Source organism: Buteo buteo, chromosome Z (assembly GCF_964188355.1).
Source record: "Buteo buteo chromosome Z, bButBut1.hap1.1, whole genome shotgun sequence".
In the NCBI taxonomy this organism is placed as follows: domain Eukaryota; kingdom Metazoa; phylum Chordata; class Aves; order Accipitriformes; family Accipitridae; genus Buteo; species Buteo buteo.
The window spans coordinates 70,896,875-71,184,403 of NC_134204.1; the positions used below are offsets into that span (position 1 = coordinate 70,896,875).

General features: G+C 43.2%; 5 protein-coding genes across 26 annotated transcripts in view; 3 read left to right on the plus strand and 2 right to left on the minus strand.

Annotated features, from left to right (window-relative positions):
- The first annotated feature begins 32,208 nt into the window (after positions 1-32,208).
- RIGI (RNA sensor RIG-I) lies at positions 32,209-60,504 on the plus strand. Of its 8 annotated transcripts, XR_012649161.1 has the most exons (20): positions 32,209-32,675; positions 32,707-32,800; positions 32,920-33,051; positions 35,877-36,055; positions 37,348-37,498; positions 39,220-39,345; positions 40,178-40,291; positions 41,279-41,432; positions 42,337-42,592; positions 43,242-43,404; positions 43,822-43,923; positions 46,022-46,179; positions 46,499-46,634; positions 47,535-47,683; positions 48,967-49,057; positions 49,788-49,958; positions 51,483-51,634; positions 52,083-52,145; positions 56,839-56,985; positions 58,756-58,799. XR_012649161.1 is itself a non-coding variant. In XM_075021749.1 (19 exons), the coding sequence occupies exons 1-19, from the start codon at positions 32,343-32,345 to the stop codon at positions 57,585-57,587; spliced, it is 2,856 nt and encodes a 951-aa protein (XP_074877850.1). In that variant the 5' UTR covers positions 32,213-32,342; the 3' UTR covers positions 57,588-58,742. The 8 variants fall into 8 exon arrangements, 7 of the variants coding, with proteins under 7 accessions (XP_074877850.1, XP_074877852.1, XP_074877848.1 ...); XM_075021749.1 differs by lacking the exons at positions 52,083-52,145; positions 58,756-58,799 and adding an exon at positions 57,540-58,742 and having other exon boundaries at positions 32,213-32,675; XM_075021747.1 differs by lacking the exon at positions 52,083-52,145 and having other exon boundaries at positions 32,220-32,675; positions 40,181-40,291; positions 58,756-60,504.
- Positions 60,505-62,707: 2,203 nt separating this feature from the next.
- ACO1 (aconitase 1) lies at positions 62,708-101,178 on the minus strand. Of its 6 annotated transcripts, none has more exons than XM_075019564.1 (21): positions 101,085-101,178; positions 89,699-89,819; positions 88,017-88,185; positions 86,470-86,607; positions 84,406-84,475; positions 84,114-84,297; positions 78,546-78,685; positions 77,393-77,564; positions 76,819-76,919; positions 75,658-75,774; positions 74,215-74,374; positions 70,792-70,927; positions 70,208-70,292; positions 69,777-69,933; positions 69,091-69,215; positions 68,209-68,313; positions 67,412-67,554; positions 65,863-66,010; positions 65,320-65,442; positions 64,666-64,851; positions 62,708-63,404 (listed from the first exon to the last, which is right to left on the minus strand). In XM_075019564.1, exons 2-21 carry the CDS (start codon positions 89,793-89,795, stop codon positions 63,291-63,293), a joined length of 2,670 nt encoding a protein of 889 aa, XP_074875665.1. In that variant the 5' UTR covers positions 89,796-89,819; positions 101,085-101,178; the 3' UTR covers positions 62,708-63,290. The 6 variants fall into 6 exon arrangements, with proteins under 6 accessions (XP_074875665.1, XP_074875668.1, XP_074875669.1 ...); XM_075019567.1 differs by lacking the exon at positions 101,085-101,178 and adding an exon at positions 100,263-100,281; XM_075019568.1 differs by lacking the exon at positions 101,085-101,178 and adding an exon at positions 100,062-100,079.
- A 22,195-nt stretch (positions 101,179-123,373) lies between these two features.
- DGKQ (diacylglycerol kinase theta) lies at positions 123,374-225,074 on the plus strand. Of its 3 annotated transcripts, none has more exons than XR_012648844.1 (24): positions 123,374-123,589; positions 150,507-150,586; positions 161,539-161,638; positions 166,351-166,436; positions 167,170-167,295; positions 168,692-168,845; positions 173,209-173,277; positions 185,738-185,838; positions 187,332-187,555; positions 188,393-188,483; positions 192,772-192,826; positions 193,999-194,060; positions 194,338-194,488; positions 195,351-195,389; positions 197,061-197,176; positions 204,067-204,218; positions 205,597-205,745; positions 206,323-206,504; positions 207,966-208,066; positions 212,193-212,339; positions 213,891-214,002; positions 216,565-216,717; positions 217,882-218,049; positions 219,588-225,074. XR_012648844.1 is itself a non-coding variant. In XM_075019622.1 (24 exons), exons 1-23 carry the CDS (start codon positions 123,397-123,399, stop codon positions 217,978-217,980), a joined length of 2,742 nt encoding a protein of 913 aa, XP_074875723.1. In that variant the 5' UTR covers positions 123,374-123,396; the 3' UTR covers positions 217,981-218,019; positions 219,588-225,074. The 3 variants fall into 3 exon arrangements, 2 of the variants coding, with proteins under 2 accessions (XP_074875723.1, XP_074875722.1); XM_075019622.1 differs by having other exon boundaries at positions 217,882-218,019; XM_075019621.1 differs by having other exon boundaries at positions 217,882-225,074.
- Positions 225,075-231,982: 6,908 nt separating this feature from the next.
- LOC142026899 (tudor domain-containing protein 7-like) lies at positions 231,983-246,790 on the minus strand. Of its 2 annotated transcripts, none has more exons than XM_075020355.1 (5): positions 245,322-246,790; positions 244,535-244,747; positions 235,307-235,448; positions 233,618-233,831; positions 231,983-232,053 (listed from the first exon to the last, which is right to left on the minus strand). In XM_075020355.1, exons 1-5 carry the CDS (start codon positions 245,331-245,333, stop codon positions 232,047-232,049), a joined length of 588 nt encoding a protein of 195 aa, XP_074876456.1. In that variant the 5' UTR covers positions 245,334-246,790; the 3' UTR covers positions 231,983-232,046. The 2 variants fall into 2 exon arrangements, with proteins under 2 accessions (XP_074876456.1, XP_074876457.1); XM_075020356.1 differs by having other exon boundaries at positions 231,984-232,053; positions 244,535-244,757.
- Positions 246,791-253,320: 6,530 nt separating this feature from the next.
- Positions 253,321-287,529, plus strand: part of LOC142027246 (tudor domain-containing protein 7-like) — a 52,800-nt gene continuing 18,591 nt past the window's right edge. The window contains exons 1-7 of one of the 7 annotated variants that reach the window (XR_012649065.1): positions 253,321-256,715; positions 257,290-257,502; positions 266,564-266,705; positions 268,181-268,394; positions 275,622-275,707; positions 275,909-275,953; positions 276,882-277,099. Coding sequence is in view for 6 of the 7 variants with exons in the window: in XM_075021024.1 (XP_074877125.1) it covers positions 256,704-256,715; positions 257,290-257,502; positions 266,564-266,705; positions 268,181-268,394; positions 275,622-275,707; positions 275,909-275,953; positions 276,882-277,099 (930 nt within the window). In the remaining variant the exon portion in view is untranslated. Of the gene's footprint in view, positions 256,716-257,279; positions 257,503-266,563; positions 266,706-268,180; positions 268,395-275,621; positions 275,708-275,908; positions 275,954-276,881; positions 277,100-287,529 lie in introns of all 7 variants that reach the window. The other 6 variants (XM_075021024.1, XM_075021025.1, XM_075021023.1 and 3 more) reach the window with 6 other exon arrangements.

The window sequence follows — 287,529 nt, forward strand, 5'->3', positions numbered from 1 at the left end:
TAAGGATGTTTGATCTTGGACAAAAAAATGTCTTTTGACCTTCACATGAAAGTGAAAAATACTTTTGCCGTTTGCATAATGAAAGAAGCTGGCTACATGGACAGCTGCAATTTCCTGCTTCCAGCTTTTCGTAACAGAAGCCGTACAGTTTATTCTTGCTGTATGTCAAAGCTGTGTCCTTCTTGTAAGCCATTACATTCTAATTATCCAGTTACTCTATTACAGAATACAAGTCAGAAAATGGAGAAAAAAATAGGAGGTTTCATGAACTCTGCAATCAAATCAAGTCATTATTGATTTTAAAGTATTTATAAATGAAATATTTAGCAGACGAGTTGGGTGTCATACAATTTTTTAAATAGGGCTATATAAAAGAGCAATTATGTAGTTAATAATATAATTGCCAATATTTCTTTCTTTTTTGACTTAGTAAAGATAGAAGACATCTTGACTTTCCTGGAACAGTTGGTGTTTCAGTAAGCATGTAGTACGCTTGCTCAGTGTAAGCACTTTTCATTTGTTCACCCAAAGATGAACCCAAAGGAGGGTCAGCCAGGCACAGTTATGTTTATACACATAGACAAACTTACTGACATGAACAGTCTTATTGTGTGAAGTGTTGCTGCCCTTGAGAAGGGTGGCAGAGCTCCCACTGACTTTTATAGCAGCAGCTTTTACCCACTGAATCCAGGTGGATTATTGTGTGAACAACGGTTTGGTGCAAACAAAACAGTAGCTATACATAACTGTAATGGTTGTGGCACTGCAGTGCACCTGAAGTCTGTGTTTGTTGGTTAAGCACCTGCCCTACCTGTGGTGTCTGTAGGAACCCAGTATTTGCAGGGGTGCAGGTGGACTTCAGTATTGTGAAAGCACTTGATCTGCAAGAAACTTAGGCAGACACCAGACTGAGAGCTGAAAATATGACAAAGTATATATTAGGATTTGCTTAGTAAATTGAGCACCCATCAAGCTGGACGGTTCAGGCTGCTCCTCTTCACATCCCTCTGTCAGTCTGTACTGCAAGAGGAGATACATAACTTTCTAAATGTGCTCATGTCCTTAGATTGAAAATGTCTCACAATTTTTACAGTAATTCAGATTCTTATTAAAAAAAAAACATTTCCACATCATAACATGGAAATATTACAGGTATTTCCTGCCAATATGCTTTTTCTAGGTAGAAGCTGATAGAAGTGGTAATAATTTCTTTTTTTCACCAGATGCTTCCCCTGCAAAGACACTGACCAGGATGTCAGTCCCATTGTGTGAATGTGCATTTCTTTGAGAAATTAGTGAACAGGGAATTCTCTTTCTAAAGTCTATTACAGCTAACCATGAGGTTAACAGCAAATCCTGCCCTGTGTCTTATCTGAAGCTTGGTTTTATTGCTCATCTGCACGTCAGGCATTATACACTTATTTTTACTTTTTTGCTCAGGCCACAGGTAAAGTCCATGAAGCCCGACTTGGCTGATAATTCTGACTATCACCTATTCGTTACTTCATGCAGGAGGGAGCCTTTTTGGCCAATCAAGCCTGTAAACTCTTTAATGCACATTAATCATTTGAATATAATTGCTTCTTGCTACCTATGGGACATGTGTACACTCAATAATGTGGGGAATACACAAGATTATCCCAGAGATCTTCTTTCCAGTATGAGCCTTCAAATGAAAAAGTGGACAATAAAATAATTGAGATAATGAAGATTTTGGGTCCTTCAGTTGCTGTCAGTCATACATGCCTGTTGTCATTCTACTGCACTACTTTTCAGGATTTATAAAAATATATTGGACCAATGGCTCCTACAGTATTTTGGAGGATAGGACTGTGAAGTACCAAACACCTGTTGAAAAACAGGACTGAAATACCATACACATTGGTTGACACAGAAGCTTTAGAAGCCTTGTGAAAAATAAATTTAGCTCCCAGATGGGCAGGGTTTTTCCGTGAGCAGCACTGAACAGCACTGCTGGCTGCACTCACCAGCTCTGCTCCTTAGGCCATGAACATTAATGACAGTGGTCAGCCCCTGTACTATTCCCTCTGGGTTTTTATATGTTAAACTCCCTGGTTTAGGTGTAGTTTCTGTTGCAGTGTATCAGGAACCAAAGGGCTTGAGATAAAATATATTGGAATGAAAAATGATGTTAATTTCACAGGGGACTGCTGAAAGCATTAGAGGACATTCAGGTCTTCTTCAAATGACAGTACCTTGAAGAGTCTCCTGGAGCCAAGGATAAAAGAGTGCAACAAGGATCATTTCTCTGTTACAAAGCTACTTACAAACTATGCTGAATTCCTGACATAGTACAGGCAAAGGTAATTTAAATAATCTTTTTTTCCATTTCTTGTCCTTTGCCTTGCTGAGGGTAAAAATAATCTCTAGTATAATTTTATTGTCTTAGAGCTTTGCATGGTCCCTTCCCATGCCTTCATGAATGGTGGGATATAGAAATCTTCAGATAAGAGAAACACTTTTTTAAGGTGGAGAAAACAATTTTAAAGCACAGAGACAATGTTTTTCCCATGAAACAAATAACATCATGCCAAATGTCACTTTCAAAGTGCATTAGCTGCTCTTACAGGTTAACCTGAGGGGACACTCAATGGAGTGTCACTCAAACGGAGGAGTCACCAAGGAAGGACAACAATGCTGTTTGTCCAAATGCTGTTCTGGAGCCTTGGCTTAGAGCCAGAGAACTGTGAGGATACTGCAAGTGGAGGCTGCTACAGAGACATTGGATTCTGCAGTGATGCACCTAGCCCAGGTGCTGCTTCTTATTTTGAAGCATACCTATGCATTCTGCAGTAATGAAAGGATTAGGGTTTGCACACACACCCCTTGTGTGTTGTCCTCCATCAAAAACTTTATGTTTTTCTCTTGCCACAGCAGAATCTAGCATCTGTCTCACATGACATTAATTATGATGTAATTAATTTTTAGTAATTAATTATTCTCTGCATAGTGGACAGTTATTGAGTAACTTATGAAAATGGGCAGTTTTAAAGATCACCTTAGATTTGTTCTGTAGAAATAAAGCTATGCTCAGAAAGCTGCTATTGACTTTTAGGTCTGATTTTAGTTTTGATCACCAGAGGGAGTTACAGCATAACTTATTAAAACATTTCTCAGGTGAGTATACAGTCCATTCAAGTCTTCCACACAAAACACAAGGGACTTAACAGATCTAATTAATTTTGTATTGATGTTCATAGTTAACGTTTCTTAACTACTCACCATACATATAGTATTATGGACTCAGGACCATGAAAGAGCTCTTTTGGGTCTCAGTGCTAAAGAAATGCTCCTGTGTACTCTAGTTTTATCAGCATTAGGCATGGAAAGCCTAAGCAGGAGTCTGTGCACATTGTAAACAGCCAAGGACAGTGTGAGGAATGTAGGATCCCTGGGGAGAGAGGTGGGGATACATGTAAAGAGACAGGCTGGGAAAAGAGCACTCTGGCTCCCACAGGCACCTTACCTGCTGCCAGATCCCCTTGTCCCTCAACAGCCCTGCTCCTGTGTTTGGAGCCAGCCTAGTCCTTAAACAGAGGCATTATCCCACAAGCAGCCTTTTTGCAAAAGACTACTATGATGGAAAGAAGGCCTCTGAAATTCCTGGTTTTTCTTATTAATAACCTCCTGACTTACAGAAGGGAAATGCAATTACCCATGGAAGACCTGCTGCCCCTTGCCCACCCTGTCACTACAACCCACATGCTGCTCTGGCTCACACTGTTCACGTCAGGTTTGCATGACAAGCCATGCTGAACACTTTTGCAAAGCTCCCTAGTGAACTTTATAGCCCTTTGTTTGGGCTATCAGAGAGGGGAAAACACCTGCCTATGACTTTTAGTCTCTCTTCAGAGGCAAATTAAGGTTTCTGTGTTTTGTGGCGCAGGTCTCTGATCATAAGCTGAAACATTAAGTTTCAGCTGCCCTACCTGAAGACAGGCAATGAAACTATGGAAATTAGGGCAGGCATACAGATTTTAAAACTGGTTTTAATGCTTACTTGTAAAATGTTTCAGAGAGCAGTTGGTGGTTGTCCCTGGTTACACCTGCATTCAACAGGACATTGATTGAGAGCAGCTGGTCCCCAAATCTCTCTCTTTCAGGAAGTGAGCTGGGCGAGGAACAGCAGACAGAGGAGGACATACGAGCTACATGCCATCATCTCATCATCTCTTCACAAGCTGATAGTATAGGCATCAAGCCACAGAGCAGAATTCACAAACAAGATATATGCCACCTAAGGGAGCAGTGGTATTTGCCTATCTGCCACAAAATCACTCTTCGTGAGAGATGTGACAACCAGCTCTGTTCAGAGACCTCTCTGTTACTTCTGACCATGATCTCGCAATGTCTCTTCAATTGTTGTGTCCTATGGTAACAGAAAACAATCTCTCAGATATGCTGATTAGTTAGTCCTACTTGAGGTCTTCTCTCAATAAAGCCAATAGGATTTAGAAGAACAGTATTTTCCTTATTTACTCTGATATAACCAATATGACCAATTTGCTGAATTAAAACCATCATTTTCTGGGTAAACAATATACAAATAGCAAGAAAACAGAAAGAGAATAGTTTAGTAAAGAGCATCAATGAAATAACAGAAATGAAGTCTTGAGTCCTGCAATAAAGAGTAGCATACCATATTAGAGGTGAGTGAGCAGAATACAAGAAGATAAGGTTACTTCATTTGGACCAGGATATATGAGAATATGTGGTCCTGTTCCTTGTTTATCATGCTGGAGTATAATTTCATAGCAAAAGAGTCACTGTGAGCTACGGGCATTAGTTACTGAAATTAGTATTTGTATCCTAACAAATGCATCCACCTGGTAACATGTGAAAGATGCATTTTTCACACCTCTAATTCCTCTTGCTCAACACAAAAGTCACACAACCCATGACAAATGGCAAAAGGCATCTGGGACACTCATAAATTGTCATTTCCCTTCACTACTTGTCCTCTTTATAAGTCTGCCATTCCCCAAGGCACACTGATCACATATTAACACCAGCGTTAGGGTGCATTGTCCTGTGGGAAGGGGAATGAGCGGGTTCAACTGTCTGTGAGGTGTGAAATTTCTCCCTTTCATGGTCTTAGGGGGCCTGACAGTTGGGGCTGGCAGGGACCATGGGAAGTCTCCAGTCCAAGCTCCTGCCTAAAGCAGGTTCTGCCATGGGGTCAGACCAGATTGCTCAGGGCTTTACCTGGTCAGAGCTCAAAACCCTCCAAGGGTGGGGATGACCCCAGCACTTGCTCTTGCTGTTTTCTGCCTGTCCCTGAAACTCTCCTCAATTCAGAATTCAATTCAGTTGTCACTAATACAAGGAGAGTCTTCTCCTGATTACTGGGAGGATTTGTACAGGGCTAAGAAAAAAAAAGTTTATTGATTAGGCAAACCACCTTTGAAAAACTAATAGTAGCCTAAATGGCTACCAAACACATCACCATTATATGACCATACGATATCACTGCAAGTAATACTGAGTTACAATTCTATTGCTTATTATTACTATTAGTGTTGACACAGGGTTGTACTACTGTGAAGATAATTTATAAATCAGCCACAGAAGCACTGTTTCTACTTGCACCATTTCACTCCTCAGAAGAGCCTTTTTAAAGGCTATTTGTGGCACATTGCAGAAATGTTCTTAAGCTATTACCTTTAATTCACTATACAGTAGTTTGGTTTTCATGGAGAGGAAAAAAATCCAGGGCCACCCTGGACTGGGATGCAACCCACAAGACTGCTATGCAAAAATGGCGATTTTGTCACATGTATTTATTGAAGCAAAATTTAAACTGCATGTTATTGCAATAGCAGTTAAACATGAATATTCATTGTGGCTGACAATCCTCTTGCTGAAGACCCAGGGCTGTGACAGAGAATAAATAGGTGAATTGCTTAGCAGATACTTGACAGAGAAATGAAGGGTAATTGGGTAAAAAGTTAGAAAAAAGTGACTGTGCTAGAGTGGTGAACACTCATTGCTGGTTGTGACTGCCAACTATAGCAAGAGTTTTGGTTGTGCTAAACCCAGTAACAAACCAAGCACGTCAGTGTTGGCGAATGTTTGGCACTCAAGTTTTTACTCTATGAAACTCAACATCTTCACATCCAGCATCAGAGTTGCCACAAAAAAGCTATACTTAGATGCAGACTGCAGAAATAACCTGCTTGTCGGGATTTTCTTTCTCTTTGGAAAGCCAGTAAAATGTACCGTTTAATGCAGAATCTTGGTCCAAAGGCCTTAGAGACTGAAACCTAGTGGGTTTATTGTTAGAATGTGTGCTGATGCAAGTGTCTTTATCTGTACTAGGCTATACCAACACTTAGAACTCACCACAGGGTCCTAGAGGAGATAGTGTGATGTGTTGGGAGAGGATTGTGGGGTAAGTGGGAGCTGTAGGGGGGGGAAAACCAGGCTGTCAGGGCTGGAGCCAGGGTGGGGTGCGCACCTTCCTCAGGCACTTCTCTGTGCTGGGGACCTTTGGTCACCCTCCTCTTCAGGCAGGGTCTGGTCTGCAGCCCCCAAGGTATACTAGCATTGAGTGATGGCATTGCAAAAGGAGTGGATTGATCAAACAGGCTGGAAAGGAGAAGATTGAGGGAAGAGGCTGGAAAGGGGAGGCCATCATTGATGGGTACAATTTTTGCTGTTGTTGGCACTGAATACATTAAACTATACCCGGTGTGAAGATTTGTAAAATATTTTAGTTCTGGTTTAAGGGAAAATCTGTGCTGTTTTCATAATGATCAAAAAGTGCAGCACGTAGTGACTATAAGTGATGCATGTGATTAAGTCTGATGTTTGATGTGTACCTATTTACTTCTCTTTAATGCTAAATGAAATTTCTTTTTGATAAAGGAAAATTTCTGTTTATTTCCAGCAGTTCCTATTATTCTTATTATATTTTATAGCTTTTAACCTGTTCTTGTAGGCTCTTATAAAGCTTGGATGTAGTGGTCTATCAAATGGAATTCTAGGCATTTGCTAGTAATATACTTTTACAAAACACACAAGAGAGTGCTCATTGTCTCCAGTAGTGTAAAAATAACAGTTCCAGACAAAATATGGCCATGTTTTCTTAACTTTCAGTTGACCTATAGGATTGAAATATGGGGGAATATTTGTATTTTATTTTACACTGAAAGTTATGTAAAACATTGTTAGGAAAACTGTAGGATTTGGGTTCAGATGAAAGAAAACCCTACAGAGTAAAGCTGGGAAAAAGTCTGCTGAGATACCTGCAAGTAACTCCATCTATGTGTCTGACAGCAAAATTTGACCTGAAATGCAAGCACGGCTTTAAGACTCATGCCAGCTGTGTGCAGACAATCTCGTGAAGCTTTCAGTGTGGAGAGAAAATTCATGCGTTCAGTGAAGAACTGGACATCTATAGGATAATTAAATTATCAGAGATGGCAATATTTAAGGTTGATGCAAATTTTGGAAGAGATGTAAATGCCCTGCTTCAGATCTGTCTAATCGCTAGCAGTTAGAGATCTGAATGAGTCACAGAGCTGGCTAACATGAGGGTGTTTCACCTTCTGAGGAAATGGTACTAAGTAGTGTTGGAGACAGGATGCTGGGCTAAACCAGCCTCATATTTTATCTTACATAATAACTGCTGAAAACTCTTGGGACTTTATTTTGCCTTTATTTTTTTTACACTTGAGGCCTGTGGTTACCTCCTGAATGTTCCTGCGTGACTTGTTTCTGGACTTCTTTGATACCACCATATGCCTTTTTCTTAATCTCAGTTGCTCTGTGCATTCAAAATGTAAGTTCTCTGGGACAGCATCTGTCTCTTGCCACATGGTTGTATAGTTTCTGGAGGTGTTGTACAAACAAACAGCAGCAACAAGCCAACTTCTATAGTGTATCCATTCATACTATATTACAGAAAACTAAGAAGTAGCTGGAGGTTTCCCAGTTGAAATGACATCCTCATTGTTTGCATCTACCAAAAATTTTATGCTCTGGAACTTGCAATCCATGTTAATTCATTTAACAAAACATAACTCAATGACAGGCATGTCAGTAAACATTCAAACAGGCTCAGCACACAGAAGAGCTAGCACAGCCTTCCTTCAAAAAATATATCCCATATATAAATTACCCCATTTTTTTTGTGAAAGAGTAAATTGTGTCTTCTGTTATGTATTTTCCATAGGAAGAAAAGGTGTGGCATTAGGTTTTCTGAGAATGGTTTTTTGGGTTGTTTTTTGTTGGTGTTTTGGTTTTTTAATAAAAAGTAGCAATATGCATCACCTTAACTGCAGATCAGTAAGGAAAATGAAACATACCATGCTGTTTTCTTCTAATATGTAACTCCTCCTCCCCACTTTGATACTTCACACGACACCATATGGACAGAGAGTCTTGAAACGGTGCCTGTGGCTGTGAGTGTGGTGCTTGGACAATACCTGCCATCATATGTCTCTTGCACTGAAGTAAGTGTCCCAGAGATGTGCTCTGCCTGGCCAGTCACACGTGGTTCAGTGCAGACTGTCTCTAGGCAGCACACAGATCTGGATAGAATAAGTCTGTTATTTCACATTAGCCAGTTGGTTCAATGCATAGAGTCATCTGCAGCACAGAAAACCTGCTGTCCTATTTGTTTTAAATCAGAGGCTTTAATATTGATATTCAAAAATTTAAAACCTGGCAGGATTTGGAGAGGGAAAGAGCATGATACTATGCAAAAATTGCAGAAACTCTTCAGCATTTTTTTGCCTGGGTGATTGAATATACCTTATGAAAAAAAAGAAGATCTTTTCCTTAGACAGACATTCTTAGTTTATTCCAGTGTGATTTCTTTCAGGTGCCTTAATACCACTTTTTTGACATGGTGGTGTCACTTCAGGTATTAAGTTCATTATGAAAGAACCTTCTGAATAAGACTGATTTGTTTTCTATTGATTAAATAGTGGTGTTCTTTGTATGTGCAGGGTTTGGGTGGTTTTTTGATGAAATGTACTTAACACACTTGTAAGAGAGTTTCTGGCAGCATAGTTCATTTTGTTTTCATGCTGGAGGTGACAAAATTCAGTCTGACCTACTCTGCCAAGAAGCCTTGAGCTGGGTCTGCTCAGATACACCAGAATACAACTATACAAACACCTGGGCAACCTGGGGTTACAATAGCTGTTCCTGTGCACATTGCACTTTATCATATCCACAGAACAGATATAATTATGCAAACAGATGTGACTGGGACAAGAACTGACTGAGAATGAATAAATTCAGCCTCCAAACTATTACCATTACGTGGGATTATTTATATAGACCTGAATGATGGCACTTGTGAAATGTATTGTGTGTGCATCTGCCCTGCTGAAGTGGTTTAGGACGCGTAAATCATTAAGGCAACCAAACACAAGTTTATATTTGTAGTCCAAACAGTGCAAGCATTTCTTTTAAAGATCCTTTGCAATTGAATATAGGTTAAACAGATCCAAAAAGCATGTGGAGAGATTTTATTGGCTGGCATGTGTTTGAGTAATAACCAGAAGACATAGCTACTTGCACTGGCCAGTTCCAGATGCAGAAAATTGAGTTCCATTTTGGGGGGAAAAAAGTCATTTTAAAGAAAGAATAGTATGTGGCTGTGTAGAAGTGTTATAAACACTTTATTTCCTTTCCAGAAAACTGTCTTTCTTCCTTGGTGCATATTGAAGCACACATTCCCATATGCCATTGTGTACCAGTGTAGAATTTAAAGTTCAGTGTTGACTTTGCCTTTGCTACTATTTAGTTCAAAATAAAAATAAGTGGCAATTTATTTGCTAGACTTTGGTGGATTTGTACAAAAGTGTTTAGGATATAAATAGTTGCTCAAATGGCTTCAGTAATCCATGCCTTAGTGTGGTTGTATGAACCTCCTGTGTATATACTACAACAGAGATGAAATGACAAAACCTAATGAACTCGTCAGAATATGAGGAAAATGAGGAAAACCTGGGTTTTCTCATTTTTTTTGCTTTTGAGAGGAAGGAAGTTAAACATAAGGTTTTATATCAAGATTTTTTTTCCCCATCTTTTTAATAGGAAAAAGATACTTACTATTCCTTTCTCAAAAGACTTTAGCCATGCCTTAACTCTGCAGTTTGGGGACCTAGGGAGACATAATCAGGTCCACAATGAATTCTGCCATACATTGTCGTTACTTACACAGCCATTCAAGCCAACTATCTCCACAAAATACAAACTCACTTCTCTGTCTACAGCAGGGACGATACTATTTCCTAACAATTAGCTTTTGATCACCAGAATGTGAAGAACTACTGATGCATAATTAACAGTCTCGTACAATCTTAAATGTGAATAATGGTTTAGTCATTGCCACCATATATCTGTAGCTGAGAGACTAAAGATCTAATTCCTAAGGGTAAATTCTTCTCCCCTATGGAAGAGGAAGTGTGTTTACATTGTGTGGAGACTGACAATGGCTGATTTTTGGGGGAGATTTTAGAAGGACATTTTTAACACTTGATTTGAAAATTTGTTGGCTGAAATTTCTTGGAAGAAAGGATGAGATGCTGAAATTTATGTTTTCTCTGTTCACAGTGAATCTAAACACATGTACCCATTAGCCAATGAGAAAGACTTCTCTGGAAATCATAAATAGAATGACTGTTTAAAGAATTGGGTTTTTTTCTGTATATATATATATATATATATATAAACCTATTTTATGAGAAATACCACAACAACATTTATAAAACTTATCCTATACTTGGATATAACCTAAACAGGATATATACTTATCCTATGTATCCTAATTTTAAAAAATTTTCCTATATTGCAAACTTTACAGATGCTGTAGTTGCTATTCAATATCTGCTTGAGCTGAAGCTGAATTATGTAGTTTGGCTTCTAAATCCTGGAAAAATTAAGCAAAGCATTTGCTTGTTTTTTAGATTTGCATTCCCATTGACAGAACCTGCTGAGTCCATCTATGGCCCCTTGAAATGAGCAACCATATTTCATTATGCTTCAGCACTGCTGAAGCATATTACTACTGTGAGGATGCACAGTGCATTAAAGACAGTAAGTCTGAATTTTTACGCTGATTGTGACAGTACCTGTGTGACTGGATGTCATGCAAACCCAATACACCAGAGCAAATCCAGACATCTCGTGCCACTATTTTTCTGTCCTAAGGAATGGTGTTGGGGGACAAGAGCATTATGAAATCTGATCTGTACATAGTTTTTCAGTTCATATATGATGCACACTTCACCAGAAGATCACAGAATGTCCATCCTGCTAATATCATCCCTTGGTGCCACAAATCCCAAACATAAAAAGAGCAAGATCCTGTTTGTGTTGATCCAACTGTGAGGATAATCAGGACAATTGGCAGAAAAAAAAAGAGAAGGTTGATTTCAGTTGTAGTGATATGGCTTCTCAGGGTTTGTTCTGCATGAAAATAAAATCATTCTTTGCTTTTTTTTTTTCCAACATGATGCACAGAACTTTTCCTGCAGCAAAGTACTTTACTTTTCAAAATGCAAGAAGTTTTGAAATCCCAATAGAGTAAATTTGGTAGAGATTTTGACCATGTTGCTATCTTCAGATGTGATGAATAATCATAATTTGTGAGTCACTGATGGTGAAACAAAAGACAGACCTGTGAGTGGAAAGAAATGCTTACAGCTTTGTTTTGTTAGCAACAGACAGAATATTTCATTCAGTTCTACTGATGCAATTCCATTTTCCACTCCATTACACCTAAGAGCACTTCTCTAACTTTGAAATAATTTGTTTGAAGAACACATTCTGTGGTTCTTTTTTTTCTTGTATTAAACTGACTTGGTGACATTATAGGGCTCATTTTCACTGTATGAGTTAGACGTTATGTGTCCATGAACTGTAGCTGTCAGCTGGCCACCTGGAAAAACAAGCTGCTCAACAACCATGTAATTTGTCTTTTGTCTGGCTTTTGGTACTGTGGGGTTTTTTTGAGTTAGTGCTGAGCAAACACTGAAAGGAAGCTTTCCTTGAAGCAATCTCCTTTCTCTAAGTGGCATCGTACTCAGTTACAAATTAACAAATGGTGTAATGCTGCTAAAAGCTTTAGTTAACAGCATTTCTGTATAACTGGATTCCATAAGAGAAAACATGTCCTTTCCTTTCCCTTTCCTATGACCCCAAAGCAGAATTAACAGCTTTGGAAGAAAGACATGTTCCTGTGTTGATTCAAAATGTGGCTGCCTGCCACATACCTTGATGGAAAGGGCTGAGAAGAAATACTTAACTCTGTGTCTCTCTATCTTTCATGTTAAAAAAAGTCATATTTAAGAAAACAGCATCTTCGCTATGGAATAGTGCTCCATAACCCCAGTGGTGACCATATCTGATCAAAAGGACGCACTGACATGGGACTTAAATGATTAATGTTTAATTGATTAGGTGCAACATAAGACATCAGTATTGGCTCTTGAGGGGCTGTAGGTGTTTAAAACCCAAATAGGAATTATTTAACTTACTGTCCTGGCCAAAGTTCAGAGCTTGGCTCATTCTGTTTATCCTAAGACATTTGGTGCTCATCAGCTGGAGCTCCATCTTACCTCACAAATTAAAATATTCCTGCTAAGGAGATGCCAAATTATAACCGAGGCTTGCATTTCACTGATGATTTTAGTAAATGTAAGGCTACTGTATATGCTTTTGGTGCAATTCACTGACCATTAAGCTGATCTGGTCTGACATCCTGTAAAATGTAGGCTGAAGAACAAAACCCACTTACTTTCCCTTCAAGTCAAATACTTCTTATTTAAACTACAAACATGACTTTTGAGATAGACATCCAACTTTGTTTAAAGACTTCAAAGTAATGAGAAATCCATCTCTTCTCTTGGTAAACTCTTACATTTGACCTTATTGTTAAAAACTAGGTTCCTTACTTCCAGTGGATTTTTTTTATTCTTCATTTCACTGCTATTAAAATTTATAACACATCCATCTGCAAGACTGTTCAAACCTAAGCTATCACACATCCTTTGTAGGTTGACCAGAGGCTCTGAAAAAATATGTCTCAATTGGGCAACCCCTCCCAGTGAAAGCTTGCAGCACAGGTTTCTCAGGACCAAATTTTATCTATGGAGATGTCAAAAAACTCACTTAAAAACATCCTCTAAACCCACAGACAAATCCTATTCCATTTATGTCCTGTTCTGAAAAAATGAATAGGATTTTTTAGGCTAACATGTAAAACAGAAATAAAATAACAATCATCTATTTTTATAGGATAGAGCAGAGAAAGCGAAAAAATGAAGCAATGTCTTGTTACTTCAGCTGCTGAAACCATCTTTTTGCTTATGTCTTATCATCTCACTCTTCATCTTGACCTAGTATACGAAGAAGCCGCAATTACAAGAAAATAAGATCACTTTTGTCTCACCTTCACCTAGGCTGGCTTTTGCTGTTTCTTGTCAGGTCCAATGAAGTCAGGCTGAGCCGAAAAATCTTGTTTTTTAAAAACAGTCCCAACTGCTCTAAATAAAGTGGTTACTCCTCATTACAGCTTTGGCATAGAGAGAGGAGAAATGGTCATTTGAGGTGAACCAGGAGCTGATGAGTCACTCAAGCCTCTAAAATAAACAAAAGACAAATTAGGAATATATAGGGTTTTTTTTCTTAAAGTTTGCAGTGTTTTACAAAGTAATCTCAGGGTTGGAAAACTTGGAATAACTCTTGTGTCTGACATTTTCCTTGTGTCTGATTTACAATCCTGCCTGCACCTCTGAACATAGATGAAGACATAGGTATAGTTTTGCATTTATCACAAAAGATCCTCATTTAAAATTTCAGTTGACTTTGTTAATTGGTCTGCTAAAGTCAAGACTGTAAACCCAGTTTGCTGTTTTGTTATGCCTACTTTATGTCTGTGTCATTCACTGATTCCACCAGTGCCATTCATTTGAAAAAAGAGAAGTGATGATACAGACCTGAAGTGGAACTGAAAATGAACTCTCAGCTCTTACAAGTTGGCCTTCTTCGGCAGATGTGGCATGTTTATTCTCACTTGAAGTCACAAAAACAAGACTCAGTGTCTTTGTGAAAGACTTAATGTAAGTAAGTTTTCTGCAGTCAACCAGCAAGTGGGTGGTGTCACTGAATGCAGTTCTGCAGGACTCTTTACCCAGAAACACAAAGTACACTACATTCATAAAATCTTACCTTCTGTTGTTTCAACAAAAGCTAGGGAGGAAGTGACAAGGAATAGTCAGAAGAAGAACAAACTTTCAGTAATAATAGCTATGGTTTTCTCAGAAGAGATATATAGTTCACAAACTCTTTTAGACATCATTGACTCATCTTTTTGTTTTTTTTTTTTTCTTTGACAATTGCTGTACCCTGCACTCATTGTTGACTTATATTGGAAGAAGACAGTTAAATTGGCAGATGGAGAATTAGCAAAGCTCTTCCTCCACTGCCATAAACTACCTGTGGCAGCACAGGCAACCCAATGGGTAGTACCTTATCCCTGCTTGCAGGCATGAAAGCTGGAAGACACTGAAATGGCAGAGTGCAAAATATGGACATTTATCTCTGGGCATTAATTATGCCTTAGTTTCCTCTTTATAAAATGGAGGTGATATGAAAGTGGTGTGAAGATATTTGGGATCTAAAAAAGTAAATAGAACAGGGAAACTATATGTTCTTTCCATCTATGAAAATCAAGCTATTACATCTGGCTGAATATTCAAGAAATAGTCAATTACCAACCTTATGGAATAATTACAGTTCCAGTTGAGTTTAAAGTGAGATGTGGGTGTTCAGCCTCTTGGAAACATGGATGCAATAGCATCAAAAGTAATACTGCAGCTGAAGGAAACAATCCTCCCTCCCAGTTAGGGATTTGTCTCAACCTGTATGCTCAGGATTTTTCCAGATGCCACAGAGAAAAAACCCAACCCTACTGATTTTTTGTCTGTAATGCATAGAAAGTTTGTCATGTAAGGACCTGAACTGTCTTAGTGCTGCTTAGTATACCTGTGCTGCCTTTACCATGAGGGTTAAGCATAGTTGCCAAGATCTATTCAGTTTTTTTGATCTGTGTTTCTCTCAACGGCACAATATGAAACCTGCTTCTTGAAGTATATCATAGTTCACTGTTTCTAAGGAGTACTCTTCTTAGTATGCATAAAACTTATTTATGTTCTCCAGGTAGTGTACACAAAATGGAATACTTTCAAAGCAGCTGACAACCTGTAAGAAGAAAAAGAAACTTTAGCATTTTAATGCCACCGAAGTTTGCGGTGGGAATGGAGTAGTGTTAGATTTTCCCACTGCAGGTTACGAAAACAGTAATTACATGGATGTCCTTGACAGTTGGCATAGCAAAGCAGAGACATTCTCTTGATCATGTTTCTTAACAGCTTGGCAGTGAGGGCTTATGAAATGAAAATATTCTTTTGAAATCATACAGTGATAGGCCTGTTCAGTTATATGATATTGTAAACCAGCTGACATAATAGTAGGTGTCTGGGTAACCTACCCATCCTGGCAATGCAAACCAGAGTTTTGCTTGATAGTGGTCATATAAATGTGGTGTGTCCTTAATGTATCCAAGTAGCCATTGAAGGAGCTTGCTGTCACAAAGCCACTTCAACTAATGGGTGTTTCACTTCATCTGAGTAATTTTTAGCCTGGTTTACGTCAGGTAGGTGTGGTATGGGGGACACGTGATTCATGAGCCAGCATTACTTGTCTAGCACACGTCCTGGCACAGCGTTACTTCTGATCAACAGTCTCTCCCTTTTTTTTTTTTTTTTTTCAGATTAGGTCAGTTTGGAAAATAAGCACCTCACTCTTACTGCTAAAAATGGTAATTACAGAGAGGACTTTCAAGGCAATTTGGTTGGTACACTATTCCTACTGGATTTCAGTGAGTTTGGGGTGTTTTTTTCCATTTGGGACCCTGAAGTGAGGGCATGGGCCAGAATAAGTTCCTGAAGGATGGCCAACCTTCTTCCTATTACAGAGCTGTGCCTCTTGCATGATCTTTTCTTTTTAATGCAACTGCTAAAAACGGCTGGAATCCACTACTGTATCATAGAATCAATCATAGAATCATTTAGGTTGGAAAAGACCTTCAAGATCATCGAGTCCAACCATCAACCATGCCCACTAAACCATGTTATGGAGTACCTTGTCTACGCGCTTTTTGAATACCTCCAGGGATGATGACTCAACCACTTCTCTGGGCAGCCTGTTCCAATGTCTGACAACCCTCTCAGTAAAGAAAGTTTTCCTAATATCCAACCTAAATCTCCCTTGCTGCAACTTGAGGCCATTTCCTCTCGTCCTACCTCCAGTCACCTGACAGAAGAGACCAGCACCCACCTCACTACAACCCCCTTCAGGTGGTTGTACAGAGCGATAAGGTCTCCCCTCAGCCTCCTTTTCTCCAGGTTAAACAACCCCAGCTCCCTCATAAGACTTGTGCGCCAGGCCCCTCACCAACTCGGTTGCCCTTCTCTGGACACGCTTCAGCACCTCAATGTCTTTCCTGTAGTGGGGGGCCCAAAACTGAACACAGCACTCGAGGTGCGGCCTCACCAGTGCCCAGTACAGGGGGACGATCACCTCCCTGCTCCTGCTGGCCACACTATTTCTGATGCAGGCCAGGATGCCGTTGGCCTTCTTGGCCACCTGCACACACTGCTGGCTCATATTCAGCCGGCTGTCAACCAGCACACCCAGGTCCTTTTCCACCGGGCAGCTTTCCAGCCACTCTCCCCCAAGCCTGTAGCGCTGCATGGGGTTGCTGTGACCCAAGTGCAGGACCCGGCACTTGGCCTTGTTGAACTTCATACGATTGGCCTCAGCCCATCGATCCAGCCTGTCCAGATCCCTCTGTAGAGCCTCCCTACCCTCAAGCAGATTGACCCTGCCTCCCAACTTGGTGTCATCTGCAAACTTACTGAGGGTGCACTCGATCCCCTCATCCAAATCATCGATAAAGATATTAAACAGAATGGGGCCCAACACCGAGCCCTGGGGAACACCACTTGTGACCCGCCGCCAACTGGATTTCACCCCATTCACCACAACCCTCTGGGCTCGTCCATCCAGCCAGTTTTTCACCCAGTGAAGAGTACTCTTATCCAAGACATGAGACACCAGCTTCTCAAGGAGTATGACATGAGAGACGGGGTCAAAGGCCTTGCTGAAGTCCAGGTAGACAACATCCACAGCCTTTCCCTCATCCACTAGGCAGGTCACCTGGTCACAGAAGGAGATTAGGTTGGTCCAGCAGGACCTGCCTTTCATAAACCCATGCTGACTGGGCCTTAGTAGTAGTTAGTATTGAAAAGCAATAGAGAACAAAATATGGTTTGGAGTGATTAAAATGAGCAACATGTTTAAAAAAAATCCAAATATGTTTGAGTCTGACTTAACAGCACTTGTTTGAAGAGACAAATAAAACAGGGTAAAGCATTACTAAGTTATATAGCTTTGAAAAATGCATTCTGCATTTTCCTCTGTATCTTGTGCAGAGATGAGCAACTTATAATTCAACTTCTACCAAGGGAAATTACATTAGCTTCCTTGTATTCTGGTGGCCCAAGTAAGATATGTAGATATTAAATCAAATATTAAACACATTGAAATTGTAAGGTTTGGTTTTGGGGTTGGCTTTGGTTGGGTTTTTTTCCTTCCAGAATATGCTCAACTGTTTATTCTGCCAAAGTGCGAGGAGGTACCTGAAGGTACTCACTTGGTCCTTGAAGGTGCCTGCATTTAGTACAGCTCCAGAAAATTTGCTGTTAAGCTTCAGCCTCCAAACTCATTTTACTTATGTGCTAATCTGAAACTGAACAAATTGACTGATGCTTCTCCCATGTGACCAAGTGTGCATGTGTTTTCTGAGAAATTTGGAAAGCATACCTGTACCCCACTGAATATTCTGTCTATATTAAACTGTAACAGAGGAAAAGAGGCTGTCAAGCCTAAACAAACCCAAAATAAAAATAAAATAAAAATGGGGGTTACTCTTTGTATAATCTTCACTGAAGGAGCAGACAATTACTGGGGAAGCTGGACACTCAGAAAATCATGGTGGCAAGAATACCCTGTGCATTTCCATAGAGCCCAGTAGTTACCCCGACTCAGTAGGCTGGATTAGTCAAAGCTATCAGGTGTAATAGAGTTAGTATTTGCAAGAGGAGGCAAGTTTTTAGTCATTTAGAGGCAAATCTCCACTATAATCCTTTCTGCCTTACCTGCTGTCTCTTCTTCTGCCTGCTTTTTCAACCTTACTGGCATTATTCTGTGGCAAGAATGGGGAGCAATGACTTCCATGCTCCTTTCCTTGAACTTTTGTACATATTGTCCAGGGTTTAGGGCTGTCTCATCATCTGGCTTTTCACTCCTGTCCTTAGTCATTGTCTGAAAATCAGCTGCACCTTTCCCAGCTGACCCATGCCACAAGTGGGTCATGTAGCTTAAAGTGTTATGTTTTGCCTTGCTGTCCCTAGAGTTTCAGGGCTTCAGGGGAAGCTGAGGACAGATGTGAGCTGTACTAGCTTATATGGAGTATTTGCTTTAGACCTATGGGAAATTTTGACCATAGAGGATGTTAAATGAAGAAAATAATAGGAACACAAAAGGAAGATAAACAGCATTTCAAATAACTTATCATGTTTGGCAAAAAAAGTACATTATTAAAAGCAAAGTTAATTTTCCCTCAGATATTATCATGTTATCCAAAGAATAAATTGTATCTTGGGTTTTTCTTTTTTTGTTTAACATTCCCACCTGAGTAAAGCTTGAACACGTGTAACTGGAGGAGGTGTTCTGAAGGTAATCCTGCCCAAAGGCTAAGATTTTACATCTATTGTTACATTTGTTCTTTATCATTCTTGAACTCACTATCCCTAAATTAGCTCTTTCCTTTATTCTTCATATTTTCCTTTGCCCCATTTTTGTAAATGAACCGTGAAAGCGCACTTGTCTCCTTCTTCTTCTGCTTATGTCTGCCAGTGTTTCAGACAGTAGGTTCTCCACCTTTTGCTATGACTACGTGTTTGTTTAATTAAGGCTTGCAAGGAATGAGGGAAGGAGAGGTTTTTAGGACTATTTGATGCATAATGGTGTCACAGCAAATCTTAGATGAAGGTTGAGGTTTATATAAAGGATATACCTTCTCAATGTAACAGATTGACTGTTTTCTAGATCTTTTGTTTCTGCTTAGCCTGAAGGGAAATGGGGTTGATCTGTAAAGTGACCAGTGCTAGTTTCAAAAGCAGAAGCAGCTCTTTCCTCCTCATTTTGCAATATTCTGGCAGTTGACCCTTGTGCAACCTAACCGAAGACAGCTTCTGCAGAGTATTTGGCCCACCTCTTCTTGGCAGAGCCAGTAACCAATTAGATGACTGTGTCAACAAAGCAGGGAGGATAGCGGCATGGCAGAAAGCCTAGGTGTCTCATTCAGCACAAGGACTCCCACGCTGCATTATCTGCAGAACTGCTCATGGTTATAAAAGCAAATCACAGTTTATGACAAAAATAGTGTAGAGGTAGGTCAGAGTCAGTTGTAAGTCAGAGCCAACTGTAAATCAGTCAGCTATGAAGACCAAAGTCTGCAAAAATATTAGGTCCTACTTAGGTACCTAACTTCTAATTGATTTCACCTGAAGATCTCTGAAACATAAACCAGGAGTAAATTAACTGTCACCAATGGGTTTAAAGAGACCTGAACATTAAATATGGAGCACTTGTGCCACTCTAGTTGCCTAACATCACGTTATTCATGTCATGTTCATCAACACCTGAATGCTTGCTAGCTGCCTCTTTATTTTTTTAAGTGTTCTTATTTCTAATACAAGGAAATGAATAAATTCAACAAATTACACTCTGGAACACAGAATCATAACATGGTTTGGGCTGGAAGGGACCTTAAAGATCATCTAGTTCCAACCCATCTGCAATGGACATGGATATTGTCCACTAGACCAAGTTGCTCAAAGCCCCATCCAACATGGCCTTGAAAACTTCCAGGGATGGGACATCCACAGCTTCTCTGGGCAACCCGTTCCAGTGTCTCACCACCCTCACAGGAAAGAATTTATTCCTAATATCTAATCTAAATCTACCCTCTTTCAGTTTAAAGCCATTACCCCTTGTTCTATCACTACACTCCTTGATAAAGAGCCCCGTCCCATCTTTCCTGTAGGCCCCCTTGAACTACTGGAAGGCTCCAATAAGGTCTCCCCAGAGCCTTCTCTTCTCCAGGCTAAACAACCCCAACTCTCTCAGCCTGTTCTCAAACAAAAGGTACGCCAGAGGCCTGATCATCTTGTAAACATCATCTAAACATTCTCTTAAAAGTATGTCATAAAAGCTTAAGGTAGAATCATAGAATCATTTAGATTGGAAAAGACCTTTAAGATCATCGAGTCCGACCACAAACCTAACACTGCAAGTCCACTGCTAAACCATGTCCCCAAGTGCCACATCTACACATCTTTTAAATACTTCCACAGATGGTGACTCAACCACTTCTCTGGGCAGCCTGTTCCAGTGCTTGATAATCCTTTCACTGAAGACATTTTTCCTAATATCTGACCTAAAGTTCCACTGGTGCAACTTGAGGCCATTTCCCATTGTCCTATCTCTTGTCACTTGGGAGAAGAGACCAATGCCCACCTCGCTACAACCTCCTTTCAGGTAGTTGGAGAGAGCAATAAGGTCTCCCCTCAGCCTCCTTTTCTTCAGACTAAACAACCCCAGCTCCCTCAGCCACTCCTCACAGGACTTGTGCTCTAGACCCTTCACCAGCTTCGTTGCCCTTCTCTGGACACGCTCCAGCACCTCAATGTCTTTCCTGGAGTGAGGGGCCCAAAACTGAACACAGTATTTGAGGTGCAGCCTCACCAGTGCCGAGTACAGGGGGGCGATCACTTCCCTGCTCCTGCTGGCCACACTATTTCTGATACAGGCCAGGATGCTCTTGGCCTTCTTGGCCACCTGCACACACTGCTGGCTCATATTCAGCCGGCTGTTGACCAACACCCCCAGGTCCTTTTCTGCCAGGCAGCTTTCCAGCCACTCTTCCCCAAGCCTGGAGCATTGCCTGGGGTTGTCGTGACCCAAGAGTAGGATCCAGCACTGAGTCTTGTTGAACCTCATCCAATTGTCCTTGGCCCATTGACCCAGCCTGTCCAGATTCCTCTGTAGAGCCTTCACACTCTCAAGCAGATCAACGCTCCTGCCCAACTTGGTGTCATCTGCAGACTTACTGAGGGTGCACTCGATCCCCTTGTCCAGACCATTGATAGGGACATTAAACCGAACTGGCTCCAATACTGGGCCCTGGGGAACACCACTTGTGACCGGCCGCCAACTGGATTTAACTCCATTCACCACCATTCTTTGGGCCCAGCCACCCAGCCAGTTTTTTATCTAGTGAAGAGTACGCCTGTCCAAGCCACGACCAGCCAGTTTCTCCAGGAAAACACTGTGGGAAACGGTGTGAAAGTCTTCACTAAAGTCCAGGTAGGCAACAGGCACAGCCTTTCCCTCATCCACTAAGAGAGTCACCTGGTCATAGAAGGAGATCAGGTTAGTCAAGCAGGACCTGCCTTTCATAAACCCATGCTGATTGGGCCTGATAGGTGTAAGATGGTATGTTTGTTATCTATGCTAGACCCATATAAATCAAGAGTTTCACTTTGAAAGCTTCACATTCATTCAGGAGGCAAAAGAGCGCATGAAGTCCTAGGAGTTCATAACAAAGGGTCAAATACGTCATTACTTTTGACATTAAAATATTTTGTATGTCTTTCATCATTGACAGACAACAAATTAAGTGAAGAAACTCATTCAAGAGGTGGGAAAAGGATCTGGGCTCTTTCCCCACCCATCTGTTCTCTGTAGCCACATAGTTGGGTTTTGCTGTAGGAATAATAAGGACGTTCTTTTTCCTGCATCCTCTTTTTCCTAGCATCCTGCTCAAGTGACTGCTCACGGAGGCCAGTGGTACACAAAGCAGCGTCACCAACACCACTGTTATCATGAATATTTATATTCTGGATGTTCTTATCTAACAAAACTAAAGAAAATATTTAATATCTTGCTCCAGCCTGCAATAAGCAAGCTGCTTAAACTGTTGGACTTTCCTGAGGAAGAAGTTGTCTTAGGCAGGTCTGATGTCTTCTTCTGTAGACAAGTTGCTCCTGCAAGACTATGGAGTGCTCCTGAATGTGCTGTGCTTAATCTCTTTTACATTCAGTGGGAAAACTCTTGAACAGCTAGTGTAATTCATGTCAACTTCAAAAGAAGTGAAATTTTACCCCAAAGGTTCTGTTTTGGAGCAATAAGAACACCTGGCTTCCATTTTATCACATCAAACCAAAATCACCAAAGGTGAATTTCTGAAAGCAACCTCCTCTAGAAGTCTGTCTTCAAACAGCATGTGAAGTCATAAAATAAATGTTGTGCTTCATACTTTTGTTACTACATTTACCTCTTTGTTAAAATAGAAACCACAGAACTATGTCATAGTTAGAACAGCAGAAGAAATTTTAAACTGAATCCCCTCTCCCTGCAAAGACTTACACAGCTGCACGTCTGCAGGTACATGAGCAGTAGCAGTGGGTACAGTGGGACTGAGTTTAACAGAGAGCTATGCAGCAACAAGTCATTCTGCAAGTACTCCATCAAACTGCAATAACCTTAATATTACTAAGCATGCTTCCTATTAAAAGGTTCCTTTCAGCAACAGATTGTAGACTCTTCCCAAAATATTGGGAAATTATGGTTATTTTCAAAAACTTCTTGTGCTTATTGACAAAAAAAAAAATTAAAATGGAAGTCTACGATTAGCCTAGAGAAAGCTTTTGAGATGCATAGAAATCTGTGAGGCAGTATGATTTAGAAGGAATAAAAAATGTAGGTGTAGTTTGAAGAGAGAAGAGCAGGGAGACAGAAGAGGAGTGGCAGGAGCTAGTGGTAAATAAATAACAGTAGTCCAGGCAAGAAAAACTAAAAGACAAAGAAAATCAACAAGTGATTTGACTTAAGCAGATTCAGCTGTATTTACATTCAGTGAAAGGGTGAATACATGGTCCTGAGTATTTAGGGGCTCCAAGAAGAAATTACTTTAAGTGAATTCTTCAAATCTACTGGTATTAAACCTCTGTGCAGACTCTCATTCAGTGTTAAATTAGATTTTCTTTAGTTCTGAAGTATGTTAAATTAAATTGAATCAAAGCCATTTAATTTTGAGCAAGAATATTCACAACAGTGTTTTGCTATACTTCAATATATCTCCCTAAGATTCTTATCTTTGGACTCAATTTCTCATCACTCTTCATGCTGACAGTTGTCCATGTGTTTTATTTGGATACTATACAAATTTTACAAATTAGAATTCCAACGCTTTGATTGCAGTGGTGATAAGAATGTAAAAATGTTCTTTAAAAAAGAAAAATCAGTTTAAGAAATTCTCCAGGCTTCTGCAGCATCCCCAAAGAAAGCCACTAATAAAGAACACAAATCCTTGTATGATATCTGCCATATTAAATAGTTCATACTTTACCACTTAGGACAAGAAAATGGTAACAAACAAATTAAAAAAAATACCACATCAGGTGTATTAAATGTGTCTAGAGCCTGAAGTTTCTATTGCCTCCTGGTACTTGCCTTTGTATTGTTAGTGATGGCTGCATACAGCCTGGAGGAGGAGGTAAGTTTAATTTCCCCTGTCTTTGCTTTCCTTCCAATTAAAAATACATCAACAGTGAACATCTCTCTGTTGGCATACAGTCATAATTACCTCACAAAGTTAAATAACAGTTGCCTGCATCTTCAAACAAAAACAAATATAAAACTTTTCACAGAAGGTTTTCTTTGCAATTTGTACTGGAAAATAGTGAGATATTGTAGCAAACCCAGGATGATAAATTGCTGTGGAATCTCCCTTTTCGTGCACTTTCCTTGCCTGTCTCCTGAGGTCCCAGAGAAATGTTAGATCATGAGATGAGGACGAAATGTAAACAAACCAAAGACTCATGTGCATGCTGGAATTTCTAATGTCATGTTTTTTTAATTAACTCTTACAAAAAACACCTGGCCCATTCGCATCACGTTGTTCTCTCAGCATTTGCACTTATGAGGGCAGGGACCGGCAGCCTTGCCGATAACCATGATTGCAGCCTCATAATACAGCTCAGAGATAGCTGACAAATGTCATGTCACAGGCAGTGCTGGGGCGAGGGGAACCTCAGGGGCACACTACGTTCCCTGCTTCCACGGTGTGTGGGGGCTGAAAAATGCTCAATTTTTCAGGGCTGCTCAGCAAGGAGTGCCTTGGCACAGGTGGGTATCTGCACAGCCCAGCAGCCTCCACACCAGTTTGCCAGTGCTGCCAAGAGGTACGATGCTGTCTTGAGGGAGGCAGCTGAATTGCTCATACCCCTTGATTGAGCAGGGCTAAAGGCTAGCAAATCATCACTGAATACCAAAACTAAATGGGAATGTCAGGATCTCTCACTTAATAAATACCAATGTGAAAACAGTAGCTAAGTGTCCACTAGGAAAAAATAAAAATAAAAAAAACCCCAAACCCAGAATCTTAGAAATTAGCAGCAAAAGAGTAAAGAATAAACCAGAGGAGTTTGTTATGTCCTTGTACAGCTCCATGGTGTGCCTGCCTCTTGAATGCTGTAGGGTGGTCTGATTCCCCCCATCCCCATCACAAAAAAGATAAAGCAGGAATAAAAAAGGTTTGTTCAAGTTCTCAGAGTGTCAACATAAAAGCTCAAAACTACGGGATTGTTCCCCTGGGAAAAGCAGACTGTGGTCAAAAAAGCAGACAATAAGGGATGAATATGGTAAGACTATAATATCACGAGCGGGATGGAAAAAAGAAAAGAAAAAAAGAATGTTGTCATGTACAGGAACAAGGGAACAGCAGGTGATACCAAAAGGTGTCAGGTTCAAAAGGGGATGAAACAAATTTTCCCACGTTGTCAATCTCTGGAAGTGATTGCCACAAGGCATTGTGGTTGATGAAACTGTATAAGGATTCCAAGAGCTTTAGACAAGTTCATGAAAGGAAAAAACATCGAAGACTATAAAACGTAAAGATACCACCTCTGGAAAAGAAGTCCAAGGTGCAGGTGACTGGAAACCAGGAGAGTAATACCTGAGAGGTAAAATTGTTTGGTTGCCTTTATCTTACACTTTTGTTTGACATCTGCAACTGGCTGCTAAGTTTGACAGGCCTTGTGGTCCAAGCAAATTCTTCTGTGAAAGATCACAAAAGACAGAGGACAACCAAAAATAAGACCATCAGCATGTATTTTGGGCACCTGGCATACCTAAAGTAGTGGCTTAATAAACCACCATGAGGCTGAGCCAGTTTAACAGAGCTGTGTGGACTGTTTGTACCATGTAAGCAAAGGAAAGGGCTTGGAGACCAAGACAGAGCCATTGGGCAGGGACTCCCAGGGCAATGCCATACCTCACATGTATATGTCACCTAGATTAATTAGTATCCCAAAGAGATCATCTCTTTTCTTCTCTTGCTTCTATCTACCTTACAGGAACATGGCATAGGATGCTCTCCAGGAGTCTAGCTTTGCTCTACAGATTGTTTTAGTACTTGGTCCAAAGATTCACCACTGTTAAACACATGAAAGAGTCTCTGAGGCTTCCAAAATATGAGACACATGGGAAATCCTTAGTTCTTAACCAATTCATTAATGCTGCCAGGCTTCTGATATTTAGTCAATACCTCTTCGCATACATCAGCAAAGTCTAAGCTCACAGAAATGTGATTTATAGGAAAATCCGTAAGAGGATTCCAGGCACTGTTGCCATACAGGTGTAGTGGCTGCTCCCTGGTTATGGAGATTTAAAATATAAGGAGCCTTTAAAGGAAGCATATTTCTCTGTGTATGAGTGTATTTGTACTCTAAGAAAGAAAAGTGGCATCTACTTTCACTACTCAGTAAGAAAATAATTTTCTTATACTGCAAGCTTTAAAAGAACTGCTTTTCTCAAACTGCCTCTTGCGTTGTTCATATGAACAATCTGCTGGCAAGACACAAAGCTGGAGGAGGAATTTCTTCCTTCCAACAGCATATTTCCCTTGCTGACCAGGTGTTTTCTTCCCTTAGATTTACAAAACCAGGAGAATGACTGCCCCTTTCAGCTGAGGGTGGATGAGGATGCTGGGCACTCTCTGTAGGAGCTGCTGTCATCACCAACGCTGAAGTGAACAGAGACTTTGCTGGAGCAAAGCTGGAGCTTTCCTGAGTAGGTATTACGTTACTGCAAAAAAAATGGAATCCAAATGATGATGGCACATTTGTGGTGTGATGATTAAACAAGGGATAAGCATCTGCAGGCAAGCACTGGGCTGCAGAACATGTAAAATTCCTACTTCCCACCCCGAAGCTCAAATATTCCAAATGAACAATCTTTTGAATAGTGGCATTTTTAAATGCTTAGTTTACCTAAGGTATTAGAAAGCAAAAAAAGTACCGCTTATTTTCCCACCAGAAATGAGCAAGTTTTAGTATGCTTTTTTAATAGATTTTGTCTCAGATCTTTTCTAATCTGTTTCTGTATTGCTGGTTTTTTTCCCTGGCCTTTTTTCCCCTTTGTGTATTGCATTGTTGCATATTGGAATATTTTTGTCATCATCTTCATTACTGATCAACAGAGATTTTAAGTACTAGTTCAAGGCAGTTTCATTTAAAAAAATCTGAACAGTTCACATATTAAAATCCAGTTCTGTTTAAATGATTCAGGCAGCTCAAGACTGATTTTCAGGCTGGTTTTCAGAGACTCCTGTCAACATATTCTTCAGTTTTATTCAAACATGTTGTTCACTAAATTGAACTAAGTTAACCTAGTTCACAGCAGTTCCTCAAATCCTCACTTTCATTCAGTTTTAATGATAAGCTAACTCCCCCCCCAAGTAATTCTTTAAACATTTTCACTCTAGATAAACACACTGAAAACCTGAGTTTCCATTTGTCAGTGGTGTGCTGTCTTTTAAAAATCTACAGGAATAATCTGAGGGGCTGAGAAGGGGAGACACACCTAACCACAAGGCTGAGGAGTGAAGATTTGGAAAAGGCATTAGGAAGGCTGGCTGCCATGATTTGGGTGTCTATTACAAGAGATTTCACAAAGCTGTGAAGATGTATTTTCTGAATATAAGGAACCAGAGTCTGTTTAGCTTGTCAAATTTGAAATGTCAGAATGACATTTCAAAGTTTCTAATTTAGAAGATGGCATTTTATTTCTCATTTCTGCTGTGAGCTCCTAGTATGGCCTCTCTATTAAGATTTTTAGCTTTTTCAAATGTATAAAATTATCCAAGTCATATTTCCAAATAAGGAATTCTTTCATGCCAGTTTAAGTATTTTTGCTCAGAAAATACATCCATTCCTTTCTATATACCATTTCTGAAGAGAGCTGTTTCCTTCATTATTCAAAACCAATTGATTTGGAAATCAATAAATCAAGACGGACTTTTCTTCTGTTTTGAGCCGTGTGGGAAAGACTTGCAAAACTTACTTAACCCCTTCTGTTAAGTAAGACTGTGTCTTGGGTTGCAAGTTTCCTTGTATACAACTAAAAACTTGTCATATTTTTTCTACAAAGGGAAAATGTTACCAATATTTCTTTCTGATTGAGTATTTAATTCTTATTCCTATCTTTTATTAAGGTTTGTGTTGGCCATAACTGCAATGTATTAGTGAGTTTCATCAGGGGTTTGCTGCTGTCTAAGGTCTAGTTGGGGAAAAAAACCCCAACTGTTCTGATTTCAGGCCTGATTCTGACCTCAATTCCAATGAGAAAAAGCAAGGTACTAAAAAACTATGGGGCAGGCCCTCACCTCTGATAAGTCAATGGAACTTTACCAAGGGTATCTGGAGGAAGAAGGATGTCAGGAAAGGGTTAACTATGAATGTGGCTGCTTCAGACAAGTCCTGAAAATGGCTATTGGAGTTCTTTCTGAGCAGGAATATTCAGTACCTGACACCTAAGAGATACACATTAGATATTCAGCAGAAATCTCAATTTCTGAAGAACAGCCATGGTACTGGGTTTGGTTAGAAGTCGTACTTTGAGGTCTGCTTTAGGCTTTTTTCTTGCCTTTTAAAAAACGTTAGCCAGTACAATATTTTAAAGCATTTCTCTTTACAGACTTTGTACCAGGGGGTAGTCAAACCTTGGAAGTACCTACAGAAAGTGAGCGCCATCTCCTGGCCATTCCCCTTCACCGCAACTAGGTGTGCTGGTCTGTAAGGTCTATTTTACCTGGAGAGCGGGAGGTGTTTCTTCTCCACTGGTACTCGAAATTTTTCTTCCATGATTAAGTTACAGAGTTCCCAGTTGCCGCTGGTTGTCTTACATACGAAAACATGTGTCAAGGAGCGTAATTATCAGCAAACAATGTTCATGCAAAGGATTTACGTCTGCTGCCTTTTTCTTTTCCTCCATAATATACCTACCATTGAACTCAGGCTCTTGGGTGAGATCCCTGTAACTAGTGAGAATGCCTCTTAGGTAGGGTGCTTCGATATGTGCCATGCGAATACGTTGCTTTGGGCATGTTAAGTCATCCTCTTTGGTGGAAGCATTTGTGTGAACTAAGTCATGTGCTCATAAGCTGTTACAAGACTGGAGACACAAAGCTATGTCCTCCCTAGGGCTGTTAAGCATTCAGCAAACACTGCACTTCCAAGCTGCTTTTGTTGCTCCAAGTGGAGGAAAAAGTGTGGGTGCATATGTGTGAGTATTTAAAAAAAACTTCCATAAACACCAGTGCTTATTTTGCTTGGTTTTAACCGTTGGCCAGTTAGTGTCTCCACCAAGTGTTGGGAATTTTATAAGTGCTCAGAGGACTCAGTCAAGCAAGAGGAAAGCGTTACTGGGTTATGAAAAAGGTTATATTTAACAGTACTTGTTAAATTGCATTTTAAAAATAATTTATTTTTACTGAAGCATGGAACAATTTATTTGCAGTGGAAGGCTTGAGTATTCTTTAGGGATGAGGGGTGATATTTTGGTGAAAACTTTCTAACACGATTCGGTAGATGTTTTTACTTAATTTTCTGATGTTCTAGGAACCACCAGAATTCAGAAATGTAGTTAAACATGTGCTCAGTGGGCACCTGTGGCTGGGCTAAGAACCGTTGTGTACATATACACAAACACTCTGTAGGTCCCTACAGTAACTGGTCTTACATGCTCAGTCTACCCAGTAAAAGGCCATTCACCTGATATTCCCTTTCCCCTGCTTTTCCCCCCTGAAATAAACAACCTGCCTCATTCATGTTTTCCTCATTTGCCCCTGTCCTGCTCACTCAGCACCCTTATTTGCTGATTCTGCACCCATGCTCAGCGACACCAGTAAATCAGCAATTCCTCCTTGTTCAACATCTTCTGTCATTTGTCACCCTCGGGCTCCCTGATAGAATCCTTCCACACCTTTTCTCTGGTAGTTTCTCCCACTGCTGCCTTACTACTCCAGGGGCAAGTCAGGGTTGGCCAAACACCTGTTTGCCACGCCTGGTAGTTTCTTTCCTTGTGCTCCCATCAGTTTAACTTTGGGCTAAGGCTGGCCATTGGCCTCAAGACCACCTGTGGTCTTCACTCTCTGCCATATGGACAATTGCTTGGCAATCTCCAGGTGGTTATCCTGGGGAAAATCTACAGCTGGCAACCTGCAAAAATTTCGGCCTGCAAAATTTAAAGCTGAGGACCACAGCCACAGGCTCTGCTTTGAAAATGGCAGTGAAACGTGAGTGATGAACCACAGTAGCAGCATTCCCTCCTTCAGCTGCTGGACTGCACTCTAAAGCAGGATTTGTCAGGTCACCTGGGGATCCTTCCAAGCACCACAAGAGTTTCAGAGTGAAAAACTAACACTTTTCCTACAGCCTGGCCTAGAAAGATCTCCAAGAAACTGCTCAGCACCATGATTTGCTGCAGCATGAACAGGTTAAGGCATTCCCACCGCTGTGGCATGTTCTCACATGACAATAATGCTGCACCCTCCCAGCCACCGCAACCCACCGCTTGTGCTGCAGCACCCAGACACCAAGTGCAAGAGCAGTATAAAACAGCCACCATGGACATCGGGGTGAGAGGTTCAACAGGCCACAGCTTGCTGCACCACCACCCTGCAAATGTAAAGGCAGACACAAGCCTGGGAGAGCCGCCTGCTTTCACCAGGTGCATCTCCAGGATGGTGGGACTGGTGCCCACTCTCTGCAGGACCCAGTCTGGAGCCACCCTGCTCAGTAAGTGCCATCCCACCTCCTGTATGCAGCTGCTTTTTCCCTGTGCCAGCTTTAAAAGCAGCGTGTCAATCTGCAAGGCTGAAGAAGTGACAGGCAAGGAGTTTGTTTTCCTCTTGCTCTCAGACAAAGCACAGGACTGGGTTTCTGCACGGCAGGGTGTCTCCTACCCAGTTGCAACACTGATTTTTGAGTCCCTGAACACACTCTGTGATAGACAGAGCTTGAGTACTAAAATCACTCATCACTGGTAGAGTGAAAGCTCTAACAGGGACTTCTGAAGTCAGCTGCTGAGCATGAAATGCTTTCTGCTGTGTCTGCTACTGGCCCATCTCTGCAGGTGAGCTGGGTGACTAGCTTGAAGGCTGACACTTCCACACTGTTACACACAAGGAAATTAAGCCCTAAGGGATCTTCTTACTGCAGCAGACTGGATAAACAAAAACAAAAGTGATCCCTAAGAAGTCAAAGCAAGCTGTTTGCCGCATCATTAGGCTGCAAATTAACCAACTTCACTTACTTTATAGAGGTGAACAGGAAGAGTCAGTGTCCTTCCTTCCCATACCAAATAAGGAGCTGGAAGGTATATGGTCAAACCAGAATTCCAGGCTCATTACCAGACCAATTCTGTAATTGTGTACGTGATTTATTTATTTTGAGCTATTTATGTGCTCTTGAAGTGTGGATGTGGCACTTGGGGGTATGCACAGAGCTAAGGTGCAGGGTGGCCTGGGTCTCTGCCTGGAAATACTGGTTTTCCAGGTGGTTGGAGGGAGAAGAATAATTTTGGGGGTTTTGGAGAGGAAGGTTTGAGTTCTCAGCTCTAGGAAATCTGGGCTCCCCTGGGAGAACAAAAAGCATGTTCAAGGGGAAAATTTAACCTACCCATTTGCTCATTTTAATATTAAACTTACTAGTTGTTATTTCTGTTCTTTTGTAATTGAGGGCTGATGTGCCTTTCTGTGGAAGCTGAGCTCAGGTACAGAGAGGTGTGAGAGCTCCTGCTTTGTTCACAGCACAGGAGGACGTACAGAGAATGGAGAGGTGACTGATGCTGCCACTTAGGCCTTACTCACCTGTCTTTTCTTGCCATAGACACTGTCCTCTCCCAGTTGTTTGACATTTCCGCAGCTAGGGGTGGATAACCTTCAGCTGAATGTGGCATTTCCCTGGTCCTGCACAGGGTTAATACTGCATAGGGTTAATACTAAAAGTCTAAATGCAAGTCTTTCCTATCCTAGGGCCCTTTGAGAGGACAATGGCCAACGATACTACATCATGGTGGTACAGGGGATGTTTCAAATGAGATTTCCTAGAATCCCTTTAGAACTGGGTGGAATAGACAAAAGAGAAGACTTGAGGGAAAGAAAAGAAAGAATATTAAGTACTTGAGAGTAAAGGTGGACTTAGAGTAGAAAATGTGATGCCAGCGGCAGTGCTTCCTTCTGCCTCCCTCCACACAACTTTCCACTGTAAGCCCATCACTCAGTGGTCTTGTGCTGCCATGGCTTTGGAAAGCAGGTATCTTGTATTGAGGCAGTACCTGTTAGTTGTCTATTTGAATATGAGATTTATGAATCTGTAAACAGCTGGATGCATCCACTCTATACACTAGTGGTTAGAGGTAGGTTTGCATACGGAGTTGTCATGTTTAGCAGCACTTCTGAACTGTGGGTGCTTTCAGCTCTGCAACCCGCTGGCCCCCTTTGTGAGACTTATCCTTTGATGCTCACTTCCCTGCTACAGGGCAGTCAGGCAGGCTTCTCATTTTGACGTTCCCAAGCTATACTAATGCTAGCAGCTTAGCAAGCACTTGCCCAGAGCATGTGGGGGTCTTGCCTTCCTGTAGAAGATTATTTTTCAGTCTTTAAAAAACAAGGATCCAGCCCATAAAAAACAGTTCAGTGTTTTCTAGGGGCAAAAAGGAAGAGAGGGTAAAGCGATGCCTTTATTCCTGTTACCTCGCTGTGCTTTCCCTCACCCCGACGACCGCAAACGGCCGGTCACGGGCTTTCCAACCGTGCGCAGGCGCATATGCTTGCCTTTTTTTTTTATTTTTCTTCTTTTTTTTTTTTTTTTTCATTTTCTTTTGCTAAGGGCAGGCGGCAGCGGAAAGCACCCGGCTGCCTCCGCCGGCGGCCCGGCCCCTCTTTCGGGGCCGCTTTCGGTTTCCATTCTCTCGGAGGCCTGAAGTTTCTTTTTCCCGTCCGCTCCCTGCCCGGCGTGGGCGGGGAGCATCCTCTCGTTCCCCGCCGGCTCTCCCGGTGCCGGGCCACGGTGGGGGCTCGGGGGCCCCGCACGCAGCCGGGGCCGGGGCCGGGGCCGCAGCCGGGGCAGGGGCAGGGGCAGGGGCCGGGGCCGGCGGCGGTGCGAAGCCGGCCTGGCCATGACGGCGGAGGAGAAGAGGAGCCTGCAGTGCTACAGGCGGTACATCGAGAAGAGCCTGAACCCCGTCTACATCCTGGGCAACATGACGGACTGGCTGTCCGACGGTGAGCGGCCGGCCGCGGCTCGCTTCCCCTGGCGCTCCCCGCGGCTGGCGAGCTTTCCTCTCGCCGCCGCCGCTGCGGGTGCCCCCCCTCACTCTTTGCTGGCTTCGGGTTTTTGCTAGAGGTGAAGGAGAGGGTCCGGAAGGAGGAGGAGAAGGGGGTGACGGCGGCCGCCACGCTGTTCCTGGACACCATCCTGCAGCTGGAGGCGGAGGGCTGGCTGCGGGGCTTCCTGGACGCCCTGGTTGCAGCAGGTCGGTTCCCGCTCGCAAGCGTGGCTTCTCTCCCCGTCTCCCTTTCCCTGCCAGAGCCACAGCCGCCGCCCGCCTTCGGCGGGGCAGGACCGGCCCAGCGCTCCCGGGAGGTGGAGGGGGGCCCCGTTTCCCTCGGGCGTCCTGCCGTCGGGGCCTGTCCCGTCGGAGGAGAGGCGGTGGGAAGAAGCGGGCTGCCGGAGGCTGGAAGGCAAACTCTTACGGGGAAACGTCCATCTGAGAAGCAGCTGGACCCGTTTCGATTATGGAGAAAGTCAGTGACAGGTGAAGGGGTGCAGAATAAAGCGGCACTGGTAGGAGACTTGTCTGTCTCAGGGTGTTTAGAGGAGAAACAAGGCAGCCATTGTTCTCACCAGCTATAGTTAAAGGAAGCTAAATCCCCTGAAAGAGAAAGCTGAATGGGTTTCAGGATGTGCATGGGGGCTAACTGGTAGGATGGGATAACTTCATTCAAGGATAGAGTCTTAAATTAGGAACAGATTTTTAAAATTATTCAGGAGTCTTAAAAGTCTTAAGTTTCAAGAAGTAGGTAACCAATAATAGCTTATAAATTCTGATTGTTCCTCACTAACTATAACCGCTTGATGTGCGAAGTGCTAATGCAATTTCCTTTTGAAAATGTGACGGAAGAGATTGTGAAGGAGTAAAACTACCAGGATTTGCTGGCTTTCCTCTATATGTGTAGGTTCTATTGTAGATTCTTGTTGATGGTTTATTGTGTATCTCAAACCCGCAAATCTCATGCCATAAGCCACTTTGGTTTTCATTTACTCACTGTTAACTACAGATAATTACAGTATCTCAGTGAGCAATCATTACAAAATTTCTTATCACTTGGATCTAGCCCAGTCTCCCCTTAAAGCAAATACTAGGTCCAGAGCAACTTTTTACCTGCCTGTGATAGTCCTAATTCTGAAATACAAACATATCTTCTTTGAACACATTGATAGTGTTCAGTTTAGTGTATCTTCAGCAGAAAACTGAAAAAGTTAACCTGCTGACTTCAAGGGCTATCCCAAATACTTACTAATTGGGCCTGAGAGTAGCATTTAGCATTACTCCCTCATATTTGGCAGATACAGAGGTGATAATTAGCTTAAAGACTGTGTGGTAAGTATCCACACCATTCTCCTGCTTCTCCAAAAGAAAATAAAAAGTTAGGCAAATTCCTTCTGTTTGCCCACAGTTCCTCTGGGACTCTGACCTGCTTGCTTCCACGTCTGGAGCCCACCCAGCAAATCACATAAGTCCTCTAAATCTGATTCCCTGCCACGATCTGTTCCAGGACAGTATTTTCAGCTGTTTGCTGACTATCTAGGCTGCAGGTGTCTGCGTTGCTAAGGAGGGTTGTCGTGTCCCAAGGCTGGAGTGACTCAGGTTCATGGATTTCCTTTGTCAGAAGTAAGGTGAAATGACACCAGGGGAGTTCAAACGACAATCAACATTTATTCAACCAAGCTAACCTTGCCCAAGTACAAGTGAACTTATCGATATGAACCTTGCATCATGTCATTAAGCTGCCGTTTGAAAAGGGAAGGTGTAGAAAAAGAAACGGAAAAAGGAACATGAAACTATGTCAGTGAACTGTACAATGCGTACTAACCATACGTAAGCCTTACTTATTTGGGGATCAATTCAAAGAAGAAAATAAGGAGATCTCTCCCGTTGAGTCACGAGGTTCAGAGTGGTCCCCCTTGCTTTCTAGACTCCTTCTCAGAGAGGAGCCCAGGGGCGACTGGATCCACTCCTAGCCCCAGACTTCGTCAACAGTTTATGTTTAAAAGTATGAGGTGTAGGGACTGTGGAAAAAAGACAGAGAGAGGAAGAAAGAGGGAAGAAAAGGATTTTATCAGTCCTGGGTCCAGTGTTGGTCCAGCCAGTCTAGAGATCCAGCTCTGGAGGATGCTTGCTGAGAACTCGTCCTCCCTTCTTTTGTACCCAAAGGGTCTGCCCCTGTAGTTGGGGGCTTGCTGCCAGTGAGCAAGTGCAGTGTGAGCTCGGGAGTGTTCCAGAAATGAGTCGGTGGTCTCAACATGCGCAGTTCACATTCCTGTGATTCTCTGGAAATGGGTCGGTGGGCTTGGGGAAACATCGGGTAGTTGCTTTTCTCTCCCATGGGCATGACCGTTATCTGGCCTTTCCTCCAGGTGTGTACCTTGTGCTTCTTCTCATGGTTGCTTAAGATAAGGAATTGTGCCTTTGGAGAAGCTCGGTCCCACCTTCCATGGGGCCTTCTCCTCCAACCACATTTTCCTGTTCACACAACTCCAGCACTTCTACAGAGGCTGTCTTCTCCACCAAAGTTCTTCAACAAATGTTTGAGACATTGGCTATAATTTGTCAGACTGTCACAAGGGTGTAGCCAAGGACAGGACTAAAAAGGCTAGTAAATAAAAGAAAAGAGGACCAAAGGTGTTTGTGATTCTGAGTTGTGTTCTGTGCTCTCGGAGATCCTGTGGACGAGTATCACGGACTGCAAGGATCTAAGGTTTGTATGGATCAAAGAAAGGGGTTTGTTACAGTTGCTTGGATGATGTGAGCTGTGACATCATGTAGCTCTTTTTCCTCTCCGCAAGTGTTATTGCTCTTTTAGCATAGGGTTTTTCATGTTATAGTTACAAGTGCTGTAAAGGAAAACAGGCACTTAATCCATAAAAATTCTTTGTGGTTCACCTAGATTTTTGTCAGTTACAGGCCAAAATAATTTTAATTTCTCCAGTGGGGCTGAGAAGGTGTTTTGTCAGCTTGTTCCTACCTATTCTAGCTAGACATTGTATTCATAGGAACAATTTGTCTTTTTCTGAAAGGGTACACTGGACTGGCAGAAGCAATTGAAAACTGGGACTTCAGCAAACTGGAAAAACTAGAGTTGCACAGACAGCTGTTGAAGCGGATAGAAGCAACAATGCTAGAAGTTGATCCGGTAGCACTCATGCCGTACATAAACATGTGCCTGATAGAAAGGGAGTGTGAGGAGATCCTGCAGGTATGGTTAATGGTAAAATCCCAAATTTTGCCTAGTTTTGCTGTGGAGAAGTGCTGGCTGCCTCACTTGCTGGATGAATTGGTGCCCATCCATCAGGCTGGTGAGTGAGAAGGTTGGCCAGCCACGGTCCCCCAGGGAGGGACTTTACTTTCCTCTGCTTAGAGGAGGCTTTGCTGTGTGGCTGCAGCTCCCCACAGCAGCGCTGTCTGCAACACCTGCACGTCTCGTTCTTCACCCCTCTGGCTTGGTGCATAAGGTGGCGTGCAAAAGGGGATGGCTTTGGCATTGACAGTGCTCAGCTGTATGTCTTGGTGAAGTCCAGGCTCCTGTGAAGAGACCGCAGGGGCTCTGGGAGGTGCCATATTACAGTGAAATGGGTGCCTTGCTATGCCTTTGAAATAGACCCCTTTCTGGAGTGTTCACTCTGCATTAATGCTCCTAAAAATACAGATGGAAGTAGGCAAAGTGGCATTTAGATGTTGCCTGAATTGATTCCTTCTTGTCATGGGATTTGATATAGTCATAGGCTATTACCTTAACTGTGGCAACCACTAGAAACTATGTGTATGGCTCTTTGAGTTTTGTCAGCACCCAGAGGGATGGTCATAGGGTGAAAAGAAACTTCTGGTCTGAAGTCGTTAGCTAAATACTGTATCACATAAGTCAACAACATTTTCATTGCCTTTGGATGTGAAGCTGCTGTTACGCGGCTCTAGCTCAGTGTTGTTATCGATGACTGATAAGTGATATTACCAATCACTCATCATTTATGACTGGTTAATAATAAGTTATGATGCTGTGTGAAGGATTCTTCTAGGTGTTCTCACTCCTTGTGACTCCTGAGAAAGATTGTTTGCAGGTATTCTGTTTTTAAAGCGGTATTTCTTTATGGAGATACTTAATATTTGGAAAGCTGTTGTGTCTGACTAAACATAAGGCCTGCATACTTTTGCATTTTCCTATGCTGGGATGTTTTTTAATCAGTTCGGCCTCAGAGATTTATGGCAGATACGGCTTATTACAAGGACCTTGCCAGATGAAAATTCACAGAATAATTCAGACCTGGTGAATATTTAAGCAAATAGCCTACCTGTTGATGTAGTCCAGCTAATTTTAGTGTATGCCTAGGCTGGCAGAATTGCACTGGTAAGTAAATGATACTGGAAACTTTTATTCTGTGAGAAAGAAATGCAATTTTCAACTGAACATCAATAAAAACAAATAAAAATATCAAAGAACAGAGGTTTTGCTCACTCAGAAGCTACAGCAGCTTCTGTTTGTTGTGTGTGCAGGTCAGCGAATACAGAAGCAAAGCAGCCGGGATAACTAAACTCATTGAATGTCTCTGTCGATCAGATAAGGAAAACTGGCCAAAAAGCCTTCAGCTAGCACTGGATAACACAGGATATTACAATGCAAGTGAACTGTGGGATATAAGAGAAGGTAAACTGCGAATTGGTTTTATGATGCTCTTTTCCTGTTCTTGTACAAGACAGTAATTTTTTTTTCAGGAGAGTAAGACTAATTTAAAAGGATACCATCAGACGGCATGGCTCATTGTTGTTTAAAAATAAAACCTTTTTTTTTTTAATTTAAAATGTCTCATATATAAAATGAAATACAGGTACTACCCTACAAACCATCAGAAATTATCTTTTGAGTATTTTTGCTCCCATATGGTTATGAATGATGCCTTTTTTTGGCAAACAGAATCGGACAGCATACAGGCTCTGAAGGTACAAAACTAACAAAATGTTTATCTTCTTCCCTCCATTCTGCTGTAATTCACCTTTTGCCATCTTTTTGGTTGCTTGAGTTGTGATAGATGCAATGTTTTCTGATAAAATATGATTAGTAATTTAATATTCTAGAAAGTGATATAGTTCCATGGTCCACAAGTGACTATGTTCGTATTTTGTAAAAATGCAGAATTTCCCCTAATAAGATTTTGCTTTGTCATTGATTTACCTTTCCCTACTTGAAAAATACCTATATGAGTACCCTGCAGCATGGGAGAATTTAGAGCAGAATACAGTATTTCACTACAAAATAATGAAGACGGACAAGCAATTTTAGATAAACTGGACTGTGGTTCTTTATATCTACATTTGCTTTCTTCCAAACCATAAGTGATTGTTTGAATTATTTTTAATTAGCAACTGGGACAAGCTACTTTTAAGTGGCTTCTTAAACATTTCTTATTTTGAAATGGTTTTTTTGCTGTAGTCAAATGTGTGTAATTTCTTATCTGCAGATTTAATCATTATATATATACAAATTATATACATTTACAAATAATAATATATAAAATAATATATAAGAATAATACTTATATAGATATTGTTTTATGTAGGTGATGGCTATATATATTATTTGGTTAATGGTTATATTTTATAAGTTAAAGATACCACTGTCTTTTGGCACAGCTTCTGCTAACATCCAACTTAATAAAGCCAAAGTCAGCCTACTGAGCAAACATTGTCCATATTGGAAGCATTTTAATGCTAGCAGTTAAGAAGAGTTGCTAGTGTACGTTAATCACAGATACTGTGTGCTTTCTGGAGCTGGATTATGGTGCAAATGTGTTCTCCCTCCGTCTCCAAAAGCAGCGTTTTGTGATCATGTGTTCTGTTTGCAACAAGACTCTTCATGCAAAGCCCAGTGACAGTTCTTTGAGAAGGTAATGCTTATGGGGCCAAAGAAAATTTTGGCAAGCATCTTCGGAACCTCTCTTGATTATCATGTAAGATAAAGGGTGGAGATAGTCTTACAGTTTCTAGATTCTTCCAAAAGGTAAGGGGAAATGGAGAGCAAAGTCTTGAATTTACGAAGCTTCTTTAAACTCCTAAGTATTTTTCATGCTTGTGGTTAATGTCCATGTTAAATCTGTAATCTTGTCACTTAATATAAAGGATATAACTTTCTTCCCAATCTATTATATCCTTTGATTTTTAAGGGATAGACAAATGTGCATTGTGTATGTGGGTCTTCTAAACCCAAGACTGTCAGTGCTATCCATCTTACTTGAAAGGGAGCCTGGATGCAGTGTCATTTTATGTAGTCTTTCCGTGCTAGCTATGAACTCCTCCACCTTGTCATCCCAGCAAACACAGCATTTTAAAATCAAAAGGATCAGTAGCATGCCTTTTTTTGTGATTGTACAGATAATGGCAAAGATGTGGATGGTGAAATGACAGATGCCTCTGAGAACAGCTTTGAAACTGTGGTGACGTTTTCTGAAGAAGCAGAATGTGATAATAATCTCAGTGAAAATCTCTGTTCAGCTTCAGGTAAGACTTAGCAACTTAAAACAGTTTGTGGCTGGAATTCTCTGTTTCTTTAGATTCCTGAAGCATGCAGATGTGGTGTGCCACAAAGGAAGGTACTGAGGAACTAGTTCAAATCTCTGACTTGATTTAGCTGTCTTCTGTTTTAATGTTTTAAGGATCTCATGCTGGGCATCACGTATGTTGGGGGTTGCCGCCTCATTTACCACATTTCTTGTGCAAAGCTGTTCTGCCAGCACATTATCAACAAGGTCTCCAAACACCAGACTGTTGTAGATGCATCTCTTCTCTGATACAACTAATTCACACATGACCTGATATTAGCCAGTCTAGAGAGCTGAATGTGGCTGCAAAGGATCTGTGCAGTGGCTGTCATGTCTCCTATAGCAAATTTTGCTCCACAAATGGTTTCTAGTTCCTGTTCCATAAGTGCAAACCCTCTGACAAGACCACAATTTAAGAGAGTATTAACTTCAAAAGTCTGTAGAGCAGAAGGATAAAAGGAATGCTGTGCATATATTTGGGGGAGGATAAGCCCTTTTGTTTTATTTCTGAGTTGAAAAAAGACCAGTTGAGCTGAGAGTTGTCAGCCAAGACTTTGAAATTAGTTCATTTTAGGAAACGCAGTCAAGCGGTAACAAAAGTATGCCATCAAACCTACACAAAATTCTTGTCAGGTGCGTATGTCCTGTTAAAAGGCTTGTCTGTCAGAGAATGCTCCGTGTAGACTGCAAGGACTCTACTTCTATCCTTTTAAATAGCAACTGTGTGGGGCACAATATATTTTATGCATTTCTGTTGCAACACTCGTCAAAAAACCATGGTTCTCTCCTAGAAGGGATCTATCAGTCTTCACGTGTTTATAAACCAAAGAAGGCTCGGAGCTACCAGACTGAACTTGCGCAGCCTGCTATCAATGGGAAAAACACATTGATATGTGCCCCTACAGGTAAGAAAACTTGTTTCTTAGAAAAATTCTGTTGGTGGAGAGGGCTATGAAGGATAGGGAAGGGTAATGGTTCAGTCAACCTTTTCCAGCTGTTTATTTAAAAGCAGTCTTCCTTGCAGGACTAGATCCAGATCTAACCTGAAATTAATGACTAAGGGCAGCACAGAGACTGAGCAAGACAGATGTGTCTCTTTGCACTTCAGTGCTTGTATTTAGATTTCTGTGTTCTGACCTCTGCTTTCTCATTCTCTGGTGCGGATTTTTGAGTTAAAATCACTCACTGATCTTTGCAGATCTTTAAGAAATTTGGATTGCAAGTTGAAGGAAAAATAGGTTGAGTTGCCCTGAGACTCCCCTGTCTTCTGTACTACAATGCCTACATCAAAACAGCACAGGGAATTTTTGCAGTAGCTCAGGACTGAATTAAGAAGATGGAAGTTCAGCAGCAAAAGAGAGATTGATCAGCTCTTTCTCTCCACCTGTTTTTTCCATGTTGCTAGCCTGATTCTCCCCTGGGCCCTGGAGAAGCAGGTGGGGTAGCAGAGGCAGGGACACAGAAGAGCTCTGGGTGGCCTGCACAGTGACCCTGAATGCTGAAGGAAAAGAAATGTGAGGAGCAAGGCTGCATCGGGAAGGATGAAAGCTGAAAGTGCCCAGTGTCTTTACCATAGTTTGATGTGGGACCACACACTAAGAGCAGAAATAGACTCAGTGATTTCAAAGACCTCAAATAAAACTGCAAATGGATTTTTCTTCCCAGTGACTGCTACATGGTCTTTACAGACTGAGACTGGGAGGGAGAAAGGGATGATTACCCATCTGAGTAAGCAGCAAGTGTGTGTTCAAATCTGTCCCCAGAGAGTCTGGAAGTGTAACAGCCCCCTTGTCAGTTCCCCATTGTTACAGAGCATCCAGATGAGACAGGCATCTGCTTGCAAATATACCCTTTCATGCTAGTACTTTACCTTTCATGTTCTTCATTTAAAGGATCTGGAAAAACCTTTGTGGCAATTCTGATTTGTGAACACCATTTCCAAAACATGCCCTCAGGACAAAAGGCGAAAGTTGTCTTTCTTGCAACTAAAGTGCCAGTGTACGAACAACAGAAAACTGTATTCAAGCAGCATTTTGAAAGAAGTGGGTAAGTGTAATTCTACCTGGTGGCTTCCTCCGCAGAAAATAAACGGCCCTCTAGGTCAGCTGTGGCTAGGGCAAAATGTAATGGGTTTACTGGTGACAAGAGTGTTTGGCATTAACATGAAGATGATGCCTAATGGTAAGAATGGCAAGTTACTGTGGTAGACTTTGTCTGGAGAGTCTGAAGTCTGCTTTTGGAGAGTTTAAGCACTGGTTGTGCAGCATCTATGGAAATGGCCAAAGTATACCTGTGCTTGCCTCTGGAAAAAGGTGAAGTGTGCTCTCTCTTGAGACTCTTTTCAGTCCTGCTTCCAAAGACAAGGCAGTTCCAGGCAGCAGTAGTGGGATTCCTCTTGCCATTCTCAAATGGCAGTCTCTCCTTTCCAAATGGAAGGACCCAAACTTCTTTGGTTTTTCAACCTCTAGTCAGAAAATGACAGCCCATCTCTCAGATGGGACTGAAAATTGTTTAGGGGCATATTGACAAGCTATAGCTTCTGATTTTGAAGGAACTGATTACTGAACATTCACATATGAATCCTTATAGCTATGCAAAAATGAGGCTGCTGGACAGAAATCAGTCCTGTGCTGGTAGACATATACAGAAAAGGGATGAAGGACAGGATCTCCAAATACAGCTTACATGTGAACTGACAGATGCAACTTAAATGTACAAATTCATCACCCCTCAAATCTAATATATTCTAGTTAATGGGAGTTGAAAATCCAGTTGTTTACCTTCAGCAGTTTTTTTCTCAGCTTCTGTGGGTCAAACTGCCAGCTCCAACAATTTGACATTTTGAACTTAGTCACTATCCTTCAGGCTTGCTGAAAACTCCATTCTTCTAGCTTTTCTGGCCCTGCAAGGCATCCTTTTTCATACCCTATCTTTTGCCTCTTCTTTCTAGATATTCTGTTCAAGGAATTAGTGGTGAAACAGTTGCAAATGTCTCCGTAGAAAAGGTTATACAGGACAGTGACATCATTGTGCTAACACCCCAGATTCTTGTGAATAGCATTGAGGAAGGGATCCTTAGCTCCCTCTCCATCTTCACTCTGATGATATTTGATGAGTGCCACAACACTACGGGTAATCACCCTTACAACGTGTTAATGAGTAGATACCTGGAACAAAAATTTGACTCTGCAAGCCAGCTGCCTCAGGTAAGGCCCAGTCTGCCAGTGGTGGAAACATTAAAGAGAAGTATTTTGCAGTGCAGTCAGCAAAGCCTGAAGTCTTGCCTTTTATGTTAATGCAATTCAAACTCCCATTTAACAATGGCTGCAAACTGAAATGGTAGCATCTGGAATACTTTTTCCCTTTTCTCGGACACCTCCAGGCTGTTTTCCTGTGTTACGTGCTCCCTGCAGCTGCCAAGAAGGACTGATGAAGCATGACAGAGACTGGAGTACTTGAGAGCAAACAGGATTGCTGGGCTGGGAAGAAAGCATGTGCCCCAGAACTTACATCATCTCCTTGTCACCTCTCTGTTGCTGTCTTCTGCAACAGTAAAATGGATTTGCTGTTTCTGTGTATGATGAGCACTGACAAATACAGCTAGTTATGGATTTAAGTGGGTGGATAATTTATTATCAGTTTGAATACTCTAAGCTTGAGTGCCTTGGAGAGGGCATGAGTGGGGACAAGGTTTGGCTCTGAAGATTTAGTCCTTGCACTTATGTCTACTACAGTTGCCTGTTTTGTTTCCTTGTTTTTGAAAACAGTAACAACTTGGCAATGGGTAATAGCGTCTCCTGGGGTTTTTTTGTTTGTGACAAAGGAGCAACCACTGCTATTCATGTGTGTGCTCAGATTGTAGGTTTAACTGCTTCTGTTGGAGTTGGTAATGCCAAGAGCACCACGGAAACGATAGAGCACATCTGTACCCTCTGCTCCTACCTTGACATACAGGCCATATCCACTGTCAGAGAGAACAAACAGGATCTGCAGAGATTTGCAAACAAGCCAGAAACACGTAAGCACACTTCCTTTTTATTTTCCTGTGAGATGCCAAGCACCATAATTAAGGCAGCTATACAGTTCCCCTTCGGTCAGGTGAAATTAAAAGCTTAAAACTAAGCTGGAGCTTTGCTTCCTGCTAGCTTGAAAGGAGTTTAAGCATGCACTTCATTGTTGCCCCACAGTAAGGCAGTGCCCATTTGGGCAAATTTTCTCTTTGCTGAGATACACAATCTCTGATTTTTATTCAGATCTGCCAGTGAAGGTTGAGCGCTGTTTCTTTCTGTGCAGCTATAAATCTCATTAATGATAAACATCATTATGATTGCATAAAGCACCATATGTAGCATTCTTCTGGACAAGAATTTGTTCTGTGCTGCCCAGGGAAATGTTTTACTTACTCAGGCCGCTGACTTCCATTTCTTGTGTCTAGATGTCAGATGGGTTAAAATGCGAGATCAGAATCACTTTGCAGACATTATCTCAGGTCTGATGTCTGAGACAGAGGCATTGATGAGGAGGATTTACTCAGTGGGTAAGATACTGTAATATGCCTGTAACTGGGACTCGATCTTTGATTACATCAATGTGAATCCTTGTGGCTGCTAGAACAGTCACTCTTTTTCCACTTCCTTTCTCCTCCTTCCTTTTTACTTGCCTTTAACTAATTTTTCCTAAATAAGAAATTACAGGTAGAAGAGTCAACTATTTTCCTGTTATACATGATTAGTTTGATAATTATAAATATTTTTGCATGGATTTCAGCCTGTGTTTTGTTCAGCTAAGGATGATGTGGTTTTGACACTGTCAAATAATTTTGAATGTTTAAAGAATCTGAAAGAAAACTACCAAAGGGCTTGCTTTCAAAATGGAGTGAGCTGGATTTCATTGATGAGAGATACCTGTATGTTCTTATTTGGAGAAATGATGATACCTAAATCTGCCTCTGTTAAGGAAAACAAGAAGGGTCTCAGTTATGGTGTTGCTCTGGATGTTTTAATTTCTTCCTTACAGCAACAGTTTACTTTCACTCTTGCTGCTTTGACATTTCTTCTCATATTTTCTCTGGCCTCTCTGAGTTGCGCTCAGAGTTATTTCTAGGGGTACCCTGACCACCTTTTCTGGTCAGCATTTTGTCCTCTTTTTACCGCTGGGTACCCCTATTTCCACTGTTTACCAGGTGTCCATTATTTGTTATTGAAAAGCATTTAAGGTAATTTTACAGAGGAGCATCTGTGGAACATGAACACCAGCAGAGAGAGGATGTGGCTGCCTAAGAAAGGAAACACTTGTCTGTAGGGTTCCAGCCTCAGGAGGTGCAGTGGTGTGAAGGTTTGCAGAGAGGAAGATGCATGGCTGTGAGAAAAGAATGGGTCTCACTGTCATGAGACCTAATTCTGCAGCCCTGCAAAAATCAATTGATCTTTTCCGCTTTTGCAGAATTCCTAAGTGGTGCCCAGTAAGTGGCTGTTATCAACAAATTTGAGAGCTACAGGGTGTACAAAGCAGAGACCGATGGATGGCTATGCTCAGGATCAGCCTTGGTCTATCCAGCTCTGAATTAAAGGAGCAGGCTTTTGCAAACTGACTAGGGTGCCTTAAGCCTGTTTACCTCATTTCTGTGCTTTCTAGATTTACAACCACACTGCACTTCCCAGATATTGGAGAGCAAACTATATTCTGGGGCAGGAAGGGAGAATTAAAAAACCCCACCAAAACAAAAAAAACCCTATCCAACCAAAAAAAACCCAACCCAAAACCCAAGAAGCCCCAGCAAAGAATAAATACAGTGGGATTTTCAAACTGCAGGCTAAATTAAGCAAACACTTCTGAAGTTTATTTCTGCATCACAGTTCCTGTTGCATGAATGCCATTGGCTTCCCTTCTGTGTACCCTCTGGTTACTGAAGTTTGTGAAGCACTCAGACAGAGTATATATATGACAAACAGGTACTGACTAGTTCTGCCTCAAGAACAGGCCCTTGGATAATACGCCTTTAAGTACCATGGACCATTTAGCAAATGAATACTTACCTGTTGAGTAGTGGGTAACTCAAGGACCAATGCACATGCAGTTTCTTGAATACTGTAGGTTTCTTATAGGACAAGTGAGCTCTATTTTTATTCCTAAAGACTCTGCAGATGTGTGTATGTACACAGATCCTCAGCTGAATAGTACTAGGATAATTTTAGCCTAACATATACACTGAAACACAGGGAGTGAAGAAGACAGAGCCAGACTCTTCTCAGATGGTTCCCAGAGGCAGGACAAGAGGCAGTGGGCACAAACAGAAATACTCAAACAACAGGAAGAACTTCTTTGCTGTAAGGGTGGTCAAACACTGGAACAGGTTGCCCAGAGAAGTTGTGGAGTCTCTCCTTGGAAGTACTCAGAATCCATTTGGACATGATCCTGAGCGACTGGCTTTAGGTGACCCTGCTTTGAGCAGAGGGTTGGACTAAAGACCTCCACAGGTGCCTTCCAGCCTCTGATTCTGTGATTGTATCATACAATGTTCTTCTGTATACGTTTTTTAGACCTAACATTCATAGAAATGTGTTATCTTCTAGCTAACTGTTCTGGGTATTTGTTAGTCAAGATTTACAAGTGTTTGTTTCCTCCTTCTTTACTAGACACTATCTCCCAAATCAACAAGAATGATTTTGGAACACAGAAATATGAACAGTGGATAGTTGCCACTCAGAAGAAATGCAGGCTGTTGCAACTGGCAGATAAGGAGAAGGAGAGCAGCATTTGTAGACACCTTTTCATTTGCACTGAACACCTGCGGGTAAGTGTATATCCTCTTTCCTTCCATATAGAGGTGGAGCCATCCTGTTTCTTCTGATACAGGTATGTTCACCTAGGAGCAGGTTTGGAACCAAATAATTTTATGTGATGCAGGCTAAAGCATAGTGTGTAAGAGTTGTGTCTTACGATACTCACTAAGAACAGTATAGTTCAGAAGAGACTTTGTAATGCTTGTGTTGACATGCAAATGGAAGAACAACATAAGTTTGTAATACTTAATCTAGTTAAATTAAATTTGCATTCATACCCTGTCCCACAGAAAATGAGGCTTAAATGTGTATGTGTCTCTTTCTGAGCAGAAATTCAATGATGCTCTTATCATCAGTGAAGATGCCCGCATTGAAGATGCTTTAGCCTACCTAACTGAATTTTTCACAAATGTCAAAAATGGACCATATACAGAGTTAGAGAAGAAACTGACAGCCAAATTTCAAGGTATTTCACACAGTACCTGTGGCAGTGGCAGGTGAGAAGAGGGCTTATGGTAGGATAATCCAAGTGTTTTCTTCAGAGTAAGTGCAGTTGTTTTTCCAGAAGTTTTGCACTTTTCAGAAGATCTAGTGTCCGTGTGGGTGCAAATGTAGTGTTAGGGTAGGCAGGGGGGAACTTACTTTCTGGGACTGCAAGCTTTTAGTGCAGGAGCTAAGGAAGTAGTAGTAATTGTAGCTAGATGCTATAGTAGGTTCTTACCTGCTTGACTTGGAGATAAGGCAGTGATGTTCTTAAGAGTGTGCCCCACAAGTAGGGGGATGGTCTACAATCATGGATGTTGGCATCGTTAGATAAGGCAATGTACACTGCTTGATGCACTGCCTAGCCTCCTCTTGCCCAATGCTGCTGGACGAATCCCAAACTTCTGGGAAGAAGCAGGTGGCCCTTGTACCCTTCTGATTAAAAGTTAGAGGTGGCACTGTTCTCTAATTGCTGATTTAGTAGCAGTGTGCTGTAAAACAGCCTGTGATCTGGTGTGTTGCAGTGTTGACCGCAATTTTAAATCACTGGGCTGTCTGCCCTCTGGTGTCAGTTGTTTCCTAAAAAGAAATGGCACTGCTCTTTGCAAGAACTGAGTTTGTTTTGATGCTGTCTTTTGACTCGCAGTATGTCACAGAGGTTCTCCTGTCAGTCTGCTACAAAATGTGAGAGATTCAGAATTCTTTTTTTCTGGGGATTTTGTTGTATTTAACCAATAGCTTTCTTGCTTGCATCTGAAAGAATGGTATAGAAAATAAAAATAGATGCTAAAGAGAATGTGGGTGGCTTTGTAGGTTTGGGTGAGAATTCTGGTTTTGGCATTAAAGAAGGTGAATTATTCAAGACACTGCTGTTTTCTTCCAGAGAAAGAACCAGAACTGACTGCCCTTTCAAAAGATGAGTCAAATGAGAATCCTAAGCTGGAAGAGCTTGCTTGCATCCTGGAGGAAGCATACCGCTATAACCCAGACACTCACACTCTTCTCTTTGCTAAGACAAGAGCCTTAGTAGCTGTAAGACATTTCTTTTCAAAGCTCCTAAAATGGGAAGTGAGAAAATAAAATCCCTCATCTATTACCCTTCCCATTTTGATCTGGAAATTGAAAAATATGCATGTATTTGATTTTTCCAAGAAAATAATTATCTTTCTATATCTTCCTAAGCACTGATGCTATGAGACAGGATGACGGGGGGGGGGGGGTTCCCGTTTTCTAAAAACTACAGTATAGGGGTGGTGCCCTTCATCACTTTTTCTTGCTATGTGTCATAGCTGGTCATTAAGCCATCAGATTTTTACTTTAGGTCTGAAGTAATTTTTAACAAGATGTATTACAATGTTTTTGGCTTTAATGTGGCAGTATTATAAACCAGCATCTCTGCTCTATTACAGACTGCACATCAGGAGGCATTTATAGGTTTCCTATAGGCCCGAAGGAGGCCTTTGCCCTAGTGTGTTCTTGATCAATAAAAAGGAAAGACTTTGTCAAGCAGATGATCTCTGGACCCTTCTGATGCACTGGTCTATTTCATACTTGCCTAGGATCAAGAATCTAGGCTGCATGATCTTTTTTCTCCCTTCCAATACGTTGTTCCCAGAAAAAAATCATGCCTGAATTAACTGTGCTGCTAACCATTAGCTTCAGTAGCTCTTAAACCTTTACTGCAGGGTGTCATAGTCTCTGGCTACTGTAAACAGATTTATCAGCTGAGAGTCCCAATCCCCATTTTATCCTTGGGTATAAGCATGCTGGATGAAATGCAAACCAGAAAAATATTAAAGGCAGGCTAAAGTCCAAACTAACAACACTAAGCATTTGCTGGCAACTTTCGATTATAGAGGTAAAAGCCTACTGTAGCTTGGCTGAATTTTGTTCTTATGTAACAGCAGTTTGAAGGTGCCACATTCACTGTGCAGTGAGAAAGTGCAGTTTGTAAATAGCAACTCATTTCCTTTGGATCCCAGAGGTGTAGTATTCAATGATCTGTTGGTTTATAAGAGAAAAAGGCATACTTTTTAGTGGTGAAAGGCTGCTTGCTCTCTAGTCAGTCTTTAAGTTGCAGGGGTGGGAAAAGTGGAAATCACCTGTGGCATGGTTCAATCTGGCATCATGGCTGTGACCCTTGCTTTCTTACCTATTAATAGAAGTTCCCTCCTGATGCAAAAGTCCCACCTTCTTTTATGCTTTTGCTTCTCAGAAGTATTAATTGTCTAGGCAAGCGTGGGCAGGATCTACGTATCTATCCCAAACTAACGTTTCATCTGGACAGGGATCTAACTCCCTGATTTGCTTTCCAGGCTTTGAAGAAGTGGATAGAAGCAAACCCTCTACTTAGCTACATAAAGCCAGGTGTGTTGATGGGTCGTGGAAGAAGAGATCAAAAAACAGGTATGCAGATTTGCACTGAGGAATACCAGTTGCTAGACCTATGGTGGCTACACTGCTGAAATTGTTCTACTCTTCCTGTGTTCATCTTCTGTCCTCTTAAACAGAGGAAGGTCATGAAAGTTTGTACTTTGTTTTCTTCCACATCTAGAAGACCTTTAACCAATCATAAGGAGATGCTTACTTTTTCTGTCCAGAATCTTCAGTTAAAGCAGCAGTAACGCTGTCAGTGACCCTTTGCTGCAGGATTCTTTTGCTTATTCAGAAGTAGTTTAGAAACTGTTTGCTATGATGGCTTCTTGATTACTTCTAGTGGTATTTTCCCTGTTCCTTTTACAGATCCCTCTCTTATTTTGTGTGTGGTTTTAAGGTAGAACAGAAGCTATAGCTGAAATGAATTATGCATGGCTTAAGTTAAGAGTTAGCTTGGGCTTAAAATAACTAAGCTGTATAGGTCTCTCTAATAAAGGTCAGCTAGGTGTTGTGTCTGAAATCATATTTCCCAGGATGACAATTTGTGTGGCACATCAACAGGAATTCCTCCTGCTCAGTGGGTATAGTAGGCAGCCAGCTGGATACACAAACTTAAAGTACTTTTCCAGATCAAGAGGACATGCTCATTTTTAATCACTTAAATAAGAGAAAATGCAGGTGTCATGCTCAAGGAATTCTTAACTCTTCTTAATTTAAGGAAATTAGTGGTTTTTCCTGACACAGTTTCTTGGTACTGTAGGTATGACCCTCCCAATGCAGAAGGGTGTGCTGGATGCATTCAAAACCAACAAAGAGAACAGACTGCTAATTGCTACATCCGTTGCTGATGAAGGCATTGATATTTCTGAGTGCAACCTTGTTGTGCTCTATGAATACTTCGGTAATGTCACCAAAATGATCCAAGTCAGAGGTATGGAATTTCAGAGCTATTACTTTAGAAACCTGTTTTGGCCTAGAAAGGGACATAAAGTGCTACTGAATTACACTTTGGAAATACTATAGTAATATGTGCATGTCTTGCTGTTATTCCTCTGTGCCCCTGAGTGAAGTCAGATGAATGATGGGACTGGACATGACAAATTTGTTCACAGAACTGAGTCCTTGATATTGCGTGACTTTTCTTTTGCCATGCAAATTAGCCATGCTGCACAAGGTTATTGAACTGTTGAGGACTGATCCCTCAAGTGGCTAATTATACATATAAGCAGAAGTATGGCTAGAAGAGCTGTAGTCAGAAATAATGCAAATCATTCTGTGACAAAGGACTGCTGTAATGGAGTTTCATGCATTGACACGGCTTCTGAAGACCTTCCCCTGCCCAGTGGCTTATTGCCAACACAGCTACTCATGGGTACCTGAGACCTTCACATCTGCAGATCTCTTAACATTCAAGACAAGAAAAAAGGAAACTCTGTTTCTGTCTTGGCTTGTCTGAAGAAGTCTGTCAAGACTTCAGTCTTGAATCTTGGTGATTTTACAGTAAGGCCAGTAGAGGGGAATGAAGACCCACACTAAATACTGGTTTCTGTTTATGACATTCCTAAATGTCATAAAACTGCCTACGTCTTTCAAGGGTGCATCTGCAGTACTTTATCATACCACCCAAGCAGATTACTTCATAATTTTATGGTAAGTGATCTTAGTCCTCTGCTTTCAGGGTTTGTGTCCTGTGACTTTCTTATTTTTGTCTTAGAATGAAATAATTGGCCCAGAATTCATGTTTATGGGTGAAAGGATGGTGTTTCTTAACAAGCCATGAATGATGCAAAGAAAATAGGCTGCATCAGTTTTAAACAACATAAAATCATGATTTTGGGGGAATAGGAGCTCAAAAGCTAATGTGAACACTTTTTCTAACTGAAATACTTCTGAAGTGGTACAAGATCCCTGTAGTTCTTAGTTTGCCTGTGTCACAGCAGCAAAAATCAGGCAGGCAGTAGGCACAGACAGGCGGAAGAGATGGCACTTGCTCTTGTCTCTTTTCTTGCCATCACCATATTTCCAGTTCCTCAGGTTTTTTGTGATAAGACTTTTTCTTTTTTTAAATAGGCACCAATTAGCAGGGCAGAAAACTAGTAAGTAAGACTAAGATGAACCTTTTTCCTCTAGTTTTTTTCCCACAAGAAGACAGCAAGATGCTGTACAATAAGTGTCAAACATGCCTGAGCTTAACTGAGGCAGGCCACAGAATCAGTCAATACAGTACTGGCTGGGCAATATCCATGAGGGTGCCTGGAAAGGTGCATCTTGTTCTGGTTTGTGATTGAAAAAGAGCGAGCTGATACACTGCTCTTCAGAAGCAGCATTTTCTGAACCTGAACATGGGAAACAAAAGCAGCCACACAGAAGTCCTTTATGCTCTTTTATGGCATAGCTGCCGCTTTTGCACATCTTGTTAAGAGTAACTAAAGAGGATAAATATGTTGCTGTATAGGTCGTGGAAGGGCAAAAGACAGCAAATGCATCCTTGTGACAAGCAAAACAGAAGTGGTTGAGAATGAGAAATACAACCGTTACAAGGAAGAAATGATGAATGAAGCTATTGAAAAGCTACAGAGTTGGGATGAAACAACATTTGCAAGAAAGGTTTGTACTTCTGTGGAATTTTCATACGCAAATCTACAGGCGTAATCTATACTGGCCTTATCTACAAGGGCTCTATCTAGGACCAAGTGATAACTTGAGGAAGGTGTTCACTGTACTTGGTTTCAGACCAAGGCTAAATCAGCAGAGAAGGGATAGTGTGTACTGCTCACTTGCAGAATGTCATCTGTACTGTAACTGTAAAAAACTTAGAAGTTGAGGTAGAATTTATGTAAACTTCTCAGCTTAGAAATAAAATATAAACTATTCTGTCCACTGGAAGAAAAATATTACTGTGTCTGGGATAGTGGACAGGGAGATGGGTAACTATGCAGACGGGGGTAATAGGTTCATTCAATTCTTGTTCAGAAGCACTTTATCTTTGCTGCAGGCTGGTACAAGTGCTTTTCTAAAGTTGTTTGTTGTCACACCAAGTGCTTGTTCATTTCAGAGCAGTGGTTTCTGGGAGATGTCAAGAAATGATTGTCTGGGACATTAACAGGATGACATTTGGGTTTGTACCTGCTCTTCTGCTGGTGACTTCTTTTGTGCTGCCTACAGTACTGTTAATCTTTGCTTCAAGCAACTTCTGGCAGGTGAACAAGCCTAGTAGAACACCTCAGTACACATTCAGTGCTTTTCATTAACCCTGCTGTGTGCTGTGCACTTACCAGATCAGAAAACATCATGAGGATAGAAAGAAGTGTCCAAGTACTTCTGGTGCTGAGGTGACATGTAAGAGGTGTTGCGGGCTAAGTCAATGACAGATTTTTGGCCGGGCAGTTTTCTGCCTGGCGCAGCTGGCACGTCTCTGTAACCACCCCACCTGCCCAGATGCCCTTCCATAATAGGTATGAGGCTCTGCAAGTGGAACCGAACAATGATGAGGATGATGGTTCATCTAGCTTGGAGGTGTCACCAAGGTTAAACTGGCCTATGCCCTGTGTCAAAAACACTTCCATAAAAACAAAAAAGACAGGTCACTGTCATAGGAGACCCTCTCCTGAGGATAACAGAAAGCACAATATGCCAACCAGACCCACTTCTTAGGGAAGTCTGCCACCTCCCTGGGGCCCAGGTTAAAGATGTGAAGAGAAAGCTTCCTACCCTGGTATCGCCCTAGTATTATTATTCATTATTGATTTTTCATGTAGGCAATGATGAAGTTGCAACAAGAAGTCCAAGGGCAATCAAAGAGACTTCAGGGCCTTGGGACAACTGGTTAAGGGATCAAGAGCACAAGTAGTGTTCTCCTCTATCCTTCCAGTTGCAGGGAATGACGAGGAAAGAAACAGGAAGACCCAGCAGATCAATACGTGGCTCTGAGCCTGGTGTCACCAGCAGAATTTGGGGGTTTTTGATCATGGGTTGGTCTACACAACACCAGGTTTGCTGGCAACAGACAGGGTACACCTGTCTCAAAGGGGGCAAAGGATCTTTGCGCAGGAGTTAGCAGGGTTCATTGAAAGAGCTTTAAACTAGATTTTAAGGGGGAAAGGGATAAAACCAGGCTCGCTAGAGATAAGCCTGGCGGTGGTATGCCAATGTTTAAGGGATGCTATGCTAGCGAGGTCCTTCGGTCTGCCGTCTCAGTGGAGATAGGGGATGGAGATCCATGCAGTGGCAAAGAATCAAGGGGTTTTGATGTGTTAGAAACCACAGGAGTGACTGAGAACAGTCACATAGGAATTAGGGCTTCTTCCCCCCAAAAGGTGGCAGGATCAATAGCCCAACTGAAGTGCATCTACACCACTGCACACAGCACGGGCAACAAACAGGAGGACTTGGAAGCTGTTGGGCAGCTGGAAAACTATGATAAAATTGCAATCACAGAAGCATGCTGGGATGACCTGCACAACTGGAGTGCTGCAATAGATAGCTATAAACCCTTCAGAAGGCAAGGGACGAGACATGGTGGGGTAGCCCTCTATGTTAGGGAGTGGTTTGATTGTTTAGAGCTTAATGATGGTGATGATAGGGTTGAGTTTTTATGGGCAAGAATCAAGGGGAAGGCCAACAAGGCAGAGGTCATGGTGGGAGTCTGTTATAGACTGCCCCACCAGGATGAAGAGGCAGACAAAATACTCTATAAGCAGCTGGAAGTCTCATGATTGCTAGCCCTTGTTCTTGTGGGGGACTTCAACTTGCCAGGTGTCTTTTGGGAATACAATACAGCGGAGAGGAAACAGTCTAGGAGGTTCCTGGAGTGTGTGGAAGATACCCTCCTGACACAGCTGGTGAGTGAGCCAACTAGGGAAGGCACTAGGGAAGATGGTTGGAGGCCATCTTGGGCACAAAGATGATGAAATGATTGATAGCTTTTGATTCTCAGAGAAGTAAGGAAGGGGGTTAGCAGAACTGCCACCTTGGACTTCCAGAAGGTAGACTTTGGCCTGTTTGGGAGCCTGGTTGACAGAGTGCCTTGGGACGCCATCCTGAAGGGCAAAGGAGTCCAGGAAGAATGGACATTCTTCAAGGAGGAAATCTTAAAGGCACAGGAGCAGGCCATCCCTATGTGCCAAAAGATGAGCCAGTGGGGAAGAAGACAGTGCTGGCTGAACAGAGAGCTTTGGCTGGAACTTGGCGAAAAAAAGGAGAGTTTATGACCTTTGGAAGAAGGGGCAGGCCACTCAGGAGGACTACAAGGATGTTGTGATGCTATGGAGGGAAAAAATTAGAAGGGTCAAAGCCCAACTAGAACTTAATCTGGCTACTGCTGCAAAAGACAATAAAAAATGTTTCTAAAATACACTAGCAATAAAAGGACGGCTAAGGAGAATCTCCATTCCTTATTGGATGCAGGGCAGATGCACAGTGACAAAGGCTGAGGAAAAGGCTGAGGTACTTAATGCTTTCTTTGCCTCAGTCTTTAATAGTAAGACCAATTGTTCTCTGGGTACCCAGCCCCCTGAGCTGGAAGACAGGGACAGGGAGCAGCATGAAGCCCACATAATCCAAGGGAAATGGTTAGCAACCTGCCACACCACTTAGACACACACAAGTCTATGAGGCTGGATAGGATCCATCCAAGGGTACTGAGGGAGCTGGCAGAAGCGCTCACCAAGCCACTTGCAATCAATTATCAGCAATCCTGACTAACTGGGGAGGTCCCAGTTGACTGGAGGTTAGCAAGTGCAACACCCATCTACAAGAAGGGCTGGAAGGAGGATCCAGGGAACTACAGGCCTGTCAGTCTGACCTTGGTGCTGGGGAAGGTTATGGAGCAGATTGTCCTGAGTGCCATCACACAGCACATACAGGACAACGAGGTGATCAGGCCCAATCAGCATGGGTTTATGAAAGGCAGGTCCTGCTTGACTAACCTGATCTCCTTCTATGACCAGGTGACTCTCTTAGTGGATGAGGGAAAGGCTGTGCCTGTTGCCTACCTGGACTTTAGTGAAGACTTTCACACCGTTTCCCACAGTGTTTTCCTGGAGAAACTGGCTGGTCGTGGCTTGGACAGGCGTACTCTTCACTAGATAAAAAACTGGCTGGGTGGCTGGGCCCAAAGAATGGTGGTGAATGGAGTTAAATCCAGTTGGCGGCCGGTCACAAGTGGTGTTCCCCAGGGCCCAGTATTGGAGCCAGTTCGGTTTAATGTCCCTATCAATGGTCTGGACGAGGGGATCGAGTGCACCCTCAGTAAGTCTGCAGATGACACCAAGTTGGGCAGGAGCGTTGATCTGCTTGAGGGTGTGAAGGCTCTACAGAGGAATCTGGACAGGCTGGGTCAATGGGCCAAGGACAATTGGATGAGGTTCAACAAGACTCAGTGCTGGATCCTACTCTTGGGTCATGACAACCCCAGGCAATGCTCCAGGCTTGGGGAAGAGTGGCTGGAAAGCTGCCTGGCAGAAAAGGACCTGGGGGTGTTGGTCAACAGCCGGCTGAATATGAGCCAGCAGTGTGTGCAGGTGGCCAAGAAGGCCAAGAGCATCCTGGCCTGTATCAGAAATAGTGTGGCCAGCAGGAGCAGGGAAGTGATCGCCCCCCTGTACTGGGCACTGGTGAGGCTGCACCTCAAATACTGTGTTCAGTTTTGGGCCCCTCACTCCAGGAAAGACATTGAGGTGCTGGAGCGTGTCCAGAGAAGGGCAACGAAGCTGGTGAAGGGTCTAGAGCACAAGTCCTGTGAGGAGTGGCTGAGGGAGCTGGGGTTGTTTAGTCTGAAGAAAAGGAGGCTGAGGGGAGACCTTATCGCTCTCTCCAACTACCTGAAAGGAGGTTGTAGCGAGGTGGGCATTGGTCTCTTCTCCCAAGTAACAAGAGATAGGACAAGAGGAAATGGCCTCAAGTTGCACCAGTGGAACTTTAGGTCAGATATTAGGAAAAATGTCTTCAGTGAAAGGATTATCAAGCACTGGAACAGGCTGCCCAGAGAAGTGGTTGAGTCACTATCCGTGGAAGTATTTAAAAGATGTGTAGATGTGGCACTTGGGGACATGGTTTAGCAGTGGACTTGCAGTGTTAGGTTTGCGGTTGGACTCCATGATCTTAAAGGTCTTTTCCAACCTAAATCATTCTATGATTCTATTTTCCTAGACCTTTGCAACAAATTTCCTAGAGAAGACTGGAATAAGTCAGTGGTAGCCACTACAAATAAAAAGACTTTGTACACAGTTCTGCCATATTCTTACGCATTTGCAGATCACCCCATGTTTCCAGACAAGCTTTCACAGACTGAGAATCAAAGCATGTCCAAGGCCCTCTAGCCTTTGTGAAATTTCCTCTCCCACCTCCGAGTCTTGCTTTGGCTGCTCTGCTTCTTGGAGGATTTTGTTTCTGCATGAGCTGCAGGTTCCCAGGTCCAGGCTGTGGCTGTTGCCTCTTTCTCCTGCAATTTCTGTGGCCTCTGGAGCATTCTTTCCAGAGCAGCAGCACTACTTCTGCTGTAGAGAGTCTCACATGACTTAGTCTTCACAAGGACTTAATAGCGTTATGACCAGAGGGGCCATAGCGGGGTAGAGGGGAGGAAGGAACAGATGGCATAAATGCTGTCCATCATGTGACTTACTTATTCTAGCCTTACATTCTTAACCTGACAAATGTACCATGTTCTTCCTTTGGTATGAGTTGCTAGAACAAAGCCTGGTTGGTTTGTTTGTTTGCTTTTAAGTAATAGGTTCCTAGATGTTACATATCCTGAGTCATGTTTAGACAGATGTAATTTCATAATGATCTTGATTTTTATTTATTTATTAAAGATACATGACCTGCAAATGAAGGAAAAGGTATTACGAGACTCCAGGAAGAAAGAAACAAGAAGTAAGGTAGTGGAAGGGAAAAAAAATCTTCTTTGTGGAAAATGCAAAGCATATGCCTGCAGTACAGATGACATCAGAGTTATAAAGGTATGTGTCTGTATGGAAACCTACATCCATGAACACCAGGGAAGTCAACATTATTGAACTAACAGCAGTGTTTATTAGTGTGGAAAGCAGGCTATTTTGTGCAAACTGGAGCAGAAAAAAATTCTGAGTAAATCGGAAAGCCACAGGACCAGTCATAACTACTTCTGTAGCGTGTTATGATGGTAGTTGATGATATCCAGGCTGTGCAAATATGTGATATGACAGGAATCACTTCAGTTTTCCTGAACCCCTTTCTATTAGAAACTGATGAATTTTGTGGAAAATCATGTGATCTTCAATGACATAACCTATTCGTATAACTGCTGGGTATTTACTTTCCTGATTAGCACAAGATTGGGAGTCTTCCTGCAGTTGAGAGATTTCTCCCACTATTTCTGTTGATTGCAAATTATCCATACAAAGTACTGAGATCAGCTCGCTGTTTAGCTCCTTGGCTTATGGGCCAGTTTTCAGTTTTGAAAGGCAGGGCAAAGCATGGTTTTACAAGAGGAGCCCTTTAATTCTTCAGTATTACTTTGTTTTCCATTCTTTAGGTAGTTCACATTGCTTCGATGTATCTCATGGGGACATTTTTATTGTAATCTTTCTGAACTTGAAGAATTCCTCTGCAGGCCCAAGAAGCCAATATTCTAGACATGGAAAGTGGTGATCATGAAAGAGAGCCTTTTCTGGGCACTTTGAGCCTTTCTAGTTCTGAAATTTGTTCTTCTGAAGCTTCCATTTGTGCTGCTCTGAAAACTACAGTTGTGATGTGATAAAGCGCTTCAGGCCACAGCTGAGTATTACAGAATGCTTGCCTTCAGCCACTTCCCTTTTTAATCAAGAATATCTTTTTTTTTTGTTTTTACCAGCTGTTTTTGGAACATAGATGGAGTTCACTACTCCTCTGCATAGGGAATATCCACAGGCGAGGATTTGGGAATAGCTCAGCCTTGTGAAAACCTAGTTACACTTCTTTGACAAATAACAAGGGATATCTAATATGCATCTCTGACTGTTACTCCATTTTGTGCTGCTGGCTTATCACCTATACCTGGGCAAATAGATCTGAGAGTTCAGAAAACTCTTCAGGAAGAGTTTTTGCTTAGTACTCTGCAAATAACCCCTCACAATATTTTAAATAATCCCTACAAACCGAGTTCTGTCATAGTTCAGCCTACATATTTAATTCAAGTTGGATATCGAGGAAGAACTAGCATTTTCAGACTCCAGCTCAAATTGTACATATGCTTTCAAATTAAGTTTTTAATTTTTTTAATCTTTAATTATATATATTATAAACAACAACTCTTACTCCTTTACCTTGTTAGGCTTACTTTTTTCTACCATTCCAATGTAATTGCATCACCCCTCATGGAAGGCTGGGGTCACGTAGTTAAAATAAGTGAGAACCAGGAGTCTTTCAAGTTGTCTGTTGTCTGGATGACTCTGTTATTTTATGCAAAGGGCTCAAATACTGCAAGCGTGGCTTTTAGAGAATCTAAGTAAGTTCAAATATGTGTAAGCTAGTGACTTGTGATATATAGTAATTTGGGGTTTGATAAGACCAAGCCTGGGCCTTTCTAGTACCTGGTATTTAATGAATGGGGAAAAAAGAGCGATGAGTCAAGTGGGCTGGAAGGTGAGCCTCCTTAATGACAGGAAGCACCTTACCAGGGAAATGGTATTTGTGAGGGGAAGGCAAATGTCAGGGAAAAAATGAGGAATGGTGTTTCTACTATTAAGTGCTTCTGGCATGTGTTGTTTCAGGAATCTCATCACACTGTCCTAGGAGACGCGTTCAAGGAGCGTTATATAACAAAGCCTCACCATAAACCAGTCAGGTTTGATTGGTTTGAGAAAAAAAGCAAGATGTATTGCCAAAATACTAATTGCCAGCATGACTGGGGAATCATAGTGAAGTACAAGACATTTGATAATCTACCAGTGATCAAAATCAAAAGTTTTGTATTAGAGAATGTTGAAACTGGGACACAAATGGATTTTCAGAAATGGAAGAATATTAATTTTTCTTTGAAGACTTTTGATGTTGAAGAAACATCCAGCTGAACTCAGCATTTTAATGCATGTATCACCCTACTGCACCAAGCTTGAAATAGTGGATAATCTCTTTCCATGTATAAAAAGTTCTTGTTCTTTATGCTGTTGGATATACTAGGCCCCTCATCAGCATCTGGCTAGATTAAAAAAGGCTAGTATGGCCACTAAAAAAAAAATCTGCTATGTAATTAAATGTTTCACAAGAAGTTTTAATATAAGCATGGACAAAAATGTGCTCTAAGCATCTAGATCTTAATCTTTGCTGCTACGAAGAAGCTGGTCTGAAAAATACAAAATCCAGCTGAATGACTTATTAAACATCTGATTTTAGGTGACAGGCCACAACTTCAAGCATTTCTGTGTGAATCAGAATCTTCTTTGTTACCAGTTAGTTCTGGTTGGATTGCACCTCCAAGGAGACAACATGGCTTATACAGACACTTGAAGCGCTACTTTAGCTACTTTTAAAGCTTTTAAAAAAAATTACTTTTAATGCTCTAGGCATTTTGGTATATATCCAGTAACTTTTTGGTAAGGAAGATATTGCATGTTTTAAATCCATCTTTAATAGAGAATGCTTCTGCAACAGTCTGACAAAAGCAGTAGGGCTTCACAGAGCCCTCTTGGAGGAGGCATCTTCTGATTAAAATGGTAGCACTGTTTTCTTCTATCACTGCATGTTTGTCAAGTTGCTGAAGTTGCAGAATGGACACCTTTCTATGTGTTGCTTAACTGAACAAGCCCCAAGAAGGACAACCAGTGCTCTGTAAGATGGCTGAAGGCTTAATTTAGATGGTGATTAGCATTTACCCTGATGTCCTGCCTCACGAATTAGCTTCTGAAATCTCTCAAGACATTAATATTAATTCTGCAGATTTCCTGTCAGAAATGATCTAGAATTGGAACAAAGTCTAGGCATTAGTGTCTTTAAATCCCTCCTCCCCATCCAGATCCCAGACTTCTCTCAGAAAAACAGAAATTGCTACACACACAGTTATAAAACCTGGTGTCCTGGTTTCAGCTGGGATAGTTAATTTTCTTTCTAGTATTTACTATGAGAAGAACGTGGATAACACACTGATGTTTTCAGTTGTTGCTAAGTAGTGTTTAGACTAAGTCAAAGATTTTTCAGCTTCTTATGCCCAGCCAGCAAGAAGGCTGGAGGGGCACATGAAGTTGGGAGGGGACACAGCCAGGACACCTGACCCAAACTGGCCAAGGGAATATTCCAGACCATGTGATGTCATGCCCAGTATATAAACTGGGGTTGTTGGCTGTGGGGGGTGGATTGCTGCTCGGGAACTAACTGGGCATCAGTTGATGAGTGGTGAGCAATTGCATTGTTCATCACTTGTTTTGTATATTCCAATCCTTTTATTATTAGTACTGTAATTTTATTATTATTATTATCATTATTATTGTCTTCCTCTCTGTCCTATTAAACTGTCTTTATCTCAACCCACAAGTTTTACTTTTTTTTTTTTCTTCTGATTCTCTCCCCATCCCACTGGGTTGGGGGGAATTGAGCAAGCAGCTGCATGGTGCTTAGTTGCTGGCTGAGGTTAAACTTGTACACTTTAAAGCACTTGCTGATTCTATATATCTTCAATGAGCTTAATCTTCAGTATTTGTGGAACCAAGATCAAATATATTTTCACTTTATGCATTTGATAGTGTAATAACGTATGTATGTAGAAGAATTATGTGTCTGAAAGACCTGGACTCTGAAGAAAACAAACCACCTTGAAGAGGAACGTAACTGAGAGTCCAAAAATTACTTAAACTACCTAAACCCTACTCGGTGAGACTTGCAGTGTTCTTTTAAACAGTGTTATGTGGTATTAAAAGCAAAACAACTTTTTAAGCACTGCTTCATGTTCCATCCCAGTCCACGCCTTTTACTTTGAAAGCTGTATGCACCATACAGGAAGCCTGAATCTGTCCTACAGTAACTTACGCTGTGCTTAGTTTTTACCTAGTAAATTCACTGTTCTTAGAGCTGCTTCCAAAAAGGAAACACAGAACAATGCATAAAGATGATTTATGGTTGGATGATGCCTCCCCTCCAAAAATACTAGAAACAAAGATTTTGAAAAAGGCTTGTTTAGCAAAAAGGCTGGTTTAGCACTTTAAAATGAAAAGTACATGGAAAACCACAGTCCTTGAGTATGTTTGCTGTGTGAAAGGGCCATCTACTTCGGGACTCTTGGCATAAAAAATAATCAGTCTTAAGTTTCACAGCTTATAGTAATAACTACTGGGAAGTTAAGGGGTTGGAAGAGTTTTGGTCTTTTCCTATTGTTTGAATGCAAGGACTGCAGACTAAAACAACTCTGCAGTTCAGCCTAGATGAGTGTAATAAAGGTTGATGAGGTAACACATTAATTAGAATTCAACTTCATACAACAAGCCTACCTTCAGTACCCAGTGGAGATAGGAGGGCGGGTAAGAACACCAGCACTCTACTTGGCCTTTGAGAATATCTGAATTTTTTTTGCAATGGAACCAGAGGTTGCATATTTGTTATCAAATAATGCTCAAGATTATGACCATATTAATAGCTCTCTGTTAAGATATTGCACAGAATCACAGAACAGCTGCAGCTGGGAGGGACCTCTAGAGGTCATCTTGTCACCTACAACAACTTGCCCGGTACCATGTCCAGACAGCATCTGAATACCTCACAAGGATGGAGACACCACAACCTCTCTGGGCAATCTTTTCCAGTCAGTGCTTGGTCACCCTCACAGTAAAAAAGTGTTTCCTGGTGTTCAGAGGAAACCTCCTGTGTTTCAGTTTGTGCCCATTGCTTCTTGTCCTGTTATTAGGCACCGCTGAAAAGAGGCTGGCTGCATCTTCTTTGTGCCCTCCATTCAGATACTTGTACATAAACAACAGAGATGTCCCTGAGCCTTCTCTTCACTGGGCTAAACAGTCCCAGCTCTCTTAGCTTGTCCTCATATGACAGATGCTCCAGATCCTGTAACATCTTAGTGGGCCTCTGCTGGATTCTCTAGAAGAGCTCTGTGTGTTGTAATCAAGCAAGAATACCTTGTTGTAGGTACAATGCCATCTCTATCCCCTCCTGAAGCCTCTTGACTTCTTTCAGAACAATTTTCATTGTTCTGGAGCCGACTGCTCCAAAAATACATTAGGAAATTACTTTGAAAGAATTTCTCCATTATGTTAATTGTTGTGGCAGTTGCTCTAAAGACAGTTAAGAGTAAGAATTAGTACTATAACCGTGTTTATCTCTGAGTAAGAGGATATTTGTTATCACTGTAAATAGATTCATGTGGTATTGTGGATTGGGCAGTCACTGACTTCAGTGAATGCATTAGTGTAATCACTGGTTGCTAACTGCCATAAAAATTGCTGACAAGGATCTTGAAATTGTGGTAGATTGTCTTCTTGAGGACACAAAACAGAGGGAAGTACATTACAGCAGTATTCTGTTGGGTTACAGAAGACTGCCAGTGTCTGACAGCTTTTTTTAATTATTCATCCTGTCTAATGCAGATTATTCAAAGAAACAAGAATTAAAATACGAGAAGTCAAGACTTATATGACTCTGCTCCTACAGGGACAATGAGAAGAGTTTAAAGTCAAAGCTTTGTTCTGCATCTTGGAACGAAGGATAACATGACAAAAACCAACAAACTTCTTGAAAATAAATTTAATTTTATCCATTAGAAATATTATCCCCAATAGGTCCACCTTTCCACAAAGGCTTAGATTTTAACAAACAAAGTTCACATTTTTTAAAATTAATAAACAGCTAAATAATTCATTTTGGTATTAGATTCAGATTCTGGTCAACTGAATAAGAAAGCAAGTCAATATCAGGTAATCAGGAAGGAAAAGAAATTATTTTTTATACTGTCAGTTAATTTTTGGACCACTGATAGTCAATCTAAATGGACCAAATATATGAAATCAGCACATGATCTTCAACAGTTCCACAGCTTCCAGCAGTATTTTAATGACTTTTGCACTGTATTCTAAGGTAAGTCAAGCCAACCACCATATAAAACAAATAATAAAAGCTGTTTACTTTAAGTGGGCAAGCGTGTCCAGTTTCCTAATACACAGAATAATTCAGCATTGTAAACAAGCCTTCTAATACAATTCATGAACAAACTGTTCACTTTATGGTTCATGCTTTCAAGTTTATGATTACCATAGTTTTATTGTGCTCACCAGAAGCAGGCTTGTACCTGGACGTTTTTGCTTAATGTTTTTGATTAGGAAGCCATTTTACGGATCATGTAGTTCAGAATGCCACCATTGTGGAAGTAAGTGAGCTCCACGTCAGTGTCAAATCTCATGATGGCATGAAAGGTTTTCCCAGTATCCAGCTGTTGGGGTCAAAGAAAGTTATTCAAGCAGCAGAACATTCCACATGTTGCATAACATCATAGTAAAATAAGGACTATTATGATAGTTTTGCCATCTTAAGAAATTGTAATAGAAAGCTGAAGTGAACAGGCACTGGACACAGCATTTCTTTCCACACTAGACTACAGCAAGCTGCTTAAGAGGAAAGCAGTTTAAAACAGACAGCATTGCATTTTCTGCCTCATTTAGATTTATTGTTGATATGCCTATAGACATGAAAGCTGACCATCCTTTCAAGTGGTTATACTAATTATTGATGTTGTTCTATGTAGTCGTTCTTCTGGCTTAGGTACAACAGCAATAATAATTTAATTAGCTTTCTCTGAGGCCTAGTGTTTGGGAATCACAAAAGCATAGACAAGTGCATGAGGTGAATAAAACCATTATGTTTTACTGAAGACCCCTCTAGTCAGGTACTTCCAGATGAATGCACAATGTTCATCTGTGGCTAATAAGCTGACCAGCTCTTTGGGATCTATACTTTCTCCATTTCAGGGCAGTTGATGAGTCACATGTAAACAACTACTGTTAGAAACTAATCCAGGGAGACCAGCTGCATTAAATGAACATGCAGTAAGTAGATTGTTTTGCTAACCACAGTAAAAAAGCAGAGTTTGATGCTATTAAGTTAAGTCAGTTTTACAGATACTCCAATGAAGAATAAACCAAATTTTTATTGTAGATTATATTTTTCAAAAAGGGGCATAGGTTTGGAGGCAAAGCTAGACAAAAAGCGGTCTTTCAAATACAGGGGTTGAAGTTTAACTAGATTTTATGGTGGGCATGCTTAGACTTCATACTGAATGTTGCAGTGTACAATATTCTGTCAGTTAAATTGTCAATGAATTATTTTAAACTGGTTTAAATAAATTAGTTTAATTTATTTAATACTTACTGTTCACTTTCTGTTGTGCTTCAAATGTTTAACTGAGACAAAAAACTATAGTGGACTTTGAAAGACTGATCCAAAATACAAGACTGCTTTGTGCTAAATAAAACAGTCTGGGCTGTTTTTTTAAATAAAAAATGCTGCTTTTATATCCCATCATAGTGAATCCCTGTTAGAATGACTGTTTCCATCCCCTTCACCATCTCAATTCTTCTCCCTTCCTCAAGTGAGGGAAGCTTACTGCCATTATGAAAGCACATTGTTTGAAGAGACAGTTAATTTTGAGTGAAATTACAGTGATTCAGAAAATTCAGCCCTTAGCTGTCTCATACCTTAATCTGGATGTTCATCTGCGGTTTTAGTTTTTCAGGAATGATAATCGTGTAACGCTCCCGTCCAGTGAGTCCTAAAGACCCTGCATCCTCTCCAGGCAAATATTGCAGAGGAATCACTCCCATCCCTACTAAGTTGCTTCGATGAATTCTCTCATAGCTTTCAGCAAGCACAGCCTTGACACCCTGGGAAATACACAACAGGTACAGTTATCTCCATGGTTTAGGACAGTCCCTCTGTGCTCATAGAAAGGAAATTGGTACATTTATGGTCCTGTCCATTCAATTTACCAGCTACTCTTAGAGTCAGCAGGTCAGTCCAACAGTGGACTGTTGGACTTTAAAAGAAGCCTGACTGTCAAAAAATTACATATGCTTTCTCGGGAATCCTGCATACTTCTCCATAACTCTTGCTAATTCAGTGTTGCCCTCCTACACTACAAGCTCCAGGATGCAGTTTAATTAATTTCTAAATTTTTACACGTTAATGTAAACTCTACTGTCACTCTTGGAGGCAGCTAAGAATTCAAAATAGCTCTTGCTACCAAAAGTGATAATGAGCTACACCCCAGATGTTGGTCATAAGCTAGTCTTCCTGACAAATGAATGCACTTTTAAGTACTGTCATCCTTCTGGTTTACTGTAGTCACTCACCAAGAGGAATGGTCCTTTAGCTGCCCAGTCTCTGGAACTTCCTGCACCATATTCCTTCCCAGCCAGCACAATCAGAGGATGACCAGCCTGCTTATATCTTTCGGCAGCATCAAACACGTCCAGCTGGAATGAAAATAACAAACACTTTATACACTTTTTGGAGGTGGAAGCACAGTTCCAGGGAAACAAGGGAAGAAGTGTCCCCACATAAATAGCTGAAGCCCATACTTTCCATCAAGCAGCACTTTAAGGATATTAACCATACAGTGCTTTGTGGCTTCTATAGCCTGATCTTAACCCCAAAACAAACCTGCACCTTCCACTACTACTTCTGCAGTGGTTATACTCTCCACTGATATGCCTGATAGCACCACATTATGTAGGTATGCGTGACCTGCTTCCTTAGGTCAATACAGTTCCTGTCCCCTCATTAGCTTTACCTAAAAGGCACTTAAGTAAATGACCTAAGCTGTAAGACGGAAAGCCAGTACTAATCCACTCTACTGTCAGTGAGCCTCAGTTGAGAACAGCATGTGTACTTACAATTTCCCCAGAAGGGAAATGGACAGTCTGAGGTCCTTGTTTATCAATAAATTTGTTCACCAAGCGAATATTTGCAAATGTTCCTCTGGCCATGACAGCATCGTTCCCTCTGCGGGAGCCGTAAGAATTGAACTCTCGAGGAGTCAAGCTATTAAGGGAAAAGAAAACAAGGAAAAAAAGGGAACTATTGTTTTTAGGCTGAAGCACTCTGTGCTTTAAAAAAAGAAAGCAATGAACTGGTGTTTCTGAGGCAGGTATGTACATAGTTCCCATCATGGCAGTAGCATCTGGTTAGCTGATACTTCTACTTTTAAGATATTTTGAAGGAAAAAAGAAAAATTAAAAAAAATAGAAGTCTGCCTACAGCTTGGTCACAGAAAGCAGCTTCCATATCATCCTCATCACTTGCCCTAGAAACAGTGTCTGATAGCAATGCAAGGATATAGTTCATGTTAGCTCAAAAGACACAGTACAATTCTTTTCTTAATAGCTGGCTACTGAAAATCTTCCTTGTTATATTTATATTACCACAGCATCTAGAACAAAGGTAGAGACACCACTGTGCTAAATATCTAAAAGACAGTGAGAGCCCCTGCTGCAAGTTAGAACTACAGAAGAAAAAATTCATTTGCAAACAGAGATATGGGAAAGAGGGGACACTCCAGCCTAACCAAAAAACAAAAAAACCATGCTGGAATGTGACAGAAAATTGGATGGTTTGCATTGGGCTACATCCAAACAGCAGCTATGACATACAACATCTGTTTTGTAATGTGAGTAGGACTATCTAGATTTCAAAGTGACTGATACCAGAAGGCCAAAGAGTCCACAGCAGTTAGTTTTCAGTAGATCACACTGTTTTGATCAATTTCCTCTTCAGAATTATCAGGTCTAGTGAATGTATTTTTTTTAAATAATGTCAGTGCTGTTCCTCAAAACACCACTGAAGTTCTAAGTACTAAACCAGAGAATAAAAGTATTACATTATCTGTGAATTACATTACATTACATTATCTGTGAAAGGCAACTCAGCAAGTCCTAGTCTTGCCTTAAGTTGAACCAGAGTACTAAACTGGCAGGCTGCCTATACAAAAAGACCAACATTTTACAGCAGTTTGGACTCCAACCACAATAGCTTTGCCAGTTTTTGTAGCTGCGCTGAAACAAACTTCTGGGTGTTCTGTAGGTCCTAACAGCCTAAATCTATGAAATAGCTGCACGTGCTAGAAGAATTGAATATAAAACCAATTTTTGGCATTAAGGACCATGATCATTTTGCTTTGATATGGAGACAAATCCTGATTCCCTTTCTTATGAATAGACTTACTGCAAAAACCAGCCTGAAAGTTATCTTCTTCCCCTTGATGAGAGCTGCTGAGACAGCAGAGAAGGAAATGCTTTTCTTTGTTCTTTTATATATTCTCCAGGCAGCCATCAAGGCATACAAGCATATGTGAACAGACAGCACATATGTGTGCCTGTTAACATGGTATAATAGTTGTGGCTTGTTTCCTCTTCTCAATTTATAACAAGAACAAGTAGTGCTTACCCTCTGCTCATCAAATAACGGGCTGCAGGACTATTTCTTGCTATATTCCCAGCTGGAGATATGTGGTCAGTTGTCACAGAATCCCCAAAACTCAACAGGACATAAGCGTCTTCTATTGTTTTCGGGGTCTGAAGAGCCAAAGTCTATACCATCATAAATACAAACAAAATCATTGAAATATGACACTGAATTCCTTTACCTTTCTCAAAAGTGCAAATTGCAAAATAAAGTCTTCCTTTTCATACAAATTAAAAGAAAGAAAAAAACCCAACACTATTAAAAATGTTTACATTCTTGAACAAAATATGATGTCCTGTCTGTCAGCAAGTTCATGCATGAAGAAAACAGATGAGGCAAAAAAATTAGCTGAAGCTTCCTGTGGTACATGCATGAACACAGACAAAAAACCAGGATTCCTAGACTTCTGCATGCATTGAAATCTGCATTTCCTTTAAATGGTACTGAACACTGAACTATTTGGTGCAAAATGCGGGCAAGCAGAATTGTGGGTTTCTTTTCCTGTCCTTTTCCCTTGCTTGCATGTTGAAGAGTATTTCAGCTTAAAAGGAGACTTTTCAAAAGCCCTGAAGTGACAGGGAATCCTTACAATTTTTAGATTCACTCATGCCTTTGTATTAAAATGAATACAATAGTGTAATTCTAACATTTGAAAACCAAGGCCTCAATAGGCTATGATGGATGCTCCCAGGCCCCTTGAAGTGCCCTTCCTTCACCTTTAACATTAGTCAAGGTCACTACACACTTTGGCTTGATTCAAAGGGAAAGCGTGCACATACCAGACCATCAAAGAAAGGTGGAGACTTGATGTAAGTTGACTTGGGATTCCAAGTATACAGTTTATCTGAAGGAGCATCTAAGGCATTCCAAGATTCATTTACTGTCTGAAAAACACACAAAAACATCCTACTGATTTCTAAGTTTTCAGAAGCAACAGAATTACTTCAGAATCCAGGTTAAATTACAAATTTGACGTCAGCAAAAGCCTTGTGTATTTCTTAGAGCATTTCAGGAAATTCTTACGACAATATACCTTATGTTTGAGGTGGGTTTTCTTTAATGATTCTATCTATTAAAAGAGTTAGGAAAATCCTCAATTCGTTGCAATAGAAGAGCTGCTTATCCAGTTTTCCAACAATAACCTGTATTTTGTATACAGATAACACTTTATAACTCTCAGGTCTATCTATCAGTAATCTTAAGAAGCTTTTCTAACATGAAACAAAATATTCTTAAGGTTTACAACACCTGAGAAAGGCTTGCAGGAAAACATTACCAAGTACAAGTTTTCTCCTGATGTGAATGCTATTAAGTCATGTAAATGAATTTTATGTCAGCTGAAAAAAACCAAACTTCTGTGAAGCTGGAATATCTCACTTTCTAATATCAGCCTGGGATGACTGTTTAAAACACATCATCCATACGTTACATTAAAAAAAATCATCAAGGAGCAATTTTCAGGACACAACTGTCTGTAAGAACCAATTAATTAACCAGAAGCCATTGAAACAAAAAAAAAAATACCTCATTTGAATACTTATCTAAACAGGACCGACAGCAATAGAAGGAAAAGATTCATTTCATTATCAAGACCAGCTTATTTAACATCTTCAGAATAGCACAGTACATCAATCAAACTACTACCCAGGGGATTAACTCACCTCTATTTTTTGGTAGACCTCCTTGAACATCCCAGGAATAACAAACTGATGCTCAACAACCTGAATCTCATTTCTTGTTGGCCAGATATCTTTCAGGAAAATCTTCTTCCCTGAAGCATTTATTCCTGTAGAAAATGGTATTGTTATGTTTGTTGCAAAAATTTTCTATTAAGAAAGAAAGAAAAAGTTTATCATGGTGTCCTTTAGCTATGTGCTCCGTCTAACCTTGTCAACACTCATGAGACACACTTCATTTTGCTTACAAGGGTCTGACAGGAGCAGGCCTCATAAACTTGATAATGCCTGTACATATGCCTTCTTTTGTGATTTGCAATGGCCTTCCAGAATAATTTATACAACAATTTAAGTTGGGAAGGATCTTTGAGGGTTGTCTAGATGAACTACCTGCTCAATGAAAGTCTTCTAAGTCAGGTTGCTCATGAGATACTGTCACCCAGATATAACCAGAAAAATGCCCTTGTGGAATTAGAATACTGGTCAGGCTTGGCTTCCCCCTTTCTCCATCATACAGACTCCTTGTTGCTCTGTTTCTTACCAATCACATGCTTTGTATCCCAGAGGTACTCAGCCATCTGAAGCATCTCCCTAAGACAAATGTTTCTGAAGAGCTTATTTCCAACTTTAGTTTATAAGCTGCAAAAAGAAGCATCCTGACACTGTCTTACCCAAAGGCTCTTTCTCAAAGTCAATCCGGATAGTCCCTGCAATTGCATAGGCTATTACCAGTGGCGGGGAGGCTAGGTAGTTAGCACGGGTGTTAGGATGGACGCGTCCTTCGAAATTCCTATTGCCAGACAACACACCCACTGCTACAAGGTCTCCCTGTAAGAGAAAGTTTGAAACAAAAGTAGCTGAGGTGCTTGCAGACTCCACACACCCAGCAGGTCTGCAGAGCTGCACTGTGCTGCAACATCAATGACTGGACAGTCACACAACTGTCTTCTTTCAAAAAATCCCAAAGCATTCCCACAGACAAGAGAATATAGACTTCTCAGCACACAGCTGAGAAGAGTTAGTGCACAGTATAACACAGCTCAGAACAGCACACAACAGAGAACAGCTTACCTAAATAAGCTGCACAGGAAAAACTGCATACCTGTGTAATGGCCGCAACAACAGACTCTGGTAGGGGTCCACTATTGCCAATACATGTCATACATCCATAACCCACGACATCAAACCTAGACAGAGCACAAAAATCATCAGTGAACAAAAAGCTATTTTGGAGCCCTTAGCAGCTAGCTAGGGTTACTTTCAGAAGATGTACTGTTTTAACAAATTAATTGCTGCCAAAGCCAGCATTTTTGAGAATGCTCAATTCTTATCATTGCAGAGACTGTCCATGCACACAGAATGAAGTTTGGGGAAATGTGTTATCAAGCAAGATGAACAACAATAAAGAGTCATTTATGCTGTTTTAAAACCATTAGTCTTGAAAAACAACCCATTTCCTGTTTAATAACACGAGTCTTCAAGAAGCTACAGCAGGCCAGGCCTTCTCTCTCATTGGTACAAAGTCAGCCATCACAACAGCAATGTGTGAACTCATGCAGGATCATGCCGTTGGTTACCTGTCATATCTTTTAAGCTGTACAGAGAAATATTGCATCTATTGCATCACTTGTTGTCAACGCTTTTAGTTAAGCAGCCATAGGACAACAGTAAGAAAAGCACTCTTACCCTAGTTGGGAAAGGTAACTCATAACTCCACTCTCCCTCAGATAGTATGTGACAACCCCGCTTCCTGGGGACAGGCTAGTTTTAATGTATGGCTTCACTGTCAAACCAGCTTCAACAGCTTTCTTAGCAAGCAATCCTGAAAAATGCAAAGGATAGTTGCAGTTTGTCCTGGAAATGGGACAGGATTAACAGGTTAACAGAAGTATCGCTAAATAACTGGAAAACAAAAAAAGGTCCATTTCCAGCAATTAAATGGTACAGTGAGCCAACAGCACTAGTCGCAGAATAATGAGCTAGAACTCAGGTGCTCTGTTGAACTGTAGATGCAGTCTGCAATTTCTGCTCCACTGGAAAGTTGCTGGAAGTTCCATTCAACAAGATGCACTCCCACTGGGGCAGCATATAGACATTCAAAACTCAGAACACCATTTCTAAGACAAGTGTCTCACAAAAAATGCAATGAAGAATTATTAACTTCCCTCTCATGGTGGTCTAGTGACCCAGTGCTGAAATAACTGCCAACACATGACTTGCTGCCCTCAGAAGCAGATGGCTGTAAGAGCACCAACTCCGGCCCTTGCCACGAACAAGCTATCTCACAATCTACAGCTTGCTGCAGGAGTGCTGTTTTACCACTCCTAGATTTGTAACACACATAGATATGTTTTAGTGGAGCATATGTGTTACCAGAAACATATTTATCCTGAGTTTCTTCCTTTTAAATAAATTGTCCATACACAGACAAATGTTCAGAAAACAAGCCCCCTCCAGCCCTTTCCCAGGATGGACATAGAAGAAGCAGCAGCTATGTAAACTATGCAAAACTTCACATTCCCATGCCTCATTCTCTCTCTCTCACACATCCACTTACATAAGAAAACATACATCAGCTGTGCTTTGATCCAACATGATCTCCAACAGGAAAATGTCATCAAACTGTTTTGTCTTTGCCAGCTGTTTGGCAGCTCTGTTAGACATGACCCGGAGACCTCTGCTTCTAAGTGTTGTGTGAAAAGGCCTACAGATAGATTTGGAGGCCTATAGGTAGATACATGAATTTAAAAAAGCAGTCCTATGCCTGAAGTTGCTGAGGCTTCTTAGCTGCCAGAGGAAGCTGCGGAAACTGGAGCCCTTGGATACTTTTGAAAATGTGACCATGAACAAATTATCATCCTAGGACCCAAAAGCCTGGCAACCTGTGTGAAAGTGTTGGCTTCTGTTTTCCTGCCAATACCAGTTCTGAAAAGAATGCAAAGTCAAACTCTAAAAACTGGCAAGGAAATGCCAAAATTTAGGTTGCTTTGAGCAACCTTAATCCAACACCTTTGCAAAGTCAGATTAGGCTGTCAAGACTACTACAGCATACACTGACTATCCTCACAGACGCACAGCCCCTGCACATCATTTAGTGCACAGGATATACAGTGGTAGTTTGAAACAACTATTCATATTTTGGATTTCTTTTAGCTTACTTAGTATGGGAGCACTGTATGTTTTAATTACTTCCATTTCAAACCCTGTAATGAAAGCCAAATTATCATGTTTCTTGTGGGTATCTCAGAGGTTCTCAGCACTGTAGTGCACAGTTACTGGAGACCAACAGAATTACTTTTACCTCCTTGTTGAGGTCAAAGCTTAAGTCCCACTGTAGGGAAGGGTAGTAAAGTTAAGAATACTCACTAAATCTGAGTGGATACGCTGAGATCCTTAGGACTACGTTCTTCAGGCTGCTGTGCATTAAGTAGCAGTGAATGTATTCAAAGTACCAACTTCACTTGTATCTGCAGAGCATTCTGCACTTTAAATTCATATAGCTATTAAGCCAAGCAGACTGAAAGATCAGCATCCCCACTGCCACAGAGTGGGTTAAAAATGCATGCCGATAAGTCTGGGAGCCAAACACTTGAGGAAACTGTATTCTAAGCAGGTGGCACAAATGACAGATACACCCACCTAGAACTAAGGGAATAGGACAGAGCAAAGATAGTTTGCCTGGAAGAAACCTACTTCTTGATCCTTGGAAGAAAGAAATAGAGCTCTATTTCTGTAATCATGATCAGGATGGACCCGAGGAAAGAAGTATGCTTATTTGGCTGTCCTGTCAAGGGCAAGAGAATTGGGAGATTTTGTTTAATTCTGTTCCTCTCAAAGGGGTATGAAATAGAGCACACCTCTCCTCAGCTTCCCTTTCCACCCCACATCCTGGTTTGTGATGGACTTTGTCCCTGTTGCTAGGAATTAAAAGAGCTTTTGTGCCTCGGAAGGGGGTGAGCTGCCGGCACTGTAGAGTACCAAAAGAAAGATGCTTTCTTTTGAAAGCCCAAGAACAGGTGACAAATATCACATCAACAAGCTAAATGCAAAGTGACTGTTGACAGAGCTGTCCACAAGACAAGATCCTCCCAGCAACACGTAGGAACAAAGTAGACAAATTATGTGACTTCAACCTGTAAATAATCATCTCTAGTCAAGGGCCCTTGTATTGCCCATTGTACATCCCTTCCAACCTTTGTAGAAAATAAGCCTGCATCCTACAGTCTGACAGACTAGGAAGCCCTAATGCAGTGACGATCTTACAGTGTCAGATAACATCTACGTATATGTTTGCAGAGGGGAGAAAGATGTGAGCATGTGGCAAAGTACCTGGGAAAGAGGGCTGAACTGGTCTAGTATAGACTGAACCCTTTGAGATGACTCTCTTCGTGCATATTTTGTTACCAGAAGCACACATTTGGAATGAGAAATTTTCTGCCCAGACTAGCCAGGTTAAAAATGAACAACCTACTTCCTGCCCTGAAATTTAACATAAGCAACTCAGACTGTTTTGTAGTGTTTGAATGGTGATAAGCAAGAAAGTGAGGGATAAAAAGCCCACCCCTGACCACTTCTTGCATGCAGTTAAGATGAAAACGACAAGGCTCTGAAAAATGGCAACCCCCAAGAACACAATTTTCCTCCTGTACTCACCCCCCACATGCCCTCAGACTCTTGCTGTAACAACTCGATACACCTCTAGCTAAGTGTGTGTTTTGTACTCTGCTGCCAGATCAGAGCACCTTCAGACTTAAACCCATAGACCGTTCTTCACTGTCCCTCTTCTTGTGGCTCTGACTTTCGTTAGCTCCTTTTCAGCTCTATATAACAGCTTCTGTGCATTTGAACAAATGTCAGAGGTGCTGGTTAATTCAGTTCCAGCTTGCCCTGTAAAGAAGACAGTGCAGGAAAAATCCATTTTCTTCAACCCATGTTTCTAGCTGCCATTTCCAGAATTCCTTCTGCTACTTATGGACTAAGTGCAATTTTAGCACTCCAAATGACAAAAACAGCACCGTGCATATAGAATTGCATCAGTGTTGTATTTGTCTTTAGGACACACAGCCAGAGCTACAGAAAAACTACTGCACATTGAGCAAATAAACTTACCTGCTCCCAACATAACTGAGGGATTACTGGTGTTTGTACAGCTTGTAATGGCAGCAATCACTACTGAACCATGAGCAAGCTCGAAGTCACAGCCCTCAAAATTAAATTTGACTATGGTGTTGTGTCTGTCTGGGGCAATTTGGAATCCCTTGAATCCTTGCTGTAAGACAAGAAAGTAAGAATCAAAAGGATGTCATTAATATAAATATTTTTAGTGGAAATTGGTATGGGCTGGGTATTTCACGAATGAGAAGCATCTGTCAGTCATATCCATGCTTGCACTTTTACATCTGATAGTGAAGGCTTGCATCGCTGATTAGTCAAAGTGGTGGACAAAAATTATTTTGCTGGGGTCTATCCTATTCTCTGTTTACTGGTAAAAGAGGCAGCCTTTGCAGTAAAATGTATTTGTGTTTTCTTCCTGCATGAATATATCCTTCAGACTGCTCAGATGCTTCTTACTCCCATATGCTCCAGATTCCTGATCACATACAGTCTTGTTACACAATCTAGTCCTGAGATTTTAGCTGTAACACATAAGATTTTTAAGCCATGAATATCAATGAAACAGCTCAAACTTATACTAAGAGTTGACTTGAGAGGCAAAAGCCTGATAGTTTAAAAAAAAAAAAAAAAAAAAAAAAAAGAGCAAGAAGGCACTGTTCACACCATGAAAAATTACGCTTAAAGATCTGAAAGCATAAGGTCATTTAACAGAGCTTCGAATATGTAACAAAACAATAATTATTGGGAATTGCTGTAGTTTAAGTTTCTTGATTTACATCACTAGAATTCTGTACTGCCTTTAACAAGGGTGGTCACTGTATCACAGATAAGGATTCAAACTGATTTTGGGAACTTAAGTGTCTGGGCATATTAAAATTAAAGTCTTGCTCTTTTTTCAATGACCATTTTTGACTGGATGATGTACAGAATAAGTCTTTTTTCTTTCTGTCTTTACCACCACCAACAAAGAGTCACAGAGACATGTGCAGTTCTGATCTGCTGAATAGATTCAGTACTGAATGAGAAACTATGTTGTGGAGCTCAGGGCCTAACCGGCTTGGAAAGCTGAAGAGCTGGGTAGTTAGCACAGAGCTCAGTGCAGCAGCTACTTGGTCCACTCTACTAACACCACCCATCGTGGCTAGTTCAGAAATCCCTAGTGTATGTTGAAACTGTGTTAGGCCTAAGACTGATCTAAAATCAGAAGGAACTACTACATCAACAGGACATGAATACCTTCATGTGAGAGGAGTATCACCCCAATTTTAAACCACCCATTTGGGGGGTCATCTTCTAAACTGCATTCAAACATCCTCATTTACTTTTCAATAGGCAAACAAACAACACACAAATTAACCCGAGAATGTAGTTCCTGAACACCAAACAACTTCTAGAAGCATGCATTAGTTTGTATGCCCAAATGTTCCTAGACCCTACCTTGGCTCCCAGACAAGTCTCAAAGTCCTTCTTCATATCTGACACAGCAACTTTGTCCTGAGGTCTTTTTGGTCCACTGCAGCAAGGCACAACAGTATGGAGATCCAACTCAACAACCTATTCAGTAAGAGAAACAGAGAGTGGTTCAGCACTGCATGACCAGTTGAAGCCAGTTAAGCCACAGGTATGCTTACTCCTGCTGTTGAACCAAGGCTAAGTCTGCACATCTTTATGTTTGTTTGCAGAAATTATCAAAGACATAAGAGAAGGAAAAGATCAGAAGAAAAGGAACAGTTCTAGTTTTAGACCCTGCCAGCTCCCAGGTATGGCTCTCAAAAGCATCCCTGATATTGAAAACTCAATGTGTGACTAAAGCATCTAAACAATATAGATGATTTTGAGAATTATGTCCTTTCACATGCTTGCAGCAGGGTGCTTCTCAGAAAACAATGATGTGAAGAAATCCTGGTACTGGCATAAACCAAAGCAAGACTATTTATCTTGGCCTTAGGGAAAAGTTCAGTCTATTATGAAACAGAGATTATCATATTTTCCTGTTCCTCACCCATGTTTCAACTTTGATTTTATAGTGTGCTGCATCTTTCCATATTTACTAAAGTTTTTGAATAATCATGCAAATCTGAACATAAGTTACAAGATAAATTCTTACTGTAGAGAAAACCAGGAGTATTCTTGAGTTTCCTGAACACAGAGTAAGATCTTGATTTTCTTGCACAGAAAATTGCTTGTGTGGTCTGCGGTTACCACACAGAGCTTCTAAGTGTCCCAATTCATAGAGTAAAAGATGTTGCCAAACAGAACAAGGGTAAAACTGGGACAAGGCTTACACAGAAAACATCTGCAGTATCTTCATAGCTGCGTTTGAGTCTGGACTGGACTTCTCAAAACCACATGGATCAAATTGCAGAATCTGCACCAGCTAGAGCTCAACTGAGAGCCAATCTATACCTATGCCCAAGTTTTCACACCTGGAGAGCCAGCTGACTTATTCCACTAGGCCCTAAGACAGCTGTGTGGACCAAGCCAAAGGATAAGGAATTCCCTGACTATTTCTTAGTTTTTGTGAAAAAACAGACAATTGTCACATTAAAATAGAGCAGGGCATACAGCAAGGAGCCAGAAAACAGAGTAGTTTCTAACCTGTGTGAAGTCCGGATCCTGAGAGGAGTTCTTGAAATCTCTTAGCATTCCCACAGCCTCAAGATACTTTTTTGTGCACATAACTTTCTCTTTATCACGGCCTAAGGTGAAAGCCAGATACAGCAAAAACAAAATGCAAACAAAACTGAGGAACTACCATGTCACAGAAAAAGGAAAAAAACCCCCATGTAACAGGCTACTTCACTGTTCACACTGTACATTACACTACAAGACCTTTCAGCACAAATATTAGAGACTCACTAAAAACAAAGCGATTGAGCAGACTTGGTGGCTTTTGGACAACAAAAACTTAGGTTCCTGCTTCTGTCATCTACACAAGCTAGGTTCAGGCAGGGCTAAGCAGGCAGTTGGCTGTGAAACAGTCTAAACTTTGGCTCTTCCTAAACATGGAGACTAAGAGCCACACACAGCCTGACTAAGCAAGTATGGACAAAAAAAGCACTCAAGCTCAGAAGGCTCCACCTGATTCAACCCCATTGCTGACTACACCATATAGACCCGTAGTCCTTCATTTCAATTACACCTTTAACTCATGGTCTCCTCTTACACTCACCAGTTTGTATCAGGTACCCAATGCTAATATCATCCACTGGGAAATAGGCAGCTGTTGCTCCATACTCTGGACACATATTGGCAATGGTGGCTCGGTCAGCAATTGACAGCTGGGCTACACCTGGACCAAAAAACTCCACGAATTTACCCACGACTCCAACTTGACGAAGGTGCTGTTATAAAAATACAGTGCCTGTGTCATTGCTAAGTGTCAAATGTATGTTATAAAATCCAGCTTTAGACTTCAGAGAAACCTTTCCGAGGGTTTCTGTAGCCCCTTGAAACCAGGAAGCTTTAGTAAACTAAATCATGAAGATGAGGACACAGATATAAGGGATGTATTCCTTCTAAACTTCCTCTTACACTCATTTAAACTAGACTCTATCTTAGAACAATTGTATTTTTCTCAACCTGACGTTCTAAAGAGAGGAGAACAGTGTGGAGTCTTTAGCCAGCAAACCCGGGAAGATGGGGAAACAGGAAGAAACAACTGCACAAGTATGTGAATCAAACTGTAAATAACTGAACACACACAACATCTGGATGAACTCATAAAAACCATTGTCTTTCTCCATGTGGAGGTTCTCTCTAGAGACAGCATCCCATTATGAACATGTGTACCAGTTTTCTGACCTCCGACGACATTAATGCTGACCCAGTAATACTCTTAATTCAGCCACAATCCACAGAGTGAATAAATATATTACGAACATATGACATGTGAGCCAAACCTGCAGATCAAAGATATCAGGCTGCAGGACTTACTGTTTTCAGATTTTATATTGCCTTATTTTAAGTGGGGACTTCAAAAAAGAAAGTAATCTGTTTCTTTTGAGGCAGGAGAGAAAAAAAGATCCTTTTACAAGCACTGCTGTTCCAAAACAGGTCTGCACATGTGGATTGGAACAGGCCATAAGATGCCAGCTCTCCGTTCTATTTTGTCTGGCTTCTGGGAAACAGATTTGCCTAGCAAATTTGCAGTTGTCCTTGGGCAGCTGATTCCAACCCACAAAGAGCGACAAAGCTTAAAAAAGGTCCAAAATGACTACATGGAAGCACACACAGGGCTCCTAAGCATGCAATACAGTGGCTCTGTCCTACAGAATATGCGTAGCTTCCAGCACTAATGGCAAAACAGCAGACATGTTCATTACCTTGGTAACGGTGAGCACAATGTCCGTGGATGTTACCAGAGGCTGAGGGTTTCCTAGCAGCTTATAGCCAACCACCTCAGGAAGCACCATGCTGATTGGCTGACCCAACATCACTGCTTCTGCTTCAATGCCACCGACACCTGTATGCAATAGGAGTATACAACCCAACTATTCACAGAGATAGTAACGTGTCAGAGAGAAACCCATGAAGTACAATTGACTGATGACTACTCTATTTAAGGTGTGAAAGGGGAGAGAAGGCAGACAGCCAAAGAGCTTAGCCTTCTGCTAAGAGGCACTTATCTTGCTTCAGTTTCTGCAATGAGCTTTTAAATTTCTTTCCATTTCATACTTTCATCCTTGTTCCTTAGCCTAATGGGGAATATTAGGGATATTAGATAAATCTAAGTAACTTACTCTGAGGAAGCATGACTTTTACAATAACAGATGTAAAAGTTTTATTTAATGACTTAAACATGCAATGCATAAACAAAGAACGACTGACATGGCATTGTACATGGTGTGCTGTGAGTGAAATGCATGCAGACCATGACTATTGGTCACCAAAATCTTAAAAGTTATTTTGAAGGAAGGATTGTTAGAGTCAAGAGTATAGACTGTTCTAAAGAATACTGTGCTGGGTTGACCCTGGCTGGACATCAGGTGCCTACCAAGGCTGCTCTATCACTCCCCCGCTGAGCTGGACAGGGGAGAGAAAATATAACAAAAAGCTCACGGGTCGAGATAAGGCCAGGGAGAGATCACTCGCCAATTACCATCACGGAGAAAACAGGCTTGACTTGGGGAAAATTAATTTAATTTATTACCAATCAAATTGGTGTAGGATAATGAGAAATAAAATCAAATCTTAGAACACCTTTCCCCACACCTCTCCCTTCTTCCCAGCTCAACTCCACTCCTGATTTTCTTTACCTCCTCCCCCGTAGTGGCAGAGGGGGACAGGGAATGGAGGTTGCGGTCAGTTCGTCACACGTTGTCTCTGCCGATCCCTCCTGCTCAGCAGCAGGACTCCTCACACTCCTGCTCCAGTGTGGGGTCCCTCCCACAGGAGACAGTCCTCCATCAACTTCTCCAACCTGAGTCCTTCCCACAGGCTGCAGTTCTTCATTAACTGCTCCAGCATGGGTCCCTTCCAAGGGCTGCAGTCCTTCAGGAACAGACTGCTCAAGCATGGATACCCCATGGGGTCACAAGTCCTGCCAGAAAACCTGCTCCAGCATGGGCTCCTCTCTCCACAGGTCCTGCCAGGAGCCTGCTCCAGCGTGGGCTTCCCACGGGTTGCAGCTGGATATCTGTTCCCCTGTGGACCTCCACAGGCTGCAGGGAGACAGCCTGCGTGACCATAGTCTTCCCCACAGGCTGCAGGGGATTCTCTGCTCCAGTGCCTGAAGCACCTCTTCCCCCTCCTTCTTCATAGATAGAATCAGCATGGTTTAGGTTGGAAGACACCTTAAAGATCATCTAGTTCTAACACCCCTGCCATGGGCAGGGACACATTCCACTAGACCACATTGCTCAAAGCCCCATCCAACCTGACTTTGAACGCTTCCAGGGATGGGGCATCCACAGCCTCTCTGAGAAACCCGTTCCAGTGCCTCACCACCCTCACAGTGAAGAACTTCTACCTTACATCTAATCTAAATCTCCCTTCTTTCAGTTTAAAGCCATTACCCCTTGTCCTATCACTACATGCCCTTGTAAGAAGTTCATCTTTATTTAATCCTGAGAGCTTATGGGTCAGGATTAAAGGGAGAGCAGGGACAGGTGACATTATAGTGGGGGTCTGCTACAGGCCACCCAACCAGGAAGACCAAGCCCTCTATAGACAGATAGGAGAAGCCTCACATTCACAAGCTCTGGACTTCAATCACCCCAATACCTGTTGGAGGGACAACACAGCAGGGCATAAGCAATCCAGGAGGTTCTTGCAATGCGTTGATGACAACTTCCTTCTCCAAGTGATAGAGAAGCCAATGAGGAGAGGTGCTATGCTGACCTTTTCACTGACTTTGGTGTCTGCAGAGCCGTTTCTCTCACATATTCTCGATACTCTCCCTGGCTGCAGTTTCTGTTCCACAGCAACTTTTTTTTCCCTTCTTAAATCTGTTATCCCTCAGGCACTACCACCGTCACTGATGGGCTCAGCCTTGGCTAGCGGTGGGTCCGACTTGGAGCCAGCTGGCATTGGCTCTGTCGGACATGGGGGAAGCTTCCAGCAGCTTCTCAGAGAAGCCACACCTGTAGCCACCCTGATACCAAAACCTTGCCACTCAAACCCAATACAAACACTAACAGAAAAGCTACTTGTTAAGACAGAAATATCTTCCTTACATCTGTTAAGTTTCAACAGGTCTTGGGCATGTGCAGATAAGAACCTCTGTGTAAGCACACCTTCAGTATTAGAGAAATGCAATTCAAGTGACTACTTCATTTTGCTAATTTAATAATATAAAGTATTAAGATATCATAGTCATATGCAATCTAAAACCCATGATGTTTACTAGCAATTTGGCATTAGGCAGCAGTTTGATAACTTTTTGCCTGTAGAAAGTCCCTTCTACCCTTTGTTTAGCTTAATTAATAGTGAGCTAAAACAAATTGCCTCTAATAGTTGCTTATGTATGCCAAACCACTACTTGTATCCTTTTTCCCACTTAATCTAATAATGGTTCTGAAAAATTATTTCCAATTTATTTTATGCAAAATGATATACCTATGTTAATTAAAAAGGTAATTCTGTGACAGATCAAATTATGTGACTCCTTTCACTAGGTGTTGAATCATTTTTAAACAGTCAAGTTAGTCGACATGACTGACAGGCTACCACAGACAGGCATGAAGCAAGTTCAGCATTACCAGCCATTAGCAAGAAATGCTGGATCCAAGAACATGCGCTTTGAGCACGTATGGTATGGACCATGCCCAGCCATACTTTTCAAATCCTGGAGAAAAAAAAAGGCTACGTTTACAGACACACTCTTCCAAGCAGCAATTGGTGTTGCAACAACCTCTCAATGACAGTTTCATGTGGAAGGTGCAACCAAATATAGAATAAAAGAGACATTTCTTATCCCAAAGATGTCATGGTTTAAAATAAAGTGAACTTGTTTACCTTTGTATTCCAAGCCAGCAGGAATTCCTGCAACCTTGACAGAAAGTCTCAATCGACCAATATTGCTACAGTAGTATAGGCAGGGTAGAAAAAACACAATGTGCTACTTCTATCACATGTGGTATTCAGAACTTGACAAGCATCTTTGTGAACAACTAGCAAATGCTGTTTAAAAACACAGTGTCTTCTGTATTTGTAAGATATCTGTTTCAATAGGGCTCCTATCACCATATCGGAGGAAGATAAAAAGCTCAACTGAAGTTTTTGCTACCATGTGTGGGATGATTGCCAATACTTTCACTTCATACCTACTTATTTAGTCAATAATTCAAACACTGCAGTTTACCGCTACAAGCAAAAAAAAGGAATTATTTGTATTTATTTCTTTAACAAGCATTCTGCAGACTACTGGTATTGAAACATACTTCATAGTGCTGGTTTTGACAATGGCCTCTCTGGCTGTATTTAACTCAGATTTAACTTTCAGCATCTTCAGACTAATAGACAATTTGCAGTACTTTTTGATAAGGCAACACTTTGAAAGTAGCTAAGTGACTAAGGAACAAATGGATGTTCAGTGATGCTTCAACTCCCTTGCCTTCCCCAATGACTAAGATGCTTCCAGAAGTCTTATTTATGATTTTCCTTGTCTGCTTCCTTGTGATTTAAATGCAGAATTGAAAATATATAAAAGAAAAAACCAAACCCAACAATACATGCACCAGAAATTATCTAAGACTGTTACCAGAACAATGAGCTTAGTTAAAAAGCTTTAAATAACTGTAAAAGACCTTATTAGGTTCCTTGAATTTGGGGTTAGTCTGTGTACTGTGTCTGGCTGGCACAGAAGTAACTTTTCTTTACAGCAGCCCATACAGTGCCATGTTTTAGATTTGTGACCAAACCAGTGTTGGTAACTGTTTTGGGTTTGTGTGGCGGGGTTTTTGGCAGCGGGGTCTTGCCTTAAGCCTTCAAAAGACTGATTAACAAATAAGAAGGCGGTGATAGTTTAAAGAAAAAAAAACTAAAACATGAGAAGTGTGGTATGTTTGCTATTCAAGGACTGTTTAGATTATGTGTACTCAAGGTAAAGCTTATCTAGTTTAAGATTCTACTTACAATAGAGGATGCTTAAAGAGTCACAGACTTGCTAATTAAGGACATACATCCTCCTTCGGCATTGAGAAAGGATGGGCTGGCAGAGAGAAGCAAAGAACCTGGTGTCCTCAGATGACACATGCCCATAAAAGGACAAAAGGAGTAGGGGTATTCTTCCCCAAACGACCACCGAAGACCCCCTGAAGCCCACCAGAGACCCTCGAGCAGGCATAGAAGACTCTGGGATGATTGCTCAAGACAACAACACATTAGGCTTGCTCCACATAATGAATATGCAATAGTTAGGTGGAACATATGTATTAGATAGGCGTGGTGTTTTAACTATATAAGTACAGACTGAAAATCTCAGTAGGTGTGCTTGATTTGTGGAAATCTTCCACCTTGCACCCTAAGCAGAATTAAGCAATGCCTCCTCTTTAAACATACTTTGTGTGTTTCAGGAGTTACTTTCTGATCAGGTAACACCCTGAGGAGGAAGGAGCAGCACAGATAACTGCAACCTCCATTCCCCAGGAGGCGGAGAAAATCGGGAGTGGAGTTGAGCCGGGAGGAGGGATGGGTGGGGGGAATAAAGATTTTGTTTTACTTCTCATTATCCTTGTTTTGATTTGATTTGTAGTACATTAAACTGATTTTGTTTCTTCCCCAAGTTGAGCCTGTCTTTTGCCCATGACCATAAGTGGTGAGTGATCCCTCCATGTCCTTGTCTTGACCCATAAGCTTTTCTTTATATTTTCTCCTCATCCCACCCGGGCTGGGGGGGGGAGGAGTGAGCGAGTGCCTCATGGTGCTTTGTTACCGGCTGGGCTGAAACACAACAATAACACACCAATGTTTTAGCTATTGCTGAGCAGTGCTGACACAGGTCAACTGCCCCTCAGCAAATAAGCTGGGGTGGGTAAGACACTGGGAGGGGACAGAGCCAGGACAGCTGACCCAAACTGAACAGAGAGATAGTCCATGCCACATAACATCACGCTCAGGATTAAAATTGGGATGCGGGGGGAATTTTTCCAAAGTAGCCATTGCCCAGGGACAGATTGGGCTTTGGTGTGCTGCTGGGAGGTGGTGACTGATTGTCTTTGCATCACTTGCTTTCGTTTCCTTCCCCCCACCCCCTTCACTTATTAAACTGCCTTTGTCTTGACCCATGAGTTTTTTCTTGCATTTCCCTTCCAATTCTCTTCCCCTATTCTGCTGGCAGAATGAGTGAGTGACTGGGTGGGTGCTAATCTGCCAGCCAGGGTCAACTCACCAAAGTCTGAAATAGAGCTTAGTCAGCCAACAGACTATTCACAATACACTACTGCACGTACCCCAGCCAAGCACTCCCAAACCGTCTATCATGGTGGTGTGCGAGTCAGTGCCCACCACACTGTCTGGATAGTAGTAGCCATCCTGATCCATCACCACTCTTGCCAAGTACTCCAAGTTCACTTGGTGGATGATCCCAGAGCCTGGCGGAATAATCCTCATATTTTTAAAAGCCTGAGAGCCCCACTGAAACAGAAGGAATTGGAGTAAAAAATTTTCAATGCACATGAGTACTGGAAGAACTTTTGTTCATTGCACTTTTCTCCATGCAAATAGAATTAATTCTTTCGGTACCTTTAGGAATTCAAACCTTTCCTTGTTCCTTTCAAATTCCAGGTCCTGATTTTTTTTCAAGCTATCTGATCTGCAAGTGAAAATAATCAGCTGTCAGAACCAAAAGTATCCACCTGAAATTTATGTCTGGTCAGGTACACCCAAAGTTTGAAAGAAAAGAAGAGTTATTAGCTAATGTTAATGCTGATCAATCTCATATTTTCAATCTCACTGCAGGTGTGAACTGCAGGCAACCAATTAAAAGGATTTAAGAAGTCTTAAGAGATAATACCTGAAGTCTGGTTCAAATGTGAGTGCTAATCTGCATATTATATATGTGACAGGCATAAAACTTGTAGCTTCAGAATAGCTACACTACTTTTTAGAGCAATGTGAAGTTCCTAACACCTAAATCAGAAGCAACCAGTACACAACTGCCCTGCAACTTCAGTTTAAAAGAGATTATCACTGATGATGCAGTGCTGCCTGAAGCCCCTGTGTTTCAAAGCAGACAGGGCTAACAAACTCTTCACTTGAATCAGCTGCCTAACTTAGGCCTGAAGAGTTTGAAAGAACTGAAGCATAGGGCTCGCCAATGTTCTTTCCATATATACATGAGCCTAATAGAAATAAAATAAGGCTGTGAGAAAAAGTAATTAGCAAAAAATTATCTAAGTGAAGTCCCAGATACTACTGATAACATAAAATGAATGTTATTAAAATAATACAGAAACAGAATCATAACAATTGATTTTGTTCTATGGTAGAGATGAAATCATATCTTGTTCACAAAGAAAGAGACTGTTTCTGAAAGATCTTAAAAAATGTGAGGCAAATTAAGAAACGTTAGGTTTCTAGTTTAATAGATTAGTGCTAGAACACCCATTACCCCAGAGGTCAGTCTTTAGACAATTATTTCTAATTTTGCATCTGTTCCTAAACTGCTTAGTGTTATGTTAAGATTAAGAATAGATACAGCATCTCTAGAAAAAAGTTAAAGGGAGTTGATTTTCAACAGTTACATAGGTAAAAATTTTTTGGCCCTTTTTCTCCCCTACCAGCTATGAAATGGCATCAGTGAGAATTTGTATCCTTACTAGTCTACAGCTAAAAAAAAAACAAGAAAAAAGTTATATTTGAAAACTGTCTGGCAACATTCTTCTATGAAGCAGGCTTCACAATGCATATCTGCTCAGAAGTTCCGTATTTTTATTCTAAAGAAGCCTCTAAATATTAGTACTGAGAAAGTGCTCTTTAATTTCCACTTTCTAGGAATATTCTTCTTTGCAATGCTATAACTTAAGTGGCCTGCTTCAAAACTGTCTTCTATAGAGGACAATAAACAGCGTATTTCAGCAGGCAAGGTAACTGCAGACCAAAAAACTTCAGGAGTTTGGAACATGGAAGGAAACCACTGAGAAACATGTAATTGCAGGATCTGTTTGGAAAAGTAGTTCTGTAGGCCCATGTTTAGATACCATAGAGGGTAGAAGGACCCCTATGCAGAGGTCTTTTATTTTATTGTGGGTCTAGTGAGTGCTCATCTTTCTGTAGCATGCTGAGGATTGAATAGCATTATGTTTCCTTCCTGAACTTATAGGGACCATATTAATTAGTGCCTTGTGCTCTTCTGCATGGAGGCACTGAACTAGCAAACAGTTCCTCAGAGCTGGGCTAGGGCAGCTCATGTCTATTCTTATATAAATAAGGAAGAAAGGAGACATTCTTACTTGTCCTTTCCAAGAAGCCCTACAGGGTCCAAAAAGTGCATGTGGAAAAAAGCTATTTCTGAACAACTAATAATAATGCAGTATTATTATGGAAAATTACGATCACCACAGGTCTGGACTGAGCCTGTTTCTGTTAACATTCAGTCCAGGCTTGCGCTGCTGAGAGATGCACCACAGGAAAAACAAAATTCCTCCATCTAATTCACAGCAACTGATACAACACCCTAACTTAAACACTTCTTAGAGTCTAGGATGTTACAGTCCAAATGCTAGGAGTATCACCAATAGAACTACCTTTATTATCAGCAACTGGATCCAGCTTACTACCATTAAGTAAGTTATTTTGTATCCTTACCGCCTGTTAAAATCAACCTGGATGGAGTGATCTATCACTAGATCAGCAGGACAGATAGGATTGATTTTTTCAGGGTCCCCACCAAGTTTCTTCACAGCATCACGCATTGCAGCAAAGTCAACCACGGCAGGCACTCCACTAAAACAGAAGAGAAATAGACAAGGTGAAACAATTTGGAAAAGAAAAAAAACAAAACAAACACAACTGAGATCCTGAGATGGAGAATAGACACCTACTGCCCCACAAAAAGCAAGCCACAGCCTTACCCTGAGTCTTGGGATCATTACTCTAGAGCAGAGACAGTACCCTTGGAAAGACAAAGTCAGAAGAGAAGAAGGGAGAGAACTGTATATCCTGAGCACTGTAAGAATGAAATGCTAAAACCAAAATTCATCAAGAAACAGAAGCTGTTTAACATGCTTGGCTGGGAATCTGGAAACTTAGTCCTAGTCAGCATTCCTTTGGGACCTTGAACTGGTTTCTCTTCCTTTTGCTCCGTTCCTCTGTCTCCTCCCCAGTCTGTTTAAAAAGAAGGGGGGAGGGGGAAAAAGACAATGTCCTTTCTTTGATTCTCTGCTATGTTTATTTAGCTTATTTTAAGTCAAGGGTCATCTCTGAAGTTTTGCAAAGCACAAGAGAACCTTCTCCATAATCAGGGCTGTTTGATACCTTCCACACTTCAAGTGAAACTGGCAGAACAAGGCATCAGACTTCTCAGATTACAAAGGACATGACTGCAAAACACCTTTGCAGAATAACTGTATTTTCAGAAGTGGATTTAACTGCCCTGCCAGATCACTGAACAAACATGAAAGGCAGAAATAAGGTGTACTATTCATCTTTACTAACAAAATCTTGTACTCACCACTGAGAAAAGACCTTATTTCACAAATGACACTCAAACAGCACGTTTTCAGGCTATGGGCCAACATTCATGTTTCTGCCTTCTCACGTATCTTGTGACAATCCTGCAAGCCCTTGAACTTCAAGTGACTCAGAATAAAGCTAACAGACCTTTTTCCTCTATGTTTATATGCCCCATTCTCAGCTTCTACAGGGGTAAGTACCACCATGACATTTTTTTTCAATCAGTTTGGGAAACCTTCCTGCATACCAGCCTATCTGATTTTGCTGGCTACTAAGACAAAAAGAGCTATCTGTGATGTGCTCGTAAGGATGTGCCATCATTCAGTAACCCACTGAGAACACTGTGTTTCTGCAAGAGCAGCCCAAAGCAGTGAGAGATACCTCATCCTGAATTCACTCATTTGGATGCAATTTATCTATCCCATTTTTTTCCCCTCTGTTTTGAAGAGTTTCATAACGATATTTATTTCTTGATCCCAGACACACTTCATTTAATGCTTTTATCATGAGTGTTTGCCTCTCCAAGTGTTGTCTGTAGCATGACATCCAGGAAAGCTGAAAAATGTCTTTCCAAACATTTCACTGCTCTTCTTTCCCTCAGCTCACCCCTCCACACCAAGCTGAGCATTGCTGCACTTTCAAGAGCCCCTCTTCCTAGCTTTGGAGAGCATCAGACTCACGTGAAGTCTTGCAGAATAACTCTTGCAGGCTTAAATGGCACTTCAACATTCTTGTGTTGCACCACTTTCCAGTTGAGAATATTCTCAACATCTCCCTTCTTCACTAGGAACTCATCACAGTTACGGATTGCTGCTTCCAAGAGGACTCGAATAGAAAACGGCAGGCGTGCTGCATGGGTAAGAGGCAAGAAACAAATTCAGTTTTTACCTTAGGGCATATGTCAGCAAGTGCAGTTCCACACCTGGGGCAGATGGGTCTTCAAGCGCTGTCCCTTTATTCTCACGTGGCTTTATCCCAAATTATCAGACACCCTCTTCCAGCCTTCAGCTTTGTCAGTAGGTCAGTGCTAAGTGACCTGTCCCACTCAATTCTTTGAGCATTTACTATCTCAGTCTCTGTGAGACAGCAGACACCTTTGCTGAAATGACTCCTCTCCACAGCTCTTCCATCCTCCACAGCAATATTAGTCTGAAAACATGCTGTGCTCTCCTTGTTTCTCTGCAGTTTCCTCTCACTCTTGCCACTGAACACAGTCATATAAATGCACTAGAAAAACATAATTTTCTACCTGACATGTTGGAAAGCATAGCTTTAGTGGTGTAGGCAGTCTCTTCTTCTCCAGAGCTGGAAAATGAAACTGAATGGCAGTAAGACTGTGCATCTGCTAATCTTCTTTTACTTCAAGATAGAAATACTTATAGAAGACAACACAAAATATTATTAGAGCAGTCCTGACAGCTGTACTATAAGCAGTGGGTGTGAAGAAAAAAATGAAAGTTTCTCTGTCCTTCCTCCCCTGGTCCACTGTAATAATAGCTGTTTGATTTCCTCTCAGAGTATTTATATTCAAAAGTGTCTTGAGACGTTTGTCTCAACTTTCTACACAGGACCTCCAAGACACAAAAGTCACTTAATCACAGTGAGACCTAATTACTCCTATCATAAAAAAACCCCCAACTATTATTCAGGACACGGTCATTCCAAATCATTTGGGGGTTTTTTGTTAGGTTTTTGGTGGTGGTGGTTTGGGTTTTTTTTTTTTTTAATCTTCTCCCCCTCACTCCTTCTTCTGTTGCTAAGTTATTCCATTTTTCTGCTGGATAGTGAGAATTGTGTCCTTTTTTCTTTAAAGAATCTGGAGTTTATCACTCCTGGAATCCTGGAATGGATCAAATGGTAATACCATACATGTATTTGTCTATTTCTTAAGACTCACCTTTGCTTTTCCCACACAAAGTCTGTCATTTACACACTACCTGAGCCTGCATTGGTATATGTGCTGCTGACATTCAGAGAAAATGTTCCCCCTCTTGCTTCTTTAATTCTGCTTAATCACCTGTTTCCTTTTTGAAAGAGGAAAAATACCCAATATAGACAGCCTTAAGCTACAGATACTTGCTTTCTAAGTCAGTGGCATGGATTGTAAGATTTTTACCAGTACCACATGGAAGACGTCTAAGTACATGTGTGCACAGCATGTAGAGAAAATAATACTGTGATCTTGACAGTATTTCTGTAGTTCTAAATTTCCAGAATTAAATTTTGCTAAATTTTGTTTTCAAGAACCATCTTTTGAATTCATAGTTCTCTCCAAATACCAAATATCATCCAATGTTGCAATGTCTCTTCAGGTTCTGCTCATCAATGTTAACGAAATGCTTTCCTTATGTTGTCAACATACCATATCTTACATCTTCTAATTTGCTCAGATTAAAGAACTTCTTCAGAGGCTGTTTAGGGTCCAATGGCTCCACAATCCGTACAAAAGGGTTGCTCATGGTTATTCAAGACCCTTAGTGTCCCTAAAACACAAAAGAAAAATCAAAGCCATTTTTACAACATCTGTCCTGCATACAAAGTACGTGTCCCACAGTCCCACAATGTACCTGTCCCACATACAAGGCCTGTACCAGACAAAAAGGTACTGCACAGTCTGTGTTAGTCATGCCTCTTCCCCCACAAATCTACTTGTAACATGTCCTCAGAGATAAAAGTTCTGCAGGAAGATAAGAGCATTGTGAAAAATATGGATACACCACATGGTTTACAAAGGAAGTTCAATGTCTACACTATTCTCTTCTTTACGCTGCTTCTAGACAGGCCTTTGTGCCTCTGTGATCCACGAACCACCACAACAATGTGATCCCACTTCTTAAGTGGCACTGGTCTAAAGCTAAACAAACAAGCATTTGTATTCAGAATTAAAAATTCAACTAAAACAGAAAACAGAATAGTTTTACTTGAGCCAGGAAGTGTTACAGACTAAGATTACAAACCCTGACTATCAGAGACACAAAGAACCCTCCTGATTTCAGAAAGATTCGTTAGGGTCACTACCAAAAAAAAAAAAAAAAGCTAAAGTGGACTCTACTGTAACCATCATTTTAGTTTGAGATCTTTTCTTCTTTTTATGGCTATCCCAATGGTGTACTACATAGAGCATTCCACTGGGAGCTAGGATTTTTAGGGTTCACTTACACAAGTTAAGAGTACCCTGAGATATTCCCAATATCAAGGCCAACTAGCATAGAGGGACCTAAATTCACTCTAGAAACATCTCTCAATCTCCAGAAAAGGTTAACTGCATGCAAACTGCCTAATGGAACAGTTCCTAGGACACTCTTAAGACCTAATTTCTGCCCAGGGCTCTTTTGGGAGCAATGGCTTAGGCCAACACATGACAGGGAGCAGGCTAACGATTTAACAGTAAGGACAATTCTCTTACAATGCCTGGCAACATTCTCAGTCTCGATTAAAATTCTTTTAGAATAGAGCTAATCATAGGCCTAATTTCCAGATCTGTTGTTTTCCCACAGCACTGTTCCTGTCTTCATTCAAGTACCATTATCTTTCCTTGCCCCAGTTTTTCAAACAAACCAACCCCAAAGTATGAGATGCACATCCTTTGACAGGCCTTGGAGTCCGTTTGGTGCAAAGGGATGCACAAAGTCCAGTATTTCTTAAAAACAGTTAATGCAAGGCCAAAAAGTGAAATAATTTATCTCACCCATCAGTCTCATTGACTGTTTAGGGAATACTATTATGTGGAATACATAAGGGGGATTTTGAAGTATTCCAGCACAAATCACATTTCACATATTTTGAAGACAACAGCAAAGTTAGAGGTTAGATTGAGATGGAGAGATAGCAGAAATAGTGACAAAGGAAAGTCCACATGTAAAGCAGCAAGATAGTGTAAAAGCAAGAAAAATTTCCAGAATTCTGTCAGACAGAACAATGGAAGTTTCTAGATAAAAAGTTGAATGCCCAGGGAAGGCAGAAAAGTAGGCAAATGAACAGACTGCAAACACCCCTCCTCCAAACATACGCACCTTTTGCATTCCCATGTACAAATTATTTTCTGAGATTCCTCTTCCCAGCTTTGCAGATACCCATTCTGCACATAAGCCCATCAAGTTTTAGGTGTCATATTCTTTAAACAGAATGAACTACTCAACTATTCCTCTTCTAAGAAAACTGTGCTTCTACGATTGAGCATGACCAAAATAAACTGCTTCCTTCCTCTCCTTGCCAGCTATGCTCCTGATTTGAGGATATGCCCCTCTTTATTTTCTGCCTTCCAAGCTGAGAACTTTATTTTATGCATATCCACTTCTCATGGGAAAGTCTAAGGGTAGCTGAAGATAGAAAACGCTGGGATAACCCCTGACAGATAAAGCAGGAGGTCATTACTTTGATATGACCATAACGAGTGCACTGTACTCAGTTCACATATACTCATCTAAGTATAAATTGCAGCTGTAACATTTCCCATCCAAGTCAGTGTCTTGGCAAAGCACAGTAGTAATTCAACATGCTATGACACATTATCTACTTGTTACCATTTCTTTGCCAGACATCACCCTCTTCCCTGAACACAGCTTTTTTAGTTCACATTATGAGATACTTCAGTACAAACCTGCTTTCATCAATGAGTTACACAAATATGCCAAATTGTGGGGTGACCAAGTTCTAAACACATGTTCTTTTCACCTGCCTGGTCACATTGATTTGAACAACTCTGTTACAATCTTGTAAGCCATCTAGAAATCCCTGAAAAGAGGTGAAGTATCTAGAAAAAATACCAACTCGCAGCATTGCTGTAGCAAATTTCACAGAGGTGGAGAAGCCTCAGTCATTCTAACTACTACTTACAGACAGTAAATTATAAACCAAGTGGCCACAGCACAGAACTCAAGCTAGTGATCTGCCAAAAAGATGCAAGGGAGCAATACTCTGCAGATTGAGTACACCAAAATTTTTTAAGTAATCACTGCAATAGATACAGATTAACTTGTGATTGCAGCACAGAATATTTATTCACATTTTGCAGGCACCGAAATGTAAATATGCAAACAGGCTAGCATGCAGGGGAGATGACATCTGTCTGCCTGGGATTGGCGCAGTGCATAGGGTCACATGCATTGACCATGGCCAGTGCCACATTACCACGTAATAACTGATCACACGTACCAAAGAAAGCACTTGATCTTCTGCCTAACAACCTCAAAATTGTTTGCATGGAGGTGATATCTGAAATGGGATTCCACATAGTGGCCCTCAGGAAGACAGAGGTACAGATTAAGAGGTTCCTAATGGTAACAGCCACTCACACAAACCGTGCTCATCCTGGCCTTGGAAAATAGCAGCAACTCTAGCCCAAGCTATTCCTGCTCTCCAGTTACCCAGACACATGTTCTGTTTGTGCAATCCTGGACATAGCCCTATGACTCCAGGGCTTTCGGCTGACTGAAATCTATGAAAATGGTTCAACTGGGGAGTTGTTTTTTTTAAAAAAAAAAAAAAAAAGGAACAGAATCTTATTACTGGAACCTTCTCAAAGGGTTGCATGACTTGTATAAAGTGTACCAGACAAACAATAGCTTTATTTTAGCCCTTCCAGTGCCTACTAATACAATTCTGATAATTTGGCTCATACTAACACTGATCATCTTTAAACCTACACTCCCTCACTATCACTATTGTTTTCCACTCACCTTGTTACATCAATGCAGCTGCTTAGCACTGTGCCTCCTAGCTCCATCTCTTATCAGAGTATGCCTCGAATTCACCCATAGACTGCACATCAGCTCATCACAGAAAGTCTCTCTCTCCCAGCTCTGCTTCTCTCTCCCTCACAGAAGCAAAAGTGCATAAGTATTCTAACCATGAATACCAGGAGGGGCAAATTTATTTGGACAAGGTCATAACTTTCCAAATATAAAAAAGGGAAGCTGTTTTTTGTGCATGCAACATTGGCTCTTCAGGACAGAGAATGAACCCTTGGCTGTAAGAGCTGTTCCATGCTGTCTGTACCCCTTGATAAGAAACAGTGGGGGTTCAAATTTCTCTGGCAACACAAGTTTTACATTGTGATACTGTAACAAAGCATTTGCACTAGCAAAATCTGAGTACAACAACATTCCTCACTTCATCTGTATTGAGTGGGTCAGCGAATTCAGCTTTAACCATGAGAGCTCAGAGGTTTACTAGCAACAAAATAGCAGTGCAAAAATGCCTACTGGCTGTACTGTGTGTGTGGATCTCTATGGCAGCCTGAAGACCACTCCATTTGATGATCATTACATAGGAACCATGCACAACCCCAAGTGGACAGAAGGAAAAAGGTGTCTGTACCTTCCACTTTCCTTGTCTTCTCTTAAAAGTTAATCAACTAAATCAAATACACTCAAAGCATATTAAAGTCTCATGCGGATCTCCACGAAAAGGATTAAAGTATGTAACTTAAAATAACTTTTTTTTTTAAAAAAAAGAACATTCACAGGAGATTTTAAAATATGTTGCATGTGCTGATTTCAAATCTTAAGCTGATGTAACTTTTCTGAGTATCCAACATAAACACAGTACTGATATCAAAATCTTTATGGTTGTAATTTTTTTATAAATTTAGGGGAAAAAAAAGTAACCTAAGTAAATCACTTGGGTAAGTAACTCTTGACAAGGAACAAATCAACATAAAACTAGGAACCAGAAACTTTAATGGGCTGGTTGCCCAAGAAGCTTGGCTATACCACATGAAAACGCACCCTTTAGTTGAGTTTAACTAATTATTATATGAAAACCACACCTCTAGAAGTTCAGATACCCACCTCCACCTGAAGACCCTCACCCACTGAACTTGTGCAGTAAAATTAAAAGATGCTGCATGTTTAAATGAAGACAAAGACAATATACACCAATCAGCTTGAAGATATGGAATTATGGGCACCAGTAAAAGGTTGATAAACAATGAGTTGTTGCTAATTTACAATGTATAAATAACTGTTTTAGTACTGGATGTGCAGCTTTGTGTGGATACCCCCTAGAAACCCTTTCTGTGCAGAACTGGCAATAAACAGCTAGTATCTCAACTGTGTGTTATTGGCTTGCACACTAGGTGAATGATCCCACAAGTTTTGAGACAACAGCACTAGTCACATCACAACACCTTCTACTGGCAAAGGACTCAGTTCAGTAACTGAGGTATTATTTAAAGCATGTTCTTGATTGACTGTGGGTCCTGGACTCTACTTCAGACACCGTTAAAAGCAGCAGTGTGAGTTGGAACAATTTCAACAAGCTGAAATCTTACTGAAATTAATGGAATTGAGAAAGCATCCTTATATATCCTGTAGTTTTGCACTTGCAGAAATCATCTCATGCAGACCCCAGACAGGCAAAATGTGTGCTGCTTAGCCTCCCACTATAACTAAGAGAACCTGAAGACACCAGAGCTGTTCTAGACATCACTTTAACATACTATTCTACTCTCTTCAGAGCTGCAAGAGCGCCTGAAGGTAAAAATGAACACAGCTAATCAGGCTAAAAGCAACAATCTCTTTCACACCATTAAAAAAATTTAAAAAATTAAAATATAACTGTTCTTATCTTCATTTGTTGTACCAGATCAATACCACCAACTACATTGTTCTGGGTTTTTTTTAGGGATCTCAGGGCAGCCCACTCATCTCTCACTATCCAGAATAAGAGAAAACCTTAGCATACAGGAGTACTTTTCTGCTAAAATACATGCTGACAGTAAATCATTCTCCTTCTGTAGTACATGACATGAGTGTTGACAAAAGACTCTGGATTAGTAATAATCCCATTTATCATAGAAGTGCCTGAGGACAAACCAAGGACACAGATTTATTTTGTTTGACCTGCATAAAGGACAAAAAGAAAAAAAGCCTCTGGATGAGACAACCATCTAAGCTTCAGGCCGCAAAGTAAGAACAGAACAGGCACAGTCATTCAGGATTTTAATCTCACTCAGGGAAAGGGAACATGTCTCCACCACTACCTTTTCTATACCACCTTTGGTTTCTTAGTTGTCGTCTTTCAAATTGTGCCGATGTTACTAACAAGAAAAGTTCACTTTAAGCATCCATGCATAAAAGTAAACACCTTATAGATTGACTAAAACAGATTTCAAGTAGCAAAAGCTCTTTTTCCTGGAGAGTGAGTATATTCTCGGCCACCACTGGGAAGCACAGACTCAGCAGAAGAGCAGTTTTATTTGAACACTACCAGATGCTAGAAATGCTGGAAAAGGTTACACTCAGCCAAAGAAAAGAAGGTATTTTATCAGCCATCAAGAAAAGGAGGAAGGCACAAACTAGCCGGTACTAGCAGGAAATCTGTGAAGAAACTTCCAACTGAAAACTGGGAAAAGCAGGACTGCTATGATAAAAGCCCTTGCCTGGTAATAAGGCAGAGGACATAGGGAACATTCATGGCCTTACTTGGAAAATACAGTATGTTCCACCCATACTGAATCTGATCTCACCACCTTTCATTACAATTCCTCCTCCTACTCCTCCAAATTATTTCCCTTAGTTTTGTCCACTCAACTGATTGACATTGTGTGTGTGTGTACTTGGCTGCCAAGTGTGTGACAAGCACCTCTAAATAGCAAAAGCAAGTAACTAAAAAACCTAAGGGGAGCTGCATCACAGCAGCAGGCTACTGTAATATCATTAAGACAATATTGAGCATGCATTTTCTCATATTACTGAGAATTATACATATAGCCAAACATCACTTCTTAAACTGAGGGCTATTGCTCTGTTCCCCAACAGAAAATGAGTCTCTGCAACTTACATAGCTCTTCTTGTGGTTTCACATTCTACTCAGCAATGGGCCTTAATTAAAAATGGTGATGACTACTTCCAGTTTACTTAAGTTATAGAACACTTAGCCATGAACAAAGATCTCTTAGCAGGTCTAGCATGTAGGAACGTCTGTCCTATTGAAACTGCAGCATGCTCTGTGTATGCCTACCTTGCCTGAAAAGCAAGGAAGGAAAATATCCATATTAAGCATTTTTTATATTAGTCAGGTGTCTGCAGTAGTAAAACTTTGGTAAGTAAATCCATCCATAATTCAAGTCAGTTCAGAAAAAAAACTAACACAGATATACGTGTGGTAGAAAAAAAATTTAGTTTAAATATCCAACTTGCCTAAGAAAAATGGTTTTGTTACCCTGGGAACAAAAAAAAAATCCCAAAACAACAACAAAAAAAACCACATGCACAAAATAAACCTGACAAAAAAAAGCAAAAAAACCCTACAAATGCCCCTAGCATTTGGATGGAGTTCAACACCACTACTAGAAAAAGCAGAGACTTGTTTTGTGATGTATCTAGCTATAATGACTTTTGGAGGCCCACAGAACAGATGAGTGCAACTACTGTTGCAATAAACGCAGGTTTCTTGTTTTGATTAAGAGAAGATCTTACTATTTAACACTTACGCTACCTGTGACAGATAAGGCCACTATATAAGAAATATACAGTGCTGCATTGCTGTAAGCAGTGACAAGATTTCAGTGCTAACAGTTAGATTTGAGAAAGAATCTTTGTGTTTCTCCATTACATGCAGAAGTCCTTGTTACATATAGATCCTCAAAGAGAAGTCCACTAACAATCTGATGACTTAGCAACTATTCTGCTGGTATAAAGTACATCACTATCGTGCACTGTAAGAAAATACAGTCATATGTAAAGGAGGTTGTTTTAAACACTCTCTAAGCAAAGTTTCAGGGAGCCCCTTTGAACTTTAACACTGAAGAGGAACTCTGTACTGGAACACAAATGGGACTCTGATTGCAGACCTTACTGCTTTCTCCTGATGCCTAAAACTTTGACTGCGAATTCTAAAATATGTATTTATTCAGAGCCATAAAGTGCTACACTTCCAGTCCACTGGACAGATGAGTAAGTGCGTATTCCTATAGCCTGTACATTTCACAGGCTATCATAAGCATTCTGACCATTCCACTTTGTTAGCAGCGCTGTATTGCACATATAGGAACTGAAGATTTAGTTCTGAGATCAGGTTTGTGAAATCAAACCTTTAGGTCTTAAAGTAACTTCAGCTCCAAGTGAGATACATGCCAAGTTCCAAGATGTGGATATTAAACTCCCTCAAGTCATCCCTCCAGAAAGCCAAATGCTACCCGCCCCCCCCTCACTTCACCACAGTTAGTTCACTTACTGCTTAAGGGACAGTCAAAACACTTCTCATGTATACATCTCACCAGCTTTTGGTGACCCAGGCAAGCACACGTATCTAGTATTCTCAGACAGCCTCTGGAACACAATCTAGCCTTACAGTTAACAAAATCCAGATCCTAATTAGGCAGGCATAAGTGTTAAGGGAATGCTGTGTCAGCAGACACACCGCTGAGCGTCCTAGTTAAAAAGTAGAGACTAATTTTCTTTTTGCTCCAGGAGAATGAGTAGTATTATGCCTGAGAATACAGTGAAGCTTATTTGGAGCCTACAGAACACTGAAAAATGAAGCCTTGAATCTTTTCTTTCCCTTGAAAGAACAACTCTTAACTTTAACCTACTTCCTACCTCTGTACAAACTTGCTGCTCATTTCCCCTATGTTAGCAGTCTTAGACTGTTCATTAACAAATATGCAGCATGGACCAGTTTTAACAAAGAACCACCTTTCAGTGTTAGTAAAAAAAAAAAAAATTAAAAAAATCCTGTGTAACACACAGAAACATGTTCCCACCGATAACATGGAAGCGCTGCAAGAAGTCTGCAATACAGAGAGTGCTGTAAGTGTGTACAAAGGTTTGGTCTGAAATTTGGTTTCAATTTCAGTAGGCAGCATTAAAAGACATTTCAGTATTGGTCTGTTTGTTTCAAAAGGCTCGTGTGAAGGGGGGAAGGAATGCTGCAGAGGTGCATGGGAAGGGGAAACAAAATGGGAGTATTGTGAATGAGCCCTCTACTAATGCCATTACCATTGTACCAGCTCTGCAAACTGCTGTCTCTGCACCCCTAAAACTCCTTTTGTGCAACTTGCCACCTGAACTGTTTCAGAGCTATCAAAGATATGTAGGTGGAAGGAGTCCTTTCAGGATGAAGAAATGATGAGAGGATTACTACTGTTGTGAAATACATCTGACATCAGGGGGAAAAATTCCTAACTTTTCATGCCATTTCAAGACAAATCCTGAATTTGTGCTCTGGAAATAATGAAGACAATTTTCTCACAACAAAACTTGCTGCCCACAATCTCAGCAGCTATTCAATTGCTCGTGTAGATGAGTCCAGCTTTCGAACACCCATGGCTTCAGTCTGCAAGCAGAACAAGTGCCTATCTGATAAGATTTTACCAATTCCAACTAGCTGTTACCAGAGTTTACTAGTCAACCTCCCTGGGGAGGCAAATTAAGTTTCCACAAAACATTTTTAATTCAGTTGGCTTTTTCAGAACAGTTTTCCACAAAAAAAGGGGGGGACACGACACGACACAACAACAACAAAAAAACCCACAAAACTAAACACCCTCTTTCACAAGCTTCTGGAGTCCTGACCCTAGAATTGTGGGATGTCCCAATTCCTGCAAGGAAGTGCCAAATACATAGAGGAAATCTTCTGAACTAACCATTCCCTAAGGCGGCACTGAAGGCAAGAACCCCGAAAAATTCTTACCTCCTATTCATACAAACAGAGCAGACTGGAAATTAAGACTCCTCTCTACTTTCTCTCTGTTTCAAAAGAAGGAAAGGGACCACTCTTCAATTCATATCCTTCCAGTGATCTTAAGTGGATCTTTACTTCAGGGAGGGAGAAAATTTCCAGCTATTATGTGGTGAAATTCTACGATGAGTCTATGCTGGAAAACACTAGCAAAAGAGATTTGCTGCTATTCTTACTGTTTAAATATTAATAATATTTCTTCTGTGTTTTTCTGCAATTATTGTTTCAGCTCTTCCACCATTACTACAAAAACTTCACTCAATAATATCAAAGTGGGAGTGTATTATCCTCTGGCTAAAGGGAACCAGAGAGAAAGAAAGGTGCCAAATTACAAATGTGATATGACAAAAGATGCAGTTTGAAAGCCCTGCAGTCTTCAGTTCAGCAGTAGTCTGCATGATATACTGTGCAAAGCACCACTAAGTGATCAGACTGCTTCATACAACAAAAACCTCTCCAGGAATTTCCGCTATCTTACAAAGTCCAGGATGACTAAGGTATTGACAAGTTTCTGAATAACTCTTCACACACAGCACAGATCCTGGAGGGCACAAGAGTCAGCTGCACTTCCTACTCTACGCATATTAAATTCCTCTTACTTTCTTTGAAGAAGTAACAATCCCCAGAAGTTTATTAGGACATTCTGATGGAGCACAATTGCTTTTAAGCACAGCAATACCAAATAAACATTCCAGTGTTAATATTTCTCTAGGGTGGTCTTCCTTTACTTCAGTATTGCGGATTGATAACGAGCCAGTCTGAACAATAGCAACAACACTGAGTGCTCAGAGATATTAATTCAATTCCAATTGTTTGGAGAGGGAATCCTCTGTTTTAGACCAAGTTTCCTGCTGGTACTAAAGAATAATGAAGCCCAGAGCTCTCTGTCTTTCCCCCGCCTCACACCTATGCTAGTTTTAGGGATGGAAACCAAATATCAAAGTACAGCCTCCAGTTAAAAAATAAGAGGGAACTGTGATGGTCTTATGAAACATAGCAATGAGCTGAAGAGGTACAGAGGGACTAAGCCAAACACATACCTAATCCAGATTCTGAAACCAGGCATCTCCACAGCCACAGTCCTCAGCCAGGTTAGACTACAAGGCAAGTATCTGCATCTGTGCTACAACCTCTGTGACTGTTACTGTTACAGAGCACCTGCTGTCTGTGCCATGAATGCAAAACAGATGATTTTGTCACCCAAAACAAAAAACCAGAACTATTAAAAACTGTCACTTTACCTTAACATAGGCTTCACCTTCTAATGCTTTTCTTCCATCCCCTTCTGTCTTACCTACTTATGTTGCAGTTTTATTGATTTTTGCAACACAGCAGGGTTGCTGTGTGCTTGATAGGCACACTATGCACTACCCTCCACTATTTAGGTACTACTGAAATACCAATAGCCAAGGCTGCAGTTGTTCCAGCAGGAAAACTAATGAAAAGGCTTTGCCTAGATGAGGATAGGGCAGCACAACTTCTCTTCAATTCCCGCTCTTCTCCTCTAGCTAAATCTGCTCTGCTTTCTCAGCTCTGCAAAAGCCGACTCTTCGACCTGGCGTGAGCAGGTTCAAAGCCGGCTCTCGGCAGAGACCAAATTTCAGCCAGCCGGGGCCTGGCCAGCCGCTCCGCTCCCTGCCCCCTTACAGCGCGGCGTGGGGGGGCGGCTGCTCGGAGACAGTGTCACAAAGCCGCCCGCAGGACCGCTTTCCGAGAGCCGCCTTCCCCCCGCAGCACCGAGCCGCTACAACGCCCCCCTCGAGCCCCCCCGCCCCGGGAGCCGGGGCCGCCGGGAGGCGGCAGGATCCCCCGTCCCGCCGCCGGGCCGGCCTGGCCCGGCCTGGCCTGCCTGGCCGCCGATCCCCGCCCTCCGCCCGGGCCCGCACCCGCCTCAGCTCTGCCCCGAGGGGCGCCCCTCAACCCCCCGCCTTCTCCCGCGGCCGGCAAGGCCCGGCGCCGCCGGGGAAACAGGGCGCCGCGGCGGGGGAAGCGGCTGCAAGGCGCCCGGGAGGTGGGGGGGAAGCAGGGCGGCCGCTGCCGCGCCCGCCGGGGCCCGCACTCACCGGGGAGCGAGGAGGAACAGACCGCCGCCGCTTGCCGTCAGGGGCCGCCGGGCGCAGGGAGGGAAGGGGGGGGCGGGCTGGCTCCGCCCCGCCGCCCTCAAGGCCGGCCGAGCGGGGAGGCTGGAAGCGAGGGAGGGCCGGCAGCCGGGCGGCTGGCTGGGGAGCGGAGCGGGCCGGGCCGGGCCGGGCTTCCCTTCCCTTTCTCTCCCGCAGCCCTGGCCCGGGCTCGCCCCTCACGGAGCCGCTGCCTTTCTGGGGCGGCGCCTCGCCCCAGGTCGGCGGCGGGGGCGGGGGGGGACACACGGGGCCGAGGCGGTGGAGCTCTGTTCCGTGTGGAGGGGTGACCCCGAAGGTCAGGGGGTGGGCAGGGTGGTGGCACCGGGGCCGAGGCCGGGTCGGGTCGGGCCTCTGCTGCGGGCCGAGCCACGGCAGAGGCCGGCACCGTGAAACGGGCGGCGGGGCGCGGGCCGTGGGCCCCGTGGGCCGTGGTGTGCTTTGCACGGGCCACGAGCGCTCCGCCGGCTGCCCGCCAGCACGCTTGCTCGGGCTTCGGGCGGGCGGTCCGGGAGTCCCCTCGCCGAGGCCCGGACCTGGAAACGAACGGGTCTTGCTCGGGACACCGCCTGGCAGCGCAGGACCGCTTCCTCGGGGCACCGCGAGAGGAGGGGCACCTCGGGCTGCCCGAGGGAGAGCTCGCTGGCCTGGCTGTTGGCAAAAACAGCCTGTTACTTATAAACTGGTCAAGATCAATACCGTGACGCCAACATCGAAGAACAGCGTCAGCGTACAGGGCGTCCCAGAGGACCTGACCCACATCAGTCACACCCGCAGCTGAGTGCTGCGGGGCGTTTTTCAGTGTCCGGCGTGCCCACAATAGAACAGCCTATGGTTTGGGCCTGAACAAAGTAAATTAAAAAGCATCTAATTCCAGGAAAATCATTAGATAGGTAAGAAAGGGGAGTAGTGTGGAAAGAGTTTAGATGTGTCGTCTTCCAAGTCTGGAGAAGGTCTTGGAGAGCAGTGGCTAGGAGACTTGCTAACCGCTGAGAGTCAGAGCTGGAGGAAAAGACGACCAGTAATGCTTTGTTTTTCCCCTGAAGAAAGCTCAGGCTGAGAGCAAACAGGGCTACTTGCTGGCTTTGCTGCAGAGGAGCAGGTCTCAGGTGAGCAAGCTGATGCAAAAAAATGAAAATGGAAGTGCTTTGCTCTGCTTGGAGAGAAGGGTGAAACCTAGAAAATGCCCAAGATGGCCCATCTGGTTCTTTGCGGGTTGGATTCCTGCACACCGACCTGTGCTGGCAGATCCTGCTATTAAACCTACTATTCTCTGACTGATACTCTAAACGTCCTGTCATTACAAAATACAGTACTTTTAACTTATAATTCAAAACCTTTTCCAGGTTGGCCTGTTTTCTGTTCAGCATAAATATCTCATGGAGTAATTCACAGCCACCAAGTTCTCTTTTTAGAATTGAACGAGTTTTTAAAACATACAATTTGCTTTCACAAATTAGTAACTTGGACATGAAACCGGACATTCATTCATAATATTCTTTTCAAACCTTTGGCCAGAGAGGCTCACAAGACTGAGTTTGTCAGAACAAAGTCATATTTGTAGTTTGGCAGTGGAAGGAGAAGGACCATTTTTTCTTCAAGACAACCACAAAAGAGTAGATGACTCTGGTGGTATGAGAAGCCAGGAATTTCTAAAACTTCTTACTTTCTAAAACCTCTTCTAAATTTCTAAAACCTTCCTTAGAGCTTTAGATGTTTCATTAATTGATAGAATTTTTTACTTTTGTGTATGTTTATTTAATAGTAATAAAAGCATTTCAATATGCTCCTCTCGATGAGATGAAGTCCCGCAATAATTCTTTGGGTCACTTCCTTTTTAAAGCAAGGATTGTGATTTTTTTGTTGTTGTTTCTAACAGAACAGACTTCCAAGGCCCATGTGCATCACTGAGTTTTGAATCACAAATAAAATCCTTCATACCTAGATACCAAAGCAATTGCTGACTGACCTAAAAGCTCTTGGGCAAAGAGCAAAGACTAGTGAAATAGCAGGTCAGCAACAGAAATGGGAAATCTATTCATCAGCTCTGACTTCTCCCAGCAAGTATCTGCAAGGTTTGTTTTTTCTGTTCTGTGTGGAGGGGAGGCCCTCGACATTGGGGGTGGGAGGGAAGATTTCTTACCACAGAAAGAGAGGCAGCACTGGTGCAGCATCTGCTAGTTATATGTAAGGACACAGGGGCCACAATGGGATTGGAAGATAGGCTGTTCATTCAAGGGTTTATGGTAACGCTGTCTGAAGGTTATCACAGACTGGTGCTTGCAGCATGAGTATTTGAGGCTGTCATTCTTCTCAGCAGGGCTAAGTTTACAATAATGTCGCTTACTGAGTAGATGATTAAAAGTTTGTGGGTTTGTCTCTCTCCCAGTACTGCTAGGAGGTGAGTACTACACTAGATCCATTGTTTGAAAGGAAGATGTTTACTGAAATGGGTTCTGGGTTTTAATATCAGATTATGAGGATGTCCAACAGTTTTCTTGGGCAATCATGCATTGTGCTGAATAAGGGTTAAAGGAAATGACTTTCAGTTCTTGCACCAAAGATGGACGCAAATAGGAGTAACAAGGCCTTTCATGTTGCAGTCATGAGTGTCTCAGTGCTTGTGACTTCCTGTTTTTTAGGGTTTTTCATTAAATTATTTCACAGCAGATGAGGAACTGTGTGTCAGTCCTTTGTCCTTTCTGTCTTACTGGGAAAATCCATTTACAAGAGGCTTGGCCTAACCTCAGATTCCTTCTATACTGTTCTTTGAGGTTATTCACCAAGCAGTGTCCTAGAAGTCCAGGGAGTGCATCATGTCTGTTCAGTCCCTAGCTGACTTCACTTTTGTGCCTCTAAACATACTTCACTCATTCTGATCCTATCAAGAAGTTACAAATACTTGGGATTCCCAAGGGGCAGCTTTCAGCTCATTATAGCCACTAAAGCCTTAACATACAGCAGTTAGTAGACTTCTGTGTTGTGGTAATCCTCTATGAAGTCTCAGCAGAGCACTGAGGTTGCAGCAATCACAGAATTGCTGTAATTTGTCTCAGACTGTGTGAGGACTGGGATGCGGGGGAGACAATAAACTAGAACTGTCAGCCTAGAGGACCCAGAGCCGTTTACCCTTTGAAGTAGCCATCCCCCAAAAGTGTCCCTCAGTAGCACAATCTGCATGTGTCCTCCTGCTTTTCCTGGCTATTTGCAGCATAATGAAATCACCTGATGAGGTTTGGTCTGGAGTGCTGTGTCCCCACAAGCAGCACCTAAGGATATATCATACAACATACTATGTACTGCAGAGCATGATATGAATTAATATTTTCAAATCAATTCAGCACTCAGTAAAAATCTTTCACTCTAGGAAGCCATCTGTGAGCGAGTTTGGGAACTGGTGGGGTTGTAGGTTGCAGGTTATGGCCTACAGCTTGTCCTGAGTACAGGAAAATAAACTTGTTTGGCAGCTGACAAAGGAGTTCATGCTCGGATTTCATCGCCAGTCATATACACCCAACTGTTTTAAGCTGTTTAAATTGTCACTGTGCAACAGTAGTACAAGTCTGAAAAGAGAGCATCTAGTGTCTCTTAGAAGACTGGTTAGAAATGCCAGAGTGGGTTCTGGTTATTTAAATAAGTGAGCGCCTGCTGCTTCTCTATCTTTAATTAGATGATTGTGCATCCTCTAAAGGAAATTCTGCTGCCAGCATATTTTATTAAATATATTATAATTTGCTTCTGGTCTTAGCACTGATTTACTTAAATGCCTTTCTTTAAATGAGTCTTCAATTCATGTAATTGCAGTAATGCTTATAGAACTTCATAGTTCAGCTTCAGCATCAAAACAAAGATTTAAGTTCTGCCATCTACTGGTTAAATGGGGTTTGGCGGAGGCTTGGTGTCATTCACTACCAGTAAGAGGGCATTGGCTTGGGAGTTCAGATCCTAATTTTGCTCCCGAGTCGAAATTCACACAGGTGTACTGTCAAGGAACCATATAGTTGCCTTGCAGAATAAAAGCACTTGTTTCACTCCACCACACGAACTGAAGAAAAAGGAGTTGAGAACGGGATTGTATACGCAAAATCAAAGCATAAATTGAGACCAAGAGAAGTAAAACTGCTGTTGCTTGACTGTCAGCACTGTGCCTTCAACTCCAAACTACATAACCCTTTTGCAGAATTTCTTCAGAAGCAGATATTCTCTGATCAGCTTATAGGCGCTGTAGTGAGCATCAGAAAGAACTGTGTGCACCATAGCAGTCGGAAAGCAGTTTCTGTCCCTATTGAGAGTAGTGATACAACTTGCAGTAAATGCAGAAGTCTTTGCTGGCCACCAGTGTATTTCCCTGCATAGCTGGAATGGTGTAGAGGACTTTAACCTGGACTAGATTCTTGGGCATGCTCACCCCAAACCAACCCATATTCAAAATATTCTTTAAACTGTTGGTGTATACGCCATGTACAATACCCTTGCACACAGGCTGGATCTGTGCTGTTCCTAGTGTGTATTACAGTTGCACTAACACTCCCTTACTGAGGTCAGGACTCTGACAGAAAATGTTATTCATCTGATACAGCTGAAAGGGGATGAAGAGGAGAGTAAACTAATGCAGAAAATTGGTAGAAGAAACAAACTCTGGAGCCCAGGCTGCTATACTATATATCATGGTGGCAAGTCTAAGCTACCTGTTTTCACTTTGAAGCTGTACCAGGCTAAGGAACTTGCACATAATCACTAACCTCTACCTGAGAGGCATCCATTTCCTACTACATGCTCACTGTCATGCATTTGGGGACCGGTAAACATACAGCCTTGAGCGTTCACTACAGCACTATCCTTCCATGCCCTGTACTGACAAATAGTAATTATTTGTAGTTGCCCTGAAATCTAGAACTCGGTTTACCCACTTCCCGTACAGTCTATTCCAGTGAGTTCTCACTTCTAAGAAGTGAGTTGAAGGTGATTTTTTCTTTTGTAGCTCACAAGTAAGGAGTTACTCCACTTAAATAGCAGAGAAATTTCTTAGAAAAATAGGAAGGAGAAACAATAACACTGTCTTTGCTTTAGTTTACATTTTTGCTGCAATATAGTAACAAATTCACTTTCAAAATTCTGGACTTGATATGTACATACAAGCAAATTCTGGGTTAGGACTAACTGGTATGTAAGAACAGCTTACAAGAGCTGCAAAATTATGCAGATTTAGCCAAAGTGATGTGCTGTTTTCACAAGTGAATAAAACCATACAAACTTCAAAAATCCTATGCCTTTTCCTCTTAAGAAACAGTTGTTTTCAAGCATCAGTAACTCCCAAAGTCAGGGATAATAGAGAACCTTTGTGACCTACCTTTAGCAATGCAGCTGAAATCAGTGCTGTCTCCAGTCTTAAACGCTGTATTAACCCAGGTTGGTAGAGGCCTAGATGTTCCATTACATGTGTCTTTCTGCAGCTCCAGACAGAGGAAGGCAATTGCTGATTCTGCCCTTCTGAGTTCTGTGAAGCATTTTGTGAGTTAAGATGTGGAGCAAATTGTCATTGTTATGCTGACTTGAGTGTAACAGATAATTTTTATGAACAGAGGTGATGGCCACACCTCAAATTTCAGAATAATTTCTGCTTTGCAAAGAAGTGGTAATATAAAATCTAAATTTGTTGGATGCATTATGGCTGCCATGTTTTGAATCAGCTGGGATGGAAGTTTTAAAGCTCTCACTGATAGAAATCACGTAAAAGCAGTTTCACATAAGGTATGACGGTATTACGTAGAACACAAGGATGATTTCAGAACAGTTGTGGTCATTTGCAGTCAACTTAAGATAATTTTGAAGTCAATTTCAATAAGATTGTTTAGAAAAATAAACATCATGTAATAATCCTCCAAATGAAGAGTGTGAGAACAAATCACATGGAATGCTTTGAGAATAAAAGCAGATTAGAGAAAGAGGAAACTGGGCCAAAAAGAAAATGTGTTGAAATTCAAGACAGGGCCTGTTAGTAAAATGAGTAAGAAACCATTCATAAGTAAATACTACTATTATAATAAAAATATGGGTTAACTTCTGGATAGATTCTGCAAGGGTTAATATAGTAACCATAAATGATGGAAAAGGCTCAGAGTAATTAATTCAGCAAATATTGAACTATTTTTGCGCTGGCTAAAAACTTGGAAGTCTGGAGTTCAACTTGACCAGATCCACACTGCCATAGCTGCTCAGCTTTTAGTGGAGTTGATCTGACTTACACCAATCAAGGCATACTGTCATTTTTCGCTTTTATAGACTGCTCAAACAGCACTTTAGCCCTGCAGTGAGGGACTTAATGTGCAAAACTTACTGTAAGCCTCTGGGAGGAATACAGCGTCTGGGGTCTAAATCAGGAGACAAAAGGCTGTCTTTCCCACTACCTCCACACACTAGCAGTGATCAAACAGCACAAGACTTTGCTAAGTAGAAAGGACAGTGTTCCTCCTCCTGTATCCCTGGTTGCTAATTTCTGAGGGGAAAAAACATCTGGACATGTCTTACTACCTTAGCAAAGGCTCTGCATTAACATACATCCTCTGGATTCCTGGTGGATAATAATTGTACTTAAATGGAGTAGTTAAAATCTTACTGTAATAACAAATAAAAGCTACTACATTAGTAATGGAAAATACAAGAACAGCAGCAGGGAATATATCACTTGCCTTTGGTGCCATTCATCTATGTGCATATTTAATCCACCTGCTGACATTAATTTCAGTGCTTATTTAGGCCTTATTTGCAAAATACCATTTTTACCCTCTGACAACTCATTCAGTCATAGTAGAAGATTGTGCCAACCTTTTTCTTCCAGAACTGAGAGAAAAGCAGAGCCAGGTTCAGTGCAAAAGCTAGGAGCTGAGGCTTACTATTCTTTTCTGCTTCCTATTTATATGGAGATGGAGGAGGAGGACAAGGAAGCATCTGGAAATAAATCTCACTAATCTCTCTAAAGTATGGGGAGTGATAGAAAAACTTGTTTTCAACCTGAAATTCATCATTTTCCAACTGTCTGTTTTTCTGTCTTGTTCCTATCCATTTCCATATTCATGTCAGAAGATCTTCTGATATAAGTTCTACTAATTTCTCCGAAGTGTAAAAATGGGAACATGCTTTTGTTACTTTGAAATTAACTATTTGACACCTGTTTCGAAAGCAAACATTTAATCATAGCTGTAAAGAACAGCTGGCACATTCTAGAAAGCAATGGAGAATGTGCTCCTTGAAAAGAAGTCTATATTTTTTACTGCCTATACATGCTTGTTTTGCTCAAGGAGCATTAAAGACGCAGAGAAAAGCAGTCGAAATTCCTCTGCTGCACCCTAGTGGTAGCCTGTGTTTGTCCGTTTCACCTTTATGCCTGAACGTGAGTGATTAACTGTTCTTAACTACTTTTCAATGAAAAGTTGGATACTGCCTATTTTTTACCAAAGTGTTTGTACTAGTACTTTGCTTTTTGATTTCTCACTTTTTCTGCAGAAAGTTAACATTCTGAATAAAAGCAGCAGTCAAAATTCAAGAATCTTCTGCTAAGTTTCTTCCAAGGCTTCCTGAACAGACCAGATCACTTATGATACGGCACAGTCACAATGAATATTTCTCTGACATATTTTCCTGACTCTGAGGGCAGAGAATGATGCATCATAAGGATATACCCTGACCCCTAGCAAAAGTGAGAGCACAGAGCTAAATTACACCTCATGCCAGGCACTGCAATACTATTTCTGTTTAAAAAGTTGTCTTTTTTGCCTGTTTGCAGGTAGTCCAAGTCTTTCCATACAACTAAGCCTTCATTAAGATCTACTTCAGTGGTCGCACTAACCAACAGGACACCCACTGAACACAGTAGCTGAGGATAACATAGTGAGGAAAACACAGGTTGGTGTTTCTTTTTATCCTGTTTCTTAGCACAACATTTAGATGTCATGAGAGTGGGTAATCGTCTACTACTGCTCTGTGTGCAAATAATACCTCCACTGTTGATGACTCTTTCAGTGAACAGACTGCCTCATTCACCACAGACCTTAATCAAAAACTGTGGTTGTGCCAAGAGCAATCTACCCAATGGGACTTACTACGAAATGTTAATTTCAATGCTACCGGGCTCTCAATGCTTCATTTTCATCAGTGAAATCCCATTCACCTTGGGTTTTTTTAATGCAGTTTCTTAACTGACCACAACCACTGAAAATCTATTTACTAAACACTGATGAGATATTTCAGTCACGTTCGCTGTGCAAGCAGCTCCTGTATAGCCAGATTTAATTCTGTGGTGCTTTCAACACATACCAATGCTAAGCCTCTTTTTAAATGTCCGCCTCCTAAAAGCATTTAGTATTGGCCTGATGGCAGGTCTTGCAGTAATTTTGCCTTTTAGGAGATTTTGTAAATGTGTTATTCGGAGGTAATGACTCAAAAGGGCTATTCCACACTAGACTCCCATCTGGATGGTCTTGTTGCATGCTAAAAATTACACTGGCAGTACTTAGTTTAGTCCATTTACAAAGAAAATTTACCTAGGCTACAGAACCCTGTTCTGGAGCAAGCATTCACATGAAAGTTAATGGAGGAGTATCTGCTGTACTTTAACATTACACCCTGTTATTTCACATTCTCTTTCCTCTGGCTACACCCACAGAGAAATGGCAAGCTCTGCTAAAATCCCACCCTGAAGTCTGCCTTCCCAACCCGAACATAAAGCTAGCACACTGAAAGGAAGAGTTAAAGGCTGTTTTTTTCCATATGAAACTAATTTAGGATTAAATTGCCAAACCTCAGCAACTATTTGATGTGTCTTTGATCTTTGAAACTCTTGTTAATGAGTAATTGTGACAATGCACTCAAGTATTTGTTGGTAAAGTGAACCTCTTAAGCTTTCAGAAGCAAGCAAAAATGACTTTATATTCCAGTGTTCTGAGTGGGCATCTGGGAGTAGAGGAGACTTCCAGGAAGACGTAATACGCTGATTAAAAAAAAAAAAAAAGATGACAGTTATTTTACTTGTTTAGTGAAGAATGGAGTGTAGCGTGAGTGCTTTGGAATGTGATCGTTAAAAAAAAGTTAGAAAAAAAACCAAGAGGACTTAATTTTCAAGAGAAACATTTTACTCCTCTGTGTGTGTCAAACCTGTCTGTAGATGCTCTTTACTTAGCTGAAAGTAACTAAGGACAGAGAGCAATATCAGTTACTGAAATTAGTAGGGCCTGACTCCCAACAAATCCCAAGATCCTGCAATGGCACTGTGTGGTGATTTAAGTATTTTTGAGGTTGAATCCAACTTAGAGAAATAGTCAGGCTGAGCTGATTCTCTTAGCTGAGCAGGGCTTATGGAAGGGGAAGAGGCTGACATGAGGCCTGGGATCCCACCACAGCCAGAGGTCTTGCCAGGAGCGGTATCTTGGGCCAATGCAGTGGTTCATAAGGAAATTCCTGGGCTGAAAGGCAAGGGCTCTGTTTTGGTGGTCTCTCAGAGAAAGCCAGGCTGGACTCCAGTGCTTAGACTTTCATGATGCCAGTGGTCTGTGGTGGGAAACTGTGAGGTTCACAGCTTTTCTCTCCGGCAACCAGCCTTGCACCGACTGACACCTGCAGGTGGGTCCCTGGGTTGGGGCTGTGCAGATGAGCTCTCGAATTCTCTCCCAGGAGTTGCTTCCAGGCCTGTCGTGGCTTTGGTGCTGGAGGTGCTGGTGCCTGTCCCCATGCTGCGATGCACAGGTGCAGGATCCCTGTTAGCTTAGCTGTAGAACACATTTTGATGTTGGGTGCTCGTTCCCTCTGGTCCTTGGGGAATATAAGGACATCTCCTTTTGCAGGGATAAGTGCCACTGCCACATTGCCTTCCCTGCCTGACCCTCCGGGATGTAATGCTGTTGCCAGAGCCATCAGCTGTCCTGCACACCTTGAAAGTTTCTATTTTACATTCATGACCACCTGCTGGTCCTGTTCAGTTACGTCACAGGGCACAGAAGCAGGTTTTTAATTGTTTTACTTGTAGCATGGTTTGGAAAATTCACACTCTTCCCAAAATCTTGAACTGAGTTACACAGTGTAAAGTTTTGTCTGCATAAGAAGGTGATAGAGCAGGTCCATAACAGGGTGACCCACAAGTCAGCCGGCCTGCTGGGAGACAGTGGGGAACTGCTTTAATACCCAAGTTGGATCTAACTTTGAGGTTGCCTGTGCTCTGAGCTGCCAAGACCCCTCCCATCCTGCATTATTCAGTGAAATAACCACCTACGAAATGAGTGCTTGCAGCAGCATTCACAGTGTGTATCTTTCCATGTATCAATGCTGGAGCGCACTCAGCAGAGTCTGTTTCGGTTAGAGACTTACTCTAGAGTAGGAAGGAGGAAATGTAATGGTAACCAGGGGGAGCAAACAGGGACTTTGCACTTAACAACCAGGTTTTTGTCGTTCACAGATAGAGATAGGCTTCTGCTCCTGCTTGTTTTCCTCATTATGGAGCACAGCAGCTCCAAGTCAGTGGTTTCCCGGTCAGGGGGTATTTGCTGCTGTTGAGCTGGCCCAGAGGAGAGCAGTGATGAGGCTGGCGAGGGGGTGCTGGCCTTTAGCACAGCAGTAGCATAACAGGGGACACCAAAGGGGCACAGAAATACTGCTGGAGATTGTCCAGGACAGCTGGAGCCATCATGATAGCATGCCCCTTAGCACCAGCCCAAATGCTACTCCAGAAGGAAGATGGGGGGGCCTCCAGGTGTGGGGTTACAGGGTGTGCCCGGTGCCTCTCCCCAGGGCCAGGGCTGGGGTCACGCTGTCCTCAGCCCTGGGAAGTCGAGGTCTGGCTGAGGTGCAGGGCTGCCTGCAGAAGCTATGGGCAAAGGCCAGCACACCATGTAGCATCAGGGAGGATGAGCAGGAGAGCAACAGGATCCTTCCAAGGAGATGCTTGTGCAGAGGCAAGAGCTGGAGCCCTGTGCTGCTGTGAGGGGTGCACCCACTCTGAGTGGGTGAACAGCACTTTGGCTCAGGCATCACCAGCAAGCAGTCCTGACTGAAATCAATGACTGCTCTGCAAACCGTGAGAATCATGCTAGGCCATTACCGTCTCAGGAACCTAGGCCACGTCTTATCAGGAGCTAACATTACTAGCCTGAGGTGGGACTAGACAAAAGTAAAACCACTATGGCTGCACTCCTGCATATACACCAAGGCGGGGCTGACTACAAGTCAACCACTTTATGCTATAGATATCTGTAGGCTCCCCCCGCCCCGAGCCCATTGAGCTCACCTGCACAGCAGCAGGCTGCACAGCAGTGATCTCCCCTTGAGCAGGGACACCCCTCATGGTTACTTCTCAAGGTTGAGAGACCCCTTACCTGCCATCTGGTATCCGTAATGAGGTAAACAACATTTTCTATTAGGCCTAAAAGTATATTGCATACTAGCAACATTTATGTATCCAGCTATAGCTTAATTATTAGAAGTGTACTAAGTAGTAGAGTATTTGACCACTGTCTAATCACTATTTAAATAATCATTTAAATCATTGTCAAATCATCATCAAACCACTGTTTGCCATTCAATTATTGCTTAATCACCACTTGATTACTATTTCATTATCATTCAATCATTGATTAATTATAATTTTATCATCATTTAATCATCAATAAAACCCTTTTAGTTAACTCCGCAACAATGACTTCTCTTAATAATTCATCTGCGACAGCTGTGTAAGAGGTACGATGGCTAAACACTATGCTTGAGTTTGTAGTAGGTTGGGTCCCCTAAGATGGCAAGGCTGGGAGCTTGTGACTCCCTGCAGCAGGAGAACAGCTCCTTCTGCTCAAGCAGATGTGAACTGAAGGCACTCAGGTGCAACACCCTGAGAACAGGTAAGGAGGAACAAGCTCAGTCTGGAAAGGCATCTGAGCCTGAAACACATGTCCCCCCATGAGGACATTTGAGTGATGGTGGCTGGAGACTTTACTTTTTCTGACCAGACTTACTGTCTCAGGGGGTTTACCGCTTGCCAGGGCCTTAGATCTGGGATGGTTTGTCCAGCCCTTGGACCATCACCCTCTGTCATCCATGTGGCCGCCAATGACACTGCCAAAGGAGCATCTCCAGTGTGGCCCTGTCACTTTGGAGTCTAGGATGAAGGGCATGGGAGTGCAGATGGTGTTTCCTTATATCCTTGCTGGTGAAGGAGTGGGTGTGTCCTGCGGGCCAACAGGCTCAATCAGACATAAAGAGAAAAAAGACTTTATGTTTTATATACTGGGTTTCTGATACATTATTAGAGTGTAGAAACAAAAGGGGTTGTTTCTGGCAAGGCCGACCAGAATGGGACTTGACTGCAAGATATGTTGTGATAAGAGGGAGAACCAGTTATGCTCCATTTTATTTTTCGTAGTCCCGATTCATTGTAGGCCTGTTCAAACTCTTATGAGCAGGACTGATTTTTTGCATTTAGTACGTTTGTGGAGGAGACTTCCAATCTCCATTGCTTACACATATTGTTACGAGTGGGAGTGATACTTGATAGGACCTCATAGAAGACTGCCTCATCCCTTCTCCATCCACCATAGCTTGCAAAATTGTTGTTAGGCTGATATTCAAAAGGAGATTTCAACATAAACCCTGTCCCATTCTGTTCAGTCTGCAGGGAGTCCACCCAGATGGTTAATAAGGATAAACTCAATATCCTGGCTTGCGGCATTTGGAATTGGAGTGCATATACCTTGGTCAGTGTGATTCCAAATATACATAAAATCATGAATTAGTTCCCATGCTAAGTTTGGGGATTCCTCTCCTCAAGTCCCACCAAGAGTGATGAAGAGGAGAAAGACACAAACTTTCCAAAACATTTTATAATAATACAAATAACCTTAAGGCAAAGGGTCAATATTAGACATACCAAAACATCTTTCTCTATTTAAACATAAATAGACAAAAGCTGAGATTAAACAAATAACACACACAATTATCAACACAGTCAAGGTTAACATAGGTCCCACATCATTTTCTTTTCCTCCTTTTTAGATCTAAAATGCATACAAAAAAGAAACAGAATAAAATAGGAAAAGGTCAGAACAACAGCACAATCCACCTAGTGTGGATTCGAAGATCCCTTCTGTGGGCATCAGTAGGCATCCATGCATACATATCGGTGGGGGCCCTCTAAGTCAGTGGTACTGGTCCCACAGTGGGTAAATCCACCAGGACTGGCTGCCCTGGGTACTGAAGGGGATTCACAGGGTCCTTGGTTTTCATCTCCCCAGAAAATACAGACAGAGCCTTGGGACAGAAGGCTCACAAGCCAGGGGCAACCATTGATTCCCCACTGGCCGTTTACTCTCATTACTGCGTCTGGCACCCATTGTGGCCATCATGGTTCGTGGGTTTTAGGGCCTGCTTTAGAAGGTATGCTCCACAATCCCATTCACTTGGGGATAGTATGGGCTATGGAAAAACCACTGGATTCCTTCGTTCTGAGCCCACTCCTGAACCACCATGCCAGTAAAGTGGCTTCGATTGTCTGATTGGATTCATTTGCATTTAGGCAAGCAGCTAAACCATCATTTTAACCCCTTCACTGTACTTTCCCCTGTTGCCCGAGATACAGCTTCTGCTTGGGTTAGGCCTGATACTATTTCAACCCCCACCAACACATAGCGTTTTCCCTTGGAAACCCCGAAAGGACAAATATAATCCACCTGCCAGGTGTTCCATAGTCCCTTATTGTCCCTTAGGTGTATGGGTTGGTCCTTAAGAGGGTTGTGTTCTCTTAGCTGAGTATGGCAAAGACCACACGCTGAAATAATGGTTTCGCACAATTTTCTGGTTATGGCCCATTCCCTACTTACCGCCTCTTTAAACAAATTTTTGCTCCATGAGTAGCCTCATTTTACATGCAACCGTTCCAGAAAGTGTTCCCATTTTTTCTCTTCACCCTCTGCAGTCAACCTTGCCAAGCAGGTCAGCAAATCCACCTGATTATTCAAAAGGTGAGCTGGATGCTCTCCTGTCTAGTGCACAGGGAGCCATCCTACTAAAAAGGATTTCCACTTGGTAATGTTCAAGATTTCCTCACATTTTTCTTGTTGCCGCATCGGTACCCAACTGACCTCACATTGATTTTGTTCCCAGAATGGGAGCCATTCAGTACATCCCTTAAACACAGTGTATGAATCTGTGTAAATAAACACTGGTTCTTTAGCCTTGGCCTCTTCAGTAATTATGCTCCATACAGCAACCAATTCTCCTATTCGAGCGCTTCCCTCACCTTCTGTCACAATTCAGTTCTCTGAATCAACATGCAGGGCTACCGCTTGGTATTTCCATACCTGTCCCTCTCTCATGCATTCCTCAGGTGGAGTTCAAATGGAGGAGCAGGTTTTATGCATGAGGGAGGAGGTTCTGTGTCTGGCTGGTCAAAGGGTGGATCTTGTATTTGGAGGATTTGGGGTGTTCCCTCCTCTATCTGTTGTGTGTGACAATAGTGATCTAATTGGGCATACCACTTTCTCACTGTTTCTCGCTGTGCAACCCCCATGTCTCATAGAATGATTTATTGTTGCTGTATGATTCAGCTTCCTGTAGGGCTAGGCTAACCACAGAGACCCTTCTTTTCTGCATCTTTGAAACTGTGCAAATAAAACCCCATGGGGCGGATTGGACCCTCCGGTCCACATTGCCACATGTGTATGGATACTCCATGAGCTGCAAAACCCCACTCAATATGGAGTGGATCTGTCGGGTGTATTGGCCTCCAGTCCTGACATACCCCAGCCTCAAAAATTAACAACTTTAAGGCTTCTTCGTGGACAGGGGTCCAGTCCCAAGTAGCCCTTTTGTGTGTTAAATCATAGAGGGGGTGGGCTATGATAGAAATATGGGAATGTGTTTCCTCCAAAATACTAGCAAGCTTAGGGCATGTTGCAGTTCCTTCTTATTTTCAGGCATTTTTACCTGCTCGAGGGTAGTTAAAGTTTCAGGGGGAATGCACACCATTCCTCCCCTCCACCATATACACAGGAACTTTTCCTCAGAAGATGGGAGTTGTACTTTTTTGGGTGGAATTTGGAGCCCTGAATTTTCTAGTTGGGTGATTATTTCTGTCTGGTTCTGTCCCACTGTGGTGGTGTCAGGGCTGTTGACCAGTACATCATCAATATATTGATATATTTTAACCCCTCCTCCGGGAGTAATTTGGGCCAGTTCTTGTGCCAACGGTGGCGATATCCCTGGGGGAGATGAATAAAAGTGAATTGCACACCTTCCCATGTAAAGGCAAAATGATCTCTGTCTCCCTCCTGCAAGGGGACCATAAAAACCATATCTTTCATGTCAATGGTTGTCAAAATTTGCTGGGCTTGGTCCTCTATGGTCACAACCAATTCAGCTATGTTAGGCACTGCAGCTGTCAAGGGGCCTATATTTGCATTCAAACACCTGTAGTTGATGGTTAATTGCCATTTCCCCTTCAGTTTGAGCACAGGCCAGACAGGAGAGTTAAAGGGGGAATGTGTGGGGATAATCATCCCTTTCTCCTTTAATTCAGCTATGACTGATGTGATCCCTTCCCTTGCTCCCAGGGTTTCACATTAACAACTTTGGAGGTGGGAAGTGAAGGCCCTTGCTGTAAAAGTCTCATAGAAGCAGTAGGGAGCCCAAATTTCCATTCCCTTCCTTTCGAATCCACCCAGGCTCATCCCTTTATTAGATCAAGTCCCAAGATATTCATGGGGAAAGTTCCCAAACTCATGATAGCCTCTACTGGAATTTAGTTTCCAGGTAACCAGCATTTAACCCGAGCCACTGGCTGTGGCTTAGAGTTTCCAAAAACACCTGTAATCCAAATCTGTTTTTTATCGGCAGCTATGCCATTGCAGTCAGCAACATCTGCTCACAGTGCTGAGACTTGAGTGCTGGTGCCCACTAAAAATGTAACTGGGATTTTAAAAGGGCCAAGGGTAAAGGTAATCAACAGGTGTCCCTTAGTATTTTCTGTGAGCCTTCTTAGGTGGACTCACCGGCTGTCCCCCAACTCACTTATTGGGGAGAGTACATCCAGTTTCCTGATCCAAAATCAATCAAGTCCTTTTCAGGGGCAGTAGGTGTTTGAGGGACAGTTACTGCCACCTTGTGAGACTTCGGTTCCATCCTGCCTTTCCCCTGGGAGGACTGCTCTGTTCTGAGGCGTAATGTCCTCTGACTTTTCCGTGCTCAAATAAGTCTCTCTAGGGCTGTGGTGGTAGGCCATCCATTACGTGCCGGGGAACCCCCTTCTCAATTCCTTCAGCTCACAACAGATTTCTTTTTGCCCCTAGATTTCATGAGGGGAGAGTGATCCTCCCATTGTTCTATTCTATGCACAGCGACTTTAGATTTACCCATTCCCACTGTGAGGCCCATCCTTCGGCCATAGTTAATCAACTCTTGTGCCACTTCCCCTCAGGTCATAGCTCCCCGCTGTTGGTTCCATCTTCCTCCCCTCGGGGCTAATGCATCCCACAAATGGTCCTGGAGTTGGACCACATATAGTTTTAAACAATCAGGCAAGCCCCGGATCACGGGAGTCATCCTGTTGGGGTTGGTGTTTAATCGGGGAGGGTTGCTAAGATACTAAATGCCTGTCATGCATCAACTGGAGACAAGCAGTCTTTTGCAGACTTTCAGTTAAGTGTTTTATAGTTGGGGTCTCGATACCCATTGCGTCCCCTCGTTCCATGGGATCTAATCTCCCTTCCCAATATGCAACTCATTGGGTTATGGACCACGATTCTTTCCAGTTGTCAGTGGTCAAAAATACCCCAGGCCCCCAGTACTCCTGTGCCTCATCTTCTGACAATAAAACCCAGTCTCTGTCAGTCAATGATACCCTCCATACATATTCAGTCTTGGTTCCTTGAGCTAATCTAGTATATCTTTCCTGGATTTTTGATAGTTCGGTCACTGAATATGTTACTGTTTGGACAGTAACTTGCGGGACCCTTCCCGCCTGACCGTTACCATCTTGGTCTTAATTAGAGGTCTCAACGTTGCCTCCTCATTTTGGGGGTAAAAAATTTCTTGGCTCATCTCTAACTCCTTTGTTGGATACAAGGATCTCTTGGATAATTTTGCCAGACTTGTAAATCCCAGTTCACTATCCCAGATGGAGTTAAGTTCTGATTGGTCACGGGTTTCTTTTGTGTTCTCCTCTAGTTTGGACTGTAAGATTTTTTTCTCAGACCAGGGCTGTAGCGTTCGCTACATATCAAGGTGCCACGCTTAGATCACTGGTCGGCCCGGAACAGGGAAAGCGACAGATAACACACACAGTGTGAGTGCCAACTTCCACCTTTTATTGCGCAGTTAATTCCTTTTATACTAACAAGGGGAGGTGGGATTACAGGTACATCACAAGGCTGTGACTAACCCTCTAACTTTCCGTGACATTGTGAGATCTTCCGAACGCCGAACCCTACACAGGGCATCCAACAGAGCTGTGTGGAGTCACTGAGTGGTGTTACGCTCAGCAGCTAATTGGCTTTGCAAAATTTCAATTTGCTCTTGCAAGGACTTGACCGTTTTATTAACATCACGTTCCTCAGCCAATTGATCCTGGAGAACTTTTACCTGGTCTTGCAAGGATCTGATTGTCTCCCCTTCTGCCTGCCTGATCAAGTGTCTATCCTTCTGGGCTGTGGTCAGTGCTGCCCCTAATGCAGCACACACTATAGCTTTTCCTTTACCTGACCACAACCTTTGCTCCTTCGCAAGGTTAGTGATACAACTTGCCGCTGCCTCTGAATTATGCCAATTATCGTGGGCCCATACCATTCCTGGTGGAGTAGGTCACGCCTTGTACTCCTTCAGTTTCTCAAGAATCGGGGAGCAGTCAAGCACTGATATTTCCCAGGCAGTCATGGCTTGCTACTGCTCGAACCTCTCCCAGCTTAGAGCTGAGAGGTGACTTCCCAGTTCTCCCTGTCCGTGTTCATCAGATGGAGAATCAGTATCCCTTAGGACCTTCCAACACCAAGGCGTTCCTGTCCATGACACCAATTTAAATGTCATGACCCACTCAGAAGAGGAGGGTGAGTGTCTCAGATTTGCAAATCCCCAGCAGTGTGGACTAAGTTGAGACAACTCTCAGGTCTGTATACAAACATTTATTAGATTCTCACAGTGATTAATATATGTCCTAAACTAGGTTTTCCAATAATTGGTTAGGTATATAACAAATTATGGCAAGCGGTAAGGTATGCCTTGCATTACTTAACAAATCTAAGAGAAAAGAGAAACGGGGCAGGGTGGGAAGGGGGGAGCAGGGAGAGAGAGAGAAAGCATGAAAGAGAGAAATAAAGACATGACTGGTCCTGTTTCCAGCATTGGTCCAGCTAACAGGGGGGATTCTGGTTCATAAGAGCACTTTTCTGTGGAATTCCACACACTTTCCTTTTCCTTCTCTTTTCAGTGGCACCTATCTTCCCCCTTTATGTTCACTGTATCAGTATGACCCGCCCTCCTGCTGCCGTGGCAGCTTCATTTCAGGTTCTCCCACTCCTCCCTCCCCAGCCCCCAGGTGACGTGTAGCATGATTTGGATTGAGAGATTTGGCTTGAGAGATGAGTGCTGTAGTCACACATATGTTTAGCATGATCTCCGTAATCTTCATTAGCATATGCAAGGATGTCAACTTTAATATGCATTTCATGAATAATGAGGCAAAGGTCATTCATTGGACGGGATGGCCCTGAAAACAGAGAGTTAACAAGCTTCACAAGTTGCACCAGAGCAGAACCATCCTGTCTCCACAGGGCTTCCTCCCCCAGCTGCATCCTTTGCTATTCCTCCCACATGGCTATCCTTATCAGTCCATTGAGCACAAGGCCTGCATTATTCAGTTCAGGGTACTTCTGAGTGTTTGAGACATTCCTCAGAGAGGCTCGGAGAGCCTCTGCCCCCCCCCCCCCCCCCCCCCGCCCCCCTTATCTTTACCAAGTTTTGTCTCTCACCACTGCCCACTGCTTCTCTCAGTCTTTGTTTCGGGGGAGTTACGAGCCGTATCCTGCAACAAGTTCTTGAAGAAAAGCAAGAGGCGAGGTCTCTATAGCTAGGTGAGAATACAACAGTATGGGCTAATCACATACAGAAGGGACTTCCTCTCCTGAACAAGGAGGAATGTCCCAAAGAACAAATCTGGCGAACAGCACTGAACTTCACCTAAAAACCACTAGCACTTCTAATCTAATTACAACTTTTGTTTTGATATAGTCAAACTCAGCTTGTTTGAAAGCACTGAAACAGACTACGTAGTAGTTGAGGCAAGCAGACAGCATGGCAAACAGACTGCTTTTGTTTGTCTCAGTTTCCCTTTCTCCATCTTCAACAGGAATTTAAATGTTCTCGTAGTCTCTCTGAATTCAGGTGTCCTCTGTGAATGTCTGCACTCTCACCTGGTGGACACAGAGATAAAACTCAAGGAACTATGTCAGCTCATACCAACGGACAACATAGCCAGATCTCTAAAAGAGATAGTATTTGTGTGTGTGTTGAAGTCCGTTCACATTTGAAATGGCTGACTGTAACATTTTGAATCATAGGATCATGGGATAATTCAGGTTGGAAGGACCTGCTGAAAGCCCGCTTACCCATGAGGTCAGACCAGGTTGGCCATGGCTTATCCAGTCATGTCTTGAAAACTTCCAAGGATGGAGATGGCATAAGCTCTCTATGTAATATGCTTCTCTGCTTGGCTGCCTTTAGGGGGAAGATTTCTCCTTATATCCAGCCTGAACACCTTGTTTGAAGTTCTGCCCTTTTTCTCTTGTCCTCCCAGCATGCACTGCTGTGAAGAGCCTTGCTCCATCTCCTTGAAAACCTCTGTGTTGGTACTAGGGGGCTGCTATGAGGTGCCCCTGAAGCTGTCTCTTCTTCAGGCTAAGTCCTGCTCCCTCAAACTCTCCTCACAGGATAAGTGCTCCAGCCCCCATCCTGGTGGCCCTCCACTGACATAGTTCTAGTTTGTCAATGTGATTCCTGTATTTGGGGCCAAAACGGGATGCAATACTCTAACGAGTGCTGAGGAAACAGGCATAATCCCTTCTTTCAGCCTACTAGTTGTGCTCCTGAACAGCTAGGATGCCGTTGAGCCTGATCGTTGCCAGGGTGCGCAGCTAGCTCATACTAGCTTATTGTCAACCAGATACCCAGGACCTTTTCCACAGTGCTGCCCCACTTGCCTGTCTGTTCATTTCTCCTGCCTGTCCAGGTCCCTCTGGATGGTCATGTAATGACTGTTCCCCCCAGCTTGGTGTCATGTGCAAACCTGACAAAAGTGCTCTCCATGACCTTTGCCACGCTGTTGATAAAGACGCTAAATGCAACAGGTCCCAGGAGAGACACCTGCAGTTCTCCTTGCATTACGGTCCTCCAAGCGGGTTTCAAGTATGACCCATTAACCCCTACCCACTGAGCCTAACCATCCAACCAGTTTTTTACCTGTCTAGTCATCCACGCATGCTGGACCATAATATTCCAGCTTGGTGTCGTGGTTTAACCCAGCAGGCTGCTAAACAATACAAGAATACAAGAATATTGTGGGAGACCGTGTCATAAATCTTGCTGAAGTCAAGGTACCACTGGTCTCCCCCCCTACACAGATCTACCCATTTTGTCATGGAAGGCAATAAGGTGGGTCAGGCATCACTGACCCTTGGCAAATCCATACTGGCTGTTCCTAATCACCATCTTCTCCAGGGAAGAGATTTCACGCTGCTTCCCTCTTCCCCACCCTCTTGTATATTTGGGTCTCCATAAAGCTCTACAGTATCTTAGGTGTGTTTTCTAAATCATGTTTATAGGAGCAATTAGAAATATTTCAAAGCTTTTGTATCTAACTGCTCACTCTTTCTCCAACCATAAAAAGACATAGCATGCTTTCTTTAGTCCCCTAAGTTATTTTTACTGTTTCTCTTGGAACTGGTCATAAATATGGTCATATTAACAACAGGGAAAGGAGATGTAAAGTAAGATTAGTAGAAACTAGAAGATGCTAAGAAATTTTAGAAGGACTTCAGTGTTGGTCTACAGGACAACAGGATGATTTATTAAACCTTTCACCAAAACACAAATAAATCAGACTCAGGCATGAAAATCTGAACTACTCTTTTCTTGTCTCTCATGGCTTAATGAAGGTACCTGGGCGTTGTTTCAGACAGCTCAGGGGAGATTCTCACTTAATACGAAGCTGAGACAAATAGAGGTGCAGACAGCACACATCTATATAAACGAGATCCAGAGGCAGAGCCTCCTTCCTTGTCCCAACCTACTCCAGCCACAATACTTTGCCTAATGTAAGAAACAGAGGCGTTTCAGAGGCAGAGGAGGAGACTAGCAACATAGAAACTTTCTGGTGTGTAGACGTTTTCAAAATTAGCAACAGGAAGGTGAAACGAACATAAAGAACAAAAGAATTGTGTTATAGAGGAGACAGACCGCCAGGCAGAACCCTTTGTCTTTCCACATCAATGCAGAGATGTTGGCAGCAGAAGGCAAAATCTGCAGCAAACCATCTTCTTCTCCCAGTGCATCATCAGAAGACTTCTTGAGACGGAGCTTCGCGCACTCCCAAACTGCACGAGGCTGTGGTAGCAAAACTGTCCGGTTTAATGTCACGGTAAGAAACCAGCAGTCTTTTCAAGCTTCACGGTGTTAAGCTGCAAACGGAACCCGCCGCCTGTTTGCGCTCAGACCTTCTCACAAGCAAGTCTTTCTTCCCTGCCTCAGCCTTGCTTCCTGCGGCTTTGTCACCGGTCGCAATGCAGCGGCAGTAGCGGCGGGGCACCGAGGTACGCCCATCGCTCCGATGCCTGCTAGGTGCGGAGGAGCTCGTTTTCCGACACCCTTCCACCTCCTCCTCCACCGCTCACCTGAACCCAGGCGCCCTGCGCGTAATTCGCACCCGGCCGGAGCGGGGACGCCTCAGGCCACGCCGGGACCTGACCAGAAACGCCTGGGAAGCGGCAGGATGGCGGTGGCCCTGAGGGAGGGCGGCTGGCGTGAGGGGAGCCGGCGGAGCGGCTCCGGCGTCCCCTCAGGGCGGGCGGGCGGGCGGCCCGGCGCGGCGCGGCGCGGCCGGCAGGGGGCAGCGCGGCGCCGCCCGGCGAGGCCCTGACGGGGCGCCGCCCCCGCCCGCCCCCGCCGCGGCCGCCGCCGCCGCCGCCGCCGCCTGGGGCGGAAGCGAGGGCGAGCGGCGGCCGGTGCCGCGCCGCGAGGAGCGGGCATGGCGGACGGGACGCGCTCGCTGCGCGGCGGCAGCCCGGCCTCTAGCCCGCTGCTGGGCGGGCGGGGCCGCGCCGCGGCGGCGGCGAGCAGCTCGCCGGGCCACGGCTTCCGCAGGGTGACCCTCACCAAGCCCACCTTCTGCCACTACTGCACCGACTTCATCTGGGGGCTGGCCGGCTACCAGTGCGAGGGTAAGGGGATGGCGGGGGGCGGCCGGGCGGGAGGCAGAGCAGCCGGGGGGGGGGGGGGGGCAGGCCGGGCGCCGCGCCGCCGTGCTGGCCGGGGCGGCCGCCGGTCGTGCGGGACCTGCTGGGAACGACCGCCGCGTCCTGGACGAGATGGGGGGCTGGGGGGCGGGGAACAGGAGAAACTAAAAAATTCCAACACTCCTAACAAAAATTCTAACAGTGGTCATAAATGGCAGTAATGAAATTCTCATAATAATAAAATAGCATGGTGTTAAAAAGAGTACGTTCTACGAAAAATCTAACAACAGTAATGATAAAAATTCTAGTAATCGTAACAGATTCTAATAATAAAGTCTAACGACCACAGTAATACTAGAAATTCTAATAATAATAATTTCTAAAAATAAAAGGGTCTGAAACCAACAGTGATACTAATATTACAACAGTAGTTCTAATATTAATAACAACAAATTCTAATAATAATAAATGCTATCAATAATAATAAGTCTAACAACAATAATTTTAGTAACAAATTACAATAAATTCTAACAATAATAATAATACAATAATAATACCAATAATAATAATTCTGATAACCATAATAAGTTGGACATATGGCACTGCCCGCTCCTGCCTGGTGGCACAGGTGTTTGCCCTGATCCAGCGCTGCCCCTGCCCATCCTGGGATGGATCCGCTGCGAGCCACCGGCCTCCTCAGCAGGCACCAGCCACTGCCCGCCGGGGTGGCCAGTGGCTCGCAGCTGAGCCGTCCCAGGGGTGTCCTTATCTGCTGGCGTGCCCGATGCCACGGAGGAGACACAACCTGTGTCGAGTTTGAACCTTTTAAACCCTGATGCCAGGGAGGGGAGAAGGAATTGCTGGGTCTCCTTGCCAGCCCCCGTAGCAGCTGAGGTTTGTGGAGGTGATGAAATTATGGCCTGTTCTGATGCAGCGAAACCAAACGGTGCTATAGGGAAAAGAGGGGCTCTGCGTGTCCTGCTTAAAAAAAGAACCAAACCAAACCAAACCCTAAAACAACACCTTGATGTCTTTTTGAGCGTATGCAGCCCAGCCAGCTTGGGTTGCATCTCCAAGACCATGTCTGGAGGAGTTGTGTTGTACAAGAGCCTCATTGTTGAGGTGGTATCAAACAAGGCCGTGGGTGTAGAGAAGTACGCTGCAGTGCTTGAAATAGCTCCTGTCTTTTGTCATCGTTGTGGGTGAAGAGGGTGCAGGATTAAGTTGGGTGGAAGTCATGCTGTGTGGTGCAAAAAAAGTCTTGCAAGAATGGTTTTATATTTGCTTAAAACTTTGCTGAGAGATGCATCATACTGTCTGCATAGCAGAAGGTCACTGCCTACCCTAACAGCAAAAAAGCCCCAACCTTGAGTGAAAATTTCTTAATTTGTGAAAAAGCATAAAGCTAATCTTTTACAGTCTTTTATTACATCACTGCCTTAAAAAAAGGCAAATTACTAGAGTCATGGAAGTGGGTGTTCAGGTGCCACTTCTGTTACTTGAAGAGCTGTGCGGCTTTGGTACGTTAACAAAATGTGGAAGGCTTTCGTTCAGGATGTCTCACTTTTGTTCCATTCACATACTAGGTCCATAAAGGTAGTGCATAGCTGTAACTTGAGTTTAGGGTCTTTTCCTAGTTTGAAAACTGTGCTGACAGTTTGTGGTCTGGAATTGTTTTTCCCCTTTGGCTTTTCAGGCTGAATTCCGGGTAAGGGCTGTCTAATGATGGTGTGCTAATGAGGAACTTCTAAGCTGCGTTGTTAAGATATGTCTTTTAAACCTACATCCAAAACCTCCACCCCAAACAAGTCGTGTGTGTGAGGGGTAATGAGAAAAATACTCTTCATTAGCTGTCACATTCCCTGCTCAGAATGTGGGGGGGAAACCCTGTAATGTCACCTGACGCGTCAGTGTCTCCTTTGGGTGAAGAACTGGGGTTTTTTTTGTTGTTCATTTGTCAGTTTTCAGCCAGCTATGCTCAGTGTAATGTTTGTCTTTTCCAACAACTTAACTGCTAAACAACAAATTTCAAAAATACCCAATGGGTCATTCACTGACGGTGGCCACTGTTGACAGCCGTGTGTACAGCCTTGTACCTTGTTGTATAACTTGGCAGCTCATTTGTTCCAAATTATTTAATAAATGCTAATATGATTTCTTGAATGACATTTTAAGTAAATTCAGTTTAATAATTACCTCCTTGTCACATTTGCTTTAACTAATGGAGTTTGACCATTGTTCTTTAGAAAGTAATGAAAGGGTGATCTCTAGGAGTACCAGGCTGATTAAAAATAAGAAAATAACCCAGCCAGCTTTTAATGAAGGAAATGTTTGCAGTAGACTGGAAAAACTTGGTAGAGAATTGCTATCTCCTTTTTCTTCTCCCCAGAGAGACTAGGACTGTGGGTTTGATTGCTGCTGAGCTGATGTTGTTGTCACTGGGACTCCTTTTGATAAACCACCTACAGGCTTCAAAATGAAGCCATCGAGTGGCCTTTTTCTAGGTGAATTTGCAATGGTTTCTGTTCCAAATCTGTGGGTTCAGGTGTTCAGTCTCCTGATGCTGTTTGTGTTGTCCTTCTCTGAAGCTGGTCTTGAATTAAACAAGTTTCCAAACTTTGAAGGGAACTGAGCATGCTGATGATAAGACTCCGTCAGTTAAGGAAAGGAGAAAAAAAAAAAAAAGCTCCTGCCTATCATTATTTTGAGTAGTTTTATGGCCTGAATTACCTGGATTTGAGTCTTTGATTGATCACAATTTGTGCTTCTGACCCTTGGAAAATGGCATCTTCTATATGTGAATGACTAGGTCTGTGGAGTTTTTCAGTAAACTTAGCAACTACTCAGCAGACTGGCACATGCCCATGTGGCTTACATCGCTCTGTAGCAAAAATACAAGAAAGTATAATGATTTCTTAACACATTTCTGGCAGTGCAAGCCAAGATAAGTAATCCTTCCCTTTTCTTCTTGTGGATTCTGAAAAATACGTAGAAGAGGTGCTCTGATGCTCTCAGTACAAGGCACAAAGTGTCCTGGATCTAATCTCTCTGTTTTGAAGTGAGACACTGCTTCCCTCTGCAGTTCAGGACCAGTACTGCTGTCGACAGCACTTTGAACGGGACGGGAGGTACTGTTGGGGAGAATTGCAGCTCTCTTGCTAGATTGGCAAAGTATTTTTATAAGTGAAATTTTACAGGGAAGGCAGTAGTCTTCCTATGTGGGTTAAGTGTCCAGTTGGGTCTGAAGATGTGACTGTATTAAGCTTTTGTGCCCATATTTATTGTAATCTCAGTCAGCCAGGTTTGCAGCTGTGGTTTATTTTTGTCTTTCTCCACCGCCCCTCCCCCCCCCCCCGCCTTGTTTTCCGCAAGTCCTTTGTAAATCACTCTTTATTTTTCTTGCCACTTTACTCTTTGTAGCTGTCACTTCCTTTGATAAGTGTGTGTGCGAAAGAATAAGTAATGTTTGGATTGTAACATGAACAATTACTCTCTTACATTGCTCTTGCTTTCCAAAGCCTGGTCATTTCAGTTTTGAGTGCGTTTAAATTTCCTCAGGCTTGGCAAGGAAGAGGTAGTGTAAGTGACTGGGTTTCTGTGCATGTGTGTGTGCATCTTAAAAACGCAAACTATTAAATATATGAAGTCTGTAGAAGAAATAAAGAGAGTTGAGTTCTCATTGGTAGTGCACAGAGGAACCAATTTCATACATTAAAAAAATAGCTAGCAGATAGTTTAATTTGGAGTTTAGGATTTACTTTAACCACCAATAAATACATTTCTTTTCACAGTGCTGCTTCTTTTTCCATAAAAGACTTTAAAAAAAAAAAAAGTAGGGAAAAATTGTGAATCTGTACATTTTGGGGGCTACAAATATTTCCAGTGCTATAAATCCTTCTAATGTGAACTCAGTTTTGTTTATTTGCCAAAGGTAAAATGTAAGGGGTTTAATAAATAAGCAAGGTGGTTAGCAAATTTAACAGAATTGTTTAGCTATTTTCAGGTTTTATATATCTATCTCTATATATCTGTCGTGGTTTAACCCCAGCCAGCAACTAAGCACCATGCAGCCGCTCACTCACTCCCCCCCCCCACCCAGTGGGATGGGGGAGAAAATCAGGAAAAGAAGTAAAACTCCTGGGTTGAGATAAGAACGGTTTAATAGAACAGAAAAGAAGAAACTAATAATGATAATGATAACACTAACAAAATGACAGCAGTAGTAATAAAAGGATTGAAATGTACAAATGATGTGCAGGGCAATTGCTCACCACCCGCTGACCGACACCCAGCCAGTCCCCGAGCGGCCAATCCCTGCCCCCCCCTTCCCAGTTCCTAAACTAGATGGGACGTCACATGGTATGGAATACACCGTTGGCCAGTTTGGGTCAGGTGCCCTGGCTGGGCATGAGAAGCTGAAAAATCCTTGACTATAGTCTAAACACTACTGAGCAACAACTGAAAACATCAGTGTTATCAGCATTCTTCACATACTGAACTCAAAACATAGCACTGTACCAGCTACTAGGAAGACAGTTAATTCTATCCCAGCTGAAACCAGGACAATATCTATCTTTCTTTCATTAAAACATTTATTGGAAGCTACTGTCAGGGACCTTTTGGTGTCTGTTTCTACTAAGGAAATGTCATTTGAGCAGGTAGGGTACTTGTCTTGATATGAAGGCACTAAGTCACATAATACTTTGGGAAATAGCATCCTTGTTTTCTGGTTTTGTGTTTTTTGAGGTTTTTTGTTTGGGTTGGTTTTGGTTTTTTTTTTAGGCTTTGTATTCTAAGCAGAACCTCCAAACTTATTCCAAGGTTAAGAGATCCTTGTTTCTCCTTATCTGGTTTAGAAGTTGGCTGACAACACTGCAGCTTTTCCAGAATAAAATGTAAATGGTGAATTGGAGTTATGTTTATGCCATAAATCTCTGGCTTAGCAAGACAGCCATAAAGTTGCTGTGATTCATACAGGCATGTCCCAGACATGGGCAAGCCATGTTGTTCCTTGTTGGTGCAGGAGAACCTGGAGATGTTCAGACAGCATCTCTGCAGCAGTCTGAGGATGCATATTCTGGACATATTTTGAATGGAGTCTACTCCATTTAAAGACTCTTCTAAATAATTGGAATCAGATAGGGAAGGTGTGTTTTAATTTAAAGCTGGGAGTTAGACCAACAGGGAGTTTGTAGGGATATGGAAACAATAGCAGGGAGTAACGGGACGAGGAGCAATCCCCTTGAACTCTCATCCTTTCTAGTTAGTTCTGTTGTTGGGACAAGGCAGCTGGAACATCCTTGACCCTGCTGTTTTTTTCAGCTCAGTTTTGAAGGAAGTGAATGATGTATGAGATTCCCCAGAAAGTCTTAATGCTTGCAGTTCAAAAGGACACTAAATTCTTCCTTCTGATGATGATGCTTGGCTTGCTTTTGGTGCACTTTGAACTAAAAATAAAAGCTGCAAGAAGGTAAAATCTTGCTTCTATCCCACAATCAGTTTGAATTTTCAAGACTTGTTGGCTTTATTCTTTAGTTGGTTCCTTGTCAGTGGTGGGGCCTTTCCATGCAACAATAATATGTTTGATATTGAGATGCAATGTGAGTTTGTGGTTGAGATGTTGTTGAGCTGATGTGACTTTGCTGCATTTAAAACTCAGATTTAGTTATGCAACTCTAAATCCATCTTGCAAACAAACACAAAGACTCAAAAAAGAAAAAAGCAAACCAGCAAAAAACACTCTCCAAAAGAAACCCTGATGCAGAAACTTAGCTCCGTTCTGGTCAAGCTGAAACATGTGTTGGGGAAAAATGTTTGGGGCATTGACTGACACTGAAAGATGCAACTTACTTGCTGGTCTGGATGTGAAGAATAATCCATTTTGTACTGAAGAGAATTTATGCTTTTCTTTTCCCCACCTGCCTCTGACAGTGCTTTGGAGGAAAATATCATTGTCACCATCAGTGATGCAGAGGAAAGGACAGGGAGCTTTGTGAGAATGCACACAGCTTTTGTAGCTGGAAGCTGTATTTTGTGTCGATAGCATTATCCCAGAGTCCAGAAACTCAATTAGGCAGTAAATAACTTACCACAGAAAGTGCTAAAGCCACTAATCCAATACCAGGCTTTGCACAGCACTTTCATATCTCATCTCTGTTACTGCCTCAGTCTGCCTCAGTGATAAATGACCAAAGCAATAAAGAAGGTGCTCATCAATCCATCATGGTGTGGAGTGGCTGTGGCTGGCACTCTGCAGGTTTCCTTTCTAGATGATCTTTCATCTAATGTTGCTTAGACTCAATATATTCAGCTGTTCCTCAGCCATCTTCTAGCCTAATACCCTCTGGTTCTTTTCATCTCACACAAAATTTTTCAGTGTTCCTCTGGTAAGTTTCCCGTGGACCATAGTTCTTGCAGTGCTGTGCTAAGGGTCTAAAAAGCCTTTTATTCTTTCTTGCAGTTGTGTGGGAGATAAATGCCTGACTAGTTCTTTCTTTCTGATAAACAAAGGACATTGATCTCCAAGGCTTTTTCCATAAAACATTTTCTAAGCACTCTACTGAGCCATTTAACAGCATTTTCTTTAAAACTTGGGTAGCGTTTCAGTCAGAAGTGACCTTAGTACTGCATGGGTGGAGAAGCACTTGCCTGTTCCTCTTTTCTGTGATGTTGTCGTGCATTAGCTGTGTGTTTCCCCTTGGTTCAGGTTTGGTTCCTTTTTGGGAATCAGTACATTTTGGTAACATCTCCCCTTTCTCTAGAGGTGGTGTGCATTCCTTCTTTATAGGTGTAGAAGTTTGTATTAAAATGGGATGTAGCGCATCTTACTCAGCAACACACATTTCTGTGTGTGATTACTCTGTCCTTCAATTTTAGTCTTCAGCAATTTTTTTTAGCAGTGACATTATTTTTATTTCAATGTTTTCCTGGTAATGTTGGACAGTATCCTGGGGTTTTCCGCGTGAAATAACCCCATTAAGCAATCACTTTTCATTGAGAGTTGCTTTATAGCAATTATTACCCAAGTGTAGATGCTGATCTTGAGGTGCGATTTCCTGCTTATAGTGCCATGGAGGATGATATACAAGGTTTTTAGTTTTCATTCTCTTCTTGGCAGTTTGTAACGAATGTTTCTGTTGATTCCTGCCCCCGACCCTCCTGTTCTGAATTCCAAGTCCAGGGATAAGGAATTTTGCTGCGTTGTTTCCAGGGGTTTCTCTGTGGGCAGGGTCCCTGTTGCTTGTCTGTTTTCTCCTCTTTGATTATGTACTCTTTATAATTTGTCTGTAATGTTGCTTTTCTGCTTAGTATCCCATAGTAAACTGGTTCTCTTGCTGATTTTGGAGCTCTTTTCTCAGGTGGCAGCTTTGAATTATCTTTGAATCAGGCTGTCCCCAAATGACCTTTGCTTTTTGGTTAAGTCACTAGTTTCTTCCAGAGTTGTTTCGAACACTGCATTTCATCAGCTCAAACTGTCTTCTTTCTGGGCTACTTGTTGCTCATTAGGCCCATCCTGAGCTGGCTCATGAAAATACCGTTGGCGAAACTGCTTTTGCAACTCCTATTGTGAACAGGTGACAGTTACATTCGTGTATTTAATTTGACTTAGCTCCACTGGGGAAAGAACAGGATATGTGTATACCATATAGACCTTTCTAAAAGATAAAATAGTATGTGCTGATCACTGCCTATTGTTTCCTACCCCACACATCAAGCCTTTTTTGTTTAATAGCACCTTTCAGTTTTGAGAGAAGCCTGTTAGGAAACACTCTGAAGCAGAGTGCCAAAACTAACATTTGTATAGCACAATGTGGTAAGGAACTCAGTGGAAGTGTACTACTTTTTTAATAAATGTGCCACCACACTATTCTTTCTTTTAAACCATATTGTTGCCTATTGTTGTCTCACTTGTGGAAGTTTGTTATTCACTAGAGTACAGTCAACCCCTAATTTCACTTCCTGTTTTTATTTAAATACTTTTATTTGCTTGGCTGTGGAAGAATGTGGGTGTGTGCATGTATATGTACATATATTCATACATATATATTCACATATATATACACACTTGAAGAACACGTGTATTTGTATTTTTGTATATGTTTGCTGCTTTTCCCCTCTTTAAAATTGGATATGAGTGATTTACTTGGAAGTATGTTTAGGATTATGAATGTAATATGCTGATTCCACTTACCTACTTGCCTTCTTTTTAGATACCACTTGTATGATATAAATGTCATGCCACTTGCTATGTAAAAATAATGTTGCTTAAGATATAAAGCAACTAATAGTGAGAATAAAAATTACTGTATTTGACCACAATTTAATCCATCCCTGGAGATTTTACATACAGAAGAGTGCTAGAGACATTCTGAATACTTTGCTAAACAGATGTGCTTGGGAGAAACTGAATGATTTGAAATTCAGGTGTTATGATAGGAGCAGTCTGTTGTTCTGCAAGGTAGTATTAGATTACAGTGGCTAAGAAATAAGACTTCCAGTTTAAGTGCAAGAACATGTAGCAAAAAAATCTCTGTTCCTCATTGCATTTCTTTCTCCTCAGCAGAATGTGTCACACATCTTAATGTCTTGGTTTGTTATGATGTAATTCAGGAAATGAGACTGCTTTTTCTACAGCACTTTCTCTACAGTGTGTGGAGATAAGAACTGGTACACCTTGTTAACCAGTGAGCGTAGGAGTACTCCACTAACCAGTTCCTTAAGTGTTTCAAACAGAAATACTTCCTCAGTGCTGAAATCATTGCATGGTTGGGAGCTTCAAAAGGAGGCAGAATAATACAAGGAAATTGCTAGGATTCCTCTAAGGATGAAGAGGGCATGAGGGAAGGATCTGAACAAAGTGAAAAGGCTAGTCCTGTTTGAGACAGTGGATGCTCTCTTTCAGGATAAAAAAATGCCTTTTGTGAGATGAAAGGTTTTCTTCAGAATGTAGTTAGGATGCCAGAGAGAGTGTAAATCATCGCACATACAAATTTGCATGGGGAACTGATTAGGACTAGCAATTCTGGAATGTATCTGCTATAGAAAGAAGTCCTTAGACTTGAAACAAGGGTGTGGGCTGAGGAGCATGACCTAGGAAGAACTGCTTCTTCACATTAAACCTCTTCTCAAAACAGTGTTGATAGGGAGGACTGGAAAAGCTGATTTGAAACTTTTTGGATATTCACAAATATTTAGAGAATTTAAAACTCTCAAGACACTTCTGCAGGTTGATGCACAAATTTTGGGTGGCCATGGATGCCATTGGATATACTGGTGGCATAGTACCCCACTGGGACAGTTGTGCCTGGCAGGTGTGCATGTAAGCTGTGAGCAGCCATCTGCGCTCAGTGCTGGAGAGTTGTCATTGCTGGTAATAGCAGCCCTTTTTTAAAAGTAATCACAACCTCTTTGTCCTAGAACGGTTTGAAACTTGAGGAAAATGGTGCTTGCAATTATGTTTTATGTTCCAACCCTCTATCTGGATGCTGGGGAGACTTAACTCTGCAAATAGAAGATGCTGAGTGAGAAACCGAGCATGTGACCCAAAATGAGGAGGTGTGAAGGAAGAGATGTAACCTTAAAAACAAAAGCAAGTGAAAAGATGCCTGTTTTGATTTCTGTGCCATTGACTTACATGCCTGTAGTTTCTCTTGTGATGAAGAGAAGTTAACCAGTGCTGCTTATTCCCAACAGCAGCTGGGACTATCAGACCTCCCCAGCCAAATCCTTTTGCAGAAACAGGCTGAAGTAGGAGGTAAACATACCATAATGTTAAAAATACCCTTCCAGACAGCTAAGTATCGCCAAGTCCATTCTGGTTTTGACCTCTCTTACTCTGTTCCTCTTACATTCTCTTTGCTCCAGAACAGCTCCTGTCTGGCAAGTGCCTTGAAATTTCTTGAAGCTATTGTATTTTTCATTCATGAGCTTTTTCTTCAGGAGGAGCAAATAGATTATTTAAAAAATAAATCCTCCTCCCCTTCCTTTTCCCAAGTCTGGAAAGATTATGGAGATACAGTATACTTATTCAGTACTTTTGCTCAGTGTAACTTTTTTTCTAAATACGGTCTCATGGGAAGCCCTAAGAACCTTTCAGTATGCTTTGGTAATTCATGTGTATAAATTAATAGCTGATTATGTTACATAATAAATTAAGAGCAAATGCTACAAGAACTTGCCATGCCAATCTGATTGATTAATAAAACTACACCAAACAACAAACCAAAATAAACAAGATAATTTGGTCCCTCTTTAGGAACGATTTATAGTTTCTCAGGGGTAGATTTTGAATTTTACTGTTTTGTGAACAGAGCTATTGGAAGTTGTGGTGTACTTCTAAGTGGTGTGTATAACTTGACACTGCAGGCTTCTGTTCTCCAGATAGAGGTAAACGCTCAGCTTCTATGAATTACATGTGATCTTACTCATGTGAAAGAGGCTGTTCCTTACATTCAAGGTAAGTATACTGTTGAGTCTCATCAATGACTCAAGCCTAAGCAGCGGAATTGAAATCCTCACTCTTTCTTAACAGTAATCTTTTTAAAATGCTTGAAATTCATAAAAAAAATGAGTGGTTAAAAAAAAAAAGTAGCACAGAGATTTAACACCTTCAGTTTGCTAGCCTTTAGGGAAATAGTGCCTTGTGAGTGTTTTATTTTCCTCTGATTCACCACTGTATGGATCATTTGCCTTTAGTTTCCTGACCATGTCAATACCCTCATAGCAACCACATTGAAGAAAATACTGAATGTACTTACCCAGTTGGCACAGAACCCTATTTCTTTGCTTTTTACTTTTTCCCCCCTCTCTTCTTTCCAGCTCTGTTTTTCACTCAAATTCTACAGTTTTGTACACTTCTGTCTGTGATGTGGCTTGGAAATGAAGCCCTATAGGAATGAGAGGTAGAGGTTGCCATGGTAACTGGGATGTTTTTGGGTTTTAATTTTTTCCTTCACTTGTTTTGTGGTGATAGGAAGTGTTGAGATGCCCTAGATAATGCTGAGATTACCCAAGTTAAAAGTGGAAAACCCTTACCTTGGGGTTACGTGTATTAATAATTGGGCCTACACTTCAATTGTACTCTGTGTTTCTTTTAAAATTGTAACTGTGCTGTGGAGGTAGGTGGGTACTATGGTAGCTAAGGTTAGCAGTGGTTTTTATTGTAGCCTCTTCGGGATTTTTTATTATGTTTTTATGTTCTGTGTTCAGTTTTTAAGAGGCAAGGTGGAAGGAAGTGCACCTCCTAGGGACTGCAACCCCCCTGCTTCCCGGTTACATCACTGAGCAGAGGAGGCTCGTTTTATGTAAAATGCTGCCTGTCTCTCCCTTCCTCAGTCCATTTAAAGGCTTACGTGTGTTTTGGAGGGAATTCTTGGGTTTTCCCCCTCCTAGACCACTAAGCAAACTCACTGAGGCTCTGTGTGCATGAGATGCATGTGCGGTGTATGTTTTGTGCCCCTGGTGATACACCCTGTAGGTGCAGGACTACATTATGGCTGCTCTGAATGTGGTAGTGTTGAGAATGTCTCCCAATCTTTGAGTATTGTGAGGGATTCCAGGCAATGGTGTCAACATCACAGTTTTCTGCCAAAATGCCATCATGGCTTATGAAGTCCTACTGTGCATTAAATTCTGCTGTGATCTGCCCTGTTTATTAAAGTGTAACTCAAATTCTTCTTTTTCGAAGCTGAAGATGTGCTACTGTTATTTCCCTTTTGTAAGTGGGGAGGCATTTTGACTTGAATATGTCTAAAATTGCAGAAGTGTTAACAGGACTGATTTTTGTAGAAGACATCTGTGTTGTCCACCTGGGTTTTCAGAAACTAGTTATTGAAGTCTGATATTGCTGTTGTGGTGTGTGAAGTTTTATGCACTATACTGAGCAACCAGTGATAGTCATGCAGGAGGCCATGTACGTGAGGGCTGGAAACTGGCAGGGTTTATGTAGGTTCCCTAACCATGATGAAGTTTTAGTTATAAGGACGCTTGCAGTAAATGTCAAATTATCTTAGTGGATTTTCCTTAAAATTGAGGGCTGGGTCAGACTGCCTTGTGGTTTTTGTTGTGTTACTCTGTTCTGAATGCTGTAAGCTATAGCTCTTTGTTTTGACCAGTAGCTGTGAGTCAGCTGGAGAGTGCTGATAAACAATTGACAAAGTTTCTCTTTGTAAAGCATCACCCTGAAAGCAGTGAATTGGAGAAGCTGTTGCAGGCAGCAGCTGCAGGGAGTTAAGTACCATGTCTTTAGCATTCCTGACACCCATGTCCTACAGTAGGTGGTTCTGTGGTCCAGCTGGGTCTTCCTTGTCCCACTCCTGGTTTTAACCATTACACGTTTCTCTGCCCCTGCTCTCCCATTTCACTTGCAGATGCAGCAGAGCTGGCACCTCTCTGCTCTAGCCACTGTTTTTTAATCTGTGGTTCAGCTGATCACATGGGCAATCTGCAGCAGAAAACAGAAGAGTCTCCAGCTTAAGGCAGAGCCGGGGGTAAAGACTGATATTTAAGTGGTCTTCAAGAGGCCTGTCTATAGTGGTATCTGGTACTTGATTTTCCTCTTATCCCCTTGGCATCTTGCTGAAATTTTGAGTTGCGTGTCAGAGGTCAGAAGAGGACCTCTCTTCTCCCTTCAAGGGTGTTATTAGTAGATGTAGCCTTTCACTGCAGGTGAAGTGAGGGTGATAAAAGCTTTTTTCTGTCAGATTTCAAGCTGGCTTGACCCTTTCTAGCTGTGTAAAGGCTGCAGTTTGGAAGACCTGGCAAAAAGCCATGACATACCTGGCATGGTGTTACGTGGTCTGGCATCTGGTTTGTATGGCAACCTTCATCCTCTAGGCTGTACAAAAGAGCAACTGAGTGCTTAATTGTTTGCCCTCAAACAGATTTCTGTGGGTCAGAGATGATTTCTTTTCCGGATCCCTGTCTTCAGCATCACTGACTACCACTGCTAGCCCCCTAACATTGGGAGCTTGTGATTCATCTTCACTGGAAAGAGAGTCACAGCCATCCCAATGGTCTGTGGCTGTTGCATGGTGGGTGTGACTTCCCAGTAGTGCATTACCATGCTAGAACCATGCAGTGGAAAGACAAATTCAGTGCACAGAGGGCAAAAACAGTGACTGTCCAGGTTCCCTGTGCAACTCCATGTTGTGAGTGGGATGCCTCTTCCTCTGGAGGATCTTTTTGGGGGAACTGAAAGGAGATGAGTTGCTGGGCTCTCTCCTGATGCTGTAGCCCTCTTGGAGATTTCTGGTTTTCCATCAGTGAACCAGTGCCTTGTCCCAGGGCACTGTCCTGTCCTTGGCTTAATCCTCAAAAGAGAACATGTTGGGTGCTTTCTGGATCTGAATGTGAGTGTGGCACTAGCCATCTTCCATCTGTGAAGAAGAAAAAGCTCCTGTCAGGGACATGTTCTGTGCTAAAATCACATGCGTTTGAAATTCTGTGCCCACCTTCATTTCACAGGTGGGAAGTCAGATCCAGCTGTCTTTCAAGGAGAAGGTAAAGTCTATGCAGAACTCGCCTTTCTCATAGAGTTTCATAGAATGGTTTGGGTTGCAAGGGACCTATAAAGGTCATCTAGTCCAACCCTCCCCCACAACAACCAGGGACATCTTCAACTAGATCAGGTTGCTCAGAGACTCGTCCAACTTGACCTTGAATGTTGCCAGGGATGGGGCATCTGCCACCTCCCTGGGCAACCTCTTCCAGTGTTTCACCACCCTCATCATAAAAAAATGCTTCCTTATATCTAGTCTACATTTACCCTCTTTTTGTTTAAAGCCATTGTGCCTTGTCCTATCACAACAGGCCCTGCTAAAAAAGTTCGTCCTTATCTTTCTTATAGGCCCCCTCTGAAAGGCTGCAATAAGATCTCTGTGGAGCCTTCTCTTATCCTCCAGGCTGAACAACCCCAACTCTCTCAGCCTGTCCCCATAGGAGAGGTGTTCCATCCCTCTGACCATTTTTGTGGCCCTCCTCTGGACCTGCTCCAACAGGTCCATGTCCTTCTTGTGTCAGGGGCCCCAGAGCTGGACGCAGTACTCCAGGTGGGGTCTCACCAGAGCCAGAGGGGCAGAATCCCCTCCCCCAGCAGAACCCCCAAGTCCTTATCCTCAGGGCTGCTCTCAATCCCTTCATCCTCCAGCCTGTGTTGATACTGAGGGTTGCCCTAACCCAGGTGCAGGACCTTGCACTTGGCCTTGTTGAACTTCATGAGGTTCACATGGGCCCACTTCTCGACCTTATCCAGGTCCCTCTGGATGGCATCCCTTCCCTCAGATGTGTCAACTGCACCACTCAGCTTGGTGTTGTCTGCAAACTTGCTGAGCATGCACTTGATCCCACTGTCTATGTAATTGATGAAGATATTAAACAGTACTGGTCCCAGTACAGACCCCTGAGGGACACTACTTTTCACTGATCTCCATCTGGACATTGTGCTGTTGACCTCTACCCTCTGGATGTGACCAGCCAGCCAGTTTGTTTAATTGAAGCCTGTATTGAGCCAGGCTGTATTATTATTTGCCATACTTTACAGCACGAGAGGAGGGTGAACTGCAGCATGTTAAGTGGAGAGGGTGGATCCCACTTCTTTGCAGAGGTGCATCTGGTAGGCTGTCTAGGTTTTCTGCTGGCTATGGTTATGACCTAAAAAGCCTCTTGACCAAATGGAGATGGCTACTTTTGCTAATGTGGTATTGCTTGCTCGTGCAGTTGTTATTTGCTCCTTGGATTGCGAAGACCTGGTGGAACCGTGCACACAGCGTAGGTGCCTTTGTTGTCTCTCCAGCTGTAGGTGCTCCAGCTTTGCCTGCTTAGCAGGATTTAGGAAACCTGCTCTGGGTGAAGTCAGGAGATGGTAGGATGGGGAGGGTGCTTTTCTGACAGGTGAAGTTCTGTTAGTTCATTTGTCAATACTGGGCTTACTGTAACAGGGAAGATGGAGAAGCAAGACAGAGTTTGTTATTAGACTTAAGAATATTTACAGCCTTACTTATGAGAGAGTAAGAGGTCCATAGGGTAGCCCAGGGGCTTTGTAAGGCTACCACCATTCCAGCAAACCTAGTATAACCAGATTGGTGCTTTCATGATGGATGCTTTAAGTATATCATTGAACTCATTTGACTGTTTCGTTATTCAGTAGCTTGTCTTGTTTTCACTTGACTTGTTGCTATGTTATTTCCTAACAGCGTATCTGAAATACAAATGAATAGGAATTCTAATGTGCTGCCTTGAAATTACAGAGCTCAGATGTTACAAAACCATTTCTTTTGCGTATCCATACCTATAAATAAAGCTTGCTGTCGTGTACACAATTCTGGAAATAAAAAGTACAATGCATCCATGTTGTGCAGGGGGAAGCTGTATTTTTATTGGACAGGGTAGATGCTGGTTATCTCCATTTAAAGCAGACACAGGTATGGCTGGTTAGTTGCTAAGGCTGGAGAGTCCTGGAGGAGAAAGGACCTGGCAAATACAAGTTGTCTATAAGGATACTCAGTAAATATTTAGAAAACCTTAACAGGTTTCTCATTTCTTATGGATTTTCAGAGGAAGAGGATCCACGGCGCGGTCTCATTGAACTGAAAGACAAGCAAAGGCCCAAGGTTTCTTATTGCAGTGAGAGAGAAGGGTGTTTTTAACGCCTGACTTCTTAAAGCTTTCAGAGATTTTTTCACTCCTGTCTTGCCATTGTTTGAAATGTTCTGGGAAGACCAAAGCTTCTATTGACAGCTTTTCTGGTGACATTTAGCAAGCATTGCACAACAGACTTCTAAACTTAAACTAGGTTGTGTTTTTGTCTGAGAAAGCACACCAATATTGCATACAGGTCTCTGCATGTTTCTGCTGAATTGGGAAATAAGCTGGCAAGGCCTGTGCACTGCATCCAGCATTCCTTTCAGTGAATAGTCACAGTATTCAGGCTGGCCTGTGGTCACGGTTGTAAATAAAAAAGCTAAATGTGTCTGTGTTGGCAAACTGCTACAGTAGAAGAGGAGCTCAAAGCTGTGTAACAAATGTAAAAGTTAAGTCCCACAAACTTCCACTGAAAAGAGAGCATTGCTTTTAAGTTACTTGTTAAAATAGCATCTTTTCCATCAGCTTGAATGGTCCTGTCTGCATAAGCAGTCTGATAACAGTGTGTTTTATATAATAATTTAAAAACATTGAGATTAAAAAAAGTCAACAAAACCCAAACCCCCAAAGTCTTTTTCTTCAGTCTGTGACTACTTAGCCTGTGGGCATTTCCTCAAAGCTATTGTCTTCTAATTATCAATGGATCTCTTCAGTGAACGCAAAGGCAGTCCTACTGAACAGAATAGCCTCCTTGCAGGACTGAGGACAACTTCAGAAACGAGTGAAAAAGCCCCTAAAGGGCAGAGGCACTGTAAGATTAAGCCTGTATTTTGGCTTTTGTTGTATCAGGCACATGCTATGGAAGAGCAGGAAGAGAGGAGGAAATAACCTACTTAGTTTTGGCCAAAACAAAGCTTTGTTTTGATACAGTTAGACTGACTTGGCCTGAATTGTCTTGGTGCTGATAGGCCCTTTAAGTCCCACTGATTCATTGTTTGGAAAGCAGAGACTGTTCTTGTTATGCAAGACAACAGCTTTGAAGCTTTGGTTTACTCCGTGGCTTTGCTAGATTTCTTGTTTGTTCTGCTCTGTCAATCTACAGGCAGTTGTTCTTCCGTCAGTATGCTGCAGTAGCTATGCCTCCTGCACTGGGCATCCTTGTCATTGTGTGCATGGGTATACTTTTATTAAACTAATTTGAGCAAGCTGATTCTTCCATGTTCAGCTCTTCTGTACCCATCTTCCTTCCCCAAACACTTGCAACCAGACTATAAACCAGAGCTGCTCTTTCATGACTGCAAGCTGTGGCAGAACAGAGGTGGAAGCTAAGACATCTCTACAAATAATGGCAAATAAAATGGGAATTTTGGAAGCCTTTCTGGGTCCTGGACTAAAGTGGTTTGGTTTGGTGATCCACCAGAAGGCAGAGGTCCCTGCTGTGTTTCAGGGTAACCCTGGGGGAAGTGGCTGGACTGAAATGTTTGCATGCCCTCCCTTAATAAGAGGGGTATTATGAGAACATCTTGTTTTCTCTTATTCTAGCAATGATTGCCAGGGCTCTTAAAAAAAGCTGTTTTTTCACTTGCTGAGCACTGTCTTTTTTTCTTTCTTCCTTTTTCTTGTGAGAGGAGGGGTGACAATAACCACTTGAAAGGCTAGGTAAGGTTTGCTACCTTGTGTTTTTTGCTGTCCTTTCTGTTCTGCTGTCAGTAAGTGCCCAAAATAAGCCTCTTTGACTTGTTAAAATAACCAGAACCTTGTCTCACTAAGGTACCTAGCTGCAGAAATAGCGGCAAAGAGAAAGGAAAATGAACAGTTCTTCATGGCAGTAGTACACAGGGCAAGAAATGCTGGACATAAGTTGTAATAAGGGGGGTTTGGTTTGGACATCCAGCATCAGGCTCCTGACTGTAAGGACTTTGGAGGACATAGAGTTGGCTGTGCAGAGAGGCTGTGGGTTGCCTCTCCTGGGTGGGTTTTTGGAGCAGGTTTGGCTGACACTTGTCAGGAATACAGAAGGACAGTCTAGCTGAGCTCTTGAGGTCGCTTGCTGCCCAGTTTTCTGTAAAAATGAATGTGTTACCTACTTGCTTTCATTACAGTTACCTCTGGGTGTAGTGGTTTAACCCCAGCCAGCAACTAAGCACCACGCAGCCGCTCACTCACTTCCCCCCCACCCATTGGGATGAGTAAAAAAAAGTAAAACTCGTGTGTTAAGAACAGTTCAGTAGGACAGAAAGGAAGAAAATAATAATGATAACAATAAACAAATAACAATAATAATAATAAAAGGATTGAAATATACAAAACAAGTGGTGCACAATGCAATTGCTTACCACTCGCTGACCGATGCCCAGTTAGTTCCTGAGCAGCGATCTGCCCCCCCCAGACCAACTCCCCCAGGTTATATATACTGGGCATGACATTACATGGTCTGGAATACCCCTTTGGCCAGTTTGGGTCAGCTGCCCTGGCTGTGTCCCCTCCTGACTTCTTGTGCCCCTCCAGCCTTCTTGCTGGCTGGGCATGAGAAGCTGAAAAATCCTTGACTTGGTTTAAACACTACTTAGCAACAACTGAAAACATCAGTGTGTTATCAACATTATTCTCATACTAAATCCAAAACACAGCACTATACCAGCTACTAGGAAGAAAATTAGCTCTATCCCAGCTGAAACCAGGACACTGAGACATACTGACTGACATTCATGCCCAAAGTAGTAAATATTTTTGTAGAAATTATTTTGACAGTGTAGGTATGTGGCACAGAAATAACACACCGTCTAAACTATAATGTGAATGTTTGACATCAGCTGAGCAGAGTTGTTACTACTCTTCTATCTTTCTGCTTGGAATGAGTTTTGGTTTGCAGATCAGAAAAGAATAGGATTTCCATCCTTATGCTTCCCTCATCACTTGGGCTCTGGAATGTCCTCATCTCTTCCTTCCCAGCAGGTGGCTTCTCAGTAGCAAATAATGCGAGACCTCTGAATTCCCACAGTCATTTGTTTTGATAAATGCTGAGACTTTTCTGTTAATTGCTGAATTTGTAGCATTCTCAGGCTTGGCATCTGGAGTAGGAAAACATTTTGTAATTCTGTGCAACATTAGTATTCTGAAGAATAGCTTTGACTTTGGGGAGAGGAAATGCCTCTAATTGCAGAATAGGTTGCAATAATGGCTTGATGTAGCATAGGCAAATTCAAATACTTCCTCTTGTTCTGGATTGTTGATGCCTTGTAAGTTGGTGAACAAAGATTTGTAATAATTATATCTGTTTAAGGGAAACAGTTATGTTGCTGGAAGTACTGATGGATATCTCTTCTCATCGCTAAACTTTACAGGATGCCTGGGAATGTTTTTGAGGGTATAATTCACCCTTAATTCATTCTTTCGTCTTGATAAAAACAAGATGTATATTACATGGTTTATTTTATAATCTGGTGTATTGACTTAAAGTAAAAGAATCTTGGCCTCTGTAAATTGTTGTGCTTTAGAAAGCTGAAAGGAGTTTTGCTGATTTTCAGCATATGAGAATCTGACCTTAACTTCAGACTGTGTAGTTAGATGTACTGCACTCTTAACAGTAATGCTCTCTACTGGAGTTAATGAAAATGAAAATTACTAAAAGTATTGAAAAGGAATTGAAAAATTCACCCTGCTGGAGTGAATTAACCCTCTGGAGTAAATGGCATGAGTCATTATTCTTCCTGTAGTACCTGTTGCATTTAAAACATAGTCACGTTTGCTATGAAGCACAAGGCTTGAAACTGCACTGCATATCCTTTGTGCTGCCCTGAAACCGCTCCTAAACTTGATGGCTCTGATTTCTTGCTGAGGTCGGTGGTCTGTTGCACCAGGCACGTGGTAGTGTATAAAGTGCCTGTGCTGTCACCTTCCCAAGGAGTCCACCTAGCCCCAACAGTTCCCTGGAGAAACAGCAACAGTCATACTCCCAGTGCTCATCACCCTGGAGTTTGCAGCCAGCAAATGCGGGCTCTGACCAAAGTTATCACAAGGTCCATGTCTGTGTTCTTATCCTTTCACTACTTGCTTAGAACTGAACTTCCTGTGTCGCCCATCTCTTCAAACAATTGCCCCTCTCTTGGGGCAATCAAACTTTGGGGCAATTGTGGCCTATTGCAGTCTTTGCACAGCTGAGTCAGGAAACATATGGTGGGAAGTATTAATGGGCATGGTCCTGGTTTTTCAGAGACCTGCCCACCTTTGATTTGAGCAGAAAATGTTGCTCCTTGCAGCTGCTGGGATTTGTTCAGATGGAAAAAGAAAAATTTGATTACAGATGAGTTTTATTTGATGTATAAAATGCAGTAATGAGTTGAAGACTGTCCTGTGAAAAAGGAGGAGAGAGTGTCTCAGAATGTGGGGGTTTATGATAAAAGAGTGGAAGTTGCCATAAGCTGGAGATGGGGAGCACATAATTGTATCACCTGCATCTGGTCCAGGAAGCTATTTATTAATGTGTTTGATTTTTAAAATGAGTACTTCAAATTTTTAAGACTAAATATGTGTGAGTACAGAGACACATTCCAGTTTAGGGTAGGCAGAGTTAAAGTTGCACTTCAGATACATGATGAGGACTTTGTCCGTGTTTCTCCATCTGCTGAATTTATCTTTTTTTAAAGATTACCTTTTAAAGACGGCATGTGTTTGTATAGGGATCATCTATAACACTTGCAGGCCCCTGTTGAAAAAAAAGCTGTCCAGTATTTAATCTGGTAGAAGCAGGTTTTTTTGCCCTGTACAATTTCAATGCACTCAAGAAAATGTAGACCACAGTCCTCTGGCCACCCAAAGGGTGGCCCAGTGCCAGAGTCAGTTGCTAGCCATAACCACAGCCTTTTCTTTGTCTTATTTTTCTGAGCATCTTAGCAGAAGACAGATGTAACTGAGGGTACTACGCATGCAAGGTTCCCTCTGGAACTGAAAGTTGGCATTCATGATGTGTGAAATGCTAAAACAAAACCACACTGACTGCAGGCTTGGGTTTGGGTGGCAGACAAAAGTTACAGAGGGAAGCAATGAACTCCTAACAAGGTTGCAGGTGGATTTGTGGCAGCAATGACTTGGTAGGGCATATGCGATTCAACTCTCTCGTTAGCAGCCCACCACCCCATCTACAAAGGCCAGGAGCGAGCTGAGAGTTCCCATTGGAGATCAGCTGCTAAGAGTTGCAGAAGAATCTTTTAAGTGAATTAATTTTAATCTACCGTTTTATTGACTGGGCTGATGAATGTAAAGTGATGTGTATGAAGGGGGGAAAAATACTCCTACAAGTTGATGAGCCTTGAGTCAGCTTTTACAGATCAGGCAAGAAATGAAGTTAGAGTTGTAATGATGTGGCTAGGGAAGTATGTGCCCAGTGTGTAATTGTCAAAAAAAAGACAAATTGAATGGTAGACATTGTTAGCAAAGGAATGGGGTGGAGTTGCAAAAAAGCCACCTCTGTGGCACATTATAAACTCACAGCGTGCACATGCTGTCTGTGCAGTGAGTGAGCTGCTGGTGAGTCTTACTGTAAGAGTTTCATGCAGCATTAGATCTTCAAGAAGGCATTTTCTTTTCTTTCTTTTCTTTTTTTTTTTAATCCCCCTTGTAATTCTTCCATGTAACCTATGTAAATTTATAGGGCTTTTTGTAGAGGATTGTAGAGAGTTTTCATTTATGTAATACTCCTACATGTATCAGGCCATCCGGTCCAGTAGACTCTCCAAGACAGGGACTTCTTCCAAGTCTTATATTTAACAAGATGCCCCAGAGAATTATTGCTTTTCATTTAGTTTTATTTATATTCACATTAACGAGCGGAGTATGTTCTTTAATGCATTGCACTTAAATTTTTCCAGAAATGAAAAATTTATTGTGTACTGATAGCTGGGAAAACAGTTCTGAGTTACTAGGCCATTCCTGGTTGAGCTAATGGTTTGTTTTAAAAAGAATAAGCCCTTTATTCAACTAGGTCATTCAGTAATCTATAACCTTTGTTAAAAGATCAGAAGAAACTTTGGCAGGCACTTGCTGAGAGTTACAATTTGTGCAGGTGAGCAAAATGTAAGTAAGTTAATGGCATTCACAGATAACGCCAAACAAAATGAAATTATTATTTGCCAAGTCATCCAGACAGTAGAGTCATTGTGCTGTTGTCACTTCACGTCAGGGTATGAAATTTTCCCAGTGCTGGCTCTGTGACAGGTAGTTGGCCAAAACACTGTGTTGTTTCTTGGGAGTTACCGAAGTTTGCTGTGGGTCAGCTCTGTGCCAGTGCATGCAGTGTGCATTGCATGGAGAGAGCTGCAGGAACTTTCCTCTGTCTTCGGGTGCAGGAGCTCGCTCTTTCTGAGAGTCCTCCGTGTGACCTGTGGCAAGGAGGCGGGTGACGGCTCCTGTGTTGGTCACCCGTGGGTCGTGGCACCCTGCAGTGAAGACGACGGGAGGGAATAGCTGGAAGAAGGAGAGAGTGTTACTGCTGCTTGTGGTACTGGTGCAAGTTGGCTGAGACTTAAGAACCAGAGGCAGAGGGCCAGGAGGTGACCAACAGGATCACAAATCCAGACAGCAGAGGGCTGGAGGAGGAATTGGGACTTACTTTGCAGGTGCTTTTGTTAAGCTCAAAACAAGCACTCACTGAAATGTGAGAGGTGCTTTTGGGTTAAGAATGCACATGTGAATAGGTCCACGGTGATTCTTGTGTTAAACTGATCACACTTCCAGGAGAGGATCAATCCATTTTGGTCTTTGTGTTGACACGTCTTGATCTTTCTTGGAGAGCAAATTGGTAGTTCTACTTTTAAAGCTGTTTAGCAAATGTAAAATTAGATTTATAAATACAATTGTTAAAGTTAAAATAAAAAATTAAATAAAGACTAACATGTTAAAATATAAATTTACAAATAAATTGTATGTTTGAAAAACAGCAAAACTGAATTATGGTGAGTATCTCCTCAAAGAGGAGACAAAAGTAATTTTCAACACCTAGGATTTTGCTCAGGGCTGGGTGGTCTTTTCAAAAGTGGGAGAAGATTATATGTTAAATTTGGTATTTCATAAGCAATTCCCACCCAGCCATTGCTTGCATGGGACACTGATACATTGCTAGAGTCTGTACAGGACATAATTGACCTTTTTCTTCTTCCCACTTTTGGAAGTCTGTCTTGGGGACAGAGAGAAAAAGGGTTATATGGAAAAAGTGTGGCATATTGGAGGGTGTAAACAGCCCTTGCTTTGCTAGCAAGTGTTACATAGCTCATGAGTTACAGTGATGCCCAGCTTTTATCTCCTGCCTTCCTAGGGAGGGCTGGAGAGAGAGGTTTTCTGTTTCCTTGCAAGTGTATGTTGAAGAGCTACTGCCCGTATGTTCACTGGGTGTTGCTGTATGTACACATTGTCTTTATTAAATCACCAAGTCAAACAAAATGTGATAGGGAAAGTGGCCCTGGAAAGTGAAGGCTTATGGGCAGAGACTGCTGTAAAGCCATGTCTCATGGTCAATGTGGATAGGGAGCAGTCCTGTGGTGCCTGATGCCCACCTGGCTTCTTGCTGTGCATTGGGAATATCTATTTTTTCATATGAATGATGTCATTTATTATTGAGTAGAGAACAGGAGCAAGGGAAAGTTGTCAAATGTCGTTGCTGCTGTATGCCTGACTATGTAGTTAGGGGCTTGGAGAGACCATGTGGAGTTCCCTGAACCTGCAAGTAAATGATTTTGTGGATTCTGTCAATGTCTCTTGAAATCACGACTGTTCATCTTCCCTCAGTGTCGTATAGCTTCATGCAGCTTAAACCTGGATATAGGTGCCTTGTATTCAAATTTCAGTTTGAAGGTTGCAGGCGCTGTTTTCTTCAAATATACCTCAAGTGTTTGTCACTCCATCCATGCTGTTTGGTACTTTTGGCAGTGTTTAAAATACTTAGCTAAAGGATGCACTGAACACTCCAGCCTTTCAAGCCTGACTGAAACCATCAGTTTTGTGTACAGTATCTGAAAGCTGCAGTTGAAATTGCCTTGTTTTGACTTAGACAATGCATAGATGTGTCTGCTGGTAGCTTGTCACTGAGTTTGTATGTATAAAGAAATCCTCTTCCTGTAAATAGAACAGCCTGTCCTCTTCCTTTTCCTTTAAATGCTTTTTCCTCAAAATTTTGCATTTCATCTCCTGAAACTTCACACAGCATCTTCTGACATGTTTTTCCTGTTGAAAGATCACCCCTTAAAAACACCAAATCTCTCCTGGTTGTCAGAACTTCAGGCTTAATTGTGTTGCCTCTCCAGGACTACTCATACAAATTTAGGATTCCCCCTTCCCCTGCAAGATAGTGTTTATGCTTCAGTTTGGCTTGCTGCCGTATTTTTTTTTTCTTTGGGGAATGTGGAAAACAAATACAAAATGGTGACTTGTAAGAGTTAGCTCAGCCCCTGGGGAATTTTGTGGGACAGGAAAAAGACACTTAGCCAGAGCACATCCTCCCTGCCGAATTTGAAGCATGTGACAAGGAGAAGAGGGGTGCGTAGGTACCTCCTGAAAAATGTGTGAAAATCTTTCATGGAGAATGTTAAAATCCCAGTTTGGGCAGCACTGATCTCCTGCCGTTTGTCTCCTCATATTCCTTAATTTGATTCTTTGCAAATACTTCAATCTTTCCCTTGATTTAGGGAATTCATTAGGAATTTAGGAAATTCTTTATTTTGCATGTTGTCTTTTTCTGTAGGTACTCCGTCAAACAATTAAAACCTTTATGCACCTTCCTGTTTTATTCCTTGTCTGAAGCCTTCATTCACCTTTTGATTTTACTGCTTGTCTGAAGTTGCTGGTTTGAATTCTTTAGTATACTTTTTTGTGCCATGCGATGTTTCTTCAGCTGAACCATGAGATGCTGTTTTTATGCAGAACCATGTTTTGCTGCTTCTGTCACCACAAAGAGAAAATTGAATGGTATTGTGTAGTGACTTGAGTTGTCTGAATAAATGAAGAATGTATCTCAAGGTCTATCCATGCCCATGGAAGGAGCCTCACTTCTATTGGCTGATTCAGAGCCTTTTTCTCTGAATTCCCTGAGGTGTTTGTACAGGGCTTGGTTAACTTCTGTATTGAGTTATTGTGTGTGCACTTAAAATAAAGCTAGTAGCCACTTGGAGATACTGGTCTTGCAGGCTTCAGTTGCCTGCTGCTTCTTGCAGGTGATAAAGTTTCCTGGAGCAATCTGCAGCACCTTGCTCTGTTTTTTTTCTTTCTAGCCTGCCCACTTCTGAACCAGAAAAACAAGGCAAAACAGTGCCATTTCACTGAATTTCATTAGTCACTGATGCTTTCTACTTGACTAGCCTCTTCTGTCTGCAGAGATCAGTACTCCTCACCTCGCCAGGTTCAGCTGAGCTTCAGGCACCACCTGTGAGGCAGTGAGGAGGCTGCCTAAACAATTAAATGGCTGGGGCAAGTGTCTTCTGGCAGTGGCAGAGCGTATGTGGTAAATTTCAGATTAGCTGGTAACAGACAGGTAGCTTTTCTCCTGCCGCATCTGCAGACCTGCTCTCACAGCAACCAGCTGACCCTCCTAAAAGCGTCAGTAGAAATGTTACAGAGACCTGAGGAGAGAGTAGGTTATGTCCATCTACATCTGTGTTGTGATAACATATGTAAGTGTGATAAGAATTCACCAGTTTTCTGTGTGGGGTCTTACCTTTTCTGGAGCAGGAGATGCATCTTTCCTCTGCCTGGACAATCACTTTGTTATCTTTGGTCTCCTCTGGGCTGATGGGCTGTGTGCGCCTTCCTCCTTAGTGACCACATCCAAATGTGTTGGGCATCTGCATTTTCAGCTCTGAGAATCTGCTTTATCATCCCTTTGTTGATTGTTTCCACCCCTTATCTGCGCCATTTAGTCAGGAATGCTGTCAACCTTAAAGATGCACATAACACTTCACAGCACCCAACGGAAGGTTTGGATTTGCTACGTTCCCACTTTCTTTCATCAGTGCAGTAATCGCTCTGTTCAACCACGGATGATGAATAACATGTTTGTATGCAGTAGTGACATGCAGTGCTGCTTCTTTTTCTGATTTGCAGACTAATGAAAAACAAACATCTGGCTACTGCTCACATTAAGATGAGCGCCAGTGTGAAAGGGGCTGGCAGTAAGCTGCATAGAGAAGTAGACCTTGATTTTAATGCTTGAGTTGGCATGGGAGGAGCGGAGTTGCAAAATCAGAAGTCAGTGAGCTGGAGAAGGGGGAGGAGAGGAAAATTGCTGGCTTTTGATGGCACTAGCATATACAGTCAGTAATGGCAACGGGCTGCAGATGGGAAGCTTGAAGTGCAGGAGATTTTTTTCAGTTGCTGGCGAAACTTAGGAAGTGCTACGGCATGCTTCTGCAAAGTAGGGAGGTGCGAAAACCTCCTGTGTACAGCAGCAGTTGCCACTGGCAAGTCATCTTCTGCCCAGGCACTGGGAGAGGTCTGTGCTTCCATGCCACAGGTCAGGGCTTGAGTATCTGTGTCAGGCTTCATGCTTGACCTGGTAGAGAGTAATTCTGAAAGGAGGAGGACTCTAAAGCCATAGTTGCATGGCTTATTAGTTCCTAATTAATGCGAGGTGGTGGGAATGAAATAAAGAATCCCTTGTTTTGTTTGCACAGCTTAACATCATGTAAATCCATGGTAAGAAGCTGTGGAAAATATCACCCCCATGAGAAATTATATTTTCAAATGCTGTCTTGCTTGAAAGCATGCTTTGTGGAGCTCAGGTAGAATTATAAAGTTGTTGCTTCCACAATAAAAGAAGTAATTGCTCTTGACTTTCAAAGCTGCGTGCAACTGGTGACTTTTAATTTTGTCTCCTTCATCCATTATGCTCAGTGTGTAACAATACTGTGTTATCTCCCATTTATTCCTGTCACATTCACAAGGTTGTAGAATAATTCACTTTCAAACATGTCCATCTGCTTTGGCTACATCAAAGAGCTATTTTGGACTTTGACTGTTTAAAATACCTTTTGAAATTTAAGAGCTCATTTTCGTGCTTATGGAGAGAGTGTGGGAGGGCATGACTTGCTGTAGGCCTGTAATGCATTGGGATAAACTCTTCTTCCTTTTCCATTGCCAACATCTTAGTAACAACATGAGCTGGAGTTTACGCACTGCAAGAAGTGTGATGGTCATGTACATTCTTAAACTTAGGGGAGAGCAAATGTGATTAAAAAGATGTGTTCCTAATTGTATTTGACTCCACATGATTTTTTGTTTGTTTTTCACAAAGTCCCTTGTTTACGAAGACTTGCTAAAGGTTCTTATTATATTTCTGCAGTGTGCAACTTCATGTCTCATGAAAAGTGCCTCAAGAATGTCAAGATACCATGCTCATGTATTGCTCCCAGCCTTGTAAGGGTGAGTAAGGACACACTGCCTTGTCTCTTTCTTGCAATAATAGCACAAATTTATCACTAGTGAACATAGTGTAGTACAGTGGTGGCTTGTTAATATCACAATGCTTCAAACACAATTGTGTTAGTCATCACTGAGGCTTTTATAACTGCTCCGAGGCAAAGTTACATTTCCTTTGAAAAGTCTCTGCTATGGGCAGCTGGGGGTAGTCTGTCTTTGAACAGCAGTTATTTGCATTCTTCAAATATTACTAGATGTTCTTACTTGCCTGTCATTACCTGGAAGCCTCACAATAATGGAGAGGGGTGACTGATTGGTCTCAGGGCTCTCAGAAAACCATACCATGTGTCATACTAAAGAAGAGCTCTGTACACTGCCAAATTTTTTACAGCAATTACATCTTACTGGGAAAATGCTAAAGCTTCTCTGCCTAGCAAAGGGGCAGCGTTTGGCTTCTACTGATTGCTGCATCTTAAGAATTTGCTTGTTCATTATGTCCAGAGAATAAAATCATTGCATTAAAAGCATAGGATTTCAAAGCCAAAAAATTAGAGAACAGGACTTCAGTTGATGGTAATAATTCACATTTATTTATTTTGGTAATTAATAAATACTTGTTCTCTGATGTCCTGTGACTTTTCCTCCCACAAGACTTCATGTTTAAGAGATTGCTTTTAAAGGGTGTGAAAGATGGATCACCTTTAAAGAAGGTAATAGGATGCAACTAAGGTACTAAGAAGCTAAATTGAAGAGAAAACAAAGTATATTATCCACTTGGGAACGGATGACAGAAAAGGAAAAAAGGGAAGGAGGAGATAGGAAACTTAGTAGAGAAGTAGTATAACACTGCAAATACCTTTAAGGAGCCATATGCAAAAGTCAAACAAGACATGGCTGTAAAATCAGTGTCATGTGCGTTACAGGCCTCACTGACTAAAAGCACATTTATGGGAACACATTGTATAGACCCAGGAACCTATGAAGGGGAGCTGATTCCCTTCTTTGTATCCTAAAAATATTTACAAGTTCCTTTATGTTGTGGAAACCTATTTAGGGGGTAAGATGGGAAAGTTTAAAACAATATATAACTTGAATTTCAGGAATTGGATAGAGAGAAATTAGCCACTTCTTTTTTTAAAATTTGCTTTGTCTAGATGATAATGCTGTTAGGCTTTGCTACACACTTCCTCTTCCCCATATACTTTTCGTCTTGAGAGGTATAACTTAGGTGTCAAAAAGGTGTCTGATACATAGAAAGTTGCCAGTGAAATAGTAAGAAATATTACTCTAAGTCTTAGAACACACAGTAAAGGGACATGTAGATAGTGAGAAATGCTATTACTCAGAATTAGCATCTACTACTGTTTCAGTATGCTGGCAATCAGTCATTGTAGCATGGGAAAAGGAACGATGAGTCAGATAATACAGGTATCTTTGCAAGGGCCTTTGGGGTACAAATCCAACTGGGAAACATTCATTTAATTCAGACTGACAGAGTTCTAAACATTTGTGACTGCTTCTTTTGTGAGTTTGCTCTAAGTTTAATTCATTGTTCAAAATAGTATCTGTTCCTTTTCTTTTGCATGGTAAAAATCCTGCATTTAAACTTATTAATATTTCCACTTGCAGCAAGTCATGGATGTAAGTGTCATTTTTTTGTTCTTTTGCCAGTCCCCATTCTCTATCTGCCCCAACACATGAATTTTATCTAATTCGTTTTTGTTTTCACATAAAATCCAACTATCCTTGTTGTGCGGTAGAACTTGTTTTGTCTGAGAGTTGTTGTCAGCCCCGAAAGCTGTTTGCGGTTCAGTGTTGCTGTATTTAGCCGCAGTCTTCTGAGTTACCTGTGTTGAGCTATAATGATTATGTTTTGAAAATTCTGGGTTGTACTATTCTTTCTGGACAGTCTTGTCCTCCTTGACGTAGTCATCCAAGTTGCAGTAATCCTGGTCTGCTGTGCAAGTAAAGTCTGCCATATAAGAGACGACATTTTGCGTGCAGGCTGTGTTGAAGTAAATATTGAACTTGGCATTTGCTTAAAAAAAATAACAGAGCAAGAATCAAATTGTAATCATTTATAGAATGTGTGGAAAATTTATTTTCTTAATCTCCCTGCTTTCCTTTCAGATTATTTATTATTTATTTATGAAAAGGTCCAGTGTAGGAGGGAACACTGGTGGGATTTATTTTGTGATAGTTCCTTTAGTATGTCAATATTCAGTGTATTACAGAAATTAATTTTTTTTTTTTAATCTCCTGGATTTCCTCTAGAGAAGATGCCAATTGTTAAAGCTCATCAGAGTGTGTGTCATCTGATACTAAGTCAAACTGTTAGAGAATAATTTTTCAGCAGATGTTTCATGGAAACTTATTCCTGAGAGTAGGGTTTCCTTCCCAGGGTCAAGTAAAGGCCCACAGAGTCACAAGCACGCCATGACCGCATCCAACCTCAGATCATTCTTGATGAGTTCACTGTTAAGGCTGCCCTAAGAATTTTTTTGCACTATTGTTAATCATTATCACCTGCATTTAGTATTCCAGACTGGATCCAGGTCATGATGTTAAAAACAAGACTTCATGGATCAGTCTTCTGGACAAGTTTGTGTTTTTATGGTTTGCAGATGATAAGATTTGTTTCACTGGTAAGGTCTCAGCAACTTTTCCAAATTCAAACCCTCTCTCCCCTACATTCCTGTAAGTATTTGCCTACTCAGAGATATGTTAAAAAAAAAAAAAGAAAAAAAGAAAAATACCCCCCCAACCCAAAAACCACCCACAAACCAAAATAACCCCAACAACAAAACCAAAAAAAGAACACCCCAAAAGACCACCCTCAAAATAGCAAACAAAAACCCACAAAATAACAATGAAAACAAAATCTCTTTGATAGGGTGTGAAATGTGAAGTTTTATTTTCCCTTGTTAGGTTGGAATTGAAGTTGTATTACAAGCTTTTTACCCCTTAGCTTTGCCATAGAAGTACATGTGTGTTTTCTGTATAATTGTTCTTTGAAAACTAAATGGAAAAGTGGTTTTAGTGATGTTAGGCATTTGCTATGCTTGTTTTTCCTCGTTGTGTTGGTGCATTTTTATAATGGTTTCTAAACATTTCCACTTTAAGAAGGTTGATAGGCTGCTCATGAAACTTTCTTGTGTGCTTTTGTTCTTAAAGCCAGGTTGTCTAGAATAGAAGAATGCTGGTTTAGGTCATTAGCTTCTCCTGAAGCTTTCTGTGCAAAAAGTAAAGCTTGGCTTTGTAGTTCAGAACATGGGTAGCTGCTGGAGTTTACAAGTTGTGATAGTGAATGGGAAGTTTGTGGTTCTTGCAGAGGTGGCTGCATGGGCAAGCAGGTGTTGCCTCCTGACCTGAGTCTCTCCCTCTGGCTGCTGGATTCAGCTGTGTGGAGGTGGTTATTTGGGTCAGTTCCTTGTGAGATGGAAGAGAGGAAAAAAAGATACTTGGATTAGGGTAAATCCCTCTAACTCCCCTTATGATAATCTATTCTGTATTGAACACTTCACACAGATACACAAGAGCAGGATCTCATTTTTTCTGCAGCTGAAGGACTTCTGTACTGGGACACAACCTCTTTTTTGTTTACTTTCTCTCCTTACCTCTGTTCTCTGCCCAAGAAGCAATGGGAAGGTACTACAAAGTGCAAGACAAAGACTGTCAAGGTTTGGTTACTGCTTCATTTGCCTTGGAATAATAAAACCCCGAGTCTCATTCAGCTGTCAGAAATGTCTAATGGGTTTTTGTGTGACTGCCTCAGAGAATTAGCTTTTAAGTAATGTTGCTGCACATGGCTCATAGACCTTTAATAAATGGGAAAGAGCTTTACAAGCTGGGAAGAAGAATTTGATAGGGTTGGATTGAGTGGGAGTTCTGGAGAGTATAGGAGAAAAAAATCGGAATCCAATTTTGGAAAAACATTCATTGGTGGTAGTTGCAGATGTTGGAGGTTTTCTATCAGCATGGGTTAAAAAATGCTTCAGTGAATGCTTGCTGAGATTTTGCTGCTTCTCCCAGCAGACTGTCATAGAAGACAGGCTGAAATGCAATGTTTGTGAATAAGCTGGTTGGCATGTTATTGTTACATCTCATCTTCATATTACTGTATTTTTGGCATGCATCAATCAAGGGACTTTTTATCCTGCCCCCCTTGTATCTTTTTGGCAGTGGTATTGGTGGAGTTAGATCTGTAACGTGAACTTGACTTCACAAAATATATGCTTAATATTTTTCCTCTTTTACATTCTATATTATAAAAACAAGTTTGGGAAAGTTCTTTCTTCTCTCTCTTCTTCGCCTTTTATTTGCCTGTGATAAAGAGGCTTTGCTGGTGTGAGGGTTTTTTCACAGGGTGTCCTAACAACAGTTGGACCCCAAGCTGATCTTTTTAGCAGGGCCTGTTGTGATAGGACAAGGCATAATGGCTTTAAACTAAAAGAGGGTAAATTTAGACTAGATATAAGGAAGAAATTTTTTATGATGAGGGTGGTGAAACACTGGAAGAGGTTGCCCAGGGAGGTGGCAGATGCCCCATCCCTGGAAATATTCAAGGTCAAGTTGGACGGGTCTCTGAGCAACCTGATCTAGTTGAAGATGTCCCTGGTTGTTGTGGGGGAGGGTTGGACTAGATGACCTTTATAGGTCCCTTCCAACCCAAACCATTCTCTGATTCTGTGGTTTTACCTGGGTGCTTGCTGGATACCCCTGACCACCTTCACCAAGAAGGTCCGTCTGTAGTTCTTGAAGACTTGACCTATACCTGTGCTGTTTAAGCAAGGCAGTTGCTTGGAGTTTAGCAGCCACATGGCATCATTTAGAAGGCAAATGAGGTGTAAAACTGCTTGCTGGTAATCTTAGCACTGCACCACGGTTTCCTCCTTTTCCTCCCCAAAATGATAGTTCCTTTAACCTCAGGGTTAGCACCCCCTAGTTCATAAACTCAAGAGCTCTTATTATGCTCTGTTGAAACTTGATGCAAGCTGCCTGGCAGCCTGTGAACTCTCAGATGAGCCCCGTAGCTTTATCAGTGATTCTTGAGGTTCAGAAGTGGTATGGGATGTCACTCTGTGTGTTTCTTTTAATTCTTAATCTTTATCTCAATAAAAAGAGATGGACATTGATTTCCTCTGTAGAAATAAAAGCAAGGAATGACTGCCTTTTGCATATCGTTTGCTCTTTCCGGTACAAAAAATGCTAGTCCAAGCAATTCTTAATTGTGGTGGAAAGCTCTTACACAAGTCTCATTTTCTAGCAGAAGTATCATTTATTTCTGATTTAAAGTGGTATGGAATTCACTGTATAGTTCCCATCACAAAGGGTCTTTGAGCGCTTATAGAGAAGGCCTAATGTCCTGTCACAGAGATCTGTAGGATGGAGAAAAAAAAATCCTGGATATAGTGAGGTTGCATATGGATGTGTGCATTATTCCCCTTCATTAGCCCCAATTAAAATTTTGATAACTAAGTATTTGATTTTCTCATCTCTCTTGTCCTATGATATGTTGAGACACCATTTCATTTTTGTTTCTTATCTGATTTCAGAACTTCCACATGGAATGTGTACTTAAAGTTGCTTTTTAAGGTGAATGGATACATCAAGTGCTCAGAGGAAGAATGTCAATTTGGACACAACTGACAAGTAATTGACAGGCATTGTCCCTAAAAGGAAATGTAGAAATAGAGTGCATTCAAGTGCATGCAGTGTGTTTAAGTTGTAGAAACCTCATGCTGTTAAAGCAGAGGTTTCAAGCAAATAAAGAGGCTCTTCATGATTACTGAGTAATAAGTAAGTAATTGAAAAGATGTCAATACTGGGAAAAGTTGACTCACAAAGTTCTTAGCTTCTCTCAGAGAGGGTGTGGTTTAGATACTTGATTAACCTGGACAGAATAATTACAGGGTCTACTCAGATATGATCACCATATCTACCTCTCTAGAGCAAAGGTTTTTGGTGTCAGAGTGAACCTTAGGAGCGTTATATAAGGAAATACTTTTGCACTGATGTATGGAGTTTGTGTGGCAAGGTTTTGGGGGGGGGGGGGGGGGGCTATAGGGGTGGCTTCTGTGAGAAGCTGCTGGAAGCTTCCCCCATGTCCAACAGAGCCAATGCCAGCCGGCTCCAAGTTGGACCCGCCGCTGGCCAAGGCTGAGCCCATCAGTGACGGTGTTAGTGCCTCTGGGAGAACAGATTTCAGAAGGTGAAAAAAAATTGCACGGAACAGAAACTGCAGCCAAGGAGAGGATCAAGAATATGTGAGAAACAGCCCTGCAGACCCCCAGGTCAGTGCAGAAGGAGGGGGAGGAGGTGCTCCACGTGCTGGAGCAGAGATTCCCCTGCAGCCCGTGGTGAAGACCCTGGTGAGGCAGGCTGTCCCCCTGCAGCCCAGGGAGGTCCACGGTGGAGCAGATCTCCACCTGCAACCTGGAGTGTTTGTATCCTTGTTTCTGTTACCCTTTCCTACTTGGAAGCTGATTAGCCCCGCACTACTGTAGGTCCTGCAGCCCTGCTTTCTCAGTCTCTCTAGTGTGTTTTAGTCCTGCCAAGTGTGAGTCTTTCTGATGCGATGAGGAAGGAGATGGGTGTGGAAAAATAGTATTTAGACACCGGTCTAGGAAAAGTTTTTAGTAGGTTGTTCTTTTTTAAGACTGCCGAAGACAGCAGCTGTCACTCTGGCATTTGGTATATCTGTAATTCTCTCATTCCCCTTTGAGCCTGGAAGTCTTTGGCTCAGGATTCAGGCTAAAAACTTTCTTCTGCTTGAGTTGGTAGAAAAGCAGCTGCAGCTGGGTGAAGAATAGGCCTTTCTGGAGCTGTGTTTTTTCCCACTGAGGTATCCTGAAGGTCGCAGACCAGTAAGGCTTGACCTGACCTGACTCTATCCGCGAACCAGAGGGTTTGTTGGTTGCTGGGCTGCTCTGTATGTAATGATTCCACCTCAGTGGAAGAGCACTTAAATTAATGATCTGGTGTTGGCCACATGCTCGATGATAACCTGTGGCATTTCAGGGTAAGGAACAATTTTAAAAGGCACTACCAAAAGAAAACTATTCTATCCTTTCTTTTTCTTCCAAAGTTTGGATGTTAAGAGCAGTTTGTTGCTGTTCTTTCTGTATGATGGAGAACTGCTGTGCACTTGCACAGATTGCACTGAAGGGGTTAGAATCGAATTTTTTGGTTTCTATAGAATCAAATTTTATTACAGGCCGAGTTCAACTTTTACAGGAATATGTTACATTCTGTAATGCTTTGGATTTCTTAACAGATGGCAGGAAACAAAATAGGAGCTAGGAGTATCTTGTCCATGAGTGCAAAGTCATTCTGCAGCTTATGCTGGAGTGTTACCACTATACTTTCTGTCGATGGGCTTCTGATCAATACTATAAGGGCACTTAGATGTCATTTAATGGTATTACCAGCAGAAATTTTCTGTTTTTTTCTGCGGAAATTGATTTTAGTGGTTTGCATAAAGTAATTTAAGTAGTAGTATTGGAAAAGTGGTTTTAAACTCTCATAAATTATTAACTTTCTCTCTGTAGGCCACCTTATATGTCTGTACCTTGCTGTACTTCTACAGGTGGATATAATTTAAAGAATAATATGTAACATTGCATATTCTGACATGCTGCCTCACTGGCCTTCCCAGTCTGAGTTTTGATTTTTTTTTTAATGTATTGCGTGCTTGGAACTTGTTCAGCAACAAAAGAAATGTAGGAAGCTGCATGATGTGATTGGTGAGTTCATTATGTTGTACTTGCTCTTTTTTATCTTTCCGTCTTACGCCCATCCCATTTCCCACCAGGCTCTGCAGTGGTCGTATACCTGTCACTTCTAAAAGATCACTCATAATAAAGTTTCTTTGGCTTGTTTCAGAAAGGAAGAAGTTGAAGGAACAGATTTGTTGTCATCCTCCCCTCTCCTTTTTCTTTTTCTCCACCCAACATTTCAATCAGAAAGTTGTTCTCTTCTTTTTGGCAGTGACTTGAGACTTCAGAGGATTGTCACCAGCATCTGAACAACTGCAGAATTTAGACTTGGTCTCCTTCCCTTGAGTCTTCTAGATAAGTACAGTCAGACCCTGAATAAGTTTGACTCCTGTCAAAGTCCTTTCCCAAAATAAACACTGTTTTTCACAAAACTCTACTTTGATCTACAGAACGTCCTTTTTCTTTAGCAGTACCTTTCTGTGACAATAATGAAAAGCCTGCATTTCTATGCCAGGTGTAAGATAAAATAGCCAGACTCATGGCTAGGGGAAAGAAAAGTCCTCTGTGTTTCAAACAGGGAAGTTCATGCTGGGTGTCCAAAGCAGGCTATTCACCACTCCAGAGCTAAGAAGGTCCCCTCTGCATCTGATCTCAAAAGGAATACTGCTGCCTTGGGGTTGGCCAGCTCCGCTGTGCCTGGGTCTGTGGTGAGAGTAGGGCAGGCAGATGACTTCAAGGTGACACTTGAAACCTGAAGACAGGTTGAGATGTGCAGAAAAGCTTTCATGACAAAATCCCACCAGGACTTTTCAGTACCCCTCACAATTGTGTCTGGCTGGGATTGTGCTCACATAGCCATTCTCATTATCTCTTTCTGCACCTGAACTCATTGTGTAGGATGAATTTTGGACAAGTGGCCTTCTCCCACCAAGCTGGGATTGGACTTTTATTTTTGGAGGAGCTAGAGTGAGAAAACAGCTCTGGCACTTTACCTCCAGCATAGCTGAGCCATTCTACATTGTATATTACTGTACAGGGAGGTTTGGTTTTTCCTTTCCCCTGAAGAAGTAGCATGAAAGTGCAAGGAAAGTGGGTGGGGATTATGAGCCTTGAACTTAAGCTGAGATGGTTTGATTAAAGTTTTCCAGGCTCTCCAGGATTTTTTTTTCACCCTAAGGGTATATATTCTTTTTATAAACATGTATTATATGACTGGAGTATTCTGATTTAAGAAAAATAAATAATAATGCAAGCCAACCATGAACTTTGTGTCAGTCAGAGCTGGAGGGCTGCAGAGAATGAAATTTCTGTTCAGGTTGATGGGAGTAGGAGATGGACCCCCAAGCATGGTTTGTCTGTATTTTTAAATCCTGAATTCATATGTGAAGTAAAAATTTGAAGCTTTTGGAGGCAAGGATGTTTTGTAATATATCATGTTGGAGAGACTGATATGAAATCCTTTTGGAAGGCCAGCTGGCAGTGCAGCGTGGTAGGGAGGCTGGGATCTGGACAGGCAGTTTCCTGGTCAGTCAGGGACCAAGGATTCCTCCAGACAACATGGTCTGCTGGGGCAGTGAGCTGGTGACTCTGCTTGACTGGTCAGCTCCTGTGCATGGTCTTGTTCATGTCTGATAACACAGGCATATTTCACACCTCTCTTCATCCTCCTTTACCTCCTGGAGATTGATTCTGAGGAGGACTGAAGGAACCACATGCTTTGCAGTTTGGGGGTTAGTGATTTTTCTGGATTAAAATTCCAGCAATGTTCCTTTCTCCTTGTGTTACATCTGGCAAAACTTTATCTCACTTATTTTATTGCACATGCTTGAAGTACGGGATTGTTTAGTGTAACTGTCCCCATGCTTTCAGAGGCAGAAACACTGGTGGCAATTAGACCTTTATAACTGGAAGCAACTTTCTGTGTGTCATCAAATTCTGTGTTCCCAGTATGTGTGAATTTGCTGGTAGTGGTTCCCAGGAAAACCCTAATATACAAGGAGAAAAATTCAAATCCTGCTCAATAACTTTGGAAGATTGTTTACTAGTACATCTGGGGGGAAAAGAAGCTATCTGTGACTACATGAATCTTAAGTCATTATTTCCAACTTTTTACTGGGAATGATTAATTTCATTTCATACCTAAATAATCATTTGTCAGCCTTTACTAGAAATATTTTTGTGTGTGTGTGATGCAAGAACCAGAAGAGAAATCTGATATGTTTGTCATATCAGGAATGGCGTGCGAGATGCATAATACTAAATACCTAAGTCACAGCAAACTTTTATGGAAGTCATTTGGATTCTAGAATTTTAAAGATGCAATTATGCTTCTTCCTTCTAATGTGAATGTCAGTTTAACAAAGGTGTGCGACTTGTAGGAAGAGTGGCCTCTAGAGCAAGTATAAAGCTCAAGTATGTTTCTTATTCTTCATTTTTCACCTTTTCTTCTGTTCTTTTGGTACCATCAATTTGAGTCTTCATTTTTATTCACTAAACAAGAAAAAAACTCCCTTTTTAAGATAAGTGAATAGTATACTAGAAATACATTTGCTAAAACTGTTGGTACAGCTCTTGGCAAGAGCTGAAATGTATTGTCTTCCACCTACAGTCAACAGGAACCTCAGCATGGGTGTACTTCAAGAGCTGGATCTCTACCTTCCTGGCTTTGAGGCTTTGGGGGGGCAGGGAGAGACCAATGCCTTTGTCCTGATGAGCCAGCTGGCTGGGCTATATTCAGGGAAGAGCTGAAAGGCATGTGGAGAGTACTGGACTGAGCTTTTAAAAAATGTCTTGAGTGTGTCTTTAGGGTATTTTGTGTACATGTGCAACTATTACTCTTTAATCGTCTTTGATTCTATTAAGAATACTTAGGAGAGGAACTGTGATTCCAGGTAAGTCGCATGGCACTGAACCCAAAGGAAACTCTTGGATTCGTGGCGCTGTGGATCACCAAGAAGCTAACCAGCACTTTAAAATATATATATTACATATTAAAACCCAAGAATTTTAAAAAATATTTTTAAAAAAATAATTATTTAAAGTAAGTATCTAAAATTTATTTTTAAATATGAAGTTTTATTAAAAAGGTTGATTTGCCTGTATATTTGTTCTCAGGCTTAGTTAAGTTTATGTTTTTATATACTGTCCTGTCTGGCATGATAAAGCAGTTTCTGTGAATTGTAACTGGCACTTTGAAAGTTGTGGCTGATGATGTCTTAATGTGTTCTTCATTGCCAGGTTCCAGTTGCACACTGCTTTGGACCTTCAGGACATTACAAAAGGAAGTTTTGCACTGTGTGCAGAAAGTCACTAGAGTCACCTGCCTTTCGATGTGAAGGTAACTTAAAAAACTCTGCTTGTATAGCCATCTGTGTGTTATCCAGTACTGTATACTTTGCCTGCCTTGCATACCTTGGGTGTATGTGTACACACACACACACACACACACACACACACACACACATATGCACTTACTGTGTTTGAGAGATTTTTCGGTTGTTTATCATCCACTGATTGGTCATGGAAATGTGTACTTCAAATTAAGGAATAATAAATCAATAACCTTCAATAAACCACAAACTTTGTCAGACACGTATGCCCTTTCATCTTTCCTTCAATTTACTTTGAGCAAGTCTGTGGTGTTGGTGTGCAATGAATCCATGCCCAAGATGTGCAAAGAATGAGAAGCTATTATGGCAAAAGAAAGACTTGTCCTGTTGAGGTAATTTATTTCTGTTTCCAATGGAACCTTTTGATACAGGGAATCATCAGGTATTCATGTTTCTAAAACCTCCCCCTTTCTACAAAAGAATGGAATAAAACTTTTCTGTGTTACTGGAATCAGATATCTGTTGCTTGTAATGGGGATGACGTGCCTTCAATGGAAAGATATTTGAAAATATTATTTGTCAAAATAGTACTGCTCTGAGTGTCCTGACATGGATTCTCTGAAAAAAACAGTAATTAAAGAATTCACCCAAACACCAGAATTTTTATTTGAAATACATGTTGGCATGAGTACTTAACTGATTTTGACATGGGGCAGCTCCTTAATTCTCCTTTGTCTCCCCTGTCTTGAATGTCTAGCCATTGTTCAGTTGATGTTGTGAGGTTGAATTGAATTTAGTATTTTGAAGGAATATTACCTGTGAACTGTTTAAAAAAAAAAGATAGAGTCTACTGAGAGAAGAATCAATTCTGTAGGGATTTGAGATGCCTTCAGAATTGCTGTTATGCTAAATATGTTTTATTCAGTATGATCACCTGTGTGTATGTATAGGGGAAACATTCCTCTTTGATAAGAGAATTTGAAACGAAAATTTTTGCTAGCTGTGTCCTCTTAAGTCTTGAAAATAGCTTTAGTTCAGTGATCTATTTTAGTTAAAGCTTTTTAAATTTTGCTTTCATATTCCTACTCTCTTAATTATACTGTATTAGTGTTGTACCCATTGCAAAGGAATATTTATTATATTTATTTTTTCAGACGTTTCCATGTAAGTGTTCTTAAACAACAAACACGTGAAATTGCATGTTGTATTTAAGTATTAAAAATGCCCGGACTTTTTTTTTTCTGGTTCAGTGAAGGTTCTGAATTGTGTTCATCACATGGATTAAACAGTTTTCTTCATTTGTGTGCTGTGACTTATTTGCTATCCCGTTTTCTGAACACCAGTAAGTCTATGACTTCTTTCTCTCATACTTTTCCAAAATGTAGCTTAAAAAGGGCAGTTATGTTCATAAAATGCACGAGCTTCTTCTTTTACTCTTCAAAAATACTTTCAGAATTTGTTTTAGAAGTCAGCTGTTTGAAGTTGTAGAGCTTTTAAATCCAGATGGAGATGTTGAACTTTCTTCCTTTTTTTGCTTACTTCTAATGACTTAGCTTAATAGTACAAGTCTACTGTTGGTTATGATGTTCTCTTCTGATATTGAAATTTAAAGAACTTTTCCTGGAATCTTTGCCATAACTAAGATAGGAAAGAGAGTTAAGATGAAGTTACCTTTTCTAAGCAAATGATTGACATTGTTAGATGTTCTTTTAAAATAATTTAAATAACTTGTTTAGGATGCTTCATGTCTTAAAATAAAATAAATTTTCTTGAAAGGAAATAGAACATTTTCCGACAAGTACTAAATGCTGTAGGTACATGTAGGCTCTCAGAAATGAGCATGCATGTATATTAATGCCTGGTGAGATAAGTCCATACACTTCATTGGCAAAAATTACAATATTTGGACTCCAGATTCTGCTGACACTTACTAATTGCTTTGGATAGCTATTTTTGCTGTAGAATTCACTGGTAACAGTTGAACCTGGACTTATGATGGTGAGAGTTGGGCTCCCTTTTCTTTCCAAGAAGGGCTGGAAAGAAAAAAAAAGGAAAGGGAGGAACCCAAATATTTTTTTTTTTTAGTATTGGATCGTTTACAAAAGTTTCTTACTAAGCATCAACTGGGAGCAGTAAGTTACTGGGGAGGGAGGCAGTTAACATTTTAAAGGTTATTCTGCCAAGCTTATGTATCTGAAATAAACCAACTTGGTTTTTTGGTAACCATAAAGGAATTCACAGCACTTTCATGACTAGCTTGAACAGAAAACTGTCATTCTCTTCTCAGATAAAGAATTGCGTAGATTACAGAAAGGCTGATAAAGATGAAAATTCTTTTTGTAGGCCCTCTGATTTGACTTGATCTTTACATAATAAAAACTTCATCTTTCCTATAAGTGGGATATCTATCTTAAGGGTTTAACTCCTGTGACACTCCTGCCCTTCACATACACACGTTTTCTTGTTAATTCTGAATTGGGGTTGGTGTTGGAAGCAGCAGATGTGAATTAAACCAAGGGAAAAAACCCCTCTGTGTTCTTACAAAGTATAGCAAAGGGCGGTGTGTGCCTGTGTTACCAGAATTAACGATAAAAACCCCAATGTTTTTGTTAATTTTCCAAAGCTGTAATTTGGTCTACAGTAAATTTTAACCATTAGTGAGGGTGTGACTCAAAGCATCTAGCTTTCCTGGTAGCTGAATTGGCAAAACTGTAAAATATTCCTGTTATATCTATGAATATGGAGAAATGTGAGCAGAGGAGAGACCGTGTCACACCTTGTATAAAAGTTCTTGAAGTCTCGGTGAACACACATAGTGTGGGGAGTTGTACGTGAAAGTTTGTGACTGACTTAGTAAGCCCTGTTAAAAGAGGCTTTGCTTTGGTGTGGTAGGATATCAAGGTCTTCTGCAGGATTGGAATAATACAGTGTTAGTGTTGATCACCTTTTCTGGAGTCCAGAGAGTGATTTCAAAATAAGGTATTATTCTCTATGTAATTTAATACTGTTTTCAAGAGACTTTCAGATAATGCGGCTAATGTGTGGTTGCCATCTTTCAACCTTCAGGTTACAGTCTTCAGATTTTTGTGATGTGCTTGGAGCAATAACTTGTTTGAGCAGAACAGAAGAAAAATATTTGAAGAATTTGACGCTTGCCTCTTACTTTCATTTACTCAATGAAAAATTGGATGCCTTCCCATAGTGCTTGTATACCCAAGTCTTTAAAAAGCAGCTAGAGGAGGGTCTCTTTTATCCATCTCTGTCTATGAGGTCTGTAGAGAACTTACCTAACTCTTCCAGTAATGAAGCTAGATATTGAGATTTTAGTTGGTTTGTTTTTTTTTTAATGACTGATCCTTTGCAGCATAGCATTTTAGCTGGGTTTTTTGGGGGTTTTTTTTGGTAGATTCTCTTTTCTTTCACATCTGATACTTCAAGTCAGCTTTTAAATAATGAAGTACTTTATCCAAAACAAGCTTGCCTAAAACTTTTAGGCTTCACTAAAACTTTTTGAGCTAGAGTATCTAACAGGTATTTTGGAAGACAATGTTAAGCTTACTTAAAAGAGTGTGCTGAAAAAACGATTATTTTCCTTTTCCCAACAATGAAATGGTGATTTACTGTATGCAGCCATGGCTTGGGCAAATATTCTTCGAGATTAGCATACCAATTGGTTCTGGTCAGGTTTAAAATTAAATCCATTGAGTGTCATCTGGCAATAAAAAAGATTTATTTCCTGAGTAAAACACACTTTCCGGCTGTTGCAGTCTGCCTGAGAACGATATCCTCCAGTCATTTTTCACGTCCTGATGTCAGCGAACGTCGTGTCCCTTTGCAAACACGAGCGAGTCGGTGCTCGTGCAGGCGTGCTGTGCTGTGCTGTGCCATGCCATATGGGCCAGTCGCTAATCCGGCCTCTGCCGCGTCTCCTGTGGGACTCTGAGCAAGACAAGGCTGCTGGCTGCCAGCAGGAGGGGAGGGCTACTGCCTAGCTGCTGTTTCGGCAGCAGTGCCCCCTCCTTTGCTGGGGCTGGGGTCTGGAACACACCTTGTCTCTTGTTTCCTTGTGCTTCTGACAGCTCCAGGGATGGAGAGGGGGGCTGTCCAGCAGAAAAGCTCCTGCTGTTTTCAGCCCACTTGTGAGGTGCCCGCTTGCTTTGCAGTAGGGTTTGGAAAAGGGTTTGTGAAGGGAATGAATTGGAGTATAGCTTCATGAAGACAATTACTTTACACTCCAGACTTGGTGGTATTTGGATGCAGAAGGAGAACTTTTTTTCTGTTAATGCTTCTAACATTCAGCCTTTTTTGGATATGATTAAATCAAACTAGACTTCAGGCCCAATTATATTGGAGTAGGCAGTGGTTCCTGTGAAACTGTGAGTAAAAGCTGTGTAATAAGCCAAAAAGTTGGTACAAATTTAACTTGCTATGTTGGAGGAAATAAGGCAAGTGCATATGAGCAAAATTAGCTCAGCCTTTTCTTAAACTTGCTGTATCAGTTTAACACGAAGGAAGTGGAGCAACACACAGGACAATGCTGATAAACTTCTTTTATTGCCTATCTTTACTGAGCAGAAAAGAACATGAAGGAAAGCAAGTATGGTGCAAAAAAGTAGTGGAGGAGTATTGGAGGGATGGAGAGAAAAAGCGACAGAGGGAAGAGCTGCGAAAACCCTGGGGTTTCCAGCTTAAAAAAGTTTTCTTGTTTTCATGTTTTTAGTTTGTGAGCTACATGTGCACACAGACTGTGTCCTGTTTGCTTGCAGTGACTGCCGGCAGTGTCACCAGGATGGGCACCAGGACCACGTAAGTGTGGATGCCTCTGCAGGAGAAAGTGGTCCCTCATTTTCGGTGTGAAAACATGGGCTAGAGGAGGGGGAGGAGTCTTGGTCTTTTCTTTCACATGCGGCCAATTTCCAAAGCACTTTTGTTGCTTATTGGCAGGCAAAGGAGATGTGTGGCTTCAGAAAGTATCGCAGATAGCAAGAGGAACTTAAATTCTGTCATATTCATGATGTTTATTGAAGCCGTGCTGAAAAGTCTGTGCAATGTATACAATGTCCTAATTAAAAAAAAATAAATAATCAGGCATCTTATCTAAAAATTTGCATTGCAGAAGCTGGCATGGAACTCTTTTTTTTCCTATATGTTGAGCTGTTGGCTGCATTACATCCATGGCAAACATTATCATGTTCCTCAGGCTTCCTGCAGTCTGTCTGAAGAAAGACAGCCCAGCTTCTCACTGTAAAATACGTGCATAATACTGACCTTTCAGGATTATTTTTTTTTTTTTAGAGAATATTGGTTTTGGTGGAGTGTGAAGAAAATGCACTTTGTGATAAATTTTTTCATAGTTTGATAAACTTCCTTCAGTGAAATGTAGGATTGTTTAGGTTCATATTTATGGTAAGGAAATACTTAGTGTCCTAGTCTGTCTTGCTGTTTCCTCAGAGCTGTTTGAATTGCTGATTTTAAAGTTAGGCTGAAGATGCTTTTGTATCTGTTTCATGTAACACTAAGTCCTGATGTGTTCCCTCAGGATACTTATCACCACCACTGGAGGGAGGGAAACCTTTCTTCAAGTGCTCGTTGCGAAGTTTGCAAAAAAACCTGTAGCTCTTCTGAGGTCCTGTCTGGCATGAGATGTGAATGGTGTGGCATCCTGGTATGTTGTGCTGTTGCATATATTTGTGGGTACCGTATATATATTTGCACATACTTAAACACTTTACATAAATATACTTTATTTGTACACTTCATAAATATACTTTTTATATACTTTATAAATACACTTCATGTATACACTTATTTATACAAATATATTAGTTAGATGGGAAATCTGATTTTTTAAACCCCCCATTAGTCATTAAAATGAGGGATTCACAACATCACAGTTAATCTTTATGTAAATCCAATGGAATTAAAATTTAACAGGCAAATCATTATAGATTTCTGCTTAGAAGCCTGCAGTTAGTTTTCCTGTGTGAAATTGGAATTTTTTTCAAATGTGAGTTCTGCAAGGTCAAAGACTTACCATTCTAATATGCTTATTCCTCTTTCAATGTAGAATAGTTCTTAACCAGTGTGGTTGGGTTTTTTTAAAGCTGTCAGTATTGGTTTCTATGTTTTTCTGTTAACGTGACAGTACCTTTCAATAATCCTCACAAAAGCCACAGCTTTTCACATACTGATATGCAGGCTGCTGTTTAGATAACAATTGGTCCATCCAGTTAATGCCAGCTCTCATTGAAATATGATGAAAGTGCAAAGTAGTACCAGGTGGGGTGGGAACTGAAAAGCACATGTAATAAATCATTAATTGCTAGTTACTGCAAGATGAGGTACTCTGTGTAATAATAATTTAAAATGAAACTCTGGGGTTATTCAGTATTTCAGGTATGATTTGAAGAATTTAAAATTTGTTTTTTAAATATTGCAGGGTTTGTATTTTTAATCTGATTCATAATTTCTGAGGTGGGAGGGACTGTCTTTGAGAACAGTCTAACAAATGTAACATGCAGCATGGCCACATATACAAAGGTATGTGTATTCAGTAATGGCAGAAGATCTTGCACAAGTACAAAGGCAGAAACTAGCCAGCCATGTTTTGGAATAAAAACCCAAACAGTGTTATCTCTGAATCTGCAAGTGGGTACAGCTGTGTAAGAGGATATTGCTATTTTCAAACTATTCAGTATAACCTGCCTACCTTTCCCACCTCCACCAGTAAATATCTGTATAGCATGGAAGATCCAGGGTTTGAGACCAGAATTTAAAATTTCTCCACATAGCTGTATAGAAACCTTTAGTTTTTAATAGAGCAGGTTTGTAGTACATGGAGTTTCTTCACATGTTAAGACTTCCCATTATTGGTTATATAAAAACTGAATGGAACAAATGAAAATCTAGGGTGAAAAATGGATCACTCATTTCATAAGTGATTTACAAAAGGTCTATATATGTCCTAGCCTGAGTTTTGCAATTCTGGTGAGTATTTTATTATAAACAAATTTGCTTTCTTTGTGTCTCACTAACTTCTTAATTGATGCTTCTATTTATAGGCTCATTCCGCTTGCTACGTAATTGTCACACCAGAATGTACTTTTGGAAGATTAAGGAATATGATTCTTCCTCCAACCTGTGTGCAGTTATTTTCTCGCAACTTCAGCAAACTGCATTGTTTTCGAATATCAGAAAATTTGCAAACAGAATCAGGTAAAAACTTTCAAAGTTGACTGCAACTAATTGATGAGCATGTTTAACCTAGTGTTGTAATTTACTGAAGATTATGATTGCTAATTTTCACTGGGTTTTGTGGCAGTACTGTAACTTCTTGCTGTTTCTGGGACAGGATAGAGATTTTTAAATGAAGACTGTGTGCGAAATGCTGAAACTTCTGTTTACTGGTGCTGGGCAGTTTGAAAACTATTCTTTAAATAGTAAGCATGCAGAAAGTGAAAACCTAAAATCCAAAAATTTGCTTCGCAGATTAATGTTATCATTGCTACAAACACTTGCTGATGTACATGTTGGGTTTTATTTGGCATATCATGTATACATATATTTTTATTTGCCTCTTTGATTAAGCATCTGCCCTTTAAAGATTTCTGTGCTGAAAAGAAATCATGTATTTAGCACGGTAATGTTCTACTGCCATCTAGAGTGTATGTTTGGGTAACAGCTCTTAGGAGACAAGAATTTTTTTGAGCCACTGAAGTATTTTCTAATTTATATTTTGATTAATATGTTCTTACAAAGCCTTTCTTTTTGTGCTTGAATACAATAGGAAAGCAAATAAAAGGTAGGCAAAATATAGGTTGTGGAAGTTAAATATTTGCAACTGCACTTTCCTCAACCTGACAGGTTGTTCTGAAACTTTCTGCTTTGAACGTGTAGGTTTGGTTTTGGTGAAGGCAGTTGGCTAGCAGGAGCCATGTGTTCTCGTGTGCAGAAGCTATAGCAGGAGTCCTGCTACTGCAGAAACTACATGACCCTAAGTCTACATAACCTAGATACGCTGAAGTGACTTATAAAAGTGTAAAGGGGGAGAGGAAGCCTTATGTTGCTTTTTTGGTTGGCGTGGTTTTTTCAGTGGGTTATTTTTAATGAATTTGCTTGTTGGTGGGTGAAGGTGAAGTGCAGCACATAGTTGAAAGTTTTAGAGGTTTTAGTGCTTCCGACATAAGAAATACCAGAAATAAACAATCTGGATGAGCTTGCTTTTGCTGGAAAACTCATTATGAACTTTGTTTCAGGTCCATTGTTAGGTGTTCTACAAGTGTCCCAAAGGCTTAAGTGAAGATAAAATTGTATTATTATTAACAGAAGTTAATCACAAACCTTTTAAATAGCCTCTTCGGGTGTGACTTTTCTGATGTTAACTAAGTTTGTCTTTTAAATAGCGGTGTGTTCTTTTAATTTGTCAGACTTAAACTTTTTCCTTTTTTAATTTTTAAATCACCTCTGAGTAAAAATTGAACACGGAGCACCTTGAGTGAAAGAATCCAAGGTTATTGCTGCCCCTTCTATTCTCTTCCTTCATTATTTTACATGATGGAAGAGAAGGTTTTCCGTTTCAGGACTTAGGCTACAAGCGAAGTGTATGAGTTCATGTTACGCATGTTCAAGTTTTTTTTGAAGTAATAACGTTTTTTTCATCCCTTTAATTAAAATGTATGTTTTGTACTTTGAATTGAGAGAATGCAGTGCAATACAGTCATTAGCTGGTGGTCAGAAACAGGTGTGCGGGGAAGGGGAAATACTCAGTAACTTAATTTGGACCATTTCCAGTGCTTTAATGTGATGTGAAAAAAAACGAAGAAAACCCACGACACTGGGAATGCCAGAATGCATTTTTATAGCGCCCAGCCTGCATATACCCAGATAAAATACAGTAATGCCCTGAAAAGTGTTTCTTTTCTAACACCGGATCTCCTTTCTGCTGCTCTGCAAGAATGTCTGCTGCTTGGGCTCAGCTCCCTGTCGCGTGGTGGGCAGCAGCTTCCCAGGGTGGAGGGGCTGCTCACACCCAGGGGAGCAGGGGCCAAGCTGTGGGGACGCTCCCCTTTCCTCCTGCTGCTGGTCCCAGGCATATGTCTGAACTTGATGGCTGCCCTCAGCGCTTGACATCTGCCTTCTTTTGTGGTCAATGGGCCACGGCTGTGGCTCAGCACAAGGCATGGAGAATAATAGTTGTGGTGCAGTGCCTGCCTTGCAGTCTGCTGTGCGTAAGGTGTTTTGTTCTGTTTTTCCTTAGCTGATGATAGCATGTGATGCTTGTTTTAGCAGCCAGGTCCCTGATGTTCAGGTATAAGCCTGGTGCCTTCACGCGTGGCTCGGTGTTACACCATTCACATCCTGTTGAGGCTTGCTTTAAGACCTGTTGCTGGAGGTTTGCTGCTTTCAGTCATCTGCTGGAGATCAGCTGCCTGCAGGTCCCTGCCAAAGGCACTAAATACCTTTGCTAAACAGGTATTTCCCTCTGCCCAGGTTATTCCTTAAAGGCAGAGCTGGGAGTTGGCTTAAACTAATTCTCACATCATCCTACGTCGAGGGAGCTCAGTGATCTGGCCTGGTAGTCTTTCTTATTACCCACGCTCACAGAACAGACCTGCATTTTCTTTCAAAAACCCACTAGCTCCTGGCACGTGCCAAAAGTTACCAAGATGTGTCATGGGTCCAGCAGCTCCCTGACACTCTTCAGGATGTGTTTGAAGCTGCTCTGACCACAGAGCAGCTTGGGACAGCTGCCCTGGGAGTTGCTGCTGCTTTTCCAGGGAGTGGTGTAGGCTCCGGGTGGCAGATCTTGTTAAAGATTGCATGCATGTTAGGGATGTTTCCAGGGAGCAAAGAGCATTTCAGCTTTGTTGGAGGATAATTAGCACTTCTGTCCTCACTTCTGTGGGATGTGTGTGCAAGTACGCTCGTTCAGAAGTGCTCACACCACGACATGCACAGAGGGTGCTATTCTGTTGCCACAGCTGACAGGGCATCGCTCAGAAGATTGTGAAAAGACCGGTCTGCAGTACCAAAGAAGTGGTGGTTGCCTGGAGGAGTTAACCGCTGCGGGCACAGCTCTTCCCAAGCTGATGGCTGGGAAGTGCCAGGTGACTTGTCCTAGACAGAGCATGAGCACATCATCGTTGACCTGTGTTACGGAGGCTCACACAATCAAATCCAACAGCCGTTAAAACTCAGATTTATTCTTCAGTAAAAAGTTAGTTAGAACTCTGATAACATTTGTGAACCACAGGTTCAATGATGTAAGGGGAATTAGTACTACACAGTCAATTTTGTCTGAAGGGAAATTTGAGAAAGCATTCAATTTCCATTTATTTCAGGGTGTTTCAAGACCATATTGTCTAAATATCTCTCCAATTTGAAACTTAATCTGTTTGTCTGTCAACTATAACAGGGAAAGTATTTCAACCCTTCTTTTATATTTTAAAACCCCAACCCAGAAACTTTATTGTTGATCTTTCTTGTACTCAGTTGAAGCATTACCCAAATATTCAGTAAGTTACCTGGTCTTCAGTTTAGGACTCCTCCTGAGTACCCTTCTTGACATGCTGTGATTCTGCTTCTTGGAAGGTTTTCTTGCATTAGGATTCTGACTTCCCTAGTACCTCTTTTGCTCTGAAGAGCTGTCTTTACTGTTTTTATTTTATTTTTTCTCTCATGTTTTGTGCTTTGATTTCCTGCTTTCTCCCTCATCTGCAAGGCATAGTTTTTATAGAGGCGTCACCTGGCTTGTATCTTTTGGGAGCTTTGACTGCATCCCAGTCAAGACTACTGGGAGTTTCAGTGGGTGGGAATATGAATACCATTATATGATCAGCACACTGGACTGGCTTACATTGCATGCCACTGCTACCTTTAGAGGAGAAAAATTTATCGTGTTTGGATTTGTACCAGTCTTTCTGTATGGACCTGAGTGTCACGGATGACAATGCGGTCAGGATGTTATCTTCACAGGAGCAAATGTAAATGTTAGTAGCTTTTATTTTAATAATGTCTAAGTATTTTATGTGTGATTTTACAAGCTGCATTATTATCTGACAAGTTGGCTCCTAGCTTTTAGTGAGAGCAATGACCTGCTGTCAAAATCCTCTTCTGGAGTGCAGTAATTTCTCTCTCTTTGGGTGTCAGCAAATCTGTTTTTCAGTTATGGAAATTATTTATATAATACCCATACTTCTGTCTGGAAAGCTGTTACTGCAGTTCCTGGACTGATTTAGTGATTTAAAACTTAATGGAAGCCATATATACTTTGGTCAGAGGCAAACATTGCAGCTTGAGAAAGGCATGAAATGCAGTAGTTGCAATATTAAAGCTAGTAGTAGAAGGACTTCAGGTATGCCTTCACTGTAGTTACGTGACAATGCAGGTTTGCTTTTTATAATGCTGGTTTTATAGTATGGATTATTATAATAAAATAAGCGGAAGAAGAAAGTGTGCTTTTCTGACTGGATTCTTTTGTGTTAGCTTCTTTGTTGGACACCATCCTTAAATGACAAACACTTCCCCCTACAGTTCAAGTTAACAAGAATCCTTTCTTAAAATGTTTCTGTTTTCACAGATGAAGATGATGATGTTGATGGGTCGACACAGGGATCAGCAAAAGATGTCCAAATTTCAACAGATTCAAGTAAGCATAAGTTTAGTAAGTGGTGAATAGTCACCCATTCTAGTCTTTATTCATATAATCTTAACTTGCTTTGCCACATGAAAAAAATAATAAATGGCTGTTTTTCTAATACTGGTATCAATTTGAGGTCGAAAGTTTTGGTCCAACACATTTATCCAGGGTATTACAAATATCTCATCACTATTTTCCACTGGTAGATTGGCATAAGTGACAATCTGTTGATTACCCTGACAAATAGATCATTTCTCTCAACTTGCTAATCGAAGAAAGCAAGCAGAGTGTTAACAATCCATAGATAAGCAACCACTTTAAAGGGCAGACACAGATAGCATGTCTTTTCAAAGCCTTTTTCTTTTAAGATAGCTGGATCCAAATCTTACTGAAGGCACCAGGTGAATTTTGGTTGTTTTGGGGGTTTTTTTGTTTGTTTTTTTTTTCTTGGACATGTTGCAGTAAAAGTGTATGTATTCCTGTGCATCAGGGTTGAGCTGGGCTGGTTGCTTCCTACGCAGTTAAATTCTTAGGTGTGTGGAGTTTTCTGCGGTTGGTATTAGCCAAACTCCTACTTTTCAGAAGATGAAGCCAACCACAGTTTAAGGGCATCCTACCTCCTATATCCATATTAGTAACTAGAAAAACGTGGTACTTCCTACCTAATGTAGCTGCATGGATTGTTGTAAAAACTGAAATTTCAGAACAATACATAGGGAGGGATTTTCTTTTTTTTTCCCTTTCTTTTTCTTTTTTTTTTCTTTTTCTTTTTTTTTTTTTTTACAAAATTAATAGGATAATTGTGCAAATACTGTTTGGATTTTTAAAAAATCCAGCTCAGTAAATAATGAATTCAGTTATGGAATTGATCTCAAGCATGCTCTTATTTCACTTCTTAAAACTTGAAGCTGGTGTCTCTTGATGACTGTAAGTTAGGATCTACCACCATGCTCCCTTATTATGGGACCAGGCTCTGACTAACTGCAGTTTATCTAAGAAACTTCCACTTTTTTCAGTGTTTTAAGTGACGTAAGTGGCTGAGCGTCAGGACTTTTATACTTCACCAACTAAGGCTATTTTGCTTACTCATGACTGTCAAAAAGAGCAAATTATATACCAGATATTTCAGGTGAATTTGTTGAAAGTACTACTGCACGACAGTTCAGCTTTAGGTGGCCTTCCCAAAAGAAGGAAAAAAGATAGGAAAATTGGGGGCAAGATACAAACTTTAATATGTCTTTTGTTCCTATGCAGTGTCCATGTGTGGACTGGAGAAAGCAGCAATAGATGGTACATTTTCAAGGCTCATGTAAAGAATCGTTACTCATATTTTAAATAGAACAGTGGCATTAAAACAAATTGCTTCCTCTTAATACATTTTCACAAAACAGAAGTCAATAAGCCCAGTAACTTTGCTATCATGAGAAAACTCAGTAAGTAGGCAGTGATTCTAATGTCTTTTTAACATTTGCCAAAAGAAAAGATGAAATGTTTGAAAGCTTTAGTTTAATGATGTTAGGGTCTTCAAGTCTGGTACCTCACTAGAGGTGAAGCTGCTGCAGCATCCTGTCCCCTCTGTGGCTGAGCAAGATGAAGGTCTGTTAGTGGGAATGTGTGTGTTTATACATATATGTGTATATGTATACATGCGCGCGTGTATGTGTGCAGGCATATATGCACATACACCCCCTCCCCCCAAAGCTCTTGGTGGACCCCCAGTCCCCACGGTCTCTCCAGCAGTCATCCTGGGCCTCCTTGGTCCCTACAGCAGTCATGGTGCCTCACTCAGAGACACGTGCACATGTGGCTCCTGGACCGCTTACCTTGCATGCCAGTGAGTCCAGCCTGATGTTTTCTGGTGCTTACACAGCAGCTGTCACTCTGGTTGCTGGCACCATGGACACATGGGTCACAGTGATCTGCAGTCCTGCTTCAGTTCCTGGTGCTGCAGGAGCCCATATGCAGACATGCATGCAGGAGAGCAGAAACCATACCCACAAATAGTTAGAAATAGTATTTAATGAGAAGACAGGACAGACTATGATGGTCAGGAGCAGGGCATGGCCAAGCAGGCATACCACCCAGCAACCTCTTTATATGTGACTAGCTTCTTTTATCTCCTTATCCCTCCATTTTCCCATACTTGTTCCTCCCCAAACCACGCTGATCCCTCCCTTCCTCTGCCTTTGGTTCCTCCCCTAAACGTCCCCTAACAATGCTTGTACAATCCCAGAATACTCTTCCCATGTATCTCATAGAGCCCCACAAACTGAGTGACCCCCTCAGTCAGTGTGGTGACCCACAGAGCTTCTCCTGTGGACTCACCTGGTGGGTGCCATCCCCAGCCCCTGGAGCTGATGCCCTTGCATCAGGGCAGGGCATGGCTTCTCTGATAAATTCTCTGACAAAGTTATCGGGGTTCACCAGCCAGCTGTTGTGCTTCTGTGCCTCTTTGTGTGTGGGGAGTCATAACCTATCAAATTAAATGTGACAGAGGCACGGTTGTAGCGTGCTGGACCTCTTCCACCCATCTCTAGATAATGCCATTTGTGTAACAGGGGTCAAGAGTGAGCTGCTCATTAGCTTCTGCGTGTTGACTCAGTAGATCTGCCACATCATTTGGCATGTTACCATGCTCTCCCTCAGGTGTGTCTGAACTGAATTATATTCCAGAATATTGTAGCTTTTCTTAATTCCAGCTCTCCACGTTTTGCAGATGCATATTTATAAAACCAGTGAAAACAAAACAGAACAAATTGAATAATATTGACTTGTAAAGACATGCTTTTCTGTAGGAAAGAAGCCAGTAGGAAAGGATGCAAAGTCTCTAGATAATACTGGAAGAAAATTTGAGTTAGTGGTCTGCATTCCTGTCTGTTGCACTGCAATTGTAGTAGGCTTGTTGAGTGAAGTGTAAAGTTAGAAGATTTAAATCTTAATTTTGGGAGCTTAAATGTGTTAAGTCAATCACTTAGCCAGATACGGAAGCCAGAAGCATAAAACCACCATAAAACAACCCTACACTTTCTGAGATGATAGATTTAACAGACTTACAGAGCAGGTTTGGAAGAGGACTATAAATCCTTGTGCCTGAGAACATGAGCCAGCTTCTAAGGACTTGTCTACACAGTGAACAATTAACTTGAGCAGAACTGAATGTTACAGGGATAGTAGGATAAACATCATGTGAATGTTGTCATTAGTGCAGTTGTATTGCCTGGGGAAGGAGTTGAGCCCCAAAGTCCATTTTCATACTAAAATAATTCTTGGTCATTCTGGGAATGATAAAACTGCTCTGTATTGACAGACCTCAGATAGCTGGGAGTGGAGGTAAAGAAGGGGATTAAAAGTGCTCCTTAGGGGTCCCTCTAAGGGGTGTGTGGTGTCTGTCCTTTCTGAGATGAATGTTGAGCTAGGTTTCAACCAGCTCAGATTATTCTTGTTTTGCTGGAGACAGAATTCATTGGTCTCAGCTAAGATATAACCACAGATGTAATCTGTCAAGCTTGAGAAATCAAAGGCAAACTTTTGAAAATCATTCCTATTATTTCATAGTAAGATGAAGACCTTGTGGAGGCGGGCAGGGGGGAATGTTGGTTTGTTCTATATATGCAACAAATGAATCCCAGAGGAGCTATCTCAGTAATTTCAGAAATAAAAAATGAGTTATTAAGAGCTCTTACTTGTGTGTCAATCTGCAGGGATCTGGGAACATGAAAAGACATTAGATTGTGCCCTAATTGCTTGCCAGGATTCACTAAAAGCTGAGGGTACTTGACTACTATATAGTAAGGCCTAGGCAGCTTTTAATTATTTTAAAGCTTATCCATCATAGGTAGTGGATGAAGGATGTTGCTTCTCCATGTCCTCAAGTTCTTTCCTCACAAAAGCTTCTGTTCAGTGGTACTTCAAGAGATACTCATTTACAAGTTGAATTGCTGTACCTGGTGTCATGCTGAAAAGATTTATTCCCTAAGGCAGTTTGCTTCACCTGCATTTGAAGATACTTTGAAAAAAGAGTATTATGCTCAACTACCTTGAATGAACTAGTGGCTTAAGTGCTGGAAGAGGTTGTGTATTTCCTTCTCTTGGCTGAATTGCTTTAACTGCTGGGAAAAGAAAAATGAGTGTTCAGAAAAATCACATGTTACTTTTCTTTTCCTCCACTTTCCCCATTGTGCATATCTTCCTTTCCTCTCCTTCCCTCAAGACGCTTCATCTGCCTTTCCTGACACTTGATATGCCCACTGTCGCTCTCACTTCTCACCAAGTTGCATTATATGCTCTTCCCCATCTTGTGTCTCCCAGTTCTCCTCCTTCCCCATGCTCAAAATTTACTCCCCACTGTTGCTGCCCCTTTGGTCTGCCTGTCCCTCTCTTGTTCCCTGAATCCCTTCCCCCCTCATCCTTGATGTCTCATACCAGTTGGTAGTCAAAACATTGGCTGCTCTGGATGTCTGTTTCAGGGAAAGCAAGCACCTCTTCTTAACTACTTCCTGAAAATATAAAGAGGTTTTATGGAAAATCTCCTCAAGAAGAAAGATTTTTTTAAATCTTCGTGTAGTTCTGTAGCATCATTGCCAAAAGGCTATGGAGAGTTATTCGCAAATGTTATTAGCTAGTGTTAATTTATTCCCTGCCTTAGGGGTCCTTATGACAATGCTTATCAGATTAAAAATTTAACCGTAGATACTTAAGAATGACATGGAGATCCCTGCTTTTTGGGTTGTTTTTGTGATCATGCATTCTCTTTGCTTTAACGTTCTGCTAGTCTTGGTGCTTGGGTACAGTATCTCCGTAGCAGCCCACTGGAAATGAGTACAAGACACATTTCAGGAGATGTATTGAGGGCTCACCAGACTTTCTGGCCACGTGCATGCAACTCATTTGTCAGACAGGGATGTGTGAACAGCAAAGAGCATGGCCCTGACCTGGCAGTGTCTCTGCCCTGTGAGTGTGTCTCAGCACTCACTGGCTGCACGTGAACTGTCTGCTTCAGCGTATGCCTGTCTTCCATGGGATAAAATGCAGCCATCAAGAGAAAACCCTCTCTGAAGGAGGTTTTAGAGGAATCTGTCTGAGGAGAGAAATGGAGGTTGCGGTGCTGTCAGCAAACATTCTTTTCACAGCATGTCATTCCATGGCCCCTCTTTTACGAGGCAGTGCTCTGCTCAGGTAGCTGTTCACCTGCCAAGTAAGGGAGATAAAATGTTTTTGTATTAGATGATGCCGTGAAGAGCCAAAATCAGGACTCAATAGTCGGAAGACTATTAAGCAGGTATCCTTTATTGCAGCGCTGGGCACTCAGGGGATTTCTCCTCCTATTGTGTGCACCTGGTCAGGCTAATTGTATAGTTTATATACAGGTTCTATATACATATTCATCAGATTTCCGAGAAAAGCTTTACGTATTCATTAGTTTCCCAGGAACTCATTATCGTATGTAAATGTCCTTCGTGCAGGCGTACTTGACGTCTCTGGTGGTCTTCAGGAGTCCTCTGGTGATCTTCAGTAGTCTTCTTCACTTGTCCGCTGTTTGACCCTTCTCGGATGATTCTGTGCAGTGCGATGTTCTGCATGTTTGATACATCTTATCCTAAAAAGTGCTAATTAGTGCTTCTTTTATCTATGTCTACATTTGGATGTAATCCATATGGATACTTCTAAGCTAAGTTATCTAAGAGGGCTAGAAGTCCTTATCTTCCTCAGAAACTGCAAGGCCATCCAAAAGCAATTTCTTACACATTTTGCAACATACAGAACTTTTATCTACCACCTGTTAGCAAATAATTGGGTAAAGAAATTGCAAGCCCATTGTATTCAGAAAAGCATCTTTGCATTATAGATAGACCCAAGTCATTGACTTAGTGCTTGCTTATGTCTTGTCCCAAACCTGCTGACAGTGTGGAGGAGACCTTCACTGTAGTTCTGCAAGAACAAACAAACTGTTTTTAGGAAGAAGCAAAGACAGCATGTGTGGATTTGAGGGATTTTTTCTCTAAATGTACTTAGGAAAATATTCAGCCTTCATTGTACTCTGCTAAAACCGCTTACGGATAACTAAGCATGTCACATGTTCCTCTGACACATGATTTAAATGGATTTGGAGTCCTAAAGCTAGACAGAGAAGCATGTGAAACCAGGTCAAGCAGTGATACATATAGCAGATGCTTGGAGAAGTTCTAAAAACCACTGTGGAGGAGAAGGGTGAAGAGGTGGCTACTAATATGGGAGGATGGCTATTAACACAGCTTTGTGCTTCAAAACCGTCTTAGAACTAGGGGGATTTTTGCTGCTCATGAAAACAAGTTCAGAGAGGTGACATACTTGTAAAGGGCTCCTGTGGAAGAGGAATAGCTGGAGAAAGGAAGAATCTGGGATTCTGAAAGACTCTCTTCAAGACCAATAAAAGAAAAAATACACAATTCTTCCCTGCTTTATTGCTGCCTTGTAGGTTGTGACTTGTTACTTGTAGGTAACACTGAAATAAACCAAAATTTGCCAGTCCACACTATTGTAATTTGAAGTAGCAGTGACTAGAGGAGAGCAGAAAGCATATGGATATGTGGTGGGTTGACCCTGGCTGGATGCCAGGTGCCCACCAAAGCTGCTCTATCACTCCCCCTCCTCAGCTGGATGGGGGGGAGAAAATATAACAAAAGGTTTGTGGGTCAAGATAAGGACAGTTTAATAAAGTGATAGCAAAGGTCGCGTGCGAAAGCAAAGAAAAACAAATGATGTTATTCTCTACTTCCCATCAGCAGGCGATGTCTGGCCACTTCCTGGGAAGCAGGGCTTCAGTACACGTAGTTGTTGCTCTGGAAGACAAAAAAAATGTCCCCTTTCCGTCTCCCTTTACTTAGCTTTTATATCCCAACTGATGTCATATGGTATGGAATATCTGTTTGGTTAGTTTAAGTCAGCTGTCCTGATTGTGTCCCCTCCCAAGATCTTGCCCTGCCCCAGCCTGCCATTGAGGGGGGCAAAAACGTTGGGGAGACAGCCTTGATGCTGTGCCAGCACTGCTCAGCAGTAGCCAAAACACTGGTGTGCTATCAACACCTTTCTAGCTACTGATGCAGAGCACAGCGCTATGAGGGCTGCTATGGGGAGTATTAACTCCATCTCAGCCAGACCCAATACAAGTTTTACTGGGAAGAATGATTATTGGTAAGTGGTGTTGCTAGAATTTAGTCTTATGAGAGTAAATTCCACCAATATGTTTGGTGTAGGCCCCTAGCTTGCTTCAGTGGCAGAAATATTCAGGGCTACATCATTTTCCTATCTCTGCCACAAGCTGCGCCTAAGTCTTTTCAGAAGCTATGTCCTGTCTGTGGGGATTTGGAACTCAAAGGGCATGAACTTTGGACTCATCAAATGCTGTTTGTCCTTTTCCCAGGACAAGTTGGTATCTTAGCCTGTGAAATCAAATTCCATGGTTTGGTAAATTATGCCTGGAGCTGACTTTTTTGTAGTTGTTTTCCTCTTGAAAAGCTTAAGCATGAAGAACAGGGTTTTTTTCAATTCCGTATCCCATGATAAGAAAAAAAGTAATGTGTTTTTCAGGAGAAAGTTCTGATACTGTGTAATCTGATCCAACAAGAAAAGATATAAGAAGTTTGGCAGTTAAGCGTCAATATTATAAAACAGGCAGTAACTCCTTTAAATATCAAAATCTGTTATGTGCATCTGTTGCATATGTGTATCTTGCAAAAAAGATTTTTTTTTTATACTTCGTGGTGGTATATAGACTTCAATTCTATAATTGGATCATTTTCTATTGTTCAGAAATTGGAACAGGAGGGAGAAAAAGCTTTACGTAACTTTAAAAGTGATTATAGTTGAGCTTCCTCTGAAGGCTGGTTAAACAAACCAGACTGGCATAAGACACTCCTTAACTTTGATGTTGTGGATGTACACTTGAATTAGTTGGGCAGTGTTTTTCTGGATGACTAGTTCTGGTCAAATAAGTAGCTGTTTCTTCTTTTGTTAATGTGTCCCCAGAAGTTCATGTGCAAGAAAGCCATCTTTCATCAGGTTGTGGTAAAAGTGAGCCCTGTGAGGAGGACAGTGACAAAGCTGAATATGATTTTTCACTGATAAATTGAGCTTGTTTTGTGTGACAGATAACCAGAATACCTTCAGGAAAGCAGGATTGAGCATACTGTGTATTTAGCTAAGGAATGTACTTGAGCTTAGGACATTACTACTGGTCTGTAGATCTAAACTCCTTGCAAACCAGCTTATTTTAAGAGTCAGCCCAACTTTTTGCAACCTTTGGCTGGTCTTAAGAAGTGGAGAGCTCATAAAAAAATCTCTAGTTAAAATTGCTAGGGATTCTCTCAGGCCAGCTAGTATCTAGCAAGAGCAGACTACAAAGGCAGTTTGAATGAAAACAAGTTCTAAAACTTGGTTGAATGTTTTTATTCTCAGATGGTTGTCTACTCTGGATTGCTAGAGAAAACAGTAGGGATTTTGATAGTGTTATGAAAGTTCATACTCAGAATATTGGCTATGCTGTCAGTAACCAGCATTTGCTGTGTTTTCTCAAGTTGTGTTAGCCCTAAAGAAGGTCACCCAGGACACAGTCTGTCTTTTGGTTAATATTTGTCGATATTAAAGTCACTATGGAGATCAGTGACAGAAATCTGTTTCTAAGAGAATTTCACTTTTTCTAACATTAATCCAGCAGGTTTTAAAGTAGTGGATGGATCACTTTCTGACATGTGCTATAGTCTCAATGCAATGGCAACAGAGTTTCAAAGATACTTCAGAAGTGATGATATTTAAATGTTCTTATATTGTGACTAAAAAAAAAAGATTGACAACAGACACAACCACTAAGTTCATAATCAGAAAACTGAAAAGCCTGGTAATACTACTTTTCATATAAAAAAAAAAAAATAAAAAAAATTGAAAAGTCCTGATGTATCATATCATATATCCCAAGCTTGCTTCTCCAGTGGAATAACTCACTTTCCATTGCTATAAAGAGTGTACATTGCACGTGGAAATTGTGTGATTATTTTTTCTTAAACACATGTTGTAAAAGGTTTCAGATAACTACTCTCAGAAGAGTACTTGAGGAATAGTCATACAGGAAAGAAGAAATTAAAGCTGTGCTTCCAAAGTTCATTCTTCTTGACAGGAGCCAGAAGTAAACCTGCAAATCCAGAAGCCCAAAGATCTGTCATGTTGTAGGTACCATTTAGAAAGGCAGTAATTTTTGCTTCTTCAATTTAGGTTTTTATTTCTTTTGCCTCCTGCTTAAACCCTTGGTGCTTTCCATCAATGTCCAAGTGGAAACCAGTAACAAGTGGTGTCCCTCAAGGGTCCGTACTGGGACCTGTGCTATTTATTATCTTCATCAATGACAGATAGTGCAATCGAGTGAACCCTCAGTAAGTTCATTAGACGGAAGGAATGCCATCCAGATGGGCCTTGACAGGATTAAGGAGTGAGCACATGCAAACCTCATGAAATTCAACAAGCCCAAGTGCAAGGTCCTGCACTTGGGTCAGAGTAATCCCCAGTATCAACACAGGCTGGAGGATGAAGGGATTGAGAGCAGCCCTGAGGAGAAGGACTTGGGGGTACTGGGGGATGAAAAGCTGGGCATCAGCCGGCAACAGGCGCTCACAGCCCAGAAAGCCAACCATATCGTGGGCTGCATCAAAGGAAGCGTGACCAGAAGGTTGAGGGAGGGGATTCTGCCCCTCTGCTCTGTTCTGGTGAGACCCCACCTGGAGTACTGTGTCCAGCTCTGGGGTCCCCAGTACAAGACATGGACCTGTTGGAGCAGGTCCAGAGGAGAGACACAAAAATGATCAGAGGCATGGAACACCTCTCCTATGAAGAAAGGTTGAGAGAGTTGGGGGTATTCAGCTTGGAGAAGAGAAGACTCCAGAGAGACCTTATTGCAACCATTCAACACTTAAAGGGGACATATAAGAAATATGTAGAAAGACTCTTTACTAATGCCTGTAGTGACAGGACAAGGAGCACTTTTAAACTGGAAGATGGTAGATTTGGATTGGACTTAAGAAAGAAATGTTTTACGATGAGAGTGGTGAGACACTGGAACAGGTTGCCCGGAGAAGTTGTGGAGGCACCATCCTTGCAAGTGTTCAAGGTCAGGTTGGATGGGGCTTGGAGCAACCTGGTCTAGTAGAAGGTGTCCATGGCAGGGTGTTTGGACTAGCTGATCTTTAAAGATCCCTTCCAACCCCAACTATTCTATGATGCTATGATCTTATTTATTCTGTTTGTCTCTTTCTTTGTACAAGCATCCCTTGTACAGGCTTTCCTTCACAGTGTAACAGCATGGCTGAAGTTGGACGCAGTATGGAGATTATCTAGGCCAACCCCCTGCTCAAACACGGTCAATCAGAGCAGTTTTTTTGGGGGTCGTGTCCAGCTGAGTTTTTAGTATCTCCAAGAATAGAGACTTCACAACCCTCTTAGGACAACCTGTTCCAATCTCACAGTAGAGGAGTTTTTTTTCTTGGCTTTAAATGTAATTTCCTGTGTTTCAGTTTGTGCCCATTGCCTCTTGTCTGTTCAACTTTACACTCTCCCACTAATTACTTATACACATGGATTAAGACACACCCCTCCCTCCTGCCCCAATCCTTCATTCTCCAACATGAACACTCCCAGTTCTCTCAGCCTCTCCTCATATGGGAGATGCTCCAGTCCCATCATCATCTTCATGGGCCCTCCCTGCATTTGGTCCAGTACATCCACATCTGCCTTGTGCTGAAGAGCCTAGAACTGGGCACAGGTCTCGTGATGAGGTCTCAGCAAGGGTGGGTAGAGGGTTAATAATCATCTTTGTCAACCTGCTGTCAATGCTATTACTAACACAGTCCAGGATGCTGTTGGCCATCTTTGGTGTAAGGGCATGTTTCTGGCTTATGGTCAACTTGGTGTCCACCAGGATTCCCAGGGTATCTCTGCCAAGCTGCTTTCCAGCTAGTCAGACCCCAGACCATGATGGTTAAGCATGATTTCCCTCAATAGGTCTGTGCTGATTACTCTTTGATATGTTTAAAAATGGTTTCCAGGACTAGTTGCTCAATCACCTTCCCAGAGATCAAGGTCAGGCTGATCAGCCTGCGGTTCCTCAGATTCTCCTTCCCACCCTTCCTGACAGTAAGGGTGGTACTTGCCTTCTTCCAGTCCTCAGGAATCTCCCCAAAACCACCATGACCTTTCCAAGATGATCGAGAGTGGTCTTGCAACAACATCAGCCAGCTCCCTCAGCGCCCATGGATGCATTGCGACAGACCTGTGGACTTGTGCATCTCCAGTTTGTTTAAATGCTCCCTAGCCTAATCCTCCCCCACTGAGAGTAAGTTTTCCTTGCCCTGCACTTTCCCAGTGGTCTTAGGAGCTGATGGCTGGTCTTACCAGTAAAGACCAAGGCAAAGGCGGCAATCAGTGCCTCTGCCTTCTCCGTGTCCTTTAAGACCAGGTTCCCATTCCCAGGGCAGACTCCCATTCTCCCTAGTCATCCTTTTGCTGATGATGTACCTACAGAAACCTTTCTTGTTGCCCTTCATGTCCCTTGCCAGAATCAGCTCCGTATGGGCTTTAGCTTTCCTAAGCCCATCCCTGCATGTTTGGACAGTGTCTCTATATTCCTTCCACCTCACCCAATTCTGCTTCTGCCTCTTGTGTGTGTGCTTTTAATGGTGGAGTTAAGTCAGGAGCTCCTTGTTCATCCATGGGTGCCTCCTGCAAGCTTGCTTTTAAAATAGTCACTTCAATAAGAGAAAAGCTTTGTCATACAGTAGACAGTACCAGACTGAGTCTTAACTCATCTCTGTGAAAGGTGAACCTGAAATCCTTAACTCTTCACCCTTTCAGAGATGTCTGTGCAACAACCTGTGCTGCATGACCTGGGCATGGATTTGATAAGGCTTTAGTGAAATGAAACACAGCAAAAGGTTGTAGTTCTTAATTTGCTGTACCTTCTTTCTTCTAGTCTTTCTGTTGTTCCTGCATTTTCTCCTGTTGCCTGTACAGTTAACCAGCTATTTATTTTAAGGACTTTCTTTGGAAGGATGCTTTGAGAACTGGCAGTGCTTTGGGAGCTGTTCTGAAGGTGACGGCACTCTGTCTTGGTTTTCAAGTTGCTGAACTGATCAATAATAAATCCAGTCTTGAATGCTGAGGATGAAGAAGTGATAACATAAGCAGTATAGTAATATATAAAAAGTTCTTTCAAAAGCCAGGATGAAACTATGATTACTTGAAATACTCTTCCCAGTTTACTCCGCAAATGTACCCATTTCAAGTGAATAGTAACGAAAGAAAAATTAAAAGATTCAGCCTCAAAGCTTGTGGTGAAGAAACAGTTCAGTGAGTTAAAAGGTTTTTAATAGTTCCATTATATGCTTCCTATTCAGGTAGCTTTATCATTTGAGGGGTGTGTTATTGAAATACAATAATTGTTTTCATTCAGGTAAACAAACATTAAAGATATTTGATGGGAATGATGCAGTGAAACGCAATCAATTTCGACTGATTTCAGTTCCAAGGATTGCAAAAAATGAAGAAGTTGTGGTAAGATAACCCGGTCAAGGTTAATATTCCGGTGTGATAAAGGGGCATATGATTGTATATTACAATAGTCAAAAGCTAGCATTATTACAAATGTAACTCAACAACAACAAAATCTGTAAATTGGCTATAACGTTACAATGCAATTTGACTTCTTCCTGTACTGCTCTTACTTTAGAGCATCTGAAGAAGTGGTGGCCTACATACCTGTAGCATAATGGGGACCACAGCATATCACATGTTAAGCGGTCATTCTCCTTCCCTATGTGACATTGAAGTATGATTTTACTGATATGAGCAATACGGGATAATCAGCTCCTTAGATCTTGCTCCTTTTCTATAGTATTTAGTGGTTTGATGTTTATCCTGCACTTCAGTTAATCAGCTTTGAAGACTGAAGCATGCCATGGTTACCTCCACTCCTTGGCTGTAAAAGTTAATGAATTATCTGTCACATAGTGGCCACTCACTAGCTTTTCCAGTGCTCCATGGAAGCATGACTCAGTACTAAATCAAATGTTCTGTACAGATCTTAATTTACTGGGCTGGGCAGAGACCCCATGATGTGAAGAAATGAAGCCCAGAGTGGTTATGGGGTGGTGCACAGTAGAATTGAGCATTGTAAGGACTCAAAGTCATAAAGAACCTGGCACAGGAATCTGGAGAATCTATTACATCAGAATTTTGAATTTAAACCTACAGCTCATTAAGAATTTTATCTTGATATTGTGCTCAAAATCAACAGGAGTTTTGAAAATGGTTTGTAGTGTTCAGCATGTCAAAGATATTCAAGGAAAAATTTGTACAGTGCTGAAAACACTTTTATTTAGGAGTGCTACTTGCCTTTCAACCATATTTTATCAGGCTGCTGCTTATAATACCAGGGCAGATTAATACCCATTCTTGTAAGTGACTTACTGGGCTGTATTCACTGCAGCATCTGTTTTAGCAGAGGTGCTGCAGGCATGGGCCAGTAATGGATGTAAAATTCCTGTGACTGCTTGCATCTTCCAAGGATAGCCCTTACCTTTCCTCTTCACATGTGTGTGGGTTCAGGGCAGCCTTGTGGCTGGGAATGCTTGCTAATTGTCAGCATCCCCTTAGTGCAAGAAGGTTGAATATGCAGAGTTGGGTACAATCAAGTGTAATTTACCATTTTCCTTGTGGAGTAAATTTTGCATGCAGTGAGTGTAGCTTTATTGCTGCTGAATTTTTACATTTGATCTATGGAGTTTAAAATTACTATTACTTGACAAAAATACTGTGGGCTGTGTTCAAATCCATTGATATCCCCAAGTTTTCTTTTTTGTGTCTTCCACTAAAATTTGTTTCGAAAACTTCGCTCTTGTTTTGCTTTTTGCCATTGATAAATAGCAAACACTTAGAACACACGTTTAAGGTTGCTTCTGTAAGTAAGGTATTTATAAATGTCTATGCTATACAGGTATTAAAGGTGTCTTTTCAGGAAAAGGTTAATTTATCTTGCTGTGTTGTAGGAGGCTGCTTTGAGGACATACTACATAAATGATGACCAGCAGGAGTATGAGCTTCAGACCTTTACGCAGCAGACACTGCTGTCTGATGATGTTATCAACAGGAACAGTGCTGCAGAGGACAGCAACTTGGGGTCGGTATTCCGGGAATCCATTCCTGAAGCTTGGATCATCAGAGCCAAACCAAAGGATGAGGAAGTGATCAGAATTTATCCTGCCTGGCTGAAGTGAGTGTTTTCCTCCTCTATCACAAGGTTATCCTGCTTGGCTGCATTTGTCCTCTGTAGGCTAGCCTGATGTGTTTCAGTTATTGAAGTCGCACAAGTATAACAGAGAACGTATTTTTTTCTGTATTTCAGGATTCTTCTGTTTATTTTTCTGAATAAGTGATATACATGGTATTCATATCCATGCCTGGAAAAGTGCTTGTGGGTTTCTTTACGTGCATGGAACATATTGTGTGATTTGTGCAGTTCTATTATGGTGCATTTGGCCAAGAACACGCAACTTTACATTAACTGCATCTGTAAACAAATGATGACATACACATGTCACTTGAACACTTCATAGGTTTTTGGAAGAAATATTAAGTAGGAAAAATTCAGTGTAACTTCTGATGCGAGAATATGAGGAAAAAATAAAGAAAAAAGAATCTGTTACATTTACCACTGATACAATATACTTTTTAAGCATATTTAGCAGTGGAAACAAGACTGACTGATGATGTATTCATTTCTTATGAGCAGTGGGATATAATTTAAACATTTGTTCATTTTACTAATGCAACTACATTGCCATTTTTTACAAAAGACTTGCAGGTAATACTGTGTATAGGAAGAAACTAATTTGCAGTGCTACAATTGTAGTGACCAGTTCCTTGAGTTGAATGTCTTTGCTTGTCTGTGGGGCTAATACTGCATGTGCCATGAGCCTCAGTGAACAACTTTCTTCAACTAACACAAATTTCTGCCTACCCTCGTAGAAAATTTGCCACTTGGGTAAAAAAGGTACACACAGGATAGGCCAAATGATTGTCCTAAAGTAAGTATTCCTTTTGTCTTTAGGGTGGGAATGGCATATGTTTCTCTACGAGTAAATAAGGATAGTACTACACAGACTGTGATCAAAGAAGTGCTTCCGTTACTTGGAAGGCAGGTAAATGAAAGGTCATAAGCTTGTCCATATACCACCAGAGTGACCCTGAAGTAGGGTGTGTATGTTTTTCTCTTAGAAAAATTATAATCAGTCCATTCATGGTTAATGCAAATATTGTTAATATTTGGTAGATGATCTCTTGTGTCTGGTATGATGCTCAAAAATTTCTGCAGTCTTGATGGTAGACCTGGTTGCTCTGTACTGGAAGTTACCATTAGTCTTTCTGGGTCAAGCAGATTTACTTGTATGAACACAATGATTCTTGGCATGCAGTATATTTTTTCTGGTTGTTTATGTCTTGAGATATTGTCCTGGGTTCAGCTGGGATAGAGTTAATTTTTACAGGAACCTGGGAGGTGGGGGGCATAGCCGGGGCAGCTGACCTGAACTAGCCAAGGAGCTATTCCATACCATGTGCCATCATGCTCAGTATATAAATGGGGAGTGGGCTGGCGGGGCTCTCTCTCGCTCGGCTTTCAGTGGGGGAAGTGGCAGAGCATCGGGTTCCAGGTGGTGAGCAGTTGCACTGTGCATCACTCGTTTTGTATATTCTTTTCTTAGTACCATTGTTGTTGTTGTAACTTCTCTTTTTGTGTTGTCCCAGTAAATTGTCCTTATCTCAACCCTCAAGGTTCTGGTGGTTTTTTTTTCTTTTCTCCTTTCTGATTCTCCTCCCCATCCTACCAGAGGGGGGCTGGAGGAATGAGTGAGTGGCTGCATGGTCTTTTGTTACCGGCTGGGCTGAAAACACAACAGATATTTAAAATACACTTGCATGTGACCACACTGCTAATCTTACCTTATTGGGAAACTGACAATCACTGTTAGGGTGATCATGCTTGTCTCCTACTTCTTTGCACTGCTCTGCAAAAGAAATCATAGAATCACAGAATATCTCAAGTCGGAAGGGACCCATAAGAATCATCAAGTCCAACTCCCTGCTTCTCACAGGACTACCTAAAACTAAACCATATGACTAAGAGCATTGTCCAGACAGTCCTCAAACTCTGACGGGTTTGGTGCTGTGACCACTTCCCCAGGGAGCCCATTCCAGTGATCAACCACCCTTTCAGTGAAGAACCTCTTCCTGTTCAGATCTGAACATCCCCTGACACAGCTTCATTCCATCTCCTCGTGTCTTATCACTGGTCACCAGAGAGAGGACATCAGCACCTCCCCCTCCACTGCCCCCCTTGAGGAAGTTGTAGACTGTGATGAGGTCACCCCTTGGCCTTCTCTTCTCCAAGCTGAACAAACCAAGTGACCTCAGCTGCTTCTCCTAAGTCTTGCCACCGAGACCTTTCGCCATCTTGGTTGCCCTCTTCTGGACACACTCTAATACTTTGATGTCCTCCTTATATTGCGGTGCCCAAAGCTGCACACAGGACTCGAGGTGGGGCCATCCCAGTGCAGTGTAGAGTGGGACAATCACCTCCCTTGACCAGCTAGCTATTCTGTGCTTGATGCACTCCAGGACACACTTGGCCCTTTTGGCTACCATGACACACTGTTAACTCATATTCAACTTGTCGTCAACCCAAATGCCCAGATGTCTTTCTGCAGGGCTGCTCTCCAGCCTCTTGTTCCACAGTTTGTATGTATAACCAGGATTACCCCATCCCAGGTAGAGAACCTGGCACTTGCTCTTGTTAAATTTCACATGATTGGGGATTGCCCAGCTCTCCAGCCTACCCAGATCTCTCTGTAAGGCCTCTCAACTCTCAAGGGAGTCCACAGCTCCTCCTAGTTTAGTATCATCAGCAAACTTACTTAATGTGCATTCAATTCCTGCATCCAGATCATTTATAAAAACATTAAAGAGCATGGGCCCTAAAATCAAGCCCTGGGGAACCCCAGTGGTGACTGGCCGCCAGCCTGACGTAACCCCATTTACTATAACCCTTTAAGCCTGACCCATCAGCCAGTTGCTAACCCAATGTGTTCCGGACTTGTCTAGCTGTGTACTGGACAGTTTATCCAGAAGGATACTGTGAGAGACAGTATCAAAAGCTTTGCTAAAATCCAAACCCACCACATCCACTGGCTTCCCTTGGTCAGCTAGATGGGTGACCTTGTCATAAAACGAAATTAAGTTAGTTAAGCAGGACTTTCCCCTCCTGAACCCATGCTGGCTATGACAAATGACCATGTTGTCCCTCAAGAGTTCTTCAATAACTTCCAGAACAACCTTCTCCATAATTCCAGGCCTGTAATTACCAGGGTCTTCCATCTTACCCTTCTTGAAAACTGAGACAACATTTTCCAGCTTCCAGTCAACTGGGACCTCTCCAGACTCCCGAGACCATTGAAAAATAATGGAGAGAAGTCCCATGATGGGGACTTCGGTGGCATTGGTCAGCTCTTTCAGTACCCTGGAATGAATCCCATCAGGCCCCATAGACTTATGTGCATCCAGCTGGAGCAGCAAGTCTCAAACAAGTTCAGAGTTGTCTGGGAGTTTATCATCTCCCCAGTCACAGTCTTCCAACATAGGGCTCCAAGGGTCCCAGGGCCCACCGTTGGTGTTGAAGACAGAGACGAAGAAGGCATTAAACGTCTCTGCTTTGTCTGTGTCCCTATTTGTGAGGTGACCAACCTCATCAAGTAATGGACCTGATCCTTCTTTTGCTGTTAATGTATTTTAAAAAGCCCTTTTTGTTGTCCTTCATGGTCCTGGTCAGCTTGAACTCTAATTGAGCTTTGGCCACAAGAATTTTCTCTCTACAGTGGCAAACAGCATCTTTGTAGTCCCCAAAGACTACAGGGAAGAACTCAAGGCTGAATGGCACCCACGTTCTTTACCATTTACATTCCTTCCCACCTCCTTAGAAATTATTAAATACATCTTGTAATCTTGTAGATACACATGTTTTGCTTGGAAAAGATTGATTTTCAGTCTGCCTGTCTTTCTTACAGTTGGTGCCAAGATAGCATGACTTTCAGGAAACATGTTAGAATTTGCAAGTGTGCCAAGACACTGGCAGTCTCAATCAAACACACAGGTCTGGAGGCATGAAGCTATAGTGTGCATAGTTTGTTCAGTAATTGGGGCTTGTGAGCACGCCAGCAAATCAGCATGCTTCCACTGCTCCACGGAACAGCCGTGCTCACAGAGGGCAACCACTGCCTTTTGTGGTTATTTACAGGGTAGGTAGGAATATGTGTCTGGCTAGCTATCTGCAGTAGGTGATAATTGTAGATCTGTCTAGGTGTACGCCTACATGTACATGTGGTGCATGCAGCTCATTTTGCACCATAGGATGGTTCTAGGATTTGATTTCAGTACTTTTTCTCAAGTGCTGTGGACCTTTTAACAAAATTTGGAAAATCTTGTCTGAAGTCTTGTCTCATGTGAAAAAAGCAACTGTCAAACAGGATGGTTGGGTACTCCAGGAAAGATCTTCACATCTCTGTATTTGGGAAGCCAGTTTTAGGTTGTAAGAGACTTCATTCCATGGCTCAATTGCAATTTCTCTGATATTGATAGATTTTAAAGGGTTTTCTCCTTTTTCTGTATGAAGAAGCACATACAGGATATATCTTTTTAATATCCAGAATTTGCCGTTGCTGAAGATCCTCTCCCAAGTTGCTCTCGTTGAATTTCAGGCAAACCAAATGTAGGCAGTTGAGGCTTTTAACACCCCTGTTCATGACATGTAAAGCAACATAATTTGTCTTCTGTGTATCAAGGTCAAAAGTTAAGAGACTTCCTCAATCCTGAGTGTCACATGTTTCCAGGGTTGCAGTAATCCTAGTTCAACTCTTGGCTTTTCTCATCGAGCTGCAAGGGACTTGGGTGGTCCTTGGCAGTATAGTTTGGAAAAGGGACTGTGGCACATGTGAAGAGGGTTTCACTCCATTAGTGCTGGTGGAGTGCCCCAGGAGATGGGGACTGGTCAGCCTGCTTTTGCCAAGCCTGGTTCCTGGGCCATCTTCTCAAAGAGCAGGTTCATTCCCAGTCCTGCATGCTTTCTCTGGAAGGATGCTCTGGAAATATCCTCGTTGAGCTGCTAGTCACTGAAGGGGGGTAGAGTTAACTGTGCTTTAGAGGTGCCCTTTCACCGTGGGCCTGCAAGGATGCTGATGTAGTTAAGGGCGTGGGAGCCTGAAGCCATATGTGGGAGGCTGAGTGTATAAAATGAGGATTATCCCTGGCTTGGGAGGAACGGGTTAGGGGAAGAACATCGTGCTTCTGTGTATGCAGCGTATAACATAATGTTAATGTTAAACATCTGGCAAAATTATATTTCGTTCAGAAACTACATTTACATGTTGCATCTTTTGGCAGACAGAGTCCCTCCAGAATTTCAAATTGGTGGAAGTGCTTATGGGCAGCAAGCAAGGTAAGTGAAGGAGCATTGGCCAAATGCACGTCTGTAACTGATCTTCTAGCTTTTTTTGCCCACTTTTAACATAGTCACAATTAATTTTTTACAAGAAATGCCTTCACAAATGAAACATCACCATCCTGTTGAAATACTCAATCAGAAGTGATGTTGGTTTTTTCGGTCTTGTGTGTCCTGTGGGAATATGGTTCCCCTCTCTTTCTTCATCACCACATAAAGGGTTTATTAGTGGTTTCTGGTGGGTATTGACACTTCGGTGAAGAGCCTTGTTTTGGAGAGCTGCCTTTAACTGACATAATTTTCTTAACTGCAGTTATTTAGTAAAGATTAATTGTGACATTCAAGTGGCTCTCTTCCTTCTCTTCTCTTTCACCCTGACACTGCACCCAAACAAGAGCAACTTTGAGTCCTGAGATAGTCCAGTTGCAGTCCAACTGCATTATGAAGTACAGAAATACGCAGTCCTAGCATTACTCAAGAGGTTTGTGATCCTGCAGGAGCTGAGCTGGTGTCCTCCAAGTTCACATCCCTTTGTGCTTCATTATTTGTAACATTGCATGGAGAGATAAATAAAGCCACTGAAGTCCTCTGATTGTGCCCTGGCCACACCCAAGTAAATACCTTTGTAGTTCAAATACTGGCCTGATACTTTGCTTGGTTTGTGAGTCTTACCAGTAAGTTGTTTTATAAGCTTATTGCAGCCTTGTGAATGTCTTGTCTTGGTTGATTTCTGGTGCTCTGTTTTAAAGCATCATTTACAACCTCACTTTAGCTGGAAGTTGTTACAATTGTTTTAATATTTTAATAAAATACAGAAGTTGTTTATTACTGTAGTTGCCAAGGAATGTACTTTTAAGTTTTCTGTGAAGCACTTAGCTTGTTACCAAAGTACTGTTTGTCTGTTGGGTGTCTTGAAGGTGTTTCTCCCTATTTTTTTAAAGGATGGTGGTGTATAAGAGCTGTGAACAACATCAGACTGTTCAAAGCACCTAAACGGTTTTTTTCTGTTGAATAATGAGTAGTTCGGATCTGTGTGGTCCGTTATGTAATGTTGGTTGTACACAGAGTTGTGAATTTTCCCTGAATTTTTTTGTATTGTTTTTGTTTAATTGAGCCTGGTAATAACTTACAGTGCTTTCAAACATGATTAATGTTCTTGCTGTCTTTAGTTCAGCGCATGGTCTTGGACAATCAGGAACTGATTCTTAACAGACTCAAGGACATAAGAAAGGTAAATCTGAAAAAGAAATATGATCCTTTTTTATAGCAAGTAAGGAGTCCTCTTTCTTACAGAAAAAGTAAGTAATCAGTTACACACACACACACACACACACCCCCCAGCTGGCTCATCTGTAGAGAAGCTAAGTGCTTGGACTGAAGTTTATTTCTGTTTGTGATATTCTCTAGCCATAGAGGACTTGATTGCTAAGTTCAGAACTATTTGGGATTTGGTTTCATGATATCTTTTTGCCACATGTCACGTCATTTATTTTTCTTTATTTTGGTAGACTTCAATACGTCAGATGAATCAAACAAGATTTTACATTGTGGAAAATAGTAAATCCATTGTACGAGTAAATTTATTTGTTGGTGGCCTTCCGCCTCAGCTTTCCCCTGAAGAATACACAAATATTCTCAAGGAAGAATTAGCTATCAAATGTAAGTAAACAAGGGCATTTTGAGATATATTCACTTATACAGAATAAAATGTAGTAGCATATATTGCTCCTTTTTATTATTTTTTTTCTTAATGTTTTCTGACCTTATTTGAAAAATCAGTCTGCCTTGTATTCTCACAGGGGGCTTTTTTATTAATTTTAACATGTTCATGGTTGCATGAGAGGTGTGACAGCTCATTATTCACAGAATTATTATTATATTACATGAGTTCTATGTGACCAGGCCATTTTTTTTAGTGAAAAAGCATCACTTTTTAGAAGTGAACTGTACTTACCTTACACCATTCAAATTATGGCAGTGCAGTTTAATTCTCTGTGCACGAATGTTCCTCGCCTTTATTAATGTCTGACGTTTCTTCATGAGCTGTCCTCCACGTTGTTCATGAGCTCTGTGCCTGGTCATGGAGAAGTATGAGCAGTGCATGCACATGCATATGGACAAGCAGTCAGTGAAAAGAATTTATTTTTCTTTTTCAAAGAAGTATAATTGATTTTTCATAATACTCTTTCAACCAACTTGTTCTATAAACAGTGTCAGGAATGCGTCATGCTTTTTGTTTCAGGAAACGAAGCATTTTTCCCAATCTTTTATGTAACTTCAAGAGGAATTAATCTTTAAATGCCAGAAAGAATTCATAGTCACCTTTTATGAAAATCAGTTTAGCTTTTCTAACTTGCAAAGTAAACTTAGGGGAGGGAAAGTGTTAGCTGGAGATTCTTCCTGTATTTGTGTAACTTTTAATATTTATTTATATTATATTTATGTAACTTCTAAAAATATTTTAAATATTTACTCTAAATGTACCCAAGGTTTTATGTGTTTATATTTTTACCCTTTGCAGCAAACGTAGTATCTGTGAGTCATGTTTATCAAGCACAAGGTAAGCATTAAGATTTTTAGCCTTGCAAACGTCTATTTTCAAAACTGCAGCCTAATACTGGAGGCTCTAAGCTCAGAGTATGCTAGTCTTATTGCATAAGCAAAAAGCCCTTCAGATAAAATGTAACACATTGTATTTATGAAAAGCAGTAGATTAGTGTTACCTTATTAAAAAAAACTAAAAGGTTGGCTTCATGTCTCGTGTACCAGAAAGTGGTAATAATTCATCATAAAAGCGAATTTTGAAGTTGCACTTCAACTGAATAGTCTAACACCATTGAATTGTTAAAAACCCTTCAAGTGCTCTCTCTCTCTTTATTTTGACTTCCAAAATACTAAAATTTGGTGGTACTTTTGAACTTGATGGGATTGTTTAACAGTTACTGTTTCCTAGCATGGTGTTAAGTGGGGGTTCAGTAGCTGGAAGTCTGAAGAAAATCAGTACACTCATCTCTGCATTCATCCTTTGAGCTGTTGCTTTGGTTTTGCTGTGCAAATTTTGTTTCAGCAAGGTTGGAGAAGCTGCAAGGCTTCTGAGAGCCGGAGCAGCAGTGGCTCTGTGCAGCTGTAGTGCAGTGGTCAGAGGGAGATCTGCATTTGGTAAAACTTTAAAGTGTGGAATTTGTCTTTTGTATGTTAAGGTGTCCATATCCAAGATGTTTCACATCCTTTGGCAGGCTTAACTTTCATGTGAATGTTAATGAATCTTTCTATAGCATGGTTTTGAAGACTGATGGGTGCTTCCTTTGTGTGTTTGCTGTCTCACATGGCTAGTTAATACTGACTTTTTGTAAGGAAAACCATAAAGCTTTCAGATGTGCCTTCTTTTTATATTTGCCAATGGAGAATAGTTGGTTTTGTGATACTCTTCTCATGTCACAGCTTACTTTAACCAGGTTTACCTGCATATGTTTTTTAGATGTTTCTGCTTGTATGTGATTTTTACTGTTCTTTGTGGTTTTTTACTTTCTGAGTATTTTTATGTTTCTGATAACTTCCTGACTCTCAGGTTTTTTTGGTTGTGTTACCAGCTTACATCTCATATGCTGTCTGTTACGCACTTTGATCTTGTCCTGCCCCGTTTTCCTCCTCACTAAGTATCTTACTTTAAACTAACTTGTCCGTATTTTCTTTTATTTTGTTTTTCCTTTTTGTGTTCCCTTCTTACCCAACTTCCCCATACAGGACCTAAGCTGACATAAAGATCTTAAATTGATTCTCAAACCAAATCTTTGCTTGTAGTAATTCTTACTGAGATATTGTCAGTGAATGGAACTGCTGGATTTTTAATAATGAGATACAAAATGAAACCTGATACCTTTGTCATTTTTACATGATGGTAACAGCCTGTTAGTTGTGAAGAAGAGTATGGAAATAGGGCATACTTCTCAAGCCCAAAGGAAGTCTTTAAATATGCATCAGTTCTGGGCTGCAGTTCTTCTTGTCCTAAAACTACTTTGCCTTAACAAAAATCTGTGGTGCATTTTGGGGTATGAAGGAAGGCTTAAAAAAAACCCAGCCTAATTCACTGTTAACCAACAACCGCAAGTGTTAGAGTAACTTTTACTGAATAATGTCCTGAGTAAACTGAGTAAACTTTCATTGTGATATGATGATACTGATTTCCTAATAATAGAAAATATAAAAAAATAGTTCTGATACCTCTTTACAGGTGCTGTTGTACTCGAAATTTCCTGCTTTTCTGAAGCTGAAAGAATATATATGCTAGTTAAAGATACAACTGTCAATGACAAGCCTCTGAATGCTGTGGTGATTCCTGAAGTTATGGTAAGAGATGGGATTGAATTTAAAATATGTCTTTAAAAGAAAAAAATTACCTCTAAGACTTTTTCTGCTGGAAGTAAATGAAAATACATTTTATTCAAAGGAGCCATACAGTGAGTTTCTGTAAGTAGTGTGATGAAAAAAAGAGCCTGTACTTTTTGTCTATGATATACTTCTGTGAGTTAAGTCACTTGTCCTGTTACTGTTGAGTTGTCAGGAATAACCACACAACTGCATAACTATACAACTATAAAGGGGAGAAAACCAAATTTTTTTTTCCTCTTTATTTCTTTCAATGATCAGAAAGTTAGGTAGGGTTTTAGTTTCAGCTGGTGTGCCTTAAAATGCTTACAACACCTTTGGTTTGGGGACTAATTGTGTTTCCTTGCTAACCATGAGGTAAGTACTGCTGCTAATTTTCACATTTTCAGTGTCTTCATTTCCCCCGTTCTGTAGCAGAGGGAGTTTGACGTTGTTTAAATGCTGCATTGTGGATTTCAGAGGAAAACAGTCTGCTGAAAGACTTAGTGCCAGGGTCCTTTTACAAATACAGGCTTGAATTCTCATTTATTAACTTTTATGGTTACAAACCACTTTCCTATAATCAGTTGGTTTAATAATAGGTTTCATGTTAACATAGCAGTTTCAGGGTGAAAAGAGGAAAATGGTTCACTGAGCAAATTGATTTTTAACCAGGATGATGTAGGTTCTGTCCAAAAGAGAGTGTAGCCATAGTTACTTCCTGTTACTGTTTTTCCGGAGTTGCATTATGGCAACTGAAGTGAGGGTCTTGGTTTGACTTTTTAGAACTTCACAGAAGGTTGAAAACTTAAAAAAATACATAATTAGTGGGAACTGTGAAACAACTTTAGATGGGAGGATCTCAAGTTCAATAGCCATAGTTGCATACTTACATGCCTGCTTTTACCATTTAAAAAGTCCTATGCTTGTCAAAGTTTTCTGAAGGCAAAATTATTTTTTTATGTGAGCAGATACTAGTGGCAATGCTTGTATGAAACTGGCAAGATTAAAAACTATTCCCCCTCCAAATATAGTGAGTGCCTTGTTCCTATGCATGCATAGGCATTGTGTTTTGTAAAATCCTTAGAAACCACAGTTCCCCCTTGTCCTAACTAGGTGTCAGAGTTTCTGTTGTAAGAAACAGAAGGCAGTGTGAAGATGGGACTGCTTTTTGATGCTTGTTTTCGGTGGTTTTTAGGCAAATGCATTACAAATGCATTATGAGCCTAGATTTGGTCCACGGCATGTGAAACTGAACATGCTCCCTCTGTTCATTACATGTGTCTGGTTTTCTGGCACTAGATATGTTTGAAGTGAACTTCTTGATGCCAGGAAAATAAGGATAATACTATCTGTTATCTGATGCAAGATATTTTTTAGAAACGCCAGATCAGGGGACTGCTAGGGGTGAATTTCTAATATGTAAGAAGGAGAGAGGGGCTGTACATGTGCATATACATTTTGTTTCCATTTCAGGATGTATTATTTATATTTTGTCATCTCACTGAAATGAGCCAAGTGTTAATCTAAATCATATTTCGAGTGTTCATATGTGCTTTGGCCACCGAGCTTATGCCATTCAGTAATTAGGCAGAGTAAACTAATGACTGATTGTTGACCCTACTTTGGGTAGCAATTTGACTAGATGACCTCCTGAGGTACTTTCCAACCTAGATTATCCTTTTATCCTGTGATACTATTATCCTTTGTTTATACTTTATAAATGTGACCATTTAAGTACAGCACCAGGAAATAACTTATACAGGAACTGAGCACAGTAGTAAATTTATACTGTGTTTGACATTCCTCTTGTGGGTGAAATAGAAAGAAATTGGGAATGAAGGGCTACTGTGTAGTCTCAGAAGAAGAATGGGTGATGAAACAAAGGCCACAGTGGTTTGGTTAATGAATGATTTTTCCAAATTGCAACTTAAATAAAACAAACAAAACAACCCTTCTTAAAAGTTGATAAAAGAACAGAAGTAATTTGGTGGTTAGTGGGTTGCTAGTCCTTCATTTTTCTGAGGTGAGATTTGCTTACTCTGTGTCTGATATTCCCGGTTTTAGTCTGGCATGGTAAGGTCTGCCAGAAGGAATTCATCTTCTTATGGTCACTACTGAAAAGTTTGAATACAGAATCAGTTTGCACTAACTGCTTATTAGAAAGTCAAGCAATTAGTGTGACCGGATGTGTTGATCTGTTCTGCTGTTTCATGATCTCAGGCCTTTAAGAATTTAATCAAATGCTTTTTCATTTCATAATATTCAAATAAATGAAAATACTGTCTTCACTGGAGTGTGGAAAAAAATATAGTCTCTTACACAGCAGCTAAACAGCTTTGTAAAGACCTGCAAGGGCAGTTTGGTATCACTTTTTGGTAGCATGTCAAGGTGGAAGATATTGCAGGGCTGAATCTTTGAATTGAAAGCTAATTTACCAGAACTCCTTTTGCAGTACTGGCAAACAAGGAAATCAGAGAGTTGTATGAGGCAAGTATCAGCATGAAGGTGACAAGTTTTTGTAGCTTTATCACTAATACCACTTACCAGTGGTTCCTTAAGAGTAGTAGAAAAAGATGTGGGAGTGTCCCAGATGGGTGAAACTTTCCATTTCATTCATTTCACTAATTCCTCACAAAAATGTGTCCAATGTAAAAAGTCTAATAGTTTAATGACCTTCTTAGCCATAACACCATGAAAGGTTACTTTCCACCCTTCTTCCACCGCCGCAGTTCCCCCAAAAGTACAGAAAAGGCTTGAGCTCCTACTGTGTTGACCCAGCTGCTGCTCCAGTTGCATTGAGACACCTTGCACATCATTCCTCATCAGATGCAATGACTCTTTTCTGGCCAGGGTGGAGGAAGTCTGTGCTTCGGCATCATGAGTCCTTACACATGGGAGATGCTGCAGACAGCCCACTTGCAAATGTTGAATTTTACTTGTCATTTAGAGATAATCTGCAGTTCCTGGAGACAGCCCACCACCCTGGAAGATGCACCATGGTTGTTGTGCTGGCAGGCCTGTGGCACAGAACACCTTGTTCTGCCTCGTTGTGAGGTGTGATTACACAGCACACTCAACAGAAAGGGTATTAGCATGGATAACAAATGTCTTGCCCCAGCCTGAAGCCGCAGTGTGCTAATCCAGACAAATTAAGCAATTCACAGTGACTGTCAGTGTCTAAATCACACGGCTTCCTTTATCTGTCTCTAAGAAACGAGCAATAAATTCCTTCCTGAATGCCAGCCAACACAAAACCCCTCTGCAGATTTCATTCTTCAAGCAGAGCACTGAAGCCAGGGCTAAGGGGGGAAGGGAGTCCTCAGGCTGTGAGTCACACATCCCCTTCTGCCCAGTAACAAACTCATCGTATGTCCCCACTGGGGCTTTATTAAGGGATTAAATAAAATTCTGCAGCATAAGAGTGCTACCCTTGTGGCCATCTGTAACGGAGCATGTACTTTTCAGAAAGCAACACAGCAGGCCTGCTCTGCTGTAGAAACTGTCATAGAGTTTTTAACTCCTACTGAAAAATAATTGTTTTCTTGGAAGCTGGCCTTTATCTAGGGATTCAGCAATGTTTCTTACTCCTTTAAGTTTAATGAAGGGTGATGATGGGAAGCAAGCTAACTCTAAGGCTAAGCACTTTCTAGAATACTTATGTTTATTCTACAGAGGTGAGTTTAGTCCTAAATAGGTATAGTTAGGGATTTACGTTAGAAGATACTTGCAACACAGATGGTTTTGAGTGGTAGGACTGCTCAGTTTATACCACATACAGATATTTTGTTAGCTCCACGCGTTCTCCACAGCTGCTTGTGAGTCTTAGTAGCATTCAGGGTAAATGTTTCACTTTTTTGTTTTTGTACAATATTGACACTTGAGAATTAGGAAGTTTAGATGGCAGTTTTGTAGAAACTAAATATATATTTGCAACAATATATATTTGCTTGAGTAAGATCTCAGACAACTTTCCAAAACACAGCTGCACTTTTGAATGCCTTGGAGCTTACCACGTCTCAGAAATCATTGCAATTCCCTGAAGTTCCTTGTGAATTATTTTAGTTACTTGGTTTTAAACCCAGTGCGTTAGAACTTGCCTGTAAAAGCAAGTAATATAAAACATGTGTTGAATATGTCACTTCTAAATGTGCAAACCCAGTATTTTTAGAAACTGATTTCCTGAAGAAGAGAAGGTAATCAAATGTTCTTGTCCATATTCAAGTAAGGTATTTGTTTGACTTGAATCTTGGGCTGGCTTCTTTTCTCTCATTCTTTTTTGAAAAACTTTTTGTTTACTTTGAGCTGCAGAACTGAATATTTTTTCTTTCTGTTATACACTTGCCCCCCATTTTTTTAAACCCCACAAATTTCTGGGTGTTGGACCAAGGCTGAGGTTTCAGATTGTTCAGAAAGTTGAAATGGCTGGAAGTGAAATTTAAGTAGTAAAAAAGCTCTGAAGAGGAAGAAATGGGAAGTGGTCAGGTAGGAAGGTAGGGCAGAGTAGAAGCTGGAACAAGGAGTGCAGGAAGGGAACAGTTTGCCCTGTTACCGCATGGGACGTGGCGTTTCCTTTTAGAGCTGCTCTGCCTTCTGTTGCTTGTGGGATTTTCAAAGGACCATTCATAACGGGATATGGCAGATGATGGTGCAGGAATGGATGGAGTAATGAGAAGGGCTTTACTTCTAGAAAAGCCAGAGCTCTGCTTACTATTTTTACTAATGCCTGTGATGGATTGAGGGGAGGAAATCCACTTCTGTTGCTGGGATGTGTGGATCCTTGAGCTGTTGACCTTACAACTCAAGAAGTCCTTCCGTTTTGTGACAGTGGCATGCACTGTTTTCCTTAGTCTTCCTTTGCTAGCTACAAATATCCTTTCCATGTGCTTCACAGAAATAAACATATTACCCTTATTGTGTGTTGGACACACTTTGAATAGTTGCTTCCCCTTTTCCAATAAAGCCTGAATATGGAGGCAAGAGGTGTTTTGACCTAGCAGTCGTTCACAGTATAGTGTGAAGGTGGTTCCTCTGTAGAAAGCCGTGTGGACGGCTTTACAGTCTCTCTTGCCAACCTAGTTGTTTTGCCAGCAGTGAAACCTTTCCAGCAAAACAAAATGTTGAGGCTCTTCTGGCTCTTTGTCAGCGAAAATAGCCCTTGTTTGGCTAATTATTTTTTTTTTTAGAAGATGTACTTATTTTCAAACTGAATGTCTCTGGTAGAATCTAAAGGATGAGGAAGGAAGGGGCAAGAGGAGAAGTGTGTGCCTGCTCCACCAACCTTCTTGCCTGCTTAGTGTTCCTCTTCCTGGTCTGTTTTCTGTTTGTGCTTTTGCAAGTCACGCTCCATGGCAAAGGGCATTTCTCATGCAGGTAGTGTCACAGAGGAGAAGGATTTTTATGTGTTTGCTTGTATCTTGACACATCTGGCAGGATGTGGTTTGCAGAGGATTACCACCCAGCCCTTTTAGGAAAGCAAAATCTGAGGAAATCTCTCAGATACTGGGAAGCCCCAAATGATCATTTGTTTTTAAGCACCCAGATCAGCTCACAGATAGATGATGGTCTGGGGTGTCTCAACATCAGACTCCAGTTTGCTTCCCCACAAAGTTACTCATTAATTTGTCCTGATCTCTCCATTCTTCGCCTTGGTTCATGCTCTCTGGTGCTCACTCATAGACAGCAGCCGACACACTTTCTGGGTGCTGTCTCCTCTCTTCTGTAGCTCTTGGTATCTCTCCACGTTTGCACGCTGCGATCATGCTGCTGCCTTGCCACCCCCTGAATCATTCTTGTCTAAATTGACTTATATTTAGCACTGTTATTCTGTTCCCTGAATCCATCCTGTCAGCTGCGTGACAAATTGCTGTTCCCTGAATGCTGTCCAATTTGTAAATACAAATTACCATAACTTAGGGACTGTGGCAAACGTTTGTGTTTTGAAGCGCGCTCATTGAAATGCCCAATGGACTTTTCTGATGTGTACCTGCCCCACAGCCCTGTGGCAGGACGAATGAAAGGTGTGTGCTGGTGTTTTCTGATCTTTCTAGAACCATTTACAAATCATTTTATGGAATGATTTATGGACTGGCTGGCTGAAAACCAGTCCCAAGGGAGTGCTTCTGGTGGCTGGAAGTTCTGACCTCTGGTGAGGCTGCAGGTATCATTCCTGCGCAGTCTGTAGAGTATCCCAGGATATCTTTCTTCTGCTCGGGTAGTGGCTTCCTTTGGAGGGGTTTCTGGATGGGCTGTGCTTTGACAGCCCTTTGAGCAGCAGCTTGAGTAGAGGTGTGAGGATCATAAGACACTGGCACCAAATCCTCCTGATTAAAAATTTTAAATACATATTTTTTAAATAAGCTTTCAACCTCTTACTTCATGGGGAGGGGCATGCCAGTGTGTGCCCCGAACATTCTTATTTTGAAATGTTCTGTCCTTATAAATTAACATGTATTCTAAGATGACCACAAAACTTAAGACAAATGTTTCAGTTGGTTTTGGAAGAAGTTCTCTCTTCACAACAAATGTGTTTGAGTTGTACATGACTCTGGAAGGTACCTTATCCCTCACACTATTCTTTGGCATAGACTGTTTACTGAAAATGTTTAGGAAGGACTACTTACAGTGCCTTTGTTTTTAATGTTAGGCTCAACTGTGTAGCTGGGAGTGTGTTAAGGAAACTTCAGTTCCCAGAAAACCAAGATCAGCAGCTAACCAGTCCATTGTCTGGACATTGAATCTTTTTATTTATTGAATCTGGATTTTTTTTTAACTAAGCATCAAGGAAACATCAGGAAATACTTCTGAGACTCAGTAGTAATTTTGCTGCCTAGTCATGATTTTGGCTAATCCTTTTTCTTGTCATCTTTCAGGCTTCCAAGATACCACAAAACTGCTGCCCACTTCTTGTATTTGTGAATCCAAAAAGTGGTGGTCTAAAAGGTCGTGATCTGCTGTACAGTTTTAGAAAGCTGCTAAACCCACATCAGGTCTTTGAACTTACCAATGGTGGCCCACTGCCTGGGTAAGTCATCATATTTTTCATTTTTTTTAATTTATGTTGTTTTGGGTTTTTTTGAAAGGATGGATCAGATTCACTTGTTATGAAGATCTAAATTGCTTCTGTTCTGTGCCTGAAGACCAGAGCAGTGGATCACTTGTTCTGACTGGTTCTCACTGTGAAAACAGATTTAAACATTGAGGTTCCCTAAAGAAAAGAGAGTATAGTAGTTCCTGATGCATGATGCTTGTGTCAAGTCTAATAGGGTCCAGTCCTGGGAAAGTCATATGCACTTTACAACAACACAGATTTAATAATTATTAAAATAAAAATATTTTATAATTAAATGGGGATGGAAAGAGAAATGTCACATTGCCTGACAAGGGCTTGTTTTTGGCTTTATTTCCTCTGATGTTTCACAGGAACTAACAGGAAAGTATAATAAAATTTCCTATCTTGACTCCTGAAATTTAGCCACAATTGCAGAATTAACAGGGCCTGCCTGATCACAGCTGCAACATTTCTAAATGCAAGGAACAGAACATAATGTGCTTGTAGGGAGGCAGGAACCGATTACTTGATTTAATCAACACCACTTTGTCACCAGCTTCATAAAACTGAAAGTTATGGTTGTAGCCTACTCAGAGCAGCCTCATTCCTTCAGCACTTTTTTACAAGGAACTGTCATGACAAGCTCTTCAAAACAAAAGCTTTCATGGGAGAAATGCAGCTTATGCAGGAGGCAAGAAAAGCAAGCTGCACAAACTAAGGTTTTTGTCAGAACTGTATAATTCTGTTGTCTTTCTAATGTAGCTCAAGCTCCAACTTCAGTAATGCGTTCATTTTGTTTTGCCCATGGAATCCTTCTGTAGTTTTATGGCAAAATGCTTCCACTTGTTCCTTGCTTCTCGTGCAATGGGAAATAAAAATTCCTTTGCAGGGTATTTCAGTATGTAGGATGAAAAGCCACAAAAGGTAAGAGCAACAAGGAATATAGAAGAAAATGTGCTAGAAGTCCTATGACTAAGTAAAAAGAAAACCCCACCAGTAATCAATATCTCCACTAGGATTTAGAGGGTTATAAATGTTCACATTGAAATGATGAATAGTTACATCTCTGTGTCTTTGGTGCAAAAGGAAGTGATTAACAATTTAGCTGTGAAGAATCTTAGAATGAAGTGGTTTTCACTCTTTTTAAACAGCTTTATCTAGAAGTTCCTATTTTTCCATTTACTTTGTTGAAGTTGATCCTGAAACTGATTTGGGGCAGGGGGAGGGGTCTGGGTGCGGGCAGCAGAATCCAATAATAATGTGTTATCTTAAATAGTACATTAAGAGGCTTCGCTTTTCCTGTACTACATTGTAACAGTTCTTTTCCCCTTTGCTTTGTTTCTCAATGGAGGTTTCACACATTCTCTAAAATCCCCTCCTTCCGAGTGCTGGTGTGTGGAGGGGACGGCACCGTCGGCTGGGTTCTTGGTGCGCTGGAGGAGATCAGGCACAAGCTGGTGTGCTCAGAGCCCTCAGTTGCCATCTTACCTTTAGGAACAGGTGAGAATCATAGCAAGCGCCATTCTTCTTCTGAAGGCAGAAGTCCTCCAGAACGTTTATCTTTATTTATCCGCCTGACAAACAACTCAGTTCTGCAGTAGAGATGCCATGACTCAGTTCTGGCCAGTGTTGGATAGCAAATGCAACATCAGCTTTTCAAGGAAATGATGGTCATGCTTTCTGAAGGAAAAACAAGTGGCAGGGGTGTTGGTATGGGTGTGTCCAAGCGGGCAGGAGTTGGACAGGGCAAAATATTCTCCCCTTGACAACCACAGGTGCATCAGCCATTGCTGAAAACCAGTGAACTCAGCTGCTCCCTGACTTCTCACCTCCATAACAGGCTTTGCCATCACTTTTTGTGAAAACTTTTCAGATGAGACAGTGTACCTGTATGTGATACTAAGCACATGTGATGCTTAGATATTTTCTCTGCTTGTTAACTTTTCAGTCCAATCTCACTACTTTTGTGACTTGTTTGGAGTACCTTAATGCGATTTGATTTGTAAAACAGGGTTGATGCACTTTTTGATGCTTTTAGCTAGCTTACGAAATGCAGTTATTCTTCATTGTTGCCCAGGTAATGACTTAGGGAGGGTCTTGCGATGGGGAGCTGGCTACAGTGGGGAGGACCCCTACTCGATTTTGGTTTCTGTGGATGAGGCGGATGACGTTCTTATGGATCGCTGGACTATCCTTCTGGATGCAGAAGAGCCAGCTGAAGGTGCAGAGAATGGTATTGCAGAACCTGAGCCTCCAAAGGTGAGCTGAGGACCGTTTGGGTTTGATTCTTAGGAACTGTTGTTCTAGCCAAAATCACAAAGAAGATAGTTACTAACATAGTTTAATCTTTTATTGCTCACATATCTTTGAGCTTGGACCTTACTGTGCTATTCCTTAGGGAACCCAGCATATGCCTGAACCTAGTGCTTCAGTTTTGGTAGGACTGGTTGGCTGCAGAACACACTTCATAGCTGTTTGGCAAAAAGTATCTGGTAGACGATTAATGAAAAGATTCAAGTAACAGTGGCATACCTATTTGCTTCAGTTGGAAAGAAATTTATTTCTCAAATAAGAAGAGCTTTTTGAAGGAATGCCAAACACTTTCCAGAACACTAGTGAAACTGGAGTGTCAACCAAAACCAAACAACCCCATGCCCCCCAAAAGTACTCTTATCTTTCCCCTAACAGTTTAAAAAATGGCTGAGTTGCTAGCATATACAGGAATTAAATCCTTCTGTCATCTTACTGGCATTGCGTGTCTGTATTTGTGGCATCTGTTGTATTTTTTTGGAATGAAAGTCCCTGTCCTTTGGTTTGTATTACTTGTTTCTGTTTAGGAAAATAAAAATGTTGGTTGTAGATGGTGACTTCAGAGATTTGTGTGAATCCTGGTTCTGGTTATCTTCAGGCAAAACAAACAAATTGGACAATGGGGTGGCAAAAAGGAAGTAGGAAATTTTAATAATGGTAGCAATTGTCTAAGATGGTAGTCCAGTCACTGGAAAATGCTAGGCATTATGTGTCACTTGGAGGATTTAAGTTGCTCAGGTTCCAGGTATTTTTCACTTGGTGGAGACAGGTTAATCTACCCTGAGTGCCTAATCTCCTTTTTAAAGGTGAAGGGCAGGAGAGTCAAGGGCTAGGTTAGAAAAGTTATGGGATGAACTGGCATGCAAAGGAAAAATTAATTGCAGAACCAGAAATGGTTGAAATCTGTAGAAACTTGAGACTGGTGTATAGGGAGCTATTTAAAATGCAGCTGAGCGGGTGAAGTCAAGTTCTTCACTTATCTGGCATAACCTGGTCACCTTCCAAAGTAAGGAAGAACATCTTCCCAATGATGGGTAAATCCATGGCTGATGCCAAAAATAATAGTGGCATGAGTGTTCAGCAACTTGTGTAGTTATTGCATAAAATTGCTTTGAGAAGTTGGGTTGGTTTTATTTCTGCATTTGTTTTTATTTCTGCCTTATTATGCTTGTTACTTGCAATTAAGATTAAATTTTTAAGTTTCTGGTACTTCGGAAATAATGACTACACATGTCAACAATTGTCCGTACAGCTTTATTTTTAGTGCAGTGTTTCTGGAAAATGTTTTCCAGGATCTGTCAAGATCAAATGACTTGGATCATCTGCAAAGCTTGTTTTTGTTGAAAAACTTTGGAACCTCTTCATTTATAAACCTAAGGAGGAAATAATACTTTTTTTTTTTTTTGTCAGATTGTACAGATGAACAATTACTGTGGTCTTGGCATTGACGCAGAGTTGAGCTTGGACTTTCATCATGCTAGAGAAGAAGAACCAGGGAAATTTAATAGCAGGTAATCCTGGGGAAACCAAGGGTGAAGGGCAAACTCTGATATTACGTAACTTCCAATTTACACTATGGCTGATAATCTTGAAATGCTACAGGTATCCACAAACAGTATTGCTTGAGGCAGAGCTGGCACAGGGAGGCGTTAAGTTAGTCAGGAACTTGTAGACACGGAATTTGGTTTGGGGAGGGGCGGGGAGTGTTGTTTGGTTGGTTTGTTGTTTTGGGGTGGGGGGGGGGTTCTGCCTTTACCAAGAGAGAACACCAAAGCAGTTTTTGGAAGCCCTGTCGTTATTATTCAGTGTACTTTTTTGCCAATAACTGCAATTTTGAGGTAGTGGAAAAATCTCTTACTCAAAGCCTTTAGCAGGAGGGAGGGCAGTGCTGCTATGTGAGTAATAAACACACTGTTCAGAACTTCTTTGTACCTTTCCCAGCCTTGCTTAGTTCTGTGGTAGCACCTGCATGCTGGTAATGAGGATAAAAAAAGATCTCTGTATCTCAAGTGAGATTGAGTGATTAAAAAGGTATGGAGAGAGACCTTCCGCCTTTCTGGCACGCAGATCAATCAATAATAGTACTTTTTCTTCTTCCTGTTATCACTGATGAGAAAAAGAAACCACATTTGTGTAATTAATCAGTAATTCATTGTAGAAACTGGTTTTGTCTGCTTTCCCCTATGTTTGTGAGTAAATGTTCTCTAAATTGTCTCTTGGTTGCCAGAGACAGTTACAGCCAGTTACAACTATGCAGTATTCAAATCCTAACTATTAAAAATATTCTCTGATGGGTTATGAGTGTAATGATGTGCAATCCCACCTATCTTGCAGTGTTATATCTATCATTACAGGCATTGCTCATGTTTTTTCTTAAAAATGGAATAATACAGGATATTGTTTGTGGTACATAAATTACTATTAAGCATTGGTTTGCATTTTCAATCCACTGAAGTAAAAACATCATAGGTCATTAAATCAGGCAATAATTTTGCATATAGCAGTGCTTGTTCTAGTGTATAAAACTGTTCTAGATTTACTTGTGCAATTAATATAATGTAAGAGTTACATTCATTCTTCCTTTAAAATACACTACCCTGCCTTTGCAAAGCTGCAGCACTTTAAAAGATATGTCCTTTTCTTAATGCTACTGTATTTAAGGGTTGTACTTTGACTTTTATTGCCCTGTGTGCTTTTCATCCCTTGAATCTTTATCTCAGTCAGTTCATAGTGTGCAGCATGTGCAGTGCAGTGGGTGATGACTTGGTACCATTCTTGCAGACCTTTTACATGTGTATTCAGACACCATGCAAGCAGGGTGTCTTGGAGGGTGTGCAGGAAAGAGGTGATTTTTTTTTTTTTTTGAAATCTGAAGGGCTGTATATTTCTGTGATTCAAGATCTGAGAAAGAAACATGAAATAATGAGTTGATACCGAGCTACAGTTTTGCAGGAGAAAAACACCTTGTGCAGCTAACAGTGCTGACACATGATTGTTGCCTTTCGCTGCCTGTGATGATGATTGTTAAAATTGCTGGCTTTACTCTTTCCCAGGATGTGCAAACGCATGCTCTTGCCAGCAAGATTAGCATGTTTTTATTATTATTTTCAGTAAATTAACTGAGAAGGATGGCTACTTAATGCCAGATTCAACAGCTGCTGGCATGTGAATGGGCTGCTCCTGAGTGCAGAACAGGAAGTTTCAGGTTGTGACAACAGAAACTGCAGGTAGTCCTTGCGAGAAAAATGGGTTTGAGTGCTCTTCTGAATCAAGATCTTAAGCTGGTAAATGTCCTGAAAGCTGTGTGCTCTCTGGCCTCAAGCTGTAGAGTCTCTTTACACACTCAGGACTCCTTACCTTTGGCTTTTCCCCCTGGAGGGAATTCAGTGCTGAACTTCCATCGCAGGGCAGATAGAAATAGTGTATGTTCCTGCAGTGATGGTTTTTACGTTGTTGAGTGCCAAGCTATGAGAGGTTTTTTCACACTGTAAAACTTAAGGATCAGGGCATCTGCCTTCATTCCCCCATTCCCATGGGATCCTGGAGCCATCTTTAGGGTTGTCTGTTACGGAAGAGACCACATCTTGTTTGTGGCACCCAAAATTGGCAGGAGACTGCTGTGGCAGGCAGTCTCATGAAAGTAATGTTAGGCAGAGAGAATATTCTGCATGATTTAATGCAAGTTTAGAATTGTTTTACAAAGATACAGAACTGTTCTTTCTCTGGCTGGGCTGAGGGGAGGTTTGAAAGTACTGGTTGTTTGGGTTTTTGGTTGTGGGTTTTAAAATGCTACAATGGCTACTGTCTAACTCATTTTTTTCCATCTTGGGTCTTCTGTATGTGAACCTGGTAAAATTCTTTCCCAGTCAGTAAGATTACCCTAATAAAAGCACCCTAACAGATTCTAATTATTGGTCAGAGCTCTTCGCTTTTGCAGTGGTGGTTTCCCACCCAGTGGTGGGCTTGTTGAATTGCAGGACTAGATAAAAAGCGGTCATTTTGTTTTGCTTGATAGCTTTCTGTGCTGTGTCCTGCAGTTCTGAGAGGTTTGCTTCTGAGAGTTGTTACCTAGCAGTTTAGTAGTGCTCATGGGAAATTGCAGTTCATTTAAAAAGGCCTGGCACACAGATTTCTTATCCATCATCTTTAAAAAAGAGTTCCCCAAACCTACCCTTCTGGGTGTGCAGCAGTTGGCAAGAGATTTGAAAAGTCTGGCTTTCTGCATCAGCTCGCTTCATTTCTTCACGAGTCTTGAGGACTGGCTTCTTTATTTTCTTTTCATGAAAGCTTGGAAAGCAGTTGCTGATGGTCTTGCTTCCTCTGGCCACCAGAGGTGCTTGCTGCTTAAGCAACAACCACAGAGGTGATTTAAAGTAACAGTCTAAGGTGATGCTATGGTGTCTCCCTGAGTCTATGGAGACTTGTTCATGGGACTTTTTAAAAGTAAAGGGTATTTTTCAGTTTGCTCTATCAGGGATAAACACAGGATTGCAGTACTTTAAAAAGCAGTTGTTTACTTTCATAATCCATTAAAGTGGTCCCATATAGGATCACCTTTTAACTTTATCTATCCTGAGATACTCAATTAGCTAAACTGAAGAATCAGTCAAACCTTCTGAAAGTCCCTCTGGAAGGGTGTATGCAGCCTTATGGGTGTAGCCAGTGGGGCATCAGGTAGCATGTGAATGTTGGCTATACTTACAGTGCATCTTTTGTAGAAAAACGAACCAAAGGGTGATTCCTGAGCTGTGTAGGTCAAATTCCCAAACTCATTTGAGCAGTAGGATGTTACTTCCATATCTGTACTCTAGAGAGCCTTCCAAATAGTTCTGGGATGATATAATGATGCAAGTGTTGCAGCCGAGCTGATGCAAGGACTCACTGGCTCCATGGGGATGGATGAACTGCATGTAACGCCCTGCCCTCCTCTCTCATCCCCATCAGTGTCATTTACAGCAGTGACTGCAGTGTGTCCCACCTAATACAAAACTTGATTTCCTTCAGCACAAATAAGGTGTTGGAGACTGCTCCAAGGACAACATCCTCCTTCCTGCCGTGCTAATTAACTGTGGTGAAACTACTGTCTGCAAATCAAGGGTTTGCTTTAGGAGATGCTTATTCTTTCTACCCAAGTGGGCAAGCTAGTATGTTATTAGCTACTGCTAGCAGTAGGCTGACAACTTCCACTGGCACTTTCTCCCCGAATCATGTCCCACATGTAGTTGTGCAAAGAAGGGTGGTGATTCTCTCTAAGTGGTGGATGTGCAAAGATCACCCTTCTAAGCTTGGCTGGCCATTTTAATCATAAAGTCTTTCAGTCACCTTCAAAACCCTTGGATAGGAATTGGTGTGGTAACATTACATTCAGGCAACACTTTAAGAAGGGAAGATTTTTCTGTAACAAAATTTCACCAATCTCCACATGCCTCAACAGCACAAATCATCCCCTAAGTAAAAGGTATATAAAGTTCATTGCTTATGCTTTGTTTCTGCAATAAAGCTAGAAGAATTTGGAGAGGGGTTTAATTGAAAAACTCTTTTAAATATACCTGTTAGAGGACAATACTGATATACGTACAAGGAACAGTGCTATGCTGGGCCTTACATTTTAGTTATAGGATGCTTGTCTGCTTCTAGGTTTCACAACAAAGGAGTGTATGTGAAAGTTGGGCTGCAGAAGATAAGTCATACCAGAAATCTTCACAAAGACATAAAGCTTCAAGTGGACCAGCACGAGGTGGAATTACCAAGTATAGAAGGACTCATTTTTATTAATATACCCAGGTAAAAAGGAGAGGAAGGATCCTGTGTGTGTGTGGAAGTGCTGCTTGGTATTTAAGCATCAAATGTTTTTGATTATTGCCTGACTTGCTGGCTTGCCACTGTGCCTAAGGAACTAGCTCTTAATATCATTTTGACATCATTTTTCTGATCCTTTGAAACTCACAATCTCACTTCTCTTAAAGGTGGCACTATCTTGTTTTCACAGTGCAAACCCCTGTACATTTGCTATTTCTTCTGTGTCCTAACAGTAATTTGGTAAGATTTCCTCACCAAAGGTGTTCTGACTTCTTTTGGAGCAGTTTTCTAGTAAAACATGACTTTTTTAGTCATGGTTGTAGGCATGTGGCTCCTGTCCACTACTATTTTCCCCCTCCCCCAAACTGTTTGAACGGTTCACCAGATTTCACCATGACTTGTAGGAAGATCACAGATGATAGTCTTATACTCTCTGGCATGCTAGAGACCAGGTGCCTAAGCAGTTCCTGCAGTGAAGGCCAGCCAGGATTCAACTGTCAAACACTGTCCAGATCCCACAGCCAGCTGGTTGGTATATGTGGAGTTGATGATGCTACCTGGGTAGCTGTGGAAAACCCACAGTTCAGGTACCTTTCGCAGGGTTGTGGGGACTGCCCTGACACCTGCAGGAAGCTAGGGTTACTGCTGTGGAAGAAAGGAAGACAAATCTGCAGGAAATCTGGCTTCCTTAGATGTGCTGTTGGTAGAGGCAGGGTTTTTGTTTGCACAAAATCAGCAGGTAATTAGTACTGCCACACAATTTTTTTTTTTCAAGTACACTCTTATCTTAGGCTACCGGTATCTTTTTCCATTTTAGTCTGAAAATGTTTCAACTTTTTATTGAAATGTATATATTTACATGTACACATACATATGTGCACATGCACATACACTCAAGTATATGTTGCACATGAGAACTGTGGAGAAGAAGAGATTGTGATTAGTACTGAGCAGTCAATGCGCTAAAGTGAGTGATTTGAGGAAGGAGTGTCAATACTGCACAAAAAACAACACAGTGTTAAATTGTCAGAAGCATTTCAGAGGGTCAAAGTGCAGGAATACCTGCTTAACTACAAGTAAGTTTGGCCAGGTACAAGAATAAAAACTTGATATTTGTTTTAGCTTTAGTTTCTCTTCAGTAGCTTCCATGAATATTGTCAAGATCAGTAAGATCTATGTTAAGTTCTTAAGTCTTGGAAGTTAAGGGTTAATGTAGCTGTAAATTGCATTGCGCAGTGAACTAAAACTCTTTGGAGTTACTTTCTTCTTGCCTACTCTTTTCTTTCAAATGGAAGCTACTTACTTCACCCCTTCTTTCACTCCTGAAAGATCTTTTTAGAAGTCTGCCAAATTTTAGGAAAACACTTCCTGCTTTTGCAGTGCAGGAAGGCTGTTTGTCTCCTCCAGCTGCTGGGGAGAAGAGTGTCTAGCTTTTGAAGTCTGGTGAACCAGCCACCCCTAGCAGGGTGCTGGGCTGGGTGCTCTGTGGCAGACAGCAGGTCCACAGGTGGTCACTGTGGTGTGCTCTCTATGCAGCTGGGGGTCTGGAGCCGATCTCTGGGGGTCTGAGAGCGATAACCGCTTTGAGAAACCACGCATCGATGACGGCCTGCTGGAAGTTGTTGGTGTGACTGGCGTTGTTCACATGGTAAGTTGGCATCCTAGTAAGAACAGAGGAAACATATTTTCTCAGACTGCTTATTTTTGTAACAAACAGTGCTTTCCAAGTGCGTAGTCCTTAAAAAGTATGCATCTATGTTAAGATTATACCATCGTTTATTCAGGTGCTTGTTGCGTCATGCAGAAATGGTTATAGACCATAAACAGAATTCATGGGCAGTGTTGACTGTCTGTGAACAAAGCTTCCAGATGTCGGGAGTTCAGCTGTGGCTGGTATGCCTGTTCATGGACTGCAGTGCCCTCTCATTGTCTGCTTACTGGGCTGCCCTGAAGATCCATATTTAGGTGCCAGACTACTACAGATGGAATGGAAACTGAAGAAACCTGTGGTTGGATAAGAAGTAATAGGAGTGTGAAGAATTTGTTAAAATTGCATGGGGAAATACTTCATGACTTAAGTAGGCTTTGAACCAAGGCCCAAAACATACATGCATACATATATATGACATGAAAAAAAAAAAATATATATATACACACATGTATTGTGGAATTGTTAGGGAAAAAGTTGCTGCCCAGGCATTCACACATCAATCAAGGAGTCGCACACACACCAGCCTAGACTTTAACTGCTAGGACTGGAGTCCCTTCACAGCGGGCAACTCCAGTGAGCCAATGGGTGCCCCTTTTGACTCCTCACACGCACACTCTCACCCTCAGGCACTTCTTCTTCCCTTAGGCTCAACCCTAGGTTCCCCAAAGCAGAACCTCTAATCAAGGCCTTCAAAAGAAAAAGCGTAATTTGTTCTATCCATGGTGCACAAATTTAGACCACTCGAGCTGTGTGCCCCCAGAGTGAGACCCCAAACACTAAAATCTCTGGGTAGTTATACCCTTACAGTCAAAGTTTCTGCCTCTCTCACCATAGTCTGGTCCAAGAGTAATATTCAGGCCTGGGATCATCGTCTCTCTCATTGGGTCCTTCTCTTCTCCAGGCAGGTTCTTTCTCTTTCTGTTTTTTTAGGCTAGTTGTTACCATCTCTGCTTTTCCTGGCTCAAACTGATTCTGGGGCTTTGCAAATCTTATTTCTCCAGTCAGAGAATAAATAGGTCAACATTAAGCAAAAGCATTAAGAAAGCTATGAGTTCTGCTTTGTCATGAGCAAGTACTTTTAAGCAGCTAAACAAAGTTCTTAAAGCCCTCCAAAACATATTAACAGCCTTTGTAACTTATATACGTTCCTGTGCTATTATAGCCTCACAATCTTATCCCATTATTGCCACGTGCAGTTTATGTCTCTTTTGGATGTCTTCCACATGCTCAGCTTTGTCACCTTCCACAACAGAATGCACTAGCTTTCTCATAATAGGTATTTTAATATTACAAAAACACTCACTCTTCACTTGGTGTATTTGCAAAAAATCTTTTCATCCCTCATCACAATCAGGGCAGATATTTCTTTGAGACAGGTGGTTTTATAATTGTGTGCCATGGGCTTTCCAACACCCGTCTCTGAGAATCTGATGCTAGCTGCTCTTGATCTGAATGCTACATGAAGGAGACGGTATGCCAGTTCTGCAAAGAATATTTTGACTCAATTTGTGCAATTTTAGTTCTTCCATGTATTAACGTATTTTTACAATGGCCTGCCATTAGCAACACAGTCCTGTGGGATGGTGGGTTATTTTTGTCTTTTCTTCATATCTCTTTCACTGTCTTAAGAAATCTGCTGCTGAAAAAGTGTATGTGGTCAGGTAACTAGAGACAACTAATCCATACAACCATGGAAAGGTGGGTACTTAAAATTGTTTGTGAAGCTGGATCTTTGGTGTTGGCCAACTTCACCATTTTGCAATTTAGATCTTTTAAAGAAGACAAAACATTCCATTAGAAGAATTGGTTTGTTAGAGATCCTTCAAATTTTTGTGATGTTAGAAGCAACAACGAGTATACCCGTTGCTTTGGAATATAAATGTTAACAAACCTGTGCTCTGGTTTTGTGATCTTCTGTTAAGGTTTTTACCCCCATGTTTAGTGTTTGTACACATTCCCCAAGAGAATGTGTAGCAGCAAAGTTCACTTTGCTTCACTTTTTACAGTTAACACTCAGCCATTAGTTGTAGTTGAGTATATATATGTGTATATGGAGTTGAGTTTGGCAAAACTCTCTCTCCCTGTTTGATGAAGTGCTTTTAGACTCTTGAGTTTCGTGTGTGCCGAAGACTGTGTATATGGTCAGGTGTTTTGAAAATGTGTTTACAATGTTACGGAGCGGGGGGAGTAAAAGCAAACAAGACCTTTGTGAATGCATGCTTCTTGGCCAACCTGAGTGTACAAATGAGTTCACTGTATAAGTTACTTTGCCTCCAGCAGCCTGCAGGGATATCTGAGTTCTTCTTCATGCGCAAACTTAAATAATTAATGTTGCATCCATAAAGGCATCCTATGCAGATTTTGCCCAAGCAGTTCTTTTACTTGAAACTTAAAATGTCAGGTGAGAATAAAATTCTATCCACCCAGTTTAAGTGCAGCTAGTATTTGTATTTCTTGTTTATTGGGGTGATTGATATCCTGGCTTTTACTTCCTAACAGGGTCAAGTCCAAGGTGGTTTTCGATCAGGAATCCGCATAGCTCAAGGCTCATATTTTCGTGTAACACTCCTAAAGCCCATTCCAGTTCAAGTTGATGGAGAGCCCTGGATTCAGGCCCCTGGCCAGATTATTATTTCTGCTGCAGGACCAAAGGTACTGGCTGTAGGTTTGTCTTAGCAAGCTGACTTTGTTTCTGCAGTGGATATTACTGTATTATCTTACTTGTCTCTTGTGTTCTGATGGTTAATTTTAAAGGAGCTAGTCAGCACTCTGTGGTTACTGTTAGATAAATACATAGCAGTTTCTACAGAGGATGGTTTGAGGGGCCTCTCCACTGGCTCAAATGAGGCTTGTGTTTAAAAAACAGTCCCTGAGCTTCAGCCTAGTGACTTAATTTTTTTTCCCTGTATTGAGATCTCCAGGCAGTGTTGCATGCCCTGAAGCAGATCACAGTTATGTGGGCCATTGTAGTACTGCACTGTGCAAGGTAGGAAGCAGTCTGCTGGCAGTGCTATAGGAGGGAAGGTCTGTCTGAGAGCAGAAAAGGAGAAAACTGAATAATGGAGGAGGAGGGTCTGAGAAAAAGAGACTTTGGAGTAATCAGTGTCTGTTTTCCTTACTATCTCAATGTATGTGTAGAAGGAAAAGAGCATCGGCTACCTAAGAATTTAACTTCTCTATTGACATCAAATTTGTGAAATAAACATTCTGCAGCAGTTGACTCCAGTGCACACCAGTCTGCGCACTGTGGGCTACCTTAAGGATGCCTTTTTAACTCACAGAAATTTGTTGCTACAGGCAATCTTGGAAAATATATAGCCCCGCCGGGAGGGCTACCAGAACAATGGCCCTTGCAGAGGAAACATGGGTGAAAAAGAGGGTCATACCTCAGATGTTTTGGAATACGTTAAACTTTGTTCTTTTCCTGAGAGAAAGTGGGGGGAGAGAAGGAGAGAGAGAACAAACCTAACTTGTCCTTCCAGTGAGAAATATCTCTATCTTTCTATCGAGTTAGTGACTAATAGTGTTATCTGTATATATGTGTATGTATATGTGTGTACATAAATATATATGCACACATGTACATATCCTTATACATCTATATACATATACATACATGTGTATATATGTTTATGTAAAAAAAGCAGTTAAATCTATGGCTTTATAAGAACAAGTGCTTCAGATAGTTGTGTATTTAAATGTTTTTCTGTTGCAGTTCCAACATTTTACTTATTAGTTAGTTGCCTTAGATCTGCTTATAGGTGACTACAGATACTGTAATACTCACTCACTTTCTTTTAAAACTTTTCATTTTAGGTCCATATGTTGAAAAAATCCAAGCAGAAACAGAAAAAAACTGGAAGCCTGAGAGAGATGAGAGCAGATAGCATGTCAGTCTCTGAAGGAGGACGCTAAGTGGAGACCTGTGCTCAGAAGTGATGGAGCACACCTACTGTAAATACCAAGATAGTTCAGTAAAACCAGGTGCAGACAACTAGTGAAGAGGGTTGCTTATGAGCGTGCCTTTCATTACATTTTGCTAGTACTGGGTTCTACTTCATCTTTCAAGGATAGTGCCTCATTGCTACAAATAACTATTATGTACCACTTGTCTCATCTGAAATGTTTACCTTTGGTTGCTTTTTCGATAAGCCATTTCCCAGTTTTTCATGTATATAGAAACTGAGGCCAAACAAGAGATTCCAAGATGCTGAGATTTCTGCGTCTACCTTGACAAAGACTCTTCCCCTCCTCCCAGCTTTTTCTTAAACAAAATCATTCCATAGATAAATTTTGGTGCATTGTTTAATAAATGAAAGTGTGTTCCTTTAAGTTAATGCTCACCGTAGCCTCCTAATCAAAAAAAGGCAAAGATAGGAGCTGCTGTGAACTCCTTGGGTCAGTCCAAATAGCACAGCTGAAACGGTACTACTGTAAAGACAAAAATACAAAACACGGGAGCGATTATTTCTATAAAAGGAGCCCCTTGCACTGGGAAGAGAGAAAGTACTAGAACAGTTGAGTCAAAATATTTTAGAGGATTAACTTCAACAGTATTTGGACAATATGAATGAAGGGGAAACAGTTTGTAGAGCAAGTTTTCAACTGCAGCTTAGTTTCTCCTATATTATCCAGCCAAAGCCTGTTTTAAAAGGCATTTGAATTTCAGCAGCTACCACTCTAATGTAAAAAAGGAACAAGAATACCCAAGGCAGTATTACATTCTAATGATTTTTTTCTATCATTGAAACTATTATCTTTGGCAGCAGGCTTTTCATCTTGTCTTTACTTGTGCTGTTTCATTTTCATTAATTTGTCACAGTTGGACTGTTACTTAACAGCAAGCTCAAAGACTGAAAGAATCATCACTAATTAGCATAAAAGAAGTACCACTTAGTGTTCACTTAAGTAAATTAGCACAGTCATATGTTAGAGCTGAACTGAAGTACAACGTAGCTTTGCTGAGGAGCCTTAGGAGGTATTGAAGCCTGTAGTGTGCATGTAACATGCTGTAGGCTTCAGATAACTGGGAATGCGATAGCCATCATGAAAACTCTCCTACCTGGTCAGCCTTCTCAAGTCCTTGCTGGGTGTTGTTATCAGGTGTGGTCCAGGGACAGGTGACTTCAGTATAACTTTGAAATATACAAAAGCTGTTTTGTGTTGGAGCCAATTACAAGCTGAGGCAGTTCTTGCTGTGTCTCCTTGATCAGTCTGTACTCTAAGCACCATGCCAGCTTCAGCAACATCTGATCATTACCTGTGCTTTCTACTTTCCAGCCATGGTGCAGATGAGGGTGTGAATGTGGGTGCTGCAAGACAGTCATCTATAGCAACAGTGATACAGCTAAAGCTATAGACAGCCACAAAACAGCCATGCAAAAATGGCAGCTGCCTGCAGCCTCTCCTTCCTGTCCAGTGATTCATTCTGTTCTTAGTGTTCTGGTAGAGGTGCATTTGGAGGACTGACTCCTCTCTTCAGTGAAACCTGTTATTAATTAAGTTGTTAATTTAATTTTCAGGATGTTCTTCAGGTACCACGGTGTGGACTTCAACTTACCTTTTTATTCAAGATGCAAACTGGACTCATGCTATGAAGGAGATAGTGTGGATAGTACAGAGCTAAAATCCTTGTCTCCTATCATTACACACAGGGTTGTGTCTGCTTCAGAACCTGGGCATGAAGGATCAGCTGGAGCTCTTTTGGCATCCTGGTACCAGCATTACACATAGGAGGGGTAAAGTGGTGTGTTTCAGGGTATGCCCTGTCAGGACGAAGCTCACAAATTAGAGAGGAAATCTGAAATAGATTGCTGCTTATAATTGTCCAGAAAGTCAGATAAACTGTTTTCTATCCTCAGGGCAGCAGAAAGAATGCACAGTCTTCTTTCTGATTGCTGACTCAGTAACAGAGAGGAAAACTTGGCTTTTTGTTACAGAAAACATGCGTAAGTTTTAAGCTTGCTGGTACTGACCATCTTCTGCAGCCCAAGTAAATAAACCTGTCTTACTGTTTTTCCAGACATATGTAATCCTGCAGTGTGCAGCTGACAGTGTTTCATGTTCTTGGCTCGTGAAGGGCCTGTCTCTCCCTTTTGCTCAGTATCTGTTATCTGAAATAACATGAAACTCTCAGGGCACAGTATTTTAATTGGAGGGCCCCTTATTGTGGCATATCCTTCCATGGGGATTTTCCAGCCTGGGAACACGGTATGAGCCTGTCTCAGGGTAGCATTGTGGTAGCAAGGCAACACAGAAGTACGAATGTGTTCTAATCCCAACTGCCAGAGGGGATCCTGGTGGAGGACAGGAAGGCTTTGAGTTGGCATTTAAGGCCTCTGTGCATCGTAAAATGATGCTTAGTGTGTTTTGAAGACAAAACAGATTCCTGGGCAGTTGAGACAGCAAAGCTCCTGTAAATCTTAAAAGGAGAAACTCACTGTTTAATACCTCTGTTAAGATGTTGAAGTTTCAGGTACCGTAAAGGCCAGTATATCAAGAATATACGTATTCTTTTTTTTTTTTTTTAAACATATTTGTCAAACATAGTATCTGAGAAGGCCTAGTATTTTCTTCTTTAGTATGCAAGGCTTCCTTGAAGAGAGGAGAGAACTCTTCACAGTTAATACAAAACATTTTGACTTGGCTTTTAAGCTGAACAAAACAATGCAGTATAGTTTACATTATAGTGGGCAGACAAATGATTCTCGGCACTGAGTCTTCTGAGTAAGATTGTGTGAGAACCTCATAGTCACATGGCCAAGTGCTTTAAATAATGCAGTAACAAAAGTGTTGGGGAAGGGGCTTGGTTCTGTCAAGACAGGTGTTAATTAGCATCAGGAACACAGGATCAGGAACCATAATCTGTAGACAGAGAGGAGATGCAGGCTTATTGCTATGCTGAGCACACTCCTTCATTCTCTCTCCAATGTCCTGCCTTTTTACCTTGCCTATAAACCATGGCAGGCACAGGTAGCACAGCTAGCATCTCTTGTGCTGAGATAGGTGCTCCTGACCTTTTACTGGTGTCCTAATAGATTTTGCCAGCATGGGGGAGAGAAGGGTCCTGAAAATCATGGTGCATTTGAAATAACCCACTATTGGAGAGGAGAGAAGGTGGTCAATTGGTTAAAATCTGTTTTGACACGTAAACACGTTCTCTCTGTCTTGAATTAGGAAAACTGAAATTCAACAGCTCATCCCTGGGATACAGGTGCTACTTGAGAAAATTTGCTGCTTTTTGCCCATGGCTCTTATATTTGATTTGTATAGCTTAAATTGCTGATGTTTTCACTGCATTGATTTTTAAATGAAACAGTGTTACTTTGCCAAAAACTTTTTATTTATATATGTGTATATTTGTGTGTGTGTACATATATGTGTATACATACATATGCACACACCCTTTAAAAATAGGCCTTATTTTATTTCCTTCCACAGTGCCTACTTGTACAGCTTTTGCTGTGTTACAACATTCTGATAGCGCCCACTTCTGGATCTTTCTCTCACCAGTTTTGGACAGGAGGCAGAGCCTTCTTTCTTACTGGTCCCACGGAGGTTCCCAGCACATATTTCTAATGGACGTGTGCTTCCCAGCAAGACATGATGGCAATATAGTGAAAGCACAAGTCCATTTAGAGTACAGTCTCTGCATGTATACAGTTCAAGCTCCTTTGCTCCTTCTAGATTTTAATCAAATCTGTGTGTGTCTAAAATCAACAGCAATGGCAATTGTAGCATTTTAAAAACTGGAAGAAGCTGTAGCGTAGTCCACTGCAAGACTTAAATAAGGAACAAAACTAAATGAACTGTTATAGACAATTGTTTGTTAATCTTCACGGTTACCCTCTTACCAGTGTTATACAGATTGCATTTCTTTAAAGAGCAAATAATGTACTTGTTTTGAATATTAGCTCTTTGGAATCGCTGAGCACTTACTTGGTGCACATTACTCTGCAGCAGTCTGTTGGCATATAAATGTGACGTTATCAAATGAAGCCTCATTTTGTGAGCAGAGAAGGTAAGAGTAGCTGTCGTGACACTTAAAAAGGACTAGTGTTGAAGATGCAACAGATTCAGCTGCATAGGTATTTTATAATGCACTGACTGTGTGAGCCGGTGTGGCCTGTGTTGCATAGCCACCGGTCCATACTCCAGCACTGAAACAGGGGGTGCGTTGGAGTTGTGCGCTTGAGAGACCTGGCAGTAGATATTCCTTTGGTCTGCACCTCATACCTCTTCCTTACAACCTTCATAGTAACTGTGTGTTTTCCCCTTCTGCTAGGCTGCCTTCCTGCCCTTTGGGCCCAGCCTTTATACTGAAACTTGTAACAAAGGCATGAGTATGTGGTGGTGAATGTGTGTGGAGAGCGGGGCGATGGAGATCCTGCTCTAAAACACAGCTCTGGCTGTTGGACTTAGACCATTCGTTAATTTCTACTTCAGCTTCTATTTCAGCCACTTAACAGCTGTGCAGCGAAGACTCAGCAACTACTGAACTACCTTGGATTCATGGTGACAGCATTGCCTCATTTTCAGGCTTTGATCTTACATGCACCAGTGTATGTATCACTTCAAATACTTTTTGCACTTAACAGAAAATGCAGGTTAGAGAGGCTTAAGGTGTGGCAAAATTGCAATGTTTGTACTTTTTTGTAACTATGGGGATGATTCTACAGATACAAAGATGCACTTTCAGGTAACTATGAAAACAAGTTTGTAGAATGCAACTGTTGAGGAGTTTCTCTGACTGCAGCATTCCTTGATCCCCATCCATCTCTAATACTGTGTTCTCCTTGAAAGCGTGCTTGGGAATGAGAGATGGTGTCTTCCTCCCATCATAGTGTGTATTTATAGATGACTGACTGAAAGTTCATATATATTTTTAAACAACTACAAATTGGCTGCTATTTTAAGATTTAGGTTTATTAGACTGATTTTATAATGCATAAAAGTAATATTAAAGTTTTAATTATAATGTCAACATTTACTGATTTGACACTTGGCTTGTAGGAGAGATCCATCTCAAAGCCTTCATTCCTTTTGCTGTTTAATATATACTTTTTTTTTTTAACAGTGTAGCCATTGTATGTGTGGAATGCAGTGAAATGAATGCAAATTACTAATCTTAACCTGCAGTTAGACCAGCAGGTTCAATGTTTACAGGACAGTGACTATTGATTGTAAACCCATACATGGCGGTTGAAACAGTGCACTCCTTCCATGTTTTAGAAGCATTGTTTCTGCTTCCCATGACAATTAAGGAAATAGTTGCCCTCTGATTTAGATTCCTAGTTACATCCCTTTGGAGAGATTCAAATGCAGATTATGACTTTTCTGCCGTGAACTCATAAGACAGAATTTCTACTGATACAAGTCTTGTATTGAACATGTTTTCTGAAAGATTGACTTTATTTTTTGTGAAGATAATTTATGAGAATGTTTTATAAGCAGATCAGTGTTGTCGAAAAAGTTGGTCTGAAGTCTTGAAATAAATGTGTGTATATATTAAAGGTGTGTCCCAAAGCAAAGTATTTTTGAACAGGGCACTGTTACTAGTGTAGTTATCCCTCTGAGCTCTCCTAGCAACACACCCATTTCACATGTCACTGTGCACAGCTCAAGTGTGTTATTTAGGAGACAACTTGATGAAGATGTGGCTAGCTTTATGTTGTGCATACCCCGTATTACACCTCTGGCAGTGAGTCCTAATATAAAAATCAGCTGCAGAAGGCAGAACTTTTCCCCTATACAAATCACTGCAGGTTAAAGAGCAGAGAGCCCGCCCTTGTGCTTGACTGCAGGAATGTTAAGGGTCTGGTGACTGTTTGGCACTTAGAGTCCTCTCTCACTGTTCACAGGGTGTGCCACACATTAGTCCTTTTGCTTTCTGAAGGAAGGCAGGCAAAAATTGACATCTGCCTGTGTCAAACAGTTAACAGCTTGCCTTGCCATGGCATCCCTTTTTTTGTGCTGCTGATCTTGCCAAATTGGGTAGCAAGAGGTGCTTGAAGAATTACTGAGTATTTATTGTGTAATTTTAGGTGCTTATAAAGCCTTCACTGCTATTTAAAAGCAAAATTCTGGGGATCTGTAGCATAGCAATAGCTGTATAATTCCAGCTTTCCAACCATGCCAAAAGCAAGTTACCCTTGGGATAGTTTAATTAGCAATGGTGTAGATAGTAGCAATCAATAACCTTGAAGCCACAAGTTCTGACTATTGGAAGGGAGCATTTCTGCTTTGAATGCTGTAGATTCCAGTGTCCTTCCTACTTATGAACCACCCATGACGTCTTAACTCTTCTCAAACTATGGCTTAACTATTGCTTAAATAACTGTGTTTTTCACCTCTGGTTATTTAAGTCATCCAACTTTAAGCAGTTTTACAAATGCTATTTTAATTTTAAGATACTCTAAGATGTCTTATAGCATTTCTTGTGAATGTTCTAATGCATTGGTAATAAATCGTCTTGGCCCAACAAGCTAAGATAAGCTGACCATTGAACAGTTTAGTTATTGTCTAGTGCTTATTCTTTGTGCATCTGCCTAATAATTCTCAGAAAAAAAAAAAGCCTAATTATAAGCATTGAAGTGGTTGAAAACTGTTTCCACATTGTGTGCCTCAAACCAGTAATGCATTATCACATGTTTACTTGTGGTTTGGTCTCAGAAACAGGCTTTTAATGATGTAACTTGTTTCTCAGTGTCGGCCTAGCAAATCACTATGCTGTGGTAACTTGTCTACAAATAACATACCTAGTGTACTAATTGGTTTAAAAAATAGTAATTTATAAAAGATGGACTTTTCTCTTATATTTAAACATCTGTTTGTCCTTGGGTTATGTTCTTAGAACAATTCTGTATATATTTTGCAATATGGGGTTTGTGTTTAATTTGATTGTACATTTTGCACTGATTTGAAATTCTGTATTCTAAGTATTATTTACAAGTTCCAGAGATCTGTAACTAGAATTTGTCTGTGAAAAATACAACATTTCTCCTACCCTGGATGTTTGTGGAGTAGTCATGCTTTAAAAATAGTGAAATACACTTCTGCAGAGAGAAATGTACTTTGTTTCAGCTGGGCACTACTTCTGTAGGTATTCTGTAGCCTTGCTGTTTGAGATCGGGTCATGCTCTGTGAGAGGGTGGCTGCGTGGTAGCAGTGTTACTTCATAGGTTTTGGTTTCTAAGATGACACCTACACACTAAGTTTGACCCCCGCAACATTCAAGCTCTTCTAGAACCCTTATTTCTGTGGGTAGCACTTACTGTAACTGGTAAAGCCTTTCTGTGACAGCACCATAGTGTGTTTTTGTTTTGTGAGCTACTTCAGTGACGATCCAGATTTTCCAAGGTAGTTTTGTACAATGCCTTGCTCTATTTGCACTCCTCTAGAAACACATGACCTGGTGTTTTCAGGCTGCGAGGAACAGGCCCATGAGTTAGCCCCATTGTGCTTGTCTTGGGTGAGCAGTGGTGGACCTGGCCTGCACAACCCAAGGGGCAGAGCCCATGGACCTTGGCTTGGAGGGGGTCAGCTGGGGCAAGAGGAAGGGCTGTCCAGGGAGCAGAGCCCAGATGGAAACTCTGTCCTGCTGTGGGTGGACAGCCCACCCCTCCCTGGAGGTCAAGACCCATCAGCTCCTGGCCTGCCTCTCATGGCTGATGGGGTTCCTCAGCTTGAAACCTCCGCTTAGGATGTCCCTGCTGCAGTAACCCTTCCTCTGGGATGGAGCAGTTGTTTCTCCCCGCTCTGTTCAACAATTGATTGCAGAACAGGGAAGGGCTTGGTTTTGCCCTAGCTTCTCAGGGTAAACCTCATTGTTCCTTGTTGGGCTGCAAATCAACAAGCTCCAAAGCAGCTACAGCCACATTTAAAAAAAAACATATATAGAAGAACTCAGTTCAGGACTACTGTTCTGGGAAAAGAGGGGAAGCAAACAAAATACTGACCTTCATGTAGAGGAAAAGAAACCAAACACAAAACACCCAAACCTGAAGTGTTCATGGTTTAACCAAGCTTGCCTTAAAAATGGAGAAAAAAAATGCCCTTTCTCTGTTAACTGGGGAAAGCAAAGTAGCATTTTCCACTTGTTCTTTCTTCAGGTCCTAGTGGTGGTGTGGCACACTAAAACATACTGCTTTTCACGTTGTATGCACTGCTTTTCAACTTTTACATGTTGCAACCAGCACCTATTTCAAATATGCAATTATATGAGCCAGCCAGGCTGTCCAATGGGTAAAACACCTGTACCTGGAGGACTTGGGCATCTCTGAGTGCTGAATGTGGTGAAGTCCTTCCAAATGCAGGTGGGTTTGTGGCACACCTTTGTGAGACAACAGCATGCAGTGAGCTAGGTGAACTTTGTTTTTCAGGAGACATGACCAAAAAATTCATCCTCATACATAGTCCTGAAAAAGGAGTATGATCTACTTCTCCAGTAACTGGGAAGGAGCAGGCAGTGATGAAACTATGATCCTCCTTCTTAGCAGAGCCTTGCTAGAGGCTCTGGCATCACACCTGACAGACAATCTCCTTGAACCTGTGGGCATGACACCCCAAACTGCCCATGGGAGGCAGCCAGGAGATGCATGCTGTGGTGCAGGTGCCCTGTGAGGCTTCTTGTTGCTTAGTGAGAATAAAGGCACATCCTCAGTCCTATCCATGTGTAGGGAGGCCTCGAAACCTTTACCCAAGCCTACAGGAGAGTGTTCTGACCGCCAAAGGGAAAAAGGAAAAGAAATGCGAGTGGACGAGCTTCCTAGCTGGAACTCCAGATGACCCAGAAATTCACTGTTGGAGGGATTTGGGGGACAAGGGGGTGTCTGGGTATCCAGAGGGTTGTACCCCATGTTTAAGTGCATGGGGTACACCTGAAGTGGCCCATGGGCAGAGAAGGTACCCTGTCAAGTTACCTGCCATTTCAGTGTGAGGGACCATAGGTTTCAGTGGAGGATTAGTATTTACACGGTTCAATACATATCAAGGAACTCGGGTGCTTCCAGGATGCCATGATGTTCTGCCTGTATCTATTATGATCTGCCAGTGAATTTTACTCCTGCCATCACTGAGCTGAGAGAACAGCCAGGATCTGGTTTGCAGGCAGAGTGGACAACTTCCAGCAGTCCTTCCCTTCCTGCTCATGTAGGGTTGTGCCTTGCAATCTGGCTGTGCCACATTCCCATCATGGGGAACTGGTGTCTGAGAATGGGAAAGATGGTTTGGCCATGAAAAATCCCAGTTTGACTTCCAAGTGGATTTAGTCACCAGTTAGACAAATACACTTTGAAGTACAGCTAAGCAAGAAACTTTTAGACAAAAATTAAGTCACAAGGAAATTAAATTGAAGGGCAGTTGGAGCCATTTTGGACATCAAATTGATCATCAGGTGACAGCTTTGGCCCACTAAAAAACATGCTTTCTTGTTGCGGACAACCAGTGGACTGTAACACACAGATGTCCAGGCTGAAGAACCAAATGCTGGAACGCATGGTGGTGGTGGCTGCATTTCCTCATTCCCAGGACCAACCTGTTGCAAACAGAACAATGCATAGAGCAGCAATGCCTTTGCAGGCACCCACATACAGGCAAGCATCATCGACATGAATAATACAAATGCGCTAACTCTGTGCCTTCTCGCCAACTAACTGGGCTCAGAGTTCACTGCTGAATGATTCTCTGCCTCTGACTCAGTTTTCCCAGGCCTCTTTTGTAGCTGGCACCATGCTCTTGTTCTGTCCCAGAACCTGGCTCTCACATCTCTTAACCAAGTCTCCAGGGTTTGGCTGGGATAAGGTTGATTTTCACAAGAAGCTGGGAGGGGCCACAGCCAGGACAGCTGACCCAAACTAGCCAAGGGGATATTCCATACCATAGAACATCATGCTCAGTATATAAACTAGGGGGAGTTGGCCAGGGGTGGAGGGATCGTGGCTCGGGAACAGGCTGAGCATCGGGTTCTAGGTGGTGAGCAATTGCATTGTGCATCACTTGCTTTATACATTCTTTTGTTAGTAGCGGTAGTATTACTTCTTCTCTCCTTGTGTCATCCTATTAAGCTGTCTTTATCTCAACCCACGAGGTTTTACCTTTTTCTTCTGATTATCCTCCCCATCTCACTGGGGCAAGGGGAGGAGTAAGCAAGCAGCCATGTAGTGCTTAGTTGTCAGTGGGGCTTAAACCAGCACACCAAGAAATCCAGCTTAAATGTCTGCTAGGGGATCACAGAGAGAAAGGAAAAGCAACAACAACAACAAAAGTTATAGAGAGAGTTTAATAAGGAGGTAGAACAGCCCACAAGGTTCAGGCACAGAGCCTGGCTGGACAAGTGCTCTGACCAGGAGCCTGCTGACTTAGAATTGGGCCCCTGTAATAAAAGGGGGGTTAGGGTGGGTGTCAGAAAACACACCCAGAGAAACTGCACACAGATAGCACCTCACCCCAGACTGGGAAATGGGGTAGGGACAAGCTCTTTCACCTTCAGGACTTCTCTCGGTCAACCTGTGCTGTGAATCAAATCAATAGTTTACCACAAGCAGCCACTCTCACAGGTATGGGCTGGCACTGCTGCTGGAACAGTACCCTCGAGTCTGTGCTGGCTACCTACAAGGCTGGTGTGAGCCCAGGATGTCTGGGGCTGCTGTCAGGTGCTGTCACACCTCTGCTCATGTGTACACTTGCCCTGGTTTCAGCTGAGATACGAGTTAATTTTCCTTCTAGTAGCTGGTATAGTGCTATGTCTTGGATTCAGTATGGGAATAATGTTGATAACACACTGATGTTTTCAGTTGTTGGTAAGTAATGTTTATATGCAGTCAAGAATTTTTCAGCTTCTCATGGCCAGCCAGCAAGAAGGCTGGAGGGGCACAAGAAGTTGGGAGGGGACACAGCCAGGACAGCTGACCCAAACTGGCCAAAGGGGTATTCCATACCATGGGATGTCATGCCCAGTATATATAACCTGGGGGAGTTGGCCTGGGGGAATTGCTGCTCTGGAACTAACTGGGCATTGTTTGGTGAGTGGTAAGCAACTGCATTGTGCATCACTTGGTTTGTATATTCCAATTCTTTTATTATTATTATTATTATTATTATTGTCATTTTATTATTGTTATTATCATTATTATTTTCTTCCTTTCTGCCCTATTAAACTGTCTTTACCTCAACTCACAAGTTTTACTTTTTTTCCTCAATTCTCTTCCTGATCCCATTGAGTGGGTGGGAAGTAAGTAAGCAGCTGCGTGGTGCTTAGTTGCTGACTGGGGTTAAAGCACAACAACACTGTTTTGAGGTCAGGACCTCCTGGCTCAAAGCACCTTTCCCTCCTGCAATTCCCAAAGCACAAGCAACTACAGTGGCTCTGCGAGCACAAAACATCCCCAGCAGCAAGGACATCAGCCATGGATCTTGCCAGTCCTGCTTCAAACTGGCCAAGCTGAAACATTAATCCAGTCATATGGGCCATTACACAACCTAGCATCGAAGGTCCTGCTCCCACATCTCTCTGTCACAACAGGATCGCTTCGTGTCCTCTCCTCTGCTGCAGCATCCTGCTCTACAAAACACGGAGTAGAGATGGTAGCAAGTCTCCTACGACTCAGTCTTAGAAGCCACAGCCCCCACAGCTGCACCTGGACATCTCCTGTCTGAGCAAAACTTCTGGACACTGAGGGGGCTGTCTGACAGAGTCTCAGTGTATCTGCAACAAAGGTGTGGAAACAGACCTCAGTTAGGAGGTGCCAGAACTGAAGAGCCTCCATCAGCCCTATTACAGGAGTGAAGACTGCTTCAGTCAACAAGGAGACACTTTTTTCTTCTGCCCTCTTCCACCTCAGCTTCCCAACCCATGGCTCCTCCTGGTGCCTCCATCCTCCTAACTCATCAGCCATTCCCTTCCCAGGACTTGTTGCCACTCCTATGTCACTGCTGTGTACAATGGCTTGCCATATTTGCTGTCCTCTAGAAACATTGAACAGGTTTTTTCAGGCTTCTTTGGTTTTAAGTGAACATTGTGTGGATTTTTTTTTCAATCTCTTTAAACTGTGGTGTGTCAGCAGCTCTGGTCATAAACTTTAAACTGCATCCTGCTAAAACCTGTCCAAAGTCTCAGTTTTATCTGCCTGTTAGAGGGAGCTATTTTAGTTTCTGTTAATTATAAATACCGTCCCAGGTGTCTGCCAAGTTTTATGCTGAGTGTTGGCACAAAACGAAGCAGTGTCATTAAAGTACCATGCTACTCAAACAGGGACCTTAGTTCTGGCAATTCTCTTTTGTATACAAAGCCATTTGCTGCTGGGCACAGCTTTATGATTTTGCTGTCTAGTTAACCGTACTCACTGTTAAACTGGAGGCTGCTGCCCTCTTGCTTTCTAACTGAGGATAGCAAAACACTTCACTGAATTAGGAAAGGCTTTCAGGAAGCCCTGCCCAGCCATTGGATGTGCTATTCCTGCGGGGTAAAAATTATTGTAAGAGAAATGGTGTACTGTAGTTATGCAAAGATGCTTATGCTATAACTGTTTGGTTAATGGATTTAAAAGCTTGTTCCATTTTTTTAAAGTCATCCTCCTCCAAAACTATCATCAGTTTGGGGACGGAAAAAAGGCAGTAAGGTGGAGTGCTGAGGGCACAGGTTTCTGAAGCTGCTCTCCCAGTGTCTCCAGAGCTTTCTTTGATGGTCCCTTATGCTGTCTTCTTCATGGTGCCTGTCCCCATCCCCACCATGGGGTGTCTCCTTACACCAGGACATGTTGCTGAACCCAGACACCCACAGCCCATGCTGGGAGCAGCGGTGGTGCCATGCCATGCTGCAGCATGGAGAGCATGGGCTGGCCAGCTTCTTCTGATCCCACTCCAGGAAGAAAGCGGGTGCTAGGGCTGCACCTTGGTGGAGACAGAAAGCTGAGCCTTTTCCAGCAGCAGTGTCACCAGAGGCTCCTGCTTTTTCCTGCCCCTGCCAAGGACTGCTGTTGCTGAGGAGTGTGTCACTGGCGGGTCTTGCTGGGTCTCGCTGGGCAGCAAGGTGGTCCAACCCCCAGAGCAGCATGCAGCACTGCTGGGAGGAGCAGCAGAAAGGCATGGGGTGCTGCTCTGCAAGTGCCATTCTGCTCTGGAGGGGGGCATGCATGCTGGGGAAGCATTGGCAAGCCGTGTCCTGGGGGTGGCCCACCTGTCCCCAGTGGCCCCACAGAGGAAGGGCACAAGGGGCCTAGTTCCTAGTGGGGGAAAATCTGGCACAGGGAGTTGCAACCTGTCTGCAAAGGGACGCAGGGCAGCCCAAGGCATGGGCCAGCAGCCAAGGCCCCATGGTGCTGGGCTTGGGGTGAGCTGGGGGAACAATATCTCACACAGCCAGTGAGAGCCATGCCCCACAACACCAGCACAGGGAGATCATGCCGTTTCACAGCATGAGGGCCAAGTCCCAGCACTCAGCAGTGAGGAACAAAGTCCGGCACTGCTCCAAGGCCAGGTCCCAGGGTGCCAAGAGTGAGGGCAGCCTTGGTGGCAAAGGTCTGCCTGCCTTCAAGAGCAGGACTCATAGCTCTCCTATTCAAGTAGGAGCCTGAAATTCATAGCCCAGAATGGCTAGAGGCCAGGCCCCATGGCACTCTGCCCAGGGGCACGGTGGTGTACAGTTATGGCAGAACCCCAAGCCAGATGCCATGGGCCTTGGCTTGGAGGGAGGTGGGGAACAAAGCCTTCAAATGGCCTGAGGGCCAGGGAAGTTGGTGGGGCATGGTCTCCATGGTCTGAGGACTTGGTCCCACAGTGCTTGGCTCAAAAGGGGCCTGGGGTGGAAGGTCCTGCAGAACAAAAATCTCCTGCATGGCTGGACAGCTTGACCCACCTCTCTCCTCTGAGCAGCAGCCTCCTCGACAAAACAGGAGAAGAGCTGCTGACGTGTTTCTCCACTGCAGCTCCACTCAGCTCACTCAGGAGCAGAAGAACAGGGGTTAGCTCAGTCCACGCTCATGTCGTTAGGAGCTGTGGGGCAGACAGAGAGGTCCATCCTGAGTCTCCTCGCGCCTGCTGGGGCCCCGGCCTCATTCCCCTCACCTGCCGCATGCAGCACGTCTCTCTTCCCTGGCCTTTACCTCCAAACCCTCCACTGCTCACACGGCCACTGCCAGCTCCTCCAGCTTCCTCGCTGCTCCTGCCGCTGCTCTCCTCTTGCCCACCTCAGCTTCACACCCTCTGGCTCCTGCCACCATCACCACCGCCTCTTAACTCCTCCAAATTTCTGCCTGGGTACACCCAAACAGCTGCTGCTACAGCCACAGCCCCACTGCCCACAGACACAAGGAGTGTCTCCTGCCCTCGAGAGGAGCCCTGCCCCAGAACAAAACCCTAGCAGATCCACCCAGCAGCCCCAAGGCTGTCTCCCTCCCTGCAGCACCTGCCCACTCCACCAGTACCAGCATGCCTGGGAACTTCCCAAAAAGCACAACCAGCAGAGCACTGCCACAGCAAACAGCCCTTTGTGGAGCAGCACAAAAGGTTACGAGGCAGCGCTAGCAGCCATCGGTAAAACGCTACGCACTCAGGCACAAAAGCTGAAGTGGCTGCTGCTCTCACGAGTGCTCTGAGCGCATCCCCATCTCCCCCTCTGGCACCCAGAGCCCTGACGCACACAGGACTCATGCAGGCAACGGGCACGACACGCCTGCTTTCCGTGGGTCTTCCAGAAAGAGCAGGCACCACAGCAGGATTAAGCTGTCACTCTGCTCCGTGCCACTTCACAGCTATGCCACCGCGGAAGCGGCACACCACTGCCATTTCCATTCAATGCAAGGCTGACTTCTAACCCAGCCTGGTGACCTGCACAGGATTACCACCACAATCGCAGCTCCAGCGGACTTAGTGCAGCCACAATGAGCAAACAGCAAACACTTTCTCCTCGCCATCAGCTGATGGCCCAGGGTGGCCAAAAAAACACAGAAAGAGAAATGATGGGGCAGCAGTTGCCTAAGCCACCTGGATTAGAGAGGCTCAAAGGGGGCTGAAAACCAGCAGGTACCGCTGACCCAGCAAAAACGCAGCTCCAGCCCCCACCTCAGTTCACCCAAACACGGTCGGGCAGCTGCTGGGTCCGAGCATGCCGAGAAGGGCCACAAACACTAACGCTGCAATGGAAAGGTCAGGCAAGAGGCGAAGAGCAGCCACCTGCAGACAACCGTGACCCTGAACGCGCAGCATCGCCTGTCACCTACACACAAACCTCCTTCAGCTTTCTATCACACTGCCCACAACGGCTCCCTCCTGAGCCTGGGAAACAGCGACATCCGCACGCACACATTTGGCCACATTTCTTCCCAGAAGACACGGGAGCAGGCCAAGAGCACAGGGCAGCTACGGCACCACCCAGAAAGGCTCCCTCCTGGGTAGCAACCCACATTCAAACTTCACCTTCTGCAAGGGCGGGCGCTTAGATTCCCACGTCCCCAAAAGCACTGCTGGCACAGCAGCACCCAAGGGTCCACCACACTTCGTTTCGCCTCACTCACACACACACACACACACACACACACACGCGCACACACACACTGACCTGTTTACCACCGTGACGTGCCTCTGCATGGGAATTTCTTTAGGTGGTCCACTCCCAGTGGCTGGAGGCAAGGCAGGCCGGGCACTCTCCATACTGGGTTTCACCACTCCACACGCCACTCCTCTGCCTCGTGGCGGGCGAGGAACAGGCCTCTTGCTGCCTTCTTCTGGCATGCTCAAAGACCTGGGCTGCCGCAAAGTTCCTTTGGGCTTTCCTAAAGAGTTTGCAGATGGAGCTGTGAGTAGCACTCTCCTCCACCCAACCCAAAGAGACTTCAAGCACAGCAGATAACTCCCTCCAGGGAGGCCGTACTTTTCCAAAAGACAGTTACAAAGGATGCTCTCGGCCACAGGCGTGGGTCTCTTTGCTACAGCATCGTGGCTCACACCCAAGGACTCACAAACCACAATCTCCACTGCCGTGCTGCAGCAGGGAAAGAAACAGGTGACCCTGTCTCTCCTTACACTCTCACAAAAGCCTTGCACCTGTGAGGTGCCACAACAGGTCACATCTCAGGGGGAACCCATGGTCAGGCTGCTCTTTACCACCCAACGGCAGCAGCAGCAGCAGCTCCCAGAGGCGTAGCACATGCAGCCTAACTCCACCTCCTCGGCCACCTCCTGCACCACCGCCCAAACAGTTTCTTCTTTTCTACCCTAGCTTGCAAGCTCCCTCCTCCCTAACTCCCACCACACGGCAGAGGGTGCCAAATAACAACTGCAGAGGAACACACCACACTGGCCTTCGGGCCACCCTGGGATAAACAAGTTCTTGGTCACTTTGCTCTTTACTTGCTGGCTGCACCACACCCATTTTGGCAGGCTCAAACACTTCCGAGGGGTATCACCGTGCAAGACAGCGAATCAACATGCGTTGACAATCATTGTCGTTTAATTGGGCTATGAGTCACCAGTTCAGCTTCCCAACTAGAGGGCACACTGTGGGCATGGTCGCAGGAGAGCAAGAAGCAGCAAACCCTTCGTTACAGACAAGAACAGGGGAACACAAACAAACTGCAAGACCCGCTGTTGCTCCAAGTTGCCAACTCGCAAGCAGATGGGCCTTACCTGGGCCTGATCCTGGGATACCCACTGACAGCAACACAACAACAGCACGGCAGTGAGGGACACCTGACCCACGGGCTCTGGGAAAATACTGCTGCAGCAGCTTACGCAAAAAGGCGCAGAGGTACCAAGAAGAGCCCCTGCGCTTCAACAACGTCGTGGCACCAGGGCACTCGCAGCAGCAACAGGAGCTGCTGAAACAACCACCGATAATGCTGCAGGGACTCCTTCTCGCTGCGAGGGCATGGCTCATCCCTGCCACTCCACAACGGGCAGAGCTCAGCCTCAAAGAACGAGCAGGCTCGTCGCCACACTTCTCGCCCGCGCCTCAACCACGGTTCTCACAGAACCACGGGCAGGTGGAAGGGAAACCAAGCGTCCTCCAAGAACGCTTCTTTCAAGATCATTCACATCTCACGTACATGCTCGAGAAGGGCTTCCTCGCTGGCCAGGGCTTGCAAGCACAAGCACCCTTGTCAACAACACTCTCCGCTCCCAGGAACTCTTCACTGGGACCACGCAGCTCCTGGCCATTAGTGACACAGCCTCACGGCCAAGACTTTTGCTCCAGCAGCTGCACAGTTCCTTCACAAAGGCAGGCCCTCCACGGTTGCCTGGGGCTTACCTGCTAACGTGACTGGAGACGTGTTCTTCAGCCTCATCTGGCAGTTCACTTGACGTCCCATTTTCCTCTTGGAACTCCTCTGCCGGGCCACCAGTTGAGCAATTGGCACAGTCTCGCTGCAAGCAACAGCATGGCAAATGACCTTGTTGGAGCAGGAAGAGGACAGAGGGGAAAACTGTCAGTGAGGCCCAAGCTCATCCACAGCCCTCAGAAGGACTTGCAACCATTTCCAGGCCTGTAACTGCTGGGTCACGCGTGCCTGCAGGCAGTTCAGCAAAGGCTTCAGCAGCAGGCACAGACCTCGGAGACCTCCCTCTCCTTTCGCAGTGCACCTCAGAAATCAGCAGAGAAGACAGACAGAGCCTCTCCATCACCTTCCCACATCAGGTTGGGGCCCAACAAGAAACAGCCTGGTTTCTCACTCCCATCCTACAGGCTGACCATCTTGCTTTACAACACTAGGAAGCCACGGGAAGGGCTTCCAGCTTGCCCTCCCTCCTCCTGCCAAGGCTCACCAGGGGCTCTGGCACCACTCTGACCCTGCAGAGCCAGGCTGCCTTTGCCCCGCTTACCAAAGCAACAGCACGGCCATCCTCGGGGCACAGATAGCCCTGCAGGCACCAGGCTGGCCCCCAACAACGGCCCAGCCTTGGGAAGCCCATGGCCACCTCCCTGGCCTCCTTAATGGCCTCTTGCCTCAACCTCCCCTTGCCATGTCTCAGCAACGCTGCCACACACCAACCCTTGAATGGATGCAGGAACCCTGCTTCAGCAAGCCCCCAGACCACATGCCTAGTGTGCACTTTGCCTCACAGAGGAGGTGCAAGCCCAAACCTTTGGGCCATTCAGCTGCTAACAGCCTGCAACTGGACCAGTACCCTGCCAGGGCTCCACGAGGACACAGGTGGCCACCCAAAAAGCCCCAAGGGAAAAACAGGAGTCTGTGGTCTCAGGGGCTCTCTCCATGGGTCTCAGCCACGCTCGGTGGTGGTGGTACAGGCTGAAAAAGGGGCCCTCATGCACAGCACTGCTACCTTCATAACCATGGCCCCCAACAAGCATGGGGCTTGACAGTTCAGCACAGGAAAAGCTCAGCGACTTGGCCAGCACCTCTGAAATTTAGCAAACAGCAGCTCCAGAAACGAACTTTTCTCACAAGCCAGGCAGGCCAACCAAAGCAGAAAAACAGAGGGCCAAGAGAAAAAAGCAAGCAACTGCTAAGCAGCAACAGCTTGCTCGAGAGCTCTCCTCAGTCTCTCAGGCTGACCCTAACAGCCCAGGGAAATACGAGCAAGGAATGACAACGCTAGGAACAAGGCAACACTTCTGGCCTCCCAGCAATCCACTCCAGCTTGTCCTTACTCTCCTATCCCTCTTCCACTGCACACCCAGCATCCACACCAGGCTGGCCCCAACAAACAGACATTGCAGGGAGGGCCTCTCCTTCTGAGGGACAGCTCTCCCACCCGAGGAGCTCCTGATAGAAATCAGACAGTGTACCTGCTGCACAGTCAACACCTATGCCAAAAGCATACCATCAGCCTCACCACTGCAGTGGTTAAATGCCAGGAATCACAGAAAAATTGAGGCTGGAAAACGTCTCTATAGACCACCTCATACACCATCTCTGCTCAGCGCAGCATCAAGTAGACCTAGCTGCTAATCAAGGGGTGGAATATCTTCAAAGATGGAGACTTTTCAACCACTCTGGACAGCTTGGTTCCAGTGTTTAGCCACCCTCGCTGTAAAAAAGTGGAGGGGTTAATGTTTGAATGGAATTACCTGTATTTCACTTTGCTCCTGTTGTCTCTTGTCTGTTCACTGGATACCACTGAGAACTGGAGATGGAGTCTGGCTCCATGCTTTTTTATGCCCTCCAACAGGTATTAATACACATGCGTAAGATCCCCCTGAGCTTTCTCTTCTCTAGTACGAACACTCTCAGCTCTTTGAGCCCTTCATCAGAGATGTTCCAGTCCCTTCATCCTCTTCACAGCCATTCACTGAACCTGCTTCAGTGTCCATGTCTCTCTTGTTCTGGGGAGCATGGGACTGAACACAGGTTCCCAGATGTGGTCTCACTAGGGCTGACTAGAGGGGAATAATCACCTCCATCAGCATGCTGGCAACACTCTACCTAATGCAACCCAGGATGTTGCTGGTCTCCTTTGCTGCAATGGCACATTGCTGACATGAACTTCGTGTCCACCAGCACCCCCAGGAATTTATCTGCCAAGCTACTTTCTAAATGGTCAGCCCTGAGACTGTACAGGTGCATGGTGTTATTCCTCTCCAGGTGCAGGGTGTTATTCCTCTCCAGGTGCAGGACTTGGCATTTCCCTGCATTGAACTTCATAGGGTTCCTGTTGTTGCATTTCTCCAGCTTGTTGAGGTCCCTCTGAATGGTAGCACACCCACCTGCTCTATCAGTCCCTCCTATCATCTGTAGACTTCCTGAGGATGATCTCTGTCCCATCATCTAGGTTATTCATGAACATGATAGACAACATTTCCACAGCATCGACCCCTGGGGCACACCACTAGTGACTAGTGTCCCGCTGGGTTTTGTGCCACTGTTATGGGACAGACTGTCAAAAGCCTTACTAAAATTCAGATAAACTACATCTAATACTCTCCCCTCATTCACCCAACCAGTCATCTCATTTTGGAAGAGTATCAGTTTGGCCACATAGAATTTTCACTTCATAAATCCATACTGACTACTTCTACTTGCCTTCTTGTCTTTCACATGTCTGGAACAGCTTTCCAAGATTAGTTGCTCAATCACCTTCCCAGAGATTGAGGTCAGGCTGATCAGCCTGCAGTTCCTCAGATTCTCCTTCCCACCCTTCCTGACGGTAAGGGTAGTACTTGCCTTCTTCCAGTCCTCAGGAATCTCCCCAAAACCACCATGACCTTTCCAAGATGATCGAGAGTGGTCTTGCAACAACATCAGCCAGCTCCCTCAGCGCCCATGGATGCATTGCGACAGACCTGTGGACTTGTGCATCTCCAGTTTGTTTAAATGCTCCCTAGCCTAATCCTCCCCCACTGAGAGTAAGTTTTCCTTGCCCTGCACTTTCCCACTGGTCTTAGGAACTGATGGCTGGTCTTACCAGTAAAGACCAAGGCAAAGGCGGCAATCAGTGCCTCTGCCTTCTCCGTGTCCTTTAAGACCAGGTTCCCATTCCCAGGGCAGACTCCCATTCTCCCTAGTCATCCTTTTGCTGATGATGTACCTACAGAAACCTTTCTTGTTGCCCTTCATGTCCCTTGCCAGAATCAGCTCCGTATGGGCTTTAGCTTTCCTAAGCCCATCCCTGCATGTTTGGACAGTGTCTCTATATTCCTTCCACCTCACCCAATTCTGCTTCTGCCTCTTGTGTGTGTGCTTTTAATGGTGGAGTTAAGTCAGGAGCTCCTTGTTCATCCATGGGTGCCTCCTGCAAGCTTGCTTTTAAAATAGTCACTTCAATAAGAGAAAAGCTTTGTCATACAGTAGACAGTACCAGACTGAGTCTTAACTCATCTCTGTGAAAGGTGAACCTGAAATCCTTAACTCTTCACCCTTTCAGAGATGTCTGTGCAACAACCTGTGCTGCATGACTTGGGCATGGATTTGATAAGGCTTTAGTGAAATGAAACACAGCAAAAGGTTGTAGTTCTTAATTTGCTGTACCTTCTTTCTTCTAGTTTTTCTGTTGTTCCTGCATTTTCTCCTGTTGCCTGTACAGTTAACCAGCTATTTATTTTAAGGACTTTCTTTGGAAGGATGCTTTGAGAACTGGCAGTACTTTGGGAGCTGTTCTGAAGGTGACGGCACTCTGTCTTGGTTTTCAAGTTGCTGAACTGATCAATAATAAATGCAGTCTTTCTTAAGCCCATGCATGCTTGTTTGGGCAGCATATCCATATTCCTCCCAGGTTGCTTCTCCCTGCTCCCACCTGATGCACGCTTCTGTTTTATGGTTGAGCTCTGTCAGGAGCTCCTTGTTCATCTATGCATGCCTCCTGTCACCTTTGGGTTTTTTTCCCTGATTGTTGGGATGGACCATTCTTGAAATTGGAGAAGATTCCTGAAGAGGCCAAAGTCTGCTCTCCTGAAGTCCTGGCTTGTCGATACCACTATTTGCTTTATTCGCCTCCTTTCAGGCTCCCAAACACCACCAGCTTGTGGTCATTGCAGCCAGGGCTGTCCCCAGCCTTTACGCCACCAACCAGTTCTTCCTTGTTTGTAAGAATTGGGTCCAGCAGACCATCTCGGTGCATCACCTCATCATTTCTGTCAGGAAGTTGTCATCAGCACACCCCAGAAACCTCCTGGATTGCTCATGCTTGGCTGTCTTGTCCCTCCAGCAGGTATGGCAGTGGCTCAAGTCCGCTGTGAGGAGCAGGGCCTCCAAAGGTGAGGCTTCTTGCAGTTGTCAGAAGGCGGCACCACCTGCTTTATCTACCACTTCTTCCCAGTGAGGGCATTTGTAACAGACAGCCACTATAACGTCGCCCATACACTGGTCTGCCAACTACCCATAAGCTCTCGCTGTCTCATCCTCTATCCCAAGGCAGAGCTCCAAGTGTCCCCACTGCTCTCACACTTGGAGTGGCTCACAGAAACTGACCCTCCTTGCCATTCCAGCCCATCACTTCTCAATAGCCTGTGTCCATCCGCAGCAGCACACCAGCTGTGTGAGCTGTCACAACAGCTCTCCATGACTGCAGTGAGATCACAGCCCTGAACTGCATGCAGGACTTCTCTTTCTCCTGGTTGTGCCCCATGTTGTGGGCAGTCATGTACAGGCATTTCAGAGAGGTGCTCAGCTGTGCCCATTTCCACAGAAGGGTACCTCGTACCCTTTCATCATACTCCTGGCTAGCAAGCATTTCCATGTTTATGTGGATGCATTGCAGGATGGACCACCTTGAGCCCTGCTCTGTTCTCAAGGTCTCAACATAAAAGACTTTTTGTTCATACATGGTTTATAATAGTTTCATAAATGCACGTTTTCATATCTCTAGTATATTTCAGGTTTTTCCTGTCACTAATGTTGTAAGTTATTTTCAGCATTTTCTTCCCTTGTTTTCATATCATAGTGACTTTAAGTTTAGCATAAATGATGGTTTGAGTTAGAATGAATTCAGATGTAAAAAGAGATACGGTGGATTAATTCACTTGCAGCAGAGCAAAGTAGTATTCAAATTTCTTTTTTTGGAGGGGCCTAGTTATTCAAGCAGAAGTCAAAGTTTCCTTAGAGGAAGGTGCAACCATATGCTGCCTGTAATTGAACATGAAGCGAAGCAAAGCAGCGTTTCTTGAAATAACACAACCACCTGTTGCAGATGCATAGTATTTCAATTTGAGTCCCTTGCAGTGTTTTCTGTATACTGAATGTAATCCTCATCCTGTGTGGAAACTGGAAAACATACCTATCGTGTGAAGGAATAATTGTCAGCATTCATCTTGCCTATTCAAGAAGGCTAAATTAGTGCTCAGTAGTAAGAGGAACAGGAGACAATTTATATCATTGCCTTTCCAACACAACCAGTCTGTTCAGCATCAGTTACCCAGGCAATATTCATCTCACACAAATTCTTTGATTTAAGGAGCATATAACAGGTAGCACCCTGAGATCAATTTATATTATTTACTGCCCACTTCATAGGACTCCTTGGTGAATGTATTTTTTTGTGGAATGTCTTGGACAGCTGCCCTAGCAGTACAGAAAGTCCTTTTAGGACTACCTAGCCTGCAGCCAGGATCATCAGCTGCTAGCAGATCTCTGTGTGTGTGAGTGTGTCTTGCTTTCCTGCCCCACTGTCCCCAAAGGGATTAAAGGAAGACACAAGGGTCTTGGCAGCCTTTCTGGAGGTCAGAGTTCTCCCTGAGCCAGGAAGAGAGACTGGTTGACTGCATGCTCTTGCAGCAGGCTTGTGTGGACTCTGACCTATGGTCTCAGCTTATACTGGAGGTCAAATATTCTGGAGAGGCATGAATGAAGAGAAAAGCATTATACTGAAGTACTGCCCAGGTCCTGCATCAGGAAAGCATGCAGGAACAATCCCAGGTGGTTACCAGCCCACACCAGTGCATAACAACACTTGCCACCCCCTGCTCAATGTCTGCCCAGGGGACACTCTGGACAGTGGCAACAGAAAGGTCATAAAACAGCAACGTGAGCTCCGCCTTTATGTCTCTCCTGCCTCCCAGGTGTTTGCAGGGTGCCTCCTCTCAGTTGCTTCAGTCATGCAGAGTGGGCACTCCTAAACCAAAGCAAGTCCTGCTCAGCTAAGACCCCTGTTCCATAGCTTTCTCATTTTCCACCTCCTAAAGCTGCATTTCACTCTCTCCTTACAGCCGCCACAGAGAAGGCACCACCTCTAGTGCTATCCAAGAGCCCACAAGGCTCTCAGCACACACTGTGTTAGAGGATAAGCAAGGCTCTCAAGGGAATGGGAGGATACCAGATTATACCCTGCAAAGCCCTAGTTAGAAATACATGGCTATCTGCCAGAGCCACCATGAGGAAGCATTAAATTGGAGCATGAGATGAGTCCTGCCCCCGAAGAGGATGAAGCGGCAGACACAATGTGTGATGAACTGATCATAACCCCCATTCCCCATCCACCTGCACCACTGTGGGGGTAGGTAGAGAATCTGGTAGTGAAGCAGTGCCCAGAAAGAAGGGAGGGGGGTGGAAGGAAGGTGTTTTGAGATTTGGTTTTATTTCTCACTACCCTGCTCTGGCTGACTGGCAATAAACTAAGTCAATTTGCCCCAAGTTGAGTCTGCTCTGCCCATGACGGTAATTGGTTGAGTGATTTCTCCCTGTCCTTATCTCGACCCACAAGCCCTTTGTTCTATTTTCTCTCCCCTGTCCAGCTGAGGCAGGGGGAGTGATAGAACAGTTTTGGTGGGCACCTGACATCCAGCCAGCGTCAACCCACCACAGTCTTTTTGGTGCCAAAACCTGGGAATGTGAGGAATTCGAGATAAGGATAGTAACTGAGAGAAGTAACAGGCAAAACATGGACTGAACACAGCTAGAGCGTGAAGAGCTGCATGCCTGTGGGGAATTTTTGTTGATGTAATTGTGGTAAAGGGACAATGGGTGGATTGTGCATAAATTGTCCACTTTTTGTTGGTATTGCGATGATACTATTTTGATTTTGGTGTGGAGAATTCTTTTTTGTTGATGTGAGTGAAGTTTGTGAAAACTGAAGATTTTGTGTAATTAATATAGATTTTAATGATAATTCTTAAATATGTGATCCACAGAGGCGAGGGGTGGAATGTATTGGCTTTGTGTGGCAAGGTTTTGGTAGTGGCAGGGTTACAGGGGTGGCTTCTGTGAGAAGCTGCTGCAAGCTTCCCCTGTATCTGACAGAGCCAATACCAGCCAGCTCTAAGACAGACCCACTGCCAGCCAAGGCTGAGCCCATCAGCAATAGTGGTAGCGCCTCTGTGGTAACGTATTTAAGAAGGGAAAAAAAAGTTGCTGGGACAGACAGAAACAGCAGCCGGAGCGAGGAGTGAGAACATGTAAGACAAACAACCCTGCTGACACCAAAGTCAGCGAAGAAGATGGGGGAGGAGGTGCTCCGGGTGCCAGAGCAGAGATTCCCCTGCAGCCTGTGGAGCTTTTGCCCAGAACGGTTTTGGTGGGCACCTGGTGTTCAGCCAGGGTCAACCCACCACAGAGCATGACAAATGTTCCCAGAGGTACCTGCATTCATGTTAACTGATGGAGCTGCAGCTGATGCAGGCTAGGAGCAAGCGAAAAAGAATCCCAGACTTGGATACCTGCAGCAAAAGGGCAAATTCTCACAGTTGTAAAAATGCAGCAAGGGAACCTCTTGCTTAAAAACAGCCACATTTCTAGGTATCAGCACAAAACTCAGGATGCCTCTTGTCACACTCTACACAGCTAACCAGGAAGACCTAGTTCTGAGTTCCCAGATGCCAACCTGAGCTCTCTTCCACCTTCTCCTTGACCTCTGTGCTGACTCCTTGGCACTTGCTTACTTACTAAGCTGAGGTATTGCAACTCTTTTATCAAGGCACCTCATTTGCATGTGCTCTTCCTCACCTTGGCAAGTCTTCACAGTCCTGCAGCACTGCAACTCATGACAAACAAGAGTGCTAAGCCTAAAGCAAGCATTGTCAGGCTTATAAGCAACAGCACCCACAACAGTTTCACTGTAGGAAAAAAATTATGCTAAACCCCACCCTGAAGAGATGACCAAGACACACACATGAGTTAGCCTTCTTCAAGGTCCCAGGACAGCCCACCAATATCTGCCCCCCGCCCTGAGTTAGAAATGCTGAGACGGGGACCAGAGGTCTACTCATACAAACTGTCTTTCCAGCCAGAAGTCCCATTTCCAGGAAAATGCCCTGCAACCTTCCACCTTTTGCAAACAGAACTTCCCAGGCTGCATGCAGAGGCAGGAAAATAAGGGGCACTTGGTCTGTGCCACAGTTTCCACTTCTCCCAGCATTAGTGCACCACATGCATGCTACAGTACTTTTCTCAGAAATCTGTGGCACAGGCAGAGGTGTTGTGGTTTAACCCCAGCCAGCAACTAAGCACCACACAGCTGCTCCCTCACTTCCCCCCGACCCAGTGGGATTGGGGAGAGAATCAGAAAAACAAAAAAAGTAAAACTCATGGGTTGAGATAGGAACAGTTTAACAGAACAGAAAAGAAGAACCTAATAACAATAATAGTAACCAATAATAAAATGACAATAATAATAATAAAGGAATTGGAATATACAAAACAAGTGATGCACAATGCAGTTGCTCAACACTTGCCAACCGATGTCCAGTCAGTTCCCAAGCAGTGATCCACCCCCAGGCCAACTGCCCCCAATTTATATACTGGGCATGATGTCACATGGTATGGAATATCCCTTTGGCCAGTTTGGGTCAGGTGTCCTGGCTGCGTCCCCCGCCGCCCAGTTTCTTGTGCTCCTCCAGCCTTCTTGCTGGCTGGACATGAGAAGCTGAAAACTCCTTAACTTAGCCTAAACATTACTTAGCAACAACTGAAAACATCAGTGTTATCAACATTCTTCTCATACCAAATCCAATATATAACACTATATCAGCTCCAGCTACTAGGAAGAAAATCAGCTCTATCCTAGCTGAAACCAGGACAAGAGGTAAAGTTATGAACCATGCACAATTTACAAACACAAAAGCCATTTCTGAACTGTGACTGATTCTTACCTCTCCTATTTTGTTCCCTTCCATTCTGACCACTCCTGGGATGCTCTCCAAGTAGCCTTCCAGTGTGCCATGTCCCAGGTGCCTGAAGGGAATCCACTCACCAGTCAGGGATTTGTATTCACCCTGAAGCTCTGACAAAGGTATGCCATTTTTAAAGGGATGAAGAACAGCTCGCAGTGTTTTTGCAATAAGTTCAGGCTCCTGCATCTTCACCTATACCCACCTCACCCCAAAAGGAAAAAAAACAAACAAAAAACCAAAAAGGCATTTTTACATACACAGGCTAAAAGTACCAGCTTTTACTATTCAACCTCCCTCCCCAAACAAGCAAGGATTCAGCAGCTCAGTGGCTTATCTTTGGAGACTTCAATACTTCTGGGCACACTTGTACAGGCCTGGTACTGCGAACCAAGCATAGCGCAGTGTGAAACACACAGGGCACGACACTGTCAAAAAAAGCAGCTGAAGGAACACATCAGCCCCTGTACATGGGCTGGCCCTGCCAGCCAGTCACCACTGACCATGTGGCCAGAAGAGGGACTGGGCTGCCAGGCAACTGGCCCACGTCACTGCCTGCAGGGCCAGGACTTCCACCAGAATCGGGACAGGGACCTGCTGCCCCTCACCTTGACACCCAGTGCTCCCTCCCCTTGTGCACCACGGTGATGCTGGGTAGCTCATAGCAGCTCCTCCCTCGCACGAACCCTCATCCCCACACCAATGCCCACAAGGCACCTGTCAGCTCTGCCGCAGAAACCGCATGCACCCGGGCCATGCCACATCTTACCCACAGGCGCATGACGCCTCAACTCCACAGATGCCTCTTCAGAGAGAAAACCCAACAGAAGCGAAACCCGCTCCCTGCAAGCCGGGGGCTGCACAGAGCAGAAGAGCCACAGAGCCAGCGCCAACACAGCCCAGTCCAGAGAAACATGTGCCCGCCACTGCGGTGCCGGTGGAGGTATGAGCAGTCTGGAGCTTCATCACTGACAGCACCTTCCCCGATGCCACAGGCTGCTACAGTGCTGGCAGGACGCTTCAGAAGAAGACTTACCTGCCAGCAAGGACTCCTGCCCGGGAAGGCTGGGCAGCGCAGGAGGCGGTTTCAAAGCAGGCGCCAGAGCTACCTAAAGCCCTCCCAGCCCCCTCAGCTCACAGGCCTGTGCACACTCAGGGCTTCTCCAGGGCCACCGGCTACACTCATGAAAGCCTGGGGAGCTCCAGGCACAAGTGCTGCCGGGCAGGCTCTGCGCTCAGGGACAGGCGTTCTTCTCGCAGACGCTCGCTCACCGCAGGGGCGGTCTCGCCAGAGAAACCTCCCCGCCACGACTGTGGACCGAAGCTGGATGGAGCTCTCACACAGCCCAGGACCAACCCTGCTCTCAAAAAGCGTGCTGCACGCAGGCTTGCGTCCTAGTCCTAACGCTGAGCACGCTCCTGTGCACAAAACGCCTCATCTCCACCCCCCTAGCAACTCACGTGCAACACCAGCAGAGTCAGTACTGGTTCAGGAGAAGGTGACCTCGCTCTCCTCAAGCCTCTCTAGCTCAAGGCACAACAGGGGACCGAGTCCCTCACCTCCAAGCACACGAAGGTGAGCAACCGCCGCTCATGTCCTTGCACAGTGCTCTCTCCAAATGGCAGCAGCACCAGGCAGCTGCCTGCAACCACAGTACCACTACGCAGGACGCCACATGAAGTTAGCCTCTGCTGCTCTCTGCAGAAGCGGCCCCTTTCCCCGCACCGTTTCCCTTTTTTAGGGGAAATCACCCGGGGCAACACACCAAGTCCAAAAGCAAGAGAAATCCCAACCCTCAGCACATTTCAGACGCTGTGCCACACGTTTCAGTCTGCGCACGGACACTAACACTGTCTCCACCTTCCTGCACCCAAGTTCACGACGGCCCAACTCGAGTGCCAGGCAAGGAGGCAACGCATCAAGTCCTGTTCTTCACCGTTCCTTGAACAGTTTTACTTTATGCACACACAGCGCTTTACTAACCTGACTGTGACTCTCTGTGTGTACACCTTTATTTACACACAGGTACACCCACGTCCCCACACCTATACAGACAGCACTGCGTAGACATGTATTTACACATGCACCGTTGACCGGGCTGCTACACAAAATGCTTTGGCAGGAACAATCACAGAAACTTCAGCATAACTAGTCCTACAACAAACTTCCATTTGTGTCTTGGGGCAGGGCGGGGGGCAGGCTATCACTGAAATCAGCTCAGCCGCTGTCTCTCCGACAGGCTGGAAGCCCTCATGGTGTTCAATGAGGACCATGCCTGTACGCAATCCAGCTCACAGGCACAAAGGTACTCCAGCTCCTTACCCCTGCCATTCCTGCCCTTTCTGGTCCCCTATGTTTTGCTGACTGATCCTTGAACAACCTCTACCACAGCTACTTTCACAACTACCTTCACAGCACCCACTGCTCAACTACTTCTGGGTGTTACTGCACCCAGAAGGAGGAGCACATGTTGAACACGTGCACTTGCGCACCTCCAGGCAGCAATGGGCAGAACCTATGCTGGGCATTTGGATCCTTCCTCATCTTTTTAGAAACTTAGCAGCAGGTCAACGGAGCTTCACAGGGTGCCCCCCCAAAGAGTGAAAGGAGGTGGGGGTCAGCTGCCAGAAGTAAAAGATACACGAAGTTCATATCTCTTGGACCCATTCTTTGTGGGGACATCATGTGTTGGACAAATTTGTAAGTATTAAGTTGGTCTTAAAGCTTCAATGGTAAAAAGCTTTGAAGTCCTCTTCTGCATCTGCCTGCCTGTCACCCCATGCCAAGACAGTCCGGGGATCTCATGAGCACTGCAGCGTTAAGGGCAATGAGGCAACTAGCACTGTGCTGTCACTGACAGCAGTTTTGGATACCTGCCCTGCTATAGGTGCAGGTTTCAGTCCTGTGCACTCCAACGAACCACAGCCATTGTGGGCTTAGGGCTTAGCTGCTCCCACAGCCGTGTCGAGTGCCTTTCCCACAGCAGAAACTTCCTATCAGAACTGCTACTGATAGTGTACCTGATTAAGAAGGTACATAAGGTCAGTGTTGTTAAACTCGTTTGGTCCGAGTTTTTGTCTCACAGTTCTGGAAATAGAAGCCTGCGAGAGACTGCACCCTGGGTGAACATGTCCATTCACCTGCTCAGACTGGCAGAGGGCCAGCAGCAGCCTTTGCAAACCAAACCCTACCTTAACGTTCGTGCATTTATTGATTTTTTGTGTGTGTTTATTGAGAATGTGCAAGCCTTTTAAAGTTGTGGGCAAATACAGAGCCACCTGGGTAACAAGTGCTCGATATTACCCAGCATAGTGAGATCTTCCCCCAAGTTTCCACTGCTCTTCAGCTGCCTGCAGAGGGCTAAGGAACATACTGAGTGTAACCAAATGATTGTAGGCAAGTAACTGTCTGTATTTGCTCCTTGTGTTAGGTTTGGTCTGCAGCAAGACCTGGCTGCATGACCTGGGGTCTTGCACAAACAGATGTATTCCCAGAGAGCAGTAGAGTGAGAGAGCTCACAAAGCCACCCTTGCCCACTCCTCACTATGCCAGCCGCCAGACCATGTTCAGACCAGGCTGAAGGCAAGTCTTCCCAGCTCTGTGGCTTACTCACCAGCAGCTGAGAAATGTCCAGGAGCAGCTTTCTGAACTGCCTCTCAGCTGTTCACATTTGAATGCTGCAAGCATCCTCAGTGGTCTGACTGGGTTACTCTCCACCTTGTGGTCACCTTACAGCAAAGCATTGGGAACAGGTGGTGAAAGTGTTAAGCTTCTGCTCCATGCCCAGGGCTTCTCCACCATAACTGTGTAGGCATGCCCAGAAGAAACAGAAAACGATTACTTCACATTTAAGAAACATATTCCTTTCCCCTCTTTCCCTAAGATTTTGTTTGGACTTCAGGACCAAGCTGCACTAAAAAGAGAGACACAGAGATTGAGAGAGAGAGAGAGGAAGTTCTGGCTGGACAGATAAGGGTAGAGTTGAGCTGCACCCTGCAGACACCTGGTTCAGGCCAATTCCTACCCACAAACATTTTGAGGAGCACATGAGAAAGAAGTTTTTAGGGTGTAAGACACAGACCTCTCATGGTCTGGGGAAACAAGGCAATGGGTGCTCCTTCACTCTTTCCCGCACATGGGCCTCTCTATGTTTTCTGTCCCTGACTGTTATAGATTTGTGTGGCACTGGGTTTTTTGGTAGCAGGGGAGGGGCGGCAGGGGTGGCTCCTGTGAGAAGCTGCCAGGAGCTTCCCCAGCTCTGTGTCAGACCCACCGCTGGCCAGGGCCAAGGCCGAGCCCATCAGCAACTGTGGTAGCACCTCTGGGAGAACAGATTTAAGAAGGGGAAACTTGCAGCGGAGAGGGGAGTGGACTGTGAGAGGAACCCCTGTGCAGACAGCCAGGTCAGTTCGGAAGGAGGGGAGGAGGTGCACCGGGGGAGGTTGATGCCCCCGCAGCCCTGGTGAGGCGGCAGGCTGTCCCCCCCAGCCCATGGAGGGGAGCGGGGGAGCAGATGCCCACCTGCAGCCTGGGGAGAGCCCACGCCAGAGCAGGGGGATGCCCCCGAAGATGGCTGTGACTCCATGGGAAGGCCCACGCTGGAGCAGCCTGTGACTGAAGATCAGCCCACAGAAAGGACCCGCGCCAGGGAAGTTCGGGAAGAACTGCAGCCCACAGAAAGGACTCACGTTGGAGAAGCTCGTGAAGGACTTTCTCCCGTGGGAGGGACCCCACGGCAGAGCAGGGGATGGGTGAGGAGTCCTCCCCCCGAGGAGAAAGGAGCGGCAGAGACAAGGTGTGGGGAGCTGACCCCAACCCCATCCCCTGTTCCCCTGCGCTGCTGGGGGGAGGAGGGAGAGTGGGGTTGAGCCGGGAAGGAGGGAGGGGTGGGTGGAAGGTGTTCTCAGGTTTGGTTTTACTTCCTAATATCCTTGGTTTGATTTGATTGGTAGTAAATTAAACTGATTTTGTTTCTTCCGCAAGTTGAGCCTGTCTTTTGCCCATGACCATAAGTGGTGAGTGATCCCTCCCAGTCCTTATCTTGACCCACGAGCCTGCCTTTGTATTTTTTCCTCATCACACTGTGGCCGGAGGGAGAAGTGAGCGAGCAGCTGCCTGGGGCTTTGTTAGCAGCTGGACTTAAACCACGACACTGACCCTGTTCCCTGAGTGTCCGATACCTATCAGTGTGTTCTCTCACTCCCACGTTCTGGGCTTGCTTTGGGCACTGCTGCTTTCAGATTAGCAGTTTCTACCTTTTTTCCTTCAGGTGCTCTTGCTGTAGTCCTTCTGCAGCATTGGGACTTGCTGGCATCTCTCACAACTTTCAAAGCCTCTTTGGCTTTTTTGTGACTTGCCAGTGTCCTGACCTCATCCTCTGGCCTTTTCTTTGGCTCCTCTGCCTGCTCCCATCTGGTTTCTGACCATCTAGCTGGCACTATGGCTTTGATGCCCCACACTCCCTCCCAGTGCTGGAGTCACAGCTACTTCTTGCCATGGTGGGAAGAAGCTTTGGAGCTGCTCGCCCTCTTCCTCTTGGCAAGCTTGGGACTCCAGGCAAGCACTGCCTGCTTCTGCCAGGAGCATAGCAGGTTTGGCTGTAGCCCCCTGAACAGCAACCAGCCATGTCCTCCCTTGGCCACCCCCATGGCCCCATGTCCTTCCAGGGGCAGTGGGAGAGCAGCTAGAGCAGCTCTGGCTAGTCTCCTTTGTCAGGAGGAGCACAGGAAGGAGACCATACTGTCTTTGCCAGGGCTCCAGCTGGACACATGCACATGTTGGACATGCTCCATCACCAGAGCCTCCCCACAGCTGCTGAGGAGACCATGATGCTGCAGGGACCTCACGGGTGATGGTGTATGAAGTGCTGGGAAGCTCCTTCTGCCCAGGGGCCTGAGGGCCACCAGTCCCGGATGGACTTGGGGCTGGTGCTGGAGATGTGGCTGCCACTGTGGCAGCTGCTAGGCTCAGTGAGGCCAAGGGACTTCCTTCATGCTTGCCAAGAGGATGTGTCCTGGTTTTGGCTGGGATAGAGTTAATTTTTTTTCTAGCAGCTGGTATAGTGTTATGTTCTGGCTTTAGTATGAGAAGAATGTTGGTAACACACTGATGTCTTTAGTTGTTGCTAAGTAGTGTTTAGACTGAAGTCAAGCATTTTTCAGCTTCTTATGCCCAGCCAGCAAGAAGGCTGGAGGGGCACAAGAGGTTGGAAGGAGAGACAGTCACAGGACTGGCGCTGGTCCAAGGATGTATTTGCCCCGCCTCCACACGCACGCAGGGGAAGCATGCTCTGAGGAGTTAAGGAGAGGCTCCATGTCCTTGAGGCTTAGGGGACAATCATAGAGTGATTTGCCACAACTGTTGGAAAAGAAGCCAAACTCAACTCAGTACCAGAGGGAACCAGAGGTTACCTTTGTTTCAGACAGACTGGCTGAATCAACTAAGCGTAAAGAACACACGTGTAACTGTCTGTCCCTGACTTAAAGAAATGCAGACATTAAGCAGAACAGTATACCCCAGTGTACCCACAAGTTCCATGTATGTATGGCTCGCTCTGACAGACCCAGAGGGAAGAAATATGCTCCCCACCATGGTGCCTGTTGGATGGGTCTCTTAGCTGCACGAGTTCTTAGCTTGGCTCTACACCTTATCACAGTAATTTAGCAAGTATAATTGTTTTGTGTTTTATATGAGTTATGTGAAGCACTTAAAATAAGTAATGGATCAAATCTGTACTGAGTTTACAAGGCCTCAGGCTGGGTGCTGTGATGCTTGCTCTGTGTGAACTTTTCTTGGCCTGCCTGCAACTTTGTTTTACTTGTTTTAGCTGTTACAGCTAGATTTATAAGGTTGATATGGCTATTTGTTTTATTTTTCCTTATCTTTGTCCAGTGTGACCATAATTTTGTAAGGAGAATAGTTGGAAGCACTCGTTCTATGTCGAATGAGATATTTGCAGCACTAGCACAGTGATGTAGTGAGAGAAATACAGGCCTGGCGTGATACTGAAGGCCTTAAGAAGTTACAGCAAAAAACATAGAGGAGTACAGGCACGAAGTAGGAATAGATGGGACACAGACTTCACATTGCAGACTCCATGGCAAGAAACTCAAGCAGACCAGCATAGGGAGTGTATATGTGGCTCATCCCAACAGTAAGTACAAACATGTCAAAAACAATGAACAAAGGACCTCTAAAAAGAGAGCTCCAGGCTTGAGCTGGCTGCAACCCACATATCCCTTCCTGGCAACTAGTGACAGTCAGTGTTGTGACAATAAGCATATTCTAGAGACCAGTAATGAGATTCACAACTATATCATGATTCCACAGTATATTGGAAATGCAATAGCCTGCGAAATGTCATGTGTATTTATGCTGTGGTTGCTGTATCACCCTACAAAATGAAGAACCCTTGTAAGTGCAAATAGCCTCAAATCAGTAAACTGTATTAAACATTGGACCCTCCACATGTAGAGTATCTAAAAAAGCCTGGTCTGAGAATACTGGACTCTGACAGGAAGCAGTCTCTGGAGGCTGTCATGGCTGTGGCAGAAGGCGGCTGTCACCAAGTCTTGGTGGTAGTCATCTTTGGGAGCTCTTTGCAGGCACACCACAGGTGAAGTTCAGCATCTCCACCTTTGCCCTGGCATATGCCCCTGCAGTCTTCCTCTGTGGGGCCAGCCTCTGGCTTGGCTTTGGCAGCCCTCCATCAATATGCCATCATGCAGCTTGACCTGATATTGCCTCCAGTCTGGCTCTCAGAAGTGGACAACATCTGCAGAGGAAGGAATGCTGCTGCAGGCGAGCTGCAGGGTGGCAAGGCCCCCTGATGTCGGGATGGTGAGGGGCTCTCCATCGCCGGGAGCGCGCAACAGAGCCAACTTCGCAAGGCCTCATGGCATATGGCTGGTGACCATCTTCGGCCCTGCTGTGTGGGGCACTAATCAGAAAGCCCACTTATACCTTGGATGTTCAGCCACGTGTTTGGAACGTTGGAGGACACAACCAAAGCCCAAGGTGTGGCATCTAAAGGTCTCAATTGTGCAGCATTGCTTAAGGTGCCTGTGCAGACACGCAGCATCTGGACCTCTGCAGCTGCCTGGGTACAGGCTGAGCATGCACAGCCCTGCTGAAAGGGTGCCATGGGCCAGGGCAGTGTGGACAAGGCCCAGGTGAAGCCTGGGTACCCCCCAGTGCCCAGCCCCTCTCTGATGGAGAGTGCACCTGTGCAATAGTTTTGTACAGGTGTCAGTAAAGAGATCCAACCATAGAATTAAATTCAGTGACGTTTTCGTTACTCAGAAATTGAAGTAATTAAGTGAACTAATTAAAAACCAGTGTTCTCTGTAGAACAGAGGTGCTTAACTGTCACTTCTCAGTCCCTCCCCTCGAGAAGGCGGTTTTAGCTGCTGCCTTGTAAAAGGACTGAGGTTCCACCGGCCCCGTAGGAGGGGGGCATGGTGAGCTGGGGCGGCACCGGCGGGGGGGCCCCGGCGCGGCGGGGGGGCCCCCACCCTGCGAGCACAGGGAGCCCCGGGACAGCCCCAAAATGGCTCTCGCCGCTTCAGCCGGGCGCCCCGCGCGGGCGAGCCACGCTGCCCCTTCCGGGAAAGCCGGAGGAGGAGGCGGGTGGCGCGCATGCGCTGCGGGCCGGGCGGGCGGGGCAAAGGCGCCGGCGGGGCAAAGGCTCTGGCGAGGCTGCCTGGCGCATGCGCGCGGGGCGTCCCGGGGCGGGGGGCGGTGCAGTTGGCGGCGGTTAGGCGCGAGCGGGCGGTGCTGGGTGGCGCCGCGCGGCCGCCCACTTGGCGCGAGGGAAGCGGGCACTGTTGGCGCGCCGACCCCTCACAGGGAGGCGGCGGCGGCGCTCGGCCCGGCCCCGGCCCCGGCCCGGCCCGGCCCGCGGCGGCAGCAGCGGCAGCAGCGGCGGCAGGGGAAGAGGCTTCGGCTGGTGTCTGAAAGCCCCTGGGTTGAGGTGGTGGTAAGGAAACAGCGGAGCCCCGCTGCGCGTAAGCCCTCCCGGGCTGGGCGGAGAGGCAGTGCGGAGGGCCAGGCTCTGCCTGTCGGTGGGAGGCTGCTTCTCCTCAGTGGCTCCCTTGTGACAGAGAAAGTGTCCTGACTTGGGCGGGTTAGCGACCACTTTGTGCCTTCGGAGGAGACTTGCGTTCCACGGGGTTGTGTGTCTAGTCTTTTAAAAGTATGGCTGTTCGGGAGTTCATCTTTCACGGCAGGAAAACTGTCCTCCCTTCCTTTTTTTGTTAGCCAGAGTAATAATCTGCAGCACCGAGACTGTTTTGGAGGCAGGTCATCTTTTTTAAGCATACTGAAAAAAGTTTCTACTCAGATGCCGGAGAAGACTGGTTTGAACAATGTGCCCTGACTTACTGATAGAGGCTTCTCGGGCTGCGTTTCCAATGACGTGTCCCCTCGTCTGGAGGCAGCAAGCTACTGGGAGAATGTAATAACTGTTGAATGACCTAACTTTACAGCACCTGACCACAAAAAGAGTTTTAAAGCTTCAGAATCCACTCTGAGCTATGTAGCTTTCTACTAGTGTATCAGTGTGTTACTTATGGTCACCATTACTGCATTGCAAGTTTTCTGCATTATTGTTAGCTGTAAGAATGGGAACATCATTCAGGTGTAAGTTGAAGACTACATTCAATTTAATCTTCGCACCCTAGAATCTTTCATCTTGTTTAACTGAGTTGTCCTCATCACTGCTTCTCATAATATAATTTAGGAGGGTATATTTTATAGTATCCTATTTGCTATTGCTGATCTAACTCAGTTCTTTAATTTTGGTGTGCTACAGAGCTATGTGATGGTGGCTTGATGTTGTCCCCCCAAGTTGATGACCCCATTCTCTTTTTATTGAATTTTCCTCTTTTGAATCAACTTTTGCAACTTCCTGGGTTATTTTAAGTTTTCTTCATTGTCATTTCTTGCCCAGCTGTAATGGATATTGAGTTAATTTTTCCTGAGCAGTAAGTTAAATTCAGGGAGTTCAGGTAAGAGGACTTTCAGGAGCCATATTAACAAACTAAGAATTTGAGTATATTATTTAAAAGAAAGAATAGAGAAAAAAGCCCCTAAAATGCTTCTCATTGACTTTTCCATGTCTCTTGTATGTATGTGACTTGGAACACAATTGCAGACAACACAGCATTTGTTTGTGTACTTCACAATGTTGTGGTTTTTGATATAACTGAAACTTGAAACCACTTATGCATTTGTCCAGCACATGGTGTCCCTATGACACTGAGTGAGTCCAAAGGAGATATGAACTTCGTGTATCTTTTACTTCTGGCAGGTGACCCCCACCTCCTTTCACTCTTTGGGGGGGCACCCTGTGAAGCTCCGTTGACCTGCTGCTAAGTTTCTAAAAAGATGAGGAAGGATCCAAATGCCCAGCATAGGTTCTGCCCATTGCTGCGTGGAGGTGCGCAAGTGCACGTGTTCAACATGTGCTCCTCCTTCTGGGTGCAGTAACACCCAGAAGTAGTTGAGCAGTGGGTGCTGTGAAGGTAGTTGTGAAAGTAGCTGTGGTAGAGGTTGTTCAAGGATCAGTCAGCAAAACATAGGGGACCGGAAAGGGCAGGAATGGCAGGGGTAAGGAGCTGGAGTACCTTTGTGCCTGTGAGCTGGATTGCGTACAGGCATGGTCCTCATTGAACACCATGAGGGCTTCCAGCCTGTCGGAGAGACAGTGGCTGAGCTGATTTCAGTGATAGCCTGCCCCCCGCCCTGCCCCAAGACACAAATGGAAGTTTGTTGTAGGACTAGTTATGCTGAAGTTTCTGTGATTGTTCCTGCCAAAGCATTTTGTGTAGCAGCCCGGTCAACGGTGCATGTGTAAATACATGTCTACGCAGTGCTGTCTGTATAGGTGTGGGGACGTGGGTGTACCTGTGTGTAAATAAAGGTGTACACACAGAGAGTCACAGTCAGGTTAGTAAAGCGCTGTGTGTGCATAAAGTAAAACTGTTCAAGGAACGGTGAAGAATAGGACTTGATGCGTTGCCTCCTTGCCTGGCACTCGAGTTGGGCCGTCGTGAACTTGGGTGCAGGAAGGTGGAGACAGTGTTAGTGTCCGTGCGCAGACTGAAACGTGTGGCACAGCGTCTGAAATGTGCTGAGGGTTGGGATTTCTCTTGCTTTTGGACTTGGTGTGTTGCCCCGGGTGATTTCCCCTAAAAAAGGGAAACGGTGCGGGGAAAGGGGCCGCTTCTGCAGAGAGCAGCAGAGGCTAACTTCATGTGGCGTCCTGCGTAGTGGTACTGTGGTTGCAGGCAGCTGCCTGGTGCTGCTGCCATTTGGAGAGAGCACTGTGCAAGGACATGAGCGGCGGTTGCTCACCTTCGTGTGCTTGGAGGTGAGGGACTCGGTCCCCTGTTGTGCCTTGAGCTAGAGAGGCTTGAGGAGAGCGAGGTCACCTTCTCCTGAACCAGTACTGACTCTGCTGGTGTTGCACGTGAGTTGCTAGGGGGGTGGAGATGAGGCGTTTTGTGCACAGGAGCGTGCTCAGCGTTAGGACTAGGACGCAAGCCTGCGTGCAGCACGCTTTTTGAGAGCAGGGTTGGTCCTGGGCTGTGTGAGAGCTCCATCCAGCTTCGGTCCACAGTCGTGGCGGGGAGGTTTCTCTGGCGAGACCGCCCCTGCGGTGAGCGAGCGTCTGCGAGAAGAACGCCTGTCCCTGAGCGCAGAGCCTGCCCGGCAGCACTTGTGCCTGGAGCTCCCCAGGCTTTCATGAGTGTAGCCGGTGGCCCTGGAGAAGCCCTGAGTGTGCACAGGCCTGTGAGCTGAGGGGGCTGGGAGGGCTTTAGGTAGCTCTGGCGCCTGCTTTGAAACCGCCTCCTGCGCTGCCCAGCCTTCCCGGGCAGGAGTCCTTGCTGGCAGGTAAGTCTTCTTCTGAAGCGTCCTGCCAGCACTGTAGCAGCCTGTGGCATCGGGGAAGGTGCTGTCAGTGATGAAGCTCCAGACTGCTCATACCTCCACCGGCACCGCAGTGGCGGGCACATGTTTCTCTGGACTGGGCTGTGTTGGCGCTGGCTCTGTGGCTCTTCTGCTCTGTGCAGCCCCCGGCTTGCAGGGAGCGGGTTTCGCTTCTGTTGGGTTTTCTCTCTGAAGAGGCATCTGTGGAGTTGAGGCGTCATGCGCCTGTGGGTAAGATGTGGCATGGCCCGGGTGCATGCGGTTTCTGCGGCAGAGCTGACAGGTGCCTTGTGGGCATTGGTGTGGGGATGAGGGTTCGTGCGAGGGAGGAGCTGCTATGAGCTACCCAGCATCACCGTGGTGCACAAGGGGAGGGAGCACTGGGTGTCAAGGTGAGGGGCAGCAGGTCCCTGTCCCGATTCTGGTGGAAGTCCTGGCCCTGCAGGCAGTGACGTGGGCCAGTTGCCTGGCAGCCCAGTCCCTCTTCTGGCCACATGGTCAGTGGTGACTGGCTGGCAGGGCCAGCCCATGTACAGGGGCTGATGTGTTCCTTCAGCTGCTTTTTTTGACAGTGTCGTGCCCTGTGTGTTTCACACTGCGCTATGCTTGGTTCGCAGTACCAGGCCTGTACAAGTGTGCCCAGAAGTATTGAAGTCTCCAAAGATAAGCCACTGAGCTGCTGAATCCTTGCTTGTTTGGGGAGGGAGGTTGAATAGTAAAAGCTGGTACTTTTAGCCTGTGTATGTAAAAATGCCTTTTTGGTTTTTTGTTTGTTTTTTTTCCTTTTGGGGTGAGGTGGGTATAGGTGAAGATGCAGGAGCCTGAACTTATTGCAAAAACACTGCGAGCTGTTCTTCATCCCTTTAAAAATGGCATACCTTTGTCAGAGCTTCAGGGTGAATACAAATCCCTGACTGGTGAGTGGATTCCCTTCAGGCACCTGGGACATGGCACACTGGAAGGCTACTTGGAGAGCATCCCAGGAGTGGTCAGAATGGAAGGGAACAAAATAGGAGAGGTAAGAATCAGTCACAGTTCAGAAATGGCTTTTGTGTTTGTAAATTGTGCATGGTTCATAACTTTACCTCTTGTCCTGGTTTCAGCTAGGATAGAGCTGATTTTCTTCCTAGTAGCTGGAGCTGATATAGTGTTATATATTGGATTTGGTATGAGAAGAATGTTGATAACACTGATGTTTTCAGTTGTTGCTAAGTAATGTTTAGGCTAAGTTAAGGAGTTTTCAGCTTCTCATGTCCAGCCAGCAAGAAGGCTGGAGGAGCACAAGAAACTGGGCGGCGGGGGACGCAGCCAGGACACCTGACCCAAACTGGCCAAAGGGATATTCCATACCATGTGACATCATGCCCAGTATATAAATTGGGGGCAGTTGGCCTGGGGGTGGATCACTGCTTGGGAACTGACTGGACATCGGTTGGCAAGTGTTGAGCAACTGCATTGTGCATCACTTGTTTTGTATATTCCAATTCCTTTATTATTATTATTGTCATTTTATTATTGGTTACTATTATTGTTATTAGGTTCTTCTTTTCTGTTCTGTTAAACTGTTCCTATCTCAACCCATGAGTTTTACTTTTTTTGTTTTTCTGATTCTCTCCCCAATCCCACTGGGTCGGGGGGAAGTGAGGGAGCAGCTGTGTGGTGCTTAGTTGCTGGCTGGGGTTAAACCACAACACCTCTGCCTGTGCCACAGATTTCTGAGAAAAGTACTGTAGCATGCATGTGGTGCACTAATGCTGGGAAAGTGGAAACTGTGGCACAGACCAAGTGCCCCTTATTTTCCTGCCTCTGCATGCAGCCTGGGAAGTTCTGTTTGCAAAAGGTGGAAGGTTGCAGGGCATTTTCCTGGAAATGGGACTTCTGGCTGGAAAGACAGTTTGCATGACTAGACCTCTGGTCCCCGTCTCAGCATTTCTAACTCAGGGCGGGGGGCAGATATTGGTGGGCTGTCCTGGGACCTTGAAGAAGGCTAACTCATGTGTGTGTCTTGGTCATCTCTTCAGGGTGGGGTTTAGCATAATTTTTTTCCTACAGTGAAACTGTTGTGGGTGCTGTTGCTTATAAGCCTGACAATGCTTGCTTTAGGCTTAGCACTCTTGTTTGTCATGAGTTGCAGTGCTGCAGGACTGTGAAGACTTGCCAAGGTGAGGAAGAGCACATGCAAATGAGGTGCCTTGATAAAAGAGTTGCAATACCTCAGCTTAGTAAGTAAGCAAGTGCCAAGGAGTCAGCACAGAGGTCAAGGAGAAGGTGGAAGAGAGCTCAGGTTGGCATCTGGGAACTCAGAACTAGGTCTTCCTGGTTAGCTGTGTAGAGTGTGACAAGAGGCATCCTGAGTTTTGTGCTGATACCTAGAAACGTGGCTGTTTTTAAGCAAGAGGTTCCCTTGCTGCATTTTTACAACTGTGAGAATTTGCCCTTTTGCTGCAGGTATCCAAGTCTGGGATTCTTTTTCGCTTGCTCCTAGCCTGCATCAGCTGCAGCTCCATCAGTTAACATGAATGCAGGTACCTCTGGGAACATTTGTCATGCTCTGTGGTGGGTTGACCCTGGCTGAACACCAGGTGCCCACCAAAACCGTTCTGGGCAAAAGCTCCACAGGCTGCAGGGGAATCTCTGCTCTGGCACCCGGAGCACCTCCTCCCCCATCTTCTTCGCTGACTTTGGTGTCAGCAGGGTTGTTTGTCTTACATGTTCTCACTCCTCGCTCCGGCTGCTGTTTCTGTCTGTCCCAGCAACTTTTTTTTCCCTTCTTAAATATGTTACCACAGAGGCGCTACCACTATCGCTGATGGGCTCAGCCTTGGCTGGCAGTGGGTCTGTCTTAGAGCTGGCTGGTATTGGCTCTGTCAGATACAGGGGAAGCTTGCAGCAGCTTCTCACAGAAGCCACCCCTGTAACCCTGCCACTACCAAAACCTTGCCACACAAAGCCAATACATTCCACCCCTCGCCTCTGTGGATCACATATTTAAGAATTATCATTAAAATCTATATTAATTACACAAAATCTTCAGTTTTCACAAACTTCACTCACATCAACAAAAAAGAATTCTCCACACCAAAATCAAAATAGTATCATCGCAATACCAACAAAAAGTGGACAATTTATGCACAATCCACCCATTGTCCCTTTACCACAATTACATCAACAAAAATTCCCCACAGGCATGCAGCTCTTCACGCTCTAGCTGTGTTCAGTCCATGTTTTGCCTGTTACTTCTCTCAGTTACTATCCTTATCTCGAATTCCTCACATTCCCAGGTTTTGGCACCAAAAAGACTGTGGTGGGTTGACGCTGGCTGGATGTCAGGTGCCCACCAAAACTGTTCTATCACTCCCCCTGCCTCAGCTGGACAGGGGAGAGAAAATAGAACAAAGGGCTTGTGGGTCGAGATAAGGACAGGGAGAAATCACTCAACCAATTACCGTCATGGGCAGAGCAGACTCAACTTGGGGCAAATTGACTTAGTTTATTGCCAGTCAGCCAGAGCAGGGTAGTGAGAAATAAAACCAAATCTCAAAACACCTTCCTTCCACCCCCCTCCCTTCTTTCTGGGCACTGCTTCACTACCAGATTCTCTACCTACCCCCACAGTGGTGCAGGTGGATGGGGAATGGGGGTTATGATCAGTTCATCACACATTGTGTCTGCCGCTTCATCCTCTTCGGGGGCAGGACTCATCTCATGCTCCAATTTAATGCTTCCTCATGGTGGCTCTGGCAGATAGCCATGTATTTCTAACTAGGGCTTTGCAGGGTATAATCTGGTATCCTCCCATTCCCTTGAGAGCCTTGCTTATCCTCTAACACAGTGTGTGCTGAGAGCCTTGTGGGCTCTTGGATAGCACTAGAGGTGGTGCCTTCTCTGTGGCGGCTGTAAGGAGAGAGTGAAATGCAGCTTTAGGAGGTGGAAAATGAGAAAGCTATGGAACAGGGGTCTTAGCTGAGCAGGACTTGCTTTGGTTTAGGAGTGCCCACTCTGCATGACTGAAGCAACTGAGAGGAGGCACCCTGCAAACACCTGGGAGGCAGGAGAGACATAAAGGCGGAGCTCACGTTGCTGTTTTATGACCTTTCTGTTGCCACTGTCCAGAGTGTCCCCTGGGCAGACATTGAGCAGGGGGTGGCAAGTGTTGTTATGCACTGGTGTGGGCTGGTAACCACCTGGGATTGTTCCTGCATGCTTTCCTGATGCAGGACCTGGGCAGTACTTCAGTATAATGCTTTTCTCTTCATTCATGCCTCTCCAGAATATTTGACCTCCAGTATAAGCTGAGACCATAGGTCAGAGTCCACACAAGCCTGCTGCAAGAGCATGCAGTCAACCAGTCTCTCTTCCTGGCTCAGGGAGAACTCTGACCTCCAGAAAGGCTGCCAAGACCCTTGTGTCTTCCTTTAATCCCTTTGGGGACAGTGGGGCAGGAAAGCAAGACACACTCACACACACAGAGATCTGCTAGCAGCTGATGATCCTGGCTGCAGGCTAGGTAGTCCTAAAAGGACTTTCTGTACTGCTAGGGCAGCTGTCCAAGACATTCCACAAAAAAATACATTCACCAAGGAGTCCTATGAAGTGGGCAGTAAATAATATAAATTGATCTCAGGGTGCTACCTGTTATATGCTCCTTAAATCAAAGAATTTGTGTGAGATGAATATTGCCTGGGTAACTGATGCTGAACAGACTGGTTGTGTTGGAAAGGCAATGATATAAATTGTCTCCTGTTCCTCTTACTACTGAGCACTAATTTAGCCTTCTTGAATAGGCAAGATGAATGCTGACAATTATTCCTTCACACGATAGGTATGTTTTCCAGTTTCCACACAGGATGAGGATTACATTCAGTATACAGAAAACACTGCAAGGGACTCAAATTGAAATACTATGCATCTGCAACAGGTGGTTGTGTTATTTCAAGAAACGCTGCTTTGCTTCGCTTCATGTTCAATTACAGGCAGCATATGGTTGCACCTTCCTCTAAGGAAACTTTGACTTCTGCTTGAATAACTAGGCCCCTCCAAAAAAAGAAATTTGAATACTACTTTGCTCTGCTGCAAGTGAATTCATCCACCGTATCTCTTTTTACATCTGAATTCATTCTAACTCAAACCATCATTTATGCTAAACTTAAAGTCACTATGATATGAAAACAAGGGAAGAAAATGCTGAAAATAACTTACAACATTAGTGACAGGAAAAACCTGAAATATACTAGAGATATGAAAACGTGCATTTATGAAACTATTATAAACCATGTATGAACAAAAAGTCTTTTATGTTGAGACCTTGAGAACAGAGCAGGGCTCAAGGTGGTCCATCCTGCAATGCATCCACATAAACATGGAAATGCTTGCTAGCCAGGAGTATGATGAAAGGGTACGAGGTACCCTTCTGTGGAAATGGGCACAGCTGAGCACCTCTCTGAAATGCCTGTACATGACTGCCCACAACATGGGGCACAACCAGGAGAAAGAGAAGTCCCGCATGCAGTTCAGGGCTGCGATCTCACTGCAGTCATGGAGAGCTGTTGTGACAGCTCACACAGCTGGTGTGCTGCTGCGGATGGACACAGGCTATTGAGAAGTGATGGGCTGGAATGGCAAGGAGGGTCAGTTTCTGTGAGCCACTCCAAGTGTGAGAGCAGTGGGGACACTTGGAGCTCTGCCTTGGGATAGAGGATGAGACAGCGAGAGCTTATGGGTAGTTGGCAGACCAGTGTATGGGCGACGTTATAGTGGCTGTCTGTTACAAATGCCCTCACTGGGAAGAAGTGGTAGATAAAGCAGGTGGTGCCGCCTTCTGACAACTGCAAGAAGCCTCACCTTTGGAGGCCCTGCTCCTCACAGCGGACTTGAGCCACTGCCATACCTGCTGGAGGGACAAGACAGCCAAGCATGAGCAATCCAGGAGGTTTCTGGGGTGTGCTGATGACAACTTCCTGACAGAAATGATGAGGTGATGCACCGAGATGGTCTGCTGGACCCAATTCTTACAAACAAGGAAGAACTGGTTGGTGGCGTAAAGGCTGGGGACAGCCCTGGCTGCAATGACCACAAGCTGGTGGTGTTTGGGAGCCTGAAAGGAGGCGAATAAAGCAAATAGTGGTATCGACAAGCCAGGACTTCAGGAGAGCAGACTTTGGCCTCTTCAGGAATCTTCTCCAATTTCAAGAATGGTCCATCCCAACAATCAGGGAAAAAAACCCAAAGGTGACAGGAGGCATGCATAGATGAACAAGGAGCTCCTGACAGAGCTCAACCATAAAACAGAAGCGTGCATCAGGTGGGAGCAGGGAGAAGCAACCTGGGAGGAATATGGATATGCTGCCCAAACAAGCATGCATGGGCTTAAGAAAGACTGCATTTATTATTGATCAGTTCAGCAACTTGAAAACCAAGACAGAGTGCCGTCACCTTCAGAACAGCTCCCAAAGCACTGCCAGTTCTCAAAGCATCCTTCCAAAGAAAGTCCTTAAAATAAATAGCTGGTTAACTGTACAGGCAACAGGAGAAAATGCAGGAACAACAGAAAAACTAGAAGAAAGAAGGTACAGCAAATTAAGAACTACAACCTTTTGCTGTGTTTCATTTCACTAAAGCCTTATCAAATCCATGCCCAGGTCATGCAGCACAGGTTGTTGCACAGACATCTCTGAAAGGGTGAAGAGTTAAGGATTTCAGGTTCACCTTTCACAGAGATGAGTTAAGACTCAGTCTGGTACTGTCTACTGTATGACAAAGCTTTTCTCTTATTGAAGTGACTATTTTAAAAGCAAGCTTGCAGGAGGCACCCATGGATGAACAAGGAGCTCCTGACTTAACTCCACCATTAAAAGCACACACACAAGAGGCAGAAGCAGAATTGGGTGAGGTGGAAGGAATATAGAGACACTGTCCAAACATGCAGGGATGGGCTTAGGAAAGCTAAAGCCCATACGGAGCTGATTCTGGCAAGGGACATGAAGGGCAACAAGAAAGGTTTCTGTAGGTACATCATCAGCAAAAGGATGACTAGGGAGAATGGGAGTCTGCCCTGGGAATGGGAACCTGGTCTTAAAGGACACGGAGAAGGCAGAGGCACTGATTGCCGCCTTTGCCTTGGTCTTTACTGGTAAGACCAGCCATCAGCTCCTAAGACCAGTGGGAAAGTGCAGGGCAAGGAAAACTTACTCTCAGTGGGGGAGGATTAGGCTAGGGAGCATTTAAACAAACTGGAGATGCACAAGTCCACAGGTCTGTCGCAATGCATCCATGGGCGCTGAGGGAGCTGGCTGATGTTGTTGCAAGACCACTCTCGATCATCTTGGAAAGGTCATGGTGGTTTTGGGGAGATTCCTGAGGACTGGAAGAAGGCAAGTACTACCCTTACCGTCAGGAAGGGTGGGAAGGAGAATCTGAGGAACTGCAGGCTGATCAGCCTGACCTCAATCTCTGGGAAGGTGATTGAGCAACTAATCTTGGAAAGCTGTTCCAGACATGTGAAAGACAAGAAGGCAAGTAGAAGTAGTCGGTATGGATTTATGAAGTGAAAATTCTATGTGGCCAAACTGATACTCTTCCAAAATGAGATGACTGGTTGGGTGAATGAGGGGAGAGCATTAGATGTAGTTTATCTGAATTTTAGTAAGGCTTTTGACAGTCTGTCCCATAACAGTGGCACAAAACCCAGCGGGACACTAGTCACTAGTGGTGTGCCCCAGGGGTCGATGCTGTGGAAATGTTGTCTATCATGTTCATGAATAACCTAGATGATGGGACAGAGATCATCCTCAGGAAGTCTACAGATGATAGGAGGGACTGATAGAGCAGGTGGGTGTGCTACCATTCAGAGGGACCTCAACAAGCTGGAGAAATGCAACAACAGGAACCCTATGAAGTTCAATGCAGGGAAATGCCAAGTCCTGCACCTGGAGAGGAATAACACCATGCACCTGTACAGTCTCAGGGCTGACCATTTAGAAAGTAGCTTGGCAGATAAATTCCTGGGGGTGCTGGTGGACACGAAGTTCATGTCAGCAATGTGCCATTGCAGCAAAGGAGACCAGCAACATCCTGGGTTGCATTAGGTAGAGTGTTGCCAGCATGCTGATGGAGGTGATTATTCCCCTCTAGTCAGCCCTAGTGAGACCACATCTGGGAACCTGTGTTCAGTCCCATGCTCCCCAGAACAAGAGAGACATGGACACTGAAGCAGGTTCAGTGAATGGCTGTGAAGAGGATGAAGGGACTGGAACATCTCTGATGAAGGGCTCAAAGAGCTGAGAGTGTTCGTACTAGAGAAGAGAAAGCTCAGGGGGATCTTACGCATGTGTATTAATACCTGTTGGAGGGCATAAAAAAGCATGGAGCCAGACTCCATCTCCAGTTCTCAGTGGTATCCAGTGAACAGACAAGAGACAACAGGAGCAAAGTGAAATACAGGTAATTCCATTCAAACATTAACCCCTCCACTTTTTTACAGCGAGGGTGGCTAAACACTGGAACCAAGCTGTCCAGAGTGGTTGAAAAGTCTCCATCTTTGAAGATATTCCACCCCTTGATTAGCAGCTAGGTCTACTTGATGCTGCGCTGAGCAGAGATGGTGTATGAGGTGGTCTATAGAGACGTTTTCCAGCCTCAATTTTTCTGTGATTCCTGGCATTTAACCACTGCAGTGGTGAGGCTGATGGTATGCTTTTGGCATAGGTGTTGACTGTGCAGCAGGTACACTGTCTGATTTCTATCAGGAGCTCCTCGGGTGGGAGAGCTGTCCCTCAGAAGGAGAGGCCCTCCCTGCAATGTCTGTTTGTTGGGGCCAGCCTGGTGTGGATGCTGGGTGTGCAGTGGAAGAGGGATAGGAGAGTAAGGACAAGCTGGAGTGGATTGCTGGGAGGCCAGAAGTGTTGCCTTGTTCCTAGCGTTGTCATTCCTTGCTCGTATTTCCCTGGGCTGTTAGGGTCAGCCTGAGAGACTGAGGAGAGCTCTCGAGCAAGCTGTTGCTGCTTAGCAGTTGCTTGCTTTTTTCTCTTGGCCCTCTGTTTTTCTGCTTTGGTTGGCCTGCCTGGCTTGTGAGAAAAGTTCGTTTCTGGAGCTGCTGTTTGCTAAATTTCAGAGGTGCTGGCCAAGTCGCTGAGCTTTTCCTGTGCTGAACTGTCAAGCCCCATGCTTGTTGGGGGCCATGGTTATGAAGGTAGCAGTGCTGTGCATGAGGGCCCCTTTTTCAGCCTGTACCACCACCACCGAGCGTGGCTGAGACCCATGGAGAGAGCCCCTGAGACCACAGACTCCTGTTTTTCCCTTGGGGCTTTTTGGGTGGCCACCTGTGTCCTCGTGGAGCCCTGGCAGGGTACTGGTCCAGTTGCAGGCTGTTAGCAGCTGAATGGCCCAAAGGTTTGGGCTTGCACCTCCTCTGTGAGGCAAAGTGCACACTAGGCATGTGGTCTGGGGGCTTGCTGAAGCAGGGTTCCTGCATCCATTCAAGGGTTGGTGTGTGGCAGCGTTGCTGAGACATGGCAAGGGGAGGTTGAGGCAAGAGGCCATTAAGGAGGCCAGGGAGGTGGCCATGGGCTTCCCAAGGCTGGGCCGTTGTTGGGGGCCAGCCTGGTGCCTGCAGGGCTATCTGTGCCCCGAGGATGGCCGTGCTGTTGCTTTGGTAAGCGGGGCAAAGGCAGCCTGGCTCTGCAGGGTCAGAGTGGTGCCAGAGCCCCTGGTGAGCCTTGGCAGGAGGAGGGAGGGCAAGCTGGAAGCCCTTCCCGTGGCTTCCTAGTGTTGTAAAGCAAGATGGTCAGCCTGTAGGATGGGAGTGAGAAACCAGGCTGTTTCTTGTTGGGCCCCAACCTGATGTGGGAAGGTGATGGAGAGGCTCTGTCTGTCTTCTCTGCTGATTTCTGAGGTGCACTGCGAAAGGAGAGGGAGGTCTCCGAGGTCTGTGCCTGCTGCTGAAGCCTTTGCTGAACTGCCTGCAGGCACGCGTGACCCAGCAGTTACAGGCCTGGAAATGGTTGCAAGTCCTTCTGAGGGCTGTGGATGAGCTTGGGCCTCACTGACAGTTTTCCCCTCTGTCCTCTTCCTGCTCCAACAAGGTCATTTGCCATGCTGTTGCTTGCAGCGAGACTGTGCCAATTGCTCAACTGGTGGCCCGGCAGAGGAGTTCCAAGAGGAAAATGGGACGTCAAGTGAACTGCCAGATGAGGCTGAAGAACACGTCTCCAGTCACGTTAGCAGGTAAGCCCCAGGCAACCGTGGAGGGCCTGCCTTTGTGAAGGAACTGTGCAGCTGCTGGAGCAAAAGTCTTGGCCGTGAGGCTGTGTCACTAATGGCCAGGAGCTGCGTGGTCCCAGTGAAGAGTTCCTGGGAGCGGAGAGTGTTGTTGACAAGGGTGCTTGTGCTTGCAAGCCCTGGCCAGCGAGGAAGCCCTTCTCGAGCATGTACGTGAGATGTGAATGATCTTGAAAGAAGCGTTCTTGGAGGACGCTTGGTTTCCCTTCCACCTGCCCGTGGTTCTGTGAGAACCGTGGTTGAGGCGCGGGCGAGAAGTGTGGCGACGAGCCTGCTCGTTCTTTGAGGCTGAGCTCTGCCCGTTGTGGAGTGGCAGGGATGAGCCATGCCCTCGCAGCGAGAAGGAGTCCCTGCAGCATTATCGGTGGTTGTTTCAGCAGCTCCTGTTGCTGCTGCGAGTGCCCTGGTGCCACGACGTTGTTGAAGCGCAGGGGCTCTTCTTGGTACCTCTGCGCCTTTTTGCGTAAGCTGCTGCAGCAGTATTTTCCCAGAGCCCGTGGGTCAGGTGTCCCTCACTGCCGTGCTGTTGTTGTGTTGCTGTCAGTGGGTATCCCAGGATCAGGCCCAGGTAAGGCCCATCTGCTTGCGAGTTGGCAACTTGGAGCAACAGCGGGTCTTGCAGTTTGTTTGTGTTCCCCTGTTCTTGTCTGTAACGAAGGGTTTGCTGCTTCTTGCTCTCCTGCGACCATGCCCACAGTGTGCCCTCTAGTTGGGAAGCTGAACTGGTGACTCATAGCCCAATTAAACGACAATGATTGTCAACGCATGTTGATTCGCTGTCTTGCACGGTGATACCCCTCGGAAGTGTTTGAGCCTGCCAAAATGGGTGTGGTGCAGCCAGCAAGTAAAGAGCAAAGTGACCAAGAACTTGTTTATCCCAGGGTGGCCCGAAGGCCAGTGTGGTGTGTTCCTCTGCAGTTGTTATTTGGCACCCTCTGCCGTGTGGTGGGAGTTAGGGAGGAGGGAGCTTGCAAGCTAGGGTAGAAAAGAAGAAACTGTTTGGGCGGTGGTGCAGGAGGTGGCCGAGGAGGTGGAGTTAGGCTGCATGTGCTACGCCTCTGGGAGCTGCTGCTGCTGCTGCCGTTGGGTGGTAAAGAGCAGCCTGACCATGGGTTCCCCCTGAGATGTGACCTGTTGTGGCACCTCACAGGTGCAAGGCTTTTGTGAGAGTGTAAGGAGAGACAGGGTCACCTGTTTCTTTCCCTGCTGCAGCACGGCAGTGGAGATTGTGGTTTGTGAGTCCTTGGGTGTGAGCCACGATGCTGTAGCAAAGAGACCCACGCCTGTGGCCGAGAGCATCCTTTGTAACTGTCTTTTGGAAAAGTACGGCCTCCCTGGAGGGAGTTATCTGCTGTGCTTGAAGTCTCTTTGGGTTGGGTGGAGGAGAGTGCTACTCACAGCTCCATCTGCAAACTCTTTAGGAAAGCCCAAAGGAACTTTGCGGCAGCCCAGGTCTTTGAGCATGCCAGAAGAAGGCAGCAAGAGGCCTGTTCCTCGCCCGCCACGAGGCAGAGGAGTGGCGTGTGGAGTGGTGAAACCCAGTATGGAGAGTGCCCGGCCTGCCTTGCCTCCAGCCACTGGGAGTGGACCACCTAAAGAAATTCCCATGCAGAGGCACGTCACGGTGGTAAACAGGTCAGTGTGTGTGCGCGTGTGTGTGTGTGTGTGTGTGTGAGCGAGGCGAAACGAAGTGTGGTGGACCCTTGGGTGCTGCTGTGCCAGCAGTGCTTTTGGGGACGTGGGAATCTAAGCGCCCGCCCTTGCAGAAGGTGAAGTTTGAATGTGGGTTGCTACCCAGGAGGGAGCCTTTCTGGGTGGTGCCGTAGCTACCCTGTGCTCTTGGCCTGCTCCCGTGTCTTCTGGGAAGAAATGTGGCCAAATGTGTGCGTGCGGATGTCGCTGTTTCCCAGGCTCAGGAGGGAGCCGTTGTGGGCAGTGTGATAGAAAGCTGAAGGAGGTTTGTGTGTAGGTGACAGGCGATGCTGCGCGTTCAGGGTCACGGTTGTCTGCAGGTGGCTGCTCTTCGCCTCTTGCCTGACCTTTCCATTGCAGCGTTAGTGTTTGTGGCCCTTCTCGGCATGCTCGGACCCAGCAGCTGCCCGACCGTGTTTGGGTGAACTGAGGTGGGGGCTGGAGCTGCGTTTTTGCTGGGTCAGCGGTACCTGCTGGTTTTCAGCCCCCTTTGAGCCTCTCTAATCCAGGTGGCTTAGGCAACTGCTGCCCCATCATTTCTCTTTCTGTGTTTTTTTGGCCACCCTGGGCCATCAGCTGATGGCGAGGAGAAAGTGTTTGCTGTTTGCTCATTGTGGCTGCACTAAGTCCGCTGGAGCTGCGATTGTGGTGGTAATCCTGTGCAGGTCACCAGGCTGGGTTAGAAGTCAGCCTTGCATTGAATGGAAATGGCAGTGGTGTGCCGCTTCCGCGGTGGCATAGCTGTGAAGTGGCACGGAGCAGAGTGACAGCTTAATCCTGCTGTGGTGCCTGCTCTTTCTGGAAGACCCACGGAAAGCAGGCGTGTCGTGCCCGTTGCCTGCATGAGTCCTGTGTGCGTCAGGGCTCTGGGTGCCAGAGGGGGAGATGGGGATGCGCTCAGAGCACTCGTGAGAGCAGCAGCCACTTCAGCTTTTGTGCCTGAGTGCGTAGCGTTTTACCGATGGCTGCTAGCGCTGCCTCGTAACCTTTTGTGCTGCTCCACAAAGGGCTGTTTGCTGTGGCAGTGCTCTGCTGGTTGTGCTTTTTGGGAAGTTCCCAGGCATGCTGGTACTGGTGGAGTGGGCAGGTGCTGCAGGGAGGGAGACAGCCTTGGGGCTGCTGGGTGGATCTGCTAGGGTTTTGTTCTGGGGCAGGGCTCCTCTCGAGGGCAGGAGACACTCCTTGTGTCTGTGGGCAGTGGGGCTGTGGCTGTAGCAGCAGCTGTTTGGGTGTACCCAGGCAGAAATTTGGAGGAGTTAAGAGGCGGTGGTGATGGTGGCAGGAGCCAGAGGGTGTGAAGCTGAGGTGGGCAAGAGGAGAGCAGCGGCAGGAGCAGCGAGGAAGCTGGAGGAGCTGGCAGTGGCCGTGTGAGCAGTGGAGGGTTTGGAGGTAAAGGCCAGGGAAGAGAGACGTGCTGCATGCGGCAGGTGAGGGGAATGAGGCCGGGGCCCCAGCAGGCGCGAGGAGACTCAGGATGGACCTCTCTGTCTGCCCCACAGCTCCTAACGACATGAGCGTGGACTGAGCTAACCCCTGTTCTTCTGCTCCTGAGTGAGCTGAGTGGAGCTGCAGTGGAGAAACACGTCAGCAGCTCTTCTCCTGTTTTGTCGAGGAGGCTGCTGCTCAGAGGAGAGAAAGGCCAAACCATCCTGCTGTGACAGAGAGATGTGGGAGCAGATGTTCGCAGGCCTTCCCTTTTTTGTGTATGCTGATGAGTTGGATTTTTTGAAGTGGCACTTCCCTGAAAGGCAAATATCCTTTGCCCTGGGACAGGCACAGCAAAAAGAGTACTTACAGCTGTCTCCAGGTTAGTTGCTGGAAGGCCAGAAGGTGTTTTGTAGTACTTGAAGCTTTGTAATGCTTGAAATAAAATTAGATAGATGTCAGCCGTATTCTGGCTCTTCCAATGGAGTGTGTTCTATCTTGTGTTGTCATCTTTGTTCCTCTCTGGCAGATTCCCCTGAGTTCCTTTCAGGGAACAGTGTTTTCCTGCTTTTGTTTCTGTTGTCTATTCCTGCTCTACTCAGGAGGATAAACTATAGGCAAAGTGTGCTTTGGCCCAGGTATTTCTGGAAGAGAAAATATCATATGCTGTTGCAAAGGATCCAAATGCTGTCCCATTAGCTTGGACACATACTGGAAGGAGGGTTCATGGAGAAGAGGATCATACTCCGTTTTAATGCAAGGTTGTGGAGTGGCCCATGTGACTGGATTAATTTGTTTCAACTTGGCTGTTTGAAGCAGGACTGGCAAGATCCATGGCGATGTCCTTGCTGCTGGGCGTATTTTATGCCCCCAGAGCCACTGTAGTTTCTTGTGCTTTGGGAATTGCAGGAAGGAAAGCCACTTTGAGCCAGGAGGTCCTGACCTCAAAACAGTGTGCACATGAGTGGAGCTGTAAGCAACAGCCCCAGCCATACTGGGCTCACACCAGCCTTGTAGGTAGGCGGCACAGACTCAGTGGCACTGTTACAGCAGCGGTGCCAGCCCTTGCCTGTGAGAGTGGCTGAGCATTCACAGCTTAGTTTGACTGAGAGAAGTCCTGAAGGTGACAGAGCTTGTTTCTGCCCCATTTCCCAGTCTGGGGTGAGGTGCTGTCTGTGTGCAGTTTCTCTGGGTTTGTTTTCTCACACCTGCCCTGCCTCTCCATTTACTGAAGTCATAGTGTGGTGGGTTGACCCTGGCTGGATGTCAGGGGCCCACCAAAGCCATTCTATCACTCCCCCCTCCTCAGCTGGACAGGGGAGAGAAAATATAACAAAGGGCTCGTGGGTCGAAATAAGGACAGGGAGCGGTCACTTACCAATTACCATCACAGGCAAAACAGACTCAGTTTGGGGAAAGTTAACTCAATTTATTACAAATCAACCAGAGTAGGGTAATGAGAAATAAAACCAAATCTCAAAACACCTTCCCTCCACCCCTCCCTTCTTCCCAGGCACAACTTCACTCCCGGATTCTCTACCTACCCCCTCCAGCGGCGCAGGGGGATGGGCAATGGGCATTACAATCAGTTCATCATACCTCGTCTCTGCCAATCCTTCCTCCTCAAAGGCAGGACTCCTCACACTCTTCCCCTACTCCAGCGTGGGGTCCCTCCCACAGGAGACAGTCCTCCATGAACTTCTCCAACATGGGTCCTTCCCATGGGCTGCAGTTCTTCACAAACTGCTCCAGCATGGGTCCTTTCCACGGCGTGCAGTCCTTCAGGAGCACACTGCTCCAGCGTGGGTCCCCCATGGGGTCACAAGTCCTGCCAGAAAACCTGCTCCGTAGGCTCCTCTCTCCACAGATCCACAGGTCCTGCCAGGAACCTGCTCCAGCACGAGCTTCCCATGGAATCACAGCCTCCTTCGGGCGCCCACCTGTTCCGGCGTGGGGTCCTCCCCGGGCTGCAGGTGGAGATCTGCTCCCCCGTGGACCTCCCTGGGCTGCAGGGGGACAGCCTGCCTCACCATGGTCTTCACCACGGGCTGCAGGGGAATCTCTGCTCCGGCGCCTGGAGCACCTCCTCCTGCATCTTCTTCACTGACCTGGGGGCCTTCAGGGTTGTTTTCTCTTACATGTTCTCACTCCTCTCTCCAGCTGCTGTTTCTGTCTGTCCCAGCAACTTTTTTTTCCTTCTTAAATATGTTATCTCAGAGGTGCTACCACTATCGCTGATGGGCTCAGCCATGGCTGGCAGCGGGTCCATCTTAGAGCCGGCTGGTAGAGCTCTGTCGGATACTGGGGAAGCTTCCAGCAGCTTCTCACAGAAGCCACCCCTGTAATCTCCCCCGCTACCAAAACCTTGCCACACATAGCAAAGCACATCCGTGCTCTCAGGGTTGCACTTAAGGGTCTTTGATTTCTCCTTCTGTGTTGAGCATCTGTCCTGCTATGGCAGATCTGTATTACTTGCCTTGACAGGATATCTTCCCAGTGACAAACTTTGTCTGGGTGCTGACTGGTCTTGTTGCTCCACCCAGCATTGTGTAGTGAAGCCCCACAGTGAGACTGCAAATGGCAGTTCCCTTGTGGCTGCCAAAGTCTGTGTCCCACCTCTCTAGTGCTCTGTGGTGTTTTGCTGAGAGATTTTCATGACCACAGCTTCTGGGGCTTGCTGCTGGGTAGTGTTGGGTGGAAGGGGAACAGGCTATTTCTCCTCCCCGTTCTGTCACACCCAGATGACAAGGGGGAGATGCTGACAGTAGCTGCAGCTGTGCCAGGTTGTTTCCTGCTGCCCTCCCAGGCCTTCTTGCAGACACTGTTGCAGGGTCTGAGAGGCTGTCTTATAGCAGGAATCACTCGGTAAGTTCATGTCATGAGCATGTTGCTGTGGACCTGCAAACCCACAGAAGGTAGGAGAGACCTTTCTTGTAAGGCTAACTGCAGAGATCCTTGAAGTTGGAAAGGAATGACACAGATGAGAACCAGTTGAGATGCTTGGTGACTCCCTTGCTTGGACCAGCAGGCAGCATTCGCTGCTGGTGACCACCTGGCCCTGCTGCTGAGATAGCACTGTCCAAGGGCCAAAGACCAGAGCTGGATGGCATGGGCCTTACCAACGTAAGGCAATAGGCAGGAAAGGGCATGCCTTCCCTTTGCTCTGAGACAGTGGTTTGTGGGACTGAAACATAACTGGCTCCTCAGCTACAGCTGCATACAGGGGCTTGGCAGAGCTGCATGGCTGCTCAGGCACTTGTGAATGGCAAGGCTGCTGATGTGTTCTCTTATTGCTAGTGTGGCTAGGAGGCCTCTTGCTGGGAGCAGTTTCTAGCAGCTGAGGAACATGAGGCTTTGCAGGCAGCTGAGTTGTCCATACCTGCATGTTGGGGAGAAGTGTGTTGGCCCTGCTGTGGTCTGGCTGTGTTCCATCCCATCTTTGGAGAGATAAGACCATCATGATTTGTGTGAGGAAGCAGCACATCACAAGATCCTCATCTGATTGCAGGGCTCGAAACTGGTAATAACTGGGCTCAAAGCTGATGTTAACACCACATTGTTCCATGGGAAGCTGTTGATGCACAGCAGGAAGCACAGGAAGATACCACATGAAGTCTCTTAATACTGAGAGGATCCAAAATCCAGTTTGCTTTCACTTGCAACATAAGGGAATCATCAGTCCTCTGTTCCAGGTTCCTTTCTGAGGTGTTGGAGACAGCACGGCTTGAGAGGGGAACATCTGCCCTTTTCACTGAAACCTTGCTGCAGTTCCTGCTGGCTTACCCTGCACTCATGTAATCTGTGTCACCTGATGTGTGGCTTAAGGTGGTAGAAATGGTATGTGGCACTGAGGACTAGAACATAGCTATGGATTCCTACTGGGAGGCAGCAGTAGCAGGACAGTCTTTATTACCCATGTTGCTAGCTCATGTGATTGTTTTGCTTGCTGCCTAGCAGTGGTGATAGTCTCTTTTGAGTCTGCTTCCCTTAAGGGGAGATTTTTCCTTGCTATCTGTCCAGCTTGGAGTTGTCCATGCTGGTAAATATATGTATAGAGAGGTGGGATCCTGGGTTTCTTGTAGGGTCTGCATGGCCAGTCACAGCATACCTTCTAAGAAGAGACTGTGCTGCTGCTTTGTGTGGGGATCTGAGCTGTGCCCTGTGATGCAGGTGGAGTGTTGGAAGAGTCTTTTCAGATACCCAACACGTGCAAGGTGTGACTATGTGCTTGGGTTTCATGTGGGTGACTTTGCCTTTGTACTTTTTGAGTCTCGTCCCAGTTGTGTTTCACAAATGTGCTTGTAGTTGTAGTTACTGTTCAACACTTCTGGGCATGGCTCTACAGCTTTGGAAAATGCAGTGCTGGGCAGTGGCTACCCTCACTGCTATAATGCTGTGGGACCTGACCCAGAACAGAAGTATTATTTTTGGTACAAGTGACACCCCATAGCTGCTGGAGGAGCAGTAGTTTCATCTTAACAGGGACAGCAAAAAAGCAGGGGAGACAAGTTCATGTTAAATCTTCTAAGATGCTGCTTAGAAGAGGTGTGAATGTGGGAGGCCTCTTTCTGATATGTGGATGTGCTCTGATTAAAGGTCAGTGTCAAGGCACCTAGGGCTACCTTAATACTGTGCTAGTCTCGACTTCCTGTTGCAACTAGCCTCAGCATCATACTTGACCCCTATCCTACCTTCTGAGAGCTCAGGTGAATCTGGGAAACCCCCCCCCCCCCCCGGGTGTTTCTGTGGCTGGTGAAGTTTGTAGTTTCCTCCAGAGCTGTCCCTGAACTCCAGAGATGGCCAGTCTCCTTACTGGCCCCTTGGCCAGAGACCATCTGCAGAGCCTGCTCAGTGCATGTGCAGTGGCTTCTGTGGTCTGGAGATGCCTGGTGTTCACAGCAACCTGCCATGCTTCTGTGGAGAGCTGTTTTGGTACATTTGCCACCCTGACTTCTCCTCCACTGCAGTTCTTCCTTGGGTATGTGTCTTTGGGAGGTGCTTCGTCCTGGTCTTTGAACTCTTTCTCCAACTCTTGTTCCCTTTTGCTTGCAGTGTATGTAATTATTCCACAGCTGATTGTTTCCAGAACAGTCTTAGTGAGCTGCTCACTGCTGTGACCCCTTCAATGTCAGGAGCTCATGGTGCTGCATGTGCTCCCAGTATAAGCTGCTGCCCTCTGAAGGTCCTCAGAACAACTGCGTGCATGACATTTGTGTCCTTTCTGTCGGAGAGCACTTCGAGAGGAATCTGTTAAACAGTGTAGCAACAGGGTCCACAAAAAGACCTCGAGTTCCTGTGTAGTTTTAGGTGTTCCTCTGACTTCTGAAGCCAAATACTTTCAGGAGATTCTGACGTGGCTACCAAGAAGGTGAGCCTAATCAAGTTCAACAACAAGACTGAGACACCATCCAGGTACAAGTAGGGAGGCTGAACGTATCAAATATAAGACCATCAACTGTATTATTAGGCCTAGATGCTTTTGTTTTACTAATGTCTTTTTACTGTGCGTTTCATTTCTCATAATAATTGGAATAACAAGAAAAAACTAGAAACCATCTGTTGATCTGTCTTGTTACTGCTGATCAGGTTGTCTTCCAAACCAGACATTGTGAATACTGATCTTGCGCAGGGGGCCTGCTAGAAGTATGTGAAATACATTTTATTTTATTTGTAGGTCTTGTAAGCAAATGGAATGCTATTCAGAGCCAGGAGAATGATTTAAAGCAATTTTCTTTTCAATTTTAGGTCTGAGAAGAGACTAACTGTTCCACCACGGTTTCAAAAGGAGTTGCAAGTTCACCTGTCCAGAAGCTCTTCCATAGATTCAAATGGTATGCTTGCCCATTAAGAAAGTTTTTATCAACTACTCGTATTAGATTGGGTGTCATCTTAAGAAAAATCTATCTTAGTACTTGTTTTGAATGAGGATAGGTTTGGGTGAGAAACCAAGTTCTGTGAGTGAACCTTCTCACTCTGATTTCATGGTGCTGGGGAAGTATGTGTAATTACTTGTCTGCCTCTCTGTCTTCTAGGAAGATCCTTGTGTAGCAAGTGTCAAAGCCAATCACAAAGCTCGTGTGAGTAGCTTGGAAACAGGAGGAGTATGCTTAATTTCACTGCCAGGGTAGGGATCTGATATAGAAGAGTGAAATCCTGGCTTTCAGGAGTAAGCAGCACGCTAACCTAGCTGTGACTAAAATATCTGTCTGCATGCCTGGCTCCCAGCCATTGTGCAGTTGATGGACTTGTCAAATGATGATTGCTGTCTTTGAGACATGTCATGTTGATTTGTGAAGCTTCAGGACTGGTAGCAAATACACCCCTCCAAAGGGAGGAGAGGAGTGGAGATGAGGGAGCAGGCAAGATAGTGATGTGAACTTCCAACTGGGATAATGACTGCCTTGCTCCTACACACAATGTATGAAACTGTCCAAAGTAGCTGGACAGTTGCTGTCTCTTTCCCTGCTCTGCTGGAGGACTTCCTTGGATGCAGTAGCTCAGAAAGGCTGGGTGCTGAGTTCAGACTTTTCCTCAGGACATATCTTAGAATGAAAGGCAAATCACTCATCTGTTTTGTACATCTGTCTGAATTTAGAAGAACATCCTTGGGTGTTTTGCTATATCTTTGTTGTTGTGTTTGTACTTGTAAAGAAATTATCTTGTGTCCCTCTTGGGACACTGCCTCAGTGCAGCCTCTCAGCAGCAGCATGGCTTAAGGTTCTGTAACCTCATCCAGGATCCTTTCAGAAGAAACATGTAGCAACATCTTAGGACAATAACTACAGTGATTGAAAATTCAGCTTCAGGTCCATTACTAAATGTCTGAGGTTTCCATGGCTCTTTCCTATAGAAAGTGAGTGAAACAGCTGTGCTGGGCAGGAGAGAAGCATTTTAGAGTTGGTGCTATGCTGGCAGCTCCCATGTTTAATTTTTAAGTAGGTAGGTAATCATCTCTTTCTGCTGATAAGGCTATGTTTACTTCAAGGCTGTATTTTTGTTTAACAGATAACTTGAATACATCCATTGCGGAGACACATACTGTTGCCTCTGGCCCTTCTGCTGCTCATGTCAATGAAGTTCAAAGTCGCATTAAGGAGATTCTGAGCAAGTGCAGCAGTGGTGTCTGGGTGTCAAAGATGCCACAGATCTACCGGGAAATGTACTGGGAGGAGCTTAGCACAGCAGTGCTCCGTCAGCTTGAGAACTGGCCTCACGTGTGCACAGTAAGTATTGAATATTATTTTTGTGGAAGATGCCAGTACCCTACAGATTTCTGAGCGTTCATTTGCCAAATGTTATTTCATATAGTCTGCATTTCCTTTCACGATCTGTAGCAGTGAAGAGAAAAAGAACGAACCCCCCCCCCCGATTGTAACAATGCCTTCGAAACAATGCCCCAAAAAATTACTGTTGGCTGGACTAGCATTGTTTTGGAGAAGAAAGGTGAGCCTCTGTGGCCTCCTGGAGCAAGGACTCTGGGTTGCTGAGTTGCCACCTTTGACTGCAACACTGACAACCCAAACAGCAGCTGATGACACTTGCTCTCCATGCCATGGTGTTTTTTTCTCCCCATTGCATTTTATGCTTTTCCTTGTTGGTGGGTTTATCTCCTCTTAATCTATAAGCTACCAGCAAATCCTGTGTGAACAGTGTAGTAGATATTTTTCTATAGACTTTTCCACAGGTCTTTCTCACATCTTAAGTCAAGGTTACGGAATTTTGCTGTGTAAGTGGAGCTTATGATACAATAGATGAAAGGGAAGTGTGATAATGTTGGGGGGAGAGATTACAGCACAACCCCTTCCTGCCCTCCCCCCACTGATGTCTGTTACCTCTTGATCACCAGAGGCGTCTTCATCCTTCATATTAGAGGCTGGTATCAGGCTGAGTCTCCACTTACAGGTCTGCCACGTGAGCTGCTATCACCACTGGGTTAAGGATCTTCAATTGCTGTGCTTTTATCTCTTCTTCTGTACTCATGGTTCATTTAGGGTATAATGCAGCTTTACATCAAGGCTTTGTTTAGCTTTTCTTTAACAGGGCAGTCATATCAATGAACACTTTCAACTTCACCAGCATCTGTCAAACTGTAGCACCAGAAGGGTGTTGAAGTAATGAGAGTATCTGTCTTCTTGAAGTGACTTTTCATGTACATACTGCTAAGTATTTTCTTGTGTAATAACTATAAATGCCCCCCAAAAAGTTTCAGTGAGATAAAATAATTGCTCTTCAGGAATAGCATCATTTGCATGTGTGTGTGGTATTGTAACACATACATGAATTGCATTTGTGACATCTTACTACAGGCACCAGTAACGTATGCAGATAGCAGCAATTTGTTTTGATGGTGGATGATCGGTTCCTGTGTTATCCATAGAGCAAGCTGTTATGTTTTGAGTTACTTAATTCATGCAGCAAATTTTAGTCTTTTTTATAACTAATGTTCCAGACAAAATGTTACTGTTCATCCAGGGTCTTTGGTCTGTGTTCATTGTCCATTTGATTGTTAACTCTTGGGTCTATCTCTTCTTTTTAGCAAGCAAATAAAGTCATTTTAGTATAAATAAGCAGTCATCAAATCTGTGGAAACATTGTAATACAGCAGGCACAGAACAACAGCAATCAGAACTACCAAGTTGTCTTGGCACAGTCAGTCTTATTGTAGAGAACTGTTCAGGAGCCTGTGAAGCCCGTCTCAGTTTACTGACTTATGTAAACCATAGTCATGTCACTGGCATGGAGAAGTTTCAACTGGGACCCAGACCTTCTCATATGAAGGCTACCATACATCTCTCAAATATAATCAGCATTTATTCCTGGTTCAAACAAGTCATCTGCAGGTGTACAGCTCCGTAGATCCTTTGAAATGCCAGAGGGCAGACTGTATTCTTCAGTATCAGTAAAGATGCTCCCGTGGCTAATTTTTAATTATTTCTGCCTTATTGGGTACTTACACTGGGAGTGTCTGCCAGTCTCTGAATAACAGAAAAAATGCCTGCTGTTTCTCTCAGTACCATAGTAGAAACAGCACATACTCTTATTGAATGCATACTGATTGGTAGTAGCTTAATTTCAAACTAGCAGGCAGTAAACTTTGTAACATGCTTTCAGCATCTCCAGGCTCATCATTTGAGGACTCTGCTGTGGACAGTGTCACTTCTGAATAACTCATATCCCTAAACTTTTCTCTGAAAGGAAAGAATTTCATTTTTTACTTCTGGGAAGTTATAATTTCTGTGTTTAGGTTACAACTATCAGTAATGGAAACTTTTCTTAATCTAGTGAGCTGAAGTCTCCAAAAAAATCACTGTAAGTTGCAGGTTGATGATCCTGTTTTCAGTCTTCACCTTTCAGGCAAGAGGACCTACTACAAAGGATTGAGGCTGACATTGTTCTCTGTCAGTCTGTTACTTCTCTTCTTTAGGTTAGCTTGCTTGAACATCTTGCTTGTAACAATACATTTTGCACAGCTAAATGCAAACATACAAAGTAATTATGTAGTGGCTAGCACTCGCACGTTATAGCCAAAACTTAATGAGTGATTGGGCTGAGAATAAGTAGGCTAACCACCCTTATATGATACCCAAAAAGTCTTTGCTGTCCAGACAGGCTTCAGCCAGGAGAAGAAGAGTCTGCTTCAGCAGCTCTGTTGGTCAGAGCTGCAGTGTCACTGAATTGTCTGCTTCCGTCTCCAGCAAAACTAGTGCTTTGGAAAAAGTGATGACTGGTGGTGATCCTCCCACTTTCATTTTTTTCTTTCAGAATCTTATACCTTTCTGTTTGATGAATTACTTTGTCATGCATGTTTGAGCTGTTAGTGATCCCTGTTTTAGCCATCCTACCCCTGTCTCATTTCTTATCTTTCTGCAGATTTTTCTCACAAGTCTTTCTTGCAATTTGGCAATTTTTTTTTGAATTCTGAACCAAAGTTATATAGCTCTGCTGTGTTTGTGCTCAGCCTTGAATGCTTGGGATGCAGGCAACTGAACCCCTGAGGGAGAGAGAACATTACAACAGAGGTATGAGAGTGAGAGGAATGCAGACTTGTAAACAAACAAGTTTGGGGTTTTGTTTGTTTGTTTGTTTGTTTTCCCCAAGTGAAAAATAACCCAAAAGTATTTTTGGTACTGGTAACATGACTGGTGGTTCCCTTTGCAGTCTAATTATAAACCCCCTTACTGAGTGGTATGACCTTCAGAAAGGCAGGAAGTCATGGTGGGATTCCACAAAGGGGACACTTGGACACATGCTGGTCAGGATTGTAGTACGTGAGTTTGTAAAGGGTGTAAGTACAGGTTGAGCTGGCTAATAATACAGTGTTGTTCAGGGTTATAAAGACCAGGGCTCTCTGAAGAAGTATGGAACTTCTTAATACCAGGTTGCTGGCCCATAAAATTGCAACTGAGAGTTAACTAGAGCAATGCACAGGAAGGACTCTCATTACATTAAAAAAATGTTTTTTTCTGTGTGGACTGTTAAGCTTGGGAAAAGAGATCTTGGCATGTATAATCACTTCATGAAAATGTTGGCTCAGTAGGAAAAAATGCAAGTGATAAAAAGTACTTGAAAATTAATAGAATGGAATATTTCAGTTGGAAAGGACCTATCAATGATCATCTAGTTTAACTGCCTGACCACTTCACAGCTGACCAAAAGTTAAAGCATGTTATTAAGGGCATTGTCCAAATGCCTTTTAAACACTGACAGGCAGGGGGCATTGACCTGCTCTCTAGGAAGCCTGTTCCAGTGTTTGACCACTCTCTCAGTAAAGAAATGCTTCCTGATGTCAAGTCTGAACCTCCCCTGAGACACAGTCCTTCTCTATTCACAAATACCAAGTCTAGGAGGGCATCTTTCCTAGTTGGCTCACTATTTGTGACAAGAAATTAACTTCAACAAAGTTCAGGAGTTTCCCAGATATGTTTGTCACAGCAGTATGGTATTCCCAGTTGATGTCTGTGAAGTTGAAATCTCCCGGAAGGACAAGGGATACCAATCCAGAGATTTCTCTAACTGCCTGTAGAAGAATTCATCAGTGCTATCTCCTGGCCAGACCATCAGGTAGTAGACACCCACTATGACATCTGCTTTGTTTTCCATCCCCCTAATCCCTGCCCAGAGGCTCTTAACCACATCATCTCTAACTGTAGGGACTGTACAGTCAAATCTCTCCCTTACATACAATACAACTTCTGCACCTCCCCTGCCCTGCCTAGCTCTCCATCCCAGCACTCCAGTTGTGGGACTGATTCTACCAAGTCTCCCTAATACCAATGACGTCATAGCTCTGGAAACTGACCAATGCTTCCAGTTCATCCTGTTTGTTTTTCATACTGCGTGCATTGGCTTACAAGCATTTCAGATGTGCTCCTGAGCCCTCTTTGCTCCCAGGAGCAGTGTAAATGTTCGCGCTAGCATTGCCACCCTCAGGCAATGCCATGCCAACCCTTTGCATACCTTCAAGCTCTCCTGTTGGCATCCCCTTCCCCCAGTGTTTCTATTTTAAAGCTCTCTCAATCAGTCCCACCAGCTTATGACCAAAGATGCATTTCCCCCATTGGGACAGATGGATCCCATCAGGCCCTGTCATATCTTGTGCCTCAAAGGTTCTTCCATGGTTATGAAACCCAAAATTTTATTGGAGGCACTAGTCCTAGAGTCAGGTGTTTATATCTTGGGCTCATCTGTTTCATCCCTGTTACTGGTAGGACTGAGGAAAATGCTACCTGTGCTCCTGAATTTTTTAGCCTTCTTCCCACAGCCCTGAAATCTCTTTTGATTGACCTTAGACTTTTTGTTGCAACATCATTAGTACCCACATGAAAGAGCAGGAGTGGATAATAGTCCAAAAGCTGTACTAAGCTATTCAGTCGCCTGGTGACATCTCTAAATCAGGCCCCAGGGAGGCAGCAAACTTCCTTGAAAAGAGGGTCCGGTCTCTATTCTCATGAATAGAGAACAAAATAGCAAACACTGTACCACTGGGGAAATGTGTAAGCACATGTCAAAATCAGATGTGCTCCTCCCATCTCCACCCAAAAAATACAGAAACAAAATCTCACTGAGAGGTCAAGCAGAGCGAAAGGGTGATTCAGAAGGGTAATGGTAAAGATAAGTAATGGATTTTGTATGAGCAACAGTTAAGTTGGATGATTTAGGTGGGGAAAGATGGAGGTATGGGCTGTAAAGTAATAAGAGACCTGGAGAGGGTAAATGGGGAATGATCATCATCTTGAATTCAAAAGCAACTGAATACATTCACTGATGAACAGATGATCTGTGGTCTTAGTCATCATGAACTACTTCATTCCAAAGAAACTGTCAGTGACTGATAGTGCCTGAAGTATGGAGTATCCAGAATGGGAGGAAGAGGTATCACTATGTTTATCCTATCCCCTATGCTTTTTCATAGGCACCTGCTATTGTCAAAGAGGATGTCAGGCTAGGAGCATCTTTGTTCTGACCCAGTGCAGCTGTTCTAACATGCTGATTCAACCTACCTGTATGTAATTATTCCACAGCTGATCCTTTCCAGCCAGTCTTGGTGCTGGCTTCTTTGTATTAGTGGCCTTTTTTCATGCTTATACATGAGCGCAAGAAGATGATAAAGTATGTCAGTCCCCTGTGTTTGTCACGTGAAGCTGTCTTCTGCCTTTTTCTCCACTTGTCTTCCCAAATTCATTCTTGCAGTTAGAAAAGAACAGCAAATAGCAGGCAGCCACCTTTTAATAGGCAGAAAGAAGGGATGCATGCTTCTAGACTTGTTTATAGAGTTTTCTTGTAGTAATGGCTGCCTTAGTCTTTCTGTCTGGTTTCTTAAGGAGCTGGTAGAAGAATAACACTATCATTCTGAATTTGGAAATTCCAGTTGTGCTGGAAAAGATATACTTGATTTTCAACAGCTCTAGAACAAAGGTGGTGTTCTTCATAAAACATCCTACTGGCTCTGACTACCTATCAGTTTAACCATTAATCTGTTGTCATCAGAGGCCAGTTTAATCTCCAGTAAGCTACCATTCCTCAGTCAGTTGTCTTACTGCTTTTTAATAAGCATATGGCTAGCAAATATGTAATACCTGAGCATATTCTTTAGTGCGCTTAAGCACTTTGGTATTGTATTGGCTGATACTGTGTGAAAATGCTTCTTGGACTGGAGAACATTTGCCTTGCTGTTGTGAGGAGGCGGTTTTATAGAGTAAAGGAAAGCTTAGTGTTCTTTGTTTCATCTCTTGGATGTCTGGGATGATGCTGGGCAGATCCCAAAGGCTGTCTGTCTTCCTGAAGATATGTAATTGGAAAAAAATCAGAGAAAAAAAGAAGGGGAAAATTGGTATGGGGTTTTTTGGTGGGGTTTGGGTGTTTGTGATTGGGTTTTGGTTCGGTTTTTTTAAGTAGTTATTACAAGTTGAATTTGTCATTACAAACAGGAAGGTAGAAGATATTTTTAGACAAGAATGGGACTTGCGTATGTTGCCTAGTTGACAGGTGGGATATTTGGCGTTTGGGTTTTTTTTTTAACAGTATCTAGTTCTCAGAATATTCTTCATCTTTTATGTTGTATAAAAGTTGTGACTGCTTGCAGAAAGTGAAACTAAAGGCTTAGGAAGGTAGCAGGATCAGCTGGTAAACAGACTGACAGAAACAGGATTATGGCTGTTGTTTTCTGAACCTCTGTTCCTGGGTGGTATCCCCTCTCTTAACCAACCGGGTAGTACATACTGCTGCATCTGGCAGCTGAGTCTTTACTGTAGTGTTCAGAGTGAATTAAACAGGTCCACTCAGAGAAGAGAAGGATTGCCATAGTAACCAGCTGTATTCCTTAAGCAACTTTGGTTCTGTCAGGTTTTTACTCTCAAGGAAGGAATTTCTGTACCACGATTAAGCTGTGTGAAGCAAAAGTCATCATTCCAAACAGAGAAATGGACTTGAGAGAATAAAAAATGCAGCTCTAATTATATGTAATTGTTAGTGTGTTCTTATTAGCTGGAATGTACTTTGCACATGGAGGAGGTGATGGATGGGCTATCATGGCTGGTAGTATGTATGAATGAAGGCTTGCACAGTTTTACACAAACCCTACGAACTATCTCCTGCAGATGAACTCTACCATTATGATAGTTAGCTTTCTTTTGTCATGCTTATTGAAGAAATCAATGTTTGGTCTGACAGTTTGCTTTCGTGGATATCTTAGTACTTAATCTTAGGCACAGAGCTACTAGCGATTTAGAATGGAGTTCAATGAACAGAAGATGTGTTCTGCCTAAGATTTAACTAGATGCATTGTATATGGTACAGCACAGGGCAAAATACAGTTGGTGTCAGCCTCACTGAGAAGCTGGTGTCACAGTATGTGTGGAAATGAGCCAACTGAGGACACAAGATCCAAAATAACTTTGCTGTCCAAACACAGTGCTAGAACAGGCTGTTACTCAATGTTTCTGAAGCTCAGTCTTACTGATGAGTGGTTAGACATGATGAGCCATTAAGTCAGACTCCATTTGACAGCATCTTTCCTTGTTCCTGCTTCACATACTGTTGCAACTCCTTGTGTGTTAAATCTTGCACTTCTCTGACCGCTAAGGAAGACTTCACTGCATTATGAGGTGAAAATTAGTGCAGCCAAAAAGAACTGCTGACAAAGGTGTCTGCCAATCCTTAGTGCTGGCATAAGGATGTGAGGAATAAGGGCAGCCCTCTACAGTATGGGTTGTTAGATTGGCTCACCTAGCTTATTGCATCACTTGTAACTGTGTTTTCAGAAGTCAAAGACTCAAAAGCATGAGATACTGTGGAGAATAATTATCTTCACTGTGATGTGCAAGGTAATAAAGTAGGAGAGTAAGGAGAATGGGCAGAAGGGGGCAACCTAGACACTCCTGAACTTTGCAGAGCTTAACCACCCCAGCCCTGAGCACTAGCTGAACCTGAACAAGGGATATCTTGGCAAAAAGGATCCTTTAGTCTAACAACAAAAGAAAATACAAAACTATGCCCAGTATGACTTGTGTTTTAACATTTCAGTTAAGTACAGAAGTAATGACTACCAGAAATAGAAAGGTTTCAGAGTCATTGTAGCATCTGAAAACTTTCACTTCAGTTGAAGAGCTGAACGTATCTTCTGTATTTGCTGTGAAGAATCCACCAAAATTTATTGTTGTCATTGCCAGTCTGAATATCATAACTGATCTTTTTCTGGACCCTCTTACTGAAACTGACATACCTGTCAGCATTAGTGACTGAAAAGGCTATTAAATCAGAAACGTTTAAAAACGGGTTTGCCTTCCCTAGTATTGTAAAAGGCCTGTGCTTTCTGAAGGTAGTTCTTAACATCCTGATAACTGAAATTCAGAAGAACTGAGCCAGGTCTTCTAACATTGCTTAAACATTTCACAGCATCATGGAATGACTGAGGTTGGAAGGGACGTCTTGAGATTATCTAATGCAATCCCCCTGCTCAAGCAGGGTCACCATGAGCAGTTTGCCCAAGGCTGTATCCAGTCATATTTTAACAACGGACACTCTACAGCCTTTCTGGGCAACAAGTTCCAGTTCTGTTCCTGTCCTGTTCCAGCTTCCCAGTTGACATGAGGTTTGGCTGAAGACAAGCCTTTTAGTGTGTCCTTTTGGCATTTAGGGTAAGAAGTTAGGTATTGTAGCTTCCTATGCAAAGCAATTGATTGCATATTGGACTAGAAGCTGTGAAAGCTGGAATGGATCCCAAGGATAAGCTATAACCAGATGATGTAAGGAGCTTCCACAACCTCGTAAGGAAAAGCTCTTTACCGTGTCTGATGCCACCCTGTGCAGTGGGGATATTCAGCCTTTCAAAAACAAGTCTGTTTTTTTACCCCAGAATTGGTTACTTTGCATGCATATTCAACAGTTTGATAGCTTAAACTCTGTTGCTTTCAGAGGCAGCTACTTGGAAGAGCAGGGAGGAGTGGAGCATTAATGTTGAAGCAGCATCTCACCATTGCCTGGGGAAAGCTGTACTGTAGAATAATTGGCAAAAATAGTAGGACTTCAAGTTGTAGCAGCCTCCTCTGACAGAGAAAGATGCTGTCAGCCAAATGTGTGGATGCAAGGTACTGCTTGCTGATCGAGGCCAGGAATATCTTCCTCACTGCTTTGAGCTCAAGCTTGCTGGGAGTTGAACTTCATGTACTATTGAGGAAAGTCAGGTAGATGAGAGCTGCCTTCACACTGAAGCATTTCTCTAAGGTGCCTGTCAGCAAAATGTGTCTGTATGCAGTCTGTGGTACGTATGCCATGGTAGTTAGCTTCCGTGTTGCATATTTAAATCAGATCTGAAAGAATTCATGCATCACACTTCTGATGAATTATTTTCACTGAATCAGAGTGATAGTTCTGATGAGTGTGTTCTAGAGCTGTCTTTGAGGACCTGTTTGATACCAAGAATCATGGAGCAAGACTTTTCCTGTTTGCCACATATGATGAGACTGTCATTGACATTAAATGCCAACTTCCACAGCATGTTTCCTTTTCCTACCTTGCAGAAGAATGGCAGAAAATAGCTTCATATGCTAGTTATGAATGTAACTTTGAAAGTGAAGGACACTTTATCTGACTAGAAACTCTCATTTCAAGGAGGTATTTTCTTCGCTTCCTTCCTGGGAGGTATTGATACTTTAGGAGTTTGCCAGTGTGTCTGCTCTTTGATCATCACGGTACATATAATTAAACAAGACTTGGTGTTCTTTTGGTCATTCTGGCATCACAAAGTGGATGCTTTCTTTTGATTATATATATTAGTGTAGTGGTTTACTTGTATGTTGTCAAGCACACATATACAAAGCTTTTGTCCCAGCAACACATACAGGAGCATGTCTGCCCTCATCCCAGCTATATGTGTGTGTCAAAAGGAGTGGACTTGCTCTTCTTTTGCATTCCACTTGAATTACTCAGTTGCAGTGTCAGTATTGGGAATATTTTTTAATTTGAAGCTTTATTATTTTGGGCTCCAGATTTTAATTTTTAAGAGCTCCCTCTGTTACTCAGGCCCAGGACAAACATGTTTTTCTTCTGTGTAGAATGACTTCAGTCTCTGTTGCCCTGATAATACATTCTGACAGCTGTTGACTCTACTTTGTGCTCTCTGAGGGAGAGGTGGCAGCAGGCATGCTGTGCTTGCAAAGCAGGCCTGCCAGCCATACTAATGGGAAGTACCTTGCAGGCAAATCTATAAACTCAGCTGGAAACCAAGTTGAGATATTTGTACTAAAGAAGGTGTAGCTGTTTTGAAGTGCTGCTCACAAGTGAAGCTGTTTGCTTATAATTAAAAGTTTCTGTCGTATTGTGCATCCTTGAACATGTCTTGGCCATAGCACTATCTGGAGGAGTCTGTTGCATCTTGAACATTAACTTCTACGCAAGAAATAGTAGCCTGATGATGTCCACCTGAGCTTATTTATACTGAAGTAAATGGAAACAACTTACTGAAATAGCATTTTTCTGACTCTAAATCGTTTGCTCAGTCAGCATCTACAGTCTTTTCAAAACACAGTGTCAATGCCTAGAAAACCTCAGAGCTATTATTGGAGTTAAGAGGCTTAAAGGTCTCTAAGGATCTTCTCTCTTTAGTCTGCTGCCAGTCTTTAGTGTGTAAGGTTTAATAGTCCTGTCAGCTAAAATT

Coding starts and splice junctions, on each gene's coding strand:
- RIGI (XM_075021746.1), top strand. CDS start 32,343: ATGCTTGCCTTTTTTTTTTATTTTTCTTCTTTTTTTTTTTTTTTTTCA. Junction 36,056..37,347: donor AGTGTGAGGAGATCCTGCAG/GTATGGTTAATG, acceptor TTGTGTGTGCAG/GTCAGCGAATACAGAAGCAA. Junction 47,684..48,966: donor AGACAAGAGCCTTAGTAGCT/GTAAGACATTTC, acceptor TTTGCTTTCCAG/GCTTTGAAGAAGTGGATAGA.
- ACO1 (XM_075019564.1), bottom strand. CDS start 89,795: ATGAGCAACCCTTTTGTACGGATTGTGGAGCCATTGGACCCTAAACAG. Junction 86,608..88,016: donor GTTATTCTGCAAGACTTCAC/GTGAGTCTGATG, acceptor CTTCTGTTTTAG/TGGAGTGCCTGCCGTGGTTG. Junction 68,314..69,090: donor AGGTCTACCAAAAAATAGAG/GTGAGTTAATCC, acceptor TGTGTTTTTCAG/ACAGTAAATGAATCTTGGAA.
- DGKQ (XM_075019621.1), top strand. CDS start 123,397: ATGGCGGACGGGACGCGCTCGCTGCGCGGCGGCAGCCCGGCCTCTAGC. Junction 192,827..193,998: donor GCTTATGGGCAGCAAGCAAG/GTAAGTGAAGGA, acceptor TGCTGTCTTTAG/TTCAGCGCATGGTCTTGGAC. Junction 206,505..207,965: donor CAGAACCTGAGCCTCCAAAG/GTGAGCTGAGGA, acceptor TTTTTTTGTCAG/ATTGTACAGATGAACAATTA.
- LOC142026899 (XM_075020355.1), bottom strand. Junction 235,449..244,534: donor AAGGGAACAAAATAGGAGAG/GTAAGAATCAGT, acceptor TGCTCCAACAAG/GTCATTTGCCATGCTGTTGC. Junction 233,832..235,306: donor GTCTCCAGTCACGTTAGCAG/GTAAGCCCCAGG, acceptor CAAACTCTTTAG/GAAAGCCCAAAGGAACTTTG.